Below are 277,541 nucleotides of genomic sequence, written 5' to 3'. Positions count from 1 at the left end.
TCAAGGGCAGCCCCATGTAGAAAGCATTGCAGTAGTCTATACGGGAGCTAACGAGTGCCTGGGTGACTGTACGTAGGGCATCTCGGTCCAGAAAGGGGCGCAATTGGTATACTAGGCGAATCTGGGCAAATGCCCTCCTAGCTACGACTCCAATATGATCTTCAAAACTGAGTCGTGAATCTAGGAGGACGCCCAGATTGCGTGCTCTATCAACGGGAGGTAACATCTCTCCTCCTATAATCAAAGATGGAACCTCTTGGACTAAACGAGATGACGGTATGTAAAGCCACTCAGTCTTGGGCGGGTTGAGCCGAAGCCTGTTCTTTCCCATCCAAATCTGTACCGCTTCCAGGCAACGGGACATTGCTATAACTGCGATCATAGAATATTGTAGCCAGTATTTCACAGCCCAAACCTCTGCAAATTCATTTATCCTAAATATGAATCTGCAGCTTTCCCTTTTAATATTAATCACATCTAAAGCCTGACTGGTTCATGCTAACCACTAGTTTGCAAAATAATTCAGTTGGCTGTGTTCTAAGTGAAAATGCTTTACCCTAAAACAAGTTTATTGGCTTGTAAATAAACATTATTTACGTTAGGATTGTTTTCCAAAAAATTAGTAGAATTTAAAGTTGATATACACTATTAAGTCCCTTTTATACACCATTAGTATTTCATATCGGATATCAGTTATACAATATTAGTATTGAAATCAACAGTAAATGCAAATTACATAGGCTGGATTCAGGTTTATTCATCTACCTAGACAACAGACACACTAAAATCAGCAAAGTATAAATTATTTATGACTAACTTATCTCACTGGATTTCACCAGTCAACACAAAGCATTAAAATCTGGAATCAAGCCAAGCCTAATGTCACAAAGTGAAGATTATTTTCTTTCCTTTTTAATAACTTCTCATATATATATATATATATATATATATATATATATATATATATATATATATATATATATATATATATATTCTTCCCTGTGTCTTTTCAATTAAAGAGATACCAGAAAGGAAATTAAATACCATCTGCGATGAACTGTTGTTTTTTTAGCGCTCAATTTTGAAACACTTTTTGCATTAGGAACCAAAAGGATTTTTTTTCCAAAAGTCATTTTAAACATGAATGGACAATTCATTATTTTCTCTGGCATCCTCCCCAGAATCATTCCCTTACTTATCAGGTCTGCAGACAAAACCTTAGGATCTAATGCCATGATGCTGCCAAAATAATGAACATGAACCTTTTCCCTGTGATTATAATAATGTAACATTTAATTGAGCCACTTTTGTGTAAGAGTCACCAAGCTTTCTTGGCTGTTTCTCTAACCTCTTTCATAGGCACATTATTTCTCTTTTCCCCATTCTCTAAACTGTCAAACTCAAGAGTTAATTTTAACTTTTGTGCTTAGCTTTCCTTTATAATTTTCTCACTTAGCAGTCACAATTCCTTACATATACTGTTTAATTAAAAGGAAGTTCCAATCCTTTCCACCCCTCATCTGCAAATAAATAGGTAACTCCTTTTGAGTATCCTGATGGCTTCATAGACACATCTACATAGTTTTCCTGGCAATGATACAGAACTGATTTTCCATTGTTTTCTTCCAGGATATTTGATCCTTCATGTACTGTATTTTAAAGCCAAGTTGTATAGAATTTTGTAGACAAAAAACAGTTCTTTGGATTCAGAAACTGATTGCAGTTCAATATTCTCAAGTCTTTGAACAAAGCAAATGAGAACTTTGGGAACTAATCTATGAGAATTTCACTAAGGATTCTCACCCTAATGAGCAATGCCATTTGTTTCTCTACCCCTGATGCTGTGTAACGAGCAAATGAAGTAATCAGCAAAGTAGTCCTCACTTAGCAACAGTAACTAGGAGCAGAATTTCCATCATTAACTGAGCAAGTCATAAAGCATGATATTAATAACCACACTGCTTAGGGATAGCAATCCTGGCATTCCCTGTTGCCATCATTAAACAAGGATTGTGTATTGTTAAAGAAGACCTAGGTGGCTCAAAAGGGAAGGCAGCAGGCAGGTATGTGGCTGCTGCCAGATGGGGAAGAGGCATGGTGGGTGGGGGAAGGTGCAAGGGCTACTGGAAGTTTGAAGGTCATCCATAAGTACCACTCATTCAAGGACATTGTAACTTGAAGTGGTCACTGAAAGAGTGGTTATTAAACAAGGACTATCTGTAGGTCTTATATTGCAGTATAGGTAGTCTTCACTAATTAGACTGGAAACTCCAATCCACTTCTTAGTAAAAAACAAGAACCATGTCAACACACTGCAGTTGCGAACACATAGCAGTTCCAGCAGTTGCCATTATTGAGGACTACACAGGTCATTAAGCTTTTGACTTCCTGCTGACTTCCCCATTGACTGCTTGTCAGAAGCCAGCAAGGAAAGTAGTGACTCACAATCGCATGACTATGGGATGCTACGAGGCTGTAAATATAAGGACCAGTTGTACCTACAACTTGTTCAGCATCATCATAAATTCAAATGGCTCCTGAATGGCTGATTGTTAAACAAGGACCACAAATAGTGGTTAGTACCCACAAGCATCTTTACTGCAGTTTGAACGAGTTTGAAGTTTCTGGGCTGTTTTCAAAAGCAGTCCCATTCACCTTATAGTAACAAGAATGTGAATCACAGTCACCAATGATGCATGGTCCAGGTAAACCTAAAATTGTAAACCAGGCTGGGGAATTCTGGGGGTTGAAGTCCACAAATCTTAGTTGCCAAGTTTGGAGCCCCCTGATCTAGACTTCACAGCCTCCAGCCTTGAAGACACCAGCTTAGAACTTCTACAGTATTTTCAGCATGGTCTGAGGAGGATGTGGGGATCATCAGCATTCTGCTGTGACCTCACCCAAAACTGACTTCTCTTAGCAGCTTCATAAACAGCAGGAAGGGCAGGGACATGGCCTGCAGCACCCCATGGTGCAGTATATATTTAATGTTGAATGCCCAATGCTTTCTGCAAAAGCTTCACTACTGGATTTCTCTTCAGCTTTCTTTGCTCCAGCAGTTTAAATTACAGGTAGAGAAGCCTTTTATCTTTTCTATTATTCAGCTTTTTCTATTATTAATATTAAGTCACCACACTATTCGCTGTCAAGAATAAGCAACACTATGCAGAGCACAGAAAAAGAATAGGAAGTAATAAGCTTAAAGAAATGGAAGGCAGATGATAAAAGAATATTTAGCTCAATTTTACAGACCAACTCTGGGCAAGGGATGTCCACAAAAACAGAATGCCTGTTAAATCCAAATTGTCATAATTAACATATTTAGATCACTTGCATCAATTTACATCATTTGCCTGAATACTTAATTGACATAATTTACTTCATTTGTGTTTATATAATTTGCAAAATTTCAAACTTATACGCTTACACAAGTGATGCCAACTTATGCAAATTAAGTAATGATGAAAATTAAATCAGGATTGAGCCCTCATTTGTGGGATTACCCAGTGCTCTCACCCCTCCTGCTTAAAATAACCTCAAACCACAGACTGAAGTCAACTGTCAACTCAGAATCTGGTACTTGATCCTGTGCAACCTGAGCAATCCCGTCAGTAACATGTTCCAGTATCTGGAAGTTGAGAGTCTGGAACAATCTCCCAGTCTTTAGCTCAATCCTGACAAAACCAGATAGGGTGCTTTTTCTCCCTAATCTTGGGAACTGTTGGACTTTAACTGTGGGTGGCATCACACTTCCCCATTTGAGATTAGTGCTTGATCTGGGCCTTTCTTGAACCTGCAGTTCCTGCTTAAAGAGCGAGTGGGAGTTATGGCCAAGAAAGGTTTTGCAGAGATTCCCCTTATGCACCCATTACACTCATTCCAAGATTGAGAGACCTACGTCATTCATGGATTATTGCAACACGCAATAGAGGTTACCTGGGGTTGCTCTTGAAGACCATGCAGAAGCTACAGCTGCTCCAGAATGTGCAGGTAATAATGGGCATGATTTCATTTTGCTCATGTGACACCACTGCTCCATGATGTTGCCAGTTGGCTGTCTAGTGGAATTTAAGGTTTTGGTTACTAACTATAAAGCCCTTCATGGCTTAAGGCAGGGGTGTCAAACTCACAACGTCACATGATGTGTCGCGACGTATCTCGACTTTTTTGCCATTGCCGCCAATGGGGTGGGTGCGGTTTCACTATGATGCATCTGGCCTGCAGGCTGGCAGTTTGACACCCCTGGCCTAAGGCCTGACTTTTTGAGGGACCACCTATCTCCAATAGTTTCAGCCTATCCCGTACAACCAGGCAGACTGAGTATATGCTAGTCCCTCCTACTGTCATATAGTGGGACCAAGGAAATAGGTCTCTCTCATGGTGCCTGCTCTCTGGAACAGCACTCCTAGAGTGATTTGTATGCTTTCTCTCTGACAGTGTTCCAGTAATCTTGAAAAGTGGCTGTTTCCTAAAGCTTTGGGTTAGGACTGATGCCCAGACCCTGTAGGATTTTTGTTTTAATTGTTGTTGTTTTTCAGACTCTCATGATTTGTTTTTATGATACCACTGTTTCATTGTTTTCAATAAATTGTACATTGCCCAGAGTCTCAGGGAGTTGGACAGCCTCTTAAATACATAAACCCAGTAGTCCTTGACTTACGATCACAGTTGAGCCCAAAGTTTATATTAAGTGAGACATTTGTTATGACCTTTCTTGTCACAGTTATTAAGTGAATTATTGCAGGTCATAAGTTAATAACCCAATTATTAAGCAAATCTGGCTTCCCTATTGACTTTGCTTGTCAGAAGGTTGCAAAAGGTGATTACATGGCCCCGGGACACAGCAACGGTCAAAAATATGAACCAGTTGCCAAGCATCTGAATTTTGATCATGTGACCATGGGGTGGGCGTACAAAGGTTGTAACTGTGAAAAATAGTCATAAGTCACTTTTTAGTGCCGTTGTAACTTTGAATGGTCACCAAACAAAGAGTTGTAAATTGAGGACTACCTGTAAATATTTTCATGACAATCTACAGAAAATAATATGGAATAGCTATAAAATAATGTAAAAGTTGAGATTTGGTTTTTTTGTCACTGTGATTTTTAGCAACACTTGAAAGACTATGGTTATGCTAATTTTATAGTTTGTTCACAATATACACTCCCTATTTTTATCCCAAGCCCGTAATAGAAATGGTCTCTTCCCACAGTTTTGTGTCACACCTAGTCATGTTGCATAAATTTCACCACACAATCTGGTTCTCTTCTAAGGAACTATGTTTATGTGAATAGCCAATAGCCTAGATAATGACTTGTATATTCCTCCATCCGGATTACACAGACAAAGAAAGTAACTATATCATAGTGGGAAAGGAAGAAAAGACATGCAATTGATGCAATATATGTGCAATACATGCAGTATATTGATGAAACAGAGATGGAGCTCCATACATTCAGACATAGCCTTCTATGCAGGCAACAAGATAGTCATATAAGATAGCAATCAAAGGCTACCTGATATGAATTTGAGCCATCCCTCTGTCCTGGTTAGTTCCAGTTCAAAAATTGACAATGAAAAGACATTTCCTTCCAAAATAAACAGCACGGATAGAATGCAAATACCACCAAACCTGAAGCCATAGTAAGAGAAAATTAAATCTACTTATCTGGTTCAGCTCTTTGGTTGAAAAAGTATAATAATTTCACATGCAGTTTGGCCCTGAGATTTATGGTGAATAAAAAAAAAAGTCAAGAACTGGTTAGGTAGAAACCTCTATTTCTAGAACTTTTTTCACTTACTTATTAAAATACAATCTTAGTCATAATTAGAAAATAGTCAGCCACTGAAGTGGGTCTGAATCTAACCCTTAGGTAAGGTTTGGGTGTGCCTATGCACATATGAAGAAAATGAATCTTCTAAACAAGATCTTCTGGTTGCCACCAATTTAGAGGAAGAGCATACATCACCAGCAAGGATAACCTTAATTAAGCTCCAGAAATCTAAATGAGAAATTTTAAGGACATACGAGGAAGGAAAACATCAGGAGTACTAAATAAGCTAAAAAATGAAGATGAAGAAAGAAGTTTGATTTCAAAATCTTGCTCTTGCTTGCTAAGAACCAAATTGCTGATATGTAGCATAGATTTCCAGGCAATAGTTTAGGCAATCTCCCCCAAATTGTGCCTTGAGATGTGTGCAGAGCTATGACTTCCATTTTGGGAAATGGCCCCTCTCAACTTGTTCAAAGAAAATAAATACAGTTGGGGGAAAAACCACCCAAACCAACCCTGCCATACGACGTGGTATTTATCAGGTTTGCTCATTGTTGCATGTGTTCTCCACACTAATTCAGCTTTGACTAATGTTGAAAAGGGGACCACTTTAGTACTTGGATGGGAGACCACCAGAAAATTCCAGGGCTGTTAACTATGCTTGAAAGTTGAGACAGGAGGGTGCCAGGAGGAGAATCCAGAACAGAAGAGCATAGCATTGTCATCACATAACTGGAAATACCCCTATGACAGTCTTCTTTACTGAAGATCGTTTTCATTTCCTGCAAAGATGCGAAGGTTGTTTGTTTCAAAAAGAGACTGGGAGAAGCTAAACCCAGCCCCAACCTATTCAGAATGATCTACATCAAGCTCCAGTTGAAGACAAGCAGGAAGTAACAGTTATCAATGGAAGGGAATATTTGCAGCTCAGGGTTGAAATGAGGGATCCTTGTGTTCTCTGAACTTGGTGGTTTTCTTGTAGATCTTTCATTATCAAACTAGATTAACTTCATCAGTGCTCATGATGTTATGATGCACTTACGATATTACCAAATTTGGTAATGAAATGTCGGCAAGAAAACCATCAAGCTTGGAGAGCGCCAAGGACCCCACAAGTAACAGCCAATCATCTCAAAAGGCAGCAATCCAAAGGAAGTGAAGTATCTGCAAACCAGTGTCAGCAGCAAATGCCCTTTTCTCTGCAGCATGCAACATGGCACATTAAGCTAATACTGCATGAGAAAATGTTCATAATAAACATAAGAATCAGATTCTGTGCCCCCGGATGTTCTTTCTGTCATCTTAAATGGCATCTTCCCTTTTATTTATTGTTAGATTTGCTTGCTGGGGTTGATCAAACTATAATCCAACACTGCCAAAGGGCACCCAAAGGGACTTTTATCTCCTGGTGCTTGCCAATTGTGCTAGCTACCACAAGTTCAAATGGTAGTCTTAATTACATGCCATTTAAAAACAGTTACAATAAAAGCATGATTGCACACTCTTTGCCTTATGACATAGTTGCAAAGCAGTTAGAAGTGCCACTGCTATTACAATATAGTAACGAAAGAAGCAAAAAAATTTAAAGCTTGCGCATTATGCCTCTACAGTTTGCATCATTTCTAAAAATGGTATCTTCTTTCATGGAAAAGTAACCTAAATGCCATATTTCATTTAACATGAAAAACTAGTGTCTGTGAAAAATAAAGTATTTTTCTAATTAAATGTTAAAAACGTAATTTCTAAATGCAGCTTAATTTGCAAACAATAAAAATAGTTTTTAATGCTGAAGTCAAAGGTGTATCTCAATTTTTTTATCCTTGCCTGTTATGCCACTTCTTAACCAAACCATATTTATATGGTGCTATAAAAATGCTTTTAGTTCAAAATGAGATGCAGAGGTTATTATTTGAATTATGTTTTTGTCTTGAAAACAGCTGAAGAAATAAAAGCTTTTCCCTGTAAGACATGACAAAAATATCAGGAGAGAGGTCCACTCAGGTGATATTATCATGCTGGCTTTTTATCTCTCACTCCAGTTATGCAAGACTATAGTTTACTTGCGTATTTGATTTCTTTAGCTACCCATCTCAACAAGTGAATCTAGGCAGTTACATCTTAAACCATAAAAATAATTAAAAACAATTAAGATAATACAAAATAAATACATATGACATCAAGTAAAACTGTTACTATGGAGATTAATACAACCAGGAAATGGAGCCTTTAATACACTTGGAGCCCAGGTTGGGTACAAAAGGCTGAAGGATCAGGGACACTCTGATATCTGAAGGGAGAATATTCTAGAGTAGGGGTCACCAACTTTTCTGAGTTGGCGGGCTGGTGGGAAAGGGAGGGACAGACACCTTTAAGCACACATGTAACTGCACACCAACTGTAACTGCGAGCATACATGCTCCGCAAATGGGGCTTCTAGCACTGGCGCAAGAGACATGCCAAGGCTAGCGCCAGTGCGAAAAACACACTGAGGCTAGCGCAGGGACGAGGGTCGTGCTGAGGCTAGTGCCGGCATGAGGGTCACACTGAGGCTAGCGCCAGCACAAGAATCACACCAAGGGTCACACCGTGGCTAGTGCCAGTGGAAGGGGAGTAAGAGTGCACACACATGCACACGCACTGGCCAGCCACTTACATCGGCCTGGTGACCAAGAGCCCACAGTCCAGTAGTGGGCCACAGCCCATATAGGTTGGGGACCTCTGTTATAGAGTAGGGTCCCCAACCCCTGGGTCATGGCCCATTTGGAACCAGGCCACGCAAGCAGCGGGCGCTTGCGCTCACATGTACACAAGTAGCGGGTGCTTGCACATGAAGCTCCACTTGTGTGAGTGGCAGGCACTCAGGCCTATGCATACTCCATTTGAGCAAGCACCTGCAAAGGAGCTGTGTGTGCTCGCATGTGCACCTGCCACTTACACAGAACCATTTCCTCTCCCCCCCGCTGGGCTGCCAAGCCAGAAAAATTGGGGACCACTGTTCTAGAGAGCAGGGATATGGCAGAGAACACGACTCCTGCATCTCCCCAGCCAACATTCTTTGTCTGACAAAACACGTTCCCAACCTGCCTTATCAAACTGAAAGGGTAAGAATAACTGGGAAAAGATGGTCCCCAAGCCACGAAGGACTTTAAAAGTGATAACCAGCACCTTTAATTGTACCCAGAAGCACACTCTCAAACAATGGACTTCACAAAGCAGTGGTTACATGTATTGACTTCTCAGCATCTTTTAGTCTCTTGTAGCCACAATCTGCACCAATTGAAGCTTCCAAATGCTCAAGGGCAGTCCCATGTAGAGCACATCGCAGTAGTTTAGATGAAAGGTCACAAAAGCATGATTTGCCATGTTCTAGTCCCCCAAATCTTTGTGGTCTGTTTTATATATAATATAAACTGTTAGGTAATTATTAGTAGTCCCAAGAGTTTTTTTGTAGGCAGGAAACAAATTACATGGAAACTCATATATTTTTTGCAAATACATACTTGGATCCTAAATGGTTAAACTTCAGCGATTTTTCTAAGCAGTTATCAAGAGTCAACAGTGACTTGAAAGCATCCAAAAATGTGCCAATATGTAAGACGTCTGGAGTCCTAAGTTACCCACTGCAAGGCAGGCAGGAGAAAAGAGAAGCACTCTCTTCCATGCATACCCCTGCCCCACTCTGTCATTTCTCAACACTCTAGTCAGCATCTTACCAGGATTCTATGCATGTTTGTTAGAACACCAGTAAATCTTCCCTTCCAAGGATTTTACTGCCATTAGGAAAATGCAAGACTCCGGTGCAAGTAAAGAAAGTGAGGGCGGCTTGTGTCTTTTCCACTGACTTGCAATGCATTCCACAGAACGCGTGAGCAGGCTCAAAGCTACAATTCTATGTGCATTTCCCAAATAATGAATGTGCTCAGATCACTTAGTCTACTAATGAGTAATCCCCAACTCCCTGCTAAAGCTGAACTTTTTCCCCCTAATCTTCCCTTCAGGAAGAAGGAGTATGAGAAACTGGAGAAGTACCAGGGACCGAAGGACGAACTGGAGGGGATGTGACACGTAAAGGCCAAAGTGGTCCCAGTATTGGTAGGAGCACTTAGGACTGTTTCCTGAGCTGGGACAGTGGCTCCAACAGATTCCAGGAATGACATCAGAACTCTCTGTCCAGAAGAGTGCAGGGCTAAGAACAGCTAAGATCCTGCGCAGAACCCTAAAGCTCACAAGCCTTTGATAGAGGACTCAAGATTGAGAAAGACACAGACCACCCCTAAGGGTGAGAAGAGGTTTTTTTGTTGTTGTTGTTAAGGGTACACCACACTTAGATGTAATAAGGGAATAAGATTAATAGTGAACTTGTAACGGTCCAGGGGTCTTCAAACTTGGCCCTTTTATGACTTGTGGACTTCAACTCCCAGAATTCCTCAGCCTGGTATGCTGGCTGAGGAATTCTGGGAGTTGAAGTCCACAAGTCATAAAAGGGCCAAGATTGAAGACCCCTTGTTGTAACCAGTAAGATGTAATGAACTCAAAATATGTGGGATTTCCAAAATTGTAATAAATCAAACTGGATTGACTGATTGTATTTTTACACGCTGGACTGAAAAAAAGTTCAAAAAAATTAATAAAAACTAAATAAATACAAGTACAAAAACCAACTGAAACTACCAACAGCAGCTACCATTTTCTCCCCTTCTTTTCAACAGCAGGCCATCTCTGGAGATAGTAGTCCTCTTCCAGCCACCACAGCTTTTAGTCAAAGTAACTACATATTTAATAGTTTTCCTTGCTCAATTGGCAAACCAGTTATTCCCACAAGAAAAACACATTAAACAACCCTACAAACACCAATAAATATTGTAATAGTAATTCACAATGTTTTCTCTTCACTGGAAGGGACAAAATGGTCCCATCATACAGGTTTTGTCCAGAAGCCCTAGCCTAAATATTTTCAAGTTTGCCTCAGAGCTAAACCTGCTGCCAAGATCCATCATCCTTTAAATCCCTCCACTCTTACCTGGCATGATAAAATCCTATTAGTTCTTACAGAATTAAAGGGAAGATGTGAGCAGGCAAGGATACACTGAATCACAAGAAAGAACTTCATTTATATTCTCTCTCATACCTGCAAAACTTTTAAAAAGTCAGATGGGGTTTCTGTCTTTTTGTGCCCTATTTGGCAATCAACATTTTATGGGCTTAGTCTTACTAGTGGTAAATTTAGCTTCTCACAACCTCTATATGGTCTTTCAAGCATCCCAAGAACAGCTATGTCAAATCACAGTAAGAATGATATATTTATACTGGTTAAATGCTTTTGCTTACCTAATTTGTATAAAATTGCAATACAAGTGTATTCCTCGTAGAAAAAGAAAAACTGAAAACTGAAGAAAGAGATGTTATTTTTTCAGCATGACTCTTAAAAATGACCAATTTCTGTCTTATAATGATTATTTATATCTGTTATAAATAGAGAAACTTCATTTTAGTTTAATCTCCAGATTCTACATTTCTAATGAATTTTGTGTATAGATGCTGTATTATAAATCTACCCTGACAAAACAGCTAACTTGTCACTAGTTAAAAAATGCATTTTAAAAACATCTAGTATATTGAGATCCATGAAGAAGACTGCATTCCAAGGCAATTATGTACATTACCGTATTTTTCCAAAAATAAGCCCCAGCATGATTTTTTAGGATGCTCGTAATATAAGCCCCATTCCAAAAATAAGCCCCAGTTAATATTGTCATCCAGACGGATGCATTTAGTACCGTATTTCCCCAAATCTAAGCCCTAACTGAAAAATAAGCCCTAATGCGTCTTTTGGAGCAAAAATTAATATAAGACCCTGTCTTATTTTCAAGGAAACACAGTACATGTACATATATATATAATGCAAAGGTATTTTAAGATTTTGTAAAATGGGCTCACTGGTATGTCCACAATTGCAAAATCACCCACAGCTCACTAAAGTAGAAGACCATGTTTTATAAATAAAGCAACAAATATCATATAAAAATATTACTTTAATTCATTATTTTATTTTTATGTGCTGTATATATGGAATTCTGGCTCATTAAACTTTATTTAGAAAGTACTAAGACATAATTTCCTTGGCTCCAAAACAAGCATACTGTGCCTGCCAATGAAATAGCATCCATTTATAGAACGCATTTCCTCTCTCCAACTAATTAGAGTGCTTCCTGGAGCTTATTGGTGGATGTGGATGAGGGACTAAAAGATTCACCCCAGAACAAACCATACAAATTCATGGCATGGACTGTGGGGAGATTAAGTGGGCTAAATGAGCTTCTGCATCACAAAAAATGAATCTCCTTAAATATTGCCATTGCTAGGAAAATTTTTGTTTTTAATTCTTTAGGTGAAAATGCAGTGGGATTCAATATTTTCTTTAATTTGGCAGGAGGCAGCAAAACCTTATTAACAACATTTTATCAACGATTTCAGTACTCACCATACGATATAGCATTTGGCTGAATAAACCCAATTCAACTGATCCTGCATAAAGGACCATTCACAAAACTAAACCTCAGAACAAGCTTTATTTGGGCTTGATATGATGGACAGGGAGGGCAGAGAAACATGCAGCTTCAAGAGGATTGAATGGTGCAACAATCATAATATATCAAATGTACAGATTATCAGAAAAGGGGAGAAGTAACTAAGGACAATTTTAGGTGACCTGCCATTCCTCAATATAAAACTCTTTTTATTCCATGGTTAAAAAGCACTCAAGATTATGTGAGCTACATTGATTATTTCTAAATCTATTAGGATATTGGGACAATACGAGAATCCACATGCTTGTAAAATCTACAGAATTGGCTGAGAAACAACAGCCAATTAGTACTTGTTCCTCTGGACCAGGATAGGAAAACTAAGGACACATCCAAGTATACCTCCAATATTTGTTCAAAAATACCTTCCTAACCATTCTTGAAGGATGTGCCTGTATCACGTAGTCTTCCTCTCGCACCCACCTGACAGACTAGGCGTCCCAGTTTCCTATTTATTTGATCCAATGTCCAAAGCATGTTTTCCATCTTCTTCCAACACAGGCAATGAAGTGCACATGATGTATGGTACTTTCGCAGACATAGTGGTGAGAGCAAGGCATAGGTTGGGATGTGTTCAGCTCCCTTGGGCTGTTTCTTGTTCCTCTGGTGCCACCCTGTTTTCCAGGCACTTGTGACCTTCCACCATGGCCGTTCAACAGCAATAACAATAAACTGCTGCAGAGTCATAGCAAGATCAGGCACCTGCTCACATAATGCCTTTACAAAGTGCCAGTGAGTCATTACATGCCCCCTCCCCTTATCTACACCGGTCTATCAGTCTCATATGAGACCACGAGACAAATGTAAAAATAAATGCTCTGACAGGTAACATTGACTGATGTGGTTGAGGTCCACCTGCCAGCATTTGTCAAGAGACCCCTGTCAGTAGTTGTTAAACAGAGCAAGAGTGTGAATAATTGAGGGACACAAATGAGGGAGCAGAAAAAGAATGCAAGGGACACACGAGTGAGCAAGACAAATAAGCAAAAGACGAGCTAATAAGGGAGACATGAAGGATTGAATGAGCATTAGAGCAAGAGACTGTGAGTAAAACAGAGAGGCAAGAAAGAAGAGGGAATGAGAGTATGAGAAACAGACAAAAGAGAGTGTAAAAGTAAGAAAGAGCAGTAAGTTAGCATAGATCATCCAAAAGTAGGTGGAGACTTCTAAGGAAACTTGTCCAAACTCACTTTCTCCCTTGGTTCTATTCCCATCCATTCACCCCCACTTGTTGGAAAAAATGATTGGTGGGTGTTTTTCCACATGCCAGGAAATCCACCAATCATTATCCTATAACAAGATTTGTAGTAAAGCACCACTCTAAACTCTGCTGGCAAACTTTTGTGCTGCTTCACAGATTGGAAGAAAGCACATTAAAGCAGATACCTGGATACTCCTAACAACCAATCAGTGCTTGGTTGCCAGCCAGAAACAAGTTACTCTTCCTGCCAGCATAATTTTGTTTCAAACATACTTCCCCTTCCTTTCAGAAAAGATCACAATTGTGGCTACTTGTGTGATCACCATAGAAACAAGCTTCCTCATTGGGCTGACATTACTATAATACTGGGTGGAACCAGATCATCATAGTGCTTCCCAAAGGGCTGGAAGGTGAAACAAACCAAGCATCATTTCTCTCCATCTCACAGCTATGAGTCTAGGCTGAAGATGCCATAATTAAAGATGAAGCAGGCACATAAACAGAGAGGACAAAAAGTCAGTAATTTTGTCTAAAAGATCCTTTTAAGGAGGTAGGTAAAAAGGAAATAAATTGATAAGACAATAAAGAAAAAATGTCACCTGAATCAAATAAAGGAAATTGGGTCAAAACAGATGGAAACCCTCCCCCCCATCAACAGATTTGTAAATGACAAGGCAAGAGTAGATGCCAGTCTTATGAATCACCCAAGCAAGAACATTTGGGGATATTAAAAGGGTCATGAAGCCCACCAACTCAAGTCATCTTTGGATCCACACTTGGTGGCTTCTGTCCATCTTCTAGCTAGTGCCCGGCTGCCTAGTTTAGAAGGACACAGGTAAGCGTGGATGAGTGTGTGAGTGTGGAAAAAAAGAAATGCACATAGTAACCAGTAAAATTTTACTGTTACCTTAAATTCACTGAATCTCCGTATATTCCAAAGAACCTGATGTGGAGAGGGCACCTTACAAGATCTCCATACCTCAACAGGCTGCGAGTGTGTGAGTGTGTGAGTGACATAAGCTAAACACAGCATAACCCAGATAGTCCTTAGCTCAGGAAAACATCTTATTTATTGCTATGAAACAAGACTTTTCCATTTGATAAATGGATCAAAGCTATTTCATCCACTGGGGAAAGCTCAAGGTGGTTCAGTAATGGAATTGTACCCTTGTATGAAAGAACCCTAATGGAGAAGGTAACAATGGGGGTTTATGTAACTATAAATGGTAAAAAGATTACGTAGAAATAAATGTTTCACTTTTATATAGCTAGAAGTCAATATTATTCCCTGAAATGTATGGGCAATCAACATTAACAGTAACCATGGGTTTTCGTCTTTATTCACAGTTTGAAGACTCACTACAGGTATTTTTGTCCAATGTTTATAAGGAATGCTGAACTGAACACATACACCAGTGATGACTAACCTTTTAGAGACCGAGTGCCCAAAAACCGCCCCCAGCCCACCCACCCCCGCTCCACCCTCACTCTGCCCCCTGCCTGTCGCCCCACCTGCTTGCAGGACCGCCCACCGCCTCAATGCCTGCCACAGTAGATTGCCCAGGCGGCCCAGCAGCGCCATGGCGGCCATGCCATCCACCTGCGCCCTGCAGCAGCATCTGTGCATGACAGGGCGCGAGGGTAGAGTCTTGTCCTCGCTGCCCAGCTGCCATGTCCTTGGCTGCGCTGCTTTGCACAGGCCGTGCTCGGGGGTGATTCTCCTCTGGGGGGCTGCTGGTGATGAGGGAGCCATGCGGGGAGGCAGACCTGGGGTGATGGTGCGTGTGCCCACAGAGAAGGCTCTGAGTGTCGCCTCTAGCACTCATGCCATAGGTTTGCCACCACTAACATAGACTAATAGAGTTGGGGGGACCTTAGACCTTCTAATCCAGAGGTCCCCAACCTTTCTAGGTTGGCAGTCTGGAGGGAAAGGAAGGGGCAAGGATGGGCCCGCATGCGTGCGATGCAAATGAGGGCAGCAAGAGTGGGCGCGTGACACTGGGGGGGCTAGCACACACAAAACATGGGGCAGGGCTAGCACACGCACACTGGGGGTGGGGCTAGTGCCACACAAAGCTAGGGGCAGGGCTAGCATCCACGCGAAGCTGGGGGTGGCGTGGTCACCCATGCTCAGGGCGGGGCTAGTGCCCACACGACAGTGAGAGCAGTCCTAGTGCCCGTGTGACACTCAGGGCAGCGCTAGAGAGCACTGGCCAGTCATTCACATGGCCTAGTGGCCAAAGGTCCACGGCCGGTAGTGGGCTGTGACCCAGAGGTTGAGGACCTCTGTTCTACTCCAATCCATTGTGCACGACAGGAATACTTAAGACCATCCCAGACAAATGGCTATTCAACTTTTATTTGAAAACTTCTACTGATGGAGTGCCCACAACTCCAGGAGGCAGGTTCTTCCACTACTTAAGAGCTCTCACATTCAGGAAATTATTATTTTCAAGTTTCGATCTCTCTCTGTAAATATTCCATTCATTGGCTCTTGCCCTACCTTTAAGCACAATAGAAAATGAATCTACACCCTCTTCCCTGTGATAGCCCTTCATGTCCCAGAATGGCTCTGTGCTTAACTCTATTCTAATAAGTGAACACTCCGTGGCACATCCATGCACACACATGGTACATACGCCTCAAAACCTTTTCATTCTATGGGCTTTGTTTGTAACAAAAATATGTTACCGAATTCCCTTGTTATTACTGAGACAGTGGCCAATATGTGAAAAGAAGGATTTTGAGAGTGTGTGTCTTCAGCTTGGAAATCAAGGCAAAATCTTTCCTTGTCCACTTGTGGCTGGCAGACATAATCCCTTGATTTTTCAATCCCACTTTCCATCTCCTGCAAAACTGTAATTATCTTTTAAACACTAATCTTAAGGAAGTCACTTCTGTCAAGTTTCTGACGTATGGGCTTTTCAAGTGACTCTGAGGCATTGTTTACCTTAAAAGTCCTTTAGTAGCCTAATACAGCGGCAAATGCTTGCTCGAAGCTGGAATCTGAAATCTCCACCCCTTGCACAATATATTAAAACACAATTCTTCACCTTTCTAATTTTGTCATTAATCATATTCTCCAATTAATTTAAAGAATCAGTTTCCCTTCTGTTAGAAAACCCACCAAGGCCTTATCTTCTTAGTTGGAGATGGCCTTGAAAGGTGCAATCCTACTCTTTCCCCCTCCCAACCTTAAACTAAATGTCTTAAAGCAATACACAAGTCTAACATATGAAATAGCTACTTCTTCATCTCTTGTCAAGCAATAACATTTGATGTTAACAGCGTTGACATCTGGCCCCCCTTACAAAAAGGACAGATCCTGTAAGATAAACAAAACACCAGTTAGGAACTGGCTTTTGGTTTGTTGGGGTGTTTCTCATAAAACCTTTTGATAAGTCTGTCAGCTTTCACATCAGTAGATTTCACCCAAATGGCTTCAGACAATGGGTATCCCTTCCATTGTACTAGGTATTGCAATTTTCCCTTAAAGATTCTAGAGTCAAGAATACGTTTCACTTCATAATGGGTCTGACCTGCTACCACGAGGGGTCCAGGTGCTTTCTTAGGGGAAGGTCTTAAAGTGGAGGTTCGAAAAGGTTTCAGCAAGCTACAATGGAACACCGGGTGAATTTTTCCCAAAAGTCTGGGTAGTTTTAATTTTACTGTGACCAGGTTGATGATTTTCACAATGGGGAAAGGCCCCAAGAATTTCGGTCCCAATTTCTTATTGGGTAGTTTAAGGCATAAGTATTTGGTTGACAAATAGACCTTTTCCCCAACTTGGAATGTTCTTTGGGGAGCTCTCTTTTTGTCAGCTTGCTTTTTGTAGGTCTCAAAAGTCTTTTTTAAGGCCACCTTTGTATTTTTCCAAACTTCTTCCTTCCCAACCCCTCACCCAATGATCAAGAGTCTGGGAAGTGGAGGGTAACTGAGGGTATTCCGGTATGGGGTTGAATTCTTTCCCTGTGGCTACATGGAAAGGAGTGTAGCCGGTGCTGCTATGTACTGAATTATTGTAAGCCACCTCTGCAAAAGGGAGGAGGTCGGTCCGGTTTGTTTGTTGGTAAGAGACGTAGCATCTAAGGTATTGTTCCACCATTTTGTTGGTGGATTCTGCGGCTCCATTAGTAGCCGGGTGAAAAGTAGTTAATAGGCCTTTACATGATCCAATTAATTTAAGAAAGTTTCTCCAAAATTTCGCTGTGAACTGCACCCCTCTGTCCAAAATTATTCGCTTAGGGGTGCCATGTAGTTGATAGATATGTTTTAGGAACAACTTAGTCAGGCATTGAGCCGATGGAAGTCCTTTGCAGGCGATAAAGTGAGTCTGTTTTGAAAATAGGTCTATCACAGTCCAAATGACAGTATTTCCTCTACTGTCGGGTAGGTCTACTATAAAGTCCATAGCTATTTCTTCCCATGGTTGAGAAGGTTCGGCCACCAGTTGCAGTAACCCAGGGGTCTTTTCTGGGATTCTTTTCATGGTGGCACATACAGTACACCTCTTGACATAGTTTTCTACATCTCGTTTTAGTCCCGGCCACCAAAATTGCCGGCGAGTGAGATGTAGAGTTTTTAGATATCCGAAATGTCCAGCCTGTTTGACATCATGGCTGTGTTTAAGGGCATTAAGACAAAGAGCTTCAGGCAAGTACAATTTCCCCCCTTGTAAGCCAGACCATCCCTGCATGTTAGGGATGTCTGATTGTCTTTAAATCATTGATCAGTGAGGAGTTCTCGCTTTATTTTCTTTACTCCAGGGTCATCAGGATTAGGGGTCCTGTGAGGTGTGAGTTGGGCCGCAGTTTGTGGACCGGGGATAATTGCCTCGTGAACTTCTTTGCGTTTGCTTTTGTACTGTGGCAATCGGGAGAGCGCATCAGCTAGGAAGTTTTTTCTTCCTGGTATGTACTTTAAAGTTAAAATGGTTGAAGTACTGTGCCCATCATACTTGTTTTGGGGACAATTTGCGGGGAGTTTTTAGTGCCTCTAAATTTTTGTGATCTGTCCATACTTCAAAAGGCACCTTGCTCCCTACTAAGTAGTGCCGCCAGTTTAATAGCCCCCACCTAATAGTGAAGGCCTCCTTCTCCCAGACTGTCCATCTCCTCTCGCTTTCAGTATATTTCTTAGAGGTGTAAGCACAAGGTTGCAGGACCCCACATTTATTCTTTTGCAATAACACCGCTCTGACTGCCACGTCACTGGCATCTGCCTGAATTACGAAGGGCTCCCCTGGTCAGGGGTGCTTTAGGACTGGTTCAGCTGCAAATAGTCTTTTTAAATTCTCAAAAGCTTTCTGACAACTCATAGTCCATGCTAGAGGTTGGCCAGGTCGCAGTTGTCCCCCTCCCTTGCCCGTTTTGAGTAGTTCTGTAAGAGGTAGAGCAATCTCAGCAAAAGAGGGAATAAATTGACGGTAGAAGTTGGCAAACCCTAGGAAGCTCTGGAGCTGTTTGCGGGTTTTGGGGGGCTGCCATTCAATTATGGTTTTTACTTTGGCTGGGTCCATTTCAATATCCTCATTGGAGATTCTATAGCCAAGATAATCTAATCGGGTTTGGTGAAATTCACATTTTGACAATTTGACATAAAAGTTTGGCATTCAATAGTTTCTTTAACACTTCTCTGACCAGTTTTATGTGGTCAGTCATATTCATGGTGTATATCAGGATGTCATCAAGGTATACTAGGACCCCTTTGTAGGTGTTCATGTAGGACCTCATTAATCAACTGCATAAATACGGCTGGGGGCCCCTGCAGTCCAAATGGCATGACTTTGAATTGGTAGCTCCCCAAGGGGCAGTTGAAGGCTGTCTTCCACTCATCCCCTCTTTTATTCTTACCCGGTAATATGCTTCTCTCAGGTCTAACTTGGTGAAGATGCTCCCCTTTGCCAGGTGGGTTAGCAAGTCGTTCAGGAGGGGGAGAGGGTATTTATTTTCCACACTCACAGCGTTTAGGCCTTTATAGTCCATGCAGAGACATAGAGACGCATCTTTTTTCTCTTTGAACAACACAGGGGCTCCCACAGTAGACTTGGCCCGTTCAATGAATCCCCTTGCTATGTTTGTATCCACATATCGCTGCATCTCCTCCATTTCAAGGGGGGACATAGCGTACATTCTTGCTCAGGGAAGTTTGCCCCCTGGTAACAGTTCAATGGAACAATCATTGGGATGGTGAGGAGGCAAGGTATCGCATTCTTTCTCACTAAACCCCTCCGCTAGGTCCTGGTACTCGCTGGGGATGAGCAACTCACCAGGTGGCCGTAAGGCAGCCATGTGCACTTGCTCATTGGGTGGGCTAAAATCCCCTGTAACATCTGTTGAATCAATGGGGGGATTGGGCCCTATGGGTAATCTCACAGTTCTCATTCCTTTTCCCCACCAGATAAATGGCTTCCATTTGTCTAGCTAGGCTAGTTGCTAGTTGCTGTTGCAGGTAAGGAACTGGGCAGTTTGCTGCTCTATGTCCCTGCTGTCCACATCAAAAGCACTTGATTGGCAGACCTGTAGGTGGTCTAGGTCTTTTGGCAGTAGCAGTTGTTAGGGGTTTTCGGGGTGGTGGTAGCCATCTGGATCCTGGTTTTGGCACAGCTTCAGGTGGGGGAGGCTTTTTATAGCGGGCGAGCTGGACATCTAATTTCACCGCTGCCTGGTACCATTCATGCAGCTGGTCGGGTACAGCTCAGTAGATACATGCCTGAGAAAGGTGGTCGTCTAACCCTTCTCTAAAAAGTTGAATTATTGATTGCTCAGACCATCTCTCTATCCGACCTGCCATCTTTCGAAACTCCCGCACGTACTCTAGAGTAGGCCAGCCAGCTTGCTTTATCTTATGGATTTGTTCTTCTGCTTTGAGGGCAATGGATGGGTCCTCAAATCTTTCCATCAACCCCAGGAGGAAAAGGTGGGGGTCCTCCAATTCAGGGGCCTGCTCGTTATATAAATTGTTCAACCATTCAGATGCTTCTCCCTCTAGGTTGGATGCAATCACATCGACCATCGCACCCGGGTCCGGGTAAGAGTGACCCCAGCGATTCAAGTGAGAGTGTACTTGGTTGAGGGAAAAAAATCAGTTTCTCTGGGTCCCCATCAAAGGTTGCTCTGAAGGGTGGGCTCATCATTGCTTGCTGGGGGACCCATTGCTGCTGGCCTCACCCTAGTTGTTGGTTCAATAGCTGCTGGGGCCCCCATTGCTGCTGCCCCCCCGGTTGTTGATTCACTGGCTGCCAGGGCCCCCACTGCTGTTGTGTCTCCAGTTGCTGCTGGCCCCACTCTGGTTGCTGATTTAATGGCTGCCAGGGTCCCCCCTGCTGCTGACCTCACTGGTCCTGCTGTACGTTCAGGGGTTGCACGTTTGGGTCCTGCTGCTGCCAGAGACCCCCTGGATCTCCCCCAACCCTGCCCAGCCCCCACATGCATCCCTCCCCAACATTAAGCTGGCTACACCCACCCAGTCTCCCATGACCACCATAGCCATGCCCACCCAGTGGGCCACGCCCACCCAGCACCCAGTGATACATAAGTGGCTTTTGGGTTGCAGTTTGGGCGCTCGGTCTCTAAAAGGTTCGCCACCACTGGTATATTCTGGTATAGTCCTTTAGTTTCAGGCATTAGGCAAATCGCATGAATCAATTAATGGAATCACCTTAAATTGAGCAAAAGAATAGTTTTGATTGTTTTAAGCCATTAACAATTACATTGAAGTAGCCAATTCAACTAATTGGGTATATATTTATTCTAAAGAATTATTTGAAGAAATAAACTACACTAAAGGGAACCATTACGTTATACAGGATTATCATCAGAAGCAGTTAACTTGCTCCAGGTTTTTCCAGTTATAACACTCTGCCAAGTTCAATGGAGTACAAAGAACCAAATCACTACTGCTGTATAATGGGGTGGCATAATTAAACCATCATGAAAGGGAGAAGGGTTGGACTTTTCAAGCTTACAAGCAGATGTTATTAAAAATAGATTATATTGTGATGGAGCTTAAAATACACACCTTCATTCCTACTAACCTGCCATAATTCTTTGCAGTACTACTCTTAGACAAAATAGTGCCCTCTGACGTACTAGACCAGGGGTCTTCAAACTTGGCCCTTTTATGACTTGTGGACTTCAACTCCCAGAATTCCTCAGCCAGGCACGCTGGCTGAGGAATTCTGGGAGTTGAAGTCCATAAGTCATTAAAGGGCCAAGTTTGAAGACCCCTGTACTAGACTTTCTATCTTTCTTTGTATTGTAACTTTCTATCAACTCAACTAACATGCTAAGGCAACTAAGGGATGATGTTGTCAACACACCTGGAAACACTAAATTAGGAGACCACTGCTCTGAAACAAACCATTAAAGCAAGTACCTTCTAATACAGAATATCTATAGTATCCACCCCACTACCCTTTCAAACAACGCACCAGCATCACTTTTCAAAAGATACCATTTTAAAGCAAGTGTACTACAGAAGATCAACGCTTCCTGACTACACTGGCAAACCCATTTAACAAATTGCATCCTGGAAACTAATCCCCAATTATATTTTAAAAAAAACTGTAACCAAGGAAGAGCGGTATCATTGGACTACCTTGGTCTTACAAAAAGAGTGGGTCTCTATGTAGTAAATCCCACGCCGATGGGGGAGCGGATGCCAAGAACTGTTGCAGTGTGCATTTACGTTAGTGATTGCGGTCCTTCTCGTTTGCTTCCAACGCTACCGATTTAGTTAGGTCAGATGTGTCTCTTTGCACTGGCTCTACAACTACTTTAGCTGCTTTTTTTGCCTCTACTTTTTCCGCCCCTTTGCAACTCGGCGCGTTTCCCCCCCAGCCCGCCTGGCCTCCAGCGCTGACATCACGGTAGTAAGGATCCGAAATAGCTCCTCGTGCCATGTTGCTCCTGGAAACAAAGCACGCGATTGGCCAGCCTGATCGCCAGCCTTTTCCCTACCAACAGAGCTAAGCTCGACCTGTTCGGCCAATCGCCACAGAGTTTGCGCGGCGGCCTGAAAACCAATGAAACGTCTGTCACTAAGGGAGGGAAATACATAGAGGCAATAAAAGGTCCGGCGTGGGTTCTGCTGTTTTCATGGCGTGGCGGTGATTTTCTTTCTTCTTTCTGATCTTAAATTGTCTTTAAAATCGTCGCTTGAAGGCTTCGTATCCTCCGTAGCCAGGAAACGAAGAGTTTTCTAGGAAGGCGAAGGTGTACTTACTGTTCGCGGGTTGTAAAGGTGAAGGGGGCGGAAGTCAGCACGAGTGGGTTGTAAACACAGTTTTCTTTCGTCTGTTTTCAGTGTTTTACAGGGGATAAAATGGCAGCACGATATCAGGCGGGATGGATGTATTTCCATTGGGCTTTATTTCCCTTCCATTTTAGTTTTCTTGGAGGGTGTAAAAGGATAAAGAAAACGAAAGCAACCTCATGCTGACTTGTGGTTTGTAAACAAACAGCTGGGTCTTAAAAGTCCTACAGTGAATGTTATGCCAAGAAGACCAAAAAAAAAAGGTAAATAACTTATTTCCATGGAAACGTGCGTTTGTCTCTCTCTGTCTGTGTGTGTCTGTGTGTTTTGGGAAAAGGAAGGGAGGGAGAAGGATTCGGCATAGTGTATATTCTAACAAATATTTTGGTGTGTTTTTAAGTAGAATAAGGAAGAGAAATGGGCACCGTCTTAGCTGTTTAAAAATATTGAAAGAAGAATTATTTGCATTACTTAACAACATGAAATGTAGTACAAAGACAGACAGACAGACAGACAGACACAGCACACACAAAAAAGCCAGGTTAATATTTCTGATCGACAGACAGACACGGCACACACAAAAAAGCCAGGTTAATATTTCTGATCCAGGCACTGAATATTTTCTTCTTTTATCTTGTTTTATTTCCAGTTCAAGGCAGCAGGATTTTTAAATCGTAGAAATGAATGCGTATATACAATTTTACAAGTGATCTGTGTTAACGTAGATTTAATTCTGCTTACCTTGGTTTCAGAGATGTGCAGTTTAATATGGATTAAACTGTAAACGTAATCTTTGGTTGGTACACTGCACGTACCAAACGAAGTGGAGATGGCAAAGCTTTGGTACTTACTGTACAATCTCTAGAATTCTCAGGCAGAATTGTGTACAGGAGCATTGCAGATAAATGATAAGGGAGATCTTTGATAAAGAGGGATGTGGGAATCAGGACACTAGCTACACCATCTAAAGGATTTGGGGGTTTTTCCCCCCTAGACTATCCCTTTAATCCTTTTATTTTTTTCAGAGAGAGACAGATCAAGGCCATAACAACAGCTTTCCATATGCCTAACCTAGATAAAACAAACATTACTTAAAACAATATTAAAAGAAATCAATATTAGTAATAATTCATAAATTCCATTTTCACACATATAAATGAATTATTAGGAGAACACCATGGCTAAATTAAAAACCTAGGGTTTTCTTCCATGATACACTGCTTAGCTTCTTGAAAAGACAGGCCTCGCTGAGGAGGAATAAATTCCATAACACAATGAAGGATCTGGGCTTGTAATCCCATGCTGATCATACTTATGTAGTCTCCCTTTCTTTGAAATGTGCTGCAAACATAAACAGTGCTTAGGACTAGATGGGTGAATTGGAAAAGTTGTTTGGAATGCTGAGCATTTATAAAGCAACAAGTAGTTCTCTGCTTTTCTCTCTTGTCTTCCCAAATGTTTACATCACATTTGGGGAAAGCAGAAACAGGACAACACACACTGAAGGTCATATGTTTACTAGGGCATGCTTATGTTAAACCTATATAAACATATTTGTATTGAAATCGGTAGAAAAAATACAAAGGGAAACATGCATGTCTCTAAATGAATAAAGATCTTTTTCATGAAGCTTTTATCAGAATAATTAAAGTAATCTTAGCTTGGCGTTCTAAAAGATGTCTTGAGGCTTCTTAAGTAGCTTCACAGAACGTTCTCTGCATGCTCTTTATAAGTTTAGGAAATAATGACCTGCAGCGCATGAGAAAACACTTGGGGTGGAATATGTGTAATGGAGAATTCATTGAATAAAGTGGCAAGGGAGTCCACAGACAGCAGGCAGTCCTAATCTTCAAGCTCCAAATCTTAGAATCATCCAAGAACAAACTTAGGCAGTACTACTTTTAGTGTTGACTTCTTTGTTTTCTGAAGTTACCTATTACTCTCAGCATGAGGCATGAAATGCGGTTGATACCGGCATTTAAATGTATGCAGTAACGCCAAAGGCTAGAAATAAATTTGGGACTGTTGATACTAAATTCTTCACGAGTTTTTATATATTGCCAGTCATTAAAGTGAAGAAGAATCAAATAAGCTTTTATGTAAGTGCATCCTTAATTCTTCCTCTAAGAAAAAAACAGTGTGTTTTGGCGATGCTACTTTTCTTTCAGTGGACTTGCAGTTCATGGAAATGATTTTTTTTTTAGAAATGTGTGCATACAGTAAGTAAAACAAATGTATAAACCAATAGTAGTTTAGTTCTACTTTATGGAGAATCATTTAATATGAAATGATTTCAGATACCCCAGATGCATCATGAAAGGTTTAGAAATATTGAAGGGATATTTTTAATCTTGAAAATTTTCTCATGTAGTTTGGAAGACAAAAGATACGTGTTGTCTTCTTCCAGTATTCCAGACAATGAAAGTTTAAAAGCAGGAAATTAGTGATGCTGATTGTTTTTTGCCCATATACTATATAATAAATCTTTGTGATCTGTAGATGTTGAGGCCAAATCACATTTGGTGTCATTCAGCAATATTTGATTAAACCACTAGGGGACCTGTTGGCACTAAATATTAACAGGCCAAAGGCTGGCACTATTAATTTCTATTGCTTACAACATAACTTCATTCTTTTTGACTATCCTTTTTACAGGAAGGTTTCTATAATAAAAGCTTTTTGGTAATTTATTCCTGCAATCTTGGGAAACAATGGTTTCACCAAAGGAAATACTTAGTGAGATTTGGATTTCACTGTGCTCTTTGGTCTTCCTGTTCCTTTTTAAAAAAATTTTGAACTTGGATTAAAGTGTGTGGGGAGGTGTACATTATAAACACCAAATTACATTGGATCCTCATGTTTCCATGTAATTTATTGTGTAAATTTATTTTTGTAACGCTTTTTCTTCTCGAAAGATTGTTCTGGCATTTTTATTGCATTTTGAGCACTGGAAGAAATCATCCAGGCCCTTCTCATCACGAGATTCTTTAAAATTATCTAACACATTTCTTACTTTGCTTTGTATTTTTCTATAAAGCTTTCCTACTCCAAAATACTATGTAGATTTTTTTTAAAATCACTAAATATGCAGCCCAATTCATGACTACCTGGAAGCAAGCCCCAATGAGTTTAAGGGAACAATGTTAAGAAACAAAACTAGGATTACATGCAGAAAAAAAATACAAGAAGAATACAATTTAAAGGCAATTTAAAATAGGTAAAGCTGTTTTACTAAGGTGCTAAGGTGACAGAAATATAAAAGTATAAAATATAAAAATATAAAAGCTTGCCAAAAATAAAATGCCCTGGACATTTGAAAGAGTTGCAGAGAGATGATTCTCAAACTGTAGTGCCACTATTAAAAAGGCCCTGTTTAATTGTGGGGTACACAACTCACCTTCCATTTTGAAATATATCTGAAACAGGAACTGAAATAAGGAGCAATTTATATGGTAAAGTAATAAGTACAATTTCCTCAGTCCAGACGCTACTGATGATAGAGACTAGTATAGAATTAGAGGAGCTGTGCGCTTTGCACGCTGAATGTTATGCAACGAAGACAGAGTTATATAAAGGGAAAAGATGTCAGTTTTTCCCAGGACACAAGGAAGATTTTTTGAATATAGGCCATAAATATTAGAAGCTCCACACACCCTTCAGCATCCATTTGTCCTCTTACAAGTTTCTTTTATTTCAGATCAACAAAATGTTGCGGATAGACTGGCAGTAAAACAAGTTGCACACTAGGCACAGATTTTTATTATTGTGAATCAATGCTGCTATGCAGGACATACCCCGGTTAGACCACTACAGAAGTTTCCCTTCATTAGAAATGACAACAGACACTTTCTCTTTCAGGCAGATTCAGATTTCTACCATAAATTTCATTCTTCATTTTTTAAAAACTTTTATCTGTTCTCTGTTTTATAGTTATAAAAGGAAGAAACAGGGATAGGAAAAATCCACAAATCTTATAAATGACAGTTAAATGATAAATCTTTATTACATTATTAGACTATAAATATTAGACACATGCATTCTAGAATGTGAGTCTGTGTGTGATTATACAGTTATATACACTTTCTTTTTATACAACTTGCAAAAATGATATGCAATTTGACTTTGCTAACGTATGTATTGTGAAAGAATATTGTTGCAGAAGGGTATTTTATCTCCTTGTACCTTAAAATCAGACCTAGTTTTATACCAATATCACTTGTGTGCATTATCTTTTAAAACTATTCATTACAAAATATAATATACATTTGATATATTTAATAAAAGTAAATTTAAAATTTACCTCCGTTATATACAAAATATAGCAATTCCAGTACCATTGAATGGAAGGCTGACGTATTCTTTATTAAAGGAATCTGAGGTCTGAGTCATTATCCTGTTCTTGCATTAGAGGTGAAATAATTATTTTAGATACTTTTTAGTAGACTTTGTATTGATTCAGAGGTATCAGATCAGCTTCATTTACACGATGCACCTATCATTACTATCACTGAATTCTTTGCTAAATTACCAATAATTGTTTTACAACAATTATGTAATTTCCAATAGTTGCTTTTAAGACATAAAGCAGGGGGGTCCTGAGGGTTTCTGAAATGTATCCATTTTATGTTAGATTATTTTAGTTTATTAATTGTTCTCCAAAATGTGAAGAAGCATATAGATGTCATCCTAACAAATTATGAGACTATTTTGTCTTCCAATAAAATGCATTATCATATATATGTTATAGTAGCAATTGTATAAGTATGCTCCTTTGCAATATATAGAATCAGCTTGCATGTTATGGAACAGATTTCATTAAATTAGAATTTCTTTGCATTTAAAAGTAACAGTCTGGTTAATCTAGAAGCTAGCTATGTGGCAGTTGAAACTGTCAAATGTGCAGTTTGGGTGCCTTCATAGTTTGGAAAAAGGAAGAGATCCCTGCTTCTCCTTAATTAAAATATGAACAATCCTGATAACAAAATATTTTTTTAAAAAATGTTTAAATTTACTTTTAAATCTTGGATGCAGAATGATTAATTAACTGGTTTTGTAATTATAGCATCTCTTTTAATGTTTGTATCTTTCTTCAGAAAGAAATCCGTAGGGTTGAGGATTTATTTACATTAATTTTATGAAGAAACCAAATTGTTCTCGTTTTTCTATAAACCTCCTTTCTATAATACAGACATTTCATTACCAAGCCTTAAAGCATATTTATTTTTCTGTATGTGTCAGTGTATTTTTAATTTTTAGTTTACATTTTATCCCCTTTTGGGGGGAAATTTCTAAAATGTTTCTTCTTCTTCTTTCCAAAAACACTTCTCTCTATTAGAGATCCTGGTCAGACATCCAGCAAATGGATTGTTCCGTACTTTGCACAAGTATTGCCACCAAGTGCTTGGTGACTAAGAGGGCATATGCTAGGTTGACATAAAAACCATAGTGGCTAAGGATGGTTTTTTCCCCCAGAATGTTTAATCAACTTTTGTAAAGTTCATAATTTACCAAATAAGTGGGATCTATAAAGTGCAATGTGCAACTCCAAATCTAAATATTAGAGCTCAGAAAAATTGTTTCAGAATGCATCTAAATGCATCATATATGCATCATATTGTAGCTGAAAAATTTAGCTAAATCAAATACATCACTCTTTTGAGACCTATAAATAAGAGAACCGAATGAATAGGGATTGAGAGGGAAACTTGATTAAAACCAACAATATGTACATAGCCTATTTTTTTCAACACAGATTTGGTAGTTGCATTTAAGTCTGGCTATAATACTGAATAGAATTCTCCATTACCCCAAAACATAGACATTATGCAAACATAAAAAATACTATAATTTTTCCATAATGTTCAGTTAACAAGTTTAATTTACAAACAAGTTATTTTATAGTTATTTTTGCTTTTTTATTTTTTGAATCGACCTTTAGTGCCCATTGTATAATCCAGCCAGTTTACTGCAGTGCAGGTTTTAAAAAATCCAGCTACATGTTACTGTTCTTGGATCATTAGAAATTAATTGATTATCAAAGTATATTACAATCATCATTTAAAGTGGTGTAAAGCTAAAATTATATTTTATTTGTTAACTGTTGACTTTCTTTTTGTTAACAGTGATAATGTGACACTTTATACAACTTGCTTTCCTTTGTGCCTCTTTTATCCCCATTTAGTTTTTGATTTAATGTTTAAAAAGTCCAGATGAAAGAAGTTTCTTAGCTTTAATGTGCGAAGGTCTACTGTATATTCAACCAGAATATAAAAATAACATTATTGTTATATTCTGACAGGATTATTTCTGATGCGTGAAAATGTATTTGCTGCATAAATACAATTGAGGTTATGTAATGCCAAGACATCAACTATTCTTAATAAATATCCAATCTAACTTTTTGAACACTGCTGTCATTTATATCTTGCTTAGATGCGGAAAGCAAAATTTACATGTTCCTACCACGTTTTGGGGTTTATTATTTTTCCTATTTTCAGTGTGCAAGCAGAAGTAATTTACTAAAAGTTTGAATTTCTATAGTTGATAAAGTAACCCAGCAAATTTAATGTTGTTTATATCCAAATAAATGTGAGAATCATGGCCTATTATAAATCCTCTAATTTGAGTATGAAAAAATGGCCTTGTGGTGGGTTGTTTGCTAAGTTTTATCTTACACCCATAGATGGCAGTCTGCTTTCACTATAGAGAACTTGGATTTTTGTTCAAAGAGTATGCAAGATATGAGAGAAAATTACGCTGATTATCCCGTAGGATGCATGTATATGTTTAGACTGGAGGAGAATGAACAGATTCTGTGTTTATGAAATATACAAGAAGTTAAGTGACAGCTCATAATTACCTTCATTAATGAAAGACGATGAAATGTTCCTTTATAAAACTTACTATGGACCTCATTTTACTTTAGATGTTTAGTGGGAAAGACTGAAATGTAATGGAATTCCAGGGTATATATTGAAAAGATAAATTACTGAAAATTAGGACTCCCAATTTTTACAGTGATACTTGCTTGCATAGCCTAAATTTTTCAATGTGTTGTCCCAAAAAAACAAAATATTGCAAAGCAGTGTTTTGCTCAAATGTTTTCTATCTTACTAAATAATCATTTATAGAAACTATGTCATTCTTTTTAAATTCAGTTCCCTGTGGACATTATTTTTGGTACTTCCATAGAAGAAGAAAGAGGCAGGCAGTATGTTGAATTAGCCAGTTTAAGAGTTCTTGGGGGAAAAAACACCTTTGGTGAGATAAGGGCCTTTGTCTGTGCTTTAGAACAGGGCTTTTCAACCTTTTCACCCATTGTACCACTTTTAGGATATGGCAACGTCCGAGTACCACCAGTCGCCTAGCAAGGTGTCAAAAACTTGATGACCAAAAAAGAAAAAGAAAAGGAAAAAGGAAAAAAGTGATGAAGTACAGGTAGTCCTCGACTTACAACAGTTCGCTAAGTGACTGTTCGAAGTTACAATGGCACTGAAAAAAGTGCCCCCCAAGCCACAGCCGAGCAAGACACCTGCCTGCCCGCCCGGCGGCGCTCTTCCTCCTGTCCGAGGTTTTCATTGTTGTGAGCATTTCTGTTGAGGATTGGCAGCAGGGGTGGGGTAGGGGGTGTTTGGTTTTTATTCCCCCCCGTCTGCTGGGTGGTTGCAGCAGGTTTTGGTCACTTCACATGACCCTGTGACCGTCATAAATATGAATCAGTTGCCAAGCATCTGAATGTAAATCACAAGACTCTAGAGATGCTGCAACTTTCCAGCTGATCGGCACTTCTTCTGGGCTCAGAAGCGCCAGGATCAGTGCCGAGTTCCAGCTGGAGCCTGGTACTGATCCTGGTGCTTCTGCTGAGCCCTGACAGCCCTGCAGCTCCAGCCATCTTCCGCTCAGGCTTCTGCGGTGCTACCAATGGTTCGGCTCATTCTCCTTCCCCGCTACCACTTTTCTAGGATGGTCGCGTGCCACCTGCCAGGTGCCAATGTACCACAGGTGGTACCCATACCACTGGTTGAAAAGCCCTGCTTTAGAAGTCTATTTGTGTGTATGTGTGTGTGGTGTAAATATAAACAAAAACACAACAAAATACAAACATTAAAGGAAAGGGGAAAGGGGATAAAAGGATAAAGTGAAAAAGCAACCCAAAATACATAAAACAGATATGTAAGCTTGTAAGCCGCCCTGAGTCTTCGGAGAAGGGCGGGATATAAATGGAATTAAAAAAAAATTTTAAAAAGATGACCTCCGGCTTTCTACAATACAGAGACAATAATAAAATACAACAAACTCCTCTAAATTTAAATGAATAACATCAATACTTTGAAAGTTTTAAAATATAAATAATCAAGGTTAAAAATAATATTCATACATTCTTAATTTAAATTTCATCTAATGCATATTAACCTATCAACTATATATAAATTATAACCATATACTCAACAGTTCACAATATTTCTCTAATCAAATCAGATCTAATCCTCAATCCCAAAGTTCATTTTTTTCTCTGTCTTGTAGGAAATCTAACAATGGTTTCCAAGCTGCAAGAAATTTAACCAACTTACTGTCTAATCAAAAGCGTCAATTTCATTGTCTCGGCCAATTCCATTAGTTTCAAGATCCATTCTTCCACTAACTCTGGATGGTTTACAATTCAAAAAATATATTACAATTTAAATAATAAAACATCTTAAAACAATAAAAAAGCAATAAGAAATAGATGTTCCTCTTTCCATCTTTGTGCATTTAATATCCTTGCAGCTGATGTCATGCATAAAAAGTCCTAAAGTTTTCTTTCCTTTCTTTGCCATCCCTAGCACCCCCGCAAGTATTCTCTCACTGAATCACAGATCTAGGAAAGAGGCCAGTCTTCACTTTTCACAATGCTGGTAGTCCTTTGTTTAAAAACTGTCTCATTTAGCGACTGTTTGCAAATATGACAGTGATAAAAAAATTAATTATGACCAAAGCTCGCATTTATGACCTTTGCAGGCCTATAAAGCAAAAGAATCTAAATTAAGATTGTAATAAGCACGGTCGCGTACCACTTCATTTAATCAATAAGTTGCTTTCCCCAATTGTGGTTACTAAACTAAGAGTACCCGTAACAGAAGAGCCTTCTACTCACTTTTATGCAGTAGCAATAAATGGCAATAACGTTTAGACTTATATACCACTCCATAGTTCTTTACAGCACTCTCTAAGAAGTTTACAGAGTCGGCCTCTTGCCCCCAACAATATGGTTCCTCGTTTTACTGATCTTAGAAGAATGGAAGGCTGAGTCAACCTTGAGCCGGTCAGGATTGAACTCTTGGCTATGGGCAGAGTTTGTCTGCAATGCTGCATTCTAAACACTGCTCCATCACAGCACCATGCATCATGATGTCAGACACATCATGCATCTGACCAGATGTGTTTTGCAGAGATTGGTATGTTCGATAAGCTGATTATTTTTTTCTCTCTCCTCCCACCTTACGGAAGAAGAACCGCATAAATAAGGTACTCATAGTACAAGTCTCCTGCTTTACATATCCAGGACATGCAGGATTGAAGGAAGATGCTTGTACATCTTTGTCTACTATGCTAATCAGTGTTTTACTCCATATAATGTGTAAACTATTACGTTATTTTGATTAATATACTACTTGCTTGGTACTACACTCAGTGTGTTAGGTGTTACATAAAATATACAAATTCCATTGCCAGTCAAGAATGCCAATAGAGGTAATCCTTGGCTTATGAGCCCAAAATTTCTGTTGCTAAGCAAGACAGTTGCGATACATGTAGTCCACATTACACTGCTCATTGTTCTTGCTTGCTTCCTGTCCTTTCACTTGAGTTTTGCTCCATTTTGTGACCTTTCTTGCCACACTTGTTAAGAGTATCTGCCTGCCCATTGACTTTCCTTTTCAGAAGGTCGCAAAAGATGGTCACATGACCCCAGGACACTGAAACCATCATAAATATGAGTTAGTTGCCAAGCATCTGAATTTTGATCGTATGATGATAGGAATGCTGCATCAGTCCTAAGTGAAAAACAGACATGTCATTTTTTTCAGTGCCATTGTAACTTTGAATGGCCACTAAACAAACTGCTGTAAGTTGAGGACTATCTGTATAGAAAGGGCAGAAGTGAGTGGAAAGGGCAGGAAGGAAGCAGACAAGAACAATGCACATAGTAATGTTGAAAGAAAGTAAAGAATTGATATGTACATTGTGTCTTCATAAGATCTTTGCCAAAAAAAGAATGGAAATAGGAAGCAGATGACTTGAAAGATAGTGATGATAAGGGCATTTTAGAATAAAGACATTTTGAGTAATGACAGCCTGAGAACAGAGAAGGGGTAAGAAGAAGACAGGGAAATATCCACAATTTGTTTTTAAAATAAGAGATTAAAGGTAAAAAGGTAAAGGTTCCCCCGCACATGCGTGCTAGTCGTTTCCGACTCTAGGGGCCGGTGCTCATCTCCGTTTCAAAGCCGAAGAGCCAGCGCTTGTCCGAGGACGTCTCCGTGGTCATGTGGCCGGCATGACTAGCACGGAACGCTGTTACCTTCCCACCGTAGTGGTCCCTATTTTTCTACTTGCATTTTTTACGTGCTTTCGAACTGCTAGGTGGGCAGAAGCTGGGACGAGTAACAGTAATAAGAGATTAGACCCACTTAAATGAAAAGAATAAGAATTTGAAAATGATTCATAAAATTTTGAAGTGCCAATGAAAAGATTAACCAAAAGAAGGAAAAATGATAGGAAAGATTATCACTAGTGGTTGTCATCTAACCTCAATGTTCTGAAAGCTTTGGCTTTTGGCTTTCCCTTGCCATCTGGTCTTACAGTATGAAACGGTGTACTTCTACTTGAATATTTTAAGAACATCAGTAGAACAAATATTACATTCATGATACCAAAGCATTTCCATATACTTTATTAAAGATACCTGGAATCTGTTTATAGATACTGTGCTTTCTTCTTTACATATGCAATTGAAAATGATACTTTACTGGGATATGTTAGAACCCCAGCCAACAAAACAGAATAATAATTTTGAGGAAAATGTAGGAAACATGTATGTGTCTTAATTTTCCTAGAGATTCTTTTTTAATGAAGTTTTCATACAGATTTCCTCTTTGGTATATAAATAAATACTAAAATTAAACATAAAGGTGAAATCTCTTCATTTTCATATAATCAGTAGTGTTAGAATTTTAAGATTTTTTTTGAAGGCCCAAAAGACATTAGTGAGAAAATCTTAGAATTATTTAACTGGCCAAAATATATCCCTTTGTGCTATTACAACCAATAGAAACAAAAGTATTTAGAACTAAGACCCAGCCCATTTGTTGTATATGAACCATGGATAAACCTGACCTGGTAATATGAGCTGTGCAGCTTCAAAAATGAAATATGAGTAGTAAATTATTTTATATTCTTCACCAGCTTAAACCTAAAACTTTTTGTTACAAACAGAATAATGAAGTCATTTATATACTTCATTTATAAATGACCCATTCTTCAAAAAAAGAGGTTATTTTATTAATTTGTAAGGCTGTTAAACAGCCTAAATGAAGACATGAACACAACGTAATAATGGAGATCTTTCTCTTAATTATTTGTGGCAACCATGTTCTATTAAATGTATGTGAATGTTAATTTATAAATTATGTAATTTATAATCTTGGATCATAAATATTTCTACTTAAAATTATTTTATTCATAAATGCAATACTAAACACATTTGAAGGAAATAATACATTGTATTCAGCTAAGTACTTAATATAAGCAGAATTGTTCTGTAAGGTGATGTTCTGTAAGGAAACAATAATGCATGTTGCATAAAAATAGAAGGTTTTGTAACGCTCGGCAAATTCTGAATTAGCATAGGTTCAAATGTAAATATCATGGCACGACCGCTTATATATAAATTGTTGCAGAATTTTAAAATGTGTACATTTGTAGTTTTGATAGGCAATAGAAAGCTGCTTAAATTCTGAAGGACATAAGTTTTGGATGCTTACCATTTTATTTGCATCTTAAACAGAGGCTGAATATCTTGAAGTTTTCACATTTTCAAGGTCCTTATTACCGATATTGATGCAGTGTATGAATTCTAAGTACTTCTATGAAAAAGCAAAGGTGACAGTTGGTCGTTTGCTACGATGCCAATGGCTTTATGCTTCTTGATGTAATTTCCCTGTCTTTAGAGAAAAAATACATACTGTTATATAGTTGATGTGTTCTACAGGATAGAATTGCATGATACAAAGCATCCCAGTTGAAGGCATATTTCTGCCTAGCTAAAAAAGACCTCATTTCATGTTCCCTGTTATATAATGAAACAGAAGATCATGAAATAGGATGAATAGGAATCCTGTTTAAATGTAGCCATTTGTTTTACTTTCCAAATTGAAACCATATTGTAGGGGGCTTTTTTGAAAAAATAATAAAATCAGTTTAAATTTAAAATAGGTAAAACTGCACATATATTCCTTATGCTGGAAAAGCTGTAAAGGCTGAGTTTCTCTAATTTACAATGAGTTGAGCATTGCTCCTTTGGACCAGAGGTATTCGAGAAATATCAGACATAGCTCAACAAACTGCCTGATTCACCGTGATACTTTTCTTTTTATTTATCACCTTTTTGATCCACATGTCCTGCACAGAATTAATTATTAATTTTTTAGCTGCTGTTCATTCGAACATTGGAAATTAAATATGTGACATAATTTTCTTTTTTTCTTTTTGCTCATATGCCATTAAAAAAATTCCTGCTCTTCAGTTACTGATTGGTTAGAGATTTCATTTTTTGCAGTATATCCATAGGGGTCAATACATTTATGGCTGTGTCACAATATATTAAATTCATATTTATATTTGAAGTAAAAAATTAACACTACCGTATCATCCACATGCACTCCATTAATCTGTTTGATTTACTCTCGACAAATTGGTAACAGTTTAAATCAACCCTGCATTATATTGTTACAATGATTTGCTTTTATATTAGCTTCTTCCTATTTTGTACAATAGTGTTATGTTTTGAAAAATCTTCTAACAAAAGTTAGTTTTACCTATAATGCCAATATTACGCATGCTTTAGTTTTAATCGAATCTCATTTTAAAAAATATTTTAAGGTTCAGTTGTTCAAACCAATTAATGGACTCATGCTTTTCAAAAACCTTTACACTATGGTGTTTTTATATATTTACATATATATATATATGTTTTCTGAGGTTTTCGCGGGTGTTTGTATGTGGATCTTTGGTCATTCGGGTTTTTTCCCTTCAACTCTACGCGGGGAAAAACCCGAATGACCTATATATATATATATATATATGAAATTTTGATGATAAATTTTAGTGCAGATTGCTATAGTTTAAAAAATGTGGACTACAGTTGATAAGGAAATATAATTATGGTGGATAAAATATCAAGTTGGGCTAAATAGCGTTTAAGTGTTAAAGCATATTTAAAGGATAACTGCCCTGTATTTTAACAATGAAAAATAAATATATATTTTAAAAACATTTTTGTTATGTTATCAGTCTCTGCAATTGTGAAAATTTTATCTCACATAAGGAAAATAGATCTTGTAACAATTTATAAATTCTATCTCTTTGAATTGTGTTTAAACAACTTTTTTCTTTAAATTTGCCCAAGCTGATTCATACACCACTGGATAAATATAGAAAAATGATATTCTTTTCCACAGAAAAGTTGAAACAAGGACAAGACTGTAAATATTTGTGCAATTTGGGTTGTCAGATTTTTTTAGTTTAAAGGGCTTTTCTTATTTTAACGGTTTGTTTCTTATTCCAGAACATTATAGCTCCATTAACATAATCCTAATATCTACTTGAGTTTCAAAAAAATTCAGACATTTATCTTTAGCAGTCTGTTGTGTTTTTGAAATGTTGATCTGACAATTTAATTAAAATAAAACTTACAACAATTTTATCCGGGATTTGGGGGAGAAAAAATAGCTACCAGCCTTCATCTCCTATTGCAGCTGCACACTTATTCCTCAGTTTTCTAGTTTAATTTTCCTCCATGTTTTCTAATAGTGATTTCTACACATAACAGCAACAACAATTAACACTAACATTCTTTTATATTTGCTGCTAGACCTGGGAATTCATTCTCAGATGCATTAGTTCATCATAAAAATTCCCGATCAAATATTGTTTTCACTTCATTTTTTCTCTGGAGACACAACGAGACTAGAAACACATTGTTGTCATGATGGGCAAATTTGAAAATGCAATATTTTTGGCTAAAATCTCTACAATCCTACTTCAGCTGTGTCCGTAATTTTAGATATGCCAGTCATAATTTTGATACTGAATGGATGACCTTTACTGTATATCACACTGTTTGATTCCCAGGTTCAAGCAAGAGGTAACGTGTAGTAAGGTTGCTCTCCAGAATCATCTTTGTCGTTGAAATAGGGTTTTGGATTTCTTATCAATATTGTACCTTTTTTTCTTTCACCATAGTATCTTGCTTTAAATTGCAGTTATTTGGGAACCACAGCATTTTTCCTGAAATGCAACATTTATTGGATGACTAAATTAATATAATTTATTTTCTTTCACAGATTTTTTTTTTTAATTTGAGAACATCTTTACTGAGATCGATCTATTTCAGGAGTTTGTATTCCAGGTCGAAACCCAAAACTTCACTTTTAATGTTTATTCTCATGCTTTCTTTCCCGTTTGTTAGATTAAAAAAAAGTTGGTGTTAATCATCCTTTTTTAAAAAACGCTTCTATTTTTAAAAAATGAAGGATAAAAATGATAATAGAAAGTGAATGGTTTTAATCTGCATATGCATAAACAGATAAAATTGTTCTAACTCACTGTGGGCACCGCCTTAGAAGAAATAAACTCAGTAATAGTGAAGAGTAAATTGAAATAAAATTATTTTGATAGTTCTGCTACCCCAAGTGCTTTACAACAAAGTAAAGTAACAATTAGAATCCTGGATTCCATATTTCTTTTGGGTTCAGTCTACAAAAAAAAATGGTGTGCTTTAGTTTTTTGAAATTTATTTTAACGTGGCAATACAATTATTACTTGGAATATAAGATTAAGACTGCAGTTTTTAATGTAATCCATTTGATTATGTTAGTTTATTTAAAACATTGTTATTTTGAGTTACATGAATAATTAGAATGTATAAAATTAACTAGAGAAGGAAGAATACATCATTTTAGAAGAGAGGCATTTCTTGTTTCCTTTCTCATAGGTTTCTGCTGTGATCTGTATAAGCTGAATTTAATATTATGTCTCTTCCAAATTTATATAGATTTAGTTCCCAAGTGAAATTAGTTCCTAGGTTAAGTTTATAAGAATAATTTAAATAATATTTTTATAAATTGCATGGAAATGATATGAAATTACATACTGCAAATAAGATCAACTTTTAAAGACATTTTATTAGCAAATATAAAAAAGTAGGTGGTTCGGAATCCCTAATTTTACAGTGCAAATGTATGCAGTGCACAAAATAGCACAGCTGTCCTGTAGATTTTTTTTTTACTATAGGGATGCTCTCTTTGCAATACTGAATTAAACTATGTGTTGCATTGAGACTGTAATCTTATACCAATTTACTTAGAAGAAAGAGCCCCTGAATTCAATGGAAGTTACTTTTGAGTAAATGTACTGTATATGGAAATACACTTATAGTATACAACATATAACCTATCAACATAAATAAAACACACTTTTGAATCTATAAAATTAATTCATATATTAAATTGCATTTATTCAGTTGTATAATAGAAATAGAATTAATACTGCATCTACCCACATACACTGTTAGCTCAGAGGGCCATCAGAATCAAAGTCATAGTAGCTATTGTACCATAGGATAAACTGTTATAAGCGTGTTCATTTTTATCATTTGTTCAGCTCTTCTGAATATATTGCACCATATATGCACCATATTTATTTGCTTTATGGTATTTGCTGTTTTCTGTCTCACACTTCCTGATGGTGTGCTTTGGTTCAACAAGCTTTGTTGTACTTAAAGACAGGGCAGCCGAAACTAGCCAGTTACGAAAGGCCATAAGAAAACTAATTTTAATTAAGCTTTTCCCAAGCTTCCTCAATTTATGAGAGACATTGCAATGGTTCTGAAGGGCATCAAATTGGAGAAGGTGAAACAAATTATTCAGGCAGATCCAAATGATTTTGCCTTCCCTTGTGTTTCTTGCCAAGAAAGTCAATATCTTAACTGATAAGATATTGAGAAACTTTGCCTGGCCTCCCAAACAGGGTACAGGTCACTCTTAAGCAGGACCACTGAGCAGCTATCAGCACATGCAGAAAGACCAGACAAATAACAGTATGTTGTCACAAGGTTGGCCTAAATGTGGGCTCTCATGTTTAGTTGGATTTACTTTGTCTTTTTCCAAAGTCACTTTGGGGATTGCTTCTGGTACTCCCTCAGGAAATCAAGGTATACCTTTGGACTGACACGTAGAGATATAGAGGAGCACAGGAGCAATCTGGTTCAAGGTCTCGATCATCCACCTATTCCAGTCTGCAACCAAAGGCTTGTCTGAATCTGCCCAACAGATTCTCAGGGAAAAACCCAAAGTCCCTTTGGAGCCCCATCGGGTCCATCAGTCACCCAATGTGGCAAATCTCAAGGGATGTGTCTCATTTCATCATCATCAGAAGAAAGTAAATCTATAAGGGGCTAAGCTATATGAATAATCCCGATAGCCTGACTTTGGCATTGTCCAGCTTGATGCTTCCAAATAAACCAAGAGAAGAGCACAAACAGCTTAACCACATCAGTGTCTTTTTTTTTCCCCTTAACAGTGCTCTGAACTATTTATATAAATTTAAAATACAGGCATACTCATGCAACCAGTATATCACCAATTTGTTTATCTTGGAAAAAAGGCAAGTGCAGTCTAAGACGAAGCTTAAGTTTAAAAAGGTGTACATAAAAGCTTCATTGGTTGCCCTTTGCCCCCCATAACACATCTCTAACTTACTGGCGCATAATCTTTTCTGAAGTTCACAGAATGTGTTGTGGAAAAATTAATGTGGCCAAAGTAACTGCGGATGTAATTGGGATAAAAATCACATTTTTATGTACCCAGATTTTTTTTTCCATAGAGTTGATTTCCTCTGCCTCATCTGGTTTGCAAAATTCTAAATTTAATTAAATCTTTTATTGAAAATCAGTGGTGGAGAGCATAGAAAAAGCACAAGCAGAGGACATACGATCCCAGCCTGTGCTGCTGCTCAATGTCGGTGGCAAATCAGGAGGCAATCTGTCCAAAAATGTTCAGGATGGGAGTTCATGTGACTTATGGGTAGCCTACTTGGGATCTATAGTCAAAGAAGAAGAAGCAGTGCAGAAGGCTGTCTTAAGTCTTCCATTTCCTGCTAGGCAGATTTAGCTGACAAATGTTCACGCTTTTGGAGCCTTGAAGGAAAAATAATGACCACATCTCCAATTTTCTCAGATGAGACTCTACATAAATATTGAGTTGATTCTTCAGCAGTGGTGAGCAGGTGACAAATGTAGACAGGTTACACTGGCCTCCTCCTAGTTGCAATTTGGACCATACACTCCAGCAAAGAAGCCAGTCTGTAAGGCTAAAAGGAAGCTGAGCTGGAAACTCTGAGCAGCCATGAAGGGAGGAGTCCCTAGGAGGCATAACTCTTTAAACCCCAAGGCACATCTTTAACCTTTCCTCAGGCAGCTCATAGTTGACTTTTATTGATTCAACAGACCACCTAAACCAGGGGTAGGCAACCTCGGCTCTTTTATGACTCGTGGACTTCAACTCCCAGAATTCCTGAGTCAGCTATGCTGACTCAGGAATTCTGGGAGTTGAAGTCCACGAGTCATAAAAGAGCCGAGGTTGCCTACCCCTGACCTAAACTGACAATACCTTTGGCATCAATACCTGAGGAATAGTCACAAAAGGACAAAACCTGTATCTCTTAACGCAATCTCTCTTAATATACTGGATACAGATGGGCTTTTCTTGATCAAAAAGCAGGCACGTCTTGCTGGGGCAGCGGAGTTGTTCTACAGAGTTGTTCTATCGTAGACCCAAGCGATGAAGAAATGCTGCTCTCCATTTAAGCCTCTCTTTCCCTTTCTTACATTTACGATGTCCCAGAAGACTGGTGCCAAAGAGAGGGAACCTTGTTTTGTATCGGGCCTTCGTTCCGTCTCTGTGTGTACACACATTTGCAGGCAGGCATTCTTTTTGGCCTTAATGCTTTCAGTGTTAATAGGACACTAGAAGGTTTGTGAAGCCCTTGGTGTGTTTGAAACACTTTGTGCTCTCGCTGTTTTTCCCCATGAAGTAAACAATGTTGTTTTGCTACCAAAGAGTAAACAACTTTTTGGCAGCTCAAAATGAGGGCGGTAGCAGCTCCTTGGTGCTGGGGAAGTGGGTGCACCTGGTCCATGGGCTTGAATAGCTGCTGGAAATTTTCTCACACTCTGCCAGTGAACCCTCCACTTCATTAGCAGCCCCCTGACAAGGCTGGCCTCTGTTCCCCGGGCAAAAGGAGCTGATGGGGGATTCTGAAAGAATTGGGCTCTTGGATGAGTTCGGGACTGGTGAGAACAAGCAAAAGAACACAGTTTAAATGGCAAAGGGAAAGGCAGCCTTGTGCCAAGTATGAGCTCTGTGGTTGCAAGCTCCAGAAATCACTTCTGATGCTCTTGAGAAAATCCATGACTCTTGATAAGGGATCACTTGTTTTTTAATTGAAGGCATAGGTGCTTCCAAAATGAAGCCTATTTTTTCACATACTTTTCTCGGTTAACTCATAAGAACCTAATCTTGTGGAGCGATCCACTTCAACTGCAGTATGTCACAGGACAAAAGCATAATTTCTGAATCTAGACAATTGGCCTGTTTTTAGAGGTGATGCTAATTTCCTTTTACAGTATGCAAGCACTGAAGGTGAGGAACAGCTTGGCCCTGAAAAAGATGAACAGACAATTTATAAAACATCAACTAGACTGACTATAAACAGCTAGCTCAAATTTTTGAATTGTAGTTGGATGATAATTACAGCTTTAAGTCAAAGCTTTAAATTGTCAACAATGTTCCACTGTTCTAAATAGTATCTTAATTGTCCCAATCAATATATTCTTGTAGAAGGTAACTATATGCTCTATCAAAACCATAATTTTTAATTTCCTTCTGATCATAGTATAAATTGAACATCATACTGTAGCAGAACAACCTGTGATACAATGACAAGACGGAAACTGCTCAAGTAAAGTGTTAAAAATAAGCCATAAAAAGATCTTCCATACCCCAAAATTATTCTGTGCATTTAATTTTAGCAGGGTTTGCTCCTGATCAATTTTCTGTACTGGATAATCCAGTCTTATTTTTTCCCCATTTCCCATTTCATTTTTTTTTTCATTTTTGTCAGTAATGCTTATATTGTTTTGAGGAATATAAACACGGCCTCTACATGCAGACTTCATTGAATTGACAACAGTGAAACCAAATCAATTGCATAATAGGATAAAAAAGATGAAGCTACAATCCAATCAGCCATATACTTTGGGGGCAGATTATTGACAAACCATTAATTATTAGTGTTGAGTATGTAGGTTAAACTTAGAGAATTACAGATAGCAGATGTGCCATTAATGTATGACCTAGAAAATATGCAGTCAGAATATAAGATCAATGTTAGAAACAGGTCCATATGGGTAACATATGTGAAAAAACAACTGAAAAGATAAGAGATGCTATAAAGCAATAAACCAAACCAACATTTTAAAAAGAAGAAACATTTTAGTGACTGGAAAGAATGACAGTGAGGGAAAAACAAAGGGATGAAGGCTGGACAGTGACTGACTATAATATCAAGCAACAAAGGCAAAGACATCTTCAACAAGAATGTTAACATGCAGAGGAATGCAACGATAGAAAAAGTGAGAGATCTTTTTAAGAAGATCACAAGAATCATAGGAAAACTTAACCTATATGTAAGGAATACTTAAAAGAGTAATTATGGAAGAGATCTAATAGAGGCAAATTATTTTAAAAGGAGATGTAAAGAAACCCCTTATGTACAGGATTATAGGATGAAGGAAAGAGGAAAGATTCTGAAACCATCCCCAATCAAAAGTGAGGAAGGACCAGCAATAGAGCAGAATAGATGAGATAGTCATGAAAATATTTAAATATTTAAGCCTGTAGAGTAACATCTATACAACACTTGCCACAAATGTGAATAAAGCTGTTTTGCCTAGAATTTATATGGCAAAGAAAAAAAAACCTCACAAAAGTTAAATATAAAGTGTTACAAAATGCAGTGTGAATCTAGCTTCTTTGACATAATTGCACTGATTTAATTTTGGCCATGCTTGTAAGTATAGTTTGGCTTAAGATTTACAAAGAAGAGTAGAACTATGCAGATCTCCTGATTTCTCTTACGAATGAGCACCCATAGCCTACACTCTTGGGTAACTATGTAGAGAAGGCGGATTTTGGAGAAGATGGTTCCAAAAGTAACAAGGGCCCAAGTCGTAAGGGTTTTAGAGACTGCACCCCCCTCCTTGAAGTGAATGAAGCCTTCTGGCAATCAAGGCAGCATCTCCAAAATAGATTTCTGCTGGACTGATTAGTGTTGGTGGGCAAGCAGACAGCTGTTGCGTTCTATGCCAGCTGTAGCTTCCAGGTGGTCTTCAAGGGCAGATCCATACAAAATAAAGTTACAGGCTTCTGTACCAGCTGTACAAATGTCATAAAATGTCAATCAAGAGGAAACAAATAGCAGAAGGGAAAGAAAAGGATGATTTCTAGTAATATCCTGGTAATTCACATAAATTTAATAAAATAACGCACATTTTTAAAATGTGGAGGGTGCACTGGCCACGCAATTGGTTTTGCTCCTTATATAGAAAAGGAGCCAATTAAAGCCCGACCAATTGAGAGAATTCATTCAAAACAAGATGCAAAGATCTCAAACAACATGCCTTGAATTTATGATCATGGAAATCCATGAATGGCTGTATTTTTTAAAATCAGAATTGGATCAGATTAACAGGCCACTTGCCGACTTCCACAAACTGTTGCAGGAGTTTTTATGTCAATTTTTTAAAATGTGCCATAAATGAAGATTTCATTTTTATGTTGAATTCCATACCATCTGCAGTCATAGTTATCTATTCTATAGGAATAAAAACAATTTTACATTTCAACCTGATGTAAGTTATTTTGGTTTTTAAACAAGGGAAGCAAATGATCAAAATGACGGTTCCAGTCATTTCCGATTTTGTTTAACTGGAATGTGATCAGGGTTCATAGGATTTGATGAATGACATGGTAAATCATCAGCTTCCTTTGCTTTTTTTTGAAGTTATTTTTTCTTTATTAATGAAAGCTAACAACATTAGCTTTGGTTCCTCTAGTGTAAGTTCTGCAAGCAGAATTTGCTGTATAACGAGCTAATTGCATTCTAAAGTGTTTTTTGTTTTCCCTTTTTTCCCCTTAGCACCCAGTGATGTCATCGTTTGTCTTTTTCGGTTGCCTCTCTACATCTGGATATCATAACTTAAATGATTTCTTTAAATGCATATATGATTGTTAGCTATAATGTTGCTCCAACTTGCTTGTGCATATGGGCTATTTATAACGCGCTCCTCTCTATTTACATCCTACTTTAGAGATAAGGAAAGGGCTAAATATATACTGGCCAGCCTTGTTTCTCTTGGAGACTGGCATATGCTCTGTTCTCAGCATTGGCTGACAGAATGTTCTGGAATCCCTGAGATGTCATTGGTGTTGAATAGACAAAGTCACAGATCGCAGCTCCTCTACAGGGTGGATCTTCTCCCAGATCTCATCCAAATCTTCTCTTCAGCAAGATTCTCCAGATTTTTGCTTGAATTAACAAGCCGCCTACATTTTAATGCAGGTCAGTCCAATTCGGGCCCAGCAACCAACATTGCTTTTTATTGAAACCAAGAAGAAATCTTGAATAGCGTAACACTGTCTAGATCCACTTTTCTTTGTACCATCCATAATGCATGGACATGCTGTCCTCTTTCCATTTTTTTCTCTCAGTTTCTATCTGTTGTTTTTTTTAAGAATCCACCTCAGATCCCTCTCCTAACTTTTCTTACCTCAAAGTGTTCTATTCTCTCTCAGTCTGTCCTTATCTGCAAAGTGTTTCAGTGAATACACCAACACTCAGAAGGAAGCAATGGCTGAATGTAGGCTGTCAGAGGCTAATTCCATGGCCTCTTACTATAAAACAAGTCAGATTTTTTTTTTAAAAAAAAAGTTTATTTCTTGTATTTCTGTTCAGTGAAATGCATCCATATTTACTTTGGTACTGGAAGAGAATTTATCTACCCTGTTTTGAGCCGAATTAAATGCCGTCTACGGACTTGCATACTACTCCATTGTTTGGCAGTGGAAAAGGAAAGAATACGATAAAGAAGTGGAATGAAAGAATGTTACAAAAACCTATTCAAATTGTGCGCATTCAAAAGCAAATTTTAAGTCCACAGAAGCATTTTTGAAGTTGTTTTAATTAGAAATGGAAATGGAAATATCTCAAACCGACGAATCTATATATGACTGAAGACCATGGACAGCATTTCAAAAGCAATGAGATTCTTTTTCTCCCATGTTATGATAAAAGAATTGGATGAAAAGCTTTAATCATAATCCTGTTTGCTTACTTCTATACATTGGCAGCAGCATTATATTGCTTAGAGTGATTATTATTGAGGTGATATAGAAACATTTGTAATAAATAGAATGATGCTCCTGGACAATTCGGGAATTGGTAGCATCCACGTAGGCTCCTGACCACCATAATACTGCATTTTGGTAGCCTTAACAAAGAACTTTGAGCCACTTCTGATATGGTACACTGAATTTCAGCTAAGCTTAAATATAGTTTTGCATGTGTACTTCAACATGTTTTCTCCACCTAGTCCAGGTGATATATAATTTGTGATTGAAGTTTTATTGAGTTGTATGCACTCACACAAATTATTTAGTAAATCATGGTTGGTCAGCCATTGCTTAATGTGACCCATTAATTCAGTCAAAGGAAATGGTAAACAGGAGCAGAAGAAAGAATTAAGCATCACATCAATGGTTGTGTTTGTTAACTGAATCATGGTCTACCTACTTTTCTGAGTTTGCCAGTTTCATGAACAATAAAGAAACCATACTGGCTGGATTCACACAACATACTGAGCCACAAGCTAGCTAATCCCATTTTAACCTAATATGTTCTGCAAACGGAACCATTCACTGAATTATTGTATTGAGAATTTGATAAATTAAATAAGGTTACTGTTCTAAATCAGGAAATATCACAAAATGTCAACCAGGTCTAACTTGACCAGGAAAAAGAAAGAATAGAATATGAAATGTCAGTCTGTGTTACACAGGTTGATAAAACAGCCTAATTAACATTGATATTACAATCCTTTGAAGACTGAAGGCAGCTATAATTTAGTTCTTATTCACATTTTATTTGTTCTATTACCAGGAATTAAGTGGAGAAACTAAAAAGTCCTCTTTTTCTAATCTTTTTTCATGTACATTATGTATGTCAGACCTCTGGACAACAAAGTATCCAAAATATAGTTTTCATTGTATGCTAATGCCTGATAAGCCTCTAAAATAAAGTTCCATTCCTCACAACCTGAAAACAGATGAGCTGTTAATGGAGTTAATTTCAAGAATCACCAACTACAGGAATAAAAATTACAGTTTGTGCTATCACTTCACAAGATTGTGCTGTCAGGGAACCAGATTTGATATGAAACAGAAGTGAAGCAAGTACAATGAAAAGCATGTTCTCTCAATTTGTATTAAACATTTCTGCTGCAACAAAAAGAGTGCCAAATTCAAAGGTAACTGATATTCAGAAAAGCAGAGTAAATTTGCAATAATTAGTAACAAAAATATAGTTATTAAAATCCTACAATGAATAATGCTCTTTTTAATTAATATTTCAGAAGGTTCTGGCAGGATTTACTGTCCCAGACTGTACTTCCATTAAAAAAATACCAAAGGAGATTAAATACTGAGAACCTAAAGGATGTACCCTGACATGGCAAAACTGGTGTATAATGTAATAATTGCTGCTGTTGTGAAATACCTCTGATGTTAGTGATCAGCTTTAGCACTTTCGGCAGCTGAGCTCTCAGAGTTTAGCTCCAGCATTCCTAACTTTTTCAGCCTTTTCTTTCCAAGATGGTGGAGGTAAAAATTGCAGTTAAAATCACCTAGGTCCAAATTCCTAATCATGCCCTCCCAGTTAGCGTTAAGGAAGAAAATTAGGCTATTCCACATAAAAGAATACAAGTTTATTGCATGGCATCCATAAGAATAGCTACAATTCCTATGATCCATGGTTTTTCTTTTGACCGATATTGTGAATAGTTCAAATCACTATTCTTTCCACATCTTACACACTACTATATGTGCTCCCTCATTTCCAAAGTCCACACTCTTCAGCAAAGGAACACGAAAGATTCCAATGTCCTTTTCTTTGGTAAATAGTTAATAGGCAACAAAACCGCAATTCCACATGTGTCTAAGAAAAGGAAAGCCTCCAAGGTACAAAGATTGGGGTCATATGTTATCCTAAATTACAATTTATTTATCCCAGACTTTTTAAACAAGCTTCAGTGGCCTGGTTCATACATGACACATGGCACATCATTTAATGTTGGGGTGGAGGAAATGAATCTACATTGCTTTAAATTGTTGAACATCAGGTCTGGCAAGAGAGGCTTTGTGAGGATCCTGTCTAATAAAAAATGTCATCCAATGGGACCTAGAAGGAGAGCCTTTTCTGCTGCAACACCGGCCTTTTAGAACATCCTCCACCTCTTCCCCCATCATGAGATGTGCCCCAACCCCGCAAGCCTTCTAGGAAGCTCTTAAGACATGGTTTTATCATCATGCCTGGTGGTCTGGTAGTGGTAGGGAGACTGCTGATTAGTTGCTTTGTAAGTAATGTATTGTAAGGTAATGCGTGCTAGTCGTTTCCAACTCTAGGGGCCGGTGCTCATCTCCGTTTCAAAGCCGAAGAGCCAGCGCTTGTCCAAGGACGTCTCCGTGGTCATGTGGCCGGCATGACTAGACGCCAAAGGTGCAAGGAACGCTGTTACCTTCCCACTGTAGTGGTCCCTATTTTTCTACTTGCATTTTTATGTGCTTTCAAACTGCTAGGTTGGCAGAAGCTGGGACGAGTAACAGGCGCTCACTCTGTTACGCGGCACTCGGGATTCGACCCACCAAACTGCCGACCTTCTGATCGACAAGCTCAGCGTTGTATTGTTTTAATTAACTTTTAGTTATTTTAATGACTTTTATTGTGTTTGTATTTTTGTTTTTAAATTATTTGTTAAATTAATTATTTAATTAGGCCACCCTTCTTTATTCAGGTGAGATGGGTGGCAGTATAAATGGAATAAATAAATAAGTAAATATATCACTTCCTTCCACCAAATCGTTTCTTCCACGGTGAAGAATTGAGCACAGATCACCTGGTGTGCTATCTATCTATCTATCTATCTATCTATCTATCTATCTATCTATCTATCTATCTATCTATCTATCTATCTATCTATTTTGTTTTTCACACACTCTAGGGGCCACAAAGCCTGCCAGCACTGCATTCTGTACCAGTTGAAGCTTCCAAATGCTCTTTAAGGGTAGCCCCATGTAGACTGCATTGTAGTAGTCCAAGCATGAGCTAACCAGGACTTGAATGACTGAGTGCCTACTGTTTATCCTGTTTTTCCCAGTTAAATGTTGTCGGCATTTGTTAATACTTATTAAATAAACCTCATGCTATATTTTTGCTAGCTGTATTGAATGGCATATATGATGGTGCCAGGAATGTGCTGGGTGCAAACTAAATGATTTTTCAGCAAAGTGTTGAAAACACTGGTTGTGTGGTAGAGCTTTGCTGAGCAGAACCCTTGTCTGTGAACATTGTTTGGTGAGTTAATCAAGGAAATTTACTTCTTATCTTCCATACTTTCTTTAAAGACAATAACATTTCAGGTATCTGATCAAACCTCCACTGTTTTAGTCTCAAAACAATTCTAAGATACAAATAATGCAATTTTGTATCTACTCAAAAGTAGTAAATACTACTAAATTTAGTTATGCCTACTCACCAAGATCTGCTTGAGGCAGGACAATTGTGGTAGATGAGTCTATTTTTCCCCCCTCTGCAACACAGTTCACAGATCATTCCCATGCAATTAACATTTGTTGGATTTTGACATTCCTCCCCTCCATTCTTAAGCCATTCAAACCCATAAAGTTTGTTTGTTTATGGCTTAGCTTTATCAGTGAACTGTAGTTCATTCAACAAGCCACAATTAATAAATGGTGATTGAGCTCAATATATCAAAAAGATTTTTACTTTAGAGAAGAGATTGATGTTTTCTGATGGAAAATCTTCTGTACCAGCCTGCTACCGGCCTTGCAGAAAAGGCAACCCCTTTATAAACGGCAAGAGGCTGGAATCCTTTTGCCAAATTTATTACAAAAACAAACAAGACACGTACCAAGAAACAGGAGCTTTGAAACACTATCTGAGCGGTTGCTTTCAGCAAACCAGCCCTCCCCAAACATTCCCTTTATAAAGAGTTCAGGGCGTGGCCTCTCTTTGCCTCCTTCTGAGAAGCCCCACAGCCTTCCTCTGTTTGCTCCTACTTGACTGCCTCCTGCGTCGGGCGTCCTTGAACAGGGCCAGCTGTGGGTCATCTTCATCCACACTGTCAGGCTCACACAGCTGGGTCTCCATGGTGACCAAGTGGGAGGGGCCTGCCTGAGGGCTATCATCAGCAAGATCTTCAACCCCCTCAGCAAGGTCTTCAACACCCCCCTCCTCCTCTGAGTCGTCGTCCGACCCAACTGCTGAACCCACAGGCTGACCCTGAATCACAACAGAAAAGGAGAACAAACTGATGACTTTGTGAAACGGGAGGGGAAATGAACCAGGACCATATGCTGTTGTTTCTACGCCACAATAAAAAGAGCAATGTGCCTTAAACATAGAAACAATACAAAATCATGAAATAGTAAAGAGACAAGGAAGAAAGGATCAAATGTCGGAAATTGGGAAAAAGCAATGTTTTCCTGTTTTACTGTACTGTAAGTGAATAGGAGTAACAATATTGGACCGAGTACAGAGATCTCCTGATGTTCACAGCAAGAAAAATATACAGAAATGGCTCAAACTTCCCCTGCTATTGCCCAAATAAACCCTCATGCGTGACATGGAACTACGTTATAAAAACTAGACACCTTGTGTTGTTTCCATGAATGTATGTCTACAGTGAAATGGCATAAAATTCTGCTCTTACAGTAATTGTGAGTCACAAAATCATCACTATTGTTTCCCCTACAAAATTTTTCCCCTTCAAAAAATTGAGATAATTACTTGAACCTGGTCCCTATGATCGGCCAACAACGGGACCAAATTTTAAAGCCATCCAATAAAAATTGCCATAGATACAGCAAGTTACATAGCTTCAGAAATTGACTCACTCTTGCTTTACTGACAGGTATTCCATAATTCTGAGGAGGTCCTACGGACACTACTGATGTATTTCATGCCTTTAGATATCTAAGGAACAGTTCAAAACTGCTTAGCCTACAACGTTTTAATCCCTCCCCCGCAGCATCAGTCCCCAATACAGTGTATTCTTACTAACCTGTAAATTTTGTTCAATGGGATGTACCAGGGAATAAACCAGAACAGTGCTGCTGTTTCGCTTCATATTCTACAAGCACAATTTGTATGATTGCACAATACTATCAGGCACATCTCCTATGTAATCAGTTTTAGCTTCTGTTTTTCTGGCTTTCTGCAGCTTCTGTCAACATGAGACAACCTTAATTTTAATGCTAAACTGCAGGAATGTATTTTTATTTTGATGATTGAATATTATCAATTTCTTTTGAAGCAACAACCACAGCAACAATGCCTCATTTAAAAATAAATAAGGTTCTTGCATATGTTTTACCTTCTCTTTATTGAAAACAGAGCTAGTATGTAACTGCAGCTATTAAGGTTCAGGATAAATAAATTAATATGTTAATTTTAAATATGCGTAGTGGAGAAACTTTTAAGCTATCTTATTTCATCATTTTTTTAACGTATATTAAAATTATAGTGTTTTATGATGTATTTTGATTGGTCAGTATTTCGTTTGGTGATTTAAATATGTTGCAAGCTATTCTGGGAAAACATAGTTTTGAAAAGTAGCATGACCATTTAAAATTAAATGAAATGGAATAACACTATACATAATCATCTATTTTCCAAATAAGAATTGGCTATAGTTTCCCTAAGAAAAAGACAAATAAGCAGTAAGACTACTTTCAAAATTCTTTGTGTGTGTGTGTGTGTGTATTTCTGATCATGTGTAAAATGTCTTATGTAAAATGGTTCATGAAGGAAATGTGTGCTTAAGGAATTATTATTATAACTGTTATTATGTTTGATTATTTTGCATCTTGTTATATTGCTAAGACCCCCTCCCCCAACAGACCAAGTATTTATGCTGCGATATACAACAGGTAAATTCCTTATAAACCATTATGTCTTGCATGTTCATTCTTCATGGAAACAGCAAATGACATTTATAAGATAGGAATATATGGCCTGCCAGAGATAAAGAGAAGGGCAACCTCTAAATGAGAAAATGGCTTGCAAAACGCATTTCCCTGGTTTTTCCATTTAGTGAACTTTTGATAATCATTGCATCAATTAGGCTTAATCAAATATTATTGGCATAAACACTGCTGTCTCCTAAAGTTATTTCACTTCTGTGCCTTCAATAGTAGGAAATGTTATCCTTGATAATGGCATGAAATTGTAAGCTCTTTCAGCTCAGTAAGAAGGGCAAGGATGAGATAAAAGATAATTACAACTGATAAATCCAGAAAATACTGTACATTTGAATTCATCTGGTATTTATTGGTGGCCAAAGGTACAGATTAATAAAGTCTCCTGGAACCCTAAGAAATGCGGTTTTATCCTTTCCCTCCTTCTCCTGCACTGTGTTTGGAGTGCATTTTGTATTTTGAAGAAAATTATGATTTATGAAATGGATCCATTTGACAGGGTATTTGGGGAAAATCCAGCACCAGAATTAGAAGGTTATTGCAGAGAGTCAGTGGTAAAATCACATTGGTTGAATCCATTGCAGGAATATATTCTGGTTTTGCCATTGCAAATTTCAGATATACGGTATATGGTGTGACTTTTTTTGGCTGACTTTTCACAGATCCAACCCAGAATACAATTATACCATCTCTGAGTCAATTGCCTTGACTACGATCATCATTTTGACCACTGAAGACCAAAAGGATCTAGGGGAGGATTCTCTCAGGGACTCTCTCCTTCCCCTTATCGGAATTTCAGCTTTTTGGCTTATCATTTTCACCACCGCTCTGCTCCAGAGAAGGCCCAGTCATGCTTGCCTCCCCAAAAAACATTTGATGTATTAAAACAGATATCTGATATTTTAAGTAAAATCCAACTTCAGAGAGCTAACAACATAAAGAAAATTAATAAGTCACCATTTATAACACATACACCTACATTACAAAGTCATTTCCCTCCCCTCCCCTCCTTTCCCCTCCCCTCCCCTTTTTATTTTCTTTGTAATTACGATGTTTAACCTGACTGTTGTCTGTCATGTGATTGATGCTTTAATGCATTTGATATTTTTTGCTTTTGTTATTTTAAATTGGTATAAGTTGTCTTTCTTGACTGTAATTCAAAAGGTAAAAGTAAAGGTTTCCCCTGTTTAGTTGTGTCTGACCCTAGGGGATGGTCATCTCCATTGTTTGGCTGAGGGAACCAGCATCATCTGAAGACACTTCCATGGTCATGTGGTCAACATGATTATACACTGAGGCGCACGAAATGCTGTTACCTTCCCACTGAAGTGGTATCTATTTATCTACTTGCACTTGCGTGCTTTTGAGCTGCTAGGTGAGTGGGAGCTGGGGCAAGTAATGGAAACTTGCCCTGTCACATGGCGCTCGGGTCTCAAACTCAGGCTGTCAGCTTTACAACTGACTAGCTCTGCATCTTTATGTTGTGATTCAGTGTCAGCCTGTGCTCCCAGCAGCTGAATCCGATGAATCTGAGGAGGAGGAAGAGGGGTTTGGAGAGCCTTTGGTGTCGGAGGGAGGCTCTGATGCACTGCAGGACTCTCAGCCTGCCCCCTCCAATCGTGTTCCTCATGAGGCTCAGCTGTGTGAGGAAGAGGTGTCGGACTCAGAGGAGTCACAGCTGAATCTGTTCAGAGACGCTAGAAGCAGAAGGCAATCCAGCAGAGCAGAGCAGAGAAAATCAATGAGGCAACTCAAGTGAAAAAAAGAGAAGGCAGTGAGAAGCCACACCTTGGGACCGATAATAAAAGGGGAAGGTGTGGGTGGGGCTGGTTGCTGAAGGCAACTGTTCGGAGACATTCAAAGAGAATCCTGGTCTGTGCTTGCTAATCTGTTTGACTCTTATTTGTTGACTCTTGTTTGATGTTTTGAATCATTTATTGAAGAAAATATTCTGCTGCTTTTTTGTTTGAAAGACTTTATCATTTTGGAACTGTAAATAAATTTGGGTTGGGTTTTTTCCAGCCTATTAATTTGTCAAAAGGAAAAAGGGGTTGTCCCCGACACACCAACAGGGCCGGTCGTAGGTTGGAACAGAACACTTTAACCACTGAGCCATCATGCCCCCTCAGTTTAAAATAGACATTTACATTTTGTTTTTGCTTGCTTAAAAATATATACAGTAAGGGAAAACAGTAAACAGAATGCTTACAAATAACTTTACCCCACCCCTCTGAACTTTCCAGGACACAAATTGACTGGTGGGCTCCACTGCTGGCAGGGCTGTTTACTTGTGTAGACAACACTGGCCATATCCTTGAAGGATGGGAACGCTCCGTTATAGTTCCCATAAATAAAATATGGGGAAAAGAAGACCATAACAATTACAGACCTATAAGCTTTATTGATCTAACAGGTAAGACGTATGCAAACATCTCTTGAGAAAAATCAAGGATTGAGTGACTGAGAAAAACATAAGGTATTAGTGGAAGAACAGACCTGGGCATTCCACGGTTGGTCTGTTTGTTCCACACCAACTTATTACTAAATATGCAACAGATAATAATAGTAAATGCCTACTTACATCTTCCATAATTCTGAGCACAGCATTTAACTTGATAAATAGAGATATCTTATGGAAGAAACTGACCAAACTAAATATGGAACCCAGTCCTGCTAAAGTCTCTCTGTACCAGCACTTCTCAACCTAGCAACTTTAAGATGGGTAGACTTCAACTCATCTTGGGCCCAACGTTGTTTATCCTTTATGACAATGACATCTCTACTTTACTGATGTTCACATGCCAAAGAGCTTTATATATGGTGGCATATATATAAGTAGATCTGAGAAGACTGGTGGGGAAATGCAGTACATTTTTTCAGTACATTTGAAGATTAATAAAACTAAGTCCAAAGTGATGGGGGTTTTTTGGAAAATGATGGGTCAAATACAACTGGCACTTGAACGGGAAGTCTGTAGAACAGTGCCTTTGTCATATTTAGGAGTCATTTTTTTTACAAATACAAGGACTGGGGCTAACTGTGTCATATGAAGTTCAGTAAAGGCCACAGCAAGTTCTAAAATGCTAACTAAATACCCAGTTATAACCATCCAAGCATTCTGCCCCCCCCCCCAATTATAAAGGTCCACAAGGCAAAAATCATATAAGTGCTAATTCATGGTGTAGAGTTGTGGGGCCTATCAAAGACTCGCCTACTTGAACAAAATCAAGCACACTTTTTAAGTTTTATTCTGGGGACCAACAGAGGAATACATTGAAGTAGGCCACCATTCCATTTATTGTCTAACAGTAATCAAATCTTTGATGATTCCCCCAATGGAAGCTGACAGACTACCAAAAATTGGGTTTGAAGAACAGATGGGGACACTTCAACACACCACTTGGATGCATCAAAGTCTCCAAATCATTTCACAGCTCACAGCTTGGCTTCTCCATGCAGCTTGGCTTCTCAATCTACTCTCAGCTGGACATCAGGCCAAGGCAATATTCAAATGAAGAGTTTTGGACATTAACATCCAAAGCAATATTGAGTCACTTGCAAACATCAGATTGTTGAAATAGTTAGCCAAGAATAAAATGTATTTTCAAATAGAAAAATACCTGGCAATGTGTTACTATAAATTCCCATTAGATAGCCTTTACCAAAGCAAGATTTGAGAAACTAGATTCTATGGTTAAATATGGACGATTCCATTAAGTGCCATAATATGAGAAAACGTGTTTATGGACCACCAGAGACAGAAATAACTGAATTATATGCTCTAGAAAGAACTCAGTACTTACCAACACTACTTGACAGAACCATATATGGAGACCATAACAAAAGATTGTCTTATTCCCATCGTTATAAACATTCTACATCTGATTTTTGCTGTCCATCTTTTTGAAGAAACACTTATTAGCATTCCTTCTATGTAGTATCTGGGAGATTTTTAAAAAAGTAGTGGGATCTACAATGATAACTTCTGAATCAATCAGATTTTGTCAGTCCTGAACCGAGCAGTTTCTCAGTATTAAAAGAATGAAAATTAAATGATCTAATATAAGATTCTAGAGTTAAGAGAGGAACAGGGCACAAACACATATGGGTTATTTTATCTTACACTATGTTATCTCATTCTTTTATCTTTATTTTATCTTACCTTTATTTTATTTTACTGTATCTTATTTTATTGCAGCTTACTGTGGTTGACATCCATTGTTTTGATTATATTACAACTTCTATAGTCATTATTATTATTCTCCCAAGAAAAGAATACCTGATTCCAGTTCTCAAAGTCTTGGCTTTTTTTAGGGAATTTGCTTTTATTATTTTACTGCTGTTTTTTGTGCAATGAATAATTTCATTCCATTTTGTATTATTCACTTGCTATTTTAATTTTGTTTAAATATTATTTCCATTGAAACTTGTAAAGAAGAAGATAAAAATAACAAACTAATATATAAAATAAGGAATAAAAAATATATAAAAGAAAAAGTAAAGAGTGAAGAAAACAAGTTAAAGAAAAATAGAAAAGAAAAAAAAACGATATAAAGAAGTGGTTTCTGATATTCTTCATAGCAGTTAGGAGTATACAAATATTTTAACCTGTCTAAAGTTACATCATATTACTCTTCTTTCTATCATCTATCCTATTAAATCAATAAAACAAAAAATAAAAAATTGGTTTTTTTTCTTTTTTCATTTTTATGCAAAAGTCCATAAATAGATTCCAATCACCAATTAATGTATTTAACTAAAGAACTTACCTTTTCGGTAAGACTTGTCACTTTCACCAACCATTCCTCCATAATGGATAGTATCAAATCTATTTCTGTGCATATAGTAAAAGGCTAAAGATTTATATGAACTAAAGAGAAACCAGAGAACATAGTACAATAACCTCACAGCAGTTATCATATATTGAAATAATCTTCCATGGTTTTTTATGTTTTATCTGTTAATCCTAAAAAGAAAAGTTCTGGTTTCACTGAATATTGATCAGTCTTTAAAATCCTCTACATCAAAGTATGTATTTGAATCCATCTTTTTTAGCTTTGTTTATATGTCATCAACCATAACAGAAAGTCCTTTTCCCCCTTTGCATTCTATATATTTTAAACATACTAAAAAAAATTGGCATCATGTAGCAACAATATATCATTTTATAAACATTCTGTTTGAGATCATACCATGTAAATTTCACCCCTTTTAGCCACATATTTTAAGTTTAAGTTTAAGTTTAAGTTTTATTAAATTTTTATACCGCCCTTCTCCCGAAGGACTCAGGGCGGTGAACAGGGCATATAATAAAAATACAAAAATACAAAAGTTAAAATAGAATTAAATTAATGCCCAAAATAAAACAATAAAATATACAAATATTTAAAAACCCTAAATTAACTCCCCATCAGGCCAGGCCAGCTTGTTCGAATAAGTGGGTCTTTAACCCGCGCCGGAAGGAGCGGAGATCCGGTGCCATCCGGAGCTCAACCGGCAGTTGATTCCACAGAGCCGGGGCGCCCACAGAGAAGGCCCTCCCCCTGGGGGCCACCAGCCGGCATTCTCTGACCGGAGGCACCCTGAGGAGGCCCTCTCTGTGGGAACGCACAGGGCGGAGGGGAGTTGACGCCGGCAGCAGGTGGTCCCCAAGGTATTCCGGACCCATGCCATGTAAGGACTTAAAAACCATCACTAAGACCTTGAACCTCACCCGGAAGACAACTGGTAACCAATGTAGCTCGCGGAGCAAAGGTGTAACATGGGAGTACCGGGAAACTCCCAAGACAACTCTCGCGGCCGCATTCTGTACCAGTTGGAGCCTCCGAGTGGTCTTCAAGGGAAGCCCCATGTAGAGAGCATTGCAATAGTCAAGACGAGAGGTCACGAGCGCATGAGTGACCGTACACAAGGCATCCCGGTCTAGATAGGGCCGCAACTGACGCACCAGGCGAACCTGAGCGAAAGCCCCCCTAGTCACGGCTACTATATGATCTTCTAAGGTAAGCCGTGAATCTAGGAGGACTCCCAAGTTGCGCGCCCTATCCACGGGGGGTAAAGACTCACCCCCCATAAAAAGAGATGGAACATTTTGAGTGTCCTGGGATGCCGGAATGTACAGCCACTCAGTCTTGTCAGGGTTGAGTTGAAGTCTGTTCCTCCCCATCCAGACCCGAACCGCCTCCAGGCAACGGGACATCACAGCGAGGGCATCACTGGGGTGGTTTGGGGTCGAAATAAAAAGTTGGGTATCATCAGCATATTGATGATACCCAACTCCAAAACCACGAATGATCTCACCCAGCGGTTTCATGTAGATGTTGAACAGGAGAGGCGAGAGAACCGACCCCTGAGGAACTCCACAAACGAGAGACCTAGGGGCCGATCTCTGCCCCCCTGCCAACACCGACTGCGAATGTCCCAGGAGATAGGAGGAGAACCACCGAAGAATGGTGCCTCCCACTCCCAATCCCCTGAGACGCCGCAGCAGGATACCATGGTCGATGGTATCGAAAGCTGCTGAGAGGTCTAATAGGACTAGGACAGAGGAACATCCCCTACCCCGAGCCCTCCAGAGATCATTCACCAGAGCGACCAATGCCGTCTCCGTGCTGTACCCGGGCCTGAAACCCGATTGGTACGGATCCAGATAATCCGCTTCATCCAGGACCAGAGGGAGCTGATGCGCCACCACACTCTCAACAACCTTCGCAAGAAAGCGAAGGTTGGAGACTGGACGAAAGTTGTTCAACACAGCTGGGTCCAAGGCTGGCTTCTTGAGGAGGGGTCTCACCACCACCTCCTTCAAGACGGTGGGGAAATTACCCTCACTCAAAGAAGCAGATATAACCGCCTGGAACCAGCCTCGTGTCCTCTCCCTAGCTGCATAAACCAGCCAAGAAGGGCACGGGTCCAATAAACATGTGGTGGAGCTCAGCCTCCCCATAATCCTGTCCACTTCATCAGGGGTCACAGAATCAACCTCCTCCCAGATAACATTGACAAGACCGCCCGTGTCCTGATCGTCAGACTCTGCCCAGCTGGAGTCCAGACCGGTCCGAATCCGAGCGATTTTATCCGACAGATGCTGACCAAACTCCTCGGCACGACCCTGCAAGGGATCCCCCCTCACCTCCTGATTAAGAAGTGAGCGAGTCACCCTGAACAATAGGATCAATTTTCCTATTGATCCATGTATATATTATAGCTAAAATTCTTAGCTCACTTTGTGATATATTAGCTGCTACTTTTGTTGTATCTGATATGATTTCAAATACAATATCTGTACTTTATACACGTGGGTTACCTTTTATTAGCTCTACAGCAATATTTGAGTAGCATAATTAAGTACGTAACATATTTGCAACACATGTACTTCTTGCTCAAAACAAGATCCACTGAATTTAATGGAATTCATGCCTACTGGTATGGGATCACAGTTGTAACTAAAAGGCATACATGTTTAGGATAAACAGGAAAAAATACTATTAAACATGTTTCTATCATTTTATTTAAGATAAATGACATACATTATGCACTATGGGAAACAAAACAGATAACAGATAATTTCACCAGTTTTTATTCTATTGATCATTAAAAAAGAAAAAAGTAACATAACCACGATCCAGCAAGAAAAAAAAGCATTGATAGCATCAATTATATCCCAGGAAATCTAAATCTCTGTCATTCATAATAAGAATAACAGACTTTTGTATTCACAACTTTGAGGAGTGATTCCATTTTGCCCTTGTTCAAAATAGGATGATTAATCTGTCAGTATGAAGTGACAGGTGACTGACATTTTTACAGCTAACAGTAATGTCCATTTTGATTTCTAGTTCAAAAGCTAACAATGGGAATTATGGGGATAGATCTAGACATTGAATGCAGCCAACAGTGGTCACCACCTATTCAGACAATAAACTGTAAACTCTAATCCCTTATTTTGATTCAACAGATTTTTGTGATAGGGGCAATGGGTAGCCCTTCCACCACTTTTTCCAGGGATCCCAATCTTCTGCTCAGGTCTCGGCACCAAGGTTGAAAAGACATGGAATGGGACAAGTCGCCATAACCAATGCGCCATGGCCAACTCGCCACAGGACAATTCACCATGGGTCAATTCAACAATTCAGTTTAATTATTTAAAATATATATTTAATTTTTTTGTCATTCACATTACATTTTTTCCCTCCTTTTGCATCCTTTCTTTAATGATCTACCATTTTTCCACCATTTCTTTGATATTATGTAACCTTTCTCCTGGGGTGAGTTGTCCCACGATGAGTTGGCCTTGGCAAGTTGGCTGGTGAGTTGGCCATGACTAGTTGGACATGGCGAGTTGTCCTAGACCTGAAAAAATAGGTCCGATGGGTGGGTCTTCCTATTGTTCTAGCTTGAGGAGGAAGAAAGGCTCAAAATCAAGGGGGAAAAAAACTGAATGGGAGGAACTCGGCTATGGATTTGCCATGTCCCAGTTGGGAGGACAAGATGTAGGTTGGATTGTTGTCCAAAGTCAGTCAATTTGAGCAAACAGAGGAGAAGCCGATTCCAAAGGCATCTTTCCCGGCTTGTGAGCGGAATGAAGATGGGTATGCCATTGTCTGTGACCCAACCACTTGCCCCTGATGCCAATTTGAGGTTGCCTTTTTCCTTCCTGGAAATGGGGCCAATTGGAAGGGGGAGGAAAGGATGGTGAAGAGATTGATTTTGTTAGGTAGCAGGAAGAAACTGATACCATCTCTGTGGTCAACAGTTCTTAGTTGGAAATAAGTACGTCAGAGGCAGATGGCAACCACACCCAAAGGATGGGCTGGGCTGGGCTGCACTGTGTCAGGCAGCACACATACACCCACACCACCTTTTTCATTAATGTTCTGGAATGTGTTTCTGGTTTGGTCACACTCCAGCCTCTTTATTCCTCACCGGTATTGCTAGGGCCTAATACATTAGCAATTTTACCAGACCTGTCAAAATGGCATCAGATATCTTCAAGTTGTTTTCAATTCTACTGAATTAATTCCTCAAAGAATTACCAGATTCATGGATTAAATACAGGACTTTTCTTCTGCCAATCCTAAAGAACAGGTCGAAGAGTATTTCTACTCTTTTGTAATACTATGGTGGTATCTTCACTGCTATTTTCTAGCCAGCCAGTGGATCTCCAACTGGCCAATGCACAATGGAAAAAAAAATTCACACACACACACACACACACACCCCACCACCACCACCACCACCACGACGTTTATTCATCTCTTCCCTTATGTTTTTTTTTTAATATGAAGCACAAAAGGAAGGGAATTTGAGCTATGTAGAAGTGAGTATGTAGCAAAGATGCCCCTTAATCCAAGTACGATTGATGGAAGGATGATGGCTAGATGCCACATTGCCTTGAGTATAAGAGGGAGGAAGAAAATCCCAGGAGCTGGATGAAAGGACGCCGAAAGAATTCCCACTAATTAAAATGCTAAACTCTACTACAACCTTTGCAAAACTGTCTTTGCAGCATTCAATTGGAGCAGGAGCTGAGCCAACAGTTAATTTAATTGGCTCAGTTTCTTAAGCCTTGGTAAGCCCGATGGTACAGTTGGGACAGAAGGACACAGCTCCAGTCTTGTCAGCGCAGTGCTTCTATGTGCAAGGAGCCTATTTTTACACCACCCTCTATAAATATAGGTCTTGTTTGTGCTTTCTGAAAATTACCCAACTCTTCCACCAAACAGAATAGAACGGATGAGATTTCCAAAGCTTACATACGGTAGACCAATTGCAGATTTTGATTCAAAAATCAGGATACGGGCTTCTTCCTGCCTTTTACCACTTTCATTAAATGAGCAGTAGAGACGTTGGAAAGAACAGGAGGGAGGAAGAAAAATAATTCTTGTCTGTGTACAAGATAATTGCTTCCATATGCTCACACACACGTGCCTACACGCATGTCTACAGCATTTACATTGACACAGAAGTAAAGTAATTGGAGAAAAAGACAAGACTGATAGATCACTTCATGAATAACTAGGGGGAAAAAAGCATCATTGTAATAGATCCTTTGTGCAGGAGAAGCAATGAGAGAGTGCATTTATTCAAACAGGTGTGTCACCCAATGAAAACGAAGCACGTAGCTTAAGATTGGGCAGGTGACATGCAGAGTCCTCAGTTTTCTTTCATTCTCTTCTTGAACAAGACACTGTCATAATCCTAAAGACGCAGAGATAGGGGGCAGCAGGTAATCTCTTTGGTACCGGCTTCTAAGGTCATATAAGGGCAGGGAAGCTGGTGGAAAGAAAAGGAAAATCAGTAATTGTTCTTGAAGCGACAGATAACCGGTGTGCCTGCATGATGTGTTTGGGTGTGTTGTGTGTCTAGTGATGTTTTGACTCCAAACCTTCAGAAGGCAATCCTGACGGTATTGGCCTGGGGTGAGGAGTGATCCCTTCCTTCCTCTTTTGCACAAGGGCCTGGGGGTGAAGACGCAAGGAGTTCTTGCTCTCCCGGCGAGTCCAAACACTTTTGCAAGGCAGGCTTGCAACAGGAGATTTGCCGACGAGGCACTATTTAAAAGATTACGGTGAAAAGCGAGTGAGAGGAAGGGAGGAGAGTGAGAGGGGAAGGAGGGAAAATGAGGTTAAAAGCTTGGAGGATAACGTAAGAAATCTGGAATGAACAGAACGAAGTCTTTTGATCCCAGTTTGTCCTAACATCTACTGCGTGAAATAGTCACTAATTGGTGTAAGAATAGCCTTTTCTGGATAATTTTTTTCACATGCCCTGCCTGGCTGTTTTATTTACAATATAGAGCTGTTAAGATTCTGTTTGTATATATTTACCACAATTTCTTTTAAGGATTCTGTATCCTCACACAGATTTATTTGCACATAGAAGAAATGTGTGCTTAGCTATATATCACCTAGGTAAATGGCAGTTTGGCGGGTCGAATCCCGAGTGCCGCGTAGCAGAGTGAGCGCCTGTTACTCGTCCCAGCTTCTGCCAACCTAGCAATTCGAAAGCACATAAAAATGCAAGTAGAAAAATAGGGACCACTACGGTGGGAAGGTAACAGCGTTCCGTGCGCCTTTGGTGTTTAGTCATGCCGGCCACATGACCACGGAGACGTCCTCAGACAAGCGCTGGCTCTTCGGCTTTGAAACGGAGATGAGCACCGGCCCCTAGAGTCGGAAACGACTAGCACACATGTGCGGGGGAACCTTTACCTTTACCTTTAAATATATGACCAGAAACAGAGGCACACCCTGAGCAGAGCAAGGCAGGATTAATGTGGAGCATTCCAACACTGCATGGCAAAATTCTGGTAGGACAAAAAGAAGAAACAGTGAGCAACAATCACCGCTCTCCCTGCTTTTTTCAGTTGTCTTTCATTAAATCCCATTGTGCACAATAGATGGGAGTTAACGTGGGCCAGTCAGCAGCATATGGATCAGGGCATTGGTGAAATGAGCTTTTTTTTCAGAGAAAAGTCCAGTTTGGCTCTGATGTAGCTATAAAGGATCCACTGCAAGACTGGTAGGGGATCCGAATTCCAATCCTGCTTCTTTTCTATTGGGGGACAACTTTCATCTTTAATGGTCCAGCATTCCATTAAATGGGACATTGTGGGGACTGAAGTAACTCTATTCTGTTGCTGCTCTCGTGAGCAGGATAGAAAGCAACTGAGACCCGGCTTTTACAAAGATCCTGCAAATATCAAATTGACCCTAAGCTCCAGGATAGAAGGAGATCATTTAATCCAACCACTTGCCCTGTTGCACAGGAAACCACTCCTAAAGCATGCCCAACAGACATTTAAATATCTCCAGTAACTCACCATCTCCTGAGGCAGTATATTCCATTGCTGGTCACCTCTCACTTAGGAATTTTTTTCTTGCTGTCCAACTGAAATCTAAGTCTTTGGGAATTATGCTGCATTGCACTTTCAACACCCTCCTAGACCTAGACCATCCTCTATGGATCTCTGGACTATTATGCTTTGTTCACATGGTCTTCTTTCCCTGGAAAAGCTTGTTTCCTTACAGAAGTATTGAAACAAACCCAGCTGCTGTGAACAAAAATAATTGTGTATAGGCTGGAGCATAAGATCCTAACAACTATTCATCTTTGATACAACCACAACATTTCTACATTGGATTTTCAGGACTTACCAAACCAACTGGACAACCACACTTTAAGTTTAGTGAGTTTTCTGAATGCGTTCCATATAGTTAGTTTCCCCTCGCTGTCATGTTAAAAACTGGCCCCCTCCAATAGAGCTATCGAAGCATGGCTCCGTTAACCTGTGGATACGTGTGTAAACACAGCCTCCTTCTCTTTGCACTATCAGAATCAGATCAATGTATGAGTGCATGAGAGAGGGGGCATAGGCACTTGTGGGGAGAATTGATTATACCCATGAACTGTCATCATTGAACAATAATTAAATGATGTAATTGGCATCAGTCATCTCATATGACACAACTGAGACAAATTAGGTGAATACATGATATCATGATGTGCATGTCATCACTTTGATGTCATGAGGTCGGCCTCGAGGCCTCTCGTTTGTGGAGTTCCTCAGGGGTCGTTCATCTTGCATCTCCTGTTCAACATCTATATGAAGCCGCTGGGTGAGATCATTCATGGTTTTGGAGTGGGGTATCATCAGTACGCCGATGATACCCAGCTTTTCATGTCTACCCCAAACCACCCCAGTGATGCCCTCAATGTGATGTCCCGTTGCCTAGAGGTGGTTCGGGTCTGGATGGGGAGGAACAAGCTTCGGCTCAATCCCGACAAGACTGAGTGGTTGCACGTTCCGGCATCTCGGGAAATTCAGTCCATTCCATCTTTAACCATGGGGGGGTGAGGTGTTACCCCCCGTAGATAGGGCTCACAACTTGGGTGTCCTCCTGGATTCACAGCTCACTTTGGGGGCTTTTGCCCAGGTTTGCCTGGTGCACCAGTTGCGACCCTATCTGGACCGGGATGCCCTGCGTACAGTCACTCATGCGCTCATGGAAGTCTGAGTCAACCTTGAGCCCCATCAGGATCAAACTTCAGGCTGTGGGCAGTTTGCCTGCAATACTGCATTCTAACCACTGCACCTCCAAGGCTCCTTAGGATTAGTTGTGTTGCTCTTGTCTACTTGGTTTTCTTTCATTGAAAATACTATTGTCTGTTCCATAGATACCAAAATCTGGCCCTGTCAAAAACAGCAGCTGTTCACAAGGTGGAAATTCAAAGCCAACTCAGAGAGCTTGTGATCACTGATTTCTGTTTGCAGTTGATAGCCAGAGTTTCTCTGGATAGAAATATCAGTTTGGTCAGCAAGCAAAATCACCCAGCTGCAAGACAAAATGGCTATTCAACTACCGTGTTTCCCCCAAAATAAGACCCGGTCTTATTATTATTTTGCCTCCAAAAGAGGCTCCAGATCTTTTCCACTCACCTCCGGCTCCAACAGCCCTGCCCAGCCAGCCCACTTCTTCTGGGGCTGAAGGAGCAGCTTCATTCTACAGCTTAGAATGGAGCTCCGGCCTGTATTATACAGGCAAAGGCCTTTCCAGAAGGCCACTACAGCCAAGAACCATAACTCAATCCATAGCTCAGTTCTCTGCTGCAGAGGACTAGCAAAATGAAGCTATGGATTGAATCCATAGCTTGGTTCTTGGCTGCAGTGGCCTTCTGGAAAGACTTCTGACTGCAAAATGCAGGCCTGGGGATGCCGCAGAATAGGTGGGCTGGCGAGGAGAGGCCTGGTTGCAAGGTAAGTGGATGCAGGGTAGGTGGGGCAGCTCCACCCCACCCACCCCGTCCTAGCTTGATTTTTAGGTGTACGCCTCGCCCCAAAACTAGGGCTTATTTTTGGGATAGGGTTTATATTGGGTCCACGCCCAAAAATCAAGCTAGGGCTTATTTTCAGGTTAGGTCTTCCTTTCAAGAAAACATGGTATGGAAAGGAAGGGAAAGAAACACTATCATCATACAGGTATACAAAAGGCTTGCATCTTCATGTTGAAAAAAGAGCAATCCAACTATTTCAAGAGGTTTTAACAAGGATGGAATATAGAATCTTATCTTTGTATGTTGTGCCTTGGATGAGAGTGCTGAAGAATTGAATCACAAGAGACTTATCAAGCTACGGTTATTTGAGTGCCTGTTGAGTTTCTTGTCAATGGGGCAGACATTAATGCTGTTGTCATACACGGATGTGTCCTACTAAGAGTCAGAACACAAATGACTACCGTTTTTCCCAGTTATCCACTAAGTTAAGAGAGGTTATTGTAATCAAACCACCAAGGCATTTTCTAGTTTTTACCAGAAAATATGCACAGATTATTATTAACTGAAATCACTGAAGCCCAAGGTCTTTGTCTAGACCAGGGGTAGGCAACCTCGGTTCTTTTATGACTCATGGACTTCAATTCCCAGAATTCCTAAGTCAGCATAGCTGACTCAGGAATTCTGGGAGTTGAAGTCCATGAGTCATAAAAGAGCCGAGGTTGCCTACCCCTGGTCTAGAACATCTCCAGTTTTTCCCACTCCCCATTTTTTGTGCAATGACAGGCAATTCTTTATTTCATTAATTCTCACTTCAGTGCCAATTGAATGAATAACTTCTTTATCACAGCTCTGGGCCTTGATGATATGAAATGTTTGAAGGTGACATCTAGATTATGGTGCTCTCCTAACATATGTATGAACTTTGTCAGTTCACAGGATAGATAGCTGAAGGTACATGCTGTGGAAGAACCTGTCAGGGTTACATTTTCTCTTTGTTGGTGTTAATTCGTTTTGCTGCTGACGTTGCATGGGCTTGGTTTGATCAATATAAAACAAACAGAAGTGTGTGCTAGTATTTCCTGTCTTCACATGTCACTCAAGGTGAGTTATTAATGACAAAATTAATAAGCAAATGGAAGAAGGTCAAACCAAACTATTTTGGAAGGAATTAATCTTGATCCTCAGCAATTAGATTGACCTGACTACATTTCTTTTTAAAGCGATGCAGCCTGATCACTGCAAGTAGATCTCAGGAATAATTATTCATTTTTATGCACAGTATAGAAGATAAAAAAGTATAGAAGATAAAAAAGTTTTGGATTTTTTCCCCATTTTTGCATGAAACAATAAGTATAGAATTTTAAGCTTGGATAACTGAGTTAATGAACTCACTAAGTTAAAATCTTTGGGCTGAAATATTTTTTGTCATTGACATCTCTGCGTAACAACCTGATTCACAAACCTAATTACACTGGAATGTCTAGATTTAAATCACATTAGTTCCATTGACGTAAATGGGTGTAAAACTGGGTTCTGTCCAAGCATTGTGGTGTAACTAGTTTTTGTACTATAACTGGGATAATCTGAAATCAAAATATGCAGGCTTAAATTGCTTATGGATTTAACTCTGGCCCTTATCCAAAATACATGTAACAAAATCATTTTTCAGAAATTTGCTGGCAGTTATGAAGATTAAATCAGCTCCAAGACCCACATACCCGTCGCAGCCTTCTTCTTCAAACATGACGTGGCAATAAGGAAACACAGGGGGCAAAACATGCACAAAAGATTAGCATTGTTACTTGCAGACAGACAAGTCAAAGTCCTCAAGTGAACTCATGAATCACCAAACCACAAGTCTGTAGCTGACAGAGTTCATCTTTAGAAAACCGAGGGGCCAACTTGCCATCAATGCTGACCTCCTGAGATGCCTCAAAGGCACATATATGTGATATTATTGGTTATCTCTCACGGAGAATCAAAAAATTAAGCACAAAATCATGGAGGAAATGGTTAAGGAACTTTGGTGATGCTTGAAATATGACCTGCACCAGAATTATATAAAGGTTTATGAACGCTAAATGGAAATTTAATTCCCTTTATGCAATTGAAACAGAATATTCCTTGAACTGTATAAAATAAACACACTGGGGGTGAGGTGAAAAAAGTGGTAAATTACTAACTTCTCAGCTATCTTTTATTAATTTGATGTGGAAAACATTGATTTACGTTTCAAATATTAGAAATGTAAGGCTGGAGTTTAACAAAAATATTTTTTGTTTTGATAATTATGTATTGATATTATACAACAGTTTCATAATTTTTATTAGGTTATAGTAACTGACATAGGCCAAGCTCAAGCCTGTGGTCTTAAATATTGCTATAAAAAGATGTAGTAATTAGGTATTCAATTGTTACTTGGATTATTTTAATTATCCAAGAAAAGTAATTCCAAGGCATCTTTCCTCATTTTTGAATGTAAATACAGACATTTTAAAATTTCAGATAAAAATGGACATAGTTGGTTAAAAATCCCACATAGAGAACCATAAATGTTATAAATAAGAATATAGCTGTTGTATTGCAGTATTACTTATTTAGAGGCCTGCTTAGGCTAATACCTTTAATTTTATGCAGATTGGTAAAATATTAGGATTTTTGGGGAAGTGTAGCAAATTATTTACACAATGATTGCTTGAATGTTATCAGTCAAAGAGGAACTTTTACATCCAACTTAAAAACTGCAGGTGGGTCTTTTAATTAAGTACAAAAATCAAGTAGAGGTATTAATATTTTAGTCAGCTGATTCCCAATCAGCTTTTTTATACCATCTGAGTTATTGCAAGAGGAATTTGGATTGCATAAAATTGCAAACTGACAGGATATTTAATTAGAATATTTCTTCATTTCACAATTTGATCCAAATGCAGCAACAGTCTTTGGAACTCATAAATTACTATCAACATTGAAATGTGTCTTGACTTATTCTAAACATTTCAAAAGAAACAAGAGTATTGCTGAGGTGAATATTTGTTATTTGCAAGAACTTTGGAATAAAGAATGATTCTTTTCCATATTAACAAATCAATGGTGAAAGATTTTAATATTATCGTAGCTTGTGCTTTATCATTTAAAGATGGGATTGACTCAATAAAGATGATTTTTCATGTTTTCTAGATATCTCACAAAATGTTTGAAAGGAGTGGCTGTCAACTTTATTCTGCTGGAAGGGAATACATGTTTCATATGGGCTGGCCCCACTATTTCCTCATTGTGATGTAATATTCCCATTTTTCTTAATACAATATTTCAAAAATCAGTACTGTTAAAAATTATAGATGTATTTTTGAATTAAATATCCAACATTTCTAATTTTCACAAAATGTAGAATGAAGGATTTATCAAGCAGGAGAAGCAGAAACAAAGATTTCTTTTCTGCATTGGAAAGATACCACAGCTCAAAATTTACAGATTTGAATTACTGGTATGTTTCTTCTTGGCTTATTAATGGGTTTTCTATTGATGTAATTGAAAGATAGAGCATTATTATTTAGTGTGTTCAAGTTTTAGTGATGTGTTAAAAATTGCCCAAATGACTTCTTTTGTGTAATTTGTTCTCAGTTTTGTCTTTTTCCTTCCTTCCTTCCTTCCTTCCTTCCTTCCTTCCTTCCTTCCTTCCTTCCTTCCTTCCTTCCTCCTTCCTTCCTTCCTCCTTCCTTCCTTCCTATCCTCCCTCCCTCATATGAAAGCAATAAAACAAATTAAAAATATCTTGTCTATAAATTGAAGAGGAAACTTTTTTATTATTGTTGATGCTACCTCAAATACTACATTTATTAAGTGGCAAATTAGGCCCAATACAGTTTTACTAGTAGATCAATGGAAACAATTCTACATGGATACAAGTAACCCGTGTGAAGTGGTAGACATGTGCTTATTCTATGATTCACAAATGCACTGGTAGGCAGACAAACCTGGGAAGAAATGGAAGTTAATTCTTTACTACAAAAGGTGGTATGCTATTGGGTTCACCATCGTAGCAGACAAGAAGACCTCACCCCTTTTTGTACATTTTTCAAGGGGGATGATTAATGAGCACTATTTGCAATGTCAAGTGCTTACTTAGGTGAATCCACATTGTTATTGATAGTAGTTATTTCATCTAGAATGGAGAATTTGTGTCACACAATATTACCTTAGATGTCATATGAGGATTTTCCTTGATAGAGAAGCAAAACCTTCGTTCTGGTCTGTAGTATTCCTTATGCAGATTGACTGACAGTCTGCATGGGGTCAACTTGAATTAAGCATCAGGTTTTGCCACTGGAAGAAGCCATACAAGCGTATACCTTCAACGAAGCAGAACCATATTTGGATCCTATCCACTGGCCAAGAATGTCATAATGTGGCAGCATATATTACTATGTGAGTCTATGGCTCTGATGTTATACTGACTGGATTCTGACATTTCTAGTTCAATCATGATATGTTGTATAAGCCACAATCAGGTGATTTCTCCATGAAATCCTAAATCATCAGTTATAATTTACAGATCACAATTGGGTTTAAACAATTCTTTGAGCTAAATTAAGCCAATTACATCACCACACAATGTATAACTGTTAAGTGCTTGCATTAATGACTTATTTAAATAGGAATATTTTTGTTGCATTTTTAACTTTACCATGCTTCATATTATCCATCTGTAAAATGCTCAGATACTTGTAGATTTCATCCTGATGGCTCCTGGTGGTTTGACAATTTGGCATTTCAATTCCATTATTGTTTGTGATTTTATTCTGCTTTATTGCTACTGCAGCGTTACTTCTCAACCAAATTTCATTGCTACATATCTGTGCTAAAAATTCTTACGGTATTAGTGACTGGATTTTGATTTCTGATTTTCCATAAAGCTTCAGATTATCCATATAAAGCAAATGTGAAATTTTGTTAGCATTTTTGGCTGTTTCGAAGCCAAGATTTGTTTTCTTCCAAATCATTGAAAGTGGGATCATGACAATGACATTTAGTAAGATAGATAATGAGTCACCCCAGAAGATGACTCTTTTGTTTTCTTGGACACTACTTTCAATATTGGCAGTTGTTCTTTTTCTACTGGTAATCCTACATATGTCATAATTTTCTCTCTTAATTTTTCTTGTCAGGGGCTCAGTTCACAGGTTGTTTCAGTGCTGGCATGTACTGGCTCTGTTATTACCTCTAAATTATAGTTTCTGTAGGTCATATCAGCTTTTTCCTTTATATTTGCAATTGTTATCTGAATTTTTTCTACTGTTGTTTCAAGGTCTTCTATTTTTCACTATCACTTCACTAGTTGCACTATTTTTCTGAAATTCTTCCAGTTCTGCATCCCTGAATATTTTATTTCTGATAATGAATTTGAGTCTGGATAAATTCTTTTCCAATGTTCAAACATTCGCTTCAAGCATCCCCGCTTTGTTGGATCCAATTCATAATAACAAACCATAATGGTGCAATTTTCAAACACAGCATCCTTTTGTCTTGTTTGTGGTGGTTGTTCTTCCAGTAATCATATAAGGCTAGTCCCTGGCTGCCCAATCATAGCTCCTGGATCCCTCCAGCCATTTGTTGAAGATGCTCAGGAATGGTAACATCTGACATGATCCTTGTTGACCCAGGTGATCACCAATCCAGGATTTTTTTCCTGTTTTCTCACTATATTAAATGGGTTGATCAATACCCTTAATCTGGCTTCTCTGCTAAGACCTGTCTGGTTTGGGTGACCCTTGTGATAGAATACACTATCATCAGCAGAGCTCTCAACTTCATTAGGGCAGGGCTTTTCAACCTTTCCACCCATTGTACCACTTTTAGGATATGGCAACATCCGAGTATCACCAGTTGCCTAGCAAGGTGTCAAAAACTTGATGACCAAAAAAAAAGAGGAAAAAAGTGATGAAGTACAGGCAGTCCTTGACTTACAACAATTCGCTTAGTGACTGTTCGAAGTTACAATGGCACCGAAAAAAGTGCCCCCCAAGCCACAGCCGAGCAAGACACCTGCCTGCCTGCCCGGCAGTGCTCTTCCTCCTGCCCGAGGTTTTCATTGTTGTGAGCATTTCTGTTGAGGATTGGCAGTGGGGATGGCGTGGGGTGTGTGTTTGGTTTTTCTTCCCCCCCCCTTCTGCTGGGTGGTTGCAGCAGGTTTGGGTCACTTGACCTGACCCTGGGACACTGTGAGCGTCATAAAGATGAATCAGTTGCCAAGCATCTGGATGTAAATCACAAGACCCTGGAAATGCTGCAACATTCCAGCTGATCGGCACTTCTTCTGGGCTTAGCAGAAGTGCCAGAATCAGCGCTGAGCTCCAGCTGGAGCCTGGCACTGATCCTGGCACTTCTCCTGAGCCCTGACAGCCCTGCAGCTCCAGTCATCTCTCGCTCAGACTTGTGCAGTACTGCTACCGGTTCAGCTCATTCCCCTCCCCCATTACCACTTTTCTAGGATGGTCGTGTACCACCTGCCAGGTGCCAATGTGCCACAGGTGGTACCCGTACCACTGGTTGAAAAGCCCTACATTAGGGAACCACAACCTTCCTTCCACTATTAATGCACAAGTGCAGGTAGCTACCAATCCAGTGGTGCGATTCAGTCGGTTTCCACTGGTTCGGTAGAACCGGAAGCTAAATTTTGTTGAGTTCAGAGAACCGACTGAACCCATGCTACTTCTGGAAGTCTGTTCTAGGCCTTGGAGGCATGGAGGAGGTCTCCCAGGCCTAGAACAGCCACCGGAAGTGTGTTGATGTCACTTCCGGAAGTCCATTCTAGGCCTTGGAGGCCTGGAGGAGACCTCCCATGCCTAGAACAGCCCACAGGAAGTGCATGGATGTCACTTCTGGAAATCCATTCTAGGCCTCAGAGGCCCAGGCCTGCATCCACGCAGAGAACTGAATGTGAATTTGAAGCCCACCATGGTACCAATCTACAGGTAGAAATTTACCAAAGGTTCAGGTTAGCCTATTTTTTCCCTCTCCCTCCTTAGTTGGGCCTGCAGCAGAGGGAGGGGAAGACAAGAAGGTCCCCTGCCTGTTTTAGAATATATAGAAGTTAGAACACGCATTGTTTTCATGTTGCTTTAGTTTTTTTCAGAACCCTTTATACTTTTATTTACATATATGAGTAACAACTTTGGAAACTGAAATAATAATCATAGAACTAGAGCAGGGGTAGGCAACCTGGGCTCTTTTATGACTCGTGGACTTCAACTCCCAGAATTCCTGAGCCAACCATGCTGGCTCAGGAATTCTGGGAGTTGAAGTCCACGAGTCATAAAAGAGCCAAAGTTGCCTACCCCTGAACTAGAGCAATAAAGCTGAAAATTGTAAACACCAGATGAAGTAAGATTTGGATCGGGTCCCCCACTTCATGTTCTTAAATATTTATGGCATCTTATTCAAATATTAGGGTACTTAGGGTACTTGAGCTCAGTGACTTTTTTGAACTTTTCATTAGCGCTAACTGAACATTTTTTTTACAATTCCTTCAGGACATTTGCCTTCAATTACACCACCTCTCATCCTTGAAGTCTCATCCAAAGCATCTTGAGAGAAGGTGGTTAAAAAAAACACATGCATGTGTTTTGAGCCACCTGGGTGTGGAGTAGGTCAATGTCAATCATACCTCATGGCCAGAAGTTATATGAGGACACAGCTTGGTGGAAGGAGACTACTGAAGCCATTTGAAGCATGTGAGAAGCTGACACATGTGTAAAGTACTGATGTGGTAAGGCTAAATGTTTTACTTACATTATTTCAATCTTCGAACTAAACAGTTTGAACTATAGAAATATAGCAAAGATCAACTTTCTATCTCCTGGAAAAGAAGCTTGACCATCTTGATACTTTTTGGATTAGACATTGAAAGTAAACACCTTCAGGACTATATTTAACGCCCCAATTCCATAAGATGAGACTCAGTGTATTTTTTCCTAATTCATCCAAGTCTTCTAAGGAGTTTTGCACTTCTTATTCAAGGGGAATGAGTCTATGAAATGGGAGAGTTATATAGATTATCATACTAGTTCAGCAACCAAAGTGGGATTGGAATCCAAGTCTAAATGAGTTTGGATAAAAGAAAAAAATAAGCAGATAAATGGAAAACAATAAGTCCCCCCTTCTACTTTCAACATGCAGGAAGTGTGTAATTGTAAGTAGTCAAAAGGTTAGTTAACTTCCACAGAGTTACAATATCAGTCAATGTGGTTTTTTTCACTACACAGATTAACTATGAGAACGATACTACTCTATAACAACAAATGATGCATTATACCCAGGAATTGTTTATTTTTTTTCTCTCTTGCTCCCTCCCTCCCTTGAGATCTGGTTTCCCCAAACAGAAGCTAAATAAAAGACAAATGAGTCTATACTTTCAGCATAGAGATCCATTATGCTTTATTTACATGCATCACACTTTATTTTACAAACTAGATTACTGTTGAGAATGGAGTACACAAGGCAATATCTACTAACATCAAGTGGAGTTAAGCTCTGCACCACTATTTCATTTGCAAAAGGGAAAGATTTCCAAATCAAACTGACATCCAATTGTTATGTAGTAAGGTAGTATATTCACCTATGTCAGCATTTGGTTTCAGAAGAGCCTCCTCTAAGTTTATGACAGTGCCAGCTTTCAAATGAAAGTAGCTCATACAAAAAGTAAAAATTGTGTATCCCTGTAAAAGATGGCCGTGTACTAAGGCAGTGATAGAATATATTATTCAAAAGTATGTGGCTCAACAGTGAAAGAAATAATCCAGACAAGACAGTTTACAGATACTGTATACATGTTTTGTCCACTCATACTTTTTTTTAATTAATTAAAAAAATTTCCATACATGAAGCCAAAATGTACAATATATCCCTCGTCCCTCCTGATAGCAGGTACCTGGTCCCCTTCCATATCAGCTGATATTTCTGATGTGCATCATGCGAAGAATGTAATGAATGGAGATTGACTGCCAAGAAGTTATGTCATTTTCAAGAGCAACCTATTTCATTTTTTTTCCTAAGATAGTTATGAGGTTGGTTAACATAATTTGGAAAAAAATATTCCTGCAACAATAAAAACAAAGATGCAATTTTTAAAAAAAGAATGGTATGAGCTCTTTAGGAGGCAGCTAAAAAGAAATGGCTTGTCTTATTTCAATTTTTAACGAGTTCATAATTTAAAAGTTAGAGTGATGGGAGTTAGTTATTTAATTCTATTTTACAAGGAGAGTCCCACAAATCAATTAACCATCTTAGAATAATGGGAGTCTAATTCATGTACATAAAAAGGAAACTCCTCAAGAATGTGATCTCATGTTTAAGTGCTTTGTAGCAGGGGTCCCCAACCCCCAGTCCGTGGACCAGTACCAGGACGCGGCATGCCAGCAACCGGTCCACACAAACAAGCAAAGTCCCATCCATGGGATGCAGGCAGCACACAAAACCACACACCCTCCGGTCCGCAGAAAAACCTCTCTCCATGGAACCAGTCCCTGGTGCCCAAAAAGTTGGGGATCTCTGCTTTATAGCACTGGAATACTCAGAACTATATTCCGAAGTGAACGCTTATGGGTTAATTGATGGACAGTTGGGATGATACATGGTTTGCAAACTCAAATAGCTTATGTAGAGCTTTCTGACTACTGTACTACAAGGTTAGGAGTTGACATTTGCCTTTTAAAAGATGGAGCCTTGTTTTGAAGAGTGTCCCAGCAGCTGTATTAGCTTTCAGTGAAAGAAACATGCAATCGTTTGGCTTGTAGGCCAAATTTAAAATTTTAAGTTTAAAACATATTGGTTGGGAATTCTGTTTTGTAGTCTACAAATCAGAATTCCCAACCAACGTATTTATTGGCTGGTTGGGGAATTCTGGAAGCTGTCGTTCCCAATACTTCTGGAAGGTATCTGGTAGGGGAACATTGATTGCTCCTTGAGCCTGAACTCCTCCCTTCCTTACTCCTTTTTCCTGCACAAAGTGAGGAGTTCAGCAGCTTTCACCTGATTGTTCACAATACTTTTATTCATCGGCCATTTTCAATTCAGTGCGAAAAAGTGACATAAATGTAAATTTGTAAATGTAAGTGAAGTGGGGATGTACCACTTGATCCCAACTGAAAAACTGATTTATTCGCATTATGCTTATGCAAACAAACAAGGACCAGGTTATGCAGACTTCTTGGATTTAAAAATGTGACGGTAAGCCATTATGTATTCAACATTGAATGTGAAAGTATCTCTCTCCTGCACTGGTAGCCAAGAAGAAGGAATTTCATGACAGTCCATTCCCATAATGCTAAGCCATAATTTAATGCACGCGGGCATGAAACCTTTTTTGGTCTGAGGGACTGTCTGATGATTTTATTCTTCCAATAAAAGTCTCATAATATGTGACATATTGCCATTTGATCCGTGAGCCATACACAGCCTTGAATCCTTGGTTTAGTATTATACCTGAACTAGACCAGTATTTGAGGATTTCTTGGCTGCTTGCTTTTGTCTAGCACCTGACTCCTTTAGGCTAATAGAAACAGCCTTACTTATAACTAGAGAAGAAAATTGGGCCACTCACTATATATTTTGTGGCCACCCTCCAGGCAAAAAAAATAATACAGAAAAAAGCTTTAAGGCTATAAGCAGCAGTCCATTGGCTAGCAAGTATCCTTGAGAGCAGAATTTTGAGATTGGGTTCCCAGTTGGGGACAGTACCTCGAATATGGAGTTATTTATATTGTGAGAGGCAGAAGGACAAACAATAGGGAGAGAAGTCACATAGAGGAAATTGATGGACTTCCGTGCAATTGCTTTACGTTAAAGGTTTCCGTGACTGAGAAAATAGTGCAGCATAACATGTTTCCTAGCTTGGTCTTCCAACTCTAGAAGAAAAATTTACTTGCTAAGCAGCCTAGTCAAGAGCCTGTTAGTTCCAATGCTGTGAAGTGCAGTCTAACTCACAGGGAAGGTGATGGTCTGGGAAACATTTCTGCAGCCTCTGAGACCCTTTGCGGGTAAACCTGAAAGAATGAGGCTTACGTTTGCCCATATTGACCCTAATAGCATAGGAATTTCAAAATTACTATTTTTTTTTCCAGAGAAGTGCGCTTTTATTGCAGTTTTCATCCATTACGATCCTAGGGTTTGAATTTATCCCGTTAAAGCCAATGTTATCAAGTTGCCTGTCATACCACTATCCTGGCCGAAGAGGTTTGTAATTTGCCTTTTTCCCCCCCCCCCAGAAGGATGCTTTGTTACCATCATCATCATCATTTTAATATGTGCCTGGGATGCCATGACTGTCCCCTAACAACCCTCTCAAGGAACTATAAAAATTCAGGTCACAGTTGCCTTACATTGCATCAAGCCAAGGATTTATATAGGTCAATATTATTTTCTATTGATGGGCAGCATATTCCCAAGGATGCTTTGAGGCAGAACCTGAAACACGTTATATAAATGTCCGTGCTCTATCACTTTGCTCTGGTTCTTTCCCCTTCCCAATTTGCTTTTTATTAGTGAAATAAAAGTACAGATGCTAACTGAGCAGATGGAGGTTTTCCTATTGAAACCTATGCGACCATCCGCGAATACAACAGCAGCTTAAATGTTACTATTAACTGCTTACTGTTACAAACATGCAATCTGATTAATGCATGCTTACTGTAATGTCATATTGGGTTTAATATTTAATTTCAGGACAGTCTCAAAGCCTTACTGATATTTATGGTGAGTACTGAATTTTGTTGAAATCAATGGGATTTAAAACCTGTATAAATTTGGCCAAGTTACAAATATGGTTCTTTGTTTTATGTCAATTAATCAGCGGGGGTGGGGATGACAAAAATAACTGTGACAATATCACAGAAAGGTGGCATCTTATGTACTTGTGTCAGATGTTGAAATGCAAGTACATAATTGTGGCATTTATGTGATGATGTCACAGCATACAGGCTGTCATTGCATCCTGGTCACCTGATTAAAATTAGAGCTGAGAAATGAAGAATCTATTCCTTTTTCTGCATCAGCTTCCTGCTATATTGCATTTTCAAGTATTGAAAGGAAACCCAGTCAAAGTAGAGGAAACCATAAACTTTGTACAGTAATGGATTTTTTTTATGCACAGAGTTTCTGTTAAGAAGACAGACAGAAACTTGGAAACAAATTGTCCATCACCAAATACATTTTCATTTCAAAGAACAAAGTAACAACAAACATCCCAAAATATCATCATTGGCTTAATTCACATATAATGATGTGCCAGATACTCGTATGTAGTAAAGGCATGTGAGCACATTCTTAACTAGCTTTGGTAATAGGTACCTGTAACTGAGTCTCTCAAGATAAGTCAATACTTTTCTTAAGCCCCTGGAACAGATGACATATTTATAAGGTATTCCTTTCTGGGAAGCCCTTTCCAATGTGAAGAACAAGCACACACATTGGTTCTATATAATTAAAGAGACATGATAAACTATGCCCTGCCATAGACAAATATACCACCTTAATTATTAAAAAAATAGTCTGTATTTATTTGGAAAATGATAAAAATCATTTAACTAGTTTGAAAGTATATATTCAATGAGCTATTTAGAACCACAACAGCACAGAATTGTCATCGTTTTAAGTTATGAACTGTTATGACTTCATGTATTCATCTAGAGAATAGCGCAGCACAAGGAGGAGGCACCTACAGTACAAAACAATATTTTCATCACACAAGGAGCTGTTATTTCACCAATATTACCTCAGAAGTTGGAAAAGGAGAGCAATATGGGGCCCACCAATGTATATGTGTGAATGTGCTTGAATGCCTGCATGTGCACGCGCAGTGAAAGGTGGCAGCTGAGAGGAATCATACCACATAGGTACATGATTCACGTGCTGGTGGAAACTCATGCACTGAAACTTTGGGTTAAAATGCTAGTCTGTTCTCTTAACAATCATGCATAATGATCTGTTTCTGTACATAATAAAATATATTTATATATTTATATGCATTCTGCTTTTATGCCAAAAAAAGTTCTTCGTATATCACTTTGGAGAAATATGTACCGGTATATGTTGTCCTAAGCCAAAGTGTCTTCACACCATTAAAATTTAAAAAAAAAAATTAAAATGTACCATCAGGTTTCCCCCTATTTCTTTCTTCCCTTCTTTGCCCCACCTTCACATGAAAAATACCAATTAAAAAGTAATTAAACAGGACTTGCACAGCACCATAACTTTCAGTCATTATTACTATATAAATTTACAAAAAGAAATCCCTATAAGCAAAATATATAAAAACTACTTTGTTTTTCAATGGAATTTATCCAGTTACAATCTACGCTCCTATGAAAAGCTCTCTGTATGGATTTTCCCTCTCTGTGTCTCCTTCCTAACCACCTTTTTCCAGTTTCCACCATGTATCACAAGAGGGAAAGAATAAGGAAGATAAAGATGAATAAATGATTATGAATGAAATAAATCATCCAAGCCTTGGATATTACAGATACATAAAACTCCGTTCTCATGCAATATACTCATTTTTTTCTTTTAGGTTTTGTGTTATTAATAAGAGTAATAATTTGAAAGCAAGCCGTTGCCTTCTATGTGGTTATATTTGGCAAGTGGTAAACAATGCACCTCAGACTGGCCAACTGCTAAGCTATGGGGACAAACGAAAAAGCAAACATTTACTGCAGCATTTGGGCAAAACTGCTCGCATAACCCTAGCCTAGATTTAGATAGGAGTTACTGATTCCCCACAATGAAATGCCCTTTTTCTCTCACACCGAATGAACCCTGGTTAAGATGCAACATTAGTGGTGGCTAATTTTGTGAGGTAAAACCCACCCTCTCTTGGTACCAAAAATAAAAAGAAACACATAGAAGATTAGGAAAATATTTGGTTGGAGAGTTGTAGGGACTGGTTGAGAACTAATGAATTAGCTAACCAATCCCCACATAAAAACACCAAAGCAAATACAGACGTTAAGTTATCTTACAAGCTAATTCTTGAATTCAACTGGTTGGTTGTACTCTAAAAGACTGCAGGAGTCAACAAAGTGTTCAGTGGCATCTTAAAGAGCAACGCTTCGTGACACCCTCTGTCGTTGCATACCTGGAATGCTATCCTGAAGATAGAAACAAAATGCAGAGGGCATTGATATTTCTTGCATTGCATTTCTCTCTCCCCTTACTGTTTGCCATTCCTTGCTGTCCCTTACCATCTTGTCTCAGAATCCGATCCATGTCATACCCAATTTGCTAAGTCTTTAAAGTGCCACCACACTCGTCACTTGTGTTGCTGCAACAGTTTAATACAGCTCCTCCTCTGGAAACTGTATTGGTATTCAAGTGCTGTTGATATTTCAAGCCCAGGTTGTGTATTTAATTTTCATGCGGAATTGGCACATTAGAAGGAGTACGTAAAGGATTTCACAGGGAGGAGGAGAAAAAGAAAAAAAGCATCCCTCACACCTTAAAGAAGGGTGGGCTGGGGAAAACCCTGAAGAACAAAAGCCAACCTAAAAGCATCCTGCAACCCATCACCATTTTGGAACGCCATGTACTGATTGACAAGCACACTACTGTAAAGGCTACACAGTGTTTTTTTGAAACAGAATGGTGGCTGAACCAACATATCCTCAAGTTGGTGGTGGATCACCCTACAGTAAGAAAAATTTGCATACTTCAAAATGAGTTCAGTTCCAGATACGGTAAGTCAGTTCTTTCCTCAAGTTCTGGGGCTCACTAACAGTCTCTGTTTCATTAGGAAAAGAATGCAGGGTTCACAAACGCTGTAAACGACATCCCTGTCTTTGCTGACAGTTGATTTTGGCAAGGATTTTTTTTTCTTTAGGATTCATGTTGGATGAAGGGCCTGGAAGAAAAAAAGGACAAAATAACATTTAGTTAGTCATTAGCCACAAACTGTTGAGGAAAGCAAATAATCCTAAGCATGACCTTCCAGAAATTTTCAAGTCATCTTGAGGAAACCTGCATTTGTTATTTGGTATCAGCACAACCCAAGACTGATTATTATATCCTAGCTTTAGCATTGTTGTTGTTGTTTTTAATTAGGAAATCATCATGAGTTCTACTAATAAATACATGATAATGTTTTTGTTTGAGGGTTCCTAGCAGGGTGGATAATAAGCGATGATTTTTTTAAAAAATAAATAAACAAATTGGATTTTTTAAATTTAAATCAGATTTTTTTATTTTTATTTTTTTATTTTATTTATTTTAATAAAATGCTTTTGGAGTAAATATCTAAATATAGTTTTCTATTTAAGATATATTAATAATTAAGTTTATTCAGCATGAAATGGAGTTTAGTTATGTAGCAGGAGGCTGTATATTCTGCAATATTTACATTTTTGGTAGACCCATTCAATGAATCCAAGCTCTGCAAGCTGAGATAACATGCACTGCATTGATGCATTGATGATACAATTTCACAGTAACCATGAGATAAATCATAAAACAAAGTTCAGGAATATTCCTTTATCCCATTATTTTGCAAATCTATGTACACTGCAAACTCTATGATTGTATGAAGAGAAATGCATCTGTACCAGGCTCTAAGTGTTTTAGTTAAATAAAAGAATTTGAGTAGTTTTCCAACTACGTGTGACTAACCTATTAACCTAAAATTGGTTCTGATATCGCTGTTTTACTAACCTGACAGCTTATTACTCTAAATAGGAAACCTTCATTTGTTTGCAAATAGTATTAAAGATTCTAACTACCAGCAAGAATGAGTCCTTACATTTAAAGAGCACCTGTCATTTTGGATCCATCATGGCAGTGCCTGTTAGCGGGCATCCTCTCACCTGCTGCCTGCCACGTCCCTCACTTTGTTGTGTCGCTGCCATTAAAGTGAATGGGACTGTCGGTGAGTCAACAGCAGGTCAGATAAGGAGCTGCTGCGGGACAGAGATGACAGTTGTTCTTTAAAAATTATGATTTAAATCAAGCCTTTTTTTACTAGTGATTAAAATCATGATTTAAATCGTGATTTAAATCGACTCGATTTAAATCAAATCCACCCTGGTTCCTTGTAAATGAACAGAGTCATGCAAACTGTATTATGTAATAGTCTTTATAAGCTATGCTTCTGGGAGCCATAAGCATTTAATAAGTAACTTCAGACATTACACAATTATGCACAGTTCTGTTTTTCACACTTCAGCTGCCATAGCTATACCTTAAATACAAAAGGCACACCTTCAAAAATGGCAGCTACTTTCAAATGCATCTTAGAAGAATTCTGGCAGACAAGCTTGGAGAATAATAACAAATATTGCACATTGACATAGTAAAACTTCACTATTACATTTTTTCATTTTTTTTCTCTTACATTTTAAAACAATTTGTTATAAGATCAGATGTAAGCATCAGAGAGTTGGGTTGGTTAACAAGAATTCTGTTTAGTATATGGTAAATGTTTGTTCACCTATGTAAATCAGTAGGAGGATGCATTTAATTCTTATGTAGCTTGGCTTATCCTAGACCTGTATTAGCCGCCTTTGATTCAGATATTTTTAATTTTTTGGGGGGGGGACCTTTTGACATTTCAGTCCATTAATTTCTACCCCATCACAAAGAACAAATCTCTTTCAACTTCTCCCTAGTATCCACCAACATCATTTGGCTTTCTGAGGTCCATTTGCTGTTCCCTCGGATCAAAAAGGAAGAGCAAAATTTATTTATTTATTTATTTTATTTATTTATTTTAATCCCATTTATTTTATCCCGCCCTTCTCCGAAGATTCAGGGCGGCTTACAATTTAAAGCACAAATCAATGTGCTTAGCAATAGCCTTCATTCTATGTATATGCCTGCTTATTAGGGCTTTCGCCCCCCCCCCCCCAAAAAAAAATTGATAGTTTTGATGCTCTCCGGATGCTGACTGGGAGCGATTCTAAGGAGGCCTACAAAATTTGCAGACCAAAGAATTCACTATTACCTGCTATACACCATTAGCTTGGGGATGGATCAGAGAGTGAGAAAATGAGAGGAGAGAAGCAACCAGGAATTAAGGAGAAACTTCCTAACAGTGAGGACAATTAACCAGCGGAACAGGTTTTGCCTTCAGAGGTTGTAGGTGCTTCATCACTGGAGGTTTTTAAGAAAAGACTCGAAAACCACCTGTCTGAAATGGTATAGGCTCTCCTGCTTGAGCAGGGGGTTGGAATAGAAGACCTCAAAGGTCCCTTCCAGCTCTATTTCTGATTGATTGATTCTGGAGAGACCAACTATGGATTGGTTTTGGAAGGCAAAATGGCTCCTTCTTCAACAGATATCTACATATATAAGTAACACCAGCTGCCTGCAATTAGTGCATGTTCGAGTCCCACCAGGCTCAAGGTTGACTCAGCCTTCCATCCTTCCGAGGTAGGTAAAATGAGGACCCAGATTGTTGGGGGCAATTAAGCTGACTTTGTAATAATGCCGCTTGGGGGTGTGTGTGAAAGCCCTAACAAGCAGGCATATACATAGAATGAAGGCTACTGCTAAGCTTGTAAGCCGCCCTGAGTCTTCGGAGAAGGGCGGGATATAAATGGAATTAAAATAAAATAAAATAAATAAACATATCATTAATCTATGTTTATAATATGTAGTCTATGTATTATGATCAGCTTGCTCCCCCACCAGTTCTTATTTTCTTGGCCAATGTAAAGCAGTTTGAAAAAGAACATGTTGGGGAAAAAAACCATGCAACTGACATAAATATTGAGGCTACAACCGCCAGCCGGCCAATGAAGTGATACATTTTCTCCTCACTCCTGAAGATAAAGAAGGGGGAAGTAGGAAGAGTAAGCAGGTGCTATTTGAATGAATGTGAATAATAGTGAAAACAACTTCCTTGCCTCCTACCAGTTTTTGCACTGCTCTATCTGTTGTCCTCTGAATTGCTTGCTGTGAATAAGTTTGGGGAATGAAATCATTTTTCAACAGCTGCTGCAAGAATTTCTCCCTCACTTGTTTACATTTTTGTATCTTCTCGGATGCAATGCCTCTGACTACTTTCGTCTGCAGTGGTGCTACCTGATGACTTTTAACTGTAGTTCTGTAGTTTTCACTTGAAAGATCCTCAAGCAGATCATTGGGAAAGGTTTTGTGAAATTCTGGAACCTCCCTTTCAACAAAGCCTGCATGCAATGTAGATTCTTTGTGATGCATTTACGACGCCTCCATTACAGTGGGACAGACTCAATATCACCCTTTGGGTTGGATTTGCATTTTCTATGCACTCCTTTCTAATACAAAAATTCATTAGAGAAAATTGCAGGTTTCTAGTTGAACAAGGTGAGAATGGAGCTTAAGGGCCTAAAAAACAACTAGCATGGTTTTCTGACATATCCTTAAATTAGCATTTTAGCTCAGTTTGGAGCTAAATCTCCTGAGCTTTCAAGAAAGCTTAGGAAATGCAAACCAAAAAAATATATTTCTATAAGTTTCCTATTTTTAATGATCATATTATTAAATTTTTAAACAAGAAAGGTAACAACTAACAAGAATAATTAAGTTGAGAGAAAGCATAAAGAAGGAAAGTTTTGTCTGAGCTGCCTATAGTACATTTAGCTTAAGAATACAAAGCATTATGTCTGATTATTGTACATTTAATGTTAAACCAGTGTTGCAAGTTAAAATTTGGGAGATTATATATGGTAACTCTAGCAACACTATTATATGTGCAAAGAGAGAGAAATATTCAAATACCCACAATGGAGAAATGGATTGTGAAGGCAACAAAATTAGCAGAAATGGCAAAAGTGAGCTGTCTGCTCAGGGACTTTTATATGATAAGGGCTTTATAAAGTAGTAAGGGCTTTTATAAAAGACTGGGAAACTTTTACAGATGTTTTACTGAAAATGGAAAAAAGTGAAATGGTGATTTTTGGATTTGAGGATTGAAAAAAAAACATTGAATAGGGGGCTAAAGAGACTACTGTAATGTAAAAGAAGGAGATTATGAGTTTGTAACTACTATAAACAAAGTCAGAGACATTAGAACAGGGGTCCTCAACCTTGGCAACTTTAAGGCTTGTGGACCAGTTGAAATCCACAAGTCTTAAAAGTTGCCAAGGTTGAGGACCTCTGCATTAGAAGACTGCTCCTTCAATTAACTTTTTTTTCTTTAACTGTATTGTTCTCTTCATTTTTTTCCTTTTTTTTCTCTTTACAAATTCCTATATTTGTCTTTCATCAATCTAAAAATGTGCAATAAAAATGTAACATTTGGGGAGGATTGTATGGCATTATTAACAACCTCAGGCTTGAAGCCAACCTGAATATGGAACCTCAGTATGATCTTCAGTAAGGTTACCAGAAGATTAACCAGAAAAACCACTAAACTCCAAATATTTCTGTCTGTACGCACACTGATATCAACAATAATTATGTGGGGGAAATCATTCAACAAAACGTGTATAATATTAAAATTGTTGCTAAGAGAATCTACTACTATTGTAATTTTAAGCAGATTGTCAGGAGGAGGAAGAAAAGCAATGGCCAAAAGATTTTTCAGTTGGTTCTGTAAGAGCTTAGGTGACATGATAGCAGTCTTCCAATATCTCAGGGGCTGCCACAAAGAAGGGGGAGCCAAGCTATTCTCCAGAGCACCTGAAAGCAGGACAAGAAGCAACGGATGGAAACTAGTCAAGGAGAGAAGCAACCTAGAACTAAGGAGAACCTTCCTGACACTTAGAACAACTAACCAGTGCCTCCAGAAGTGGTGAATGCTCCAACACTGGAGGTTTTTAAGAAGAGACTGGACAGCCATTTGCCTGAAATGGTATAAGGTTTCCTGCCTGAGCAGGGGGTTGGACTAGATGACCTCCAAGGTCCCTTCCAACAACTACTTCTTCTTCTTCTTCTTCTTCTTCTTCTTCTTCTTCTTCTTCTTATTATTATTATTATTATTATTATTATTATTATTATTATTATTATTAATTATTATTATTATTATTATTTTCCTAAAATACACTAGCTTCTATGCCTGTACTACTAGGCAGTACTGAAAAGCTCTGCTGCCTTCCGTACCAACAGTTGCATCTTGCTCTATCTCTTAACTTACAAGGTCCTTCCCAAAAGGCAACATCACCGGTTGTCTTTAAGTACTTTCTTTGGTTCTCAGGTCCAAGAGACCCTTGAAATACAATCACAAAAATGGGGCTGGTTTACAGGATCATTTCACATAGGATGACTTGATCAGAGATCATATGGACAGGACAGAATCGTTTAGGTATTTATTTATTTTTAATCTTGAGTTTATAAAACACACCTGAGGAACAGAAATGGCTAGCAAACTGTGGTTCCCCACCATTCTTACTTCACTCCAATCCAATGGAGTAAAACGATACACTGGCTAGACTATATTTATGCTGCTTGACTTTAAAAGCTGTTGTATAAGTGATCATCTCAATTCTATTCCACAATGTTCACTTGGAATTAAGTGTCTGAGGTTCTGCTCTCAACAAAAGTGGCAAAGAAAAGAGTCCTTAAAGTACTAATCATGTAGATTAGCACCCCATTTCGTTCCTGCAGGCTTTAATTATGATGTGATAGAAGTTACAATAGTTAAAAAAGGAATGATGATCCTGAAATTGAGTTTCAGCCCACCAACAGGAAGGTCCTAATACTTTATGCTACATAAATTCTTAGAAAAAAGTGATCTTTGTGCATGGTAAGATCATAGTGCATCGCAGAACACAAAGGAAGAACTAATGAAGTACAACTGTGTCCTTTCTCACCGTTTTCAGGGATAAGACAGGTTATATATTTGTAAATTGTGTCAATCCACAAATTATGTCTATTGATTTAATGTGCTAGTTCCTTTAATTTATGGCTCTCACTAGATGGTTGTATTAATACCAATTACTTTAGAGCAGCTCTATTGTTAAGTTTATTTAGTATTATTGCCCAACATTTACAGATATGGTTGAATGATATAGATGGATTCCATCAGCTGATAGGACAGAGTATAGAACATCTATACAGTATGAACAATAATTTAGAGGAATTGTATTTCCACAGCTTATAAAAGTTAGTATTAACATAGATATATGTCCATTTCATATATAAGGAATTATTTTCCACTAATATTTCCTATTTTAAAAATACGTTAGTATTTTCCCCAAACAGCCCTTTAAAGAGCATGATAATGATATAAGAAGACTTTAATTTCCTGCTATAGTATTATGCAATTATGAACTAATTGATTTTATATCAACTATGGAACTCTTTGAATGTCTTAGGCATGCCAGTCTCTTCCCCTTATATTAAAAAAATGAAAGAAAAAAATGAATTTATAAAGATGTACTGAATGAGAGCAACTGCAAACTACGTTGTATACCATTCATAATATAGGAAAAGTGAATCTTCATTGATAAAAGACAGAAGAAAAATCTTATTGGCCCAGTTCAGATTCCAAATTAATCTATAAAGGTGCTACAGATTTGAACACTGATTGTATCAAGGTGACACTGCTTGGGTAAATTGTGTTCTCTAAATAAGAGAGTGTTTCATTTGACATGAACCATTCAAAATGCACAAATATTAATGAAAACAAGCTAGAGAATTAGCATTATTTCCAATTTGTTATTCCAGAGAATAATCAGGCACTCCTTTCTGCTATATGAATTCCTAGCATTGTTTTTCTTCCTCTGTCGTCTGGGAAGCATACATCTTTATTATGGTTATCATGAAAGCAATTCTTCCTTTCATGAAGAACTCTCATTTGCTAATGTTGTTAAATGAATTTGACAGGTCAGAAAGCCAAGACAAATCATTTAAAAGGACCAACACTGTTGTGATGTGCCATAGGACATACAAAGCCCCCTAGATGCTTAATAATAGACAGCTCAAGAGGAAAAGTGTAATAAAAGATTCTGCCATAAATCAAGTCCTTCAGTCCTCCTCAAATTCAATTACTTCTCTGGGAAGATTAGAAAAACATTATTTTAAATGAAGAGTAGACAAAAAATTAAAAAGACTGGAAGATGCCAAATAAAAGAAGAAGAAAGATTATATACACTAAGCATACATTAAGTATTATGTTATCTTTGCATAGTAAAGGTCAGACTAGCAAGGTATATAAAGGAGGATAATTGTAAAATACATGTTAGTGTAGGTCTGCAGTTATTATAGTGTATTAATTACAATCCGTATTCAGTGGCAAGCAATACAGGTGTATGGGGTGGATTTTTAAATGCCATATTGAGCTCCTGAAGGCAAACAAATACTGGCTAAATTCATACATGCTGCTGAGCCACAAGCAAATTACTACATGACATGATTTATATGTGAACACAAGCAATTTTGGCAAAGATCATTCAGCTGCCAATTCTTACTGTTTTTCAATACCTAAGAGTAAAAAGTTCAAAAGCAAATTAAAAATGGAAGCATAGGGCATGATAATTTTTTACGGGTGAGTCAAAGAGCTATATAATATTTCTCCAGGATCTCTAAGTATTTTATTTATTTTATTTTAATTCCATTTATATCCCGCCCTTCTCCGAAGACTCAGGGCGGCTTACAAGTTTAGCAGTAAGTTTAGTAGGCACAAGGTATAACCTGAAGTTAGAGCAAATATAATATTTAATTTGTGAAATGTATCAACTGTTTTAAATTTTAAAATTGAATGTATTTCAATTCATTCATGAAGAATTCTCAATACTGTATTACTCCATGATATGTTGCAAAAAGGAAAGAGTTTTCTGTTTGTGCAATGCTTCGTTGTGAATACAGTGATCCAGTCATTTCCAACTCAATGCTTCTACTCATACAATTGGGCAAAGCATAATGTTTTAATTCCTGGCCTCTTTGGTGAGTCAGCAAAGTTAATATGGTTCCATCATCCATGAACTTTTAGGGTAGCATAAGCCAGGACACAGGATTATTCCAAATTCCTGATTCATAAGTAACAACCCGTGGAGAGTTACTATGGTTGAAATGAATGCTTACTCCTACTCAGAGAATGAATTTGTGAGAATGATCTGAAAAGCATGCAGCTGTTGGTCATTAGTAATAAATTGCCACACAAAAGTAGCCAATACCTTTCAATCAACCTGAACTGAAAACTGAATTAAAATGAAACAATTCAGAGTAAAATTGTTACAGCCACATCCAGAAGCCATTGCTTGTATATTTATGACGTGCTAGGATTTAGCTGTTGCCCTTCCTACCTACGCTAGAATACCAAATTACCGTAAATAGAATCCTGCATGGAAGAATGAAGTACAGGGCATTCTTTTTTATTAGCTGAGTTAATTAAAATCGTGGCAATTGTTTCCAGTCTAGTCTAGCGTTGGTCTTTGTTTTGCCGTACTTTGCTAACTTGGAAAATAGCAGTCTTTTTAAAGGCTTGATTTTTCAAGAAGAAAAAAAAACATTACTACAAAAAGCACTCTTGAAAAAACTTAGCAATTCAAAATGGAGAAGGAAAACAAATTTGAAATCCTAAAGTAAAACTTTTGACAAATATTCACGGGGGGGGGGGAATCAATGTTACCTGGGAGGAGTTCGATCCTGTAACTCCAGAGGAAGTGGACAGGATCATGGGGAGGCTGAGCTCCACCACATGTTTATTGGACCCGTGCCCTTCCTGGCTGGTTTATGCAGCCCGGGAGGGGACACGAGGCTGGTTCCAGGCGGTTATATCTGCCTCTTTGAGTGAGGGCAGTTTTCCCGCCGCCTTGAAAGAGGCGGTGGTAAGACCTCTCCTCAAGAAGCCTGCCTTGGACCCGGCTGTGTTGAATAACTTTCGTCCGGTCTCCAACGTTCGCTTTCTTGCGAAGGTTGTTGAGAGTGTGGTGGCGCATCAGCTCCCTCTGGTCCTGGATGAAGTGGATTATCTAGACCCGTACCAATCGGGCTTCAGGCCCGGGTACAGCACGGAGACGGCATTGGTCGCGCTGGTGAATGATCTCTGGAGGGCTCGGGACAAGGGATATTCCTCTGTCCTAGTCCTATTAGACCTCTCAGCGGCTTTCGATACCATCGACCATGGTATCCTGCTGCGGCGTCTCAGGGGATTGGGAGTGGGAGGCATGGTTCTTCAGTGGTTCTCCTCCTATCTCCTGGGACGCTCGCAGTCGGTGTTGGCAGGGGGGCAGAGGTCGACCGCGAGGCCTCTCGTTTGTGGAGTCCCTCAGGGGTCGGTCCTCTCACCTCTCCTGTTCAACATCTACATGAAACCGCTGGGTGAGATCATTCGTGGTTTTGGAGTTGGGTATCATCAGTATCTGGCATCTGGCCCTCTCAATTCCTGGCAAATAGATGGGGAAGAAATGGAGGTAGTGACAGATTTTATTTTCCTGGGCTCCAAGATCACTGCAGATGGGGACTGTAGCCAAGAAATTAAAAGACGCTTGCTCCTGGGGAGGAAAGCCATGGCAAATCTAGACAGCACACTAAAAAGCAGAGACATCACCCTGTCAACAAAAGTGCGTATAGTCAAGGCTATGGTCTTCCCAGTTGCAATGTATGGCAGTGAAAGTTGGACCATAAGAAAGGCTGAGCGCCAAAGAATTGAGGCCTTTGAACTATGGTGCTGGAGAAGACTCCTGCGAGTCCCTTGGACTGCAAAGCGATCAAACCGGTCAGTCCTAGAGGAGATCAATCCCGACTGCTCTTTAGAAGGCCAGATCCTGAAGCTAAAACTCAAATACTTTGGCCACCTAATGAGAAGGAAAGACTCACTGGAGAAAAGCCTAATGCTGGGAAAGATCGAGGGCAATAGAAGAAGGGGACGACAGAGAATGAGGTGGCTGGATGGAGTCACTGAAGCAGTAGGCGTGAGCTTAAATGGACTCCAGAAGATGGTAGAGGACAGGAAGGCCTGGAGGAACATTGTCCATAGGGTCGCGATGGGTCGGACACGACTTCGCAGCTAACAACAACAACAATCATCAGTATGCTGATGATACCCAACTTTTCATTTTGACCCCAAACCACCCCAGTGATGCCCTCGACGTGATGTCCCGGTGCCTGGAGGCGGTCCGGGTCTGGATGGGGAGGAACAGGCTTCGACTCAACCGTGACAAGACTGAGTGGCTGTGCGTACCGGCATCTCGTGATATTCAGGATATCCCACCCCTCACTATGGGGGGTGAGTCATTACCTCCTGTAGATAGGGCTCGCAACTTGGGAGTCCTCCTAGATTCACAGCTCTCCTTAGAAGACCATATTGTAGCTGTGACTAGGGGGGCCTTCACCCAGGTTCACCTGGTGCGCCAGTTGCGGCCCTATCTAGACCGGGATGCCTTACGTACGGTCACTCATGCGCTCGTGACCTCTCGTCTTGATTACTGCAACGCTCTCTACATGGGGCTACCCTTGAAGACCACTCGGAGGCTCCAACTGGTACAGAATGCAGCCGCGAGAGTTGTATTGGGAGTTTCCCGATACTCCCATGTCACACCTTTGCTCCGCGAGCTGCATTGGCTACCAGTTGTCTTCCGGGTGAGGTTCAAGGTGTTGGTAATGACCTACAAAGCCCTTCATGGCATGGGTCCGGAATACCTTGGGGAGCACCTGCAGCCGGCGTCAACTTCCCTCCGCCCAGTACGCTCCCACAGAGAGGGCCTCCTCAGGGTGCCACCGGTCAAAGAATGCTGACTGGTGGCCCCCAGGGGGAGGGCGTTCTCTGTGGGTGCACCGGATTTATGGAACCATCTTCTGGTCGAGCTCCGGATGGCGCCCGATCTCCGCTCCTTCCGGCGCGATCTTAAAACCCATCTCTTTAAACAAGCTGGTCTGGCCTGATGGGACGGGGTGGGATTTTTATAAATGAACTTAAATTTTAATTTGTATTAATTTTATGGGCATTGTTTAATCACGTTTTAATAATTTTAATTTTTGTATCTAGTTTTTATGTATTGCCCTGTTCACCGCCCTGAGTCCTCCGGGAGAAGGGCGGTATATAAATTAAATTAATAAATAATAAATAAATAAAACAAAAATCAATCCCAGAAAACTGTATATTCTACAATACGATCCTAAGTCAGTTTGATACAAAAGTGAATGCATTATGAACTCCACCCAATGTTGCTCTGCTTGGTCTAAAAATATCAGGCAATGCTGTCATCCTGTGCTATCCCGTAATTTTGGCAACCGTAGGAACAGCCAGTTTCCAATTATCTGTCTTGAATCTTATGAACGTAATGGCCTTCAGAAAAGCACAGAGAAAATCTCAAATAACTGAAAGCCTATAGTATATTATGCCCACGAAAACTGTTTACCAACTTATCCCTGGCCCTTGATGAGCGGTTTTTCAGGACCACGTACTATATAATCCTATCCCTAAATTCTTATTGCTTCTCTGGAATAAAAAGGGTAAAAAAAGAAACTGGAGTTTTCATGGAAGAGATTGCTGACTTTTATCTTTACACATACAACTCTGTGTGACCAATGAGAGAAATTTTTTAGCCAACTTGTATATTCTAAGGAGAGGGTTGGGGACAAGCATAAATGATGGCCAACTAATGAAGCAAGTCACACTTATAAAATATAATATAAAATATAATAATTGGTTCACCTCTTTCGGTGTTTTTCTCCAGCACTGACATGTATGCTTTTGAATGAATGTTGCCGGCAAATCACGCTACAACTGATGCTACAATACGAGATAATCAGCATTATTGTGGTTTTCCTAAATGGCTTTATATTACAACCACAATATTTTTGTTTTACTCTTTGCTTTACTGTAAATATACAGATTTAAGTTATCTTCATAAATTATAAATATGTATTATGTATTAATGTTCGTGTATCTTGGTTTAGTTTTGAAGAAAGTAAATAGTGGCTCCATTTGTTTATTCTGCTAAAAATCCTGTTGGGAGGGAAGGAAGGAAGGAAGGAAGGAAGGAAGGAAGGAAGGAAGGAAGGAAGGAAGGAAGGAAGGAAGGAAGGAAGGAAGGAAGGAAGGAAGGAAGGCTAACTCTAAGCCAATAGGTAAACTATATGCATTTTTCTTTTCTGGTACCTCATTCTACTTTCAAGTATTTTTGCCAACAACATTGCTTACTGGAAGAAATCAAATATGAGGATTTTTGACAGTCAAAATGCTGCTTAAATCTAAGCAGAAGTCAATATAATGCTTAGACTTCTTGAAAATGTACCTGAGCATTCTTTGATAGAAATTTGATAATCATGGCTGCATCCTCCCTTAGCATTTTTGGCCAATGATTACAGTACTAAACTGCACACCATAGGGAGTTTGTAGTCCTGTTAAAAATCATACCATATATATGGTCAAGTACTATGCTACTTACAATATCTCAGACATTTTTGTCAAACCCAAACTGGCCCCAAGCCTAAGTCATATTTTATGTAAAAATGTCAGTCAGTTTTTATTTCGAATACGAATAACATCTTCAGAGTACCCTTAAATTGGATAAATGATTTTGCCATGGGGAATCCCCAAGATTTTATTAAGGACCGCTACAACTACTTTCTTTTTTTCATAATCATAGAAATCAATTTCCTCTCCCAATATCCTGATTTGAAGGCTTGCTTGCTTATTTCAAAGCACTGGCTATTATTCCAAAGTAAAAGAGTCACATAAGCTTGTCACAGGATACTGTTCTTATCAGGGTGGAAAAGTAACTTTGGAAAGCACTTTGACAAGAAAAACAATGTGCAGTGTCTGGTTTGATTCCCAGATGGTAGTTGTTTACAGCATCTCTGCTTTTGACAGGAGAAAATAAATGAATTTATTTCAGAAACTATTTTAGTGATAGAGCTGTAGCCATAACTTTTTCTGGCTTCTTTCTTAATTCACTTTTCCCTTCAGGCTTTTTCTCACTTGCATCTAACAATGATACAACCATGCCTTGGCAATATCTTTTTTTTTCTACTGTCCCCTGATGATGATGTTGCTTTTCTCTCATTGGCAGCCCTAAACCTTTGCTCAGGGGTCTTCTAACTTGGTCCTTTTATGACTTGCTGGCTGAGGAATTCTGGGAGTTGAAGTCCATGAGTCATAAAAGGGCCAAGTTTGAAGACCTCTGGCTTAGCTGAAGGGTTAAAGTGGTGTTTTTCCTCTTTAGCCAAAAGCAGGGGTCTTCAAACCTGGCCCTTTTATGACTTGTGGACTTCAACTCCCAGAATTCCTCAGCCAGGCACGCTGGCTGAGGAATTCTGGGAGTTGCAAGTCCACAAGTCATAAAAGGGCCAAGTTTGAAGACCCCTGGCCAGTAGTGGGTGGGGTTAGAGAAGTTCTCATTGGCTGTTTCAGGCTAATATGGGCATATTCCTTCCCTCCATCCTTGGCCAGCCTTGTCCGCCACCATTCTGCTTTGTCTACCTTAAGCAGAGTGTTGTGCTGGTGGTTTAGCAGTTTGCAAAAGCAACAGACTCTTTAGCCAGCAGCCTTGTTAGTACTTTAATTCTATGACCCTTACCAGTTTAACACAAGACTGAGATAGGAAAACAGTGGAATGAATGAGTGACCAACCCTTCCTCATTGCCTTCCTAACCTAACATGAAGTCATCATTTATTATCTATATGAAGAAAGGAGAGGAGGAGAAGGGGAAAGAAACCTTAAACAAAAGAACAGCAATTCATTATCCTTTGCAATTATGATATTTTTTTTAAAAAAAACCCTATTCAGCTTAAGTTACAACTGAATGATGTGTTAAAAGAGGAATAACATAGGAAGGAGCTTAAAAAGATGGACTGAGTTCTGCAGCTAGACCTGCCCATTTCTGCTCTGGCGCTGTGACTCTTAGATAGCGTACCCGATGGTTGGTGATACACAGAAGAGAAAGGATAGCAAAGCCAGAGGGATCAGCTAATCTCCTTGCTTATCATGCACTCCACATGGAAAATCAGGACTATGCCGTTCAGCAGTGCATCAAAACAGACAGTTTAGAGGCAGAATAAAGGTTGGCAATGTGAAGAGTAAATCTTGTTCTAGCGTAGTGGTTTTGTTTGTTTGTTGGTTCGCCAACTTAAGGATGGGTTGATAGCACTTTAGTGCAATAGTCTACCCCATAATGATGCAAGTTGGAACTAACGTCACATAAACAAAATCCCATGCAGTAATTCCCCCCCCCCACCCCCACCCCCGGAAATTATAAAGCAATCGCTAAGTGGAAGAAGCCACGAAGAAAACAGTTTTCTGAAAAGTTTCAACATGCATCAGGTAGGGTTTGGAAGTAAACTACATCTCTCAATATAGTATGCCTATAAAACACAATGGAGAAGGTTGAAATTAAATCAGCCTTTAGTTATTTCTATAGGAAACTCTTTATCGTATACAATTATATGTTGCATATGTTGTATATGTGGAAATCTAACCCTTAGTTGGGTTCGGATGTTTGCTGTAAAAGCTGTACTTGTCTTCTCTTTAAAAGCTATATTTACATATTGTCAAGTATAGTACTGAATGCAACAGACTAAACATTGCTAACCTGCTGTGCCCATTTTCCCCTCTTTGCATAAATCCTTCAGCCTGGAACCCAACTCTGTGATGAAGCTTGCTTAGCACCAGTGAAGTTTCCCACATTCAGTGTAACAACGTTCTGGGCTGAGATGAGGGAATCAAAATTAAAATCCAATCCATCTGCATCCATGAGTTCACTGCGGATAATGGACTCCATGTCGCATTCCAAGCTCCCGTTGAAAATATCCAGATCCAAATCACTGGGGAATTTATCGTGCCCCATGACTGGAAGGCTCACACTGTTGGAATACAAAGAAGAGACCGAGAGAGAATCAGAAAGTGATTGCATAGACTGGTTGGCAGGCGGCTGTTGCTGGTGTTTTGCTGATCCAATGTTGGTGTCACTTAAGCCCATAGTACCGGCAGAATTTGACAAGGCACGGCTGCCACTGAGAGAGGAATTCTGGGATTGATGCTGGTGGTGGAGCAGATTCTGATTGGTCAAACTGCTCTGACTCGGCTGAGCAGCAAATGACATCATTGGATCACTCCGAAGCATAATATTCCTGCGTGCGTTTTGGGCAGACACAGCAGTGCTAGCTTGTGACATCAGCGGATCAGACTGAGTCATCATGACATCACTGTGGCTATGTGAATCTGATGCCAGCAGATCCTGCAGAGTTTGGTTATTGTAGTGCGAAATGGAAGAAAATGTAGCTTGCTTGTTCTCTTGGATGGTTTGCATGGGAGACTGACGGAGAGAATTCAGAGACGATGGTCCAAACACAGCATTGTTGAAACTACTGGAAGGAGAACCAAGCCCTGAACCTTTGGAGCCATATGGAAAGCTTGAGCTTCTCTGCATGAGTCCTCCTGTCGGTGACTGCTGGGAAGAGGGAAGGGTCATATTATCCAGGAGGTCATCCATAAGGTTATCTGTCAAGCCGTCGTTCAAGTTCATCGTGCCTGCCATGTCAGTCAACCGAGGCAGCTCAACATTACAGGGCTTGCTCACTGACGGGGACATGCTGGGTGAGCTACTGTACAACATGGGAGAAAGTGGAGCATCGTCATCCTGCACCTCATCTAGCTCAGTACTTGCCAGTATTGGGGACAAGCGGCCACTTATTGTACTGGCATTCGAGTTGGTACGAGACCGGAAATCTGTCCACGCATCCAGTTCGTCGCTGCTACGGGAGGTTGGGCTACCAGGCCACTTGGATAGCTGGGTGGGGCTGTCATCGCTTGTCTCCTGTGCAGCCTGGAGGGCTGCTTTTTTCTTAGCCGCTCGTCCTCGGCTCTTTGTGTATTTGTTGCTGTTGTCCATTGATACGGCACGTCTGCGGGGTGCTTTCCCTCCTTTCCCACCATCGGGGTTGATCATCCACCACGAGCTTTTCCCAGTTCCTTCATTCTGTACCCTGATGAATCGACTGTGAAGGGACAAGTTGTGTCTGATTGAGTTCTGCAAAGACAACACACAAAATCCCCCAAATTTAGAATGTGTCAGGTAAATACGGTTAGCCAATATAATACTTAAGACATAAAAAAACATAAAGAAAAAAAAATCTTCCATTATTGCTATTACTTCTCTAGTTTTTAATAGGTTGTTCAGACACTGGAATAAACATAGCATTCAGTAAAGGAATCACTATAAAATTCAAGGTATTTCTGCACGGTATGAATATAATAAATATACGGATAAGCCCTTTCCTGAGAAACAGAATTTAGTACTGATGCTGCTGTTGTAAGCACACAGCTTTGGTGATTTAGTGCAGTTTTCTAAACAAATTCTCTTAAATTATGTTCAATAGCTATAAGAGAATCTCTATCTTTGATTTTAAAAGCCTCCCATTAAAATAGTTGCCAAAGTAATCAGAGGCATAGAAAATCAGGGTAATTAATAGAGATATTCTAGGATCCTAAGCACTTATAGTCAAGAACCAGTTCTACGACTCACTTATTTCTAAATCACAGTGTACAAACTGAAAGCACAAAGTAAAACCTGTTTGACATGTTGTAACCTAATGATCTTCTGTAAATAGCAACAACTACGTTTATTACGGTAGTTTTTTCCCCCTCATCTTCTCTTTTCCAAGTTTAGTGGCATCTGAGCAAGCTAACTTGGTTAATATTCTAGCCTGAGTCACTGCTGTAAGTTTCCAAAGAGAAAAAACAATTATATATAGCACAGTCACCAACTGTGTGGTTTTTACTAGTGGAGATGAAAAAGTCGAGCAAATCAAATTCTAGTCGATTGCCATAAGAAATGCAAGAAATCAAAAGACCACTGACAGGAGAAAACCCATGGCCCCCAAATCAGCATGCCATTTAGGGTCATGCTAGAATGAACTGATGGTTGCAAGAGACATGTGCTGCTAGTGTAAAAGCTATTTCCAGCTATTCCATTGAGATGTATTTTAGGTTATTAGGACTAAAAAAAAGGGGGGGAGGGGAAGGACTTCCAGATAAGGATTTATTGTTAAAACATAAAACCACACTCTCAAAAAATTTTCGGAGAACTGACTAAAAGATTTCTTCCAATAATAAACCTCCCGCACATTCCCACCATTTCTTCTAGATATTGTAATTACCATATCAGAAAAAAATAAACAAAGGGAAAGGCAGAATAAGTTGGGAAAGGTGCAAAGGCAGAGTGCCTTGTGATTGTTACTGCGACAACCCTTTGTCTGGATGCACTAAAAAAAAAAAAAGGTGAGATTGGTAGGATTATAGCCTATACCAGTGATGGCAAACCTTTTACAGACCGAGTGCCCAAACTGCAATCCAAAAACCCACTTCTGTATCGCCAGGTGCCGGGTGGGCGTGGCCCATTGGATGGACATGGCCCATTGGGTGGGCGTGGCTGTGGTGGTCATGACAGATTGGGTGGGTGTGGCTGGGGTGGGTGTGGCCACCTTGATGTTGCTTGTGGGAAGGGACGTCTGTGGGGGCCGGGCAGGGTTGGGGGAGATCCAGGGGGTCTCTGGTGGGTGGGACAGTGGGCAGGAGTCTCGTCCTGCGGGGTGAGGTGAGGTGAGGCAGGGGGCAGGGCAGGGGTACCATTCCTGCAGGGCAAGGCAAGGCAAGGCAAGGCGAGGCAGGGACTGGGGCGGCTGCTGCCTAACACCATCAGCTCCTGCACACAGCAAGCGCATGGGGGCCAACTGTGTCCATCAGCAGCCATAGCCTGCCGGCCCCTTGGTTTAGGCATGACATGGCTATTTGCCACCAGCTGCGGCCATTTGCCGCTTCACACATCATACCCAATGCTGCTGCCATGAGGCCAGTTCCTTATCTCCACCCAGCTTGTTCTGCGGCCTCATGGCAGCGGCATTGGGCAGGTGGCGGCAAATGGCTGATTTTGGCATGCCACAGCTGTTTGCCACTGGCCACAGCCATTTGCCACCTCGCGCGTCACACCCAATGCAGTTGCCATGAGGCTGCAGAACAAGCCGGGTGGAGGTAAGGAACCGGTATACCAGTTTCTTACCACCGCCCGGCTTGTTTTGCGGCCTCATGGCAGCGGCATTGGGCAGGACGCAGCAAACGGCCTGTTTCGGCGCTGTTGTGACTCAGGGCCAGCCTGTGGGTCCGACAGCCGGGTCCGATGTATCGGAGGACTCAGATGTGGGGGAGGAGGGAAACGAACCGGCTGATGATGATTTGGAGACTTTGCAGAGTCCTCAGCCGGGAACCTCTTCTCAGCTGTGTGAGCCCGAGAGTGCGGAGGATGATGACCCACAGCTGGCCCTGTTCAAGGACGCCCGACGCAGGAGGCAGACGAGCAGGGACAAACAAAGAAAGGCTATGGGACTCCTCGGGAGGAGGCACAGGGAGACCACGCCCTGAGCTCTCTATAAAAGAAGTGTTTGGGGAGGGGCTGGTTGCTGAAAGCAACTTTTCCGTTTGAGAAGTCAAGCTCTTGTATTCTTGTATCAGTGTAATTAAAACTTGGCAGAAGCCTTTTGGTCTTGGACGCTTTCCAGACTCTTCTTTTGATTAGGGGTGCGAGAAGAGGGCTGGTTCAGAACAGTTTGCTTTCAGCCACCCACCCCTTAATACTACGATGGAGCAGCTTCTTGCCGAGAATGCCCAGCTCAACCAGCAACTCACCTTGCTGGCCACTCAGGTGGCACAACTGCAGGCTCAGGTACATGCTGCCCCCCCACCCAGGAGGAAATGTCAGATAGCTATGCCGGATAAATTTGCTGGTAAACCAGAACTGTTTCCTGCCTTCCTGGGACAATGCCAGCTTTATATCAGCGTGAGAGCAGCTGATTTCCCCACTGACCGAGATAAGGTGGGATTCGTATTGAGCCTTCTGTCGGGAGATGCAGCTCGTTGGGGCACGCCTCTGTTGGCACAGCCTAGCCCTTTGTTGGATAACTTTGGGGGGTTTTGTGACCATATGCGCCTCATGTACGAGGACCCGATTAAGGCGCAGACGGCCACCCGACGCCTGAAAGCTTTGAGGCAGGGTCAGCGCCCTCTACAGGCCTATATCAGCGATTTCCGGCTGCTTAGCCAGGATTCCGCCTGGAATGAGGCTGCGCTCGTGGATGCCTTTCAGGATGGCTTGTCAGAGGAGATGTTGGATGAGCTGGCCCGCGTGGACATTCCCTCAGACCTGAATGGGCTGATCCATCTTTGTCTGCGGATCGATGCCCGGCTGCAGCAGCGTAAGAGTCGCCGTGCCACCCCACAGACCCCTGCCGCCCCTGTTGTGCGTGAGCCCCCAGTCCAGAGGGAGGAGCCAATGGAGCTGGGTGCCGCCAGGTCCCGTCTATCGGTGACGGAAATAGACAGACGACGATCGGAGGGGTTGTGTTTTTACTGTGGGGACCCTGGACATTTGGCTGCTTCTTGCCCGAAGAAGCGTCAGCGGGCGTCAGTGACCAAGCCTGCCCCGAGAAAGTCCCCTGCTTTGCTATCGGGAAACGGCCCGAGCCCGATCTAGACGGTGTGAAAGATCGGGCGACCCACAACATCCACACCGAGCGACGTTGTTCCGACGGTGCCTGTGAACCTCCACGGCATTTGATTTTGGAGGCACGTCTGATCCTTCCTGGCAAGCCAGAGGGGATTCCAGTCCATGCCTTAATTGACTCTGGGGCTACCACTAACTTTATGGATTCGGCCTTTGTGGCCAAATGGGCTGTTCCCCAGTGTCCAGTGGATCCGCCCATGCTTGTGGAGACCATCGATGGTCGAGTGCTCCTGTCCGGGCCTATCACGGCCGCCACGCAACCCGTGTGTATGGCCATCAGTACCCATGTGGAGGCCATTCAGTTCTACGTCACTTCGGATCTGCACTTCCCCGTGGTCTTGGGACTGGCGTGGCTCCGGGCGCATGATCCACAGATCTATTGGTCTCAGAACTTGGTCACCTTCCCAAGTTTGCAGTGCGTGGACCACACCCGCCATATCTGTGCCGGCCAGGTGGAGGGTTCCCCAGGGGTTTCCTTGCCTCCCGAACTGTCCGACTTTGCTGACGTGTTCAGCGAGTCAGAGGCGGACCAATTACCCCCGCACAGGCCCTACGACTGCTCCATTGACCTAGTCCCTGATGCGCCTCTCCCAGTGGGGCGTTTGTACTCCATGTCGGAGCCCGAGTTGGCTGCATTGCGGGACTTCCTGACGAAGAACTTGGCTCGTGGTTTCATCCGGCCCTCGTCCTCGCCAGTGTCTGCGCCCGTGCTCTTCGTCAAAAAGAAGTCGGGCGAGTTACGGCTTTGCTGTGACTACCGGAAACTCAACGCTATCACGGTGCGTAACCGCTATCCGCTGCCCGTCATCCCCGAGCTCTTGGACCGACTCCGGGAGGCTAAGATCTTCACGAAACTGGACCTGCGTGGAGCTTACAACCTCGTCAGGGTTCGGCCGGGTGATGAGTGGAAGACGGCGTTTGGTACTCGCTATGGACATTTCGAGTACACGGTGATGCCGTTTGGCCTGACCAACGCCCCCGCTGTGTTTCAGCATTTTATGAATGACATCTTTCGGGATCTGTTGGACCAGTTTGTTGTGATTTACCTGGACGACATCCTGATTTACTCCCCGTCGCGTGAAGCGCATCATCAGCATCTCCGTCAGGTCCTGCAGCGCCTCCGGAAACATCGGCTGTTTGCCAAGTTGGAGAAGTGCCAGTTCTACCAGGTGACCATTGATTTCTTGGGTCACCGCATTTCTCCTGAGGGCATCGCCATGGAACCGAGTAAAGTTGAGTCGTTGCAGAGTTGGCAACCCCCGCGTCGCGTGAAGGATATTCAGCGACTTCTTGGATTTGCCAACTACTATCGGACATTCATCCCTGGCTTTGCTGCCTTGACAGCCCCCCTCACCCGGCTCCTGCAGAAGAAGACTCGGTTCCAGTGGAACGCCCCCGAACAACAGGCGTTCCAAGCTTTGAAGGACGCCTTCATGAAGGAGCCCATCTTGAAGCATCCTGACCCGCAACGGCCGTTTGTCGTGGAGGCGGACGCCTCCGACATTGCCATTGGGGCCGTGTTACTCCAGGCAGCGACGCCCAACGGTACCCTTTTCCCTTGCGCGTATCACTCACGGAAATTGAATCCCTCGGAGCGCAACTATACCATCTGGGAGAAGGAGCTGCTGGCCATCAAGGCGGCGTTCGAGGCTTGGAGGCATCATCTGGAGGGGGCGCGGCATCAAATCGAGGTCCGGACGGACCACAAGAATCTGGAAAGCCTGCAGACCGCTCGGAATTTGAACCAACGCCAGATCCGGTGGTCCCTCTTCTTTGCGAGGTTTGACTTCCGGGTGCGGTACATACCAAGCGGGCACAACCAGAGAGCGGATGCTCTGTCCAGGAAGCCCGAGTACACCCGAGTGGAAGACAAGCTTCCGCCCAGGACCGTGATCCCCGTCGAGTCTTTTGCTGCGGTGCGGGAGCCGGTGGATATACGGGCTCGGATCCGGGAGGCGCAGCAGCAGGAGGCGTGGGTGGCTCAGCGGAAGGAAGAGGTGGGGCCAGATTCGCCTTGGTCGGTCACGGATGGACTCCTGTATTATCGTGACCGGCTCTATGTTCCAGGAGGGCCACTCAGGGGACTCGTCCTCAGCCAATGTCATGATAACCCGGCTGCGGGGCATTTTGGCCTGTTCAAGACTCTGAACCTGGTCTCCCGTACATTCTGGTGGCCCCGAGTCCGACACGATGTCCAGTCTTATGTCACCTCCTGCGTCCCATGCAGGCAGGCCAAGTCAGCGACAGGGGCCCCGCCTGGTTTACTGCAGCCTTTGCCAACGCCCAAGAGACCCTGGGGGGCTGTGTCCATGGACTTTCTGACGGATCTACCCCCATCCTCCGGCTTCACGACAGTGTTTGTGGTGGTGGACATGTTGACCAAGATGGCGCACTTCATCCCCTGTCGCGGCTTACCGTCAGCTCGCGCCACTAGTCGCATGTTCATCCAACAGGTGTTCCGGCTGCACGGCCTTCCCGATAGAGTCGTCTCCGATAGGGGGGCCCAGTTTACAGCCCGCTTCTGGCAGGAGTTGATGCGGGCGTTGGACATTAAGGTTTGCCTCTCGTCTGCGCATCATCCTCAGACCGACGGGGGTACCGAGAAGGTCATCGGCATTTTGGAGCAGTATCTGCGCTGCTACGTTAACCTGCAGCAGGACAATTGGGTGGACTATTTGGCCATAGCCGAGTTTGCCTTTAACAACTCGCAGCACACCTCCACGCAGATGACACCGTTCTTGGCCAATGTGGGTTATCACCCTCGGTTTTTCCCCCTTTCTCCCGTGGACTCACCGGAGCCGGCAGCGAACGAATTCATGGCGGAGTTACAGGCGATCCATCGGTTGGTGCGACGGCAGCTGGAGAAGGCCAAGGCCGACTACAAGAGGTTCGCCGATCGGTCGAGAAGGGATACGCCTCCATTATCGGTGGGGGATCGGGTCTGGCTGTCCACCAGGAACCTACCATCCACTCGGCCGGCGAGGAAGCTGGACCACCGTTACCTTGGACCGTTCCCAGTCGAGGCCGTCATCAACCCGGTCGCCTATCGTTTAACTCTGCCACGTTCCCTGCGCGTGCACCCCGTCTTCCATCGGTCCTTGTTGGTCCCCGAACAACCGGCTTGTCCACTTCGCCAAGCGGAACCTCCCCCATCAGGACCTCGTGATGGCGACAGCACCCCCGAGTACGAGGTCGCCAGCATCAGGGATTCCCGCTGGCTGAAAGGTCGCTTCCAGTACCTGATCGAGTGGAAAGGGTACGGGCCGGAGGACTTCACATGGGAAGACGCGACCGCCGTTCATGCCCCTGCGTTGGTGACTGCGTTTCACGAACAGTTCCCATCCCGACCGCATCCGGATCGGCAGACCCGGGGGAAGGGCCCTGCGGTGCGGGATAGTGTTGTGACTCAGGGCCAGCCTGTGGGTCCGACAGCCGGGTCCGATGTATCGGAGGACTCAGATGTGGGGGAGGAGGGAAACGAACCGGCTGATGATGATTTGGAGACTTTGCAGAGTCCTCAGCCGGGAACCTCTTCTCAGCTGTGTGAGCCCGAGAGTGCGGAGGATGATGACCCACAGCTGGCCCTGTTCAAGGACGCCCGACGCAGGAGGCAGACGAGCAGGGACAAACAAAGAAAGGCTATGGGACTCCTCGGGAGGAGGCACAGGGAGACCACGCCCTGAGCTCTCTATAAAAGAAGTGTTTGGGGAGGGGCTGGTTGCTGAAAGCAACTTTTCCGTTTGAGAAGTCAAGCTCTTGTATTCTTGTATCAGTGTAATTAAAACTTGGCAGAAGCCTTTTGGTCTTGGACGCTTTCCAGACTCTTCTTTTGATTAGGGGTGCGAGAAGAGGGCTGGTTCAGAACAGGCGCAACATGGCTGTTTGCGCCGGCCACAGCCATTTGCTTTCTTGCATGTCGCACCCACCCACGTCACAAATCTTTCCAGAAAATCACGGCAAAGGATGCCACCATAACTCCCAGGAGCCAGAGGGGCACCTCATGGCAGCAGCATTGGGAAGGAGACAGCAAACGGCCGGTTTCGGCATGATGTGGCTATTTGCCGCCTCACATATTGCACCCAATGCTGCTGCAATGTGGCTCGGCCGAAAGCGGCTGTGGAACAAGTAGGGCAGGTTGATTGATTGACCTTTTTTCCCCCCAAAAAAACTTCGTTTCCTTGCACGCGGCAGCGGCAGACTGCGAAGGAGAAACAGCATGGGGCTGGCAGTCAGGTAAGGAAAGAAAGGCAATTTCTGGGGGGGAGCAAGGATTTTTTTCCTTACCTGCCTCACGTCTTCCAAGGCCGCTTTCTGCTCAGACGCGTTGCTCTTGCCAATAGCCCAACAGCCCACTTCAGCACCCTCCCTCCCTGAGCCTCCAGCATTCCACCTACTGCTTTGGTTGGCCTGCCGGCCCTCACCTCAACACCCTGCCCACTGCCGCCCAGCACAGCCACCCTGGGGCTGCAGGGGTTGGCCTGGCATGGGAAGGGCATGCGCCCCACCCTCCCACCACCATGCAGGGTAAGATTGTCGCCCACGCCCCTGCCCAGATGCCCTTGCCTCCCCCAAGCGTTGTTTTACTAACCTGCCTTTCAGCTGTATTCTGTTTCTCCATTTGCTTCTGAGCTTTCGCCACGTGTTTCTGGGACTATTGGTAAAAAAAAGAAGTTCCATCAGACTTTCTAACTTCTTGAGATCTCGCTAGAAGTTAGAAAGTCTGATGGAACTTTTTTTTTTTTACCGATAGTCCCACAAACACGCGGCGAAGGCTGAGAAGCGAACGGAGAAACGGAATGCAGCTGAAAGGCAGGTTGGAAAAAAAAACGCTTGGGGGAGGCGGGGCGGGCGCAGCAACCTTATCCTGTGTGGGTATTGATGCAGGTTGCTCATGGATGGGACTGAAGGCCTAGGACTAGGGCGATGGCATGTGTGCTCACAGAGAGGGCTCTGCGTGCCGCCTGTGGCACATGTGCCATAGGTTCACCACCACGATCCTATACCTACAACCTATACCTCAAATATAGTCCAATTGTGCAAAGCAAAGCTTGTTCTTTGCAAAGTGCAGAGAAAAGCATGGAAGAGCCTCTCTTTTCAGATTGCTAAAGCAGCCGTGTCATTTGCAAGTCCTGGATGGCTGCTTCGAAAGTTAGTCCTTGTTACTTTAACAATTAAAATGAGCAGCTTTTTATGTGCATGTCAAAACCTTAAAGTATTTCGGAGATAAGAATTTTGGGGAAAACACAATATGACCCAGACCGTTTAAATGTGAGGAGGTACTTAAAAACCACTGACAGATGTGGACCATAACAATGTGGAAAAGTGAAATGCTTTTGAAAATATGTTTTGAAAACAGGATAGTAAGAATTCACAAATTGCTCATTTTTAAAAAACAAACAAACACTATTTTATAATGTACAATGGGGATTGTCATTCAAGCTCAGTGATTCACATTGGCATCTCTATGTCTGACAAAAAGAAGCAGGATGACATTAAGCTAATGAAGAACATCTGGGGTGTGTAAAGACATGCGGTCTACGTGCTTTTTATTCATTGTTTAAGTACATAAAAATGTTTTGTCTAAGGCCAGGTCCAGTAAAGAAAAAAAAGTAGTAATAAAATTCAAAGCCAGGGTTTTCTCTCTTAATCACAGCAGATATATACTGTTGTATGCTGCCTAGAATCATTTTTTCATAAGATGGGCAGCCACATAAATTTGACAAACAAATAAATAAAATAAACTATCACTTTAAGCAAATATAAATATATACCGAATGCCACTCTCCCTTTGTAAGTATAAATAAAGTAAAGGGCTATGGAGTGGTTTTTTTCACTTTGCCAGTTTATGGCTTTGATTCCAAACTCTGCAAAAACTCTAATGGGTGCATACAGATTTTCTACGAGTGAGGTTTTTTTTTTAACCAGAAGGATTATAGCCCTACTGTGTACCTCCATCGATGTGTAAGCTCACAAAATCTTTCAGTTGTCTCTAGTAGGTTATAATAATAAAACAATAAAAGTAATAACAATCATCTGTGCATGTTATCAGAGATTTACACTTCACAGAACAGAGATTTTTATAAAAAAATTATACAATTCACTGAATTTTGGAGCATTAATGTAACTGTGTGTCAAAGTGTCACGCTTTTACTCAACAAATATTCAAACTAAGACACACAGTTCAAATGCATTTATCATGAGTAACAAAAAGCAAGCTATTACAACCCTTCATGGATTACTGCCTTATCGTGGCGAAGGGGCTTGCGTAATTCAATGAAGCTATGAGCTATGCCGTGCAGGGCCACCCAAGACGGAAAGGTCATAGCAGAGAGTTCTGACAAAACGTGATCCACTGGACAAGGAAATGACAACCCACTCCTGTATCTTTGCCATGAAAACCCTATGGACAGTACCAAAAGGCAAAACGATATGACGCTGGAAGATGAGACCCTCAGGTCGGAAGGCGTCCAACTGGGGAAGAGCAGAGGGATAGTACTAGTAGCGCCAGAAAGAATGAAGCGACTGGGCCAAAGCCGAAAGGATGCTCAGCTGTGGATGTGTCTGGTGGTGAAAGGAAAGTCCGATGCTGTAAAGATTTTTTCTCCATAGGAACCTGGAATGTAAGATCCATGAATCAAGGAAAGCTGGACGTGGTCAAACAAGAGATGACAAGACTGAACATCGACATCTTAGGTATCAGCGAATTAAAATGGACAGGAATGGGTGAATTTAATTCAGATGTCCATCAGGTATACTACTGTGGGCAAGAATCCCTCAGAAGAAATGGAGTAGCCTTCATAGTCAATAAAAGAGTAGGAAAAGCAATACTGGGATACAATCCTCAAAATGACAGAATGATCTCAGTTCGAATCCAAGGCAAACCATTCAATATCACAGTAGTCCAAGTCTATGCCCCAACCACCGATGCTGAAGAGGATGAAATTGACCGGTTCTATGAAGCCCTACAGCACCTTATAGAACTAACACCAAAAAATGATGTCCTTATCATCATGGGGTATTGGAATGCTAAAGTAGGAAGCCAAAAGATAACCGGAATAACAGGCAAGTTTGGCCTTGGAGTACAAAATGAAGCAGGGCACAGGCTGATAGAATTTTGTCAAGAGAATACGATGGTCATAGCAAACACTCTTTTCCAACAACCCAAGAGACGGCTCTACACATGGACGTCACCAGATGGTCAACACAGAAATCAGATTGACTATATGCTCTGCAGCCAAAGATGGAGAAGCTCTATACAGTCAGTAAAAACAAGACCAGGAGCTGACTTTGGCTCAGACCATGAGCTTCTCATTGCAAAGTTTAGGCTTAAACTGAAGAAAGTAGGGGAAAGCACTAGGTCACTCAGGTATGAATTAAATCATATCCCTGTTGAATATACAGTAGAGGTGACAAATAGATTTAAGGAATTAGATCTAATAGACAGAGTGCCTGAAGAACTATGGTCAGAGGTTCGCAACATTGTACAACAGATAGCAACCAAAACCATCCCAAAGAAAAAGAAATGCAAGAAAGCAAAGAGATAAGAATGCCTTCTTAAATGAACAGTGCAAAGAAATAGAAGAAAACAATAGAATAGGGAGGACCAGAGATCTTTTCAAGAAAATTGGAGAAATGAAGGGAACGTTTAATGCAAAAATGAGCATGATAAAGGACCAAAATGGCAGGGACCTAACCGAGGCAGAAGAGATTAAGAAGAGGTGGCAAAATTACACAGAAGAATTATACAAGAATGAGCTTAACGTCCCTGATAATCACAATGAGGTGGTCACTGACCTCGAGCAAGACATCCTAGAATGTGAAGTGAAGTGGGTCTTAGGACAGCTGAGCAACAACAAAGCTAGTGGAGGTGACAGTATTTCAGCTGAGCTATTCAAAATCTTAAAAGACAGTGCAGTAAAAGTGCTACACTCAATTTGCCAGCAAATTTGGAAAACTCAACAGTGGCCATAGGATTGGAAAAGATCAGTTTACATTCCAATTCCAAAGAAAGGCAGTGCCAAAGAATGTTCAAACTATCGCACCATTGCACTCATTTCTCATGCTAGTAAAGTTATGCTTAAAATCCTACAAGCTAGACTCCAGCAGTATGTGGATCGAGAACTACCAGAAGTACAGGCAGGATTTTGAAGAGGCAGAGGAACTAGAGATCAAATTGCCAACATGGAGAAAGCTAGAGAGTTCCAGAAAAACATCTACTTCTGCTTCATTGACTATGCTAAAGCCTTTGATTGTGTGGATCATAACAAACTGTGGCAAGTTCTTAAAGAGATGGGCGTACCAGACCATCTTATTTGTCTCTTGAGAAACCTATATGTGGGCCAAGAAGCAACAGTGAGAACTGGACACGGAACCACTGATTCGTTCAAAATTGGGAAAGGAGTCCAGTAAGGCTGTATACTGTCACCCTGCCTATTTAACTTATATGCAGAGCACATCATGAGAAAGGCAGGGCTAGATGAATCAAAAGTTGGAATTAAGATTGCCAGAAGAAATATCAACAACCTAAGATATGCAGATGATACCAATCTAATGGCAGAAAGTGAAGAACTAAAGAGCCTCGTGTTGCAGGTGAAGAAGGAGAGTGCAAAACCTGGGTTGAAACTTAACATTAAAAAAACCAAGATCATGGCATCCGGCCCTCTCAATTGCTGGCAAATAGATGGGGAAGAAATGGAGGTAGTGACAGATTTTATTTTCCTGGGCTCCAAGATCACTACAGATGGGGACTGTGCTTATAGTCAAGGCTATGGTCTTCCCAGTTGCAATGTATGGCAGTGAAAGTTGGACCATAAAAAAGGCTGAGCGCCAAAGAATTGAGGCCTTTGAAGTATGGTGCTGGAGAAGACTCCTGCGAGTTCCTTGGACTGCAAGGCGATCAAACCGGTCAGTCCTAGAGGAGATCAACCCTGACTGCTCTTTAGAAGGCCAGATCCTGAAGCTAAAACTCAAATACTTTGGCCACCTAATGAGGAGGAAGGACTCACTGGAGAAGAGCCTAATGCTGGGAAAGATTGAGGGCAATAGAAGAAGGGGACGACAGAGAATGAGGTGGCTGGATGGAGTCACTGAAGCAGTAGGCGTGAGCTTAAATGCACTCCAGAAGATGGTAGAGGACAGGAAGGCCTGGAGGAACGTTGTCCATGGGGTTGCGATGGGTCGGACACGACTTCGCAGCTAACAACAACAACAAACCATAAGATTTGAGCTTTACCTAAAGCCAACCCTCTATCTATCAAACCCTGTGATTTGGTTTATGGGTGGAGAACTACTTTTTCTCAGTGGAAAAGAAAGTTAACACCTTATAGTAATAGGCCAGTCTAATTTTAGTAGCTTTGATTACAGTTTTGTCCAATTTCTTCCTCACACAAAAGTAGCTAGCGGTAAAAACATTTCATATTCATTTTCTTACTTCACAGTAATTGTTACTTAAATTGTTTCTTGCTGATGGGCAATAGTAAGTGATTGTTGAACGAATTAGTTTCTAATGTACACTGCCTTCCCCTGCATTTAGAACTACTGAAAACCAACCGGAGTCAATCTGAATGAACGCTAGTAGTTCCCTTTCAAGCTAAATATCACCTCCACTATCTCATATAAGCAGGGCTTTTTTTCTCATAGAACGCTCAGAACGGAGTTCCAGCACCTTTTTTGGATGGAACCTTGTAGGGTAGGCAAGGCGGGTTGTATGACATGTGTGAGTTCCGGCACCTTTTTCTTTTACAAAAAAAGCACTGCATATAAGGTTCCTGCATATCAATATTCAAGTGCAACTTTCCATCCTGAGTTCAAACCTGCCCCATAGATCAGAAGCCCCAGGGTTTCCTCTCTGCCAGGCTTCCAGGCATGGTGTGTTTAGCATACCTTCTAGGGCCAATATGCACATATTGTGTTATGTCAACAACAGCCACCAAGCGGCCTGAGCAGTACTGGGAACCTGAACAATCTGCCTCCAGAAGTGGTGAATGCTCAAACACTGGACGTTTTTAAGAAGAGACTGGGCAGCCATTGGTCTGAAATGTTATAGGGTTTCCTGCTGAGCAGTGGGTTGGACTAGATGACCTCCATGGTCCCCTCCAAATTCTTCTTCTTCTTCTTCTTCTTCTTCTTCTTCTTCTTCTTCTTCTTCTTCTTCTTCTTATTATTATTATTATTATTATTATTATTATTATTATTATTATTATTATTATTCCTCTAAAATTGTCATTTGCATATTGAGGAATGCTTCACTGGAACCAGTGAAGATTTCCTTTGAAATATAAACTGAAGCTTTGCAGAAGACATGTTAGACGAAAGGGTAGCATGTTATACATGTTAATTATACATGTTATGAGCTGTGGTGGTGCAGGGGATGAAATGCAGTATAGCAGGCTAGTTCTGCTGACTACCGGGAGTTCAATTCTCACCAATTCTCAAGGTTGACTCAGCCTTCCATTCATTCTTCTGAGGTTGGTAAAACGAGGACCCAGATTGTTGGGGGTAATAGGCTGACTCTGTAAACCGCTTAGAGAGGGCTGTAAAATACTGTGAAGCAATATATAAGCCTAAGTGCTGTGGTTAAGTGCTATTGCTAATTACATTCCCACAGGAAACGTATGTCCATTCTCCCAATCATAAGGGACGCACCTCAGTGGAATTACCTATCCTGTTACAAATAACGAAATGTATGCACTACATATGCTTTGCCGCGTTTGTTCACAAGTTTTATAAGGACAGTGGAAGACCAAGGAATATGTTCCACTCGGGCTGTTTACAGCTTTGCTGACTTGGTTACAACCACCGCTTCTCATATTTCAGAATTCTATTTGTAAGCGTTTCACTTGTTTGTTCTATTTCTTTAGTTAAGGAACATTGGCAGATCCCTTTCTACAAAAATTTCCCCACTTTTCTCAGCTCAGTTTCTGTTTCAGTCTCTTCCATGCTGTGTTTACCTTATGGGACTTGCCCATTAATTCAGACACCAGCTGCATGCACCTCGCCTGGAGTACAGAGGCTTTTTGTCTGGAAGGGACATGTGGTATCAATTTATCACTCTCCACAACACAACAAGGAATCCATTTGCTGGGGGTGGGGGGGGAGAGAGGGATGAACTGTGTGACTTCTCTTAAAAGCACCATCCCCCCCACCCCAATATTTTTAAAAATAAACCTACAGATTAGCAAGATGAGATACAGCTGGTGCATATGGAATCCTTGTTATACGACTGACGGTAAATTTAATATCTCAGTCCATTTGCAGTGCAAAAGAAAGAGTTCCAGTGTGCCTCTATATTCCACAACTAGATACAAGCAATTAAAATAAGTTCTTGCAATATATCCTTTCACAGCACATGATTTGGAAGTGATTAATAGTCAGGAGCAGCTTCTGATTAGTTACTCTGAGTGCTTGTTTTAGCCTCCTTCTATGGCTTTCTGAGCTGAAAAGCAGGGCAAAAGTAACTTACAAGCACTAAAAAAAAATCCCTAGTGGGGTTGTATTCTAAATGAATTGTGCAACAGTATGCATCTTTATTATGGAAATTATTTTACTGTGATGTTGTTTTTAAATAACATTTCCAGACATCTCCCTTTTAGGTCACTGATATATATAGCTGAATTAGGAAGGAAGGAAGGAAGGAAGGAAGGAAGGAAGGAAGGAAGGAAGGAAGGAAGGAAGGAAGGGAGGGAGGGAGGGAGGGAGGGAGGGAGGGAGGGAGGAAAGAAAGAAAGAAAGAAAGAAAGAAAGAAAGAAAGAAAGAAAGAAAGAAAGAAAGAAGGCTCCCACAATTGTAAAATTTTAATGTGAGATGAATGAGGGAAAGAAACAGGCAAAACTCTCAATTTCACATTTTTTAAAAAATAGCCACTTAACCATTCCATTTCTGAACATGTTGTCCAATGAAACAAAAGACTAGGGGGAGGGGAGAACAGGGGAACGGAAATCCCCAGTATAGCTGGCAGACAGGCAGGCCAAAAGTCCAGAACGCAACGGTCATTCCAGCACAGGGTCTGAAAGGGAGGCGGCATTCCTGGAACAGCCACACTCAAGCCAATAGGGGCACAAGACATGCCTGCAGTGGATGGAAGTGTGACAGGTGTCCGCGTTGCCTGGCTTGCCTTGGCAGAAGTCAGAACAATACTATTTTTAATCTGGAGCAAGAAAAGGCGGGCACAGGTTCACCCTCACGGGAGGTATGGGAGGTGTTGATTAAGTCTGGCATTCCTGTCTTTGAAAAAAATGACAAGTGGACCATCTTTTTGCTGGGGCAAGAAATTCATTTCAGCTCTGAAGGGAAACAAAGTTCCTTAAGGTCTAAAATATAAGGGAAATGGCCCTGTTTTCAAGTTTTATTTTAAAGCTTTGGACACAGAGACAATATTAAATATGTATTACACTCGTAACCTACGTCATTTGAAAATCAACTCACGGTGGAATCCATGGGGATTTATTCCTGTGAAATAAATTGGCCGAGGGACGGCAACTGAACAATGGCCATCCAGGGATGAGTGATTTGAACTCCAAGCTCCCTAGAATGATTTGAGTACTCTTGCCATGTTCACACAACGTACTTACACTTGGTTAATTTAACCGTGGCTTACTCGATTAACTAAAATTTCTGGATGTGCAGGATATAGTGAGCCATAAACAAATAAGATAATTGCAAAATATCCTTAGCTAAAATGTGACTGTTCAGTTTGTAGATCAGCGCGTTTACGGCCGAGTACATACAAATGTTGCTTCTCTTTGTCTTTGAGAATAAAGGTGAAAAGGGAGATAGTGAACTTAATTTCTCCAGGTTCTAATGTAATTTACTCTTCCCCAGCTTCAAATGAAATCTGTCGTCGACCATGACATCCACAGAAGGCACACTAATTTGCCTTCCCTTAGCCCACGGTGTCAAACCCGCCGCGTCACGTGACGTCTTGCGATGTATCGCATCTTTTTTTGCATTGCTGGAGCTGGGGTGGGTGCGGCCTCCGCATGATGCAACCGACCTGCGGGCCAGCAGTTTCGACACCCCTGCCTTAGGCTGCCTGGCCTTAGAGGAATAAGGAACACCCAGTGGCCTTGAGATGACCTACGGGTCTGTTTAGAACTACCCTGACACCCCTGCCAAAGTAAACGTGTTGGGGGTAAAAGTAAAACAAAAACAAAAAACCAGGAGCACAGATGAAATTAAAGGCAAGCGGGGGGGGGGGGGGGGGAATAAGGAGAAATTGTTACAAGAAATACTGCTACGTATTCTCAGCCCAGTGGAGAGAAGCGCTGGAAGGAGAGTCCAGCAAATAATTTATCCTTTCTAATAATGCTACTAAACTTGAAGGGATCCAAGGGATTGGAGATAATGAACATGACAGGTTAAGTACATTTCTGTAGTTTATTGAGCATTATTATAGTCTTGTTTCTGAAAAGCACACTGTCTTACCTTAATATAATAATTAACATCAGTATTTGCTCTGTATGACGGTATTTTTTTATTTTTTTGGAGATCTTTCAGAAATGAATCAACAAGTGGATGGAGGCATAAATGAATTAAGGGGACACTTTGTCTGATGTTTTTCTTCTCAGCATTTCCCCCTCCCCAGTCCCATTTTATAATAAAGCAGGAGAGGCTGACTGTGGAAGAAGAGTTATAGCTTGCTCTGTGAGGAAAGGTACACTGCATGGGCTTGGTGGACTTCCTTTTATCCATTTTTCAATTCAGCCCAGTCACTTATCAGTTCTAGAGAGACACCCTGAAGAGTTATGATTCTAATTTAGCTCAATTTACAACCGGGCACCTCTTTCAGCTCTAACCTTAATTCTCAACATTATCAAACATATTAATTTATCACTTTTGTGAGTATAAACATTTGCATCCTTGAGAAATTTAGGTAACATGATCTTAAACTGCTTTCTTGTTTGCTGAAAAGGGACAGCGGGTGGGTGGGTGGGTGGGAAACACACCACAAGAAAAGGCATTTGGAAGGCATTTCAGTTGTCCCCTTACCGGAATGACTGTTAAGACCTTTTGACTTCAGAGGATCATGCCTGGATCCAAGTCAGTGTTGGTGCCGGATGACTGCATGAGCAAATCCTTGCATTTTTCTTAGCAAGATATTAAAAGTGGTTTGCCATTGCCTTCCTCCATTGCCCAAGTCACCCAGCGGCCTTTATATCTAATATGGGATTAGAATTCCTGGTTTCTAGCCTGAGGTCTTAAATTCAGAGGATTACGTTCAGCTATTTTCACTTAATATTCCAATCTTTGCAACAATTGATACGAAAAAAGGTTATCTGTGAGTCAGATGAGTAGGGTGGTGTAGAAACATGAATAAACAAACAAACAAACAGTACTACTATAGCTGAACACTGACGTCTTTGTTTTACTTTAGTATTAGGATCTCTCCATGTCTTCCTTTCTGCTCTCTTCACATAAATTATAATCCTGACAGCACATGTTAGGCAGTTTACAAAGTGGCACCTGGGAGTTTGTCTACTCTCAATGTGGCCCTAATGAGGGAACATTGTGAACACCTATTAAACAGAAAACAGGAAAGGTTGTTTTCCACCATCTCTTAATCCTTCAGGATACTCCTCTCTAACCCACAGCTGCTCTTTGTACTGGGGAGGAGCAGGGCAGATGACATCCTTTCAAAGTATTGGGCTGTAGCAACTCACCATTTTTATTTTCTAAGAACGCCTACAGAGCCAATTCTCTGAAATAATAAAATAACTCAGAAGTATGGTATAGTTTTGGAATGCTGAAGGCACAACTTCCAATGTCTGAGAACTAGAGCTGATATCTCCCCCCCCTTTTCAGGGCCTGTATGTAGCATTAGACAGTGGATTTGAGGAAACACTAAAACACACATACAAAGCTTGTCCTTGCTGAAGGAAAGATACACATAACCTACCTGACCTCAGCTGCAAAAAACACACACACACCTCCCACCTGCACTCTTTCTATCCCACACAATCAACAAGGCCTTTGGAGACAATCAGAGATAAAGCTCAACAGATCTGGAAAAATACGGGACTGTCTTAAGACATCTCTACAGTCTGACTTTCACATATTGTGATTATCTTAAACTATCTCTGTTGCTAAGGGAGGCAGATTATAAATTGAGGTCCTTCTGATTGCAGCACCTGCTTGTGGAATTCCCTGCATGGGGAGCCTCACTCAAGTGTCTCCCTCTTCACACAAATACTGCTGTACACACTAGGCCAGGGGTAGGCAACCGTGGCTCTCTTATGACTCGACTCGTGGACTTCAACTCCCAGAATTCCTGAGCCAGCATAGCTCAGCATGGAAACCTCTCCCTTCCCCTCAGCATGGCTGGCTCAGGAATTCTGGGAGTTGAAGTCCACGAGTCATAAAAGAGCCAAGGTTGCCTAACCCTGCACTAGGCGAAGGCCTCTTTTTCAGAGTGCTCTTGAATTTTCGAGTCTAACTGGACTTTACTTAAATTGTACTGGATTTATAGTTGCTGCTTGGATCTTACCAATGCTCTTTTATGCTCTTTTATTTTAATGTCACTATTTTAAGGTTATTGTTTTAATTATCACCATTGATTCATTGTTTGATTAAGTGCCATCCTGTCATTTCAACTCCTGGCAACCATGGAAACCTATTTTCTCCATGATCCTTATCCTGTTCTTTCGGGTCTCTCAATAATGGACTCACTGCCACCTTGTTGCTGGTTGTCTTTTTCTTTCCTTCCACCTTTCCTTGAATTAGGGCCTTTTCCAGACAGCTGAGTTTTCAGATATCTAAAAATTATCACGGTATGCAGTATTTGGGGAGTTGTCTGAAAGTTTAAACAATGAATGAATGAATGAATAGCAGTGTCCTCTATGTAGTTGCATTTTAATTTTTCAATTCATCGAGGCGGCTAGATATGTCTTCTGACATACACAAAGCAACTCATTGTAACCAAATGTGTACAGCCAGATCCTGGTCAGAATAGCTAAATCAATCTGCTCTTTCTCTCTCTTTAATGATATTATTCTAAATTACTACAATAAATATCACCCCCATCCTCAGCGGAAAATATAGCATCTGGGAATTGGCTGAACACATCAGATTTTCAGTTAGCTGCACCACTTCCAGTTACCCTACAGACAGCCATCCGCTGACCGCAGGAGACTTCTAACAAGTAACACTTGTTTTGCGTAGAGAGAATGATGCTTGCCATTTACTTTTTTCCACTGGGAAATGCATCTGTGGGGGCAGGAGAGGTGGGGGGGAATCATGGGAGAAAGAAAATACGAGCAAAACCTCACTGTAAAAATATCCAAAGGCTGGATTTTGCAAAAGGCTGATCAGCAATGAGTGGAGGAGCACAAAGATTAAAGGAGGGAGGGGAGAATAAGAAGCATGGAATTGTTTCTTCCCGTCAAAAGAATCATTCCAAATAGAACTTTATGAGAAGAGATGGCAACGGTTAAAGAGTTGTGTGGCGTTTATTTTTTCAGAGTGAGAAACTGTCTCAGTAGCTTCTTGCCCAGCTGTTTTTGTTCTTGGAAAACTACAGAGAACATTCCATTCCATTCCATTCTACTCCACCAAACCTGCACTTCCGGCACCCGCTTGGACACTGGAACCAACTCTTGCAGATGCAAACAACCTCCCCCACCCCAGCCCGCCAGAACAGAGTCTTTTGAGACCAAGCACTCCAGCAAGACCTGATAGTACAGGCTGTAAATGTGCATTTGTGATTCCTGCACAATGGAGCTCTTGCGAGTATTTCAGTGCACGCATTGAGCTTCCAATGTGTATTGTACTGTCAGGGACTGCTCTCTGCGCAATGAAGAAGCTTAAGAAAAATAATTTGCAATACCGAAGGAAAGGGAGAGCTTGTGGCTGTAGAATTCAAAAGGACAGGCAAGTGTCATTCCCCAGAAACAAGCAAATAAAGAAGCAAATGGTGCAAGGTCCGTTTCAGAGCAGCTCTTAGGATTGCAGGTGATTGAAGGCCTTGATCAAGTTCCAATTGAGAACCTTTGTTGGAATTAAACCCAGATGTTTGTAAGGCAGTCTACCTGGCAGTTCTTACTATTTAGAAATTAATCAGGAGTGCAGAGTTGAATGGTGTTTGAAAAAGGACATTCTAGTTCTTAAAATGTTTGCTAAACATGCTGCTAAATCTGTGTTTTAATACTCACCCCAGGCAATAAAGCAGTGTTTCTTTAAGTTTTCTTTTCTCTTAGGACCCCTTTCCACTTTTAAAAATTATGAAGGACCTCAAAAAAAGGACCTTTTTTAAAAAAAACTTGCTTTTAACTTTTGTATCTTGGTTTTTAATTACCCTGTAAACCGCCCTGAGTCCTTCGGGAAAGGGCGGTATATAAATGTAATAAAATAAATAAATAAATAAATAAATAAATAAAAGAGCTTTTGTTTCTATGGGTTATACTTACTGATATTTACAGTATTATATGAAAAATTAAGATCAACACATACTCTGCCAAGATAGAGCAATTTAAGTTTAAGATGCTCTTAAACATTAAAGATATGTATACTGAGAGATGAATTTACAAAAGCAGAATTAAATTTCTGTATATATATATATGTGTGTGTGTGTGTGTGTGTGTGTGTGTGTGTGTGTGTGTGTGTAGATCTTTGGTTATTCGGGTTTTTCCCCACGTAGAATTGAAGGTGTAAGAGCAACGTTTCGATGAAATCTCGAAATCTATTATACACACACATCTACATATAGGTAAATGTAAAGGTTCTCCCGCACATGCGTGCAAGTCGTTTCCGACTCTAGGGGCCGGTGGTCATCTCTGTTTCAAAGCTGAAGAGCCAGCATTTGTCCGAGGACGTCTCCATGGTCATGTGGCCGGCATGACTAGACGCCAAAGGCGCACGGAACGCTGTTACCTTCCCACCGGAGTGGTCCCTATTTTTCTACTTGCATTTTTACGTGCTTTCGAACTGCTAGGTTGGCAGAAGCTGGGACGAGTAACAGGCGCTCACTCTGTTATGCGGCACTCGGGATTCGACCCACCAAACTTCCGATCTTCTGATCGACAAGCTCAGCGTCCTAACCCATATATATATCCAATTGTTTTCCTATCCAGAGTGTTCCCTTTTCAGGAAAGGTGGGCAATGCTGACATGGTGCTGCTTTATTCATCTCTGTCTGTCAGAACCATGACAAAAGGAACATCAGAAAGTCTCACATTTCTCCTTTAGTGTTGTGTCCCTCCAATTTCTTTCAAGACCTCAATGTTACTTAGAATGTGAAAGATTATAGAGATGAGTCAGAACTAGCTTTCCTGTTATGAAATCTACCTACTTTTGGAAATTGTGACTAAACTAGCTACTCTCTAACAGGAAATGCTGTATATTCATGGGAAAGGAGTAAATACTAAAACTAATCAAGCCAGTGTTTCAGTAAATACTAAAACTAATCAAACCAGTCAGTCTGAAAGAGCTTGATCCTCAATGTACTTCTTGGGCAAAATGTGATGTCCATATGCTACATCAACCAGAGCAACCAAGTTATACATCACATGTAGGTTTTGTAACATGACTTAATAGAGTTGTTCCAGAAATCTGAAGCACAGCAGCTGGAAATAACATTTCTCTGTAATTATGTATTGCTTTACACATATAATGTCATGTTACATAGCATGGCTTTCCACACTTACATGCTCTAGAAACTATCCCAAAGAAATAAGAGAAATTTTAAGGCGATATCAAATTTTTACCCTACAGCAGGTGTGTCAAACTGCCAGCTCATGGGCCGGATGCGTCATGCCAAATCTGCGCCCACCCTAGCTCCAGCAATGAAAAAGTCACAATATGTCATGACACGTCACGTCACGTGACGTTGCAAGTTTGACACCCCTGCCCTACAGGTTAGTGCTAGAGGAAGATGGCAATGATGGGAATTATGGTGTCCATCCAGGAGGCACCAGAGAGGAGAAAGCAGGTATAAGGAATAACACCTCAAGTAAATGCCAGAGTGTTTTTCTCCTTCATCATTGATATCACTTCAGCATTTTCACACATCTCCAGCATGCATAGATCAACAAGACTGTCCCCATGTAAGCATTATGGGTCATAATTTATTTCCCTTTCATTGATGAACTTATGGTTTTATGTTGAATTCATCTCTAATGCTATGCCACAATGTGGTTGGTTTGATTTTGGCTTTGTTCAATATATGATCCCCAATTACTGCAATTTGGGAACTATGATTTATGGTTTAGATATTGTATGAAACCATCCAACAAACCAAGATTCAACAAATCAAGATTAGTATCAATCCTAGAAATAGAAAATAATATACAAAAAGAAATTAAAACAAACAGTGGGATCAAACAAATCAGTTATTAAGTATAGTATCAAAACAAAAATCCAATAAAATAAACAAAGGGGGGGGGGAGAATCTCCAAAACATATTAAATTAAAACATATTAAATTGCATAAATGTGTATTTTTAGTGTGATATGTTTAGCAATCATATAAGCAAAATGTTATACGAGTGAATTTTTCGGAATTCAAAGTCTAGCCTAGCCTTCGCCCAGGTTCGCCTGATGCGCCAGTTGCGGCCCTATCTAGACCGGGATGCCTTGCGTACAGTCACTTATGCGCTCCTGACCTCTCGTTTGGACTACTGCAACGCTCTCTACATGGGGCTGCCCTTGAGGACCACTCGGAGGCTTCAACTGGCGCAGAATGCCGCGCGAGTGGTGTTGGGGGTCTCCCAATACTCCCATGTTACACCTCTGCTCCGCGAGCTGCATTGGCTGCCAGTTGCCCTCCGGGTGAGATTCAAGGTGCTGGTAATGACCTATAAAGCCCTACGTGGCATGGGTCTGGATTACCTACGGCAGCACCTGCTGCCGGCATCAACCTCCCTCCGTCCAATGCGCTCTCACAGAGTGGGCCTCCTCAGGGTGCCTTCGATCAGAGAATGTCGATTGGTGGCCCCCAGGGGGAGGGCGTTCTCTGTGGGCGCGCCAGACCTATGGAACTGCTTGCCGGTTGAGCTCCAGATGGCCCCCGACCTTCGCTCCTTCCGGCGCGATTTAAAAACTTATCTATTTGAACAATCTGGCCTGGTTTGATGGGTTTAGGGTTGGATCTAATTTTAACATAGTTTTAATTATTGTATTATATTGGGCATAATTATTTAATTCTTTTTAACTTCTTTAACTTTTGTATTTATATTTTGATATTTATTGCCCTGTACACCGCCCTGAGTCCTTCGGGAGAAGGGCAGTATAAAAATTTAATAAATAAATAAATAAATAAATAAATAAATAAATAAATAAATAAATAAATAAATAGATAGATAGATAGATAGATAGATATCTGTACTGTAATGTTGTCCTAAGTAATATTCTCCCATTTCTACAGTATCGGTGGTGCATGATATGCCAGCTGACCACAGAAATTAAGACTGTTCTACTTCGAAAAATTGATATTAAGGAGCATGGATATAACTGGCCATGCATAACTGATGCAAGGGAGAAATGGCTTTTAGGTCAGGGAAACAAATAAATTGAAAGTAAAATCAAAATGCCAAGGATAGACTTCCTTAAAGAAGTATACAGTTAATGTTACAATGATTAATTCCACATGTTTGAAGGAAGGAAAAATATTTGTATTGGTATTCGGCTCTTGCAGACAGTACTAGTATTGGTCATTAAACATGATGCTCTGTAATGATAAATTTATATACCCAGATTCCATTAATTTTAATGAGCTAGACGAATTTGTTGTTCACTGACTGAAGCTCAACATTTTGAAGATTATTTCAACAATCTCAGTTAATACTGAAATGCTAGTTCAGCAAAAGATTGTATTAATTAGCTTCCTTGAGTTGAACATAATAACTTTGGCACTTGGAGATTGGATTTAGTAAGCATGTGACTCATTAGATATAGTGTATTTAGTATAAAGCAACCATGTTTTAGCAGGTCTGTGCAGGTCCTTCAACAATTTACATGGCATGATTGTTCTTTTACTAGAGGTTTTAAAATCTCCTGACTTTCTTAGATATTTCTTTTATGAATAGTAATCTGAAACATGAACCCTTCTTCCATGCAATTTCAAACATGCAATTAGTATATTACTGAACAGAGCAGCTAATCTGATTTTTTAAAGCCACTCTGGAATTTAAAATATGATATAGTTCAATTGCCAACAGACAAAAACATTTGAGCTTTATTTATATCCCTTTGGAAAGAAAAAGAAAAGCTAGTATTTAAATATCGTTTTTAAACATGCGTTTCTAAAAACTATTAAATTTTAAAGTAATCACTAATTTCAATGGAAAAGAACCTAAAATATAAGATTTATAAAAAACAAAACAAAACCCATCAAATCAAAATCAATGCCACCAGTTTTTAATTTGATATTATAGTTATTAGTATTATGTTTCTACATTTTTGTATCATATCAAATTCTTCTGAAAACAATGCTACTAATATGTAGCTATTTGCAGATTATATGAAATCCTGTTTAACTATGATTTATTAAATAAACTGCACTGATTTAGGTTTGCACAGAAATTAAGGAATAAACACTAAGTTACAAATAAATCTATATAACATACTAAGCTAAAACCAAACAAGGGCATAATAAAATGATAGAATTTGAGTTTTCAAGAATGATGCCTGATATAATTATTCACAAGTAGATGAACTTTGCTCAAAGAGGTGGTAGGCTCTCTTCCCCTGATGAGTTCAAGAGGCTAAACAACATCTATGAGCGTCCTTTAATAATGTTGGCATAATGATGGAACGCAGCCAATCCCTTTTGGTTCCTCCTTGCAAACCTCTGAATTTAGTCTCGGTTCTAACAGTAGGACGGACTATACAGAAAAATTCCCAAGAGAAGCCAAACAGGATTGATTGTTTCAATCCTTGGGGACCACCTGCTGCCGGCGTCAACTTCCCTCCGCCCTGTGCGTTCCCACAGAGAGGGCCTCCTCAGGGTGCCTCCGGTCAGAGAATGTCGGCTGGCGGCCCCCAGGGGGAGGGCCTTCTCTGTGGGCGCTCTGGCTTTATGGAACCAGCTGCCGGTCGAGCTCCAGACGGCACCGGACCTTCGCTCCTTCCGACGCGGTCTGAAGACCCACTTATTCGAACAAGCTGGCCTGGCCTGATGGGGGGATTTTAGGGTTTTTAATGGGTTTTTATACTGTATTGTTTTACTGGGCGATTATTTAATTCTCTTTTTAATTTTTGTATTTGCTATTTATATGTGCCCTGTTCACCACCCTGAGTCCCTCGGGAGAAGGACGGTATATAAATTTAATAAATAATAATAATAATAATAATAATAATAATAATAATAATAATAATAATACTTGGGGTGGCAGAATTGCCACAGTGAAGAAGGCAACGATCTGCTCTTTACTGGTTAATTGTAGGAAACCTATCAGCAGTAATTTCACAATTAATCTAATCCTCTAAGAAGGTAGTCAGCTCTTCCTTGATGAAGGTTTGGAAATAAAGGGGTGAACGCAAGAGCAGCCAGTGAATTTCTTGCACTGTGCAGGGCTGTGAAGCTAAGGGCCAGGCAGTCTCGTCCAGATTCTATAATTTCATATACATCAGTAGTGGAATACAGGCATGGGGTAAAGTAACCTCACACCCAATGAGATTTAGCCCCAAAATGATCATAGACACAATGAAATTGGGAAAGAGAAAATGTCTGAAAGTGGTAAGAAGGCCTTCGGTGGCTGCATACGTATGTACGTGTGTGTGTGTATGTATGCATGCATGCATACATGTATAAAAGTAAGAACCCCCCCAAAGGTAATAACGAGATAACAATGTTTATCATTTAGAAAACAGAACGATTTACTATTCTGGAGCAATGAAATTCCCAGATGGCCTTCAATATGGAGTCTAATTTTGAAATGGGATTTCAGATATCTTGTTTAACCACAAAAGATAAACTGTTTTCCAACAGTTATTGCAAGAAAAGCAAAAATTTGCAAAATCTCATATAAATTATACCTCCTAATAAAATAAGCAGGACAGTTCTGTAATATCCCTTATATAACATTCATAGCCAAGAAACAAAACACCGATAAGAATGAGGAAAGAATGTTAATGCTGAATATGGGAGAAAAACAGGGCCGCAGATGATCAACATACGGCAGAAGGTTAGGGTTTTCGTATCTCTCTTCTGCTATCTAGTCACTTTCCAAATTTGTGCAAGTCAGATCTGGGAGGCAAGCATGCAAGATATAGTTTCCTTCTTTCTTAACAAACATTAGCGGATACATGCTATACAAAGAGATAAATAATTTTCACATTATAATATGATAGAAAGCTTTCAAAAGTCAGACCAAAGAAGTACCGGTAAACAAAGAGGGGATTTTATTAACATAGTAGGTTTTAAAAGCTTGATAAAACTATATACCTTTCAAAATAGCAAAACCTATGCACTTCGTTTCATTTATTTATTTTTAGCCCACTTTTATCCTGTTTGTAAATAACTCAAGGGGCAAACATACGTAATATTCTTTCCTCTTCCTATTTCCCCACAACAACAATCCTGCAAGGTATGCTGGGTTGAGAGAGGATGACTGGCCCAAAGTCACCCAGCTGGCTTTTATGCCTAAAGGGTGACAGAATTTACAGTCTCCTGGTTTCTAGCTTGCTGCCTTGACCACCAGACCAAACTGGCTCTCAACTTGCATAACTCAGAGCTACTAAACACTGCTCATATTCCACTATGTCGTACATCTTTCTCCACTATATATACGAGGGCAATTCGGAAATAAACCTCCATTTGGTTATCAATGACAGACACTCGCAGAGACAGAACTTTTATTATACACATTAGAAAACTACAACATTGCATTACTTTTCGACATAATCTCCATCAGTGCTTTTTTTTTGTAAAAGAAAAAGGTGCCGGAACTCACACATGTCATACAACTTGCCTTGCCTAGCCTATAAGGTTCCATCCAAAAAAGGTGCTGGAACTCCGTTCTGAGCGTTCTATGACAAAAAAAGCCCTGATCTCCATTCAGATTGAGGCACTCGTCATAACCTCTTACAAAGTTTGAAATTCCTTAGTAGTAGTTACTCAGCACCAAATCTGGGCTATGGGGGGGGTGTGATCAAAAACATCCCAACAGAGCTACTTCAAAAATTCTTGGGTGCGTCTAGCGTTGTGTGGATGAGCATTATTGTGAACCAACACCACACTAGAAGTCAGCAGGCCCCGATGCTTGTTATGGATGTCTTGTCTGATTTTTCGTGACATTTCACAGTAGACTTCTTAACTGATGGTCGAACCACGCTCCATGAACTTCACTAGCAGTACTCCTTTGGCATCATCACATTTGGCGGGATTTTCTATGGCACCACTTCTGGCATGGGGTTGGTTCACGATAATGCTCGCCCGCACACCGCTAGATGCACCCAAGAACTTCTGAAGCCATTCCACTGGGATGTTTTGGATCGCCTCACCCACTCCACATAGCCCAGATTTGGCGCCCAGTGACTACTACTAAGGAATTTTGTAGGATGTTACTAGACTACTACTAAGGAAACTTGTAGGGTGTTATGACAAGTGTCAAAAAGTAATGTAATGTTGTAGTTTTCTAAGGTGTATAATAAAAGTTCTGTATCTGCGAGTGTCTGTCATTGATAACCAAACAGAGGTTTATTTCAGAATTGCCCTCATACATTTAGCAGCTGTGATTTGTAAACTATTCTGTGTGTCCTAACATTTCTGGGTGCTTCTAGAGCACAGGTGTCAAACATTGCGGGCCATATTGTGACGTATCACGACTATTTTTGCCTTTGCAGGGCCAGGGTGGGTGTGGGCCGTGTGGGCCGCATCTAGCCCACAGGCCGTGTTTTTGACACGCCTATTCTGGAGCATTCTACAGGTAGTCCTTAAGACTACAACTAAGCCAAAAATGTATGTTGCTAAGTGAGACATTTGTTAAGTGAATTTTGCCCCATTTTACGACCTTTCTTGCTATAGTTGTTAAGTGAGTCATTGCAGTTGTTAAGTTAGTAACATAGTTGTTAAGTGATTCTGGCTGCCCCATTGACTTTGCTTGTCAGGTAGCAAAAAGTGCTCACATGACCCCTGCAACCGTCATAAATATGAATCAGCTGCCAAGCATCTGAATTTTGATCACGTGACCATGGGGATGCTGCAATGTTCGTAAGTGTGAAAAACAGTCATAAGTCACTTTTTCCAGTGCTGCTGTAACTTCAAATGGTCACTAAATAAATAAGTCAAGAACTACCTAAAATGCTTTTTCTCATAGAGAGTCCAAGCCGTGTTAGATCTTGCAATATTACAGACAGGTAAAATTTGTGAATGAACGTACCCAACCTTGAGCAACAAGATACATTTGTCAAGATCTCAGAATATACCTACTGTACTCACCTGGGGAGGTATAACAGCCATCATGGTTTAGGGTTGAAATAGGGACTAAGTATTTTTCAAAGTTAGATGTAACCATACTTCAAAAGCAGCCTCAAATATTTTAATGCATACACATTTGCAGAAGTATCTTCTTCCACTGCTAAATACTAGATATGTAGAACTCTAGCCCAGTAGATATTACTCGTCTTCAAATAAATGCCACTTCAGCTTTTCACAGCCAAATTTATAGTAGGAAAAAGTACCTATAACTAGCAAATTTTTCTTATCCTTCCTTGACCTGGAACTATCTGAAAGACATACTTGGCTATGAAAAGGTCATACCTATTACAATTAGTATATTTCCAGTAAACATGTTAAACAAGCATGTGCACTTACTACAATGGTAAAAAAACACAAAGGAAATGTTTGGCAAATGGTGAGAGCCATTAAATGGAACATTAAGAAAGGAGACCTTGTTACTGATGGTTGCAGGTGTGCAAAAGATTGAAAAATCTGGATTATAGGAATGATTTGAATTGTGAACGAGATAGCTTAGTACTGAGCTATTTGACATTGTCTGGTTTAAGTAACAATGTAGATTCTATACATTGACATCACTGCATGAGCAATATAATGTCTACGTCAACTACATAATAGAAAACAGAAAATGAAGAAGACTGAGGGACAGGCTGTGCACTGAGTAAGACACAGGTAAAGATAGAAAATTAAAGAATAAGTGCATTAGCAACATTTATCTGGGAGAACACTCAGTCAAAATATAAGACCAATGAAACAAACAGATTCCATGTGCCTTACCTTAGATGAAAAAGAACCTGAGGAACTATGGAAGAGATAAGAGAGCCTCTGAAAACCAAAGCAAAAAAATGAAATCCCAAATTTTCAAAGAGGAAAAGATCAAAGCAGCTTTGAGTACAAGCTATCATGATATCCAAGGAAAGATGAGAAAGCCTTAAGCACCATGAACGATGTACAACATCTGAACGTTAACTCTCCACATCAAGAAAAAAGGCAAGTATGTGAACAAATCAAGGAGAATAACAAGGAAAGACAAATGAGATACCTTTTTAAGAAGTTCAGTGAAACCACAAGAAAACTTATAACTACAATAGGAATACTTCAGAGAAATCATGGAGATCTGATAAAGGCAAGTAAGGCTAAATGAAGATGTTAAGACTATATAGTACTGATCTGCTGTATAAGCAGAATGACAGGATGATATCAACCTTTGAAGAAAGGGAACATATTCTAGAACTGACTCCATCAGAAACCAAAACGGGAGAGGCAATATATCAGTTGCCACATAGGAAACAAAGGACATGAGTGCAAATACCTACTGGACTCTAAAGTTGCAGAAGAAGCACTTAAGTGATAAAAGCTGGTTGTCAATGAATGTTGGAAACTGTTGAACGTAGAGCTAGGAAAATATCAGTGTATATAGGTAAAGGTTCCCCCGCACATGCGTGATAGTCGTTTCCGACTCTAGGGGCCGGTGCTCATCTCCGTTTCAAAGCCAAAGAGCCAGCGCTTGTCCGAGGACGTCTCCGTGGTCATGTGGCCGGCATGACTAGACGCCAAAGGCGCACGGAACGCTGTTACCTTCCCACCGTAGTGGTCCCTATTTTTCTACTTGCATTTTTACGTGCTTTCGAACTGCTAGGTTGGCAGAAGCTGGGACGAGTAACAGGCGCTCACTCTGCTACGCGGCACTCGGGATTCGACCCGCCAAACTGCCGATCTTCTGATCGACAAGCTCAGCGTCCTAACCTACTGAGCCACCGCGTCCCTTCAATCAGTGTATATACCTTTATACAAAAAGGGAGATGCAAAACAATAGGCATCTACTGAGACACTGCTTTACGTGACAATGTAGGTAGTTTTGCTTCATATCTTATAAAAAGAAATGGTCATAAAGAAATGCCAATGAACAGGTAAGATTCAAAGTTAGGCACAGTGGCATGAAGGCAGACGGCTAAATCAAGATGGTTAATGAAGAGAGCAAGAGAATATGAAAAGAAGGTTTATATTTGGTTTATTGTCTATAGCAGGGGTGTCAAACTCAATTTCATTGAGGGCATTGCGGTTGCCCTCAGGGGGCCAGGTGGGTGTGGCCAGGGTGGGTGTGGCCTACTGGGTGGGTGTGGCCAACTCTACATCGTTCGCATCAAGGGTGCCTATGGGGGCCTGGGCAGGAGTGGGACAGATCTGAGGGTCTCTGGCAGAAGGAGATGGGACCGGGGCAAGTGCCAAGGCAGTGGGGGCCATTCCCTCACTGTTTCCTGGATGGCTTCGCGGGCCACATGAAACCACTTCGCAGGCTGGATCCGGCCCCCGGGCCTTGTGTTTGATAAGTCTGGTCTATAGCAAGACCTAATTTGGAACCTTTATATAGAACAAGAAACTACTGCTAAAACTGATTTTTTTAAAAAAAACATTGATGTAGAAAGAAAGTGAAAGAAGGATGCATATTGTCCATGTGTTTGTTCACCTTATGCTACAAGTATATACTGTGTATGTATATTGTCAGGATTAGTAGAGGTGAAAGCTGGAAACAAAACTGGTGTCTTAACACTGATAGTTTGAGATAAGCAGACACCATCATTTTGCTGCTCATTATGAAAGTATTGTCATTATAAAAGTGAAAATTGGAATGTGAAAAACATGGGTTTAATATTAATATGACAAAGTTATGTTAAGTGCCTAATAAACATATAGATGATGGCAAAGGATAGTAGCTAATTTTGCTTTCTTAGCTGAAGTATAAAGTTGGACAATGTGCAAGGAGAAATAAAGAATGGACTGGACTAGACTAGACTAGGAATAGGAATAGGAATAGGAATAGGAATAGAAGCTGGAAGGGGCCTTGGAGGTCTTCTAGTCCAGTCCCGTGCTCAAGCAGGAGAACCTATACCATATTCAGACAAGTGACTGTCTAGTCTCTTCTTTAAAATCTCCAGTGATGGAGCGCCCATGATTTCTAAAGGCAAGGTGTTCCACTGGTTAATTGTCCTCACTGTTAGGAAGTTTCTCCTTAATTCCAGGTTGCTTCTCTCTTTGATCAATTTCCAATCATTGTTTTTTCTCCTGGCTTTTGGTGCTTTGGTGAATAATGTGACCCCCTCTTCTTGGTGGCAGCCCCTCAAATACTGGAATACTGCTATCATGTCACCCCTATTTCTTCTTTTCTTTAGACTAGCCAAACCCAAGTCCTGCAGCCGTTCTTCATATGTTTTAGTCTTCAGGCCTTTGAATATCTTAGTTGCTCTTCTCTGAACTTTTTCTAAGCTCTCAACATCTTTTTTGTAGTATGGTGACCAAAACTGGTTGCAGTATCCCAGGTATGGTCTCACTAGGGTTTTATAAAGTGGTACAAATACTCCGCATGATCTTGATTCTATGACTGTTTATACAATCCTGCATTGTATTAGCTTTTTTGGCTGCTGCTGCACACTGCTGGCTCAAATAACTTTGTCCTAATTTAGGATAAAATTAGATAACTTAAAAAATAAAGATATTTGAATAAAAAGAAAGATCAGCATAATTACCTTTTTTACAGTGGTAATGTATGTCTATAAATGTTATAGACTAAGAAAGATAGTAGATGACTTTAAATATGGATCTGGAGAATGTTACTAAGCACCACCGTCAGCAAAAATAACTAACCAGTAAGTCCTGGACCAAATAAAGACTGATTGCTTCCTTGAGCAATCAGTGAACAGAAACTCAGATCCTTTCAAGATGTGAAATTAGCAAATGATAGACTGGAAAAAAAATAGGTTTGGCAAGTAGTAAAGCAAACCCGGCTAAGACACTGGATTAGTGGCAGATAGGTTCAAAGAACTTGCAGAATAGTCCTTGGAAGAAATAGAAGTTATATCTAACAATAAGGTGAGATACCTAATATTTACCCAGGTAGTCACCAAAATTTGATTTGAGTTTCATTCCAGGCCACATATATATTGCCTCATGCCACCATTACTTATAATTTATATCAGGGTTTAACGATCTTTTTCGCCTTAGGGCTATATCTGCTATTGGGTAATGCAGCACAAATAGATGCATCCAGATAAGCAAGCTATATATATATATATATTCAGTATAGCTCAGCAATGTCGCTCAAAAAAAGAAAGTAAGGAGCAATGAGAATTCAGTCCCTTTAAGCAGATTTCCTGGGAGTTGTGTGTGCCTGGTACAGACTGCTGGTTTCTCTCTCCCAAAGGCAATAGAAACCAGTGGTCTTTCACAAGGTTGTCGAAAGAGGAGGAACCAATAAAGCCTTTTCCTGGTTGCAATTTTACTCCCATAACCTTTGGAAATCAGAGATATTTTCTTTGACGAATAGCTAATTAGGTCGATTACCTGGATGAGCAGGTAATCTCCAAATGGCTTTATAAAAGTATGACTAAGGGCTGCAAGCAGTCTAGATTTGACGTGTCTAGGATTTACGTACTTCTACTTTTTTACATTTCTTTTGTGATACCTGCCTCCCCTACCAAACGAGCAGAGGATTATTGCTTCAGTTTACACATGGGGCAGTAAGAAACTGCATTTAATCCAGGTTTTAGCTGCATGTTAAGAAGCAAACCATATTGTTTCCTATTTTGGAGTCATAATTTAAAAATCTTCAGAAATCGCAACGTCTGTGTCAAACTGGCAAATCAGTAGCCCAGTAATTCTTTAACTTTCCATAAAAGTGTTAAGCTAAACTCCTGTTTTCTTTATATTTAAGACAAAGAATTACATTTTTCTCTCTCTACTGCACTGTACCAAGATTAACATATTGGTTGCTTCAAGTTGTATGAGTTTGAAGGCCATCATCAAAATTAGAACCCAACTATTGACTAGCTCCCCCTCATCGATTACTGCCTTGTTGTGGCGAAGGGGCTTGCGTAATTCAATGAAGCTATGAGCTATGCCGTGCAGGGCCACTGAAGACGGAAAGGTCATAGCAGAGAGTTCTGACAAAACGTGATCCACTGGAGAAGGAAATGGCAACCCACTCCAGTATCTTTGCCATGAAAACCCTACGGACAGTACCAAAAGGCAAAATGATATGACGCTGGAAGATGAGACCCTCAGGTCGGAAGGCGTCCAACTGGGGAAGAGCAGAGGGATAGTACTAGTAGCGCCAGAAAGAATGAAGCGACTGGGCCAAAGCCGAAAGGATGCTCAGCTGTGGATGTGTCTGGTGGTGAAAGGAAAGTCCGATGCTGTAAAGATTTTTTCTCCATAGGAACCTGGAATGTAAGATCCATGAATCAAGGAAAGCTGGACGTGGTCAAACAAGAGATGACAAGACTGAACATCGACATCTTAGGTATCAGCGAATTAAAATGGACAGGAATGGGTGAATTTAATTCAGATGACCATCAGGTATACTACTGTGGGCAAGAATCCCTCAGAAGAAATGGAGTAGCCTTCATAGTCAATAAAAGAGTAGGAAAAGCAATACTGGGATACAATCCTCAAAATGACAGAATGATCTCAGTTCGAATCCAAGGCAAACCATTCAATATCACAGTAGTCCAAGTCTATGCCCCAACCACCAGTGCTGAAGAGGATGAAATTGACCAGTTCTATGAAGCCCTACAGCACCTTATAGAACTAACACCAAAAAATGATGTCCTTATCATCATGGGGGATTGGAATGCTAAAGTAGGAAGCCAAAAGATAACCAGAATAACAGGCAAGTTTGGCCTTGGAGTACAAAATGAAGCAGGGCACAGGCTGATAGAATTTTGTCAAGAGAATACGATGGTCATAGCAAACACTCTTTTCCAACAACCCAAGAGACGGCTCTACACATGGACGTCACCAGACGGTCAACACAGAAATCAGATTGACTATATGCTCTGCAGCCAAAGATGGAGAAGCTCTATACAGTCAGTAAAAACAAGACCAGGAGCTGACTGTGGCTCAGAGAAGACTCCTGCGAGTCCTTTGGACTGCAAGGCGATCAAACCGGTCAGTCCTAGAGGAGATCAACCCTGACTGCTCTTTAGAAGGCCAGATCCTGAAGCTAAAACTCAAATACTTTGGCCACCTAATGAGAAGAAAGGACTCACTGGAGAAGAGCCTAATGCTGGGAAAGATTGAGGGCAAGAGAAGAAGGGGACGACAGAGAATGAGGTGGCTGGATGGAGTCACTGAAGCGGTAGGCGTGAGCTTAAATGGACTCCAGAAAATGGTAGAGGACAGGAAGGCCTGGAGGAACGTTGTCCATAGGGTCGCGATGGGTCAGACACGACTTAGCAGCTAACAACAACAATTGACTAGCTATTTTCTTCCTTATGCTAAATCTTCAGAATTAGAGGTAGACCAGACCAGAATCCTTACTAAAGTGGTCATCTATAGCAATTGGAAATGGAAACAAAAGGCTCGTAGGCTGTTCTTAAAGAAAAAAGAAAGGATCTGTGCATATTAAATGGTGGAGAAAATGATGGGATTAAAGATTTGGACTAGCATTCTGCACATTTAGTCTAATGGAACAGTCAATCACACAAACTCTTGCCCTCAAATCTGAATCAGTGTAATTTATATTCACTGTATTATACTAAATCTAGCAGATAATCAAGATTTTAAGGAGCACAGTGGCTCATGTGGTTAGGATGCTGGGTTGGAGGCTGAAGGTTAGTAAGCCCGTGTTCGAGATCCAAGTGCTGCGGGATGGAGTGAACGCTCATCCTATGCTCCAGCTCCTGCCAGGGACATGAAAGGAGCCCCCAACTGGGTGTCCCCCAAGCTAATCCTTTCAACCCAGAAGCACCTTGGTGCTTCTCACATGAGTGTGATGCAATCAAGATTTTCATATATCCCTTGTATGTAATATGTATTTATCTAGATGTGTGCAAGAGTAGTAATGTTATCTATTTATATTGAACAATGGAAATATGGTAAGGAAAGAAACAGCAATGCTCCCTTGATCCATTCTTATACTGTTATTTTGTCTTTTCCTTTGCAGAAGGTAGAGTTACAAAGACTTTTCCTCAGTCGCTTTCTCAAAAAATCTGGCATTACTAGGATAGAGTACAAGATAGAACTATATGCCTCTGAGTAAGAAAAATAAAAGAGAAGGCAACTCTCATGCTCGCCAAGCAATTTTTGTGATTACAAATCTACAGGGCTCATTGAAAAGAAATACCCCCTTCCTTTTCCTCAGCGAATATGTACACTATACAGTTGCAAGAAAAAGTATGTGAACCCTTTGGGATTATGTGGTTTTTTGCATGAATTGGCCATAAAATGTGCTCTAAACGTCATATAAGTCACAACAATAGAAAAACACAGTCTGCTTAAAATAATACTACACAAACATTAGCTGTTGTCATGTTTTAATTGAAGATATGATGGAAACATTCACAGTGCAGGGTGGAAAAAGTATCTGAACCTTTGGACTTAATAACTGGTTGACCCTCCTTTGGCAGCAATAACCTCAACCAAACGTTTCCTGTAGTTGCAGATCAGACCTGCACAACGATCTGGAGTAATTTTGGACCACTCCTTTGCACAAAACTGTTTCAGCGTAGCAATATTCTTGGGATGTCTGGTGTGAATCGCTCCCTTAAGGTCATGCCACAGCATTTCAATCGGGTTGAGGTCAGGACTCTGACTGGCCACTCCAGAAGGCGTATTCTGTTCTGTTGAAGCCATTGTTTTGTTGAATTACTTGTATGCTTTGGGTCATTGTCCTGTTGCATCACCCATCCTCTGTGGAGCTTCAGTTGGCGGACAGATGGTCGTACGTTTTCCTGCAAAATGTCCTGATAAACTCTGGAATTCATTTTCCCATCAATGACAACAATCCGTCCAGGCCCTGAGGCAGCAAAGCAGCCCCAAACCATGATGCTTCCTCCGCCATGTTTTACAGTGGGGATGAGGTTTTGATGTTGGTGTGCTGTGCCTTTTTTTCTCCACACATAGTGTTGTGTGTTTTTCCCAAACAACTCAATTTTGGTTTCATCTGTCCACAGTATATTTTGCCAGTAGTGCTGTGGTACATCCAGGTGCTCTTTTGCAAACTTCAAACGTGGACAGATGAAACCAAAAGTCCAAAGGTTCACATACTTTTTCCACCCTGCACTGTGAATGTTTCCATCTTATCTTCAATTAAAACATGACAACAGCTAATGTTTGTGTAGTATTATTTTAAGCAGACTGTGTTTTTCTATTGTTGTGACTTACATGACGTTTAGAGCGCATTTTATGGCCAATTCATGCAAAAAACCACATAATCCCAAAGGGTTCACATACTTTTTCTTGCAACTGTAGCTGGGTTTCTTCTAAGAAGCATAGCTTCCTCTTGTGATAAGGTATCTTTGCTTTTTTATATTTCACTTCTTTTGTCTTGTCTATCAGAACTAGTGTCAAATGGCAGCGATGTAGCTGTCTTATGGGGTTGCACTTGCTCACCACGTGAAACATAAAGAGGGAAGATGCCCAGGTCCCTCATATATGTATCCTCAGCTGTTTCCTGAATATGGAAAGCACATATGAACTGACAGATGCTTAGTAATTAAACCTGGCTTAGGGCTCTAACAATCTCTTTGAATCCTCTGGTAAGCTAGACAATTCAGCGAATTCTCTAATTCCTCAATGAGGCTGTAAAAGGCTGAAGCGGACGGACGGAGATGCTCTCAACATTTCTGCCTTTTACGGAAGTGCTGCAGTCACCTGGCAATCCCAGAGGTCTCTACTCCTGAGACACAGGAGCACGGAGGAAAAATACCTACCACAGTAGGAAGGACAGAAGTTCTCTCCTTGCTCTACCCCAATGCTTGGGGGAAATAAAAGCCATGATGTTTGCTTTCTGCAGCACTTCCAGAAACTAGGAAAGAGCCCTCTAAACCCAAGTGCTGAACACTTCAGAGGGAATTTAAGGAAAGTATTTTGTGCTATTCATCTATGAAGAATTGCTAAGAGGCAGAGCTTTGAAAGCTTAAAATTCTTTCTTTTCATCTCAGAATTTCCAAACTCTACTTTCCATGTATTCACTGGATGAGTTTCTAGTTATTCAATTTTCTAAGGCACTGGCCATAAAGAAAAGAAAAGAAAAGAAAAGAAAAGAAAAGAAAAGAAAAGAAAAGAAAAGAAAAGAAAAGAAAAGAAAAGAAAAGAAAAGAAAAGAAAAGAAAAGAAAAGAAAAGAAAAGAAGAGATTCTAAAAGACTTTTCATGGACTTCCAAATTACTCTTGAATAATTTTAAGGGCAATGCCTTTTAGTTCAGGGTGGGATTTTCCCCCCCTTCTTCCATAACTCTCTTCTCCTGAGTTGTCACAAGTTTCTCCTTATTTACAAGGCATTTGACTTGAAAAGAAAAAAAAGAACTGTAAATGGTTATGATTAAAGAAGTAAGAAAGAAAAAGCAACAGCCATTACTCATATCTGTGTAATGGGAGTGGTTTATGCGTGCCAAGCAGGGTTTGTGATTACAAATCTACAGAGCTCATAAACAAAGATTGTCTTTTATACAATCTAATTTCAAATGGATCCATTTTGGAATTATGCTGATGGATTCACAAATATGTATACATCACATATGCATCGTTATGATATATTTGCATTTCAAATAGTTTTAAATCCTGGGCTGTTCACTATGTGCCAGAGTAATCTATACTTGCAAGAAAGAATCACCAACAATTACAAGGCAGTGAAGTAGCTCTGTGCATGGCTTCCTTCTCCTTATGTGGCATCTGATCTGTGAGCACAAATGCCTTTCCTTTGCTCTCTGCTCTGCTCTCAGAATCAGGACGTTTTAATTTGATATGATGCCGGTTGTGGCAATATGTGACAAGAAACAGACCTACCACAGGCCAAGGAGATCATTTCTCAGACTCCTTGTGATAAAGCACAGCAACTCTGCTCAAGAGAAATAGCTGAAAGGAAAGCACTTGGGCTTGAATTTATGGATTACAACAAATGTACTGATATGCATATACACGAAATAAACAAGCAGGGAACATGGAGAAAATGATAAGTAATCTATCATTTTCTTTCCAATGAACCTAGACTAGCTGATCTGCCAAAAGACTAAAACTGTTTTGATTTATGCATTCCTCCAGGCATAAGAGGTTACTAAAAAGCTAAAATAAAATACCCAAAAAATATTTTAAAAGTCATAAATTGGGATTTACTTCCAGGACCTGTCTAGCACCAGAATTTGGCAAACTTCGTCAGGTCTTTCCTAAGTTAAAACTGAATGTAAGCTTCTCTTTTACATTGTGGAAGATTTTATTTCATACTTTTTACCCTGGAAGAGTTTAGCCATGTTTTTAGGTCTTTGTAATGAGTGTGGCGTCTCTAAGGTAACTAGAAACCCAGGAAGTTGCCTTAGATTGGCCTGGTTCATTAGCCTTAGGGCCAGAGCTATTTTTTTAAGAGAGATTTTGAGACCTTTATTTTTTAATTATGATATTCCAGTCATTGTCAGCATTGGATGACAACAGTGTGGGTTTGGAATCTTTCAGGTATTTCTGTCCATATTTCAAAGTTTATAGCTTTCTGAGAAGAATAGGCCAAAAGTGTTGCAATGGGAAAAAAAACTAACATCCCAAGCTTCTCTGTGTCTTGGTAAGTCTCAGCTGGGAGTCATCAGCTCCTTTCAAAAACTTTTGACAGACGAAAGAAGGCCCAGCAGGCCACAGATAGTATAGTTACTAATGAAAATATAGTTATTAGTGATTCCCTCTGCCAATCATAGGATTTCAGGCTCAGGGGCTTAAAAATCACCTACTCTGTCTAATGTGACTTCTTAACTATAATATGCATAGCACAATTTACTGTCTTTTCTAATAACACTGTTCAAAAACTGACGTTCTCACCTTTTCTAGCAGCAAATCTGTGAGATTCATTCGGTGAAATTATATACTATACTTACTATATAGTCAATTATATGCTATACATCCATATACATAGGGAAGAACTTCCTTTTGACCGCAAAAATTCTGCTTAGGACCTCCTGGCTTCTGAGCTACAGCTGATCGCCTCTGTTGACTGCGGTTAGGATGAGTAGTAACTGTGTAAACACCAATGTAGGGGGGGCGGTCAGGCTTTTGGCCCTCACCTAAAATCAAAAGTAATTCTTTTTGCTAGCAGTATTCTCACAGAGTCTCTTCAGCAAGATTTATTAAGAAAAAAGAGATGGTTAGAAGAAGTGAAGCAGCTAAACTATTTCCCCTCTACAATGGCCATATATCCAAAATACATATGGACGGAGTCTTCCTCAGTTTCTTTTTATTGCCTTTCCTGTCTCCTGGAACCTTATTTGTTTGGGAACTGGCCATTACATACATCGTTGTCACCAGATAATTAAAAATTAATTGGGAGAAGTGTTCTACGTGAGCTGAGATGAATGGACAGAGATGCAAATATATGTCTTTGAAGATTGGTAGTTGCTTGTTTGCCTGGTGAAATTTACTCTTTGTTTAATGCCATAGCAGAGACTTTTCTTCCCCTCCCCCCCCTTTGTTTGCTAATTTTTTCCCCTCACATAATTCCATCCAGTTTTGTTTCCTACTTCTCTTTCCAATGTAGTTAGCCAATCTTTTCTTCCTTGTCAGTTCTTTTCTGGAAGGATGTAAGGAAATCTATACAGGTACTCATCGATTTATGACTACAATTGAGCACAACATTTCTGCGCTAAGCAAGACAGTTGTTAAGTGAGCGTTCCCCATTTTACGACCTTTCATGCCACAGTTGTTAAGTGAATCATTGCAGTTGTTAAGTCAGTAAGTTAGTAACGTGGTTGTTAAGTGAATCTGGCTTGACTTTGCTTGTCAGAAAGTCGCAAAGGGTGATCACATGACTCTGGGATACGGTAACTGTCATAAATATGACTCAGTTGCCAAGCATACAAATTTTGATCACTGCAGCACATGTGGAAAATGGTTATAAGTAACTTTTTTCAGGGCCGCTGTAACTTCAAACAATCACTAAACGAACTGTTGTTAGGTTGAGGACTATCAGTAGGACTATGTGTATTTGTCTTTTCCTGAGTAATAAAGCATAGGTAATTGAAGATCAATTGAGTTTATAAAAATATCATAATGTAAAGGTATTAATCTTAATTAGTAATTGGTACCGGTAAGTCAATTTTCTTTTTGTCCTGGTTTACCTTTTTTTTTAACTATGGCTTTTGGCAAGTATATTCAAACGTACTTGTGTGTGTGTGTGTGTCTGTGTGTATCCCTACCACTAAAAGTCAAAGAGCACAGTGAAAAAATGGAACTAAAATTAAATATAAAAAAGACCAAACTAATGACAACAGGTAGAACAACCGGTCTCAAAATGTACCAGCAAAAATATCAAACTGGTGGATAGCTACTGCATATTAGGATCAACCATCAATAGCAAAGGAACAAGCAGTCAATAATAAATATACCCCAGATTAGCATTAGGTAAAACAGCCATGAAGGCCTTGGAAAAGATATTCAAATCCCCGTGGTGTGGCTATGCCTACAAAGTTTAGAATTGTGCAAGTCTTAGTGTTCCCTCTCACACTCTAGTCTTCCTTTGGCAAAGGGCTGACTAACTTCTAATATAATAAATCTAATAAATAAATAAACTTAAGTTAGGAGCAGTTTTCATCTGGGGTTAAAACAATATATGAGGTTCAAATGCTGCTCTTTCCTTATCCCACATAACATTATAAGCAGCATGGTAAAACTTAGCAGAGATAATTATATTGTCCTAAACCAGACATGTCAAACACAAGGCCCGGGGGCCGGATGCGGCCCGCGAAGTGGTTTCATGCGGCCCGTGAAGCCATCCTGGAAACAGGGAGGGAACGGCCCCCACTGCCTTGGCCCTGGCCCAGAGACCCTCCTTCTGCCAGAGACCCCCAGATCTGTCCCACTCCTGCCCAGGCCCCCATAGGCACCCTTGATGCCAACGATGTAGAGCTGGCCACGCCCACCCAGTAGGCCACACGCACTCTGGCCACACCCACCCAGTAGGCCACACCCACCCAGGCCATACCCACCCGGCCCCCTGAGGGCAACCGCAATGCTGATGCGGCCCTCAATGAAATTGAGTTTGACACCCCTGTCCTAAACCAAAGACAGAAGATTCTCTTTTCTTTGCAAGGCACTCTCTTGCGGCGTACATGGGCTTCTACTGGTTTGTGAATAAGATCATGTCACTCAACAAGTGGTGGCCTATAATGGAATTGTTGTATCGCTTGTTCTTCATAGTACCATAATGCAACTCTCTTTTTCTCTAAATAAGAAAGACAATATTTGCCTAAATGACAGGACATGCAGACTTGAAAAGAACAGAAGTGCACAACATAAATTAAGGCGATTCATTAACCCTCATTACAAACAGGCCTCATCATCTCTACTAACAAGAAGCCATGCATCTTAAACACAGCCTGTTATTATGCATATTATTGTAAGAGTAATAACCATGACTGACATAAGGAACTGTAGCTTGCCAAGGCACTGCCTTCTCCAACTCTTTTCTGCATGACAAATTACAGGTGGTGACCTTCCACAGCCGGTACTGATGATACTAACAGCTTGGAGGGGGTAAAGCATACAATGTATTGACGGATAACATCTAAACATTTTCAATATATACAGGAATCTGGCCACCACAAAATTCAGAGATATAAATATAAGATCCGTGGTAGTTATCTACTGACCTGGGAATATGGAATTATAATGTTTATATAGTTAACAATGTAAAGGAAGAGGGAAGAAACAACATTCAAACAGTCAAGTGACAGGTAATGAATGGAGGGTCAACTCTGTATAAGGCACAATCCATCTGTTTCTTGATTGATAAAACAAAAGGGTACAAAACTAGAAAGTGATATACCACATCAATCTATGCTATTTCTAACTCTAGAACAAGCAAACATGTTTTTACTGGTTCAATGTAACAATTCAAAAACATTGGGTAATGATTACAAATTACAAAATTACTTTTTATATGGCATTTTTCATAATCACTGGTATTCAAAAAAAACTAAAAATAAATAGAAAACAAACACGGCAACATAATCAGTCTAACACTACAGAGAACTTCAGGCTTCTACCTAATGATAAAATCCAATGATAAAATCTCATGTCAGATACAGAGGCAAGCAACCTTTCTAAATTCAATTCAATGCACAAGCATATTATGTATAATATAAGTAAGCCTTGAGTTATGGCTATTCATTCAGTGACCATTTGAAGTTATGACACTGAGCAAAGGGACTTACAACTGGCGCTCAACGTTCCGGTCATTGCAGTGCCCCGTGAGCAAAATTTGAGCACTTGGCAACCAGCTTGGGTTTATGACCAGTTGTAGCATCTCTGCAGTCATGTGATTGCCATTTGCAACCTTTCCTTCCAGCTTTCCACAAGCAATGTCAATGCAGAGCCGGTAGGGAAGGTTGCAAGTTACTCAAATAAGTCTCCCTCATCCCTGGCCTTTCTTTGGTCACATGCATCACACCTTCCTTCCCCTCCCCACTTGCATTCCTCCCCCACCCTCTTTCCCTGGCCTCCTTGCACTCATATTTACTCTGTGTCCTCTTTTCCTGGCCTCTCTGGGCTCACACAACACCCTGCCCTCTTGCCCCAGCCTTCCGGAGCTTGTGCAACACCACCACACTCCCTTCCCCTAACTCATAAATGGCCTATGCTGGGCCTCCCAGGGTGCCCTCCACCCCACTATGGCACCCCCTGCACTCTTTACCTGGGTCTATTTCCACATGGAATCTGGAGTTATGACAACAAACAGGACTGCCTGGATTGCTGTCACTTAAGTTTGTTGAAATGACTGGTTCAAAGTATTTTTTTTAAACAAAGGAAAAGCAAAATGATGCACCTGTGCCCCTGAATAAAAGAGGAATCCCAGGGGGCTCAGAACAAGCCATGGACCACTTATATTGTTCCTTACACACTGCACTTCTGAGCATTCACATGCTTAAAGCATTCCTACTGTTAAGGGCAAAGCACAACAGCTATTCTGGTTTACTTATCTAGCCAACTCAAAAGAATAGACAGTAAGGGAAGAAACAGCACAACATGATAGGAATACTTTGGCTGGATGGAAGAACTGGCTTCTTTTAATTATAAAAGCTGTGTTTACAAAAATACCTATAAGTACAATATGCTATGAATCAGTACCTTAAGAACATAGAATCAAATCACTGGTCAATCAGACCAGCATTTTCTGTCCCGTGTGTCCCAAATGCATACAAGAAAGCTCAAACATGGACAGGTTGATGGCCCTTATTCCCTATCACTTGTTATTTAAGGTACCGGTAGTCTTCAACTTACAGCTGTAATTGAGCCTGGAGTTATGGTCATCAGTCATTATGGAGGTAAGTTGAGGGACTCACCAGGTCTTTTTCATGGCAGTCATTAAGTGAACTCATTTATCTGAAATATGCATTTTTTCCTTGAAATTGGCAAAAAATGCTGGAAACCAGCAAAAAAATCATGAAGTCTAGTCACACAATCATCAAACAATAGGACAGATTGTAAACCTGACCCACCCAACATACTGTTATGTGACCATGGGGGGGGGGAGTGACAATTTACAACAGCTATCTCAAGGCTGTCATAACATCGATTGGCTGTAAAACAACTGGTCATTAAATGAGGACTCCCTGTATGTTGCTTGTGAAGGTGATAAACAGACATCAAGATTAGATAGCCTTATTCTCCTAGAATTTGCCTGGTTCCTTTTTGAAATCATTTAAATTGATGGCCATCATATCTGAAAGCAATAGATGCCACATTTTAACTATGTGTTTTCCAATGAAGTGCTTCCTTTTATCACTCCTGAATCTCTCTCTGCATTTATTATTAATGAATGACTTCACTCTTAAAAATGTATGCGGCAGAAAATTTTCTCTGCTCACATATTCCATATTCCAGAGCTGTGGTGGCGCTGTGGTTAGAATGCAGTACTGCCAGGACTGCAGGCTAATTCTGCTGACTGACAACTGCCAGCAGTTTGGCAGTTCGATTCCCACTGGCTCAAGATTGACTCAGCCTTCCATCCTTCTGAGGTTGGTAAAATGAGGACTGTTGGGGGCAATATGCTGACTCTGTAAACTGCTTAGAGAGGGCTGTAAAGCAGTATGAAGCGGTATATAAGTAAGTGCTATTACTATTGCTATATCATTCAGAATGTTATATCTTCTCTTATCTGCCTTCTGTCAAAGCAAAACTTCCCTGTATGTTCTTGATTTTCCTTATAATGATGCTCTAGCCTTTAATCATGCATTCCCCCCTCCCCCCAACTTTCTACAGCTTTTCCAGCTTTACAAGATCCTCTTTCAAGTGCAATATATACCAGATTCCAAATCCAGTCTCACCATAGATATTATACCACCGTTACAATTTTCACTGTTTTATTACATTTTAATTGAGATATCAGTCATGACCCCAAATCCCTTTTCACAATCTCTTTGAATCTTCCTCAATTTGAAAGTATTTCTATTTAGAAATAGAAACTATCTATTTCTACCACTTCCTGCTTTTTAGCAAATTAACAGGTCATTAGTGCACCTGTCTTCTTATCAGACCGAGTTGCAGAGTTTACTCATGAGCCTTTGATGATAGATTTTTTAAAATTTAAATCGATATTGCCATTTATCTGGGAATCTGTGATTTTTAAAATAAATATATAGGAATGTATATACATCCAGCAGCAGTAAGGATCTGATTTTTTTTTCTTGATTGTCCTTCACAGGCTTCACTGATATCTCAAATCTTTTAAAAATGTCACATAAAAAGAAGGAAGACCTACAAATGTTAAAATATGGGAGAGCCATAATTATTTCTCATTATTTTTGAATTATAGAAGTCATTCTTTAATCTTTAATGTAGTTTCAGATGTGACATCTAACATAATAAAATATATAGGATGAGAATCAGGTAACAAGTGTCAACAGTAAAATGAAAAGAAGACTCATACTGTTCTATTTTCCTGGCAGAGAATGGTCATTCCATAAAATCTGGCTTTATGGATGTTCAAACAAGATGTCTAATGAACCCATTTTATTTCTGAGTGAACATTTGTTTTTGCAGTTATTTATTAGTGTGAACCAAGTGTAATTAAACTATTCAAAAGAATCCAATGGGCCATTATCTCCACAGCCAATATTTGTTGAAAGTTCAGATTCAGATCCTTTAGTCAACCTTGCTCCAGCTGAAGTTACCTATTCCTTGGTGATTGGGAAAAAAGCTATTGTGTAGAAAAAAGGGACTGGAATATTATAAACTCTGGAAATTCTTCAGTAACATTAAAGATTTGCTTGGCAAAATTCTTGAGAGGAGAAATTTGTGTGCTTACTTTTATGCAGATGGCTCCCAATTCTAGGAGTAAGTTTCTCAATCCAGCAGCTTATTCCTATCAATTTGCTTCCCACCTTCCAGTTACGCCCAACTATCCAGCAGATGAAAGGTTCAGCAACTAAGTAAAATAGTTCTAGCCAATAGTAAGTTGTTCTCCATGCAGCCACATCCACTAGAATTATACTTACTTCAGCCTTAATGTTTCCTCACTGAAACTTCCACTAATCCTTGATCTCCAAACCATCTATCAGTCTAGTCTATAATTGTCAGATTTTCAACAGCTGTAAAAAGCTGCCAGAATTAGTCCATGAGTTGCTCCACCTCTGCTGAAACCCTTAATTTTGTTGTAATTACTTCCCCTTTATAGACCTTCAATTTGTTTTTACAATCTGCCTAAATCTTTTCACCAATCTTAATCACTCACAAATTTAAAGGTGGGATACTTAAAGGCTGTCTATTCACTTGCAACTTTACATATTAAACCATCTGTTTTTCAAGTTGTGTTTATTCCCCGTGGAAAATCTGGGGCTGTGACTGAAAATTCTTGCAATGAGGTTATGACATTCAATGATTTTATTAATTCTGCTTTTCTTTCCCTCCATACTCTGGCAGATATTGGCTGAATTCACAGGCAGTATTAAGCCATGGTTTATTCAACAATAAGCTGCCATTAGCTGGATTCATAAACACACTAAGCCAAAACTGAAGAAACCACACTATGATTCAGTGAGATGTATGAAGCCAGTCACTGAACAGATTATGACCCACAGAACCCAGAAATCTTCTTTTGTCCTGTCCAGATCCTCTGTTGCCACTGTTGATTTTCCTAATGCAGCAAAATATTTCCTAGCTGACAACTATTCCCTTGCACTCTTGTAGTTTATCACTGATCCCCATTTTCCCACCGATCTATTGTCTATTCACTAGTTTGGATGATGGTACTTCTAGCCATATGCCAGTAGACAAGAGCAATACACTTAAAAGGGGAAAAGTGCATAAAATAAATAATTTAAAATTCATATTTTTAAATTTAATTTCAATATCATGGAACTCAAATTATTTATTTCATTATACACTCCTGGGGTAACAGTATTTGCAATTATGTTGGAGGAACTGAGTTCACTGTATTTAGAATGATGTCTTTCCTGGCTCACTTTAAGGCTAATTACAAGAAAATACTTAGGATCCATATATTGGCTCATGTAAGTCTACAAAAGCATGTTAAATTAATAAATAATGTTACCCTTCCAATTTTGATTTTCCCCCCTTTTAGAAAGGGTTGAAAAGAGCTTGAAGCAAACATCCAATCAATTCATGCAATTTTTATGTGATAACTCACCATACAACTCCAAGTATTTATACTTTCATAATATAGCTGCAAATTTGTGTGAAATGGAAAAATAGTATTTTATTAATTTTTGCTATCCTTTGATTAAAACTATATTTTTCACATCACATTTGTTCTTTCAGAGTTATTTCTTGCTTACTGAACAGAAGTATGCTGTACATTTATGTAAAACAAGAAGTATACCATATTTTATTATTGTATTTGTTTCTATAGCAGAATTCTTCAAAATTGTAAGAATTGTAAGAATTATACCATGCAGGTATTAGAGCCTCAAAGAACTCCTTATGCACATTCAGTCAGGCACTGAAACTCTGCCATAAACATAAATTTAGGCACAACTAACCAGAATTTATTTACTCTGTGTGTATATTCTATCTTTTACTGCTTATTTTTTCCCTTTTCTTAATTCTTAAGTTCTTGTTAAACTGCTTAAAGAACACTGATCGCATGTATATCTGTTTTAAATCTGTGTGTGGTAGGCTGTGGTGTATGTGTGTGTGTGTGTGTGAGAGAGAGAGAGAGAGAGAGAGAGAGGGAGGGAGGGAGGGAGGGAGGGAGGGAGGGAGAGAAAGAAAGAAAGAAAGAAAGAAAGAAAGAAAGAAAGAAAGAAAGAAAGAAAGAAAGAAAGAAAGAAAGAAAGAAAGAGCCAGTAAAAGCTGGATTGGGATATATCTTTTTTTTATTGCAATGTTTAACCAAAGCAAGACAACAGAAGTGCTTGAGCTGGAATACTGAAGTGGAATTTGTTGAACTAAGAAGGCAATTTTAAGAAAACCATTAAGGTAGCTACCTATAAGAAATAATTAAAGCAAAATAAGATTTAAACTTTTGTGCTATAATACAAGCTATGATGATGATGTTGAAGATGATGATAAAGATCCTTGGCACTGTCAGTTCAGCTGTCTTTACATTACAAAATATGAGGGCCTCAGAGGAAGTCATAAATATGAGAAAGGTCACATACTAATGAAGACAAAACAAGTATCTAAGTAAATGTTCAGTGTTTATGACTCAGAAAATATAAAATAACCTGGAAAATGTGACCCACAGAAAAAAGTTAGCAGAGATGGAGCTGAGGTGGGTTTTTTTTTATTTTTAAATCTAGTGAGGAAGATTTCCCAAAAATCTCTCCCTCCAGGTTTTAGCTGATAGTAAAGATAACTGGCCTTGTGCAATTACAATTTAGGACAGAGGTCTTTTATAACTAAAAACTGAGGGAGTGAAAGAGAAGCAGAATGTCCAAGAAAAAACGCTGACCCCAGATCATTCCTGTTTCTTGTTAGAGCCTTTAAAAACACCGCCAAAACAAGAATAAACTGAATAAAGCACAGTTCCCCATCATCAGCTTGGTGGCTGGGAAAGATGGAAGATGTAGATCAACATACTAGATGGGCACCAAATATGGGGAAGCCTCATCAGACTGTTGCTACAACAAGAAGGCAACAGTAAGATATTGTTTTCAAATAAAAGAAGTGAAGAGTTTATAAATAACTGTCCTGGTTTGTGATGATGTAGGAATTAGTTTGGTTAATCACAGCTCCATGCGCTTCACTGGCATGAAGGCCTCGCAAAAGTGCTTTAGAGTTCTGGAAATTCCAATATTTGAATTTAGATTAGGGATGGTTAACTGCATTTGAGGCCTGGGTGATGGGTGGAAACATGTCATGCAGATGGGTTGGGAAGGTTTTCTCTTTTTAAATTTTCTAAAACTTACAGAAAACCTGTTTAAAGTTTATACTACAGCTTTTGTATATTTCCCACCTCAAAAAATTTTAAAAAATAAAAATTTAACAATGCAGCCATTGGTTCAGATGACTTGTATAAAAAGGACATGTGAGGTGTTTTTCTGGCCTACTTCAATTAAATAGTTTTCAAGTTTGGATCTAACTCTGTTTACATTGGTAACTGCAAGAAAACATGTACTTTATCTGTTGCAAAAATAGTAGTTGGTAAAAAAAACAGATGACAGAAAAGACAGTTTGTTTTTTTAACCATAAAATAAGAGTCTTTTGTAACCATAAAATAAGAAGTGATTTTGTATTTGCAATTATACTCTGTAAAGGAAATTGAAAACAACTTCTATTTCTTTCTATTTTTATTTTTGTACTTTTGATTCTTTTTCTTTGTTCTTTCTCTTTTCTTTTTATCTTGTGTTAGTTCTTGTTAGTTTTCATTTTTTGTTTAAAGTTCTTAATGAAAATTATATATAAAGTAGTTGATTATATTTAATAATGCCTAATTATATTGGAAAATGTTTATCACATCAAACTTTTGACATACATCCTAACTACTGATAATTCATAACCACTAATATTTATTTCATTATTTCTAAATAATTGTTTCTTATAATAAGACTATTCCTGTTCTTGTTAGCTGTTTACTAAGTGAAAAACAAAAGACAAAATTAAAATTCAAGTGCTGAGAAAAAAAAAGGAAAGGAGAGGGGAAAGAGAAGACCATACTCCCATTTTATTTCTGCACAAATTTTGCTCTTTGGGGGTGGGGGCGGGAAGGATGAAAGGATCTAAAGAGTTTGAATAAATTGTGTAATGTCAAATCTAGGCATCAAATAAACAGAGAGATCAGATTTCTCTAATCCCATTTTGAGAAAGAAGACTATCTGCTTGTTGTCATCCCCTCCTTCATTCAAACTTCCTTTTTCTCCCTTTTTGTCAGTACAGTGGCACAGTATGTACTCTTCAAAATTGCTGAGTCAAACAAAAATAGCGCAAGCAATTAACATTTAAAAAGGGGGCAGACACATCATATAATATCCACTAAACATATTTTAAAACCACAGTACAAATTATGAAGCAAATCACAGAGAATATGTTTCTTTTTCATTCAAAGCCCCAAGTATTTGCAGAGTCAAATGTTTTGAAAAATCAAAAAAACCTGTCATATTTTTATTTCTACTTTAACGTTTTTTTCTAAGAGATTAAATTCTGATTATAAACTCTACTTATTAACACATCTTCTTTAACAATATGTTCATTGGATGTTTTTAAGGATTGGTTTGCATGGAAGGACTATTTTTAAAATGAACTTTTAAAAGAGTTCAGTATGACAATTACTTTTTCAACATAACAGATCAAATTTATAATATTACCAATGTCCCGATAAGAATGAATAATTATGATTCTGAACAATTCCTAATCTCAAGGGCTACCAAGCAAGTCTATCTTATTATTTAACCTCATTATAGAAACATTAAGAGCAAGTGTTCATAGCAATAAGGAACTTAAAGGATAAAAGTAGAAGATAGAGATTGTCTATTAAATTTATTTGTGGATGATATTATGTTGACTTTTGTAAATTCTGATGGAAAATATATTAAAATGGCTTTGAAAGGATGTACAGAAGTACAACCTGCAGGATTAACAGTAAATTTTCAAAAGTTACAATTGATGTTCTTCTATACCTCCCCTAAATACAAAGACAGACAGCTATTATTTTTAAAAAATAATGGAAATGAAACCCTTCAAATATCTAGGAATTTTCACAAATAAATTAATGAAATGTTTGATAAGAATTTCACACTGTGGAAAAATAAAAAAATGAATGAAAATATTGGAAAAAATATTTAATCTATGTCAAATTGCAGCAGCTAAAATAATGGTTCTTTCAAAATTAACGTTTTTTTTATTTCAAACTCTTCCAGTAGAAATGCTGAATAAAATATTAACATTATGGCAAAGAAGAATTGGTCTTTTTTTGCAACGTTTAAAAAATTAAGAATTAATATAAACATTATATATAGGCTTCAGGAACAAATTGTATATGGAATTTCTTCTAAAATAATTATAGAACAGGACAGATTAACAGAGTTGGAAGGACACCTTGAGGTTTTCTAGTCTAACCCCCTGCTCAGGCAGGAAACCCTATACCATTTCAGACAAATAGTTGTCCAATCTCTTCTTAACCTCCATTGTGGGAGCACCCTCAACTTCTAGAAACAAGTTGTTCCAGTGATTAATTGTTCTACCTATCAGGAAATTTCTCTTTAGTTCTTGGTTGCTTCTCTCCTTGATTAGTTTCCATCCATTGCTTCTTGTCCCACCTTCAGGTGCTTTAGTGAATAGGATGACCACCTCTTCTTTGTGGCTGGTCTTTAGATACTGGAACACTGCTACCATGTTTCCCTGAAGGTAAGGCCTACCCCGAAAATAAGCCCTAGCTTGATTTTTGGGTGGTGGGACTAATATAAGCCCTACCCCAAAAGTAAGCCCTAGTTTTGGAGTGAGGCACACACTTAAAAATCAAGCCAGAGCAGGGGTGGGGTGTGGAGCTGCCCCATGCGCCCTGCACCTACTTACCTTGCAGTCAGGCCTCTCCTCCCCAGCCAACTTCTTCTGAGGCATCTTCTGCATTCTGGCCTGCATTTCTCAATCACAGGCCTTTCCAGAAGGCCCCTGCAGCAAGAACCGAGCAATGAAAGACCTCTGCAGCTGAGGACTGAGCTATGGATTGAATCCATAGCTAGATACTTGGCTGCATAGGCCTTCAGGAAAGGCCTGATTGCAAAGTGCAGGCCGGAATGCAGCTGCAGAATGAAGCTGATCCTTTGGCTGCAGAAAAAGTAGACCAGCTGGGTGGGACTGTTGGTGCCGGAGGTGAGTAAAACATCCCCTGAAAATAAGACCTCGTGCCTCTTTTGGAGGCAAAAAAAAGACCCCGTCTTATTTTGGGGGGAAACACGGTATCATGTCACCCAGTCCTTCTTTTCATTAAACTAGACATACCCAATTCCTGCAGCCGTTCTTCATGTTTTCATCTCCAGTCCCCTAGTCATCTTTGTTGCTCTTCTATGTACTCTTTCTAGGGTCTTAACATCTTTTTTATTGTGGCAACCAAAACTGGATGCAATATTCCAAGTGTGATCTTACCAAGGCATTATAAAGTGTTATTAACACTTCATCTTGTTTATAAAGTGGTATTAACGCTACCATGCAGCAAATTCGGTCATATTCTTTCACAATGGAAGATCCAAGGATACAACTAAAATATACAGGAAGCACATAGTCAGATGTTTCTTTTTCAAAACAGTTCATAAAAATTGACTGAATGATTATGTGCCATTAAGTCATTTTTAACTCCTAGCAACCAATAGAAAATAAGATATTAAAAAAATAAATATCAGTATTATGTTCACAAAAGCTACATTTTATGTTTGGAAAAAAGATACACAGCTTTGATAACATCTTCCCTCTAACACCTTTACGGGTATTCCCCAGGATTCTTTAATCAGGACAGGTCAACACAACTGAAGCCTAAAAGGGATTTCAGCAGCAGTGGAATAAGAGATTTCTACAATAATAATAAAATCCTATCCTGTAAAGAAGAGCTTTAGCTACAAATACTTTCCTCATCTATCTTTGCTAACATACTCTAACTTAAATCCTTTTTGAATAAGAAAAATACAAAAGAGTCAGCATTTCATTGTTCAACTACTTTTCAAAAATTATTAATCACCCTTCTCAGTACAAAGAACTATCTCAAAAAATATTGGATTTATTAGAACTGGAGGAGAGATTTTAGGTTTAAAAGAAGTATGGGATACAGATTTAGAATAACAAATAGAAGAAACACAGTGGCAAACACTTTGAAAATCAGCTTCCTTATAGGAGATGCAGTAGAAGACATTACATCACTGACATTTAACTCCAACTAGACTAGCACAAATATGTCATGGTGCATCAAAATGTTGGAGGGTTGTAATTAGAATGGAACATTTTTTTCACATCACCTTCTGTGTAAAGATGGTGCCTTATTGAAAGATAATATGCAATAAAATCAGATTAATTTAATTTCAATTTATATAGCCACCTATCTCTACTACTTGAGTCTGGATGGTTAACAGTAAAATATACAAAAACATAGAATATAGAAAAAACGTCACAAATGCAATCAGAAGCCAAATTAAAAGAAACACCACCAACAAACTAACACAACCATTGCAGGAGCTCTGCCGTACACCCAGATCCCTATGCCAGATGACAAAATCACATCTTTAAGGCCTTGCAAAAAGCTAACAGAATTGGGGCTAATCTAATCTCCGATGGATGATCTTCCAGGGCCTTCTTGCCAGATGACATTGTGTAATAGATGGGACCCAGAGCATGCTCTTCCAGGCAAATATGACAGGAAACATGACAAGATGAACTAATTCTACTTTATTAGAAGACTACATTAGCAGAATCTTGAAAGTTTGAAGGCACAAACTTCTCATCTTCACTTTTAACTACTTGTCCATTAGGCTGGGTTTTTCCTAAATTTCTTCTCTCTGACCCTTAAGCAATTGTGGCCTCCTGCTTTCTTGCCTGATTGTTTCTTGGGCAGCATCTCCTCCGTTCTTTCCCCAAGGACATTCATACATTCCATTAAAATCACGTTTGTTTATGCCAGTTATTTAGCAGTTCTTCATGGCTGTCCAGAACCAAAATTTTACCAAGCAGCCTGGTGAACAAAAGAAATACACCATCATCCTAAATTCAATCTGCATAACTAAGGCAGAAGGAGAATAGAGTCGATTATTTCAAAATTTACAATACTTCCATTGTTCAATCTTTTGCCTGCCAAAGGCCATCCCAAACTTTAGATAATAGTAGTTACAAATAATCAATTTCTACTCAAAACACTATGAGTATGGAGAATATCACATTGTTTAACTAGAGAACAGAGGGTGACGCGTGCTGCTTTAAAACGTTCAAAAAAGATAAAAGAACAAGATCAGCAGAAGTCTATGGAACTTCCACAACGTACTTACAGCCAAGCAGTGGGAGGAGCACGGCCTAAAAAAGATAGTCCTATCAAAGTAGTGCTCCAAGAGCTTTGGGATGATATGCATGGCAACTAAATTTTTAACTTGGAACGTTAATGGACTAAATTCACCACAGAAGAGGAAGAAAGTTTTTCAATATTTAAAACAATTCAAGATAGATGTTATATGTTTGCAAGAAACGCATATTAGGGTTGTGGATCAGAAGTATTTATTGAACTCAAGGTTGGGTACGCAATTTGTTGCTTCTGCAATGAATAAGAAAAATGGAGTGGTTGTTTATGTTAAAAGTGCTTTAACAGCAGACCTAATTGAAGCAGATAAGCTTTAGTTGGATTATATGCTCCTAATCAACAACAAGCTGACTTTTTTAGTTTACTTCATACAAAGCTTACCCAGTTGGATTATAAATCTTTTATTTTTATGGGGGATTGGAATGGTGTTTTGGATGTACAGATGGACAAGGCTGGAGCTTTTAAGCGCGTCCCAAGTCATGCTAGACTGCCTAAATCCTTTTTTGAAATGAAGGATGACTTGGAACTGCGAGATATTTGGCGCGAGAGACATTTGCAGGAAAAGGATTATACTTTTTATTCTGACAGACATCAATCTTTTTCCAGGATCGATTTTATTTTGTTGACTAATGATTTTTTTTAAGGACTAAGAAGGTGAAGATTTGTGCAAGAACTATTTCTGATCATAGCCCAGTTTGGCTAGAGATTGATAAGGAGAATAGAGATAGGCGCTCGTGGCGCGTAAATGAGAATTTGTTTAGAAATCAGAGAAATGTGGAAGAATGCAAACAGCGGATGAAGGATTTTTTTGAAATTAATATGAATAAGGGCACCTCTATGGACATGGTTTGGGATGCTAGTAAGGCCTATATGAGAGGGGTGTTGATATATATGAATAATAAACATAGACGTGCTGTGGAAGCTAGGAGGAAAGAACTGGAGAATGAAATAAAGGAAAAAGAAAAGGCTTTGATTTTGAATTCAGAGGATGTGAAGATTAAGGAGGCTATTAAACTGTTAAGAGGACAATTTTTTTTTATTATTTTTTTTTTATATTTTTTGTATTATTTTTTTTTATTGAAAAGTTTTAAAGTACAGTTTTCCGTTAAAAAAAAAAACCCCTTCCCCCTCCCTATACCCCCCTACCTCCCCCCAATCTCCCTCCCTCCCCTCCTCCCTCCACCCCCCCTCCCCCCCCGACTTCCCAGAGCTAAATACAAGGTATATGTATATAAAAAAGCAATCATAAACAACCATATACTAAAGACTATAGATTCTAAAATCCATCACTCTCTAGCTTATATAGGATAAAACACACCTTAACCATAATAAATATATATAAAAAAACTAGAATAAAAAAAAAGGAGAAACGAAAGAAGACTCATTCGAATGCTACATAAAACTTCTTGACCCTATACTTGTTCTGGATAAACTCAATCCATTTTCTCCATTCCATAATATAACGTTCTTGCGAATGATCTTTCAAATAGGCTGAAATCTTCGCCATCTCTGCCAGGTCGGAAACCTTTAAAGTCCATTCTTCTATAGTCGGCAGTTCCTCTTTCTTCCAATATTGACCTATCAAAAGTCTTGCTGCCGTAACTAAGTTCAACATCAGCTTAGAGTCCACAACTGTAGCGTCAACAATTATTCCCAACAAAAAAAATTGCGGACAAAACTTTATCCTCCGTTTAAAAATCTTCTGCATATTCCACCAGACTTTTATCCAAAAAGCCTTAACCTTCTTACATGTCCACCATATATGAAAATATGTTGCATCTTCATCGCCACACCTCCAACATTTAGGCTGGTATTTCGGATACATACTTGCAAGCTTTTTGGGATCTAAATGCCATCTATAAAACATTTTGTAAAAGTTCTCTCTTAAATTTTGAGCTTGAGTAAATTTTACATTCCTCACCCAAATCTTTTCCCACGTGTCCATTGTAATAACTTCCTGAATGTTTTGGGCCCATTTTATCATGCAATCCTTAACAAGCTCCGTTTCTGAATCAATCTCTATCAATGCAAGATATATCCGTTTAATATGTGCTGGTCCCTGGTTTCTAATTTGCTTTATCAAATTTTCATCAGTCATTGTAAATCCATTTTTCTGGTCTTCTTTCCACCTGGCCCGTAACTGAATATATTGAAACCAAGTTTGGACAACCTTCTCTTCTCGCAACAGGCTATATGATTTCAAGCACCAAATATTCCTTTCCAAACTTAAAATCTCCTTGTACGTAGTCACATCATGTTTAAAGCCAGCATGTATATTTTCTATTGCGTGTTTTGGAATTGCCCACAATGGTATCTTGCTGCTTAACTTATGCCTATACTTCTTCCAAACTCTCAGCAATGCCTGTCTTAAAATATGCATCCTGAACACAGTATCTACCTTCTTATCATACAACAAATATGCATGCCAGCCAAACAACAGATCATGGCCCTCAAGATTTAATAACCTCAATTGCGTCAAATTAATCCAATCGCTTATTCCTACTAATGCAGCAGCTTCATAATATAATTTCAAATTAGGCAGCTTAAGGCCACCTCTCTCACGAGTATCCTGCATAATCTTAAGTTTAACTCATGGCTTTTTCCCTGCCCAGACAAATTTATTGATACCACGCTGCCATTCCTCCAAATTAGAATCTTTCTTAAGAATCGGTATCATTTGAAATAAAAATAAAAATTTGGGCAGGACATTCATTTTCACTGCTGCAATCCGTCCCAGCAAAGACAATTGCAATTTTTGCCAACTCTCCAATTCTTTTTGAATTTTCCCCCATAATTTTTCATAGTTATTTTTATATAGCTTTGTATTAGAGGGCGACAAGATCACCCCCAGATATTTAACCCTGTTAAGAGGACAATTTGATAAATTAATGGCTGACCAAGTGGCAACCAATTTGCGGTTTGCCAGGCATAATACTTTTTGCAACGCTAACAAACCAGGTAGATGGTTAGCTTATAGATTGAGGAAAAAACAAAGGGCTTCTAATATAGACAAAATTGAGTATAAAGGAAGGGTTGTGTTTCAACAGGACCTTATCAAGGATGCTTTTGTGGATTTTTATTCTAAATTATATGCTAAGGAGAAGATTAATGAAAAAGACATTGATATATATTTGGAGAATGCTAGCATCCCGGTTCTTACGCAAGTACAAAAAGAGGAGATTAATCAATTAATTACAGAAGAAGAAATTTTTACAGCAATTAAGGAATTGAAGGTGGACAAAGCACCAGGTACGGATGGTTTGACTGCGGCTTACTACAAAAATGTACAATTAGAGATGATAAAACCGTTAAAGGAACTGTTCCAGACAATCCAGAGGGGGGGAAAGGTGCCACCGTCTTGGAGAACAGCTTTTATTTCCTTGATTCCGAAGGAAGACCAAGATGCTACTCAAGTTAAAAATTATAGACCGATATCGCTTTTAAATACAGATTACAAGATATTTGCTAAGGTGTGGCTAATAGACTGATGAGGGTTCTGCAACAGGTGATTCATGGGGACCAAACGGGGTTTATTAGTGGTAGGCAAATGAAAAATAATGTGAGGCATATAGTTGATGTGTTAGAGTTTTTGGAAAGGAACAACCAGATCCCTGCGGCGCTAATCTTTCTAGATGCTGAAAAAGCTTTTGATCAATTGAATTGGCAATTTTTGATGAAAGTTTTAGATAAAATGGATTTTGGGGAAAAATTTTTACAACCGATTAGGGCATTATATCAAAAACAAACTGCCCGAATTATAGTTAATAATAGCCTGACAGAAGCATGTAATATTGAGAAGGGCACAAGGCAAGGGTGTCCATTATCGCCCTTGTTATTTGTGTTAACATTAGAGATATTATTGGTTAAAATACGGAATTCGGAAAAAATTAAGGGTATACAAATTAGAGATCAGGATTATAGATTGAGAGCATTCGCAGATGATCTGGTTGTTACAGTGACCCAGCCAGAGAACTCTGTTGTGGACCTGATGGAGATAATAACACAATACGGAAAGGTTTCTGGATTTAAAGTTAATATACAGAAAACCAAAATTCTGGCCAAAAATATGACAGTTTCGCAAAAGGCTCTCTTAGAAGGATTAACTGGATTTGAGATTGTTAAAAGGGTTAAATATTTGGGGGTGCTTTTGTCGCCCTCTAATACAAAGTTATATAAAAATAATTATGAAAAATTATGGGGGGAAATTCAAAAAGAATTGGAGAGTTGGGAAAAATTGCAATTGTCTTTGTTGGGACGGATCGCAGCAGTGAAAATGAATGTCCTGCCTAAATTTTTATTCTTATTTCAAATGATACCGATTCTTAAGAAAGATTCTAATTTGGAGGAATGGCAGCGAGGTATCAATAAATTTGTTTGGGCAGGGAAAAGGCCACGAGTTAAACTTAAGATTATACAGGATACTCGTGAGAGAGGTGGTCTTAAAATGCCTAATCTTAAACTATATTATGAAGCTGCTGCATTAGTAGGAATAAGTGATTGGATTAATTTGACACAAGAGAGATTATTAAATCTTGAGGGCCACGATTTGTTGTTTGGCTGGCATGCATATTTGTTGTATGACAAGAAGGTAGACAATGTGTTTAGAGTGCATATTTTAAGACAGGCATTGTTGAGAGTTTGGAAGAAGTATAGACATAAGCTAGATTGCAAGATACCACTGTGGGCAATTCCAAAACACGCAATAGAAAATATACATGCTGGTTTCAAACATGATGTGACTACGTACAAGGAGATCCTAAGTTTGGAAAGAAATGTTTGGTGTTTGAAATCATATAGCCTCTTGCGATACTCTTACAATACTTCCATTGTTCAATCTTTTGCCTGCCAAAGGCCATCCCAAACTTTAGATAATAGTAGTTACAAATAATCAATTTCTACTCAAAACACTATGAGTATGGAGAATATCACATTGTTTAACAACACACTGAAAAAGGAAAACCGGAATTGGGTTAAGAATAAAACATACCAATATGAGATATTTAACTGAGCAAACGTTTTAGTAGGAATGACATTTTTACTGCTCCTGTGAACCATTTCTGTATTATATCTATGTAATCCTGTATCTTATTCATATATCTTGTAAAAGAAACACTTTTCATAGTAGAGTTTTACAAACTGTCAACTGAACAAAGGGGTTTTTGCTATTTTTAATGCAATCTTTTCAGATTTATTGAAGTTCTTATAAGTTCCCACTGTTATTTCATTTTATTTGTTAGATTTCTATTCTGCCTTTCCTCTAGAGCTTAATATTCCCACTGAAAATACTGCATAATAGTCTATTACAATGTCTTTATTTTAATACCTACTTCCAGATAACCATGCCACCTGATGAGATCCAAAATAAGGAATATGCTTTAAAACTCAAAGTGATATACTCAAAGCATCAGAATATCAACAATATTTCCAACAAAATATACTATTACTTATTTAATGTACTTAAATATATTAACTGAGAACTCAAATGCATATGATAATAGTGTTCCTTATTAATTAGAAAAGGAAATTATATTTTTAATTCTAAATAAGGAAAAAATTCCTTGAAATATGGAATAGGTGGTAAACTTAGTCTGAACAGCAATGGTTCCCATTGGTAACCAACCTGTATTTTCTTACTGCTTATTTTTTAAACTAGAAGAAGAAATTGCTTAGAAGTGATAGTTGCAGGATATCATTTGACTGGAAGAACAAGCGGCTTCTCCATCTGGAAGCAGCTCCTCCTCACAAAAATGCTTCTCAGTCAACAGGCAAAGAGAGTCAGTCAAAACAGAAGTGTGTTCTCTGAAAATACTCCTGGAACCTTTTAGTCTAAAAATTGCAGAACTAAATAGGACAACTGATAGAGAAGTCTCAAACCCTGAACTGTGACCGTTGATGTAAGTATCTTTCTCACCTACTCAGCTGTGGTTTAGATTTATTTGCCACAACCAAGATGAATGACCTGACTCTCAGCCAGATGACTTCTTGGTGCTCTTTAGATATATCAAACTACAACTCCCACAATAACCCAGCCAGTATTGGGGGAAGGGGGTGTGGGAAAAAAGTAAATTCCAGATGACCACTAGAGGACAGAAAAGAGACACAAGCAATTCTAACTCTAAGACATCTAGTGATTGTCTGGAGCTTTGCATCCTGGATAAGGAAGCCCTGAAAAGAAGGACCAGGTTCTCCCATATGTTCCCATTCAGGCTAGAGAATTATGGAAGTTGTTTATAATTACCTGCAAATACAGTAAATGAATCCCTCTTCTTCCAAACCTATATTTCTGCTCTATACCTCTTTGTATGTTAAGTGCATCACTCTCGAAATATTTACTCTGCAATTCTATTCCAAATTAAATTCCATACACGTCAGCCTAGGTTTAGGATCTAGCCTACCCTTTCTCCTAGCATAAGATTTCTATATTCAGCAGTATTTTGTAAAAATGAGGAAAGAACATTACAATTAATATACCAATTGGTTATTTTCTTTATTTTTATTTTTGTAATCCTTCCTTTATCATTTTTGTAAGTAAGGTAGTAAATGTAATAATAATAATAATAATAATAATAATAATAATAATAATAATAATAATAATAATAAACCTTTATTGTCAAAGTACAACATGTGTACATTGAGATTAGCTGAGCCTCCCCCTGTGCTCTCTCCCCCCAACACACAGTGACAACAAACCCTCCATCCCACCACACTATGTGAACCAACTACACCACACACCGGCCTCCCAAGTCAATTCTGCATAAGATTATGTCCCATTTAAAAGCTTAACAGCCCACGGATAAAAGCTATTTTTCAGCCTGTTGGTACGGTTCCCATTGGTAACCAACCTGTATTTTCTTACTGCTTATTTTTTAAACTAGAAGAAGAAATTGCTTAGAAGTGATAGTTGCAGGATATCATTTGACTGGAAGAACAAGCGGCTTCTCCATCTGGAAGCAGCTCCTCCTCTTCCCTCCTTCCCATTTCCTCACAACAACAACAACAACAACAACTGTAAGGTGAATTGGGATGAGAAGGAGTGACTGGCTCAAAGTCACCTAGCCAGATTTCATGCCTGAGGCAGGACTAGAGGTTTCTGACTTCTAGCCTGGGTACCTTAACCACTAAACCAAACTGGCTCTCTTTTATTAAAGCTGTTTTGCACAAGTCAGTGTGATGTGGTGGTTAACAGATTGAAATGACATCAGAGAGGCCCAGGTTCCAGTTCCACCTCATCAACAAAGTTTTTACTGGTTAGCTTTAGTCCAATTTACCTTACTGTTTTATGGGAGAAAAAAAAAGATACTGTACATGCATACTAAATAAACAAAAAATACTAATATGCTAGGTCTTTGCTTGGCCTGCTGAGCAATGAAAAGGACTTGCATGTCTCATTTGTGGCTGCCCTGAAAATGATGAACTTTTTGGTTTCCTCCCATTAATCTCTTTTATCTCTTTCTCAAGGGTTTTTTTTAATAGCTTCTTTTCAGAATTTTTGTTCCATATCAACCTGGATAAATTCAGTGTTTTATCACTGAAATAATGTGCTGTGGACAATCTATGTGGTGAGACTGGCATTCACTTCCTGCTTAGTGGGTGCCAGCCCATTGTATCAGAAGACTGATGAACAACTATCCATCCATAGTTGTTAACTTCCATAGGAAGTTACAGGGAAGTGGGAGATATAATCCAGGGATTTGCAATTGTGGTGGAATGTAATCTGGATTCCCAGGAGGGAGAGAGTCTGTTTTCCAGAGGGCAAAGAGGTAGCAGGACTTAGAAAATCTGGTTGGCAGAAACAGGGCTAAGATGGGTCCTCCCTAGATTTTTTTAAAAAGATATATGCAGTTATGCAAATAGTTCCTTTTGTCAGGCAAGATTCTGTCTATAGGCAAACAGCAACAAAGAAATCTACTAGAAAGTAATTCAACTTGTCGTTCTTGGGACAGGACAGGAATAAGGTATTATCAACATGCTCATGACACAGAATTCTAGTTTTCTTTGTTATATAATTCAAAAAACATTATGAAGTGCTATGCTAAGATGGTCTCTGGACATTATTACACGTCAAATGAAATCCAGTAAATGCATCTTTGACAAGATGGGGGTGCTGTGAGTGTAATTTGTTGTATACAAGCAAACAAATTCTAGGAAACAAGCCAGCTTATCTTACAGAGCCTCATAGAAAGAGGAAAAAAATGTTTCTCCTTGCAATGTCAACACAGAAAATATTTCCTTAAGAATAGGAAATGGCACAAATAGGAAAAGTCAAATATAGGAAAAAGCTCACTGGACCTTTGAACTACAGTAGTAAATTCTTATATATGGCATGATATTAGCACAGGCCAGTAAGTGGTTAAAACTAGTATGTTAAATAGAAAAAGGGGACAATTTCAAAAGTAGTAATGCTAGATATTTGGACACTTCCTTATGGCTACTGTATATTTATTTTACGAAACTGAACAACAAGTAATATTAATAGTCATTTTCAGATATGCTTTTTCTATTCCATACGCCATGTTATACTACAATAGCAAACTGCATTTCTGTTTGACAAATTTAATTCAAGTACCTGAAAATAGCATGTACATTTACAGAGGAAACCTCAACCAAAACAAATATGGTTTTGTCTTTGCTATAAAAAGTTTTAAAAATTTCGTTCCTTGTATATTTTTCTGAACTAACAAGATTGCCCAAATATCCTCTATAGTTCATAGCCTACGGTTCAGATTATATTCGTTTTTAGTGAAAGTATCACCTGCTATAAACATATTACACCATTTACATTAATAAAATACACAAATGTTAGAATTGGTCTGGTTAGAATTTATTTATCGCTGCTCTGTTGGGACATGCTTAAAAAGGCTTCCAAAATGCAAGTTTATGTTATATTAATATGTAGCATACTTTGATATAGAGGATTCTATCTAACGTCTTAAATATTTCTAGATCTCAACTATATAACTGCCATTTACTTTTATTACTAATCCTTTCCTTTCTACACTGCAGAAAAAATGACTTTTTAGTATTTCCAAATAAACTAAAATTATTTTTTTATCTCTAACAATGTTAACTAACAGAAATGACTTATCAGAAGGGAACTACCTTATCGTCTCCTGCAGTTTTCTGCAAGCTGATACTCTCAGGGCATGTTATATAAGAACTCCCAACAACTATGGGTCAACTACGGTAATCTAGAAGGAATCTAATGGAAGGTACCCTATACCTAACCTTAACGTAAAAGAACTGACATCAAAGGCAAGACCTTTTCTGGAAGTAGAAAATTTTGGCATAAACAATGCTGTAGCCACCAATAAAATATAATGCATTTATATAATTAAACATAGGTTATTCAGACTGATTCAAGCAACAAAAATCTTCTTTATAACTGTTTGCAGGGTACACATGGGGGGATGAAATATATCTTATAAGAATTAATATAAAAGATTCGTCTGGCTTGCAAAAGTATAGAACTGGTTAGTACAGAAGTAAGTACAGAATATGGACTTTCAAACTGGAGCTTCCAGAAGTTAAAATCCTGTTCTCCATAGAAATCCTTTGACCTTAATGATATATGTCAGGGATGTCAAACTCAATTTCACTGAGGGCCGCATCAGCATTGCGGTTGCCCTCAAGGGGCTGGGTGGGTATGGCCAGGGTGGGCGTGGCCTACTGGGTGGGCGTGGCTAGAGTGTGTATGGCCTACTGGGTGGGCATGGCCAGCTCTACATCGTTCGCATCAAGGGTGCCTATGGGGGCCTGGGCAGGAGTGGGACAGATCTGAGGGTCTCTGGCAGAAGGAGGGTCTCTGGGCCAGGGCAGTAGGGGCCGTTCCCTCAGTTTCCAGGATGGCTTCACGGGCCACATGAAACCACTTCACGGGCCGAATCCAGCCCCCAAGCCTAGAAATTGGGTTGTAGAAATAATGCAACCTCTTTATTCATTAAAGTTTGTATTAGGGAACATGACTTCAGATCAATCGGATGTTCTTGCTTGACACTGTTCTTAAAGATGCATACACTGGAATGGATTTTCTGGGCATAGGCTCTGGTTAAAAGTATAATTATATAATACTAGAAGGAAGAATCTTTTGGTCTGCATTCAGTTATTGATATGTACTGTTTGTTATTAGAAACAACTAATTTAAATATTGACAAAAGGCATGGAAGAATTTTTAAACAATATGGTCTGTTTTGGAATTCTGTTGTTTATTACTTTCCCAGACTCTTTCTCTTTCTATCCCATTCTTATCACCATTAATTATTTTTACATTACTTTATATTCCACATGCATACATACATACATATCTTCTGTTAAGTAGTTCAAAGTGTAATGAAGGGCATTGGGCTCTTGGACCCTTATGTATTTGCCCCAGGTCTGACCTTGTCTTTTTGACAAGTCTTTGTCTCGGATGCCAACAACCGGGAACTGACTCTTGTTATGGCCCACATATGTCTCTGACACTTAGTAAAGTCCTTTTTAAAAGACAAAACAAAAGAATACCCTTTCATCCAGAAAAATAAAGACAAAAACCTGACTTGATTCGGTTCATTATACAAAAAATGATTTTTAAAAATGATTCATGTTTTCCTGTGTTATGTAGGCTTTGTTTTTGTTTTTTTTAAATGCTAATGTGAAGCTCTAATGTATTCTCTTACAAAATACAAACAAAATGCATCAGATTCTAATTGGAAAGTTTTATAAGAAGTTTATTTTAAAAACTGAAGATGTCATCCACTTGGATAAGTGCCTGTCTCCTAAACCTCGTCACTTTAGAGACCTTTAATCTGCGTCTTGAAATAAACCAAAGCAATGAAAATCAGAGCTTTTTACAACATGCATGCTGGGAGATGAACTCTCAATAAATTCCTTTTCCCTAAGCAATTCCTGGCACTCAATAGAGCAGGGAATGAACTCTCCTGAATGGAGCAACATTTATTACACTAGAGGTGGATGATTCACCAAGCACAGGATGAACCCAATTACTGTATATTTTCTCAATCCCATTTCATCCATTCCAGTTACCCAAGTCAGAAAAAGGTACAGCATTTATCTTTTCTCATTTGTTCACGAATGCTGGCTTCATGCCAAGCCATCGAATTTGTCTATTGGAAGAAGCACAAGCTGATTATGCCTATATTGCTGTTATGGAGGAACCTGGGAAAAGAACCAAGAACATCCAGAAGAAAAACTATCCTGAGGTTTTACTGTACATTACAGAAAATGTGCTGCTAGACTGCTCTCTGTCTTTCCAGTTAGTTTCAACTTTACAGAAACCCAGATTCTGAGCACGAGTCCATAACAACAAACCCCAAAACACCTGGTTGCTCAAGAGGATATTCTGTTGTGTCATATCCCCATACATGTCTGTATAGAGGTAGGTGTGTGTGTGCGCGCACACATGTGTGTAAAACAACTCAAATAGAACTTTGGTTTGTGTATCTATCAGGTTGCTACAGGAATAACAGGTCATAGAGAGGTAATAAATAAGAAACCGGGAATGATGCTAACATTTTTACTTGTTCGATACCAAAATATAAACAACATTGAATGGTGACTTATATCCACTGCAAAGTTAAACAATTACATCCTTTTAATTAATCATGTATAGATGTGCCTTGATAAGGGTGTTACCTCATTTTTGGAGGTATGCTCAATTTCCTAGTTAATTTGTAAAACAATCAAGAATGAATGTATCATTCCCTCCCACCAACAACCCCACCCAAACTAATTTTCCACATCCCACTATGCTCTAACATTTATCAGATGAACAAATCTCATTGCCAGAAGTTCACTTTATAGAAAAGCTTTTAATTGCACTTTTCATGAGAATAATTCTAAAGGCGAGAGTAAAGGAGAAACTAGTATTTGCTATTTACTGAGAAACTTAAATATACTGTACAGAGGCAAAACTCATCAACAAAGCAATTGTAGCAAAAAAATAAAATGCAATGCAAACATCCTTTTTTTCCTTTATTGTCATTCTAGATTTTGCCATGTCAAATGTTACCTTGCAGGGATGACCATATTAGTCTTTCTAAACCTTAGCAAATACCTAAGCTTCTACACTGCATATTACACACTAATATTTGGGTGCTTGGAGTTGGGGCTAAGAAGTATGCAAGGCACAGCATAATTGCTTGATGAATAAAACAGAATTAAATATTATGTCTGCATTAAGCAACCCAAGACTGAGGCAGATTTTCTGCCACTCCAAGGTAACCAGCAACTATCTTAGGATACATGTAAAGCGTGGCTAAGACAGTGAAGTTAATAACTTAGTAACAAAGCTATTTAATCACCATGTACATGCTTTTTTTCTTCATTCAAAACTAATGCATCCTGATTTTTAAAACTCTGATTCTACCAAATATTCAAATATGAACTACAGGTGAAACTCAAAAAATTAGAATATCGTGCAAAAGTTCATTTATTTCAGTAATGCAATTTAAAAGGGGAAACTAATATATGAGATAGACTCATTACATGCAAAGCAAGATAGTTCAAGCCGTGATTTGTCATAATTGTGATGATTATGGCTTACAGCTCATGAAAACCCCAAATCATAAATCTCAGAAAATTAGAATATTACATGCAATCAACAAAACAAGGAGTGTACATGCAACAATATCGGACCTCTGAAAAGTATAAGCATGCATATGTACTCAGTACTTGATTTGGGCCCCTTTTGCAGCAATTACTGCCTCAATGCAGCCTGGCATGGAAGCTATCAGCCTGTGGCACTGCTGAGGTGTTATGGAAGACCAGGATGCTTCAATAGCGGCCTTCAGCTCTTCTGCATTGTTCGGTCTCATGTCTCTCATCTTTCTCTTGGCAATGCCCCATAGATTCTCTATGGGGTTCAGGTCAGGCGAGTTTGCTGGCCAATCAAGCACAGTAATCCCACGGTCATTGAACCAGGTTTTGGTGCTTTTGGCAGTGTGGGCAGGTGCCAAGTCCTGCTGGAAAATGAAGTCAGCATCCCCATAAAGCTCGTCTGCGGAAGGCAGCATGAAGTGCTCCAAAATCTCCTGGTAGATGGCTGCGTTGACCCTGAACTTAATGAAGCACAGTGGACCAACACCAGCAGATGACGTGGCTCCCCAAATCAACACAGACTGTGGAAACTTCACACTGGACTTCAAGCATCTTGCAGTGTGTGCCTCTCCATTCTTCCTCCAGACTCTGGGTCCTTGGTTTCCAAATGAGATGCAAAAGTTGCTCTCATCAGAAAAGAGGACTTTGGACCACTGAGCAACAGACCAGGTCTGTTTTTCTTTAGCCCAGGTAAGACGGTTCTGACGTTGTTTGTTGTTCAGGAGCAGCTTGACAAGAGGAATACGACATTTGAAGCACATGTCCAGGATCCGTCTGTGTGTGGTGGCTCTTGATGCACTGACTCCAGCCTCAATCCACTCCTTGTGAAAGTCCCCAACACTTTTGAATGGCCTTTTCCTGACAATCCTCTCCAGGCTGCGGTCATCCCTGCTGCTTGTGCACCTTTTTCTTCCACACTTTTCCCTTCCACATAACTTTGTATTAATGTGCTTTGATACAGCACTTCGGGAACATCCAACTTCTTTTGCAATTACCTTTTGAGGCTTTCCCTCCTTATGGAGAGTGTCAATGATGGTTTTCTGCACAACTGTCAGGTCAGCAGTCTTCCCCATGATTGTGATTCCTACTGAACCAGACTGAGAAACCATTTAAAGGCTCAGGAACCCTTTGCAGGTGTTATGGAGTAATTAGCTGATTAGAGTGGGACACTTTGAGCCTAGAATATTGCACCTTTTCACAATATTCTAATTTTCTGAGATTGTGGATTTGGGGTTTTCATGAGCTGTAAGCTATAATCATCATAATTATGACAAATCACAGCTTGAACTATCTTGCTTTGCATGTAATGAGTCTATCTCATATATTAGTTTCCCCTTTTAAGTTGCATTACTGAAATAAATGAACTTTTGCATGATATTCTAATTTTTCGAGTTTCACCTGTAGTTTCTCTCATCTTATACTCAAAAGACTGATTTGGAATAATGATTTGGATTACTTTTTTGGATTTCGTTTTCCACCTATTAACATTTTCATTTCTATCACCATTTCTCCAGCAACTCTTGGCCCTCCCTTCATCCAACTTTCATAATAAAAAGGTGCTGAAGTGTTAACACTTTAGTCTAAGTCAGTAGTTCTCAACTTGTGGTTTGCAGATCCTGGCGGGACGCGATGTCACCACAGGGTGTCCGTGAAGGCTTGAAGAAATGTTATGATTTGGACAAAGGGAGGGGCCAGCGCCGCGGTGGGACGACACATCCTTTGGGAGCTCTCGAAGGACTGTCGCTTTTCAGCTGTTTGGGGGGTCTGTCTGAGTTCCAGACAGATCAGAGCCGTCCTGTAGGGACGGTGAAGAGGGGAAGGACAGTTTGGCAGCACAGGAGGGATCACAACCTCCTGGAGAGCTGATGGAAACTTCCTGGACCAGCAGCTGTCAGACGGCCATTGCGAGCCGTCACAAGCCAGGGCGGCCACTTGGAAGATCTGGAAAGTAAGTTTGGAGGACTGCCTGGGTGAGATGAGTGAGAGACCTTAAATGCTGGAAATTGTTGGTGGGGGGGGGGGAAATAAGAAGAATTTGAAGCCGTGAAGTGGTGGTGGGGAGCAGACTTTTAAGCTGCTCCTCTTCCAGAACTGCAGTGGCGGACAACAATGGAAGACAAAAGAAGGCAATGAATTAAGTATCTTGGCTGAGAATACTCTTGAAGCTTATGAAAAAAATAAGGGAGAGTACATGACCTTGAATGACATCTGCTGGACTCACTGATAAGAAGTTTACAGAGTCTGTTTTTTAGTTTGCGGAATGGTGGATTGTTTTTTACTTTGGAGACCATATTTTTGATTTTCTTTTCTTTTGGACTAAAGCACAGAGATTCTGAAACGAACAAAGAGCGTAACCTATATGGATTAATTTTTTCTCTCTCTTTTTTTTTAGATAAAAGGATATTTGGCTTTTTCTTTCTCTTTTTCATTCTTTTTCCCTTTGTTCTCACCTTTTCTTGTCACTGAAATTTTTTGTACTTTTTAAAAATTATTATTATTTATTTATTTAATCTTTTGTTGGAGCACATTTGGATTATAATATCCCATCAACATTTGGATTACAAACTACCGGAGAAAATGAAGAAGACTACAACACACCCAGCAACAGCTGCACTAATATCACAGAGTCTGGTGGCACAGAAATCACTGGACAACACAACGCAGCAAGATAGATCCAACATGGAATTGAAAAATATGATACTGGCTCTACACACAGACTTCAAAGAAGGGATTGGCAAACTAGAAGAGGACCTAAAAGAAGTCAGAGAACTGATGGAGAAAAATGAACAAGATTGCAACAAGCTGAAGAAAGAATTGAATTAACAGATAAGAGACTAGAGGAGACTGATAACCGACTTACATTAACAGACAGGAATCAGGAAAAAATGATTATCACTTTAGAGATGGATAGAGCTGATTATTATTTAAGATTCCAAAATGTTGAAGAAGAAAAGGGAGAGAACCTAGCAGATGTAATGGCGGGAATATTAGCAGAAGCATTGGAGGAAAGCAAGGAAAAGGTAATTAATGATATAGATGAGATATTTAGAATACATACTAGATATGCAACGAGAAATACTCTCCCCAGAGAGATGCATATAAGATTTACTAAAAAAGCATTAAGGGCAGATATACTACAGAACCTGAGAAATGTTAAAATAAAATACAAAGGAAGAGAGATAATGATGTTAAAACAGATCCCAAGAGTGAGAAATCTGAGAAAGGAGTATCAATTTCTGACGAAATGCTTAATTAAAAAACGGATAAATTTTAGATGGTTAATACCAGAAGGAGTAATGATAAATTGGCAAGAACAGAGACATAGACTGGACACTTTAGAGAAAGCAGAACTTTTCTATGATCAATACTTTGGGCAGCAAGAAGAAGAAAGGCTGAGAGGAGAAAGAGTAATCAGACAGCAATGAGACGAGACAGAGAAGCAACGGAGTAAGTATAGCATACAACAGGAGGAAAGGGTGTTGAGAGAAGGGACAAGAGCAAAAGAGGCAAAAGAGCAAAGAGAGATGAGAACGAGAGCAACTAAAACTTCAAATAAATAATCATGGAAGAAGAGATAAAAGCAATTTCGATAAATGTAAATGGACTAAATTCGGCTATAAAAAGAACACTAAATAAATTGGGGAAATTAAAAATGGACATAATTTGCTTACAAGAAGTTCATATTAGGAAACAACAAAAATCTATTAGAATATACAAAATTGGGAGAATTATACACCTCACTTGCAGATCAGAGTAAAAGAGGTGTGGCAGTATATATTCAAAAAGTAAACCAAACCAAATTGATATATTCAGACAAAGAAGGGTGAATTTTAATGGTGGAAGTAATTATGAATTGTAAAAAAACTTTATTGGTAGCGATTTACGCCACAAATGAAAACCAAGAAAACTTCTATTCAAAATTACACCAGAAAATAATAGAATTGGAATTTGAAAGCATATGTATGATTGGAGATTTCAATGCAATTGTAAAGGCTGGGCTGATTATAATATGACAAAAACAAAAACAAAAACCAAGACCCTAAGGAGAACACTTCCAAAATCTTTTCATAATATGGTGGACGAATTAAATTTACTAGATGTTTGGAGAGAAAAATATCTGGAAAAGAAGCAATATACATTCTATTCTAACAGACACCTGTCCTGATCGAGAATAGATATGATATGGACATCAATAGACTTAATACACAAAATATAAACATAGAAACAAACACATGGCAGACCACAACCCAGTCACAATTATATGGAAAGGACAAAAAAAAAAGAACAAGATGGACATTAAATCAAACTGTATTGAATGAAAAAGACTTCCAGCAATATATGGAAAAAGAAATGACTCTTCTTCGAGGAAAACAAAATAGAAGATACCTCACTTTAAAATGTCTGGGATACGGTGAAAGCGTACATGAGAGGACTTGCTATATCTTATATCGGGAAAAAGAATAAAAAGAAAAGACAAATTAGGGAAAAACTGAAGGAAGAATATAAGACTCTTGAGAAAGAATTACAGAAAGATACACAAAACAAAAAGTTAAAAATGGATTTGAACAAGCATAAAATGAACTTAATAGAAAATGAAGAAGTGGCAATGAAAATAAAGGCAGCTAAACCAACCTTTTTTGAACATGCAAACAAACCAGGGAGATGGTTGACATATAAAATTAAAAAGGAGAAAGAGAAGAGATGGATTAAACAATTGGAAGATGCCGAGGGGACTTTACAACACCGGAATGAAGAAAAGAAAAAAAATAGCTTTGAAATATTATGAGAATTATATAAGCAACAAGCAGTTTCAGATGATAGGATAAAACAATTCTTGGAAAAAACAGAGATACCTAAAGTACCGGAGAAATTTAAAAAGCTACTAGAAGGCAAAATAACAATGATGGAATTAACAGAAGCAATTAAAAAAACAAAAGAATGGCAAAACACCAGAACCAGATGGGCTACCAACGGAACTATATAGAACATTGCAGGAATTGTTAGGCAATGTAATGCTGGAACTCTGTAATGAACTCCTCTCTGAAGCTAAGATACCAGATTCATGGTCAGAAGCGCTTATTACCCTGATACCAAAGGAAGAAACAGAAATACAGAAAATAAAGAACTATAGACCGATTTCCCTGCTGAATGTGGACTACAAAATATTCACATCAATCATGGCCGAAAGACTTAAAAAGTTCCTAACAAATTTATACATCTGGATCAAAATGGGTTCCTGCCCAAAAGACAGATTAGAGACAATATGCGAATTATATTAAACACATTAGAATACTATGAAACACATCGCAAAAAACAGATGGCATTGATGTTTTTGTATGCACAGAAAGCATTTGATAATGTGAACTGGCAATTCATGATAAGACAACTTCAGATTATGGATTTTGGGGAGAAATTTATAAATGTAATTAAAGCAATCTACAATAAGCAAATAGCCAAAATAATGATTAATGGAGATATGACTGAAAAGATTAATATTATGAAGGGAACAAGGCAGGGATGCCCTTTATCCCCATTATTGTTTGTATTGACACTAGAGATACTAAATAGAACTATAAAACAGAATAAGGATATAAAAGGTATGAAAGTTAAGAGAGAAGAATATAAGCTACAAGCTTTCACAGATGATCCAGTATTTATCTTGGAGGAGCCACTAGAGACAGGACTTGTATTAATAGAACAAACAGAAAATATGGTGAGGTAGCTGGTTTAAAGATTAATAAAGATAAAACAAAAATGTTAGTGAAAAATATTACTGAAAAACAAAGAAAAGAATTGATGGGAAAGTTAGAGATACAGATTGTAAAGAAAGTAAAATATCTGGGGATTCATCTGACAGCAAGATGTATAACAATTAAAGAAGATAACTATTATAAATTGAAAAGACAAATCAAAGTAGATTTGAATAAATGGAAAAAGGTACAACTATCATTAATGGGTAGGACTGCAATAATCAAAATGAATATATTACCACGATTGTTGTTTTTGTTCTCAACAATACCAATAAGATTGGAAAAGTAATATTTTGAGGGGCTAGATAAAATAATTTTGAAATATATTTGGCAGAGGAAAAAGGCAAGGATTAATCTAAAAATGTTACCGGATGCAAGACTCAGAGGTGGGTTTGGCTTACCTAATTGGTAATTATATTACCAGGCTGCAGCATTGTCATGGATGAGAGAATGGATTTTACTGAGGAATACTAGATTATTGACATTAGAGGGACATGACTTACAGTTGTGATGGCATGCGTTCATATGGTATGGGAAAAATAGAATACACAACTATTTCCAGAGACATCATATTAGGAATTCTTTATTGATGGTTTGGGAGAAAATAAAGAGAAAGCATTACTTGAGGATTCCAGATTGGCTCTCAACTATGGAAGCATTAATACACCCCAATATGTCTAACATGGAAAACATTATAAGATATAAAGACCTACTAACAGACATGGGGAGGCTGAAAACCAAACAACAATTAGAGGAACAAGGAATAAAGGTGGATTGGTACATGAGAACGCAAATACAATCTAGATATGAAAAAGATGCTAAAATAGATGGTTTTAATTTGGGGAGAACAGAGTTAGATGAAATACGGGAACCGAAGAAAAATGGATTAAAAAATGTATAGCTACTTACTATATAGGGAATTAGAGGAGGAACAAGTTAAGGAGTCAATGATAAAATGGTCAAGAAATTTTGGATATACGATTGAACTAGATAGATGGCAGCAATTATGGGAAAGAAACTACAAACTGACAATGGTGACAGCGTATAAAGAAAATATGTACAAGATGTTCTACAGATGGCATATGTCTCCAGAAAGACTAGCTAAAATGTTTAAGGACAGATCTATGAAATGTTGGAAATGCCATCAAATACCAGGCTCTTTCTATCATATGTGGTGGACGTGTGCAGAAGCTAAAACCTATTGGAACATAATCAGATCATGGATAGAAAAGATGATACAACAACGTATAGAACTTAGACCAGAAATATTCCTGTTGGGTATTTTACCAGAGAAATATAGCAAAGAGACCACATATTTGATTATTCATATAACCACTGCAGCTAGGATTGTGTTTGCACAAAACTGGAAGGCACTGAAAGCTCCTCCAGAAGAGGTGGTCGGGAAAATAACGGAATGTGCAGAAATGAATAGATTAACAATGATAATTAAAGATAAGACAGAGTCAGAGCATTATGAAATTTGGGGAAAATTTTATGAGTGGGTGAAAAAGAGAACATGCTTAAAAGACGGCTAACACTAATTTAGATGGAAGAAAAATGAAGAGATAAGGAGGGAGACCCAGGTGACACAGTATTGCATAACCGGAGGTAGTATAAAAATTTATAGAAGTATATACCGAGAAGGCCAGATTTATAAAAATATTGACATAATAGAAAATTAATGTTATCATACCTAATAGAGATAGTGAAAATCTAAGGAGAGGAGCTGCTCGGACATTACCCCTGAATTGTATCGGAAGAGGAATGGGTGGGAAGAAAGGAGAGGAGAGAGGGAAGAGAGTAGAGGAGGGGGAAGGAAGTAGGAAGGTTAGAGGAAAAGAGAAGGAGAAGTGGGGAGAAACGGGAGGGGAGTGGTGAGGGAAAGAAGAGAGGAAGAAGAGGGAAGCAGGAAAGAAAGGAGAAAGAAAGTAGAGAAGAGGAAAGAGAGAGAAGGAGGGTGGATATGGCGAAAGGGGAAATGGACGAGCAGCACCCAAACTTACGAGTATGTATTTATGTATTGCGGTATATGTGTTGATTTGTTTGTGGAAGAAATGGAAAAATAAAAATGAATATAAATTAAAAAATGTTATGATTTAAATCTTGACTTAAGTATTGGTGGTCTGTGCCCACAAAAGGTATTTAAAGGGGTCCATGGTGAAGAAAAAGTGAGAATCACTGCTCTAAGTCACCTAGTGATTTGAAACTGGTTCTCTTGGGTCCTAGATAAGTCTCCAGTCAGTACACCAGACAAGTTCTCAAGCAAAAGCGCTTTGTTGAAAAAGTTTCAATCACAGAATAATGGACCATTTTCAAGAACTGGTATCACCACCAATCTTTACAAGCGCATCAGAACTCATAAACTGGATTCTCGAACCTCAGAAAGAGACTTTTAATGGTTAACCAGACCAAATTAAAATGTGAAAGCCATTAATCACACTCTCCTGACAGCAAATAAGACAGTGCATGCTTGTCTAGATTCTTGCCTTTAGCTGTAATCAAGTGACATTAACCTCTCAATGGAAAAGAGCTGCACAAGGTACTGTAGACGTGACAGAACCAAAGTGGGACTGGCAAAGGTCAAATGCACTCACTCTGTATTAAATGACAGTTATGTAAAAAAATAACTTAATATCTGAACACAAATGGTCTGATTAACATTCATGAAATGAGACTCATCAATCCTCTCCATAAAAGCAAAGCAAAAATTTATGTCATAATTCCTTATTCAATGTATACAGACAGCAGAAGTCTTTACTAAGGAGCAAAATTATCTGATAAAGGCACTTTCATTTGATTCATAGATAAATGATAAGAGTGTTAGAGACCGTTACATATCAGCACAATTTGCAGCATAAAGCAATACTGGGATTGTCTAGGCTACTGTTTCATTAACTCGTGTCTTAGCATCATGTAGTAATTTTATCTATTCACTCCTTGTTGTACGATTTATTTCTGTGGTGGAGAAAAAAACCCTCCTTTGAAAGAAGACCAAACAATACAGACTTCCAAACAAGATTACCTAAGAAGAAAAAATGTGGGGAGCTTGTGGTAAAGTTTATTATATGTGGATTGCAGAAATCTCGACAACTCCTAGAAGTTAGCAAGGCAATATAGAAAAATAGTTCTTTTCTACCATCTTTCTGCTTAAAGGCATAACAGATTGGGACAGCCTATAAATCGAATGAATGTGGTGATTGAGTGAGTGAGTGAGTGAATTAGTGAATGAATGAATGAAATTGCTGTACATATTTATTGCAGCCCTAGCATTTGGGGCTATCCCAGACCAAATCACTTTTCAACTGTTTTAACAGTGAACAATTATTTAGCTCAAGTTGAGTTATAATAGACCATTATACTGGTGAATGTTTCTTTTTCATATTGGATATGGCATATTAGATAACGTAAGTTCTCAGAATTCAATTTTTTATCAAAAAAATGATGACAGGACCACTGTCAATATGCTGTCAGTGTATATTTTCTATAAAGTGCTTTTCCTATTTATGGTTATTGTAACTGCAGAAATAATTACTTACAAGTAATTAGTAAAACCAAAGGAAAACTTCCTTTTGTATTCCTGAATATATAACCTTTGAACAGGTAAAGTGCCTTTTATTTTAGGGCAGTCTAATAAAGATTTGTCATATGTTTCCTTTCTAAAGTTGCAGAGATCAAATCTGGTGGTTTGGCCGAAGTTTCCATAAATTGAAAAATCTTACATAGTGTTTTTCCATGATTCATTTAAAAAAAAAGGCCTGTGTACATCTCCATTTAAGAAGGGTGGTGTTGGAACAATACCATTGCATACAACAAGTTTTACAAATTCCCTTCTGTCATATAGATTTAGTAAGCTATCCCATGCTGCACTTTCAGTTTCTGAAGGCCCATTTCCTAGGTCTCAGTCATTTTTCAATAGTCATGTCCATTTAAGTTATGAATTATAGGACAAACCTTTTAGTAACGTTAGTTTAGGCAAGAGTTTACTTTCAAACTACCTCAAACTCTATCCTGGATAAGCTGCTGCTTCCTATCGTCAGAGAGGACAAAAAGGGTGAAGACCCTTTCAGAGACTACAGGTCTGACTTTATTCTCAAGTACAATGAACAAAAATAATAAAGTACTACTTTTATTCCTTTTGGAAATAACCCAACTGGCCTCAAATCATTTAGGACAGGGGTGTCAAACTCAATTTCACTGAGGGCCGCATCAGCATTGCGGTTGCCCTCAGGGGCCCGGGTGGGCGTGGCCTACTGGGTGGGCGTGGCTAAAGTGCGTATGGCCTACTGGGTGGGCATGGCCAGCCATACATCGTTCGCATCAAGGGTGCCTATGGGGGCCTGGGCAGGAGTGGGACAGATCTGGGCAGGAGTGGGACAGAAGGAGGGTCTCTGGGCCAGGGCCAAGGCAGTGGGGGCTGTTCCCTCACTGTTTCCAGGATGGCTTCACGGACCGCATGAAACCACTTCGTGGGCCGGCTCCAGCTCCCGGGCCTTGTGTTTGACATGTCTGATTTAGGACAATGGCATCAATGCACCCACAAATTCCCTTTGCAACCTGCACCTGCATAAGCTACCGGTTTGTATCTCTGCTAGGAAAATCTTAAAATGTTTTCCTATTATATATAGTTTATGCTATCTCTGCTAATGTGATCCCTACTGTATAAACAATGAGAAAAAAGATGATCTTGCCCCCAAGAAATCACATAATAAAGGAGAAGGCATTCTCCTAAATGACCTTCTTCACAAGCTATCTCCCAAGCCAAGAGTATATTCTGCACATTACAAGTAGCTAAAGGTAAATTTCCCGTGGTACAGAGGTCCTAAATGAGAATGGTTGCACCAGAGGCTTAGAAGGAACCATTTGTGTATAATATCTCAAAAGCATTCAGACCAATCAACAGAGATACCCTTGTTCTAATGCGTCTCACTCCCATTTGTTGGAACCAATCTGATCGCTGAACATTCTGCCCCGAGTGCCCATAACTATTAAGGATTAGCACGTGGTTCCCTCCAAGAATCACTAAAATAGTTCTTTTTAGTCAGCTCATCTTTCATCAGAAAGTGAAAAGGGAGATAATGCAAAAAAACAACTGTTTTGTCTATATTCCATTTTCAGGTGAATGCAACACCACCCTTTTTTGGACATCTAAAAATTTTGAGTATAGTCACATACAACATTGTCATTATTTCTTAAACCATGATTTGTTAAACAACTGACAATAGCTTGGTTTACACGGAGTTATTTCCAAAAGGAATAAAAGTAGTACTTTATTATTTTTGTTCATTGTACTTGAGAATAAAGTCAGACCTGTAGTCTCTGAAAGGGTCTTCACCGGGTCTGGATGGGGAGGAACAGGCTTCGACTCAACCCTGACAAGACTGAGTGGCTGTGCGTACCGGCATCTCGGGATATTCAGGATATCCCACCCCTCATTATGGGGGGTGAGTCATTACCTCCTGTAGATAGGGCTCGCAACTTGGGAGTCCTCCTAGATTCACAACTCTCCTTAGAAGACCGTATTGTAGCTGTGACTAGGGGGGCCTTCGCCCAGGTTCGCCTGGTGCGCCAGTTGCGGCCCTATCTAGACTGGGATGCCTTACGTACGGTCACTCATGCGCTCGTGACCTCTCGTCTTGATTACTGCAATGCTCTCTACATGGGGCTACCCTTGAAGACCACTCGGAGGCTCCAACTGGTACAGAATGCAGCCGCGAGAGTTGTACTGGGAGTTTCCCGATACTCCCATGTCACACCTTTGCTCCGCGAGCTGCATTGGTTACCAGTTGTCTTCCGGGTGAGGTTCAAGGTGTTGGTAATGACCTACAAAGCCCTTCATGGCATGGGTCCAAATACCTTGGGGAGCACCTGCAGCTGGCGTCAACTTCCCTCCGCCCAGTACGCTCCCACAGAGAGGGCCTCCTCAGGGTGCCACCGGTCAAAGAATGCCGACTGGTGGCCCCCAGGGGGAGAGCGTTCTCTGTGGGTGCACCGGATTTATGGAACCATCTTCCGGTTGAGCTCCGGATGGCGCCCGATCTCCGCTCCTTCCGGCGCGATCTTAAAACCCATCTCTTTAAACAAGCTGGCCTGGCCTGATGGGACGGGGTGGGATTTTTATAAACGACTTTAATTTTAAATTTGTATTAATTTTATGGGCATTGTTTAATCATGTTTTAATAATTTTAATTTTTGTATCTAGTTTTTATGTATTGCCCTGTTCACCGCCCTGAGTCCCCTGGGAGAAGGGCGGTATATAAATTAAATTAATAAATAATAAATAAATAATTCTAACCTATACTGAAATGCTTGCCTATCGTCTTAGCCAAAAACAACAAACATGCTATGTTTACGCCAAAACAAATAATCGACAAATTACAAACAAATCAGCCACACATTAGCTTTGCTAATCTGTTATGCTGAACTATGGTTTCAGAACTGCAGTTAATAGGACTTGTACAGCACATAAAATCATAAACTTTGATTTATAAACTCTTGATGCATGTGTGTGTGTGTGTGTGTGTGTGTGTGTGTGTGTAGAATGGGAGAGAGAAAAAAAAAACATATTCTGGTTTATTATACGTCATATTTATAAAATACAATTCAAGATATTAAGTTTAAGTTTAAGTTTTATTACCTAAATTTTAATACCGCCCTTCTCCCGAAGGACTCAGGGCAGTGAACAGGGCATATAATAAAAATACAAAAGTACAAAAGTTAAAAAAGAATTAAATTATTGCCCAAAATAAAACAGTAAAAATATACAAACATTAAAACCCTAAGTTAACTCCCCATCAGGCCAGGCCAGCTTGTTCGAATAAATGGGTCTTTAACCCGCGCCAGAAGGAGCGGAGATCCGGTGCCATCCGGAGCTCAACCGGCAGTTGATTCCACAGAGCCGGGGCGCCCACAGAGAAGGCCCTCCCCCTGGGGGCCACCAGCCAGCATTCTCTGACCGGAGGCACCCTGAGGAGGCCCTCTCTGTGGGAACGCACAGGGCGGAGGGGAGATATGCTAATTTACTAATTTGACTAATTTAACCCCACTAATACAAAATCTTGCAAATTCGGAACAATATATTTCATATGCTCATGATATTAGTCCACTATTGATTACTTTTATGCAAAAGCTAGTTATTACCCTTGGAAAAATATATAATTTTTAAAATACTCTTCTAATATTAATAGAGATAAGAGCTTAATAATATGCCAAGACTGAAGATCAATTTTTATGGTAGTTTTTGGATACTGTGGCCCTTTCAGGTACTATATTTCATTAATTAGGAAAGCTGGATGGGACAAGAGGATAAACCAACCTATAGTACAGAGATATTCCTTACAAATCCCCTTTTAGTGGTATTTGTCTTGCTGCAAAAAAAACATATTGTGACCAAAGAGACAATGCCAGAGAAACAGGTTTTTAGGATACTGCTATTTTCTCCTGCTCAATAAATTATTCTCATTAAAATCCTGGTTTCAATTTTAATTTAGATTGCTATAAAGTCAAATGGAACGTATTTATAATCTAGAATGCTGGAAATTATGAAGACCCATTTCTTCCAATAGATCTTCATTAAGGTCAATGACAATGTTCAAGATCAATGAAGAAGTATTTTTCATTATGTAGTCTGTTACCTGCTTCTCTTATACTCTTAAGTATCCATTTCAAGTACATTTTGGAAGCATTATAAATTCTGCCCATCTGGATCAACCTTCATATGTAGAAACTTCAATTCTAAGAATTATCAGAATGGCCATGCTAAATAAGCAAATCTGTCTCATCAAATAGATTGACTTAATATTTAGTACTTTAGAAATGTGCGTTAATGAAAATGTTGTGGTTTATCCCACTTTTGTGATTTATCCTGCCAAAGCAAAAGTACCAAATGTGTTGAGCTGGAAAAACAAAATGTTTTTTGGTATTAAATTAGAAAGGTACTTGACATATTTAGTTCCTTTTGAATAATGCGTTCACACCCATTTTTAAACACAGTGGCTACATTTACAAATGCACTAATTCATAATGAATGGGCTCCTACGTGACACAAAGCCAAAAGTAAACCACACTACAACTTAATTTTATGTACAAAGCAGTAGTTTCAAACTATAATGCATGAAGACACTTTTGTATAAAGTACAGCTCCAAAGTATTTGTGAGAAGTTGCTGCCATTTGACAAATCAAGAAAAGTATACAGGAAATGTATTTAGACCTCTTTAAGAGGGGCTAAACTCCAAAATGCTACATGAAAAAAGGCTGTGGTTGTCCACAAAGTTTGCTGATCTTTGAGATAAGCCTTATAAACTAAGCCTCTGAACGTGGTTTTAAAACACAGGCAGATTCATTTGAATGTGGGCAAACTTTTAAATAACTTGGACCTAAAATATTAACAGTTATATAGGACAGAACTAGCGATTTGAATTATGCCTCATCCAATAAAACCGTGGCAAGATGAGTGCAAAGCTTGTCTTCATGGGGGTGCCTTCTGAACTGACTGAAGTTTCCAAATTAACTTCAAAGATAGCCCAACATAAACCTGGTTTTTCAGAGTAAGGCCTATTGTCATTAGAAACCCTTTAGGTCATGTAAAAATTGTTAAACCAAAAATAAAGAAATATCTGCATGCACAAATTATATAAGGTATATATATAACTGTGTAATTTTCATGTAGGTTTTTTTTAAAAAAAAAATAGAAAGCAAGAGACAACAACAGAAACAAGCTGATGGAAAATGTACACCAATTTGAATGGGAAGAAGATGCTTAACGCTTTTCAACAACTATTTTCTCTCAAAAAAAATCTGTTCAAGATTCTATTTTTTCTAAGACAAGCATGGGAAAGCACCTGGTAGGAGTGAGAAGCAGTCAACATCCATAGATGCTTTTTCATAAAAGTAATGTCAAGGCAAAATAGCTCTCGGTTGTCTTCAATATAACAAAATCTCAAAAGAATACAAACTCTCTGTACGAATAAGTACCAAGCTATAAATGTATAAGTAAAGGTAAAGGTTCCCCTGCACATGCGTGCTAGTCGTTTCCGACTCTAGGGGCCAGTGCTCATCTCCATTTCAAAGCCGAAGAGCCAGCGCTTGTCCAAGGACGTCTCCGTGGTCATGTGGCCAGCATGACTAGACGCCAAAGGCGCATGGAACACTGTTACCTTCCCACCGTAGTGGTCCCTATTTCTCTACTTGCATTTTTACGTGCTTTCGAACTGCTAGGTTGGCAGAAGCTGGGACGAGTAACAGGCGCTCACTCTGTTACGCGGCACTCGGGATTCGACCCGCCAAACTGCCGACCTTCTGATCAACAAGCTCAGCGTCCTAACTCACTGAGCCACCGTGTCCCCATGTATACATATAAATGTATACGTGTATATAAAAGAAAGACTTACAGGTAGTTCAGTGATATTGATCATCAAGTTATTAAACATGATGGGCAGCAGATGCTCATCAAGCCCAGAGGCAAAACTTTTGTTTTTCTCAAAGATTTTCAGTGCTATTTCTGACACCAGCAGCAGCTATGATGCTTTACAGAATTGTCATTGTGGCTGTTAGTGTTTTAAAACTGCAAGCAAAGTTTCAGGGGACCAGGAAGAGAGAGGCTGAAGTAACTCTTACAAGCATTAGCTACCAGCTTGAATAATCTTGACAGACAAATACATTGCACTACCAACTGACAGACAAGTCATAAGATACAAACTAGATCAGTGCTTATACCAGTGCAAATGAATGATAAGCACGCTATTGAAATTAGAAGGAGTGCATGTTTCATGTTTAATTCCTTTCTTAATGATCCGTGTTGGCATGTCAGCCTGCAGTGCCAGAAAAGTACTCTGCTACTATGTCATGCATTTGCTTCCAGGATTTGCTTCAACATGAACATGCATAGTAACTTTGCAAATGGAATATTATATCCCACCAAAGTTTGGGCGTTGGGCTTCTATTTTCTGCACCTATTCTCACATTTCTCTTCATCTCCTATGGTTTTTGCAATATGACAATAATCCAATATTGCAGTGCCATGCTCCTTAGCAGTGTCCCTTAAGAAATTACAGTACTAACTTGTAATTGAAAACATTGCAGGAAATTCTTGTGAGCTTCTACTGCTGTGCAGACATTGTATATAAGCACAGGAAAAGCATTTTAAATGCTTTTAAAACATATTTTTTTTAAAAAATGAATGGAACGCATAACTCAGGACTGCAAAAGTTCAACTATGTGCGTTTATAAATCGAAGGCTACTGAAACAACACCAGTGTACAGACAGACTATATGTGCAATACAAGTTTCTGAAGCAAACACTTTGTTGACTTTGTGTTTTCATTTCAGGAAATAACTGATTGTCCAATTGTCTGTCATGTATTTTTTTTTAAAAAAATTGCAACAAGCATTAATTGGGTCACAACCTGTGCTGATAATGCTGACTGTAAAGAAAAAGTTTGGGTGGAATGTTGTCTGGGGCTGCTTTGGCTCCAATATAAAAGATCTGATGATCTAATTCAGGTATGTTCAACCTGTGGCCCATGAGCCAAATGTGGCCCCAGACAGCTAGTAAGGCAGCCTCACAAGGTCACAAACTTTTAATACTATTATGTATTTTAGTGATCTTTATATACATTAACTACAGTATATATATATATATATATATATATATATATATATATATATATATATATATATATACCCTGTAAACCGCCCTGAGTCCTTCGGAAAAGGGCGGTATATAAATCTAAATAATAAATAAATAAATATATTTTATATGTGGCCCAAGACAATTCCTTTTCACTCGATGAGACCCAGGCAAGATTGGACACCCATGATCAAATCCATTTTTCAGTGACAGTAGCTATAATCAAATATATGAGGCAATTTCCAACATCCATTCATTATATTTCTGTTTTGCATTTCCACTTCACAACAGTGGTCAAGGTAACTCACAATAAAATACAAACCAGAACACAAGTATAATTAGAACTACATTAACTGCAAAAAATCCAACTAAAAACTTTTAAAAGACCTTTGGCTACTAGACGAGGAATTTTAGATCCTAGGAGCAGCTACTGAGAAGGCCCTTTCTCCTTTTCAGACCTATACATGTAGTCCTCAACTTACAACAGTTCATTTAGTGACCATTCAAAGTTGTAACTGCGCTGAAAAAAAAGCGGCTTATGACCATTTTTCACACTTACAACCTTTGTAGCATCCCCATGACCATGCAATAAAAATTCAGATGCTTGGCAACTGGTTTATACTTATGACCACTACTGTGTCCCAAGGTCATGCGATCACCTTTTGTGACCTCATGACAAGCAAGTAAATGGGGAAGCCAGATTCACTTAGCAACCATGTTACTAACTTAACAACTCTGAGAGTTACTACACAACGGTGGCAGCAAAGGTTGCAAAATGGGGCAACATTCACTTAACAAGCATCTCACTTAGCAACAGAAATTTGGGGCTCAACTGTGGTCTTAAGTCAAGGACAGCCTATACTGCTAATTTTTTTCTCTGATTTTCAAAGGTCGCCTGCACAAGTCCCTGCATTTTTCTTGGCAAAGTTTTTCAGAAGTAGTTGACCATTTCCTCTTTCCTAGGGTTGAGAGAGGGGGACTAGCCCAAGGCCACCAAGCTGGCTTGGCGCCTAGGGCGAGACTAGAATTCACTGACTCCTGATTTCTAGCAGGGTGCCTACACCAAACTGGCTCTCACAGTGTAAATAATAATACAATAACTGAATCATTACTTTATTTGCCGTATCTCACTAAATGTTAAAAAAATGTTTCCTTCAACTATGTTCAGCTACCTTCATCAATATGCACTTTTGCTATACGTGAATATATGTGATATATATGTTTCACTTACCCTTTTCAAGGGATATTCTTCTGCAAGAAAAAGCCTGTCTTCTTGCATCATGTTTCATTTTAGTCTTAAGAGGTAGAAAGGGGTAGTAGCTCAATTGGTATATTGTGTTAAAACAGAATCATGGTTTATATATGCAGTGGTTTTGTTAACCATGCTAAAGAAACCTGGAGTTAGCATACGTAAATGAAGGGAATTAAAATTATCTCACAATGAGATGTCATGATCATAAGTAGGGAGAGACCTCTACCATTACGCTTTTTGATAACAAGGTTTGTTTGTTTTCTTTTGGTTGCATAAACCTAGCCAATATTATTTATAAAGCATAGTTTATGATTTAGCATAATTTGTTAGCTTAGTCTTCAAGCTTTGTTGAACATGTCTTGATAAAACAAACTATGGATTAATATGTTTGTTTGTAATGTACACAATTAGTATGTTGTAAAACAGGGACTAACTATAACTACTCATGTAGCATGATAAAAGGGGAAAATGTACAACTCCCGTATTTCAAAATACATCTACATGTTCTACGTTATTTTCCCTCGAGGTGTTGCTCTGGGACAGTTGCAGTCTACTTGCAAAACGCCTTCATGCAGATGCCTGGAGAGAACACTTGGTTCTCAATATTCAAATAAACCACAAAAACCAACCAACAAAAGTCAGCAAAATTACCTAGACAGAAAGTTGCCACAGTCCAGATTAGCATCAACACATTCATAATGTACTCAGTGATCAAACTTAATTTTAAAGTTCACGGCTATAACTGTACAGTACATAAAATGAGCATTCAAGTGCTATTTTTCCCACTGATTTGGGGATGGGATAAGTTGGGGAAAAAAAGAACCTCTTTTGAGAAAAGGCTGATTGTAAGTAATAAAAAAAGATCGTGTGACAATAGTACTGCTGTCTATCCTGCAAGCTCCTTTGGAACCAGTCCAACTTCTATGCAAGTATTGCCATTTTTACAACAAAGCAGCCTTATTGAAACAGGCAAGCTTCATCTTAATTCTGGCACCACTGAATGTATACACACACCGACTAGGGAACAATGAACCCCCCCCCCCAAAAAAAGTTACAAATCTCTAGTGACAACTGCACACAAAGAAAAGAGAAGCTTCATTATGGTGGAATTGTTTATTACACTCCTTCCAAAGGACAAACAGTTGCTTCTTGCCTAAAAAAGTAAAAGGAGATTTCGGCTGTATTTTTCCCACACAATACTGTATTTTACTTCTTCTCCTGCTCTCATTTCTCATTGAATTCAAAACTACTTCACATCATTTCTGAAGGCTCAGGGGAAAGAAAAAACGACCTTAAATACTGCTGTCTTTTCTTTTTCCTGTCCTCCTTCCTCCCTGTTCGTCCCCTCCCTCCCCCCAAAAAACTTCTTGAATTTTCAGTTAGATCTCAAGACCATCTTCTATATTACTGCAAGGACAAAGAAATTAGGGATGTAATTAATTTATAATTAATTTGCCTTAACTATATTTTCTCTGAAATTCCATGCAGTTTTGCTGGCATCAAAATATACTTAATGGAGGGATTTAAAGCACAGAAATCCAAGCTTAATTAGATTTAAAACTATAAAAGAAGGCCTTCTTGTTTAGCACTTCCATCTTTCCTTTCAATGGTCTATTCAGCCTGCTCGGCAGAAAGCATCATTATTTATACGTATATGCACACACACACACACACACACACACACACACACACACACACACACAGCATATAGTTTGTTTGTTTGTTTATTTATTTAGATAGATAGATAGATAGATAGATAGATAGATAGATAGATAGATAGATAGATAGATTTAGATTTAGATTTAGATTTAGATTTAGATTTAGATTTAGATTTAGATTTAGATACCGCCTTTTTCCCGAGGGACTCAGGGCAGTTTACAGGCCAAATTAAAACAATACAATATATACAGGTTAAGGGATTTGGTGGCTCAGTGGGTTAGGACGCTGAGCCTGTCGATCAGAAGGTCGGCAGTTTGGCGGGTCGAATCCCGAGTGCGCATAACAGAGTGAGCGCCTGTTACTCGTCCCAGCTTCTGCCAACCTAGCAGTTCGAAAGCACGTAAAAATGCAAGTAGAAAAATAGGGACCACTCCGGTGGGAAGGTAACAGCGTTCCGTGCGCCTTTGGCATCTAGTCATGCCGGCCACATGACCACGGAGACGTCCTCGGACAAGCGCTGGCTCTTCGGCTTTGAAACGGAGATGAGCACCGGCCCCTAGAGTCGGAAACGACTAGCACGCATGTGCGGGGGAACCTTTACCTTTACCTTATATACAGGTTAAAATTAAATTAAATTAAATTAAATAGCCCCAAAATAATTAAAAATTAAAACCTTAACCCAAAAACCCTCAGTCCAGGCCGGCAAGCTTGAATAGCCAAGTTTTTAGGTCCCGGCGAAACGAACGAAGGTCGGGGGCCATCCGGAGTTCCACAGGCAGCTGATTCCAAAGGGCAGGTGCGCCCACAGTGAACGCTCTCCCCATTTAAAACAATTCAGAGAAAGAGCTTCACTCTGCTCACTAAAGACGCCACATGTTTTAAATCATAGAATAGATTAAAATTTGTAAATAATTTTTTTAACTAGTTCAGAAGCTGCGAAAGATAGCTTGGGATACCACTTAGGGAAATATACTTTATACAATTCTGCTACTTGTACAGGTAGTCCTCTTCTTATGACCAGTTGTTTAGTGACCATTCAAAGTTATATCAAACTCCCCCAAAAGGTACTTAGGACCTCATTCCAAAATTCTGACAGACCACTGCCCCTCATGTGATCACATTTTGGGTGCTGGCATTTATGACTGTTTGCTGCATCCTGTGGTAACACTGCTGCAATTTACAACATTTTTGCTGAAAAACTGAGTTGCTTCGTGTTTTCAGTCAAAACGCTGCATAGTGATCAATGTGTTCACTTAAGAACTGGCATGCTCACTTAACAACTGCTGGAAATAAAGGTAAAATCAGTTTGGTCACATGATGACCCACTTTATGACTGTCACAACTTACGACAGTACTTGACAGGACCACTATGGTTGTAAGTTGAGAAGCACCTGTACTGGGGGTAAATATAAATAATAAGAGACAAAGTACAAAAGACAAAGCAAATGTATTTTCTTGTTAGTATAAGATTCATATCCTAGTGAGTTTTAAGGGAAAGTACTTAAGTCTTAAAATCTATCAATATAGTTGTTAAAAGTTTACACCAATTTGATGGCACGTAATCAATCAATCAATTAAAATCTTAAACGTTAAATTGACAGTGGCTGGTTGTGAAATTTACAAAACTGTGGGCTTTTGTAGATTTCAAAAATCTACAAAATAATGTAATTAAGCACCAGATTTTAGAGTTAAACATGTTTTAAGGACACATATTTTATGTGAATCAGGTCACTCTTGTATGAAGCCCATTTTTTAATTTATTTTAAAGATTTGTATGCCCATGCATGGTAAAACACAACCCTGGTAGCTCACCAAATAGTCCATGATTTATACATTAGTGTGTTACACGTAGAAACTTCCTACTCTGGATTATTAAACCAATTATGGTTAAGTTAAATTGCTATTGTTTAAATGCTCTAAAAAGCTGCAACCATGCCTGAAGTAGAACATAACTTCTCTGAGGGAAGGTTTTGTCATCGCGTGAGCTTTTCAGAGCTCTTCCTCCTTCCTTTCCTCAATTCCTTGTTTCTCCAAACATTGCACTACCAACTTTGCCCAAAGAAAACTAAATATAAAATTTGGATAGTTGTGGGTGGGATGGATTTCGTGAATCGTATCATAGATGCGATCTTTATGAACCTCGCAATAAATCCAAATTTTGATATTCTTATTAGGGCACAAGAGGAGCCAGTTAGAGAGGTGCCTGAGAGTATGAGAGGGTGCCTGAGAGGCGCTTCGTGAATCGAGGGGAGTGTATGAGTGGCTGGCACAGTATGAGCCAAGTGAATGGAGAAAAGGGTGCAAAGGTGGAAACTTACATCAATGACTTGTAACCTTTCTTGCCGACTTCCCCATTATCTTTTTGGGGAAGTTGGCAGTAAAGCTTAAAAATGACAATCTCATGATCATGGACACTTGGCAACTAGTCATAAGTGTGAATAGATTAACAGAGGGATTGAATCAAGATCACATGAAGTATTAATACCATTTTACAATGCCTTGGTGAGGCCACACTTGGAATACTGCATCCAGTTTTGGTCACCACGATGTAAAAAAGATGTTGAGAAAGATGATTAGGGGACTGGAGGCTAAAACATATAAGGAACGGCTGCTGGAATTTGGTATGTCTAGTTTAACGAAGAGAAGGGCGAGGGGTGACATGATAGCAGTCTTCTAATGTCTCAGGGACTGCCACAAAGAAGAGGGAGTCAAGCTATTCTCCAGAGCGCCCGAAGGCAGGACAAGAAGCAACGGATGGAAACTAATCAAGGAGAGAAGCAACCTAGAACTAAGAAGAAACTTCCTGACAATTAGAACAATTAACCAGTGGTACAACCTACCTCCAGAAGCGCTGAATGGAAGTTTTTAAGAAGAGACTGGACAGCCATTTGTCTGAAATGATATAGGGTTTCCTGCCTGAGCAGGGGGTTGGACTAGATGACCTCCAAGGTCCCTTCCAACATCATCATCATCATCATCATTATGCACCCAGATCATAATTATATGACCATGTGGGTGCTGGGATGGCCGGAGTACCCAGGACCAGTCATAACCACCAATCATTCAGTGCCATCATAACTTGGAACAGTCACTGTTCCAAATGGTAGCAGGCCGAGGCCTACATATATTCCTCGTGGTTTAGGATATTCTCCTCTGTCCATCTGTATTACTTCCTATGCTTTTTGCCTTATGGTATTTCTCCTCTTGACTTTCCTTTGTTGCCTTCGTTGTTTAACATCTACCATCCATTCTATATCTCATCCATTTGGTCCGGCCTTAATTCAATTAGTTACAAGTTAAGTTGTAAGAATTTTATAAACAGTCCTAAATTTCAGCAGCTACACCCAAACTAGGCCTTACTAAAGTGAGCACAGAAATAGCAGAAAGCATTCCATGGCACACAAGGGTGAACATGTTTCTCCTGTCATAACTAATCAAACAGAATGAAGCTTGACTGGATCATGGCCATTATATCGCATTTATTCACAGTTCATCAAGCTTTTCTGGTGATGGAAATTACTTGAATTTTCTGTGGAATATGACTATAATGCATAATATAATTATTTTACTTTATATTAATTTTATTTAATTTTATCAATTTTATTTTATTTTAAGAAAAAGCCAATCTTAGCCTACAGTTGCAAAAAAAAATGACAAAAAAATGCAAAGAATAATTAATAATAACCAGAGATAGGGGTTGAATCAATGAAAGTTATGCACTTTTAACCCTTATTCAGTTGAAAGCCTTAAAAGCATGTTCACTTCTACCAATTAAGACTTACTCAATGTATCTAGACATGTGTATGGCTTATAATACATCTAAAAATGTTATTGGCTTATACCTGTACCCAGGGCTTTTTTTCTCATAGAACGCTCAGAACGGAGTTCCGGCACCTTTTTTGGATGGAACCTTGTAGGGTAGGCAAGGTGGGTTGTATGACATGTATGAGTTCTGGCACCTTTTTCTTTTACAAAAAAGCACTGCCTGTACCACTTTTTTAAATGAGTGAAGTAGAAACAGCTAGTTTTTTTTTAAAAAAATTGTTCCTTGTGTCAGAATACTAATGAGCAAAAAAATACACCGCTGGTCAATTTAAGGTTTGAGTAGCCTGAGGCCCACAGATAGCATCCGGCCACTAAGTCCCCCCCCCTTTTTTTTTTTGCAGTTCCTGTAGAAAACCTGTACAGTTTCTCACGTCTCTGAGAGCAGAAAATAGACAGAACTATCTGGGCTCAATACAAATGTTTTGAGTCCTCAAAAATTTTCACAACTGAAACAAAACTGTAGTCTCTGCCTATACTTGTGACATAGTCTTGAGGCCTGTAGCCTATTTCATCAAACCAAGGGTAAGCAAAAAACTGCTTTCATAGCCTTTTATTATCCACAGTACAGACCATGTGAGCTTTGCTTGTTCAAACAACCTCAGTAAATGTGCGGCTGTCCACAAAAATGGGCAGAGATGGTGGAGGCTCTTTTGAGTAGAGTTCCTAACCGCAGTGACACTGTGCCATTTCAGAATAAATCATGAAAACATAAAACCACAGAACACGTTCAACTATCCAGCTGGTTTATGTGTTCTTGATTGTTCTGTCTAAGGACAGACCATCATATACAGACTAATAACCAAACACTTTTCAAACAGGAAAAACTACATGATTCTTGATTATAGGAAAGGAAATTAAGATGTATAAAGAAAAATCTACAATGAGGAAGACATTTTAATTTAAACATGTTTCACGCAAAACATAGCTACAAATCTTCTTGCAAATCTGCCACCATACTTTGATTAAGATACTTTTGTCATCTTTTGCAAATATAGATTTATTATTCACAGATAAGAAAAGGAAGCCACAATATCAGCAATTTCTCCATATAAATCTGGATATTTATATTGTCTGTGTTATGCATTAATGACATACCCCTTGCCAATATAATACTGCTTCTCTCTCTCTCTCTCTCTCTCTCTCTCTCTCTCTCTCTCTCTCTCTCTCTCTCTCTCTCACACACACACACACACACACACACACACACACACACACACAACCCAGGAAGCCAAGGTGAGGCACTTTTATTTCACAATGAAATACAATGATTTCTCATACTTTTTATTGGATACTGAGCACATGCTGAAATGTACACATTCTAAAGGCAATTATATACGGTAAATGGCTTCCCTAGCTGCAATATAAACAAACCAAGAAACATAATTTCCATCTATCATTCCCATACAGTTTTCCAGAATATTTTTTTTTCTTCACAACATTTCTCTAAAATAGAAATCTTCAACTTACTTTACTCAATAATTGCTCTGAGTCCTTATTGGTCTCCTTAGACCTTGCTATTGAAAGAGGATGGGGAATTAATAAATAAAACATATACGAGATTTCTGATAAAAATGCATAGGATTCCACAATAAATCAGATCTACAATATTTCAAATATTTGAGAAATTAGATCTTTAATTTTTTTATATTTTGGTTTTAAATCAGAATTAGCCATGACCTCTGGCTGCAAAATATTCCAGGATACTGGAACATTAGAGTTTTATCAAATGGCTCACAACAATATGATTTAATGACAATTTACTCTCATTGAGAAGTTTGGTGAGCACAACTAAATTCCACTATTGTTGGAAGGAAAAGGATGTAGTGAATTTAAACTAGTGTGGAATGATTATAGGTAGTCCTCGACCTATGATCACAATTGAGCCAAAAAGTTCTGTTGTTAAGTGAGACATTTGCTAAGTGAGTTTTGCTCCATTTTACGACCTTTTTGCCACAGTTTCACTGCAGTTGATAAAGCTAGTAGTTAAGTGAATCTGGCTTCCCCATTGACTTTGCTTGTGAGGAGGTCGGCAAAGGTGATTTTGGGACACAGCAATAGTCATAAATAAGAACCAGTTGCCAAGCATTTGAATTTTGATTACATGATCATGGGGATGCGGCAAAGGTCGTAACTGTGAAAAATAGTCATATGTCACATTTTTCATTGCCGTTGTAACTTTGAATGGACACCAAACGAAATGTTATAAGTCGAGGACTACATGTATTGTGAAGGCAATATATACAAGACCAATCCAAGTTATTTGGTTTCCTAAGAAAAAAGGACAAAATAACACCCCTCTCTGTACCCTCACTAAAATTTACTGGACTGGCAGATGAAATCCTTCTACAACACTGGCAATGAATATTTTCACCTGCTATACTTCAGCCAAGGAGCCACAAATAACTGCTCTCAAACACTTGATTGCTACTTGCTCACTATTTCTACCAAGGCCTGCCTATATCTAGAAACCCAATGGAGGCATTTTGTAAGCTCTGTAGGATACATTCCTTGTGTAGGATACTTATAGGCAGTTACAATAATTGGGAACAGGATTGCCAGGGCAAAGCAATGTGGATCCCACCACTTAACGAGAGCAAAGTCCCAACGTAAAATTGTATATATATAAAGGTAAAGGTTCCCCTGCACATGTGTGCTAGTCATTTCCGACTCTAGGGGCCGGTGCTCATCTCCGTTTCAAAGCCGAAGAGCCAGTGCTTGTCCGAGGACGTCTCCGTGGTCATGTGGCCGGCATGACTAGATGCCAAAGGCGCACAGAGCGCTGTTACCCTCCCACCGTAGTGGTCCCTATTTTTCTACTTGCATTTTTACGTGCTTTCAAACTGCTAGGTTGGCAGAAGCTGGGACAAGTAACAGGCGCTCACTCTGTTACGCGGCACTCAGGATTCGACCCACCAAACTGCCGACCATCTGATCAACAAGCTCAGCGTCCTAACCCACTGAGCCACCGCGTCCCTTATATACATATATCCGAAACGATGCCAGGGAAGATGGGCAAGGGTTTGTGTGCATGAAGGCAGGGGTGCCAGGAAAAGGAGGTGCTAATGGGTGCATACCTGCCTCCAAGTGCAGGGAGGCCAGGAATGGAGGGTAGGTGTGTGTAAATGCAGGAAGGCCGGGGAAGGAAGGTGCTGGTGGATGGGAGAGAGTAAAGGGAAAGAAGGGCAGAGGTTGAGCGAGGGAAGAAAGACTGGGTGGGGGGTGGGGAGGGGAGAGAGACAGACTTACCCAAGTGACTTGTGACCTTCTCTGCTGGCTTTCCCATTGACTTTGTTTGTCAGAAGCTAGCAGAGAAGTTTGGCACAGTGATCATGTGACTGAGAGGTTGTGCAACTCGTAAGTGCAAACTGGGTTGCCAAGCGCCTGAATTTTGTTCACCTAACTGTGAGAGAGTGGTGCAATGGCAGAACTTCAAGAACCAATTTTAAGTCCCTTTGTTCAGTGCCAATGTAACTTCAAACGGTGCTCAATAAATGGTTGCAATTCCAGGGTTACCTGTACTGGAGCATCCAGTGGGGAGGGGAGTTCCTGCTTCTCTAACAGCTTGTTTGAGTAATAGCCCCTTTCAATTATGCAATTTCTCATCCAGTGTTTCTTTTGCAAATATTTCAATTTTAAACTAGCAAGTAAATTGTTCTAGAGTGGGATATTGTTCTACTTATTATACTACTACCCTATTCTTAAGAACATCATGAAATTAGGAAGCATTGGCAGAATTATCTACTACTACACTGAACAGGAATGAGAAAAATAGGTTATGTATGGTGCACAACGAGCATACTGTCCATTACTGATGAAAATTTTATTTATTTATTCATTCATTCATTTTTTATAGCTGCGAAACTCAATCAAGTGACTATAGGTGCCTTATAATTCTAAAATTATTAAACAATAAAAACATTGACAAAGTAAATAAGTACAAACAGCAGCTGTGATGATTAATCAGCTAATATTAAAGCCAAATAACAGGGCCCTCAACACATTCCAAGTCCCAGGCTCAGGTACATAGCCATGTTTTAAAGCTTTGAGAAAAGCCAATTAGTGGCTTATTACATTGGTCACCAATATCTATTGCACCATAGTGTTGAAGAGAGTGCCGGTCACTGCAGTTGATATGCAGCCCATGTATTTCAGATTATGCCTCCAATCTTCTGAGAACAATGGCGATATATTCAAGAGAGGTATAGAAATTAATAGGCCTCTTTGCCACCTCTAGGCCCAGATCCTTCATTGTACATCCTGCAATTCCATAGATATATTTTGTTGGTCACTTATGTTTTAAATTATACACATGGCTCCAGTTTATATGTAAAACAATTTTAAGTTACAATGGTTACAATTCTAATTTATAAATACAATTTATAAAGATGTCAAGTTATTAATTGGTCCTTCCACAATAATTCCCCTTCCCCTGATTTGTTCTAGAAGGTTGGGACAGATTCCATAGCCACATAAGGGATACAAAAGGCTGAAGAGAAAGAAAAACTCCTCTGCAAGTAAAAATATTTTGAATAAAACACATAAAATATTTCCTGGTTCTAATGGCAATTGCATCATACTTGCCATCTACTTTAAATCATAGTTTCTTCATAATTGGGGATCTTATTATAGCCTAAACATGCTTAAAACCAATTCCAGTAAGTTAACTTCTGTTCTTATTCAATTAATAGTAAAAAAAACCCAAAACCCAACAATAGAAAACAAATTCTGGGCAATGCTCCCTTGCATATGCCCACTGTTAAAATATATGTAAGTTCACTGTAAAAGGGACGCGGTGGCTCAGTGGGTTAGGACGCTGAGCTTGTCGATCAGAAGGTCGGCAGTTTGGCGGGTCGAATCCTGAGTGCCGCGTAACAGAGTGAGCGCCTGTTACTCGTCCCAGCTTCTGCCAACCTAGCAGTTTGAAAGCACGTAAAAATGCAAGTAGAAAAATAGGGACCACTACGGTGGGAAGGTAACAGCGTTCCGTGCGCCTTTGGCATCTAGTCATGCCCGCCACATGACCATGGAGACGTCCTTGGACAAGCGCTGGCTCTTCGGCTTTGAAACGGAGATGAGCACCGACCCCTAGAGTCGGAAACGACTAGCACGCATGAGCGGGGGAACCTTTACCTTTAAGTTCACTGTAATCCTCTGAGAGCCACTGAAGCTGACATTTAAAAACAACATCGTTTTCAGCTGAGAAGATAAGAATTACAGTCCAAATATTTGTCAGCTCTGCATCTAAAGTAATACAGAATTGTTTCAGGGACCAATAGCATGGTAGCATTTGCTGTGTCACATGATATAGTTCTACTAACCCTGGATGTCAGGGACAGCACTGACTCTGAATTTTTACATTTTATTCAACAACTGTCAGGCCCCAAACCAAGAATGACACATGGCAAGTCTTCCAAGTCGAGTTCTTAATTTGTTTATAGACAAATCTTTCCAGATTGAGGATTTTGCTATCTGCATCTAGAATATACTCAATGAACTCTTAGGGGGGGATTCTCTTCATCTTTGATCTTTGTGCTATGTTGCCTCTTACTCCTCCAGAAGGCAACCCCTCCCTCCTGGCAATCCACCTCCTCATTATATCATAACAAAAAGAATTAGAAAGGTAATCTTCATCTTATGACCAAAATCAGAACTGGAATCTCAGTTGTTTAGCAAAGTGGTCATTAAGCAAGTTGACAGTTGCAATCATTAAGCAGAACACTGGATAAGGGGCTTTTTCCTGCCACACCAAGCCCAGGAGGCCCATGCCCTCTCCCTGCCCAGGTCCACTAACTTTTGCCTTTCCTGTAACTGAAGGCATGCCCAAGGGGCCTTTCAAACTATCATGAGAACAATTGCAAGAATACAATCATTCTCAAGGTTAGAAATCTTTCTATGATGATGATAACTTTATTGTCACTTTGAATGTACACCAATTGGCATACATCAAAATGAAATTTCGTTGCATACAGCTCTCAAAGGGTCACCACCTCCAATATATACTCCTTGTTCGGGGCCCGCTCAAATTTCACATTGTCCATTTTAGTCTCTAGGGAGTGAACGATGGCAAACAGGACAGATGGAAATGGGGCTCCATGTGGATTAGCCCTCAAATTCGCTTGTATTCTGACAACCTCGCCTTCTTTCCTTTTTCTGATCCTGACTCTTCCACCCTTTCCTTAAAGAGGCCTTGCTTCTTTTCGCCCCTGGAGCACGCTGCTGCCGCCGCCACCAACTCCTCCAAAAGCCCCTCTCTCTTCCTCTGGGCCTACTGACAGCCTCATCCAGTTCCTTCACTCCATAAGCTGCAGGTCCTCTCCTCCTCTGCCTCTTCTGGAAACAGCCCTGATTTGCAGTAGAATCCATCACTGGGCCAGCAGTCAGATTTTGCTGCTGGCAGAACAAATTCAAACAGCGCCAACAACTTTTAACGGTCTCACCAACAGTTCCAAAACAACTAGAAACTCGCCAGGCCAGCAAAGATTGTCGGTCGTATGTCATATGTTACCTTAGTTCCACCATGTTGCTCAAACACGTTAAAATCTTCCTGATCATGTGGCCTATAGCCCTTACTATCCCTCCCAAAACTATTCACCTTCAAGAGCCAATGCAGCCGCAGCCATTCCAGGCGCCGCCATCTTAGCCTAGGCTTCAGAACAGCATTAGCCAGCTTTCCAATCTTCCTAGGGCTAGAAAGCTAGCAAATGGTTTAGCCTTCAGAATAGCGTCATTCGCTGGGAGAAGTTGCTGGAAACCCTAACCTCGCTGGATAAGGAGAAGACAGGAGATTGTCCACAAGTGCTCCACAAAGCTGCTCCTTACAAAGAGACTGCAGGACATCAGTTTTCCATGGGTTTGGGCACCAGGAGACAATATAATTACCCATCTTTCTCACAACTACAGCAGAAACCATTAAAGGACAGACTTTTAAAGTTTAAAACCTCACTTGCTTTTCACTTTTGCAAATTCCTCATTAATTACTTCTAGGTTATTAAAAATCTTCACACGGACAAGTTTGAAAACACCTTCAGTCCTTAAAACCCTGAACAAAAGGGTCACCTTAAAGATAGGTGGCATAAGCAAACAAACAAACAAATAAAAAAAGCCTTAATCATCAGGCTAATTTTTTTTAAAAAAGAACTAAATGCATAGAAAAAAGCTAAATAAGATTTTGATCTTAGGTTATAAATAGATAAAATTGAAATAGTAATATTTTTACAGTAAGATTTTGGACTTAATTATAAAGAACTGTTGAAGGAAAAAACTTCACCAGGGTTCAGTCCAAGCTGGGAACAAACAAAATGGAGACTGCTTTAAAAAGAAGGTTGGAGTTTATTGAAGAAGAGAGCCAGACAGAAAGATGACTCTGGGAAAACTGACCACATGTAGCAGGGAGTAGTAGGTTTTTATAGTTTCCGGGGCTCTTGAGGTTGTTTCCTGTTCCTGTTTGAGGCTTTGTATTTCCTGTGTCATGTATATGGACCTGAGTCTGAATGTGCCCTTTTGGTATTGGTGGGTTAATCCTATTATGTCTCCTGTCCTTGGAGTTTTGGTGGGGGTATGTAGATTTTAGGTGTCTTTGTCTTCCTAATAGCTGCCTGGCTCCAACCTTCCTGAATGGATTATTTATTAAATCTGCATTTCTAAAAGATGGCCTCTGCCTAGTTTCTGCCTGGGGGAGAGGGGCTGGGGCTGGTTTCTGTCTTTTTTAAGATCTTAACCTTTGGGGAAATATATTGTGCCTTTTTAATATTTCCCAGAATATTTCTTTCTCTGGATTCTTCCCACAGAATAAACAGCTTCTTATAAGAAATGTATTCTCTTCTGGTTTTTACAAGACAAAATAAAGAGAAATAATTTCATGATTTCAAAAACTGGACCCTACAGGGGACTAACGTTTTTTAGGTAGAAGAAAGATTTACAAGCCTGTAAAATGTTATATCAATGAAAATACTGAAGAAGCTGTTTGAAGAATGGGAATAGACATATCACAATATCAACAATGTCAGTAATGATGTCTTCTTCTATGGATAGACTAAATCAAAAAGATATTGAAGAAATGACAGATTAGAACAAATTTTAACCAACAACATATACACAGTTTTGGAAGTGGATTTACAACTGACAAGCCAAGAGAATGACTTAGAAATTAATGTTTCACAGGATCTGCAAACGAAACTGGCTGAGATTTTAAAATTTAAAGGAGGAAATCAAATGACAAACTAAGACAGTGGCCTGGACACTTTTTCCTCTATTATATTTACAAAAGAGGGCCTTGAAGAACTCTGTGCAATGGGATGCAAAAAAATTAACAGAAATCAAGTTCTCTGACATTACAGATATTTGATAAACCAAATTGACAGTTAGAAGTACCAGGAAGAAATATAAAGTTAGTATACTCAATCAAGGTTAAAACAAGATATGCTATTACATCTAGAATCATTTATGGCTTATCTGCTGACACCAGGAGTGAAAAGATGTTTTGTGCATTTATTTTTAGATAAGAGATAGGGTATGGCATGAAGAGATAAACGTTTGTAACAAAAGAGGAGGTGAAGAGTGATTAGATTTGTTTATACTTTTTGTAACAAACTTCTTGATATATTTATTTTCTCTTTATTATATTCTTACTTTTTCTTCTTTTTCCTGCTTTTTTGGACTTTTTACCCCTTCTCTTTAACCTCTTTTCTTGTTTTAGTTTGTGTAATCAAATTCTTAATAAAATTATATATGAAAAGGACAGATGCTTGGGCTATGGTGAATTGCAGGCTGAGAGAATTCCATATCAATCAAGTGTAACAAGTTCTGAATATAAGAACATTACTTTGTCCTGTATCCAGTTCTCATAGCTCTCAAACTGATTATTAAATGTGATTTCCACACTGAGAACCTGAGTACACTATTCCTCCAACTGTCCAGCAATCAACACTGAGAAACATACCGCCACTGATCCTTGAGGTAGCAAGTACGCATCTTATTTAATAATGATTCATAAGCCTTTTGTCCTTATATGTGTACTTCCTTTTAAAGCCCTCTCCTTTTGCTGCCATTACTACATCCACTAGTCTAGTACTACTTCCTTTTATCACTCACAATTCACTGGAAGAAAACAGATCAAAAGATGGCAACCTATCAATTTATTGAAATGTAAGGTACATGGAGAAAATAGTCTTTAAAAGATGTTGGAAATAGGATTTTGGATTGCACTTCAAAGATAAATGTTTGCAAACTGTTTCCACAGTTTATCAGTGTCTAAATCAGCTATCCTCAACTTATGACCTACTGATCAACAAGGTTAAAGGACAAAGGCCATATTAATGGGTATGAGCAAAGTACAACCAATCTAGATTTCATCAAGTGGAAAAATTTATCTGGAGAAAGAGCCCAATTTCCGTAGAGAAAACATAACCTAATCCATTTAAAAGTCAAAAAAGTTCAGCTAAACATGTTATGGCATAATTCACACATTTTGAAATCATTATATTTAGTTATGGCTCATTGAATAAAACTGGCTGTATTCACATAAACACAAGTCAAAACCAAATTGTATTATGGCTTAATATACTAGAATTTATTTAAAAAAAATACACTTCTGTATCTCACTCACTAGTATAAGTTCTTCCAAACCAGGATTCTGGCTTCGCAAATATTCTAAGGCATTGACAAAAGTATTATCTTCTTCCCCAATTGTACCATGTGTCAGTGTAGCTGGGGTCCAAGGAAATTCTACTTTTAGAATTCTAGAAGTTAATTCTAGATTATACAAAATCCCATTATTTGCACATTTAGCTTGTATTATTGTCTGCCGTCTAAGGACTCAGGCAAAGCAAAGATGAGTCTGTTCAAGGAGTAAACGTGGAACTTTAGCATCTTAAACCATCAATTCTCACTAAAGTAATAAATGTAAAATCTTTGAAGTTGAGCTGGATATTTTATAACTCCAGGGACACGACCTGGGAACAATACAGAAATGTTTTGCCACTAGCTCTGAAATACTTTTCAGCTGCCAGTTTTATCAGTAGCTCTGAGGTTTCCTGGAGTTCTCTCAGGCAAGTTATAATCAAGGCTAAATCTTACTTAGCTTCCAAGCCTAGACTAAGTCAGCCAGATACTGCCATGTGCCGTTTCACTCTTTTTAACAGGCTAATGTGAAATATGTAGCATGTACTTGCTTATATTCTAAAATGCGTGAGATGAGATTCTTGGGTTACAGCATATTCTTTAAGACACAAATGACAATAACTCCCATGCAGCCTCCATGCAGCCAAAAAAGCTAATACAATCTGGGTTATATAAACAGAGGCATAGAATCAAGATCATGCGAAGGATTAGTACTGCATCATTTATTTATTTATTTATTATTTTAATTCCATTTATATCCCGCCCTTCTCCGAAGACTCAGGGAGGCTTACAAGCTTAGCAGTAGCCTTCATTCTATGTATATGCCTGCTTATTAGGGCTTTCACACACACACCCAAGCGGCATTATTACAAAGTCAGCTTAATTGCCCCCAACAATCTGGGTCCTCGTTTTACCTACCTCGGAAGGATGGAAGGCTGAGTCAACCTTGAGCCTGGTGGGACTCGAACCTGCACTAATTGCAGGCAGCTGGTGTTACTTAAGGAGGCATTAGCCCACTGCTCCACCAAGGCTCATAAAACCCTAGTGAGACCACACCTGGAATACTGCAACCAGTTTTGGTCACCATATGACAAAAAAGATGTTGAGAGCTTGGAAAAAGTTCAGAGAAGAGCAACTAAGATAATCCAAGGCCTGGAGACTAAAACATATGAAGAACGGCTGCAGAAATTGGGTTCAGCTAGTCTAAAGAAAAGAAGAAATAGGGTTGACATGATAGCAGTATTTCAGTATTTGAGGGGCTGCCACAAAGAAGAGGGGGTCAAATTATTCTCTAAAGCACCAAAGGGCGGGACAAAAATCAAGGCTGGAAACTGATCAGAGAGAGGAGCAACCTAGAATTAAGGAAAAACTTCCTTAATATAGGTTCTCCTGCTTGAGCAGCGGGGCTGGACTAGAAGACCTCCAAGATCCTTTCCATCTTTATTCTATATGTGTGTGTCTAGACCAGGGGTAGGCAACCTCGGCTCACGAATCCTGGGAGTTGAAGTCCGTGAGTCATAAAAGAGCCGAGGTTGCCTACCCCTGGTCTAGACTCTAGAAGTAGTATGGAATGGATTGGGTTGGGATTAATAATTTCAAATTTAATGAAGGATGCTCATGGTTAGTTCATTATGCTGAAACAAGATGAGCTACATAAATCTGTACAAATAAATATCCCCAGAGTCAACTTTCTCCTTACAGCATTGGGACACAAGTAGTTGTCACATGAAATGTGCTAGTTGTCACATGGAATGTCTTTTTCAGCTCTGTTCAGCTGTACCAGCTTTTCCGCAAGATAAAGGCCTGGCCTTTGTCATTTATATCTTGGTCAACTCTAGATTAGATTAGTCTAAATACATGCAGTGGAATGCTTTGAATAATGTTTAAAAATTACAGTTGATACAGATTGCAGCACCCAGACTTCGAGACTGGAGATTTCATGGATAAATATGGTTTTAAAACCTAGCCACTGAGTTCCAAAAAACATTGTCTGCTGGACTGTGGTTATTAACTTATTTAGCCTGTTAATGCTTAACAATTATTTAAACATGTAGTTTTTCACTTCACGGAAAAGTTCAACTAAATGAAGAAACTGTTAGAAAAAGTTAGAAACCGTCAAAGACGGTATAATTTCCAGAAAAATCTCTAGTTCTTTATTATTAAGGTTGATTGCATAGTCAGCTAGATGTTTAGACTGGATTTGGCATCTTTATCCATCTACTGCAGGGGTGTCAAACTCACAACGTCACGTGACGTGTCACAACGTATCACGACTTTTTTGTCATTGCCAGCAATGGGGTGGGCGCACTTTCACTATAATGCATCCGGCCCACGGGCCGGCAGTTTGACACTCCTGATCTACTGAGTCCTTCCCAAGGAATTGCCATAGGCAGAAGTTGTTGTTTGATAATGTTAAAAGTATCGTTGCAGGATGTAAGCCATTCCAAGTAAAGCTGCCTTTTGCAATTGAGCGATGATTTTGTCAATACCAGTGGTGTTCAAGTGGTGAGCCAGATGTTTTGGGATTGTGTCCAATGCGCCTATAACTACTGGTACTACCATTGCTTTCTTTTGCCAAAGTCGTTCTATTTTTATTTGCAGGTGGGTATTTTGTTATTTGATCCAGTTCTTTCTCTTCTATTCTGTTGTCTCCAGGTACTACCACGTCCACTATCCAGACTTTTTTGTGTCTTTCTTATTAGCAATTATTACATCTAGAGTATTATACGGCAGGTGCTTTCTGTTTGAATTCTAAAGTCCCAGAGCACTTTTGCTTCTTCGTTCTTCATTACTTATTATTATTCTATTTACATCTATTATTATTCTATTTACATCTCTAAGAGCCTTGGTGGAGCAGTGGGCTAATGCCTCTTTAAGTAACACCAGCTGCCTGCAATTAGTGCAGGTTCGCATCCCACCAGGCTCAAGGTTGACTCAGCCTTCCATCCTTCCCAGGTAGGTAAAATGAGGACCCAGATTGTTGGGGGCAATTAAGCTGACTTTGTAATAATGCCGCTTGGGGGGGTGTGTGAAAGCCCTAATAAGCAGGCATATACATAGAATGAAGGCTACTGCTAAGCTTGTAAGCCGCCCTGAGTCTTCGGAGAAGGGCGGGATATAAATGGAATTAAAATAAAATAAAAAAATAAAATATACAATGAAAAACCATCAAAGTGTATATATTTTCTGTCCTGTATAAACAAGAATTTGTCTATAGTTCAATTGCTGCAGTAGCCCTAGAATCTGCAGCTTATTTATTATCATCTTTATTGGCCATTAGTAATGATGTGCTTATAGGTTTCTATGTGCTCTGCAACAGTTTCCACCAGTGTTACTTTCCACAAATGCAATACAACAGGTGAAAGAGGTAAAATGAAAGTGTCAAATAATGAGCTAATTAAAACATAGCTGCTTAACATTTTACACAACTTAGTTTGGGAGAGGAAAAGTCCAACCGAATCACTCTGCTAAACTGAAAATGGGGTCCTGCTGCCCTCCTCTATTTTCAGCTGCTACAAATAAAATTGCAGTTCATAAATTACTCCGGAGAACCAATTAAACTGATCACACGTGCTTCGGTATCTCACCTCATCTAATTTCATGAAGACGGAAAAAGATGAAATGTATTCCAAACTGCTTCAGGATTTTTAATGGGAATTGGTATTGCAAAAATAAAAAAACCCAGATATTTAATTTGGGCAGGGTACAACTGCTATGAGATGAAAAACCCACTATTCAGATACACAGTTGGTGCTAGATAAGATATACTGGCCTTAAATGGTCAGGCATATAGCTTAGAACAGACATGTCAAACACAAGGCCCGGAGGCCGGATTCGGCCCGCGAAGTGGTTTCATGCGGCCCACAAAGCCATCTTGGAAACAGTGAGGGAACGGCCCCCACTGCCTTGGCCCTGGCCCAGAGACCCTCCTTCTGCCAGAGACCCTCAGATCTGTCCCACTCCTTCCCAGGCCCCCGTAGGCACCCTTCATGCGAACGTTGTAGAGCTGGCCACGCCCACCCAGTAGGCCATACACACTCTAGCCACGCCCACCCAGTAGGCCACACCCACCCTGGCCATACCCACCCGGCCCCCTGAGGGCAACCGCAATGCTGATGCGGCCCTCAATGAAATTGAGTTTGACACCCCTGGCTTAGAACATTCTGGATTCTGGCTTTTTATGGAAATGCAACTGTTTGTAGCTAGAGAAGAGGGTTTTTCCCTAATCACTTTCAGGTATTCATCAGCTTCAGTGTTAATCAAAGAAAAACTTTGGTTCTATACTATACCTTACTTACCTGTAAGACACATTGTTATAAGGCATTTTATAAGTGGCTTGCCTTAAGAATGGATTAAGTCTTGCAGAAACTGGCAGTACCATCCAGGCATTTTAATCATATTGCATTTTTGTCTGAAAGGATGAAAACCCTAAATTTAAGATCACCCGAAAAAGCAAGTATAATCAAGAAAATAAACTAAAAATACATACTAAAATCCTGTGCATCATCCAGCTCTCCCATCTTCTCAACACAAAGTAGTGACTCCAGTGAAGCAATCTTGGCCTTGTATATGTATGTGCATATACGTATGTACATATATAAATATATACGTGCGCACCTGCCAGAGACCACATTCCAAAATTGGGCAAGGTTGGATTAACTCCTTAATATTAACCACTTATTACAAAATTAGGTGTTCACAGAATAAGGTAACCAAAAAACAGATCGATCCTATACCACACATTCTCCCTCACACTCTACCACTTTCACATACAGACCCAGAGGCGGGTCTGTAAGAGGAAGAGGAGGACTACAACAATGAATAGGTAAAAATAAGAATTGGGGGGGGCAGTTGCACTGGGAAGAAAGTGGGAGGAAAATGAAATTGAACGGTAACTGGATCAGGAAAGAAAACAATGGTTAAATGTTCTAGAAAAACAATGTTTAAGTGTTCTAAAAAAAGGATAAATGGTTTGGTAAACACCCTTCCCATGCAGCGGCTAACCTTCAGGTTAATTATCGAGGGTATCCTGTGCTTTACCAAAGCAGTTCTACAATATTTATCTTCTGCCCATTTCTTTTCTTTCAACTTCTTGTGATCCCATAAATATATATAAAATTATCCCCCTCACCATATCCTTGGGTAAATCTTTTTTTATTTTTTATTTTGAGGGTATGTGGGGGCGGGGAGGGGAATCCTATTGAGTAAATATTGTAGTAGACTGCTTCAGTTTCACTAGCTGCTTACTAGGGATTGGACTTAGTTCGGTGCTGGCTTTAGCCACTGAAAGTCCTAAATGTCTTAGGACAAGCTTATGTAAATGATAAATTCCAGTTCTATCAGCTGAATGTCCTGCTCCCTCATCTATTGGCTGCTGAAAATCAAGAATATGGATTATGTTGTAATGGCCCCATTTTCTCTCAGCAGAGAATATATGTGTGTTCACCCATTCTGGACTTTCTTACAAAAACTGTAGGACTTTTGTCTGACTGCCTTTTACAGATTTTAAGCTTGCTTTAGGGCAGGGGTGTCAAACTCAATTTCATTGAGGGCCGCATCAGCATTGCGGTTGCCCTCAGGGGGCCGGGTGGGTATGGCCAGGGTGGGAGTGGCCTACTGGGTGGGCATGGCTAGAGTGCTTATGGCCTACTGGGTGGGCATGGCCAGCTCTACATCATTCCCATCAAGGGTGCCTATGGGGGCCTGGGCAGGAGTGGGACAGATCTGAGGGTCTCTAGCAGAAGGAGGGTCTCTGGGCCAGGGCCAAGGCAGTGGGGGCCGTCCCCTCACTGTTTCCAGGATGGCTTCGTGGGCCACATGAAACCACTTCGCGGGCCGGATCCGGCCCCCGGGCCTTGTGTTTGACATGTCTGCTTTAGGGCATGCTTTTCCAAACTTGGTAAATTACCCAAAATTAAGTAGAAGAAACTTTTCTTTAGTTAACAACTAAACCCATTACCCAATCAGAACGGAATCATTTAAATACAGGCAGCCCTTGATTTACAACCATTGGTTTAATGATGGTTACAAAAGCCTGGGGGGGTGGGGGAAATGACTTACAACTCATTGTCAAAAGTTACAACCATTACACCATTCCTGCAGTCACACAATTGCAATTTGGGCACTTAGCAATTAGCTGACATTTATGCTGGTTGCAGCATCTTGCAGTCACGTGATCGCAACTGGCAACCTTCCCAGCTGGCTTCCAACAGGCAAAATGAACTAGGAAATCCAGATTCACTTAACAACCATTAAAAATGTTTGAAAAATTGGAACCAGTCACATGATGACTTGCTTTAGAACCTCCCCAATTGTGAGTTTAAGTTGAGGACAATCTCTTTCTGATAAGTACATTGGGAGAATGAAACCATTTGAGAAGCACTGCTTTAGAGGGATTTCATCTGTGTTATTTATATATTTAAACAGAATATTTACACATACATTGCCTCTTAGAATCACCGAATCATAGGAAGAGAAGCCTCTGGCTGAGGAATTCTGGGAGTTGAAGTCCACAAGTCTTAAAGTTGCCAAGGTTAAGGACCCCTGTTCTAGGGCAACCTAGAACCCAAGGCAGGAGCGCTCATACCATCTCAGACAAATGCCTGTTCAGTCTTCTCTTGACGCTTCCAGTAATGGAACACCCACAATGCCAGCAGACAGGCTATTGCATTGCTTAGTAAGTTTTAATCAGTAAGTTCCTCCTTATTTCAAGTTTAATCTCCCTCTGTAAACCTTCCCCCACTGGCTCTTGTCTTACACTCAGGTGAAGAATAAATCCACAACCTCTTCATTTCTTTTCTTTACGCTAAACACATCAGATTCCCATTAACAGATTATTTGTATGATTTAGCCTAAAGGCCCTTACCATTTTAGCTGCACTTCTCTGCACTTCTTCCATTTCCTCACCTTTTTTTTTTGTATTGTGGCAACCACAACTGAGCACAGCATTCCAGGTGTGATCTGACCAGTGCAGCACACAATGTACTATCTTAGGATGTAATCTTAACAGCATACCTCTATTGAGGCATCCCAAAACCACACTGGCTCTTTTGGCAACTGTGGCATATTGTTAGCTTATGTTTAATCTGTGATTTACCAAGACACCCAGAACTTCTTGCAAGAATTATTGCTAATCCAAATACCACCTATCTTGTATGCTGGCATCAAGTTTTCCCTGCCTAAGTGGAGAACCGTACATTTCTCAAAACTGATCATTTTGTTATTTAGGGCCTAATATTCAAGCCTAACAAGACTAGAGCCTGTCTTCTAGTAGATCAACAATCTTCCCAGCATCTTTCTGAAGTTTCCCTCTATACTTTATTTAGGTTCTTCTTTCCACAGTAATAATCACTTCCCCAAACCTTGGCACAAAAGCAAATTCTCCCTCAAAATATACACATCCCATAAAGAGTCATAGGGGAGCATATACATTTAATAAACTAGACTAATACAGTACTGTCTTTTTCCCCAAACTGACATTTCAGATGCAGAATGATCTTAACCAGAAGCAGCGACATATCTAAAAGAAATTAAAGGGCAAATACTTCTATACTGACTTTAGAGCCTCTTTTGGACACACGTTCAGTGGGTAAAAATCAATATTCCAGAGGCCCAGCTAGAAGATATTTATATCCAGTCCATAGAACTGACTGTGCCTGTAATGGAAGCAATAAAAAGTTCATCTTTTTTAAAGGAGGGCCAGCTCTTAAACGGCAAGGCGTGTGCTGACAGTAAACAAAAGGGTCAAAGCTTTGTTTTCTCACTGCACCAAAATGAACTTTTGAGCTAGTGACCTGATTTTGGTTTCAGATATATTTGGGGTGGTGGAGGAGGAGCAAGCAGCTTAAAGCTCCTAAGGGCCAGCTGAATTGGCCAATGTACCAAACTTTTGTGCCAGCTCTTTAAAATTTTCCTTGGGCTTATCTAGAAAGAATTCCAACACAAGCTCCCCTTTGCTCAATAGCAACCCTGACATTTTTGCTAAATGATCGAAACAGCCTAAAAATATACCGTATGTGTAAATTTAAGTTGTTTCTGGGTTTGTTTGTGAAAACAAGGGAAAACAAGGCTAAATTTCCTCTCTGATCTATTAGGAATTATTAGTGAAGTGTTGCCTATCTCCAAAGCTTTGTTCTGGGCTCTTCTCTTCTTCCATAGGAGTGAAAAGGGTAGAGGCTTTACAGAGCTGGAAAGATGCCAGATTAAACAAAGCTGAATTCTGGAAGGAGAACAAGTCCATTCCACATTGCTATACTGACCTATATCAACTCCGTCAGCTGAGCTGAGCTAAAAGCTGTTGGCCAATGGGGCAAAGGGGAAGGGACCAATAAAAGCTTGTGGGAAAACAGCCTACTTTCCGCACTGCAAGAGCTAATGGAAGAGGCAGACAGAGGAACAAAAGCAGCAGTGTGGGTGAAGTCTTCGGGAAGACCCAAATAAGACATTAACTCTCAGGGTGGAAGCCTCCAGTGCCAAGCCAGACTGCACAGCCATCCAAAGTAATGTTTATTAACAGGAAATAATCAGCAACAGTAGAAAATGCACCAAAGCAAGAAAGGCAACCAGAAAAATCTGAGTTTTTCTCAGCTCATTAATCAATCTAGGGACATGTATGACAGTTTTTGGTATGAATCAGCCTGGCACGATTAAAATTTTCTATAAAACTGAGCTTCACCCAATCTTTTCCTTCTAAGTTAGCAACATATATCTGAGGATTGTTCAACTATCTGCACTCAAAGATGCCTACGCATTCAGTTGTTAAGATTATATAAAGAGTTGAGTGACCCACAGCCATGCAACAAGACAGAATATTCACAGAGTATCACACAATGTCAAGCATGAGTATGTATATCTTTGCCAAAAGTCATAAGGAAATCTTTCAAAAATCTGCCTCTTTTGTATCCTTTTTTCTCATGGTCACCCTCTTTCTTTTGTACTTACTACAGCTCTGGTTCCACTAAAACAGTTGTAATCTTTGACTTTTTTTCAAGGCAGCCCCTTGAAAGGATTGAAATGAGAGGTTAATACCACATGCACTTTTGAGGCCAAACAGGTTTTTTCGAAAACTCTCAAAAAGACTTTTTTCCTCTTTCTTTTACACAATTTAAAAATGAGACAATATGTACGCTATTCTTAAGGTTTTTAAAAAACCTATTGGAACGGATACAAATGTCAATGGACTGTAATCACACAATACATAGATTAAAATGTTCAGTGGGTGGAAATCCTAATTCCAATAGTTTGGTGTTACCCATCCAGATGTCACTTTCTATTCACTGACAATCAGCCATCCGCCTCTATAGGTCTATCAAAAGATTTTTGGTACGCAACATGGAGTATTAGTTTTGCTACAATTGTATACTGTACTTCCTATTCAGCAGACTACTCAAGGCATAGATAGGAGGCTAAACAGTGATCAGGAAAGGGCAGTAAGAATCAATCTTCATTATGATATCAGAAAGGACATAACTCAATTGGGACTGACTGGCACAGCTGACAACTTTTGGTAACAGTTGTCTACCTAAAATAATCACTGTAACAGTAGCCATGTTTCATGCCAGTTTAGACTTGCTCCTCCTAAAACTAAACAAAAGGCAATATAATCATGTTCTATTATTTTCTTATAACAAAACCTAAGGCACGTCTGAATATAAGCTGCTCTCTTTTCGTTAGCAAAATCATTATGTCTTTCTCTTTTCTGTGGACTACTAAAACATCATCAAAAGGACTAATATATAAAGGCAAAGTTTCGGCAACAAAGTCCTGTGGTATTTGAAAGACCCCAGAATTAATTTTTAAAGAATATCATGCTGGCTGAAATTTCGTGAGATTTTTTTTTCTTCTCTTTTGTTTTTGCCTGATACCTTGTGATCTGGGTCAGAAAACTATTGTGAGAAAAGAAAGGAACGAGCAAAATCTTGTGCCATATGTACACAATTTCTCCCCAAATTCTAGCCGTATGTGCTGCAGCCTTGATGCAGAGTTGGCAGACATAGTGGCCTACATACTATATCCTACATATATATTGCTGCTCACAATATCTTCATGGCCATAATTGAGTAATTGCTGCTTTTGCATATAACCAGAGAATGACAAGCCATCATAGAAAGTCTATACAGGAAATGCAGGCAAATGGCATAGGTGTGTCTGGGCTGTGGCATATGGTTACGTGTTCTCCCATTAACATAAATTTCATACTATAGCAAACTAAATGTCAGAAACAAAAGCTTAATTCAGTTTTATCCCGAACAAACCAGCTTGCTACATTGGGATTATTGCTGATGTTTAAATTGTAGTTGAATGTATTATTTTGTAAGCTTAAGCTTGGTTGCTGGGCCAGACAGAATTTGAAAAGTCCCCTACCTAAAACCAATTAGTGTAGGTAATAATGAATTAGCTGGAACACAGGTTTGCCAGATTTACTACTTAATTTGCAAGAGTGAATAAAATTAATATGTCTTATGTCTAGTCTAGTGAAAAGAAGGACTAGGGATGACATGACAGCAGTGTTCCAATATTTGATAGGCACAAAGAAGAGGGGGGTCAACCTATTCTCAAAAGCACCTGAAGGCAGGACAAGAAGCAATAGATAGAAACTGATCAAGGAGAGAAGCAACCTAGAACTGAGGAGAATTTCCTGACAGAACAATTAATGAGTGGAACGGCCTGCCTCCAGAAGTTGTGGGTCCTCCGACACTGGAGAATTTTAAGAAGAGATTAGACAACCATTTGTCTGAAATGGTGTAGGGTTTCTTGCCTGAGCAGGGGGTTGGACTAGAAGACCTCCAAGGTCCCTTCCAACTCTTTTATTCTCTTATTTTTATTGATAATATATCCCAAGCCAATAGTTTGCCTTCTTTCATGATGAGGTTTGTAATCTCTTTCAGGTTGCAGGACTACAATCAGAAGCTAAATGGGACATAGTTGGATGCTAACAATTACAAGTGCCTATTACATACTTAGGGACGCGGTGGCTCAGTGGGTTAGGACGCTGAGCTTGTCGATCAGAAGGTTGGCAGTTTGGCGGGTCGAATCCCGAGTGCCACGTAGCAGACTGAGCGCCTGTTACTCGTCCCAGCTTCTGCCAACCTAGCAGTTCGAAAGCACGTAAAAATGCAAGTAGAAAAATAGGGACCACTCCGGTGGGAAGGTAACAGCATTCTGTGCGCCTTTGGCGTCTAGTATGCTGGCCACATGACCACGGAGACGTCCTCGGACAAGCGCTGGCTCTTCGGCTTTGAAACGGAGATGAGCACCGGCCCCTAGAGTTGGAAATGACTAGCACGCATGTGCGGGTGAACCTTTACCTTTACCTTATTACATACTTACTAAATTCACAAACACATGTACACCCTTAACTCTCTTTACTTCTTGAAAAAGTTCCTCTCCCCACAACCTGCTAGCAAATTATAGCACTTCCTTGTTAGAAAATCAGCAACGTCATACAGAATAGTTGGGCAGATTTTTAAAAAATTAGTGTTTTTAAGCATGGTTAACTGGAAGCAATTCTCATAGAAGAAAGTTAAGTTACATAGGAATCTGCCTGGTTTAGTGTGCTCTGTAGAAAATTGGAAGTAGTAATATAGGGGGGAAGGAAAAGAAACACACAATACCAGTGTAAGTTTTGAAAAAGAAAACAGTCTTAGAGTTAGTATTATAACATTGAGAAAAACCAGCATTCTATTCCTGCCTTACTGAAACTTCCCTTTGTAGGCCTGCATTAGATGCCTCTACCAGCTCAATGTGAATAAGGGATTCTGTCTTGTATGAAATTTCCATAACAAAAAATTGTGGGTTATACAACAGAAAGGAAATAGTATAAATTATACACACTTTGTGAATATGCGGCATATATATTGTGGATCGATTTATTTAAATTTATATGCCCACCCTTTTCAAATTCATGACTCTGAGTAACTAACAAGATTAATTATATGAAAACAAGAAACAATATGAAAACCACCAAATTAAACTCTACCATCAAGGTACAAAATCTACCAAGAGAATTTAACACAAGCTCTGCATGGGCTCTACTACACATCCAGATACCCAAGGCGGGTGACAAAAATATATCTTTAAGGCCTTACAAAAATATCACCTGTATTTTTTACCCATTAATATAAATTAATATACACAATTAATGTACAATATACAAATAAATCAGACCACGGCTAATAACATGATACATTCAAGATAAATAATCCTGTTAGTGTATTGTTCTGTTATAAAAGGAAAAGCCCATGGACATTAATGGAGCGTTCAGATTAGAGAGAGAAGGAAACTAAGAAGCATCTATCATACCTCTCAGGAATTCCCAGGAAGTCTCTAGGACAGGGAACTATAAATTGTGCAGTCGTACAAAATGTTAAATGCTAACTTACTGTGCATAATAAATGTCAGCTTTCTTAAGACTTAAGTTTAAAAAAAAAGCAATTTCTGAATAAAAGAAATTGGGAGGAAGTCAAATGATGAGTCTGGAAACAGATGAGCTGGAAGACAGAGATCAGAAACAAAACTTTCTTACAGTGGGATTCAAGCTCTTCTCTTAAGTGCAACATCAAGATGCAACGTTCTCCTCTGTCCTCTTTGACTTAACACAGAAACTTTCTGTCAATTGTAATAGGGGAAAAAAATTAGGCAATAATATCTAAGAGCAAAATGTGTGGTTGCGAATTAATCACTTTCCAAGACTGGAAAGCAAAGATAAGTGAGAGAGAGAGAGAGAGAGAAATCTGTCCTATGTTTATGCAAGTGTATCATACTTCATAGTACTGAATGTCCCAGGACTTACAGAGGAAGTAAACAATGTTCTCCCTGTGTATATGTATACACACATCACTAAAATATGATCACTTGTTTTTTGTTTTGTTTTTAAAAATCCAACTTATGAAGCACAAGCCTCAGATGTTTCCCAGTTTTTAACCATACTATCATTGTCTGGCTATTGGGGAAGAGGGGCTAGAAAGCTGGGGGGGGGGGTTTAAGGGGAAAAGGCGTGCTATATTAAAGGATAATGTAATCCAATCCTCCTCTACAGCTGAATGTCAATCATAAGGAACTACGCATCTTTTCTATCTTTTCTTCTTATACCAAAATAAACTATGCAAGAGGCAGCAGAAAATGCCACAAAGGGAAAAAGACAAGAACGTCTGAACCAATCTCTAAAATTCCATGAATAAGACATGGCGATTGCTTGCATATTAAAACCTTGTCTGGAGGAGGCACCTGGCTCCAAAGGAAACACAAGGGTACCTACTCTTAAGTTATTCAGGACTAGAATCTCCACATAGCTGCACAGCAGGTTTTGTCTCATTGCTAATTAATTCCCCAAATCCAGAAGGCCTTTCTTCTAGTTGAGTACTTCTCCTGACATGCTCTAAGTTAAATAGGTAGGGGAAATTGAATACAGCCTTGCTACACTGTTTCCCTGGTTTTGATTTTAGTGTTACATAGTTCGTTTTAAATCTTGTTTCCTAGATAGGATAAAAATATTTCAATAAGAGGAAGTAGTCCAATACACCCATATTTAAAAGGATGTCTACAATTAGCATTTAATGCTAAGCTTATATATTTATGCTGTAGGCTGGGCTTTGCCAGAAAAGTTAGCATACTATTAGAATAAATAAATGCTTCATTAAGACTAGTGACCTGATTCACATGTAATGCTTAGACAGTTGATTTAAATATTATTTGTAACTGGCCCATTTGATTAAGAAAATAATTGTCCATGGACCATGCAGCTAAAATAAATGATATACCAAAGAAACATAAGAGCTAAAAAGCATATACCTCATCAAAGAACAAAGGAAAAATGACAAATTGGAAGGGGCTGGAAATTCTTTCCTTGCCATGCTTGAAAAAAAATGGTAATGGAGCCTTTTAATTTTTTGGATTGACCATCTATCAGAAATCTCTTGGGATCTGTAGGTTATTGGAATGTTTCTGAATTTTCACAGGCAAAACTCCAAATTATAGAGTAGTCTGGATTTTTTTTAACAAAAGGGTCTCAAAAATGCATTACTAATATACTTAACTTATTACACCACTTACACTCCACTAAATCAATAAATTTAAGCTGCTTTCAATAATCACAGAGCAAGAAAACAATCATTTAAATGGAGTTAATACAATATAGTATAAATTAAAAATTACAAAAGTTGGAAGAGACAGCAAAATTATCACACCTGAATAGCCTAATCTGTCATCTTCTTAAAGCAAGATGGGAGGACCATTCATAGCTCAAGGAACATGCCATCTCACGTGACTGGAGGAATGACCAAATATGCCTTTTTCTTCAGCCATCCCTCTAACTTCCCAAGAATAGTAGGATTCCACAGCCCCCCCTTCGTGAGCTGAATGCACAGGGCAGGAAAATTCTCCTTTGAAAAAGTCCCTAAGGTAGCCCTGGATCCAACAGTATAGGCTTAAAGCAGGGGTGTCAAACTCAATTTCATTGAGGGCCGCATCAGCATTGCGGCTGCCCTCAGGGGGCCGGGTGGGTATGGCCTGGGTGGGCGTGGTCTGTTGGGTGGGCGTGGCTAGAGTGCGTATGGCCTACTGGGTGGGCGTGGCCAGCTCTACATCGTTGGCATCAAAGGTGCCTATGGGGGCCTGGGCAGGAGTGGGACAGATCTGGGGGTCTCTGGCAGAAGGAGGGTCTCTGGGCCAGGGCCAAGGTAGTGGGGGCCGTTCCCTCACTGTTTCCAGGATGGCTTCGCGGGCCGCATGAAACCACTTCACGGGCCGGATCTGGCCCCCGGGCCTTGTGTTTGACATGTCTGGCTTAAAGCATCTGACCAGCATTTTGAATTGGACTCAGAGGGAATCAATGCTGTAGCACTCACAGCACTGATATACTACTGCTAAAATGCCTTTTACCAAGCAGCAACTGGGCTGTTGAATTTTGTAGCACCTGAAGTTCTTGAGTCAACTTCACAGGCATTCTCTACTACAGCATATTTCAATAATCTGATCTGCATATAATGAGGACCTGAGTTACTGTTGCCAGGACCATCTGCTTTAAAAACAGTTTCAGCTGGTACACCAGCCAAAGTTAGGCAAATACTCAGCTGGCCATTGATTCCACTTGCTATGCAAGTGTAAGTTCCAAATCCAAGAGAAACTGCAATTCACATTGCTGATCTTTCAGGGGCAATGTGACCCCATACTGAGCCAACTTGGAGCTGAGAGTGACCCAGATAGTTTCTGAACAAATACCATCCTGCAGGGATCCAATCTAAGCTTGATTGTTCCCATCCAATGGCTTACATCCCCAAGATAGACTTAGACTAGAATATATTTGTGTATTTATTTCACCACAATTAAGAGAGATGTTCACTTGGATAACACTAGCATCTAGATATCTTAGCCTCTACCAATAGGGTAGAGGTCGTCTGGGTTTGGATGGGGAGAAACAGGCTTCGACTCAATCCCGCCAAGACTGAGTAGCTGTGCATACCGGCATCTCGGATGAACCAGTTTTGTCCATCTTTAATTATGGGGGATGAGGTGTTACCCCCCCCCCCCGTTGATAGGGCTCGCAACCTGGGCGTCCTCCTGGACTCACGGCTCACTTTGGAAGATCATATAGGAGCCGTGACCAGGGGGGCTTTTGCCCAGGTTCGCCTAGTGCACCATTTGCGGCCCTATCTGGACCAAGATACCCTACGCACAGTCACTCATGCGCCCGTGACCTCCCGGTTAGACTACTGCAATGCTCTCTACATGGGGCTGCCCTTGAGGACCACTCGGAGGCTTCAGCTGGTGCAGAATGCGGCTGCGCGAGTTGTGATGGGAGTTTCCCGACACTCCCATGTAACACCTCTCCTCCGCGAGCTGCATTGGCTTCCGGTTGCCCTCTGGGTGAGATTCAAGGTGCTGGTGATGACCTATAAAGCCCTAAATGGCATGGGTCCGGGTTATCTTAGGGAGCACCTGCTGCCAGCATCAATCTCCCATCGTCTTGTGCGCTCCCACAGGGAGGGCCTCCTTAGGATGCCGCCGGTCAGTGAGTGCTGGCAGGTTATCCTTGGGGGGAGGGCGTTCTCTGTGGGCGCGCCTGCCCTGTGGAACGACCTGCCTGTGGAACTCCGGACTGCCCCCAACCTTCGTTCGTTTCGCCGGGACCTAAAAACCTGGTTGTTTGATTTAGCTGGCCTGGACTGAGGGGTTTTACATTTTTAAATTTTAAATTAAATTTTAAATTTGGGCTAACATTATTTAATTTTATTTTAATTTTAACTGTATTTTAACTTTTGTACTGTTTTAACTGTTTTTAACTTTGCCCTGTAAACCGCCCTGAGTCCTTCAGGAATGGGGTGGTATAGAAATCTAATAGATAAATAAATAAATAATTTCACTGGATATATATTCAGTTAGCCTTCTAACAAAACTCATCCCCATGGCTTAGACTAAGCCAGGGGTAGGCAACCTCGGCTCTTTTATGACTCATGGACTTCAACTCCCAGAATTCCTGAATCAGATATGCTGACTCAGGAATTCTGGAAGTTGAAGTCCATGACTCATAAAAGAGCCGAGGTTGCCTACCCCTGGACTTAGCCAAACTATTAAGACATACATTATCTAAGAACATAAGACTATGAGATCTATGTTTATTGCTTGTTAATGAAACCTTACAAAAATATCACAACGTTTTTGTAACATGCTTTGGCCTTTCCTATGTAATAATCTTGAGTTCACTCTAAGAGAAAACAACTAAAACAGTGGCCATATTTAGTCCATATAACTAAAGAATCTGGAGTGGGAAATTATATATTTTCATATATTAATTTGCTCTTTTATGAAAAAACACAATACCATGAATACAAGAACAAGCAAACACTACCCAATAATGTTATTTTGTGCAACTCAAACTTCTATACATTCCTTGTACTTGTTTGCCATACGTGCCATAGCTTTTCAAAAATAAGATCTAGCAATACTAAATAAATCTGTGGATGAAGTATAATTATCCATAACACAATTTTGTTTGAATGTGGCTTAAAAAAAGCATACCAGCTTAAGTTATATAGTCAAAGCAATAGTTTTACAATAGACTGATAACCAGGAGGAATGAATAGTACTTAAAATGACATATTAGTTATTTATATGAATATACTCTTATCATTCATTGGTTGCCTCAATCCACATTCGTAGCTTCAGTCAATAAAGCAGTTTCTAGACAACTGTCAGAAAAGCCCAAGAGGAATCTTTTCTCTCAGCCAATTCAATATTCTTTTCATTATTTATATTTCTGAGTTGCCCAGCTATGACCAATACTCTAGTCTAGGTCATGGTGTTCCAAACCTACAAAGAATGTGATGATGTTGTCAAATCTTATGAACTTGTTTTTAATTGTCCTGCTTCTTAATCTTAACTAGGTGTAATTAATACCCTGCTGACCTCTAGCAATGAGATCATCAGGGACAGCATTTATCTGCTGTTAATCATTTGAAGAGTTTTCCTCCTAAATTTCATTGAAAAGTAACTTATTAATAAACATTTTTTCTTTGACAAGTGACTAATTTTCTCTTATCACACTGTCATACTATAGCAACTTTTTATATCATTTTGGCAACCGAATAGGTGTTCCAATGGGAAGGCTTCAACATCAATATGGTAGATATGACCAAATGACTTAAGCCCCTCCCCTTTTTAAATGTGTGAGATACATCTGACACACATTAAAAAGAGCTGAGCTGTGCTCACCGTTTTGACATTGCTGTACTCCCTGTTCCAATATGACCCAAACTGGTACAACAATGCATTTGGGTCAATATAAAAGGGGGGGAAATGACATTGTCATAGGTGTATACTACAGGCCGCCCAACCAAACAGAGGAAATAGATGAACTTTTTGCTAGTCAGCTAACTAAGGTATGTAGGAAGCACATCACAATAGTAATGGGGGACTTTAATTACCCTGACATCAACTGGGAGACAAACTCTGCACCAAGTGGAAGGTCAAACAGATTCCTGACAAACCTAGCAGACAACTTTGTCTCCTGAAAAGTAGAGAAGGGAACTAGGGGATTAGACATAATTCTCACTGAGATGAAATGATAGGTGTTGAAGCCACAGGAACCTTGGGGGGAAGTGATCATGCAATATTGGAATTCAACATTATGGAAGCTCAAGAAATAGAACATAGTCAAACTAGAGTCTTGGACTTTAAGAGAGCTAATTTCAATAAACTTAGAGAGAGCTTGGGAAGGATTCCATGGATGAGAATCCTCAAGGGGAAAACAACTCAAGAAGCTTGGGAAATTTTGAAGTGAGATAATAAAAGCCCAGTCTAGCACAATACCAACAAAGAAGAAAAATAACAGCTCTCAAAAGAAACCAGCATGGCTGCATAAAGAACTCTCTGATAAATTGAAAGATTATAAGGACAAGTATAAAAAGAGGAAAGAGGGGCACATAACTAAAGCAGAATATCAGCAAATAGTCCGAGCCTGCAAAGATGAAGTGAGGAAAGCTAAGGCTCAAAATGAACTAAGGCTTGTGACCAAAGTCAAAAATAACAAAAAAAGCTTCTTTCAACATGTAAAAAACAAAAAAAGTGAAGGAAATGATTGGTCCATTAGTGGGGGAAAGTGGCAAGAAGGTGACAAGCAACAGAGAGAAAGCAGAACTCCTTAACTCATTTTTTGCATCTGTCTTTACACAAAGGGAAAAAACAGACCAACCTATCAAAAATAGTGCCATAAAAAACAGAATAGAAATACAAGTTAAGATAAGCAAGAAAATGTTAAGTAAGCACCTGTCCAGCCTAGACGAGTTCAAATCACCAAGCCCAGATGGATTACACCCCAAGGTTCTCAAGGAACTGGCGGATGTAATCTCAGAACCACTGAACTATATCTTTCGAAGATCTTGGAGCACTGGGGAACTACCAGAGGACTGGAAAAGAGCTGATGTAGTTCCCATCTTCAAAAAAGGGAAAAAAATGGATCCAGGAAATTACAGACCTATCAGCCTGACCTCAATACCTAGGAAGATTCTGGAAAAGATAATCAAACAATGAATCAGTGAGCATCTAGAGGCAAACAAAATCATTACTAAAAGCCAACATGGGTTTGTCAAAAACAGATCATGCCAGACAAATCTTATTGTATTCTTTGACCAAGTGACAAAATTAGTAGACCAGAGGAATGCTGTGGATATAATTTACTTGGACTTCAGTAAGGCATTTGATAAAGTAGATCACAACCTACTACTAGATAAGATAGAAAAATGTGGGTTAGACAGCATCACCATCGTAGCCGGCTGACGGGCTGTACTCAGCGTGTGGTCCTCAATGGAACTGCATCTACATGGAGGAAAGTGTGTAGTGGGGTTCTGTTCTAGGCCCAGTGCTCTTCAACATCTTCATCAGCGATTTGGATGAGGGGATAGATGGGGAAATCATCAAATTTGCAGACAACACCAAGCTGGCAGGAATAGCCAATACTCCAGAAGATAGGCTTAAGATACAGGAGGATCTGAACAAACTGGAACACTGGGCGCTATCTAACAAAATGAAATACAATGGTGAAAAAAGTGAAGTTCTACATTTAGGCAAGAAAAACCAAATGTATAGGTATAGTATAGGTGGTACCTTGCTCAATAGTAATAAATGTGAGAGGGATCTCGGAGTCCTAGTGGACAATCACTTAGATATGAGCCAGCAGTGTGCTGCAGCTTCCAAAAAAGCCAACACAGTGTTAGGCTGCATTAACAGAGGGATAGAATCAAGATCATGTGATGTATTAATACCACTTTACAATGCCTTGGTAAGGCCACACTTGGAATACTGCATCCAATTTTAGTCACCACAATGTAAAAAAAAGATGTTGAGACTCTAGAAAGAGTACAGAGAAGAGCAACAAAGATGATTAGAGGTCTGGAGGCTAAAACATATGAGGAACAGTTGCTGGAATTGGGTATGTCTAGTTTAATGAAGAGAAGGATGTGGGGGGACATGATAGCAGTGTTCCAATATCTCAAGGGCTGCCACAAGGAAGAGGGAAGGCAGGACAAGAAGCAATGGATGGAAACCAGTCAAGGAGAGAAATAACTTAGAACTAAGGAGAAACTTCCTGACAGTTAGAACAATTAATCAGTGGAACACCCTGCCTCCAGAAGTGGTGAATGCTCCAACACTGGAAGTTTTTAAGAAAAGACTGGACAGCCATTTGTCTGAAATGGTATAGGGTTTCCTGCCCGAGCAGGGGGTTGGACTAGATGACCTCCAAGGTCCCTTCCAACTTTATTTATTATTATTATTATTATTATTATTATTATTATTATTATTATTATTATTATTATTATTATTATTATTATTATATCTTACTAAAGAAGTCAACCAGATATATTTGTTAACACTTACCTGCTATATCTCTTTTCAACCTTTAAAAACAATGCCTCCAGTCTTGGCTTTAACTACCTCTAGCATCAGAGGAATAAACTGGAATAAAATATATTTGATACCAGTAACTGACAAAAATGAGAACAGGATACTATTTTGTGGGCTTGCCAAAGGCAGTTGGCTATCCACTGTGGGGACAGAAGCCTAAGCCAAATAACATTCTTGTCTAAATCATAAGTGTTCCAAAACTTTTTGCAATTTTAACTGCTGGCACACTTTATCCATTAATGCCACTCTGCAGATTATAACTGCATATTATTTGTGCGGCAAGATAAATCATAATGTGATGTATGGGTCAGTGTATGATATAAATGAAACAACTATGGTTTATCCAATAAACCATGTCAAACAAGCCATGTCTTGGTATGATGTGAATTTAGGCTCTTCACAGAGATTAAACAAGACGGTAGTGGTTTAACCGTTACAGATATTTTTCATGCACTTTTTTTCAGGCACAGAATGAGACTTATGCTTTTGAACTACTCATCTGGGTATCATCTTGATGCAAAATGCATACAGCTTAAAAAACCTATTTAGTGTTTCTGATAGTATAAAATATGAGTAGGGCATTAGATTTGATAGTAAAACTTAACTGGTAAAAGCCGAGGGCTATTTCATACATTGCCCATTCCTACACAGTTAAACGTTCTCATAGGTATGAAAACTGCATAACTACTTTTATTAAACAATCAATTTTGGCTCATCCTCCTATTCCCCAATCATATGCGTGAACATGTCTAGTAACCGTTTTTTATTATCCCAGCACCCTCCTCTGTGCTGGGATAATAAATAATAAGCCTTCCATCCTTCCGAGGTAGGTAAAATGAGGACCCAGATTGTTGGGGGCAATTAAGCTGACTTTGTAATAATGCCGCTTGGGGTGTGTGTGTGAAAGCCCTAATAAGCAGGCATATACATAGAATGAAGGCTACTGCTAAGCTTGTAAGCCGCCCTGAGTCTTCGGAGAAGGGCGGGATATAAATGGAATTAAAATAAAAAATAAAAATAAAAATTTACTAAGGCGGGCTGCTCCTGGTTTACAAAGCGCCTCTTTTCTAGAACTTGTCAGCTAGATTACTTTTGGACATGATTTGGGAGCAAAGGAACACAGTCTAAGAGGTGGCAGGTCGATGGGAAACAGTGCCAACGCAAACTGCACTGCCCCGACTGCCAACCCTTTTCTGATTGAGAAGAAGCTGGTGGTGCTGTCCTGACACTTTTAATGCAGGAAAAGTTAAGGAAAGCCATACCTGCAACTTGTCACTTGAGCAAATATTTAAAGGGTGCTAAATCTTCATCCCAAGCATCCCAAGACTAGCAATGATGATGTTCCCTTGTTTGGGTACAGAAGCATCTGCAAGACAGCTCAGAGAGCACCAAGGACTCCTGATTTCAACTCTGAGCTACAAATATTCTCCTTTATTGGCATCTACCCCGCCCCATATTATGGAGAGCTATGGATGTTGTTTTTCTCACCCGCAGTTAGTGCTTGGTAGGAAGGCAAAGAAAGCTAGGTGAATCCACCAGTTGCTTTTCTTTTCCTCCATTAAAATTGTGAGGACATCACTACTAGCTTCTTCTGAATTAGAACAGGCTTGGCAGTCAAGGCAGTTCAATTTGTGTTGGCACCGTTTTCTGCTGACTCAAGGACTAGAGGGTAACATATGAATAGAGTTCTCTGGCTATGCTCTGGGAGAGTAATGCTCTTTTGTGCTGTTTCAACAAATGCCATTGCTATCCATGATAGTCATTGCAAGAAAGGACTAAATGCTGCTGAGATCCTGAAGAAATTAAGCGGTTAAGATCCCAAGGTGCTTTTTTCAAGAGGCAACTGGACTTCGTTTTTCTTTTGAAGACGTTTCGCTTCTCATCCGAGAAGTTTCTTCATAGTTGAAGAAACTTCTTGAATGAGAAGCGAAACGTCTTCAAAAAAACAAGAAAGTCCAGTTGCCTCATGAAAAAAGCACCTTTGGCACAACGGTGACCTGGATGACTGAAAATCTCCATAGACGGGTCTGGATGGGGAGGAACAGACTTCAGCTCAACCCTGACAAGACTGAGTGGCTGTGCATTCCGGCATCCCGGGACATTCAAAATGTTCCATCTCTTTCTATGGGGGGTGAGCTCTTACCCCCCGTGGATAGGGCTCGCAACTTGGGAGTCCTCCTAGATTCACGGCTTACCCTAGAAGATCATGTAGTGGCTGTGACTAGGGGGGCTTTTGCCCAGGTTCGCCTGGTGCGCCAGTTGCGGCCCTATCTGGACCGGGATGCCCTGTGCACGGTCACTCATGCGCTCGTGACCTCTCGCCTTGACTACTGTAATGCTCTCTACATGGGGCTTCCCTTGAAGACTACTCGGAGGCTCCAACTGGTACAGAATGCGGCCGCGAGAGTTGTCTTGGGAGTTTCCCGGTACTCCCATGTTACACCTTTGCTCCGCGAGCTGCATTGGTTGCCAGTTGTCTTCCGGGTGAGGTTCAAGGTCTTAGTTATGATCTTTAAGTCCCTACATGGCATGGGTCCGGGGTACCTCGGGGACCACCTGCTGCCGGCTTCAACTCCCCTCCGCCCTGTGCGTTCCCACAGAGAGGGCCTCCTCAGGGTGCCTCCGGTCAGGGAATGCCGACTGGCGGCCCCCAGGGGGAGAGCCTTCTCTGTGGGTGCCCCGGCTTTGTGGAACCAACTGCCGGTGGAGCTCCGGACAGCATCGGACCTCCGAACTTTCCGTCGTGGTCTGAAGACCCATTTGTTTGAACTGGCCGGTCTGGCCTGATGGGGGAGCTGGGTCTTAAATTGTCATTTTAGATTGCATTATTGTTTTTTAATTGGGCACTGATTTAATCTTTGTTCTAACTTTTGTATAGTATTGTATTTTTATTTATATGCCCTGTGAACCGCCCTGAGTCCCCAGGGAGAAGGGCGGTATATAAATTAAATAAAACATAAAACAGAAACATAAACATGAAGCTGTTAGGACTTAAGATTGCATTATCTTTTGTGATGTTCATTATATAAAAAAAATGCAAGTAGTGAAATCTTGCATGCTATCTGAATATAGAATGACCTTCTTCGTGGTTTAGTTTAGATCAGACATGTCAAACACAAGGCCCGGGGGCCGGATCTGGCCCGCGAAGTGGTTTCATGTGGCCCGCGAAGCCATCCTGGAAACAGGGAGGGAACGGCCCCCACTGCCTTGGCCCTGGCCCAGAGACCCCCAGATTTGTCCCACTCCTGCCCAGGCACCCATAGGCACCCTTGATGCGAACGATGTAGAGCTGACCATGCCCACCCAGTAGGCCATACGCACTCTAGCCACACCCACCCAGTAGGCCACGCCCACCCTGGCCATATCCACCCGGCCCCTTGAGGGGCAACCGCAATGCTGATGCGGCCCTCAATGAAATTGAGTTTGACACTCCTGGTTTAGATGAATATGTTAACCTTAAGACAATCTACCGAAAGCCAGAGTTGGACTCTGGAGTTTGTGGTAGTTGGAAATAATGGGCGTTTTGTATTCATACGGCATAACATTGCCAAACCATAGATATGTAGTTTGAAAACCATTTACTGGTTAGGAGGAGTCAAAAGCCTAATGTAGGACATCAAGGCAATATATTACTTGCCGTCAGCCTTTTAGGGTTGCCTCTGATGTACAAATCCAATTCAAACAAGTGGAAAACTAATTTTTAAAAACTGAACATAAAGTCAATGATTCTTATGATTGATGAAACTTGCATTTTGTGTTCTTGGATTTTTACTGCAAAATTTATTAATGTTAGGGTCTGTCATCCAAACAAATCTATGCAGGCCTGACTCCAAAATGAAAAAAGGGGAATTATGATACTTTGTAAATGATATGCAGATGTGTATACCATATGTCCATGTATATAAATCCAGATACTTTTTGTTGATTGAAAAGTACAGACAGCAAGAAGTAAAAAGAACTGGATTCTTTCCTAACTACCACAGATATTTCTATTTATATATTTGTAGAAGAGCAAATGGGTGTTCACAGTTTATATATGTGATATCATTAAGAGTAACTTCACATGTGTTTATTCTTAAGTGCAAAATACACCAATCCTTAGAAATATATTTCTAAATCTTGCAGTTTTATAAGCAGAAAATTAAGGGCAGCTATGTGGCCATTACATTTTCTGAACAGGAAAAGACAAATATTCTATTGATAGAAGACTTTCATTAAATAAAACAATAAAAAGAAGTAATAATCCAAGAAGGCTATTTTTATGTGTATTTCAGTAAGCTTTCAAATTCCCTAAATGAGCAAGCTGCTTTCAATTCCTACAAAAAATACTTTAAAAATAAAAAAGTTTTCTTGGAATAGTGTCTTGACTACATGGTCTCAGATATATCCCCACTCACAGTTCCAAGAAGGTGAAAAGAATATGCTTCATTATATTGAATTTCAGCTTGTTCTTCAAAAGGGGATGTCAGTATGCTCCAAACCAAAATTATAATGAAGAGAATCAGACTGAATTATTGGAGGAAAGAAGGAGAAAATAATAGTGTGGGGGGGGGGAAGAATGATTTATAAAGAAGGCTGTGTTAAGCCCAGCCACAGTGGGGGGGTGGTTTGACAACCCCCAGTTAGATCAAAATTCAGTTTACCACATTGTACGAACAGAACCACAAAGTTTTGTGAGAATTCTGCATTCTTAGCCTGTTTCTGACTTTTGAAATCAAGCCGAACGTGGGACACTCAATATGTACAATGGCATGATTTCCTCTTGCAGCTAACCAACATATGCTGATATTCCACTGTTTGCTCTAATTACTCTAATCCACAAATACTAAAGTCAGTAAACAGGCACACATGCCTGCCATTTTAAACAGCAGTTTTTCTAAGATATCATTTTTAAGTATAGTAAATAAAATTTAATTGGATTTGCAAAAAGGAAAATACATGTAATTGTGTATTCAATCTATGAATACCTGAAATTAGAATTTCAATGGCTGGGTGAAAAAAATAATCTTCTTTACACTGATGTAGCCATAGGATTGTGGAAGTACATTCAGAATAGCTATGTTGGATGCCTCTTTTCATCACTAAGTCAAAAGTAGCAGTTGCAGTTAGGAGGTGAAATCCACAGAAACAAGTTTTTAAAAGCTTTCTCGTGCAGAATTATACATAATTAAAATATATATTTCTACAAAGAAAATTATTATTGGAAGGAATCTCTAGAACAAGAATGCAAAATTTGAGGCTTGCATGTCTCATGCAAACCTATGCTGGTCTCCAAATGGTAGGGGTTTGGCATATCATATATATATATATATATACCGTATATATATACCGTATATATATACCGTATATATATTTTTATATATATATATATATATATATATATATATATATATATATATATATATATATATATATATATATATATAATATATATATGTGTGTGTGTGTGTGTGTTTGTGTGTGTTTGTGTGTATGTGTATGTGTATGTGTTTGTGTTTGTGTGTGTATACTGCTCAAAAAAATAAAGGGAACACTTAAACAACACAATGTACTGTATTTAATAGTAGGATGTCTTATTTTCTGTTCCCTTTATTTTTTGAGCAGTGTGTGTGTGTGTGTGTGCATGTGTGTTTGTGTGTATGTGTATGTGTATGTGTTTGTGTGTATACTGCTCAAAAAAATAAAGGGAACACTTAAACAACACAATGTACTGTATTTAATAGTAGGATGTCTTATTTTCTGTTCCCTTTATTTTTTGAGCAGTGTGTGTGTGTGTGTGTGTGTGTGTTTGTGTGTATGTGTATGTGTATGTGTTTGTGTGTATACTGCTCAAAAAAATAAAGGGAACACTTAAACAACACAATGTACTGTATTTAATAGTAGGATGTCTTATTTTCTGTTCCCTTTATTTTTTGAGCAGTGTGTGTGTGTGTGTGTGTGTGTGTGTGTGTGTGTGTGTGTGTGAATGATCTATTCCTCTTTCTCCTGCATTTCATGGATCAAATATGGATATAGATTTCCTGCTTGAGCAGGATTTGGACTAGAAGATCTCCAAAGTCTCTTCCAACTTTTATGCATATTGTGTCAGACCATCCAAATGTTTTTTTCAACAAACCATGGCTTCATGAGAATTCAGTCTAGAGCTGTAAGTTTGCCCTTACAAACCAATTGTAAGGAAAGTCCCTAACTGTCAAATCCTCCAAAACTTCAGGATTTTACTCTTAAAACATTCCCAAGTGTATCAACGGAGTTGGAAAAAGGGATTGACTACTAAGAATGAGAGTACACCTTCTCAAACCTCTAACAATGTTTGAAAATATGTCCAGTCAACATGCACCCCTTTTTCCAAAACTGTTTGCCACATTTCAGTTCCTAATCTAGACAAAAAGCAGGGACAGACAGCATATTATTCAGGCAAAGATGCACAAATAAAACAGATGAATACACAAAAGAAATGCTTAAATTCACAGGATCATTATGGATCTGATTTTTTTTTTACTGTTCACGACAGAGAGTGGTTCTAACATTGGCATGTGTGCTTTTCCGGCCCAAAAGCTGCATTTAAAAAATGAGTGGGGTCAAAGGCAAAATACAGTCCAGATTCACTCCCACACAAACTATTCTATTATCATTGTTTTCTCAGTTGGGGGAGGGGTGTCAGAGAAAGAGCTTTTGAACTCACTTCCATAGGATTCTCCCTTCCTTCCCCACACAGCTTCTCTGATTACTAGGACTTGGAGAAAGCGAGACTAAAGTGAGTAAAGTTCAGAATACCAAGATTTCTTATGAAACACAAGGAAAAAAATGCAAAAAATTTAACCATTTGCAAAAATGTTGTCAAGTTAAAAAAATGGGAATATTTTAGCAAATATTTATTTCTAATGTACTTTTACTCATTTAAGATGGAGATATACCAATTATCTAATGCATGTAATGCTAACTAAGAAACAAACCTTGGAACACTGAGAAGATGTGTAATATTTAACAGTGCTGTATGGAATCGTGCCTTCTTTAAGAAGGCATAGTAGTCTAGGTTTTATGACATAACAAGCAACATAGCTTAATCTGCAAACCATAATGGTTTGGTTTATATAATTCAAACCAAACAAAACTTCTTATAGATTTATCTGCAATATGATAAATTAAAATAAACTTAAATAACCTGATTCTCCTCTTGAGTTAAAAAATTACAAGATACTCTTTTGGCATGCATTTCAGTACAAATACAATATAAATACAAATTAAAAGTAAATCCCACTGAACTCAATACATATTTCTTCTCTGTTAAGAAATCTGTAAAGGTAAAGGTTCCCCCGCACATGCGTGCTAGTCGTTTCCGACTCTAGGGGCCGGTGCTCATCTCCGTTTCAAAGCCGAAGAGCCAGCGTTTGTCCGAGGATGTCTCCGTGGTCATGTGGCCGGCATGACTAGATGCCAAAGGCGCACAGAACGCTGTTACCTTCCCACCGTAGTGGTTCCTATTTTTCTACTTGCATTTTTACATGCTTTTGAACTGCTAGGTTGGCAGAAGCTGGGACAAGTAACAGGCATTCACGCGGCACTCGGGATTTGACCCGCCAAACTGCCGATCTTCTGATCGACAAAGCTCAGCGTCCTAACCCACTGAGCCACCGCGTCCCTACCAAGAAATCTGTAAGACACATCAAATAGTAACCATACTTTCAAAGATACTATACATCTATTCCCATTCTTCTTACATTTTAATTGAAATCAGTAAAAAAAAATACCACAGTAAATTTTTGAAGAAGTCTAAGAATAAAAGCAAAGTCCCTTTATGTAAAACGTCTAGATCATGGTGGCAAAATGTTGATCAATAACTAAGCATCAGCAAAGAGTTTAGAATACTACATTTTTTTTACTGTCAATCAAATGGTTATCTGGATTACTGAAGTTTATATCTGATAGCCCTCCTTTAAAGAAACTCAGAAGACATTTTTTTAAAAGCAGGATAGCTGTTGTAAATTGCAATACAGAATTATATTGTCTCTATTGCCAATCTCTGTTGCCATTACATCCATAATACATAGCAGAACACCTTAATTTTTAAAACTGACTCCTTTTAAAATGTGAGATTTCCTTTGCACTTTTTCCTTGTGTTTTTCTTTTAAAAGTCTTCTTTAAAATTTAAAGAAAAGAATTAGTTGTCATTTCTTTAAACCAGTGTTTCTCAATCTTGGCGGATTGAAGTCCACGCATCACCTGAAAATCCTATTGCAAACTTTAAATATACATTTAAAGGAAAATTCTGAAGTGATCAGGCACTTCAGTATACAGAGATCAAGGGCCAAAATTAAAACTGTATCAAAGAAACCCAGACTCACAAAATTCAGTTTATCAGGCAAGCCACTCAATATGTTCAGCACTTATCAAAATCTTGACATGTGCCTCCTACCAACAAATGTACAGAGGATAACTCCTATCTTAATGTTCTGTTTACATAATGCTGCCCAAGAGTCATCTTTATTCAGACATGATTAACACTTTAAGAGCCTTCCGAAGTGTGAGTGCCTACTATATCAGACCATTTTAATTTATCTTTTAACTGCACCTGCCTATCATTTTAATTCATGTGTACACACACACACACAAACACACACACACAAACATGCACTCATGCAAATTAGCAATGAATAGGCTTTTTTTAAAAAAAGGAAAACTCTACACTGGAACAATGTTAATAGTGCATGCTAAGCAGTGCTTTTTTTGTAGAAGAAAAAGGTGCCGGAACTCACACCTGTCATACAACCTGCCTTGCCTACCCTACAAGGTTCCATCCCCAAAAGGTGCTGGAACTCCATTCTGAGCGTTCTATGAGAAAAAAGCCCTTATGCTAAGTATTATATTAATACAGTATATTACATCCATCAAGTAAAAGACTTCCACCAAGTCTTTATATACAGTTTAGAATCTAATTAACTTCACTGTTGGAATACACTGTTCCCAATAACAATCATTTCTATTTTCAAACCCTAACGTTGTCCTTGTATGGTGTACTGTATCTCTTTTAGTTTAAACATCATAAATTTAAACTGGAAGTTACTCTATATTGTTCAAATAAGCTAAGGAAATTCTTTTTACAAGTTTCTCCTTCAAAAAGTAGGATTCTATATTGGAAACGAATGTTTACAGGTATTTTATGAGCAACCATAGCAAATTCCAACATGCTTTAAGTGAGAAAATGCACTGGCCTAAACATGACTTTGTGTAGTGAATAGGTGAGGTCCCAAGTGATTTTTCAAAGCGTAGCTCACACACGTGGCTATGTAAGAACTAATGAGTTTATTCAGAGAACAGAAGTGAAAGGTGCTGTATATACTTTCCTATTAATTTGCGAAGCACTCCTGAACACTTGCCCAGAATTTGGAAAAAGGCAACCTTAAAAGCAGTTTACAAATTTCTGTCACTTAACTGTCAGGTTCAAGTGCAAGAGGGACTGATATTCAACACCTAGTCACGCAGGTTCTGTAGCATCCCGTCTTGTCCCAATGCAATCTCTGTATGAAACTGTTTAGAGAACTCATCTAGGGTTTCTGCACCGGTCTGCAAACGATGCCCAGTTCTGTCATTCCTTGCCATTCATTTCTAAGGAAGCAACAGATACTCTTGAACTGACTAAGCTGAATGAGGAAATAAACTTGAATTAAATCTAGACAAGAGAGGAGGGAGGCTGTTGGTAACAAGAAAACTGGACTTGAGGATTGAGGCTCAGCCTGTTTTAGACAAAGCTCCACCCTTCCTGTAAAAGCAGGTTTGCCACCTGGGAGTGTTTCTCATCCTCATAAAGTTATTGGTGGTGACTGTGGTGAGAACTTCCTTTCCACCATTACGTTTCATCTACCAACTACATTGCTTAGGCTAATTGGATTTGGATTATTTTTTTTGGCACCTTGGTTACACCCCATCTGACAGCCATAATGTGCTGTCAGTTGGGAGTTATCCTTGAACAATAGCTAAAAGTTGGAACAAAATGAGGCATCCAGTTTCCTAATCAGTACAAAGTACATGGATCATATGATTCCTGCACTGAAAGATCTGCAGTTTGCCAATTACATACCAGGGACAACTTCAGCTGTTCATACTGACCATCAGAGTGTTATATAAGGGAGAAACCAAGAACTGCTTCTGCCACTGCCAACCTTGCCAGCTGTTAGGAACTATAAAAGCAATTCCTGCAGGCATATGCTACACCAGAGGTCCCCAACCTTTTGGGCACCTGGGACCATTTACGTGGAGAGAGGTTTTTCTGTGGACCGGAGGGGGCGTGGTTTTGTGTGCTGCCTGCATCCCACGTATGGGGCTGTTTGTTTGTTTGTGCGGACCGGTTTCTGGCATGCCACGGCCTGGTACTGTTCCACGGACCAGGGGTTGGGGACCCCTGTGCTACAACAGCCTAGGAACAACCTAGGAAAGGCCCACCTTTGTGGCACAAAGGACAGAGCCTTCTCCTGAGCTGGTCCCAGGCTCTGCAATACATTCCTCAGGAGTTGCTTTCAGCCCCACTCTCCCAGCTCTGGAAAAAAATCTATTAAACTGTCTCAAGCTCTTGTTAAATAATTCCACCACAGGTAGTCCTTTCTTAGCTATCGCAATTGGGATCAGTAATTTTGTTGCTAAAGAGCATAGCTGTTAACTGGACAAAAATCACATGACTGTAGAGGACTTATGACATCACTTCCAACAGGTCACTGTAGTCATTAAGCAAAACATCACATGATCACTACTTACAATTATGCTTCCACATTCTCCATTGGCTCTGCTTGTGGCAAGCTGGCTGGGAAGGACCCACATAGCTATCACCATGACCAAGCAGTGCTGTTTATTAAATACCACTGTAACTTTCTTACTAAACAAATCAGTTGGTTAAGTAGGACCAATTTCATTTTAATCTGTGATTTTAACTTTTTAATGTTCTGTTTTTTACACAGAATAAACGAGAAAATATAAATAGATAGATAGATAGATAGATAGATAGATAGATAGATAGATAGATAGGATGGAGCTTCAGTTATCTTATACATGATACATACTTTGCAAGCAGATTTACACAGGTTATTATCTACACACCCAAACATACATGTATACTTACAATGCTATATAATATGTTTCATATCTACTGAAGAGCAAACACATTTGGAAGGATTCTCCATTATTCACCTAAAGGCAAATCCTCATTAGAGCAGGGCTTTTCAACCGGTGGTACGCATACCACTAGTGGTACGCAAGCACCTGGCTGGTGGTATGCCGCGTCGCGCTTAGAAATCACGCTCAGAAATGCTGATCCCGGGCTGCTGCCCAGCTCATTTAGCAAGCAGCCTCTTTTCCTCAAACACGTGAGCTGGGCAGAAGCCCAGGCGACACCGGCGCTTGCGGCTTTTCCGCAGCACAGACCCGAGGGCTGCTTCGTTCCCACTCGTCCTCTCACAGGACCCGGGCTGCCTGCACTGGTGGGAAACACAGCGCTTCTTTTTCTGCAGCAGTGGAGCGCAGGCGTCGCTTGGGAAAGAATCTGCGAGACGCGCCTTTGCAGCGGGTTTCCCCTTCTGTTATATATCGGAGGTTTGAAAGGCAAGCTGCTCCCAGGACATAAAAGTAGAATCCAAATGGTGAGAGTGACGCAGCTCTCTGACTCTCTGCTTCAGGCTAAAACAGTCTCAAAGTTGGGTCCAGAGATTACTTGGCCCGAAGGAAGTGTGACTTGGTGGCGATGCGGGTTTTTTTCCTTTGGAGGAGGGAGAAAAGCGTCAATCTTCCTTCGGGCGGGTGCAAATGTAACTTAAGAATGGTAGCAATGCGGCCAGAAATGGGTATCTCTTGAGAGTGCTATGGGAAAGCTATGGGAAGAACGATGTACACAGAGAGGCTTGGGGAACCTGGTTCAAACGCTGGGCTCCGGTAGGGGGGAAAAAGCTTGTAAGCCGCCCTGAGTCTTCGGAGAAGGGCGGGATATAAATGGAACTAAAATAAATAAAAAAATAAAATAAAAAATGACTGGGAGAAGTAGCCAGTTCGTAATGCACGTGCCTGAAAACAGGAGGTAAACCAGTGACATCCCCACCCTTCCTGTGCGCGTGCGCAGAAGCTGAGGCGCATGCGCTCTCTTCTGCCTTTGTGCGTGCACAGGCAGGGCCGTGATGTCAGTGGTTCTACTTTGCCCGCCCGCTCTGTGTGGATGAGAATGCGCCACCTGCCAAAAACAGGCTGGGATCTGGGCGGTGTAGCACAGGACAATGGGAGGGAGGGAGGGAGGGAGGGAGGGAGGGAGGGAGGGAAGGAAGGAAGGAAGGAAGGAAGGAAGGAAGGAAGGAAGGAAGGAAGGAAGGAACAAAGAGGGAGAGAAGGAAAGAAAGAAGGAAGGGACAATGGGAGAGAGGGAAGGCACCCATCCCAGTCCCACTTCCCTCCACCAGAGACCCACGGATCCCACCCCACAGGCACCCCACAATCTGAGTGATGACCTGGTCATTGATCACATGACCCTGGGACACTGAATGTTATAAGTATGAATCAGTTGCCAAGCATCTGAATGTAAATCACATGACCCTAGGGATGCTGCAACAGTCATGTGTGTGAAAAATGGTCATAATTCACTTTTCAGTGCCATTGTAACTTCGAACAGTCACTAAGTGAATTGTTGTAAGTTGAGGACTACTTGTACTTTATCATTTTTTTTCCTTTTTTTGGTCAAGTTTTTGACACCTTGTTGGGTGACTGATGGTATTCGGATATTGCCTTATCCTAAAAGTGGTACAATGGGTGAAAAGGTTGAAAAGCCCTGCATTAGAGGATAAATAATTACATGTTTGTGTTTGTACTGCAAAATGTTTTTTCTGGATTCCCCTTGTGCTTAGCATCTATATTCTTTTCTGATACACAGAGGAACACCCAACGCCACCCATGCTACTCATTGCAGCGAATAAAATCATAGCTGAAACACAAGACACTCTTGCATGATATCCTTTAAAACAAATGAAGTTTTATTTTAAAAAAAGAATTATCAGCAGTTAAGTTTTATATCTCACAATAAAGATAAATAGTATCTGGTGTAGAATAGTTAAGTTTATGATGCAAAAATGAAATACATAGCAAGTAATTTGCTTCTAAGTCCTGAAACAATGAATTATTTTTCTCATGCAGCTAATTACATATAGAGAGTCCTGTTCATGCAGCAAATACAGCACTTCATCAAAGGAGAGATGGCACTGTTACCCAGGTGATGTCTATTAAAGAGCAATTTAGACAAAAACCAAATGGTTCTGGAAAAGTTTTAAGCATCTCACTCTTACTCTGATTTTGTCTGGGGCAAGCAGTATACATACATTCCAATAATAACGAGACAGCAGGTGACGATGTTTCTTCGATCTAGTAACCTGAATTTGTCTGTGAAAAAATTGCCATCTTTATTGCTACTCCTGAGTTCTTCTTCAAGCAGAATAAGCTCTCTTATCTGTCTTTTAGTTTATCTCTTTGTTTTCATTTCTAGGCAAGAGTGATCCTGGGCAATTGCTTTAATTTTAATAATTTGTAAAATATTCTAAGGAGAATATTGTTCTCCTCATTACAAAAACTCACTCTGAATAATGGTATCAGAGAAACCACAATGAATAAAATAGCACTGAAAATAAAAAAAAGTGTGCAAATAAGTTCAACAACAAGCCAACCACATGAAATTAACAAAAAGGAAAACGTGACCAGCATATACAGTTTTTAGGAAAGAAGGAACATTCTCTTTTTATCCTCATCAGCTATTCAGAGGAGTGTGCAGATACTGAGTCATATAAATAAATCACTGTGGGAGATTTGGAAATCTGTAGGTGAGTGTTAAAATAGCTTGCACATATGTTTAGTAGAATGTAGATGGCAGGACAGATTTGGAGAGATTTACTGGGTAACTCTGCTGCGCATAGCCTAGCCATTAAGCAATATTAGTTATCTAAAGCAGGGGTCCTCAACCTTGGCAACTTTAAGACTTGTGGACTTCAACTCCCAAAGCTGGCCGAGGAATTCTGGGAGTTGAAGTCCACAAGTCTTAAAAGTTGCCAAGGTTGAGGACCCCTGATCTAAAGTTCTACAGGGCATAGGAGGATTGGCTTCTTGGTGAATAAACTGGACATTTACAAGAGAAGTAATGTCTTACAGCCTACCATGAATAATCCCTGCTCCCTTATTACAAAGCCAACACGCCAATTAGGTAAGCGCCAACATGCTTCTAATGCACATTAAGCAAAAGTTAATATGCTGCACCTATTTTAATTATGTCCACATGCCAACTAAATTTATTCAGTGTAAATAAAGAATATAAGCAACAGATCTATCATGCTTTGAAATAATCAGAAGTGCTTTGGACCACACTCAAGCACCGCTCCTCTCTTCATTAAAGTTACGATAACTCGTTAAAGTAATAGCACTGTTTTTCAAGGTTTATGCAGAACCTGGAAACTGAATAGCCCATTGTGTTGTGCTCCTGTGAGGTCAAAAGTGCTTCTTCTAAACTGAAGTCAAAGCATCCACAGCCCTTGATTGATCTTGAATCATTGATAGAATAATGGTTCCAACAATATCAATATTACATCCCTGTAACCACAACTTCATTCAGAGTCAGGATATCTAATGAAGATCCCATCACAAATGACCTACAAGTTGCAAAGAATATGGGGAAAATATTTTACACCATGATAACTCTATTTGAAATAGACAAGCTTCTACCCGATATGAGTTTTTCCCTTCCCTTCCCTGCTTCTGACTAAGAAGGAGGTGGGGTGTTAACTCACAAAACATTCAGCTTAAGAACCTTTCAAGCATGGTATCAGAGAAGTACTCCAGACCTAAAATGACATGAAGGGTAGGCAATTAGCATAAATAATAATAATATTTTGGAATTTTTACTTAGAGCACGATGCCACATTTGAAAAGTCTGCAGTAACAAATTAGCATTAAATCCCTTATTCTAAATAACTATTTGCCGGGCAACAGTTAGCTACTACAGGTCTATCAGTTATGTAAGATGGCATCAATTAGGAATGCCTGATGCATAGGATATATAGTATTATAGGGATAACAATGGGTTAGATTACTCACTAAGAAAACAATGAGTGGGTTAATAAAGCGTCATACAAGTTCCTGTATTGAACCAGCTCATCCAATTCTAAAGGTGCTCTTTCGCAATTCACATACTTCAAGTAAAACATCCATGTATTCTGAAGTATGAAAAAAAATCTACGCCAGGCATTAATGCTCATGCATTACGTTTACGCATAAAATGTAGATTCCAACTCCTACCTTCAATTATTTTCATTTGGGTTTTTTGCACTATTCACTTATATTTCTTTTATTCATTACTTGACTGCAGAATAGCTAGAGAAGTACAAATGACAGCAGCCTACACACATCTCCTCATACCTTTATCTACCTATGCATCCAATTTTGAAGCCATCCAATTCGCTGACAATTTTAAATAGCTTACAGATAAAAAGAAGAAAAAAACATATGTACACAAAGAAACCGAGGCTAACCAGAGTAACAAGACTTCCTTGGATTTAAGCTTGACCCTAATGCAGACATCTCAAACACAAGGCCCGGGGGCCGGATCTGGCCCACGAAGTGGTTTCATGTGGCCCGCGAAGCCATCCTGGAAACAGTGAGGGAACGGTCCCTACTGCCTTGGCCCTGGCCCAGAGACCCTCCTTCTGCCAGAGACCCCCAGATCTGTCCCACTCCTGCCCAGGCCCCCATAGGCACCCTTGATGTGAACGATATAGAGCTGGCCACGCCCACCCAGTAGGCCACGCCCACCCTGGCCATGCCCGCCTGGCCCCAAGAGGGCAACCGCAATGCTGATGCGGTCCTCAATGAAATTCAGTTTGACACCCCTGCCCTAATGCCTTTAAGCAAACACTCCTGTTTTTACTGTCTGCTCAGCAATCACAAGTGTTTACCATTACCTTCTTGTGTGATTTTTTGCTAAATCTCACAATAATAGGATTTCCTAGAGGTATCCCACCCAATACTAACTAACCTTACCTTTCAAGCCTAGATAAGGCTAGTCATACAGCCATTTAGTAGATGGATGGAAATTAATTTTAGGAGGCAATCAATACAGCAAACTATTAAGAACCATTTTTTTTCCTTGTGATTACAAATGCCTTTCCAGAATAGTATATGCTATGTAGTAACAATGATAATCCTAAGTTAATTCACCTTCAATTAAATACTAACTGAAACGGGTTACTCACACATTCTAAATAAAGATTATCAGCAATTATTCTATATTGCAATAGCTTCCTCATTGAAGAGCTTTATACACATTAGAAAATATAATGCTTTACTTTTTAATAAAGCCAACCTAGAATGGACAGAAACTACAGACACTTGCAAGTAAAATAATTCTAAATGAATGATTATCTTTTCAAAATACAAAACTCAAATGCAGACCCCTTTCAAAATAGCCCACCAGATGTATCGGTTCAATGTTACTATTTATGGTAATTATTTCCTATGTATTAAAACAGAAGTCAACAGATTAACATGGACTGCTAGGAGCTACTGCAGCTCAATTTCTGAGAATTTTCCTTTATCCTAAAACACAAACCTATTCCATTTGCATCATTCTATATGGGGTATGTGGGATATGTGACTAACTGTGTATGTTTGTGTGTGTGTTAAAAGGCTTTGTTGTCGGTAGTAGAAAAATCAAGGCCGTTTCTGCTGGCTTACTGCTAACACCTACATCTGAATCTAGCAAGTTGCTTTAAATATTATTTTGATTGACCAGCCATGAAGATAAAGTTTATAAACATGGGCATTTGTTTCTCCCCAAAACAACGGAAAAATACTAGACAGATGCAAGATCTAACTAGCTTTGGCTGATCTTAAAAGGAACTAAGTAGAGTTGAACAGGTTAGTATTTGGATGGAGATATAATTATAGAGTTGCAGCAAACTAGAAAATTGAAAAAGAATGGTAAATTTTTATTGTTGTTGCCAAGAAAAAAAGCACATGGACAAGTCATTAACATTATCAGGAGCTGAATACAATTCAAATTAGTTTTTACCTTGACTTTAGCCAAAAGGAGTTCACATTCATTTATATTGCTTAGAAAATGTTGGTTTTGCAAAATGGATTAAATTCAGTTTGGAACACGGTGAAAGAAGGAAGAGTTGTTCTTTACATTTATCACTTGATTTCATCTTCCAGTATGAGTGTATGTGAAGTCACTGAGAAATTTCAGAACTAACGTGAGTTTAAAGATTGGACTTCGAGACATTTTAATTAGTTTGAACACTCCTTGATGAAATCAATATCACTTTAAAACTTTAAATTGACTGATATTGTTCAGTTCTATGAAATTATTTAATTAATGTTAGTATTTTGAAGCCTCAACCTAGTGTTCTCTGGATGTATTGGGATTAATTCCCAGAATTTTTAACCAACAAATATAAGGCTAGGTTTATTACTACAAATAAGGCTCCAACCTACTACTCCACAACTAACATTTTTAGAATAATACCAATTAGAAAAGCATTTCTCCCAACCTGGATTTAAACTCTAAGAGGATTTTTGGCTTGCATTTATGATTCTTCTTACCTGCATAAACCACCCTTCTACATGGTAATGAGCATAAAGATACAAAAACAGAGAAATATATTTTCTGATACAGCTTTCCAAAGTTTTAAAACTTTTGTTCTTTCATTTTTTAAAACATGTTCCCACTGAATCAAAATGATACAGCAAATTATGCATAAGACTATAGAAATTATGCACACTTTGGGAACTATAGAAATTTTTCATTTGCACTTGAATTTCTTTTGGGTGCCCAACTGAAAAATTGAGACTTATATAGGTTAGTAACTGAAATATGATCTCTAACAAACTTCCGAATTGCTTGTTTCCACTGTGTAATCTAAAATCTTCTTTTGTCCCATAAAGTGAACACACACAACCTACGCAATTAACATATCGTTTCATTGCACTTTTTGTAGTAGGTGCTACAGGTGTCCCAATATTTGGCTAATTCCTTTTTTTGGAACAAAGGATCTCTACTGGGCCAGTAAAATTGTAATTGAATAATGACATTCTTTACCTAATATTGCAGTAAAATTTATATTACAGCATATTACATGCCAACTCTTTTTAAAATAATGTATCCTCAAATGTCACAAAAGTGAATATGTAAAACACAAATCAAAACAAAGTCCTTGATTTTTTTTAAAAATGAACGTTATGGAAAAACTCAGACCATTTCATCATAGAATACAATATCTTTAAGGCATATCAAGGCAAGAAATAAGATCGATTTACTGATTTCTCAAATGTTATGGCCCCTGATAGATTTTGACTAAGACCAATGGCAAAGATGATATATTTGGCTTTCATACTTGAGACATATTATAGTACAATGTCCATGCAGCAAGTTCTGTGCAAGAAGCCTCAAATGAACTGCAACTTTTATCTTTATTATAACAAATAAGGCAGTGCCTAGATAAGAAAAAGAGGATAGTTAAACAGAGGAGTACAGAGCATTTACAGTGCGTTCAGAAAGTATTCAGACCCCCTTCACTTTTGTCAATTTAATTATGCTGCAGCCTGCTAGTTGCTACAGTTGCTGAAATTCATTTTTTTTTCATTAAACTATACTCAGTACCCCATAATGACAAAGTGAAAACAGAATTTTAGAAATGTCTATAAATTTATTAAAAAGAAAAAACTGAAATAATCACATTGGCATAAATATTCAGACCCTTTACAACAACACTTGAAATTTAGCTCAGGTGCTAAATTTCTCTTGATGTTGCTGACATATTTCTACACATTGATTGGAGTCAACCTGTGATAAATTAAATTGATTGGACATGATTCAGAAAGGTACACACCTCTCTATAGAAGACCTCACAGCTGACAATGCATACTGTAGCAGAGCAAAAGCCATGAGGTCAAAGGAACTGCCTTCAGAGCTCACAGACAGGATTATTTCAAGGCACAGATCTGGGGAAAGCTACAATAAAATTTCTGCTGCACTGAAGGTTCCTAAGAGCATAGTGGCCTCCATAATTCTCAAATGGAAGAAGTTTGGCACAACCAGGACCCTTCCAAGAACTGGTCACCCAGTCAAACTGAGCAATCAGGGGAGAAGGGCCTTAGTAAGAGAGAAGACCAAGAACCCAATGGTCATTCTGACTGAGCTCCAGAACTCCTGTTTGAAGATAGGACAGAGTTCCAGAAGGACAACCATCACTGCAGCCCTCCACCAATCTGGCTTTATGGAAGAGTGGTTAGACGGAAGCTTCTCCTCAGTGCAAAACATGCAAAAGCCCACTTGCAAAAAAGCACCTGAAGGACTCTCAGACTGTGAGGAACAAGATTCTCTGGTCTGATGAAACCAAGATTGAACTGTCTGGCCTCAATTCTAAACATTATGTCTGGATGAGGCACTGCTCAATATCATCCCAACAGTGAAGCATAGTGGTGGCAGCATCATGCTCTGGGTTTTTTTTTCAGCAGCAAGAACTGGGAGACTGGTCACAGTTGATGGAAAGCTGAATGGAGCAAAGTACAGGGATATCCTCAATGAAAACCTGTTCCACAGCACTAAGGACCTCAAACTGTGCCAAAGGTTCACTTTCCAACCTGACACTGATCCTAAGCAGACACACAAGACAACACAGGAATGGCCTAGGGACAAGTCCTTGAATGTCCTAGAGTGGCCCAGCCAGAGCTCTGACTTCAACCCTACTGAACATCTCTGGAGGGACCTGAAAATGTCTGTCCACCAACAGTCACCATCCAACCTGACCGAGCTTGAGAGGATTTGCAGAGAAGAATGGCAGAAAATCTCCCAATCCAGGTGTGCAAAGCTTGTCATGTTATACCCCAAAAGACTAGAAGCTGTAATTGCCTCCAAAGGTGCTTCAGGAAAGTACTGAGTGAAGGGTCTGAATACTTATGCCAATGCGATATTTCAGTTTTTTCTTTTTAGTAAATTTACAGACATTTTAAAATTCTGTTTTTACTTTGTCATTATAAGGTATTGAGTGTAGCTTAATGAGAAAAAAATGAATTTCAAAAACTGTAGAATCAGACTGCAGCATAACAAAAGTGAAGGGGGTCTGAATACTTTATGAATGCACCGTATTACTGCATTATGATTTTATTCTATACTTCTTCGAAAAGTGGAATTACATTGTTTACAATCCATGAAAAAAACGGCTGAGTGGTGTGAAGTGGATTGGGCCACAAGCACCTTGAAGCACACTTCTGTTACTCTACGCCAGGCATGTCAAACTCGTAACGTATAAGCGACTTTTTCCCCATTGCCGGCAATGGGGAGGGCGCGGTTTCGTCGTGATGCATCTGGCCTGCAGGCCGGCAGTTTGACATGCCTGCTCTATGCAGTTCAACTTCACAACAAAGCTGTGAGGTCAGACAAAAAAAAAAGGAAGAAAAGGTCACACAGCAAGTTTTTTTTTTAACTATGTGAGATTTGAACATAAATCTCATCAGAATTCTTGCTACCCCACAATATTGTTCCTCTTTGTCAAGGGTGTAGAGCTAAAGAAATATCTGTGAAGTTTGCAGTCCTAGCAATTACATTCAAAGGGAAAAAATACTGAATATTACTGTTCAGCAGTATCTCTAGAACTGGAAATCCCCCAGTCGAGCCCTATGTTGGTGTTTCTTTCTTTCCATCACATATATGACTCGGAATGATTGGACTGATGTAAGAGTGGGATATGAGCTGTGGAAGGAGAGGGATGTATTACATGAGCACGTTTAAGATTTGTTTTAACACAAAACCACACATACAGACATGCCTTCACGCAGAGTTCCCCAACCTTTTGGGCACCAGGGACCGGTTCCATGGAGAGTATTTTTTTCGCAGACTGGAGGGTGCATGGTTTTGCGTGCTGCCTGCATCCTACAGATGGGGCTTCACTTGTTTGCATGGACCAGTTTCTGGCATGCCATGGACCAGTGCCTGTCCACGGACCGGGGGTTGGGAACCCCTGCCTTAAAGGGCAAATGCCATAATACATAAACACTTGAAAAGACAGTGAGCTATTTCACCATCTACTTTAGAAAAAATGAGTTTTGAAAAGTTGTAATCTTGAGCACAGGAATGGCACAGAAAGTAAGGCACTTAAAAATCCTAGGTTTCTTCTTGAAACCAGCAGCATTTTAACTACAGTACTTAAACCAAACATTTGAACTTGAAAAAGGCCATGGATGTTTCAAAAAGAGAAATGGCGGGCAAGAGACAGACTGTGCGTTGCTGTGTCTAAAACAATTTTTTTCTAAAAGAAAATCCAAATGGTGATAGGAATCTAGTAGTTCATGTGAAGGATATGCTCAAACAGCAAATACACATACGCACACTCTTCAACTATAGCCTGGCCTATGCATTATGAAGCTACTCCTATGTAATTCAATGGAACATATAGTCTATCATGTCTCTTAATGCCTTCACCAAAACCAATTTGTTTCCAAAGCAAAAGGAACCAAATCAGAATCCTATTCAATGCCATTTCGGACTGAGTGAAATTAAATTAGCTTTGGCACAAACAGCTACCTGCATGCAACATATGTAAAACAGCATGCTTTGCAAGAGCAGTACATGGATTTAAAATAATAAAACCATGCCAAAGTTCCATTCCCAATACCATTTCACCAGTAAAATGTTACTAGAAAAAGATATGTGTGTACCAACTATTTGTTAGAATTATGTTGCAAGTTCAACTTTCTTACAGTTATTCAATTTCTTTTTTAAGAAAATTCACTTCTCTGATAGAAACAAATGTATAGTTTATACAAGGATATGGATGCAGTGTGGTCTAGTGGTTAAGGCACCAGGCTAGAAAGAAAGAGACCATGAGTTTCTGGCCTTAGCCATGAAAGCCAGCTGGGTGACTTTGGGCCAGTCATTCTCTCTCAGTCAATCCACTTTACAGGGTTGTTGCTGTGGGGAAAACAGGAAGAGGAAGTGCGTGGAGTATGTTTGCCGCCTTGAGTTATTTGTAAAAATAATAAAGGTGGGATACAAATATATAAAATAAAAATATCTAATGTATAATATGACAATATAAGAGAGAATCTCTCTCACTCTTAAATAGCTACCAACATTTCCCTGTAATAACCAAGCAAAATACTTTGCTCCCAGATGTTTAAATTAATTACTATTACACTTTTGCAACACTTGTGGCTGTATTATCACTTTTTTTTTAAAAAAAGTCTCTGTTTAGATTTCGTATGTTTTGTTTTTTACCCAACAGTGAAATTAAATTCTAAAATAAGCAGCTGATACAGCACTCTATAGTCATAGTATCAAAATGTAATAGATCTTGGAAGTCATCCAATCAAACCTCTGCTTCAGAGCAGGATCCACTAGAGCAGGGCTTCCCAACCAGGGGTGCGAGACAATATTCCAAGGAGTGCGAAAACTTGGGTTTTCAAAATTATAGGTGTATGTGCATAAATCACTGCCGTTATTTCAAACTTTTGTAAGTGGTGCGAGAATATATCAGAAGCGTTCTAGGGGTGCGGAGTATAGAAAAGGTTGGGATCCGCTGCACTAGAGCATCTCTGAACATGACCATCTAGCCCAGACATGTCAAACTTGCAACATCACATGACGTCGCATGACATATCGGAGCTTTTTTCCCATTGCTGGCAATGGGGTGGGTGCGGTTTCCTGGTGACACGTCCAGCCCATGGGCCGGCAGTTTGACACCCCTGATCTAGCCAATCTTGAAGATCCCAGAAAGGGAGAATTCACCACTTCAGATGACAGCCTATTCTACTGGCTGATTGCTCGTACAGTTACAAATATCCTCCTGATGTCTAGAATAAACCAACTCCTTTGTACAGGTAGTCCTCGACTTACAACCACAATTGAGTCCAAAATTTATGTTGCTAAGTGAGACAATTGTTAAGTGAGTTTTGCCCCATTTTACGACCTTTCTTGCCTCAGTTGTTAAGTGAAGCACTGCAGTTGATAAATTAGTAACCTGGTTGCTAAGTGAATCCGGCTTCCCCATTGACTTTGCTTGTCGGAAGCTCGCAAAAGGTGGTCACATGACCTTGGGATACTGCAACGGTCAACAGTATGAACCAGTTGCCAAGCATCTGCATTTTGAACACATGTTTAGGGGGATGCTGCAAAGGTCATAACTGAAAAATAGCCCTAAGTGACACCTAAACAAACTGTTGTAAGTCGAGGACTACCTGTAGTTTTAACATACCTGTTCTAATTTTGCACCTCGAGCAACAGAACAATAAAACCCACTCCTACATTAGAATCTCTCAGATACTGGACACTACTATCATAACCCACTCAATCATCTCTTTTATAAGCTAGAAATACACAGGACCTCTTAATGTTGTAAGAATGTCAGAGAAAACATCATCAACTAAAAGTCCTTTTAAGAAGAACAACAAGAAAACATTTCAGGTGTGAATAACTTCAGAACCTCAGTGTGCATATAATGTCAAAGGAAAGGCTGTCCTCATATAGCAATTAAAATTGGGGGGGAAAATAAATTCCCTGTGTAGCCAAATAATAACTCCCAAAATGTACATGCATGCACTCGCTACCATCTAAACCTGACAGATATTATAGTATATCCCTATCCCTCTTTTTTTTTAATGCAAAGCAACACTGGGAGCAATCTTTGAAATTTCATCAAAACTACCTAACACGCTCATTGTTGATGTAAGTTAGAAGCTACCTGATCACTACTGACAGTCGCAGATTATATTCAGCTCAGCTAAGACCAGGAAACAGCAGCTGAGACTAGGGAGCACGTAGCAATGGAGAAGAGGGAATTACATCACAGAATTATTCTTTTCACCAGACCTCCAACTACACGGTGTTTTGTGTTTACCAATGTCACTAATACTCAATCTCTGTCTGAGAAAATGTACTAGGCAGAATAAGATGAATCTGATGTCATCCCTAGAAATTAGGAGCAAACCTATATTTTTAGGCATTGTTAAGAAGGTACCCCTCTGGAAATATCCACAGAGGACCCAAGGCAACCCACTTCCTGGGAAGGACCTGATCTTCTTTCTGGGCTGATAATAGAGCAGTTGTGCACCCTGTGATATCTTAACTGGTCCTGCAGTGGCTGCGTGGCATAAGCCTGAACTAAATCCTTTGGCACGGCATGAACAAAGTGCCACAGGGAGCAGTCTGATCATCACGCATCTTTCATTCAGTAATAAGCACTTTTTGAACTCACATTTGATAAGCAGCGCGAACTAATAATAGAAACAGTCTTAGTGTATTTGTTGTGCACACAGGAGGAAGACAGTGCCTCTTGTTATAGAAACATCCACTTTTTAAAAAAGCTTTCTCGGCCAAATTGTGTCAAAAAGCGGTCCGAGTGATAATTACGACTCATCTTTACTTATTATACCAGTTCAACCAATCTTAGCCGGTCAGTTGAATGGACTAAAATGGGATATTCTTAACAAGACTCGTTGAACCACTTTATTATCCTTGAAAATCATAGTTTAAAAAAAAAAGACTGTGGGTATTTTTTCCCGCCCTTTGGAAAATCGGTGACTGAATGTAATTCTGAGGCTGCACCCAGAACCTGGGAGGAGGAGGAGGACATCGGCAGATGCCGCATGTAGTCCACCACGGGAAAGCGGGTCTTCCATTCATCCCAGCACCAATTAGGAACCGGCTGGCAAGAGTCCACCCGTGGCCGGACGATCCACGCGTCCATTCCCTTCGGAAAACACACACACACACCAAGTTGTGTTTTTTTTCCCCGCAATCCCCGCTTACCTTCCAGCCTGCCGAGCTGTTGCTGTCGCCCTTATCCTTGAAGTAGGGCACGCAGCGCACCATCCACTCGTAGATTTGGGACAGGGTGAGGCGCTTCTCCGGCGAGCTCTGAATGGCGCGGGTGATCAGGTCCGCGTACGATAAGTTCCCCCAGGCGTTTCTCCGGGACGAACATTTTCGCGGGGCGGCCGCCGTGCCCGCCGCCGCCGCCGGCTGAGGCTGCTGCCCGCCGCTCAAGGCAGAGGTGGCCGCGCCGGAGCCTTCACCGGGCAATCCGGAGAAGGGAACCAGCAGGCGGACCGTGTCCTCCGAAGCGAGAGCCTCGCCGGCGCCGCCGGGGACGGGGAGGGCGGCGGACGAGGTGCAGCCTTGCTCCTCGTCGTCGGCGTCGTCGTCCTCCTCGGGAATCATGGAGGCGACGTCGGCGGCGGCCGCGTCTCCCGAAGGCTTGGCCGGGCTGGTTTGGAGCTCGGGCCTTTGCAGGGGCCACGTACAGGAGCGAGGACGGCTCTGGGGCTCGAACTCCGGGTCCAGCTCCACGTCCAGAGGGGACAAGGGCGCGGGGGGAGACACCTCGGCCATCTTGGCCTCTCCCCCCCCCTCCCCGCTTTGGAGGCGACCCTTCTGTCCTTCCCGCTGTCAGACGGGGAACCCGATCCGCCGCGCTCCGGTTCCCCTCTCCTCTCCTCGCCCGGCTCCTGGGCAAGAGATTAGCGAGCTCGAGCAAGCACGCCGCTCGCCATGAAAGGTCCGGCCGCCTCCTTCCTGCCCGCCACCTCTCGTCTCCCCCGCCGGAGAAAGGAAAAGTTCGAAGGCGATCGGCAAACGATCCGGGAGATCTCCGGTTCCCGGTCAGCTCTCTTTTCGCTGCCTTTGGAGGCTGACCGATTTGGGAAGCATTGCCAAAGACGGCGAGGCTGGCTGGAAGCGACTCGCGGCTCTGCGCCCGCGCGTTTGTTTATCTTTCGCTACGCGCCGGAGTCCTCCAATAGCATCGCTCGGTAGCTATTAAAGAGACCCCATTCACACGACCCCCCGCATCATAGTTATTATTATTATTTTTAATTTTTTTAAAAAAAGAGATGTTCGCCAGGCTCTCGGTTGCTGGTTTGGTGGACGCCTTCGGTCTTTGCGAGCCTTTCCGTCCGCGACTTCCCAACGCCTGTGTCACGGAGAGCAGCGAAGCCTTTTAACACCCATCCGATCGCGGCTTTGCCCCGTTTGCGATCCCTCTTTCTCCTCCGAAAAAAAAGAAAGAAAAAAGAAAAAAAAGAAATCCGAAAGCGGTGCAGGGCGGTAGGGAAGGGAGCCAGTCTTTTTTTTTTTTTTAACTAGGAGAGGAAACTTAAAACGCCTGCCCTCCCTTCGCCTTTCTTTGAAATCGCTCTTCCTCGGCGTAAAAGAAAGTGAGGCGGAGAATTCAAACAAGTCAAATCGCCGATCTTCCAACAACAGGTCCGGAAACCCAAGTCCTCCGCAGCCTCCCGAGGTTTTGTTCCGGCATCGGCACCGCCACATTCATAACCTCCTAGCTCCTGCTGCCGCCGCCGCCGCTGCCATCTTGACAGTTTTCCCCCCCCTCCCCCTCCACTCAAGTCATTTTAAAAAAGCGTCGGCAAAAAGGCAGGGCGAGAGGTCAAGCGGGCGACCGAAAAAAAAGAGCAAGGCAGAAGCGCCGGTCGGTCTCCGAGGCGAAAGCTTTAAACCGGGACCCGATGGGGCGGCAGAAACCCCAGCTCCAAACGCGCGGGAGGAAAACGAGGCGCCGAGTCTACCGCCGCTCCCGCTACTGCGGGATTCTTGATTTTGGAGCCGTTCCCGAGCCGTTCCCCTTTAAGGAGCAGAAGCGGCATTCAAATGAGGAAAAATCCCACCGAGGGGAGAAAGGCTCCTTCCCCGGGGAGAAAAGCAAGCGGCGAGGCAGCGGCGGGAGAGAAACGCCGGAGCCGCTGCCGTTCCCTCGAGCAACCTGTCGCCCTCCCCTCCGCCGACTTCCACATTCCTTCTCCTAACATCCAGGAGCGGCAACACAAAGTTATAGACACACGCAGGGAGACGCAACCTAACCCGGTCGCAGCCGATCCCCGCCCACAAAGGAGGCGGGCGAAGAGGCGAGAGCTCTAGTTACTACACACCGCCCGGTTAGCTTGAGGGTCGGTTAGCAGACTTGCCTTCCTTCTCGGCGCATCTTTTAATTCTTCTCCCGCCAGCAAATCCACTTTTAATACTGAACTAGCCGCGTACGCTGTTGCAACCAGAAACCTGGGCATAAAGAGGAACGCGTTTAAAAATACATTCCGAAAATCAATTTTCTCGATTGCAGTAAAAAAAAAAATTAAAAAAAAAAAATGATGCGCCTCTACGGTTCTTCGGCATTGTATTTCGCTTTTCCCCCCCTCTATTTCCCTGACTTGAGCAGAGACTTTTACAATACGTAGAGCCTGCGGTACGTGTTGATCGCTCTGTCCAATGTTAGAATAGCGAGCAAAATTTTGCAGTTGTCTCGTTTTATACGAAGCATGGGTGGGTTGGGAAAACGTAAGTGCCTTTTCTTTTTGAAATTGGTAAATCTTAGATCTTTCCGCTGCTGAATATTCTATTGAGCCATTTGTAAGATGTGTAAGCCATAGATGTAGCCAATCGAAAGGACTAGGCTACTTTTAACTACGAAATTGCAACACGGTCTTTGTTAATTGGTAGATAAAGTTTAAACGTGTATTTTCAATTTCCACCGTTTAGTGAGATATCTTGATTTATTGCTCCTATAACAAGTACTGGTATAGAATTTCAAAATTACTAGTGAATGGTGTGACTATGCAAATGTGGAGCCAGGCAAACTTTTCTGCTAAGACTATGTTGGCAGTAAAATCTTAACATACAGAAGGCCCCAGGGAGGGAAGGCTTTCTTACAGAAATATGATATTCCACCTATTCCTCTGCATATTTTTCTTGAACAATTACACTCAGAATGCCTGGGCTGGAGTGGTTAATTACCAAGTACCAAATCACTATAAAATTGAACTGTGTACGAAAACTTTAGAACATCATAAGGTCATGAAATACGTGTAAACACAACTGGCTGGGCAATTACATTTTGCATAACTATGACCTATCTACTTTTAGTGGGAAAATATTACACATTATCACACCTCCTACAGAAACATGAACACACCTTATTTTGGCAATCACATCAGCTCCAATCTTTCAGCCACTAAAGCTGGACCTTACATTTCATTAGAATATTTCATTAATAACACTAGATCACAATATTATTGTGTGTTCTTTTTACCATGTATTTTAAATAATCAGAAATCTAAGATTTCATTTTCAAGAGCACAGACTCATGTAATTATTAGTGATTAATAATTGAGACAAACTCTAGTTTTTGGATATTTATTGGAGATGTTTACTTCCTACCTCTGAGAATACATACATCCAACTGGGCTAAAGTCTCCAGTGCAGTTTACATATCTTTTGAAGATCCTATTGGAGATTATCCTACTTCAGGGGTGTCAAACTACCAGCCCGTGGCTGGTTGCATCATATGGAGGCCGCGCCCACCCCAACTTCGGCAATGCAAAAAAAATTAAGATATGTCGTGACATGTCATGTCATGTGGCGAGTTTGACACCCGTGACCTAGTTAAAACATACTTAACTTTTTCTGCTTCCAGATATTTTTGAAAAATATCAGAGGTTTAAATGGAAGAAAGGTAGTTATAAATCTGCCAATAGATTTCACTTGACTCTTAAAATATTTTAATTTTACTTGACTTTCTTAAAACTATAAAATGTTTTTTAATTATTTTTAAAGATTAAACTCCCTTCCCAAGGGGATGTTTCATTTAGAAAATGTTCTTCTTAAAGTAGCTTGCCCCAATATCATACCTCCAGATCAGTGGTGGCATTCAAATATGTGAGCAACCTGTTCTCTGTGTGGATGCCGCTTCCGGAAGTCCATTCTGGGCTTTGGCAACAAAAAATTAGCTACTGGTTCTGCCAAAGTGGTGTGAACTGGCTGAATTCCACCAATGCTCCAGATGTGTTGGATTTCAGATGTTAGACAGGGACTATGGAAGATTTCAATACACCTAGGACACACTTGGCTGTGAATGGATAGTTTAAACAATACATCATAGATCAGACATGTCAAACACAAGGCCCTGGGACCAGATCCGGCCCGTGAAGTGGTTTCATGTGGCCCGCAAAGCCATCCTGGAAACAGTGAAAGAACGGCCGCCACTGCCTTGGCCCTGGCCCAGAGACCCTCCTTCTGCCAGAGACCCTCAGATCTGTCCCACTCCTGCCCAGGCCCCCATAGGCACCCTTGATGCCAACGATGTAGAGCTGGCCACGCCCACCCAGTAGGCCATATGCACTCTAGCCACGCCCACCCAGTAGGGCCACGCCTACCCAGGCCACACCCACCCGGCCCCCTGAGGGCAACTGCAATGCTGATGCGGCCCTCAGTGAAATTGAGTTTGACGCCCCTATCATAGATACAACAGTGGCATTTTTCCTACTTTTTCTTACACCTATCCACTGGGGAAATATGTCTTGGCAACTTTTTTTATTGCATCCTCATGATATAACTTCTGTCTCTTCCCTATTCATCCATAAGACAACCTTGAGACATTCTTATTGGTATTGAGGCTAAAGCCATTTCTTTTCCTTTGCCCATCATTGCTGTTGTCTGTCGGAAGTTTCAACACACACAGTATAAAATGTTAGCTTTGTCCCACCTCTTACTGTGGAGGAAATTCAAGGGATGTAAAACAGAGGCTATAGGCAGGACAGGGATTAGTAAAGCAGACAGTAAATTTCATGTTAGGAAATTGTTCTGACTACTCGAGGATTGGTGGAGATCATTTCACAGATGGGAAAGTCCAAATACCATTCAGTTAGCTTTGTCTGTTAAAATATGCCATGTATCCAGCTGGCAGCAGATACTATCTTTCATGGGATTGCATATACATGCCAACTTTAATTGACATTTAGTGTAACTATTACTATAGTATTCAAGTTTTTTTAAAACTTGATAAGGTTTTTGCAGGTTCCCATTAGACTTGTAATACTCAGGGTATTATCTAACAACAAAATCGCACAGATACTATGCATTTCTGTCATCAAAATTCCTACTGACTGCTAATAATTTACTTGTAAAATAATGTGTGTTCAGAACTATCTGCTTTATTGACATAGAACAGGGGAGTTATGAAGGAGGTTAAATTTCATGTGCATAGGAAACAAATAATGTAGCTATGCTGAGTAAGCACTGATTGTATCATAGTCCAAATAATGCAAATAATAAACAGAAGTGATGTTATAAACACACCAGTTTGGTATAGTGATTAAGGTGTTGGAATGACAGAGGGGAGGCCCAGTTCAGGTCCACCTTTGGCCATAGAATTTCACTTGGTCCAGCAGTGTTGTCCCACTCCAACCTATCCCATTGAGCTTTTATACCAAGGAAGGAGAAACAGTATTTTTGCAGCTTTCAGCTCTTGGATGGAATATACTATAAATCTAAACAGTGACTTGCATGAGCTTTCCACTATCCTACGCTATTCTATGTTCTACGATCTCTTCATCTGTTGAAGGTAGAATTTGATTGTCTTTCAAAATTAGAACTCATCTGAGGAATACTAAAAACCAACAGCTTTTTCAAAATTGTGAAAAAAATATTCTTTTACAATAACCTTATATTAGTTTTGTTCATTGTTTCCCACAGCATCTTCCAAAGAACTGAGGGAAAAATGGAACAATTCCAAAGGAAGTGGCAGCGAGGTGATGGGATCAAGAATTTTCCAGCTATACAACACAGATTTTATTCAAAGTCTTGGACAAGGTGTTAGTTCCACTGAGATAGTTTGTCATTACTGTGATGGAAGCATTAAACCAACTGGTTAAATTTGGAGCCAAGGGACACCTCTAGTGCCCTCTTGAAGAAAGATTATATGTTAACCAAAACAAAGAACAAAAATAGAATATGTGTCCTTGCGCACACACACACACACATACACCTAATGGGACAAAGAAAGGAGTATAAAGAACTTCTGAATACCAAAAAAAATAACTTCAATAAGGCTTTCCACTAGAAAGGATTGAAAAGACTAGATTGCTGATCGTCAAACAGATGAACAGGATATATGACATAGATATACAAATAATGATGGGTCAACAAGATAGATAAGGAAACCTGTTCACATTTCTGTGCTGCAAAACGATGGCATGAACAATTAACTTGAAAGAGTGGCAAATATGTAAATTCAAAAATATACACCTTAAATCACACCACTCATTGCTCTCCAGATAGAACTGGTGCAGAGGTATTCATCTGCAGTCAAACACAATTCGATTATTACTAGACGAAATTTATCCAATGCCTAAGAAATATGTGTTCAGTAAGGCAGCTATTGTATTTCCGCACAAGAGGGGAGGGGGGAATCTACAACTCTTTGAAAGAGGGGATGGAAATATAGGATGGTTTTGGTCCTACCTGCAATGTACGTAACTATGAGGCCCTTTGACAATCTCAATTTTCCTGCTTAATAAGACACTGGCCATAGATGTGTTCTCTCTCTAACAATATTTAAGTAGCATTTTCCCCTTTAAACCAACATTACTCCACCAAGCTTCAATATGTGTAAAATCTGTATCATGTCATCTGGCACCCATCTTCTTGGAAGTACAGTAACATTAGTTTTATTGCTGTGGGCATGTTTGACAAATGCCTTTTGGGAGTATGCAGATTCTTCTCCTCTGGTCACTAGCCAATTTCCACCACAGTCCTTTCTGTTCTCTGCTGTTACCACTTTCCATCTGGGAATGTTGAAATGCCATTTTTCAAATCAATTTCTCTCCAGCAGGAGCACGACATCCATCCTTTTTTTTATGGAAAAGAGGGCACATTCTAACAGTTTTCTGAAATGGTCATTGTGAGCATTTTACTTTTTAATGAAATAGCCACCCTGTTGTACTTCATTGTAACGTCCAGAAAATGTGAAATCCTGATTTTTTTTTGCTTATCTGCTAGTTTCCCTATTTTTGTTAAATTCACATATTATCCCTCCTCCATCAAATGTTCAATTATATTTTTCAACTTTACAGGGTTCAGCTAGTAGTTAAATAATAATGGCAGAGTCTGCCTCCTTCTTTTCTGGAGTTATTTCTGTTCTGCTATCTTTTGGTGTCTTGATTTCACACTATTTTAACTACCGGTATATCTCCCAAGTGGCCTAGGGGATAAAGGGAGATAGTGGTAGTCTAGGGATTGACAACAGGAAGAGCGGATTTTACACTGGCATGTTTTGTAGCAATTCAAGAATGGGTGAAGAGCACAGTGATGCAATGATGGGACAGGCCCAGAAGAGATGGATTGTACATACAGAAGCCTGAATCATCCAAGTCATAATGTGATTTGCTTGAATAAACCAACTGTAATTTATTCAGTAAATCAGGGCTAAATATACTATGGTTAAATATAATATGTTGCAATCATTAAGTACCGTAGAAATAAAAGCAAGAATGGCATGAAGGGACACAGGAAGGCGAACCTTACTACACTACTTTCATCTCTTGTCTGAGGCCAATATGACAGTGTTGGCTAATTACCTTTCAGAGGTTTTCCTGTTTTTAATCACTCAAATATTTGACAGCCTGATATTATGGACTGACCCAGTTTTTCTGATAAGCACTACAACTTTAGTTAGAAGATGGCTGGGAGAGGCTGAATAGGTTTGCAATCGCCAAGGAAGTTGCACCAGTAAAATTCCCAAGGAATGATTTTTAGAAATTATTCACAATAGTGCTGTTGGCCAATTACTGAAAGGAATTGTTTTCTATCACAATAGCACATAAACTGTTTCTTATTGTAGCTGATTAAAGAATGATTAGATGCAATTTAAATTGTCTAGATGATGAGGGATAGAATTGGGTTGCAGAGATCTCCTTTCCCAATGCATTTTGAGATTTCAATATTTAATCTTTTATCCATTCAGATGAAAACAGAGCAATAAGAATACTTAGATGATTACATTTCACTTCCGCAATCTATACAGAGAAGGGCTATGATTTGGCTAGCCTATTTTCTAAAATGGTCTGAAAAAATATTCTTTTTACAAATATTGCATTCCACATATATTTTGTGAAGTACAATTTATGGATGATGAGATTACATACATGAGCTTTTAGGTCTGTTGTATTGGTAGTATTTGTTACATTCATCTGAAATAAGTAAGGTCAAAAGGTTTCTTAAAATCAGTGAGCCCTTTTTTTAATTTAGACTTATGCGAACTGTGGAGGAAAAGATGGGACAATGTCTGTAGCCAGAGCTTTTACTACGTAACTGACCTTTTTTGGGGGGGGGGAGGAAAGGACCAGGGCTTTTCAACCAGGGGTACGGGTACCACCTGTGGTACATTGGCACCAGGGAGGTGGTACACCGCCATGCTAGAGAAGTGGTAGCGAGGGAGGGAAATAAGATGAACCGGTGGCAGCACCACACAAGCCTGAGCGAGAGATGGCTGGAGCTGCAGGGCTGTCAGGGATCAGCGGAAGCGCCAGGATCAGCGCTTCTTCAGGGCTGTCTGGGCTCAGTGGAAGTGCCAGGGTCAGCGCCAGGTTCCAGCTGGAGCTCAGTGCTGATCCTGGTGCTTCTGCTGAGCCCAGAAGAAGCGCCAATCAGCTGGAATCTTGCAGCATCTCCAGGGTCTTGTGATTTACATTCAGATGCTTGGCAACTGATTCATATTTATGACGGTCACAGTGTCCCAGGGTCATGTGAACTGACCAAAACCTGCTGCAACCACCCAGCAGATGGGGGGGGGAATAAAAACCAAACACCCCCCCACTCCACCCCCGCTGCCAATCCTCAACAGAAATGCTCACAACAATGAAAACCTCGGACAGGATGAAGAGCGCCGCCGGGCAGGCAGGTGTCTTGCTCGGCTGTGGCTTGGGGGGGCACTTTTTCAGTGCCACTGTAACTTCGAACAGTCACTAAGCGAACTGTTGTAAGTCGAGGACTACCTGTACCTCATCACTTTTTTTCCTTTTTGAGGGGGGATCATCACGTTTTTGACACCTTGCTAGGCGACTGGTGGTACTCGGATGTTGCCATATCCTAAAATGGGTGAAAAGGTTGAAAAGCCCTATCCTAGACGAGGAAACGCATACTACGCTACGTTACATATAAATATAAATGGAATTAAATATAAATGGAATTAAAATAATAAAAAAATTATGCTGTGCCTTGCTTTGTGCGATACCACCTATGTGACCTTGCACAAGTGACCAAACCAGTTCCGGCTTCAGTTTGCTGACACTTCAAATAGGAACCATCGTCTTTGATTAATGCCCGATTACGGCATAATGATTAACTTATTCGCGCCCTGCATAATCGCAAGTATTTCGCACGCCAATTCGAAGGCGCTTTGCAAGTTTTGCCTTGGCGCTTCGAAAGCAGCGAAGTTAGAGGCTTCGGCAAAGGCAGAGCAAGACAGACAGACGCCCACGATCCCGAAAGCCTCGCAAAAACACCCGTGCAGGTCTTCGCGCTCGGGTCAGGCAAGCGACAGGCTGGGGAGGCGCTCATTGGCGGAAGACTAATTTGAAGGGCCAATCTCGCGCTGCCGGCCCCTCCCCCTGTTACTAGCCTCTAAACTTTCTTCCGCTGGTGGTTCCCAGGCAGAGACAGAAGCGGAGGGAAGCCTTTTCCAGCCAAGGGCAGCGTCGCCTTCCGAGGAACTGGGCGGGAAGGTCTTCAGACGTGGGTCTCGAGGTAGAAACGCGCTTCTCGTGCTCATCGCCCCCCCCCCCTCGGAGGCTTGCAGGGTCCCAAGCGCGCGAAAGAGAGAGAGAGAGAGGGAGCGGCTCCCCGCGCGACTCGCGAGCCAACCCCATTCGCCGAAGCCCCGCCTCGCACGCCTCCTCCCGCCTCCCTTCCCCGAACTTCGAGGTCCTTCCTCCCGCCACCGCAGGCCCCGCCTATCGGCCCCGCCCCGGCCACCAAGCTCGGTTGCCGCGCGCTAGAGCGATGATGTCATTCTCTAACTCAGCGCGTGACCAAGCGGACCCCGCCCTCCTTTCGCCCGAGCTCCCAAACCTGCCGTCGATCTTACAATCCGGCGCCGGTGATTGGCCGGCCCATTCCGTCCCTCCCCCGCCCACGACAAAACAATAAACAATCGAGTACAATTCATCCCGAGCGGGATGGGGTGGGGGGGTGGGGGATGGAAGGGGGCGCCTTTTTTGGCCGGCGCCCGGGAGAAATAGCGCGCGGCTGTGGGATTTGGGGTTGGGGCTAATTCCGCGGCTTTCCTCGCGTTAAGCGGGCTTTCATCCCAGGCACTTTTCTCGTAGGCGAGCCGGGAGGGGCTGGAAGGGGTCGGGTGGTCAAAGGGAGCGAAGCGGCCGAAGGAGATGGTAGGCAGGGAGCCGGGCCGTTAACTTGCCCTTCCCTTGGCACCCGGGAAAGAGAGGAGGAGGAGGCGACATGGGAGACGAGAGCGGTGGCGCGTCCCGGGGGTGAGGCGAGGAAGAAGAGTTGGCGGGGAAACAAGCGTCCTCCTGTTGCGTTGTGCACGCAAGTCTGGGAGATGACAGAGCATTCTTCTTCCTCCAGGCCGCAGATCGGATGGCAGTAGGATGCACATCACCTCATGCCAGGCTGTGCGGATCACGTGGGATCGAGGGGCCTCGGAGAGACAAAAGCCTCGCAGGGAAACGTGCGAGGTCAGGTGCCTGCAGCAGTTGCCCTGATTGCTGGCAGGGTGGGCCTTGGGTTTCCTCCTGCCCAGGACCCGAAGCTGAACCAACTCTGTGTGTGTGTGTGTGTGTGTGTGTGTGTGTGTGTGTGTGTGTGTATAGCAGTTTGGCGGGTCAAATCCCGGGTGCCGTGTAGCAGAGTGAGCGCCTGTTACTCGTCCCAGCTTCTGCCAACCTAGCAGTTCGAAAGCATGTAAAAATGCAAGTAGAAAAATAGGGACCACTACGGTGGGAAGGTAACAGCATTCCGTGCGCCTTTGGCGTCTAGTCATGCCGGCCACATGACCACGGAGACGTCCTCGGACAAGCGCTGGCTCTTCGGCTTTGAAACGGAGATGAGCACCGGCCCCTAGAGTCGGAAATGACTAGCATGCATGTGCGGGGGAACCTTTACCTTTACCTGTGTATATATATATATATATATATATATATATATATATATATACACACACACACACACAAATATTATATATATATTAATTATGAGACTTGTATGCCGCCCTGTCTCCCGAAGGACTCAGGGCGGCTAACAACAACAAAATACAAATAAATACAAATATTAAAAAGAATTAAATTATGTCGAACTCCCACTAAAACCAATAAAAACATTTAAAATCATAATTAAAACCCTATTATCATCAGTCCAGGTCGGCCATCCGGAGCTCCCGGGGGAGCTGATTCCACAAAGTAGGTGCTCCAACAGAGAAGGCCCTCCCCCTGGGGGTCGCCAGCTGACATTGTCTGGCCGACAGCACCCTGAGGAGGCCCTCTCTGCGAGCGCACAGAGCGATGGGAAATCGTTCCTGGCAGCAGACGGTCCTGCAAATATCCCGGGCCTAAGCCATGTAGGGCTTTATAGGTATGGACTTGCACCTTGCTCAGATACCGCACCAGGAGAGTTCGTGGGGGTGGGGGGTGGAGTGTCGTTTCCTGATTATGCTTTAAGACTTTTGAAACCATACAGAGGCCCCCTTCATCTTTTAACACCCTCCCCGGTCTATCAATTTCAATCTTCGTTACTCCCCCCCTCCCCCGCACATCCTGGTATCTGGAGATTAGAAGAGGCCATCCAGAAGAGAACGTGTTGGGCGTTTGTATTCCATCATCTTGTTCATCGTTTTGCGATGATAAATGGTGCTATCTTCATTACTTTTTGTGGTCTGTCTTCATTCGATGTTAGAAAGCAATTCCCATTTGTTTTTTTATATAGTGGTGTCTACTTCAATAAATCAAAGAGCAAGGAATCAGGCTGGGTGTGTTTGTGTTCATAAACATCTCATTTGTGGCTCCCCTCCCTTTTTTTGGAGTAATATGAGGAGACTGCCCAGTGCTGATGTTTGTAAGAGTTGTGATAAAAGCAGGGAGAAACACCCCCTTTGGGTTTCTTTGAAAAGTTATTAAAATTATACTGCAGGTCACCTGCAAGAATTTAGGATCATTTCTTCTCACAGGAAGCAAACTGTACATTAAGTTTGGGGGGTAAAAAATCTTGGTCACTCTGTTAACAGCTGTACATAATGTTTGACTTTCAGCTTTTTTAAGCAATATAGACTAAAGCTATTTCTACCTCTTCAAATTATAGTGTTGAAAAGGAGTTGGGCCAACTGTATGGCAGCCCATGGTTGATCAAGTTAAGTAGAATGGTACTTGGATTGGGACCATTGGATAAATCCCAGAACTGTAGGCTGAACTGGGAAGATTAAAAAACAAACTATCCAGAAGGTACTAGTAAATGACATTCATACTTTCGCTAAGAAATATATGTGAACATATCTGCAAAGTCACCTGGACTTTTTCAAACAGAAGGAGAGTTTACCTTAAGATATATTATGCTACTCAGGAGGGCATCTGCGTAGAATCTTTTTGCTCCACTTAGTTCTCACTAACATTGCCGCTTCAAAATACGTTCATGCAGTTCATGCCGCTTCAAAATATGCTCAAGCTTGATTGATGCATACTTTCTAAGCCGTAATGTGGTTGGTTTTATTTGCCATTGGCTCAGGCTGTTCTAGGGACTAGGCTTTGTTTATTAAATCATGGTTATGAGTTGTACTGCATGAACCTAACCTAGTCAGTTAATTATAATTAACCTATTTTGTGCAGTATGTGGATTCAGTCTGCAGATATTTAGCTTGGCTGTGGTCTGCTTGGACATCACAGAAGTCTCTGCAGTTGTTGTCTCTTGGCCCGCCTTCATTGATGGTTATTTAAATGCCCCCATGGCCAATGGCCTGACATTTTTTTTCCCTAGGGATTTCATTTGATTATGATTTAATTGGCTGTTAGGTGACAAGGAAAGTTGCTTGAGAATTTGGGAATATTTCTCTACTGAATGACTGCTATTTTAATTCTGCTTTCCATTTGTTTGGCTGTGCTTACATTTTTATTATGGCCGTCTTTTTAAACATTTTGTTTGATAGCTTGTACATATAGAGACTGAAATGTCAAGTATAAACATGTCTGCAAATACACTGAATTGGAAGTGATCTTAGTGGGACTATTCATGCTGTTCAAACTGATGTAAACGTGGAAGCAAAATAAGCAGCACATGTACAAATTGATACTAGCTTCACTGGAAACTGAATCCCATGACTTTCATGAGGTTTGTCATCCAAGGAGATAAGAAAGACTGAAGCCCAATTTTCTCACAGTTGCAATCTTTTCTTTCTCTAACCCAATCACACTCTTGGCACTTCTACCTTTACAGTCAAATCGTGTCTGAACAGTCATTGGCCATGTTTGCATTCCACTCAAAATCATAAATCTAGCTTGTGTTGTTTTGGCATAACAGATTTATGAAATTAGCCATGTGGTTTGAAAAACACGGTTTAGTTCTTGGCGTGTTTTGTGACCCTACCAAACTACAGTAGTACCACAGAACGTGAGGCCTCAGGTTTGAAAGGAGGTAAACCAGTTTTAGCTTTATTACTTAATAGCTACTTTCAGAAATTATTTTCTTTCTTTAAAAAAAAGTATGGAGAAACATGATGAATGACTTAGGTATATATACATATATATTTCCTCTTCATTTTTTTCAATCTCATATTCTTATTTCCAGGGCTTTTTTCTCATAGAACACTCAGAACGGAGTTCCGGCACCTTTTTTGGATGGAAGCTTGTAGGGTAGGCAAAGTGGGTTGTATGACATGTGTGAGTTCCGGCACCTTTTTCTTTTACAAAAAAAGCACTGCTTATTTCTTTGACTTACTATTTCTTATTCCATTTCTGTGCCTGGCAGACATTCCTTATCTGGAAAGAGAATGTGTGTCGTTTTCTTCTTTCCTTTTCTTAGTAGCACTTAAAGAATCTAGTAGGTTTTTTTTCCTATCAGTAGGGTGCAGTACAGATAGTTTCAGCTTATGACCATTTGTTTAACATCGGTTCAAAGTTACCACAGACTTGGAAGAAGTGACTTAGAACCTGTACTTACACTTCACGCCACACCTGCAGTCACGTGATTACAATTCAGGTGTGTGGCAACTTGCTCGCATTTATGACCAGTTGCAATGTCCTGCAGTCCCATCAAATGCATTTGTGAGCTTTATTGCCACTTTAGAGCAAAAAGAATGCCCATTAGGGAAGCTGGATTCACTTAGTGACTATTGTAAAAATGATTGTAAAGGCAGGCAACTCAATTTATGACTTAACAGGGAAATTCCAGTCCTGGTTGTATTGTAAATCAAAGACTACCTGTGTAGCACTCAGCCTCTTTTGCTTTTTGGTTCCCCAGTATCAATGGGAGAAAAAAACACAAGGCAAGTTTTTACAGGAAGCTGTTTTGTTTGGGAACAAATGGTAGCAATGTGTATCTTTCTCTCTCCTCCTCCTTAGATTTGCAGAGTTTGGTTTTTACAAGTGAGGGTGTGTTTTTTGTTTCATTTTTAATGTTGTAGCTTGTCTAAGAGGCTGCATGTTGTTTCTTTCTTACAAATAGAAACTTATTCTGTTCCCAATTGAAAATGAGTAGTTTTGGTGAGCAGGTGAAGGAGCAGGGAAGTTTGGATAAGAATTGCAAGGGCAGATCAGGACACCTGAAATGGTGAAGTATGGTGGGAAGGTTAGAGGACATAGCATCCCAAGAGAAACACTCTTTGCTATCCTGATCTATTATGATATGTGGATTCAGCCCGTTACTGCTCTGTGATTTTAGATGTTCAAAATTTAACAATGTCTAATTTAATAATTAGAAAATCAGAACTGTTGGCTTTTCAGAGATTTAGAAGATGCAAGGCTGAGCAATGCTTTCCGGGAAGCCAACAGTTCTGACCTTCTAATTATTATTTTTTTTAAAATGTGCTTATAGTCAAAGCTATGGTCTTCCCAGTTGCAATGTATGGCTGTGAAAGTTGGACCATAAGAAAGGCTGAGCACCAAAGAATTGAGGCCTTTGAACTATGGTGCTGGAGAAGATTCCTGCGAGTCCCTTGGACTGCAAGGTGATCAAACCGGTCAGTCCTAGAGGAGATCAACTCTGACTGCTCTTTAGAAGGCCAGATCCTGAAGTGGAAACTCAAATACTTTGGCCACCTAAGGAGAAGGAAGGACTCACTGGAGAAGAGCCTAATGTTGGGAAAGGTTGAGGACAAGAGAAGAAGGGGACAACAGAGAATGAGGTGGCTGGATGGAGTCACTGAAGCAGTAGGCGTGAGCCTAAATGGACTCCAGAAGATAGCAGAGGACAGGAAGGCCTGGAGGAACGTTGTCGATGGGGTCGCGATGGGTCAGACACGACTTCACAACTAACAACAACAACAAATGTTTTAAAATATTTTGTTCTTGCTTTGTTTTATTTCTTTGGTACAGCAAAGGAAGAATGTGATTGATATTAGTAGCTTCTAAAGGCATAACTTTGACAAGACTACACCATCCCGCACACTGGGAGGGTGGGGAAGCACAAGTGAAATATTTGTTGTGGAAGAATTAGGTGGAGAAGTGCAAAAATCTGGTCTTTTAAAATGGGTTGTCTTCACAAATTGAGTGGGAAAGTGGGGGGGGGGGTTTAACTCCGAGCTGACATATGTTCAAGCCCAAGAGGCTGAAAGAAGCACATCCTCAATGTGGTTTGTTGACAAAGGCATTTCTTTGCTGCAAGAATCACCCAAATCCTTTGGAGTTGTAGGGGGAGAAAGCATTAAGCATCGCAGCTGAGGGGGTTTCCTGGTAGTTACATGTTCAAGTGTAACATTTGACAGTAAGAAAGCTCCTTTTTTGTCTTATCTCTTAGTGAGATCCTGTCCTTGTGTTAGGAAATCTATTCCAAGCCTTTTAATGGGAAAATTAAAGACCAACTCCAAAACAGTGGCACGTGGCTTTGGAAAATGTAGACCATATATTGTTATTTGTTACTTTGCAGGTTGTATTCTGTCTTTTGTGATGTCATTTTATGTACTAAGGGAATGCAGAAAATCTGGAGGAGGCATCAAATACCATACTGTAGGATGTCACATGCTGGATCACCCACTCAGAGTGTAACAACCTGTAGGGAATGTCTCTGAAACAATTAAAAACAGTAACAGCCAAAAGAGAGACACAATTCCAGACTTTTGCATAAAACATTGAATACACATATCAACACATACAGGTACACACACACACACATACATATACATATATACACGTGTATATACATATATATGTACATATATGTATATGTGTGTGTATAATTATTTAAGCAAGCATTGCTCATAAAATCTGTTCATTGTTTTTGTGATTCTCTATGTAACCAGTATGTAGCAAATATGGACTGAGAGACAAACACAAATATTTCTGCTTTGCTTTGCAGAGTATGTTAAAATAATGTTTCTCAATTATATCTTTTCCAAAATTGATGATTCCCATATCCCCATATATGCTTGGCCACAACTCCTGTCATCTGGCTCATTGATGGAAATTGTAGTCTAATATCCCTGCAAGTCTTCAACTTAAGGAAACCTATTTCTCCATTTCCCATGGACCTAAATAGAAGAAACAAGACTTTTGCAATTGGGAGAAACAACAACCTATGTTAATTTATTTCCTGTTAAGTGAGGTTATACACCAGAGATTTTTCTTGTCCAAAAAAGACCAGTGGATTGCCTTCAAAAGGCAAGACTTTACTGTCTCAGCCACTCAGAGAATAGAACACCCCCAAAAATCTTCCCCTTAGAGACAAGCACAATCTTGGTCTATATCCATATGTAACACCTTTCGCTATTTTGAAGGCAAAAAGTGTGAGCCTATTTCACTCTTATTTTTGGAGTTCCAGCTGCTTGCACGCAAACCCATTTTCATTACTGCTTTTCTGGAATAGGATTAATCTGTTTTTTAACTTCATATAATGGTCTTCAAGTTTTCGTCTAGCTGTTTTTGGCTTTTAACTTCATATAATAAGTGACTTTCTATTGTGGCTCAGTATTATGCACAAAGATGATTTTAAAAAATCTGTTAATATGAAAAATAGCCACACTATTTTTAATATATTGTGATGCTGTTGTTTTTTTCCCTTTTGACTGAACTGGCTCTTTACAGGTAGTCCTCAACTTAAAGCAGTTCATTTAATGATTATTCAAAGTTACAGTGGCACTGAAAAAAGTGACTTATGACCGTTTTTCACACAGCCGTTGCAGCATCCCCGTGGTCATGTGATCAGACACTTGGCAACTAACATATTTATGACAATTGCAGTGTCCCAGGGTCATGTAAATCACCTTCTGACAAGCAAAGTTAATGGGGAACTGAGATTCACTTAGCGACCGTGTTAGTAACTTCACAACCGCAGTGCTTCACTTAACAACTGTGGCACAAAAGGTTGTAAAATAGGGCAAAACTCAACAACTATCTCACTTAGCAACAGAAATTTCCGGCTCAATTGTAGTCGTAAGTTGAGGACTACCTGTATTAGGCCTTAATGAGGCCACATGATGCTTGTGAAGGGCCAGCAGTTGCCTTGGCTGGAGATGCCTTGACAGTGGTAGGAGGAAAAAGATAGTTAAAATCGGAGGGGGCAGCAGAGGTAATTGGCAGTGGTGGAAGAGTCCATGACAGCCAAAAGGGCAGAGATGGGAAGACTACATGGGGGGGGAGGGTTGGAAGTAGCTGAAGCAGATGCTGCAGTTGTAAATGTGGCTGGGTTGCCTATGGTGTGCTGCAACTACCATAACTTCAAGGACCAGCCATAACCACTGTCAACGCTGCTAACATCAGATGTTTTTGCATTAACAGCAAATGGAGATGCAACCATTTTCTTCTTTTGCTTTTAGAGTCATGATGATGGGGAGGTGGGGGAATGTGCACGAGAGTCTAGCTAGACATAATAATACTGAACCTAGTGTGAGAACCAAGGTTATTGAAATAAGAGATGATAAGAATTGGGCTGGAGAGCTGGAGGGAAAGCCCGTTTCAAACTAATTGGGGAATGTGATTTATGACTGTCAGCTGGAGGAGGGAATTGTGCTTTGATACTATGTGCTCAGGGAAGGGGAACTCAGTTTTTTGTTTCAATTGTGTTAGTGCTGATGCTATGCTACTCAAATATTCTTTAAGGTAAACAATACCTCAAAGTTCTTTGAAGAGTTTCATCTGTCGGAACCATGACCACCACCCTAAAATCAACACAACCGTGACCTCAAACAGTTGGTGAATGAATGGTCATTAAATGGGGACTACCTGTAACTGGAGTTGGGTATGGTTTGCTTAGTTAATGGCTGGGCAACCTATTTAATACATTTGTGCCTGATGATGAATGCCTTTATTGTATGACTATAGAAAGGAAATATTGGTCAAATGCTGAATGCGGTAAGAGTGGCATCTGATGAAGTTAAATCATACATGAAAATAAATGGAATGCTTTGTGAGTGGTTCAACATGGAAGAAAAAGTAAGGACATGTGATAACATCTTTGTTTATTTTGTTTATTCCTGGCTTGGACTGGACCCTAATGAAGATTTTTCTTTCAACACTCCCAAATAGATGTCATACTATATCAATTTCCTCATAGCTGGTAATCTAAAAATGGTGGGTAAATTTAATCAAACTATTTCTCTGGTGCTTTATTCCATCTTTAAGAGGAGAAAACTTAGGATGTTTTGCAATGACAGTCCCTTAGCACTGAACAACAGATTTTGTGTGTGTGTGTGTGTGTGTGTGTGTGTGTACATTGTGTGTGCATTAGTTGTATGTTCTAATCTAAGAAATTTTAACTTGTTTTACTTGAAAAGCAATTGTGGAATTAAAGTTTGTGTCGAGCCCTGTGGGCCCGACACTACAAGGGGGTCCCGGCCACGAGTGCTGGCCCCACAACACCAGACCACCCCGAAACTGCCCAGCAACCCTGGCAGCTTACCTCGCGGTCCGGCGTCCCACATGAGGGCGGACGAACCACTGGAGGCCGCCGAAGTGCAGCAGCCTCGAAGGCCAGCCGCCAAACAGTGCCTGCGCAGACGGACCTTGCAGAAGGCCCTGCAGGCACTCAGAAAGACAGGCCGAGCTGCTTGACGTTGGGGAGACCTGCACAGATTGAATCTCCAGCATGCCGCGCAGGCACCCAGAAAGGCAGACTGGGCTGCGTTATTGCCAGCTCACTGGAAGAGGAGACTGCGCCAGAAAGGCCGGTGTCCAGCTGTATGTCGGAGTTGCTGGCCTCCTCAGCTTCGAGTTAGTGTGAGCTGAGCCCTAATGGACTTGGAGCCTCAGACATATGGACGGGGGTTTCAGGTGCCCTGCTGGGTCAAGCCATTGGTGAGCGGGGGTCGGCCGGCTGGTGAGGGGTGGTTTCACAGTGGGGGCTGTTCGGCGTGGCCGTATGGGGTGGGTCTTCCGGAGGGTGTGGCGGGGTCGCCCAAAACACCTCACTGAGAGTGGCATACAGGGTAGCACGGTCACAGGTGCACGTGCGGACAAAGCAAAGGGGGGAGGGGTGTTTATGGGCGCATGGCCGGATGCTGGCCTGTGCCGGGAGGGGTGTGCCGGTTGTGTGAGTTGGCCTTAAAAGGGCGTTGGGAGTGTGTTGCTTCCAATGCTGACTTTTTCCTTGTTTTTGTGATGTGAATAAATGTTTCTTCGTTGTTACCCGTTCCACGGCCGACTGAGTGTGATTTCGTCGAGGACAGGGTTGACAATTTGCTAAATCCAAGCAACCTGGAAAATGCTGTAGTACTGGTCTACAACTGGGAACAGGTTCAAGTTTCAAGTTTCAAGTTTTATTTAATTTGTATACCGCCCTTCTCCTTGGTAGGGACTCAGGGCGGTTCACAGGGCATATATAAAAAAAGACAATACAAAAATTAAAATCAGATCCCTACCTATTCACACAAATTGTAGGGCAACCTTGAGCCTCCCGATCTTTGTCACTTTATTATGCTTTAAAGAAAAATTGTGGAATAAAACAGATGTGGAGGGGAGAAGTCCATACATTTAAATTCTCTTGAGGAAAACTGGAATATAAATGCAAAAATAACGGTAGCTGGACTACTATAACAGCTCAGTTTTAGATGACCATTGATGCCACTTTAAGTATATGAGTTAATGTGCTCTTTGGACATTCAGATATATACTACACCAGGGGTCCCCAATTCCTGGTCCACGGCCAGGTACGGGTCCATGGCCCATTGGAACTAGGCTGTGCAAACAGTAGGCAAGCGCGTGAAGCTCCATTTGCGCAAGCAGCGAGCGTGCATGCAAAACCATCCCTCCCCCCTCTGCTGCCACCCCCGCTGCAGATCCACGGAGTCAGAAAGGTTGGGGACCGCTGTACTACACTATTAGACACAATAAAATTTGCATATTTGTTCAAGGACAAAATGTTGAACCTCTTTCCTTCAGATGAACATTTCTATTTTCATGTTTTTCACTTTTTCCCACTCTTAAGTTCATATTATGCAAAGTTTTGTAGCGAATAACCTATAAATCTAACTTATTTATATTGATTCAATATAGTTATTTTTGTTTTTATTTTTTTATTCCTTTTGTCATCTACCTTTGTGTCTTGTGCCAACAAATAGGAGGGTAATGTGTTAATTGCTAGTAATCATTCTTTAGGAAAGTCATAACAGTGATCTGAATAGTGCAAAGATTGAGAGAATCCTATCTCAAAGGAGAGGAAATGGCTTCAGCTTTATATCCAGATCTTAGCCTTCAAAAGAGGTTGGCAGATACCTACACCTTTCCAAAAAAGGAGATCCCTGCCATAGCATAGTAACATTCAAAGTATAACAAATCTTGTTTGTCTTATTTCTAGTGAAGTTATGACTTCACCTAGAATTATGAATTACTTAATTGTGGTTTGCTCAATATAATTCAATTGGCTGTCTTCACGTCGCATGCTAAGCCATAATCAAACCACAGTGCCTGGTAATGCTAAATCAAAAAATCCCATTATGGCTTGGTGTGATATGTGAGCTCAGCCTAAGTGACTGAGGCATTCAAAAGTAAGCCTTTTTTGTGTTCCCCGAATTGGTGGAGCTGCCTGGATATCAGTTGTTTAAATCTGTGAGTCTTACTTCTGAGTAAGCACAGAGCTCTTGCACATAGCCGTTGTCAGATATTCATGAACATTCTTGCAATGGCCCATGACTGTTTTCACTGGAACCACTGAGAACTTTCTGTGAGGCAGTCAGACCTCCTTCAAGATGATAAATGGGGGAGTGCAAAAATCAATATCTAGCCATCCCCACCCATTCTTCAGTTGCTACGTTGAAATAGATACTTGTCATTAACTACAAATCCATCTTTGTGCTCCATTGAAGTTTGAGAGCTTAGCAGCTGAAAAAGAGAAGCAGTTGAGAGGCAGAGGCTGCTAGAAGTTGCTCCCACAAGGAACCACTCAAGGTCTAGGTTGCAGCTTGAAAAAGAGAGGTTTTGTGATTGGTATTCATCCAGATAGCTGAGCCCAGACTAATGAAAACCTGGGATTATAGTGGCAATCTGGGAACAGTGCCTGGGTCTCGGATGAAGCTTCTTCTATAGAAAATTGTATTGCAAAACGACAGTTCTCAGGACACCTAACATGAAGTAACACCAATGTAACACAGTAGTCCTTTCATCTGAGTAAACACACGTATTATTGCACAAACAAAGAAGAGCTATGGAACAAACAGGTGCAAATTTCAATACTTGATTCAATTGGGATTTGTGTTTATGGATTCCTTACAGTGTAGAAAAGAATTTACAAAGGAACAGGGAAGCTAAAGCTTTTGTTGACACCAATTCAAGGAAGTGCTTTTGGTTCAAACATATATAAAATATAACTACTTCTGTAACTTTGTAAGGCCTGATTAAAAGATCAGAATGGTCTGTATATGCTCACAGGACAACCAGACACAATGGAGAAAACTAATATTTTTCATTGTTTAACACAGGGGTCCCCAAGCCCCGGACCATGGCCCACTATCAGGCTGCGGCCTATTTACAACCAGGCCGCATGAGCAGCGGGCCAGCTTGGATGCATGCGCACACAGCTTGACTCACTCGAGTGGCGGGTAGGCAGGCATGCACCTACACACATTTGTGTGAGTTGAGGTATGCGCTCGCCCCTGCTTGAAAAGCTCGGTTCCCTTCTCCTCCCCCCAGCCGGGCCACCAAGCTGCAAAGGTTTGGGACCACTTGTTTGACAATTAAATTGCACATCAAGTCAGCTTCTAAATTTTAGTAGTTTTTGTTTTCTGTTGTTTTTTGTATTGCTGAAATCCAATTTACCTGAGAAGCTGGCTAATTTCTAGGAATCCATTGTTCCAACTCTGGCCTCTTCACACTTACATTGCACGTCTCCAGCGCCACCATTGGCTGCTTCTAGGGCGGCAATAGGTTGCTTTAAGCTTATTGGCCGCTGCCTAGAGGCCAGGGTATAAATTGCTGCATTTGCAGCCCTGTTTCTCAGTTCAGTTCCTGCAACCAAATAAGAATGATTCTTGCTGAACTCACTCGCCTTGTCTCATCAATCAAGCAACGAACCCAGTATCTAACACTGGCGACGAAGGTGGGATCCTGCTCCTCCAACTGAGCTGAAGAGTCACTAGGGGAGAGGCCAAACATGCCTGGTGGGAAAAGCAATTCCCTCCCCCCTACGGTCAGCCTAGCACAGCCACGCTACCGACCATCCACTCAGAGGACCAGTCCCTGGGCAACGGAGGAGCAGGACAAGAAGACAACGAGCCCCAGCCACGAAGACCAGCCGAAATGGCAAAGGTTGGAAAGCTGGAAGAATGTGATATAGCTCACCTGGAAAGATGGTCTTCGTATCTATCCAGGATCGAGAACTATCTACATGCGAATCAAGTTGCCAAGGACGGCCTGAAGGCCGCTGTGCTCCTGTGTGTGTGTGGCCCAGCCACGTTTGACATCGCGGAGAACTTGTTCGCGCCGCCATTGGAGTCCATAAAGTTCATGGACTTGAAGAAACGGCTTGGAGACCACTTCCAGCCCAAGCTGTCGGTAATCACTTGGCACCATGCATTCGAACAGAGGGTTCAGCAACCAGGTGAAACAGCGTCTGAATTCATCGCGGCATTGAAGCAGGCTGCTTGCTTGTGCCAGTTCTCTGACATCGAGGAGAGGCTACAAGACCAGCTTGTCTGTGGTCTCGAATCGAGAGCTACAGCAAAAAAACTTCGCCAAAGAGACTCTGTCATTCCCAGACACACTGAAAGAGATCATGGTGGACAAAGCCACCGGTGGGGCCATATGAACCATGCGGTCTGCCAAAACAGCACAGCACGAGGAAGCCATCCACCACGAGGATGCCAAACACGCGGAAGACCCAGAAGACAACATGGAAGTTGACAAGCTACAAAGACACAACGACCAACAGCGTCACAGCGACAAGCAACAAGGGACAACTTACAAGGCAGATCCCTTCCTTAGATGCCCAGGATGTGGCGGCCGCCACCAACGCATGGGTTGTAGGTTCCAGACAGCCATGTGTCGGGCCTGCGGAAAGACCGGCCACATCGCGTCCGTCTGCAGAGGTTACCAAAGTGACCAGCAATCGAATCGCCAGTTGGACATTCCAACGAGGAGAGGTACCGGGGCCCCGGGGCAGTATAGTGTAGGTCTTTGCTCCAGCTGCAGAAGCATTTGCCGCATGGGAGCTTGCTGCCCTATTAAGCCAAAGTTTAGACTTCAGGTGGAGCTGCAAGGGGTCCCCTACAAGATGGAGCTGGACACGGGCTCAGCCGTATCCATTATTTATTTTTATTTATTTATTTTATTTTAATTCCATTTATATCCCGCCCTTCTCCGAAGACTCAGGGCGGCTTACAAGCTTAGCAGTAGCCTTCACTTGACACATTTAATTTTGTCTGCAATCACAGCAAGAGCTGGGCCAAGCTGAGGCCATCTGACATTATACTAACCGACTTCCAGAATGTTAGAGTCACAGTCAAGGGTGAGGCCACACTAGCCGTTAAATTTAAGGGGTTTTCTGAGCACCTGGACATTGTCGTAGTAGGGGGTCAGCGAATGAGCCTGATTGGGCTTGACTGGTTTGATGCACTAGGCATCCATGTAACTGGAATCAACCGGACGGAAGTCGCGAGTTTATCGACAGTATGCGAGGAATTCACAGATGTGTTTGACTCAGCTCTGGGGACGTACACGGGCCTGCCAATAACATTTAAACTAGATCCTACTGTAGTGCTGGTCAGGATTAAACCTTGTAGGGTGCCATTTGCTCTTAAACACAAAATAGACACTGAGTTAGATAAACTGGTAGAATAGGGAGTACTTCAGCCAGTAGATGGGGGTGAATGGGAGACCGCAATTGTAACACCACTAAAAGCCAACAGGGAAGTCCGAATCTGTGCCGATTACAAATGCACAATTAATTGTGCACTCAAACAACATGCATACCTGGTACCAGTAGTAAGCCACATCCTGGCGTCCTTGCAAGGTAGTACAATTTTTGTAAAATTAGATTTGGCTCAGGCCTACCAACAGCTTCCTGTTGACAAGGCCACAGCCGCAGCACAGACAATTGTAACCCACAGGGAGGTGTTTAAAGTAAAATGCCTGTAATTCAGGGTTAGCTAAGCCCCCGGCATTTTTCAAGGCATTATGGAGTGGACGCTCAAGAGCATTCCGGGGGTTTGCCCTATTTTGATGACGTGCTCATCACCGGTGAGTCCACTGAGGTGCTAGCAAGGAGGCTCAGAGCCGTCCTTCAAAGGCTGCACGAAGCAGGCCTCAAGCTTAAAAAGAATAAGTGTAGTATTGGAATCCCTTCAACTGTGTTCTTGGGTTTCCGTATAGATGCTGACGGCATCCACCCTGCTGAGTCTAAAGTAAAAGCCATTCAGATGGCACCCAGCCCCAAAACAAAAGGAGAGCTTCAGGCATTCCTAGGCCTCCTAAATTTTTACCATGTATTCCTTCCTAACAAGGCCACAGTGGCAGAGCTGTTACACCGACTCTTGGACAAAAATACTGCGTGGAAGTAGACTAGTTCACGAAAGAAGTTTTCAGGAATTGAAGGCTCTACTGTTTGTTAGTTCAACGATCACTCATTTCAAGGAATCAATGCCGGTATGCCTAGTGTGTGATGCATCCCCATAAGGGGTGGGGGCTGTCCTAAGTCACTTGGAGAGCGATGGGACTCAAGTTCCAATTGCTTTTTATTCAAGGACACTGTCCTCCGCTGAGCGTAATTACGCACAAATTGACAAGGAGGCATTGGCCATAGTAGCTGGAGTAAAAAACTTCCATGACTATTTATACAGCAGGGACTTCATGGTCTTCACAGATCATAAACCGCTATTGGGGTTATTCATTACAGACAGACACACCCCACATCTTATCCCCTAGAACAGGGGTCGGCAACCTAAAAAAGAAAAAGAGCCACTGGGAACCGGTTCCATCACAAATTAAAAAAAGAGGGAGCCGCGTGCGTGTGTCCATGCACGCGCATGCGCAAAAAGGTTTTTTGCGCATGCGTAGACGCACGCAGCTGCCATTTTTTTAAAAATGAGATGGAACCGGTTCCCGGTTGCCCGACAGCGACGGCCCGTCTGCAAAGCTGCCGCTTTCGGCAGCTTTGCAGACGGGCCGTGGCAGCTTCCTCAAAGAGCGGCGCCCCTGCCCATTCCGAGAGGTGCGCGCGCACCTCTCCGAACGACCGGAGGTGCGCGCGTACCTCCGCACGAATGGGCAGCGGTGCCGCTCTTTGAGGAAGCTGCCGCGGCCCGTCTCAGCTTCCTCAAAAAGAGAGGCGCCCCTGCCCATTCCGAGAGGTGCGCGCGCACCTCTCCGAACGACCGGAGTTGCGCGCACACCTCCCCAAACCTTTGGGGAGGTGCGCGCGTACCTCCGTGCGAAGGGGCAGCGGCGCCGCTCTTTGAGGAAGCTGCCGAAAGCGGTCTCTTTGAGGAAGCTGCCGCGGCCCGTCTGCTAAGCTGCCGCTTTCGGCAGCTTCAGAGACGGGCCGCGGCAGCTTCCTCAAAGAGCGGCACCGCTGCCCCTTCGCGTGGAGGTACGTGCGCACCTCCCCAAAGGTTTGGGGAGGTGCGCGCGCAACTCCGGTCGTTCGGAGAGGTCCGCGTGCACCTCTCGGAATGGGCAGGGGTGCCGCTCTTTGAGGAAGCTGCCGCGGCCCGTCTGCTAAGCTGCCGCTTTCGGCAGCTTCACAGACGGGCCGCGGCAGCTTCCTGAAAGAGCGGCACCGCTGCCCATTCGCGCGGAGGTACGCGCGCACCTCTCCAAAGGTTTGGGGAGGTGCGCGCGCACCTCCGCCCATTCGGGGAGGTGCGCGTGCACCTCTCCAAATGGGCGGTGCCACTCTCCATTTGGAGAGGTGCGCGCGCACCACTGCCCGTTGGAAGAGGTGCGCGCGCACCGGGCGGCGCACCGGGCGGCCCTAGAATGTTAAGATGGTGCATTTTTTTATCAGCTTACAGTTTTAAGCTAATTCACAAACCCAGCAAGGATATGGGCCATGCAGATGGCCTGAGCAGGCTTCCACTGCCTCACATCAAGCCAGATCCGGCCCCAGCGGCCCGTGTTTTGTCCATTCAGGACTTGCCAGAGTTTCCCCTCCACGCAGAAACGGCAGCAGACAAGACTCTAAGCAGAGTACTATCTTGGGTACACACAGGTGGCTAGAGAAAAGCCTGGGTCCTGAGTTCCAGAGCTACTTCACAAGGAGACATGAGCTCTCAGCTCATAAGGGTTGTATTCTTTGGGGGAACAGGGTCATTGTTCCCACCTCATTAAGGGACAGAATTGCAATCGCTTCATGAAGGTCATCTGGGTATTGTTCGCATGAAAGCTTTGGCATGAAGCTATTTATGAGGGCCAGGATTAGATAAAGCCATCAAGGCTCAAGTTCATGGGTGTTACACATGCCAGCATTCTAGGCCTGAAATGCCGCACACGCCCGTCCACGGGTGGTAGGAAACACACACACTCTGGTTAAGGATTCATATAGACTTCGCTGGGCCCTTTCAGGGACAGCTCTTTCTTATAGTGGTCGACAGCCACTCTAAATGGCTGGAAGTTATACCAATCGCAAATATGACATCGGCTTCATTTCACCCATCTAGTAATGGTCAAGCCGAATGAATGGTATGCACCACGAAATAATTATTGAAACGCATAGTGACTGGGGACTGACACCACAGACTGGCCGACTTTTTGCTCTGCCAACATTCCACACTGCACAGCAATGGGCAAAAGTCCAGCAGAGCTGCGCTGGGGGAGGCGACTAATCATGAAACTGGACAGGCTTCACCCAGACTGGGTGGCAGCTGAGGCCTCTCGCCCCAAACCCCCGAGGGGGCTGCAAGTGGGCAACAGGGTGTGGTCCGGGAACTATGGGCATGGGAACTTGTGGGTGGCAGGGAAAATCACCAAAACGTCGGGCCCTCTCTCATACAAAGTGGGCCTAGAGGATGGGCAAGTCATTCGTCGCCATATCAATCAGTTTAGAAAGTGTTTTCCAGAACAGCCACAAAGCGAGGACTTCGTCCCAGGTCCAATCCACAGACTACAAACTGGCAGCCAGGCCGATCAATCCATATGCTCTGAGGTCCCAAGCAGTTGGAACAACGGGGAGGTGGCCGTAGGGGGACAAAGCCCAGGAGTGCAACATAGGGCCCCTGACGGAGAAAGCCAACCAGAACACTACAGCCACTGTGCTAACTCTGCAAAAAGATTGGACTCTGGGGTGGGCTGACCAGAAATGGCCAGCCAGAGAATTCCGAGTCAGCCAGACTCGCTTGAACTTATTGACCCTGGTCTACCCAGCCTGGTGGGCAAGCTGGTAGGCCAGGGAGTGCCTGGCTCTCCCAGGCGTTCCAAGAGGGTTCGCAAGTCTCCTGCATATTTACAAGATTTTGTTCCAAAATAACTGAGCTATAATGTTGTATGTGTCATTGACTGCTGCTAGCCAGGAGACCCTACGGAAAATGTGTACATTGCATATTGTTTTTGTATCTCTGAAAAACTTGTAATAGCTGTAATCTTCTCCTTTGTTGTTATAATGTGTGTACATTCTAGGGTGGTGTAATGTATTGGGCTTTGTCTTGCTTAGGAATATCACATGGGTTTAATTGCTGGAAGGTTGCTCAAGCAGGGAAGCTGGCTAACGGCTCCCAGCTCCTCAGACAACCCGTCTCCAGCACCGCCATTGGCTGCTTCTAGGGTGGCAATAGGTTGCTTTAAACCTATTGACCGCCGCCTAGAGGCCAGGGTATAAATTGTTGCATTCGCAGCCCTGTTTCTCAGTTCACTTCCTGCAATCAATTAAGAATGATTCTTGCTGAACTCACTCACCTCGTCTCATCAATCAAGCAACGAACCCAGTGTCTAACACAAAAGATGCCTGTAGATGATTGCACTCTCTTGTTGGCTAGCTGGAGAGAGCCCTGACTGGTTGTGGGGAGCACTTGGCAACAGTGGGGATACTTGCAAGCTGACAGAAAAGTGTCAAAGCTTTGGGAGGTGAAGCTGGTAGTGTATAGTAGAACCATCTGATTTATCATAGAACTAAAAAGCCACAAACTACAAGCTGATGAAACATATGCTCTTTAGAGCAGAGGTCCCCAACCTTTTGGGCACCAGAGATCGGTCCTGTGGAGAGAGATTTTTCCACGGACCAGAGAGTGTGTGGTTTTGTGTGCTGCCTGCATCTTACAAATGGGGCCTTGGCATGTGGTGGCCCAGTATTGGTCCACGCACCGGGGGGTTGCGGACCCCTGCTTTAGAGGGTGACATAGCTGAAATGTCTTATTATCCAGAAGAATTTTCCTATGACGGCCCTCTGCTGACTGGGCACCTAGAATTCTGCTAGTTTGAAGATTTTGGAAGTTGCCATCAGGATACCTGCAGGGACTGTCAAAGTAGAGTTGGGAAAGAAAATAAAGGGGGGAAAAACACATAGTCCTAGAACAGGCTTAAGAAGTGACAAAAATTTCATTGCCTCTCACTTAGCAGTTCCAGAGAGTTTTCAGATTTCCTGATCCTGAGATTTTTAGAAATCCACTCTTTAAACAATAGACAATGAGGTAATTGTTCCTCACCTCATTCTGATTAAATGTCCAGTAATAGAACCTCCAGCCTTTCATTTTATTTTATTTTTTTAATTCCATTTATATCCCGCCCTTCTCCGAAGACTCAGGGCGGCTTACAAGCTTAGCAGTAGCCTTCATTCTATGTATATGCCTGCTTATTAGGGCTTTCACACACACACCCCAAGCGGCATTATTACAAAGTCAGCTTAATTGCCCCCAACAATCTGGGTCCTCATTTTACCTACCTCGGAAGGATGGAAGGCTGAGTCAACCTTGAATTTTAGGGCTCTTATCCAGCTTATTACTGATTCCAGACATCCCTCTATCTTGTCAATCAGCTTTTATTTTATTTTTCCATAATAATGTTCTGGATTACAATAAAAGTATAACCAATTTGATTCTGACTACAGCTTCCTCACCAGAAATCAGCAGATGACACTTTTCATGACAGGGCTAGGGATAAGGATGTTGACTTGCTCGGCCCTGTGGTTCCAAACAGCGTAGGAAAACAACTGTTGGCCCTGTTCTGGTTGGTTAAACAGCCAAAGCTAAGGTACATCCGCTACTGCGTTTTCATTCTTAATCATCTTGTGTTGCTGGCATGGCTGAGGGCATTCGTAGCAGGAGGGAATAAAATCCTTTTGACCCTGGCATTTCTTTTTTTTTAATTATTCAATTAAAATCTAAAGATTAACTCTTAGCTGCATGATAGACAAAGCTTTGTGCTCTTAGCTTGTTTGAACAAATATCCCCTTGGCCAAGGTTTGCAAGGCTGGCAACTCCACCAGCTGGGGGTTTGTGCAATGGATAGCTGTGAATGGTTCCCTAGCTTTGCCGTCTCCTATATCTGGTTTCACACTCCTATTGTATTGCTAAATAGATGAAATTTAAATACAAAACCAGAGGCTTTAGCGGGAGGGAGAGATTTATGTATAAAGGCCTCTTTGCTAACCTTCTTCAAAATTCTCAGGTCTGTTGTTGTGATGGTCCAGAGCAAAGTGGAAAACAGCCATGGGCAGGGCTGGCTTTATGGTTATTAGTTTCAAAAAAAGTACACAAAGTGCTGCTATAACATTGTTCCCTTGTAGACCTTTGGCAGACAGTCCCCTGCTACCTGACATTTCTTTGTCTGAGGAAGGAAACTCTGAAATCAGCCAGCTTGCTGTGCAAGGCAGAGGCAGGTCTCTTGGTGAGCCACAAAAGGAGGCAACCTCTTACAAAAAAGGAGGAGGGGGGGGGAATACCTCAAGCAGATAAAAGGACACTGAATAACTGTGGTAAATCAAAAAGGCTAGCTGGGAGTTGCCAGAAGTAGGCTTAAATAACAATTTATCTGCAGATCTTTGGGGGCCATTTCACTTCCGCCCATACGCATTTTTTGCGGTGTTGCTCAGAAGGGCCTTCAAACCAATTTGATGAGTTGAAAATATACTAAGTATATTTATCCCTAAACTCTTGTTGGGAAATACTCAGCCTCCATTAGGCACAATTTTCAGGCCAGGGAACTTTTCCCCCCTTGCTTTGTATTTTGTTTGATCCCCCAAACAATGGGGAGTGATATAACTGAGATTTCCTGGAGGTTGTTGTTACTGATGTTATTGTTATTATTGGTCACCACAATACAAAAAAGATGTTGCGATTCTGGAAGGAGTGCAGAGAAGAGCAACAAAGATAATTATGGGGCTGGGAGCTAAAAAAATACTGTGTGAAGAATGGTTGCAGGAATAGGGTATGTCTCTAATGAAAAGAAGGACTAGGAGTGACATGATAGCACTGTTACAATATTTGAGGTGCTCCTACAAGGATGAAGGGGTCGGACTATTTCCCGACACATCAAAAGGCAAAGCAAGAAACAGTGGTTGGAAATTAACCAAGTAGAGAAGCGGCCTAGAACTAAGGGTAATTTTTCCACCAGTGAGAGCAATCAACCAGTGGAACGGTTTGCCTTCAGAAGTTGTGGGTGCTCCATCACTGAAGGCTTTCAAAAAGACACTGGACAATCATTTGTCTGAAATGGTATGGGGTCTACTACTCTAGCACAGGGCTTTTCAACCAGTGGTACGGGTACCACCTGTGGTACATTGGCACCTAGCAGGTGGTACACAACCATCCTAGAAGTGGTAGCGGGGGAGGGGAATGAGCTAGACAGGTGGCAGCACCGCACAAGCCTGAGCGAGAGATGGCTGGAGCTGCAGGGCTATCAGGGCTCAGCAGAAGCACCAGGATCAGTACCAGGCTCCAGCTGGAGCTCAGCGCTGATCCTGGTGCTTCTGCTAAGCCCAGAAGAAGCACCAATCAGCTGGAATGTTGCAACATCTCCAGGGTCTTGTGATTTACATTCAGATGCTTGGCAACTGATTCATATTTATGATGGTCATAGTGTCCCAGGGTCATGTGAAGTGACCAAAACCTGCTGCAACCACCCAGCAGAAGGGAGGGGGAATAAAAACCAAACACCCACCCCACCCCACCCCTGCTGCCAATCCTCAACAGAAATGCTCACAATGAAAACCTCGGACAGGAGGAAGAGTGCTGCCGGGCAGGCAGGCAGGTGTCTTGTTCGGCTGTGGGTTGGGGGGCACTTTTTTCAGGGCCACTGTAACTTCAAACAGTCTCTAAGTGAACTGTTGTAAGTTGAGGACTACCTGTACTTCATCACTTTTTTCCTTTTTTTGGTCAAGTTTTTGACACCTGGCTAGGTGACTGATGGTACTCGGATTTTGCCATATCCTAAAAGTGGTACAATGGGTGAAAAGGTTGAAAAGCCCTACTCTAGCAGGGGGCTGGACTAGAAGACCTCCAAGGTCCCTTCCAACTCTATGATGATAATGATGATGATATGGATGTGGTTTTTTTTTTTAAAAAAAAAATCTAGATTTCTTTTGCCAATATGAGGTTTTGTTTTCTGTTGAAAAATCAATGGCCCACCACTTCTTTGATACTTGATGACTTCCTCCAGATTTTCTGAGCCTCCTCTAAAGGCTGCAAACATCTATTTAGTGGGTTACATTTTCTTTAAATGCAAAATAGATTCTATTCCTGGGATTGCATAGCTTTTACAGTCCAACTTGGGCCAGAGAAATCTTTCTCTGCAGATACTATGCTGACACAACTGAATTCCTAATCTTGCTTCTACCTTGTTTATATTCAATGTCCTCAGGTAAGCTGCAGATCTCTGTTGGAACCCAGGAAAAATAAAGCATTGTATCCAGTGGTTCAGTTGTTCTTTCTCACCCAGTCACCTGACCATCTTCCCATCCTGAAGAATACAGGAGAGAGAGAAATCTCTCTGCAAAGCAACTGAAGAAACAGTGTAACACCTGCTTAGTTGCTGCAAGAAAATTGCTAAGACTGCAAAATATATATATACGGTGTGACAAAGTAGCAACAATGGTAGATTGGAACATTTGCAAGAAAAACCACTTGCTTACAAGCAAGAACAGTTGGGACTACAAAATCATTTAAAAAATGAACAAACTAAAATGCTCTGGGACTTTAAAATTCAAACAAATCAGCCACTGCTACACAATACCACCTCGGGCTTAACCACTGTTTATAAGGAAGACAGAAAAGTCTGGATAGTAGTTACTATAGTACTACATGGAGAGAATAGAAGGGAAGAGAAAGAACTGGAGAAAAAAGTCATGAACTATAAAGAGTTGCAAACTGAAATAAAACTACATGGCAAAAGACAGCAAAGATAGTACGGACAGTAATAGGTACCTTGGCTGCAATCCCGAAACAATTGGGGTACACTTGGACGCGGTGGCTCAGTGGGTTAGGACGCTGAGCTTGTCGATCTGAAGGCCGGCAGTTTGGCGGGTTGAATCCCGAGTGCCGCGTAACAGTGAGCGCCTGTTACTCGTCCCAGCTTCTGCCAACCTAGCAGTTCGAAAGCACGTAAAAATGCAAGTAGAAAAATAGGGACCAGTGCGGTGGGAAGGTAACAGCGTTCCGTGCGCCTTTGGCGTCCAGTCATGCCGGCCACATGACCATGGAGACGTCCTCGGACAAGCGCTGGCTCTTTGGCTTTGAAACGGAGATGAGCACCGGCCCCTAGAGTCGGAAACGACTAGCACGCATGTGCGGGGGAACCTTTACCTTTTACCTTTACCTGAATACCATTGCCACTGACAAAAGCAAGTAAAACTTGTCTTTTGCAATTGACCGAAAGCGGCAGCTTCCTCAAAGAGCGGCACCGCTGCCCCTTCGCGCGGAGGTACGCGCGCACCTCCCCAAAGGTTTGGGGAGGTGCGCGCGCAACTCCGGTCGTTCGGAGAGGTGCGCGCGCACCTCTCGGAATGGGCAGGGGCGCCGCTCTTTTTGAGGAAGCTGCCGCGGCCCGTCTGCTAAGCTGCCGCTTTCGGCAGCTTCAGAGACGGGCCGCGGCAGCTTCCTCAAAGAGCGGCACCGCTGCCCCTTCGCGCGGAGGTACGCGCGCACCTCCCCAAAGGTTTGGGGAGGTGCACGCGCAACTCCGGTCGTTCGGAGAGGTGCGCGCGCACCTCTCGGAATGGGCAGGGGCGCCGCTCTTTGAGGAAGCTGCCGCGGCCCGTCTGCTAAGCTGCCGCTTTCGGCAGCTTCAGAGACGGGCCGCGGCAGCTTCCTCAAAGAGCGGCACCGCTGCCCCTTCGCGTGGAGGTACGCGCGCACCTCCCCAAAGGTTTGGGGAGGTGCGCGCGCAACTCCGGTCGTTCGGAGAGGTGCGCGCGCACCTCTCGGAATGGGCAGGGGCGCCGCTCTTTGAGGAAGCTGCCGCGGCCCGTCTGCTAAGCTGCCGCTTTCGGCAGCTTCACAGACGGGCCGCGGCAGCTTCCTGAAAGAGCGGCACCGCTGCCCATTCGCGCGGAGGTACGCGCGCACCTCTCCAAAGGTTTGGGGAGGTGCGCGCGCACCTCCGCCCATTCGGGGAGGTGCGCGTGCACCTCTCCAAACGGGCGGTGCCACTCTCCATTTGGAGAGGTGCGCGCGCACCACTACCCGTTGGAAGAGGTGTGCGCGCACCGGGCGGCTGGGAGCCGCAAGAGACGGCTCAAAGAGCCGCATGCGGCTCCGGAGCCGCAGGTTGCCGACCTGTGGCCTAGTCGATACAGAGAGGGCCTGGAATGAGGGAGATATTTTAAAGGAACTCTGCATGAGCAAAGAGAGAGGAAAAAGAGAAGGGCATTAGAGAAACAGGCAAAAGCTACCTGGAAAGAAGCCGCAGGATGCAGTAAAAGTATTAAGAATGCCACCATCCTGCCAAAAAAGGGCAGATTAGAGCAAAACATCCAAAGTATCCAATTTTAATCTTCATTTTGTGTATGTCTCTTAATTAGAAGAGGTCTTTGGCAGTTAGCCCCTTTACCTCTCAATGTGAGAGGTAACTTAACCCCTTCCGTGGACTGGATGATAACTGCTTTGCTCCTTTTCATAGTCCTGTCCAGATTGTCCATAGGGTGCGGCAAAAAAGTCAAGACAGCAGCCACAATAGTGCAATGAAAGCTTAGTCTGTTGTTTTACATATATATGCAACACTTTATTTGCACCATTGGGGCTGCCACCTTGATTTTATTTTATTTTTTTGGCACCATACCCTGCAATCACTGCTGCCTGTAACTCTTCTTTATGGGTCATGTAACGCAGCATCAGGAGGAAAAACAAAGTCAAGAGAGTGACTTTGATTATAAATACTTTTTTACACGCTACATTTTAAAGTAGAAGCTTTGCCTGGCCATTCATTGATTTACAAAATAACGTGTATGTTTTCAAAGAAAGCAGCGTATTCTTGGAGTAATATTCAGACAGGTTGTCGTGCTACCTCCTTCACTGCTGGTTATAGAAATAGTGTACCATGCTATTTTAACTCACCAGGGTGAATAGGCTATTTGATAGGACTATTAAATGTCAAGATAAAATAAGGATACAAACCATCTCTTCATGCTTGATGCACCCCAAGGGATGCTTCCTGAAATAGAGTGAGTGGACTCTGCCATCTTGTGGCCTGCTTCAAATTTGCAGATCCATTTCTCTTGACTTAAGATAAAGGTATTCTCGTATTTGTAAGCATACATATCTTGGGGTGTTAAACTCAAACAGGTTAGTTAACCAATTAGTGGACGATATGTCAGAATTGCTCTCAAGGCAAGTGAGGCCACAATTGTCTTTACTGAAACAAAGGTGGCCCTTTCTGGGATGGGAATCCTCTGGAGAGCATCTAAACAGATTTAAATTCCATGAAAAAAAGATAATAGGATGGAATAATGGAATAAATAGAATAAGGAAACTGCCCTTGGATGTTCAGTTTGTGGTCCTCATTAAAAAAAAACACAGTAGAGAAAAAACACCACAACAGTCTAATGTAAATGGAAAAGGAAGTGAAAGAAACCGCAACTAAAAATAGTGAGTGGAACATACAAAAAAAGCCAGGTTTGCTTATTGTTTTGATGAACAACAGCCAGATGAAGACTGTGGCTTTGCAGGAATGCAAAAAGAGCAGGGCTAGCAAGAATAACTTCTACCATCTTTCTTCCCCTTTACAGCTGGCTTTTTGTTCATTTTAGAACTACATTAAACTTATTGTGGTGCTTACATTACAGTTTTGGTATTTCCTACGTTGAACTACAGTAAGGAACAATGTCATGAATTTTCTGCTTAGGCACTCTCAAATTTTGATGAGATGGACAGAACAAGGGTTGCAAAAAAAATGTGCATGCGAACATGTTTACAGTGTTTTTCAGTGAACACAATTTGTTTAATAAGAATGTAGGTTACATTTCAAAGTGGAAAAACACTCTCAGAGTAGTCCAGATCTTTGTAATTTTAATCTGCTTTTATATTTATAATTTATTTTTATATCTGTTTTATTGCATTATAAGCTGCCTAGAGTTGCCTTGAACTATGAGATGGGTGACATATAAATTTAATAAACCCGGATCAAAAATAAAATATTTTAACATAACCTATCAACTTATTATATTAAATGACATTTTTTTATTGTTATGGACTACTGCATAATGATAAAGAGTTGCACAGCAGCAAAAGCACATGCTAAACCAAGGGCAGTTCTACTAACTAGCCTGAAAGCTATAGTTAAAATAACAATAATTATAAGTGATCTTTGCTAAATTAACTGGCGGGCCTGCTGAGGGAGTTCTAGAATCTGAGAAAATGTTGCGTACCCCACAAATGAATTTAGTAGTGAAGAGAAAAAACAAAGGAAATAAGCCAGAAAAGGGGTAATTGACTTGGAAAACTTTGGATATTTTGAAGTGCAACTCCTCCCACGGTATGCTCAAACTAGTGTACCCAGTGGAAATCAAACTATTAAGCATTAGGAGGCCACCATTCCTAGACATTGATATATTTTTCAG

The 277,541-nt window shown here is 40.4% G+C and overlaps 1 protein-coding gene and 1 long non-coding RNA gene across 2 annotated transcripts; one reads left to right on the top strand and one right to left on the bottom strand.

Moving 5' to 3' along the window:
• Positions 1-73,644: 73,644 nt before the first annotated feature.
• On the bottom strand, positions 73,645-243,003 carry FOXO3 (forkhead box O3). The gene is made up of 3 exons (XM_083349362.1): positions 240,951-243,003; positions 94,670-96,106; positions 73,645-80,123 (listed from the first exon to the last, which is right to left on the bottom strand). The coding sequence occupies exons 1-2, from the start codon at positions 241,530-241,532 to the stop codon at positions 94,706-94,708; spliced, it is 1,983 nt and encodes a 660-aa protein (XP_083205488.1). The 5' UTR covers positions 241,533-243,003; the 3' UTR covers positions 73,645-80,123; positions 94,670-94,705.
• Positions 243,004-251,349: 8,346 nt separating this feature from the next.
• On the top strand, positions 251,350-273,467 carry LOC310645821. The gene is made up of 3 exons (XR_014493595.1): positions 251,350-251,374; positions 251,574-251,688; positions 273,350-273,467. It is a non-coding gene; the product is annotated as an uncharacterized lncRNA (long non-coding RNA).
• The last annotated feature ends 4,074 nt before the right edge of the window (positions 273,468-277,541 follow it).

The sequence above is a fragment of the Vipera ursinii genome, assembly GCF_947247035.1.
Source record: "Vipera ursinii genome assembly, chromosome: 1".
NCBI classification, from domain to species: domain Eukaryota; kingdom Metazoa; phylum Chordata; class Lepidosauria; order Squamata; family Viperidae; genus Vipera; species Vipera ursinii.
The sequence above is the reverse complement of the archived record's forward strand: the minus strand, read 5'-3'. Positions and strand labels throughout refer to the sequence as shown.

Coding starts and splice junctions, on each gene's coding strand:
- FOXO3 (XM_083349362.1), bottom strand. CDS start 241,532: ATGGCCGAGGTGTCTCCCCCCGCGCCCTTGTCCCCTCTGGACGTGGAG. Junction 96,107..240,950: donor ACAGCTCGGCAGGCTGGAAG/GTAAGCGGGGAT, acceptor TTGTCTTTGCAG/AACTCAATCAGACACAACTT.